The 288,358-nt window shown below is 34.4% G+C and overlaps 1 protein-coding gene and 1 pseudogene across 2 annotated transcripts; both read right to left on the minus strand.

The window, feature by feature from the left end:
• Positions 1-16,374: 16,374 nt before the first annotated feature.
• LOC145270909 (EF-hand calcium-binding domain-containing protein 5-like) lies at positions 16,375-221,727 on the minus strand. The gene is made up of 26 exons (XM_080126458.1): positions 221,707-221,727; positions 216,008-216,540; positions 207,137-207,293; positions 204,915-205,052; positions 194,692-194,847; positions 184,589-184,688; positions 144,263-144,351; positions 121,252-121,282; positions 116,341-116,411; positions 97,163-97,193; positions 93,540-93,671; positions 90,778-90,909; positions 89,838-89,969; positions 85,648-85,719; positions 76,704-76,885; positions 68,518-68,674; positions 66,768-66,910; positions 64,997-65,125; positions 61,445-61,620; positions 44,665-44,758; positions 33,939-34,073; positions 33,535-33,788; positions 26,805-27,061; positions 26,426-26,655; positions 22,715-22,811; positions 16,375-16,555 (listed from the first exon to the last, which is right to left on the minus strand). Exons 2-26 carry the CDS (start codon positions 216,457-216,459, stop codon positions 16,431-16,433), a joined length of 3,672 nt encoding a protein of 1,223 aa, XP_079982584.1. The 5' UTR covers positions 216,460-216,540; positions 221,707-221,727; the 3' UTR covers positions 16,375-16,430.
• A 27,349-nt stretch (positions 221,728-249,076) lies between these two features.
• LOC145270671 (ankyrin repeat and MYND domain-containing protein 2 pseudogene) lies at positions 249,077-250,469 on the minus strand (annotated as a pseudogene). Its single transcript, XR_013865503.1, has one exon. The product of XR_013865503.1 is annotated as an ankyrin repeat and MYND domain-containing protein 2 pseudogene (transcript).
• Positions 250,470-288,358: the final 37,889 nt, after the last annotated feature.

The following is a 288,358-nucleotide window of genomic DNA, read 5'->3' on the forward strand; positions in this document are numbered from 1 at the left end:
ATGGGGATTTGAACACGTCACATCATCCCCTAGATACCCCCAATCAAACGGTCTGGCCGAGCGCTGTATACAAGCCATAAAATCAACTATGCAAAAGGCTGCGTCATGTAGACATGGTATTGCTGTGTTTACGGTCAACCTCAATTTCGTCACCGGGTGAATTGCTATGGAACTGAAAGCTGGTGGGAAACTTACAATTCGACCCAAAAAGAAAAAAACAGCAACTCGCCTCTATCAAAGGCAATCCTACCAAAAGTCTCACTATGACCAACACACCCGAGAGTTACCAGAGATACAGGAAGGACAACACGTCCGCGTATATGATCCAGACTCCAGCAAATGGTCTCCAGCAGTCGTCACACAGAGATGTGTTAAACGAAGATCATATGCGGTGGAAGTCACTTCACAGGAACTGCAGACATCTGAGAACAGATAAGTCTGCAACAAGGCTGAACTCCAAAATGTATGCAGCCAAGTCCATGATGACCCCAGAATCGAACGATTCGTCAATGGATTGTATACCCATGGAGCATACCAGTCCCAACACAACCAATGACAGACCCGGTACAAATACACCCCACAAAACACTGAACACTCATCCTGGAACTCAGAAAACTGCCAAAATATAATAAAACCATATCACAGTAGTTGCTCAATTCATGTCAAGTTATCTAGAAAGATGAACAAGTGATGAATATGAAGAATTTTCAAAACAACTGTCAAAATTTTTTTTATTAATTCAATTTTCACCCCAAACAAGGCACAGTGCCACTTTGAAGCAGGTGGCTACTACTAGCAGGGTCATTATGAAGGGAGATGAGTAGAAAGATGTTTGTTAACATTACACTTGAACTTCTGCATATCAGTGCAGTTGGGAAAGCAGAATCCCGGAAGGGAGTTCCAAAGACCCGCCGTTCTGGGGAAGAAACTATTGGAGTAAAGGCTTTCTTGTACCTAGGGATCTCTACTGTAAAGGGATGAGACTTAGTAGCTTGTCGGGTTTGTCGGGGGCAGTTACGTCAGGGAGGTACAAGTGTTTGCAGTTCGTCAGAGCATTCACCATTAAAGTATTTGTAGAACAGGCAGAGGGATGCAACATCTCGTCGATGGGACAGAGGTTGAAGCCTAGATGACAGTTCAGGACCTATCAGGTTTGCGACTCTCTTTTGAACCCTGTCCAGGAGCGAGAGACAAGCAGCAGATGCACCAGCCCAGATGTGACAACAGTACTCCATGCATGGGCGAATGGTGGCCTTATAGAGGTATAGGATACTGTCAGGCGTAAGTAGTTTTCTAACACGGTAGAGGGAGCCAACCTTCCTTGCAGCAGCCTTGGCAATGCTCTCAATGTATCTATTCCAGTTCATATTCCCTGTAAACGTTAGGCCGAGGAGTCTAAAAGAAGTACTTTCAGGCAATGTGTTTTTGGCCATTGCTATTGGTGGTAGAGAAGGTTTCTTGTAGTTATTGAAGGAAACAAGCTTAGTCTTAGCAGCATTGAATGTGACCAACCATTTTTGTCCCCATTCCACTACAGATTGGAGGTCATCCTCTAGTGTTTCTGCCATTTCCTTGGATATGTGTTCATTTGTTTTCCCCTCATATCTGTTATAGAGAGTTGTGTCATCGGCAAATATACCCATCTCCGAAACAATTTTATCAGGGAGGTCATTTATGAATATCAGGAACAATAGAGGTCCAAGGATAGACCCCTGAGGCACTCCCACATTTATGTCATATTGTTTAGATGTACGACCGTCGAGGACAACTTTGATGTTTCTATTACTTAAGAAGGATTTAATTACATTATGAATTCTTCCAGTGATTCCATATGATCTAATTTTCCTTAGAAGACCATCGTGCCATACCCTGTCAAAAGCCTTAGATATATCAAGGGCACCGGTCTACCCTCCCCTGTTTTGTTTAATGAACGGTATATATGTTCAGAAACTACAGTTAAGATATCTGCTGTTGAACGGGCTTGCCTGAATCCATATTGTTTGTCAGTCAGGAGTTTAGCAGCTGTTAGATGCTGGATTAGGGCTTGATAAACTAAGGACTCCAATATTTTGGCGAAAAGCGGGAGGAGGCTAATGGGGCGATAATTTAGTGGGTCAGTTCTTTCACCAGAATTCTTGAAAACTGGTACCACAGAGGCGGTTTTCCAGCAGTCGGGAAAGCAAGATTTGTTAAGGCATTTATTGTAAAGTTTGGAGAGAACTGGAGCAACCTTGGCAGAGCATTTTTTTAATAGCACAGCCGGGATGAGATCTGGTCCACATGCTTTTGAGGTTTCTAGGTTTTTTATAATAGCATGTATCTGAGAAGGGGTTATTTTCAAATCGTCTAGTGTGGCGTCTGTTCGCAGAGGAAAATCAGGGAGGGAGTGGTGTACCGAGTTCAGTGTGGAGTTTGAGGCAAACCGACTGGCAAGCAGATTAGCTCGTCAGTTGCCGTGCAAGCAACCTCATGATTGTTTGATAATGGGGGAATAGTTGACTGTCCATTATTTACTATGCTGTTGTAGATTTTCCAAAAATTCTGGGTTCCTAATTTCTGTGCTTCGATGCGTTTTCTGGTGGTTTCAAAGTAATCTGTCTTAGCTGTCTCTATCACTCTCTTACAATTATTTCTAGCTTCTATAAACTTCTGTTTATTTGAGCTGGACTTATGTCGGTTGAATCTGCGGAACGCATGCTGCCTTTGACAAATGGCAGCTGCACAAGCAGAAGTAAACCATTGGGGAGAGTGGGGCTTGCTATAGAATTTCCGTGTGGGAACATGTGCTTCAATTGCAGTTTTGAACCATTCAGTGGTCTCATTTGCACACTGTTCCGCTGGAAGAGTAAAGATATTTTGCCATGGGGCATCTCTGATGAGCTCCCTGATGGCTTCCCAATCAGCCATTTTGTAATACCTCGTTGTTTTGAGTAGTGGGTCTTCAGTTTTAGGGCGAGAATTTAGGCTGATTTCTACCATTATCACAGCGTGATCAGCATTCCTGTATTTGTGCGCTAGTATCGAGGGAGAGTGCTATATCTATGCTGTCTGAGACTTTGTCTATTAGGGCACTGTTGTTATATAGCGCCAGGACCCCTAGGTTGGGAACGGTCATTGTTAGTAAGTTGCCCGCTGCAACAAAACCAAGTAGCCGTCTCTTATTGATCGTCTATTTTGTTTAGTTTTCTGGTTGTTATGGTAACGGCTAAGACGGCAGAGTTATTTCCCCCTTGACTGTGCATTTTTCTCTTTCGGCTTTCTTCAGCTGTCATCCGCTTTTGAAAATAGCGATTCCAACTGAAAGAAATTTAACATGCACACAAAGATCAGACGTAACTCAGCATACCAAATCAAGACGTAAGACACGCTGGCTTTTTATATAAAGATATATTTTGTTTTGAAATTATTTTTTTTCTCGTTCTTGTACATCGAGATTTTTAATAGTTCAAAATTTAACAGTGGGGCTTACTGTCGTTTCAGTGATGGAGAGGGGGGTGGAACCGTTATGCTCTCGACAACGCACGTCTCCTATCGGCGTCTCTCTCTTCTCCTCTCTCTCTTCTCTGGACTCCAAAAATCACCTCTTATATTAGCATTTGTTTTTGCTTGTTTTTTTTTCCACTCCACGCTACCTGTCGATCACTCTGCTCGATAATGGTGCACGCGTCTGCTGGTCACGTTTTGATAATCTTTTGCCACATCTTGACCTAGAGACATCGTGACCGATTTCTCTTCAGCTGACCGACTATTGACTTTATTTATACACATGAATCCATTTCTCATGCTCTTCATATACATTCCAAATTTACAAGGCATGTCACGTTTCCTTGTTTTGTAAACAAAAAAAATCGTTGTCCGATTTCTCTGTTTACGACGTAATTATTTTTTCGTTTCGACTGGTGGACAATCGATTATTCGATGCCCACCTTTCCAATCTTTTATTATCTTGTTTTTTTTTTTAAGAAGTTTTTCTTTTCAGTTATGTATCGGATGGTTCCAGCCATCCATTACATAACACTGTCTTGGTTTGAGGGAGAGCGGTAGAGAAAATACAAGTAGCTAATACAAGTCCATTCATATGTCTGTCTGAGTCCTTACGGTAGAGTGGGAGATAACCAGGCATGTTAAAGTGGTTAGAGGGAATGGAGGAGTGAAGGTTAGTTTCAATATTAAATAGAGAAATAGTAAACCACCTCAGCAGGAATAACCTTCTTAGTGACACACAATATGGTTTCCGCTCTGCAAGATCTACCGCAGATGTGCTGACGGTTATATCCCACAGGATTAGTGAATCTCTTGACAAAGGCTTCCTTTCTAGGGCAATTGCTCTCGACATATCAAAGGCCTTTGACAAAGTATGGCATAAGGGTCTACTTCACAAGATTTCCAGCTACGGTATAACTGGAAATGTTTTCTCAATCATTAAATCATTTCTCTCTGATAGGCTCATAAGAGTAGTGGTAGATGGACAAAAATCGGAGGCCTGCAATATAAATGCTGGAGTCCCTCAGGGGTCAATCCTGGGCCCAACTCTCTTCCTGATCTACATCAATGACCTCCCTAAACACATACTTAAATCATTCGTTGACATCTATGCTGATGACACGACCATCTACGGCAACACATCAAAGGCTGTAAATGACGAAGTTCTCTCGGATTCTCTCTCCTCTGATCTCGAGCGCGTGGTTCAGTGGGGGAAGATGTGGCTAGTTACCTTTAATGCATCCAAAACCAAACTCCTATCCTTACATCATCAACGCTCTGATCCCCAGCTGGCATCAATTGTGATGGATGGCTCTCGTCTGGGTGAGGCCCCGTGTTTTGACAAGCTTCTGGGTTTGACCTTTACTCCTGATCTGAAATGGAACACGTACATCAAGTCTGTGGCCAAGGTCGCAGGAAAGATGGTGGGATCCTTCTACCGCTCCAGAAGATATCTCACTACTGATGCAATTCTCTATCTATATAAAAGCCAAGTACGGCCAAGGATGGAATACTGTTGCCATATCTGGGCAGGAGCTGCCAAAAACAGCCTATCATGCCTTGACAGAGTACAAAATAGACTTCGTGGTTTAGTGGGGGATGCCCTTTTCTCTACCCTGCAACCCCTCTCCCACAGAAGAGACGTTGCGAGCCTATCCTTGTTTTATCGTTATTTTCATGGCAGGTGCTCGTCTGAACTCCAATCCCTGGTCCCCCCTCGCCAATCTTTCACGAAAAACACCCGTCTAGCTGAATCCACTGTGAAAAATTTTCCCCACTCTATATCTGTGCCTAAATCAAAACGCGGATTTCATGAGCAAAGCTTCTTTCTTAGAACTGCACGCCTGTGGAACTCTGTTCTGTCTGCCTGCTTCCCTCCGGACTACAACTTGGATGTCTTCAAGTCTAATGTTAACAAATTCCTAATGAACCGCCCCCCTAATTAAACACTTCATAAAATCTCCTCACTAACGTGATGTACTTACAATAACCCTTATCCCTGAGTGGCTTCCGGGCCTTGATAAGTGGTGATCACTGTGTAAAAAAAAAAAAAAAAAAAAAAAAAAAACTTAATGCTAAGATATCCGGAGTGTTTACAAGGAAAAATGACTCAACATCATCTAAGTTAGTTCTAAGCCCGCGGATATTAGTAAATGCAAGCCTCAAGGGAGGAGGCAGGTTGGTTTTCTTTGAGTTTGGTCCTGGTTTAAACGTAACTTTTGCTTGAGCTGTCATTTTATTTTATTTTATTTAAAAGTTTCAGTTAGGGTGAGTGAGTGAGGGGGTGCTTGACAAGTAGTTGTGCAGAATACCAGACATGCAATACAAGTAGACCATCAGCTGTCCTCACCCACAGGATTGTGGCCTCAGGAAAGCCCACCGGAGATGAGTGCAGGGTCCCTTTCCATGCACGACATGGCACTACAAACATCCCGATATTTTACAACTGTTGATGGAGCAGCCGCTCTAAGCACTACCAAAGAGTTAGGGCTCCTGTACTATCAGTCGGAAACAGCAGCCAGGAACTGTCAATCCGGTACCCTCAATCCATTAGGCAAAGCCAACCCAGTCCAACTGCACCGACATATATGGCACTGAAGCACTCCACTGTGTCCAGTTTAGGGGGATGGGATGTGGTGGGAGCAGGGAAAAGTGACGTTCATTGCCCTAGTCAGGAAACAAGGTCAACCACTGGGTGATTCAGACGAGTCCCTGTGATAGTACCTCTACGCCTGGCCAATAGGCAAAGAAGGAGTATGAAAGCCGGGCGATAGACAGAGCCTATCTCCTCCTTAAGCAGTTTAGGTTTGCCAACCGGTGATTTGTTTGAGTCACCAGCTCTAGGAAGGTTGTCCTCCAGGACTGAAGAGGCCTCCCTCCCCTAGGTTTAGTTTCAGAGTTTTCTTTCTCCTAGACGGATGACCTGGGAAGACCTACGGGTCCATCAGCTCCGAGGGGGTTCGCCCCGCGCCTGGGTCCTAATCCAGGTATTTCTGCGACCCCGCATGGGTAGTTAATATTTGTTGGTTATTTAGGTTAATATCTCCTGAAAAAATCGGGCATTTAGGTTAACTTCTACAGAAAAATTTTCACTCCTCACACGTGGTTAAAAAAGGGCATTATTATGCTTTCCATTTTCATTTTTACTGGGAGAGGGTATAGGTAAAAATTCATGCAGTGGAAGCAGCTAAATTTGCTACAGTATTGAATTAAGAGAGACGAGTTAATGTATGGTTACATATAGTTTAGTAAGTTTAGGAATGCATGGTTAGATATGGTTTTGTAGGTTTAGGAATGTATGGTTAGATATGGTTTAGTAGGTTTAGGAATGTATGGTTAGATATGGTTTAGTAAGTTTAGGAATGCATGGTTAGATATGGTTTTGTAGGTTTAGGAATGTATGGTTAGATATGGTTTAGTAGGTTTAGGAATGCATGGTTAGATATGGTTTAGTAGGTTTAGGATTAGGATAAAGTGTTTGAGTATGATTTACTTTCTATTAGAAATTCTGATTTGGTTCCCAAACCGAATATTTAGTAAGACTGAAAGATAAGATATGCTCAGTATAGATACAAGAGAACATTTGATATGGAGTACAGTTATACCTGATAGATATAGGTTATTGCATATTCTGTAAGTATAGTTAAATATAGATGGATGGATAAGTAGCATTGTATACGAATAGTCTATCCAGGAAATACTTGGTTGGTTAGTAGTTGCCCAATTCATAGTTTTGTCAAGTTATCTAGTTATCTATCAATCTATCTGGAAGGATGAACAAGTGATGAATATGAAGAATTTAAAAAAAAAACTGTCCAAAATAGTAAAGCCGGGTTTGTTTTACTATACACATATATACTTCTGTGGTACCAGTTTACAAAATCTCTTGCGAGAGAACTGACCCATTATCGCCCAATTAGCCTCTTCCCTCTTTTCACCAAAACTTTGAGTCTTTAATTAATCAAGCTCCAGTCCACCACCTTATAGCTGCTAAATTTATGTCTGACCACCAATATGGATTTAGGCAAGCTTGTTCTACTGCAGATATTCTAACTGTAATGTCTGAATGCTTATACCAAGCACTGGATAAGGCAGGGAACAGAAGCGCAGTAATCCTAGATATATCTAAGGCTTTTCACAGGGTGCTACACGATGGTCTACTCATGAAAAAAAAATCCCATGGTATTGCTAGACGATTGCTTAGCATAATTAAATCCTTCTTAAATGAGAGAAGAATCCAGGTTGTCCTCAATGGGTGCACGTCCAAAAACTATGATATAAAAGCACGTATACCGCAGGGATTGATCCTTGAACCTTTATTATTTCTGATATTCATAAATGATTTACCTAATAAAATTGTCTCTGAGATGGGTATATTTGCTGACACTACGCTCTATAGCAGGCACGTGGGGAAAACTAATGAGCACATATCTAAGGTAATGGCCGAAACCCTAGAGGATGTTGGATTTTTTTTTGTACCAATAATGGTGCATCCCCCCCTGTTTACATTTATTATTGTTTATCTGGTTCTTATATATGATTTTTTTGTATTTTGTATCCATTATGATTTTTAGTTTCGTATATTTTCGGTTTGTACGAAACTTCCTTCAATTTGGAGAAAAGAGAAATGCTAGCTCTGTAATGACGTTACGAGTCCAGTGCGTATTTCATCCTCTTTTGAAATTCTGCTGACGAGGAGAGTGAACGAATGGAATTTTGAAGAGCCCTCCTTCAAAGAAGTAAACCCGGCAAGAAATTAATACCCGGCTGTGACGAGACAGGCTTCTGGAAATTAACTACGTGGCTGCGGTCCTGCACGTATTTATTTTATTATTATTTTACAAGGAGTGGAATTTAAAGAAAATACCTTTTACGTGACAAGGTATTATGGAATTTCCTATCCGGACAAGCGACGAGGTTTTGCTCCTGTAATACTTGTGTGTCTACGGTTTTCACGCAGGGAAGGAAAATTCTCAAAGAACTTTAAACAAAAAAAAAGAAAAAGGTCACTTGCCTGACAGGCTTTCAATTATGAGTACGCTCCTGAAATTAACTTCATATGCGAGAATGAATGGGAGATACCACTATTTTGTATATTCTTGTTGTATTCGTAATGGATACGCACAACTTCTTTATAAGAACCAGCAGTGTTGTTATTTTTTCTTTACATGTTACCTTTTCATTATATGTTACATTGGCGTTTTAAGTTTAATGCCCGCAAAGGGAAAAATTTGCAACTTATTGTAAATAAAGTTTCTTCTTAATTTTAAAGCAAGACATTTATATTTTATTCTTTACCCCCCCCCCCCTCTTTTGTTTCATGCTTTTTTTTTCAGCTTAGTTACTTTAGCGTCGAATTTATCTGGAAGCAAGATAAATTCCGACAAGGAAGATCTTCAGTCTGTAGTGGAATGGGATCAAAAATGGATGGTAACGTTTAACGCTGCCAAGACAAAGCTCGTTTCCTTTAATAATTACATGAAAGCTTACCAACCACTAATAGCTAAAGATACATTACCTGAAAGTACTTCGTTCAAACTCCTCGGCTTAACATTCACAGGAGACATGAGTTCAAATCGAGATCATTGTCAAGGCTGCTGCAAAGAAGTTGGGCTCTCTCTACCATGCTAGAAAGTTACTCCATGTATGGAGTACTGCTGTCACATTTGGGCTGATGCATCTGCTACTAGTCTCTCGCTCCTGGATAGGGTTCAGAAGAGTCACCCACCTAAAAGGTCCTGAGCTGTCATCTAAGTTTCAGCCCCTGTCCCATCAATGAAATGTTGCATCCCTCTGCTTGCTTCACAAGTATTTTAATGGTGGATGCTCTGACGAACTACAAGTTCTTGTACCCCCTCGATGAAAATATCTCCGACAGGCAGTAAAGTCTCACCCCTACACAGTAGAGATCCCTAGATGCTAGACTTTGGAATTCTCTTCCAGGTTCCTGCTTCCCCAATGGTACTGAAATGCCGAATTTCAAGTTTAATGTGAACAGACATCTTGTTGCTAAACTCCCAACAAAATACCCCTGCAACTTGGGTCCCTGATATCAAAGTGGCAATGTGCCTTGTTTGGGGGTGAAAATGTAATTTTAAAAAGAAAGAGCCAAGCCTGTGTCTCTTTGGACATGTGGGGTGACGCAAAGTCCTGCTGCCACACCCAGGGTCTGCCAGCGTCTACCTTATTGCACCAGATGATCAGCAAACTCTTCGTTTGTAGCGACATATAAATAATAATGATAGGATAAATTAAAACAAAAAAGTATATATATATATATATATATATATATATATATATATATATATATATATATATATATATATATATATGAAATAAACTCTGCGGATTAAGAACTATCCACTTATTTAGTTTCCTTTTAAAATTAAATATGTTTTTAACTCTTTTTCAAAGTGTTTTTTAACATGTTTTATTAACAATTTGTATATATATATATATATATATATATATATATATATATATATATATATATATATATATATACTAGCATGGGTGCCCGCCCTTGCCGGGTTATTTGGAGGTGTATGTTAAACAAAAAAAAAAAAAAATTGGTCAATTTTTTAAACTTTGACCCCTATTATGACCCCTTAACATTTATTGTTTTGGGCTCAAATCAAGTCATTAAGTTAGATCCATGTCCAAGAAAACTATATCTAAAATTTCAAGTGTTTAGACCCCAAATTGTCGGAGGAGTTTGGTAGAGTTCTCAAAGGTCCAGTCTTTGAATTTTGACCCTTTAATCGCCAAATGTCTGGCCGAAAACCAATCACATGGATTTTCCCAAATCTCAGTACCCTGTATATCAAATTTCGAGACTGTAGATTGAAAATTGACAGAGTTATTGCGTAGGGAAATGTACACACAGATACACACACAGACATACAGACACTTTCACTTTTATATATATATATATATATATATATATATATATATATGTATGTATGTAGTTTGCTTGAAGCATTGTGTGGGATAGGTATGTAGTAGAGAATTAGAAGGCTGTCACAATGCGAGGAATGAAATATATCATTGTTGGTAAGAGAAGACAAGAACAAGTGGAAATTTACAAATCAATAAGTACATACACATATTTTACACATACATATATATATATATATATATATATATTTATATATATATATATATACAACTGAATAAATATATGAATATATGAAATATATGTATTGTGATAGTATGAAACATTACCTCCCCTTAAAGAACTCTTCAGTAAAGAAGTCTCGGATATACTTTCACTTCCATTTGACACGGAACTCGAGTTCAATAAAAAATGGAGACCATACTCCGCTTCTCATAAATGAATCTCATGTTTTGGGATTCTTTTACATAATGTTTCATGTATGTACATATTGATTTGTAAATCGCCACTTGTTCTTGTCTTCTCTTACCAACAACGACTATATTTCATTGTGACAGCCTTCTAAATCTCTACTACATATATATATACGAGAAAACAGTTAATAAAATATGTTAAAAAAACACTTTGAAATGAGTTAAAAACATATTTAATCTGAAAAGGAAACACTAGATAAATGGATAGTCCTTAATTCCCCCACTAACCAACAATCACGAGGTTCTTTGCTCAGCAACCGAGAAGGCTAACATGCTTGCCAGTCGGTTTGCCTCCAACTCTACACTGGACCCTCTAAACCACCCCCTACCTGACTTTCCTATGCGGACAGACGCCACGCTAGACGATCTGGAAATCACCCCTGCTCAGGTGCATGCTATCATAAAAAACCTTGACACTTCCAAAGCATGTGGACCCGACCTCATCCCAGCTGTGCTATTAAAAAAGTGCTCAGCCGAAGTAGCTCCAGTTCTCTCCAAACTCTACAACAAATGCCTTAATGAATCTTGCTTTCCGAGCTGTTGGAAAACTGCTTCTGTGGTACCAGTATTCAAGAATTTTGGCGAAAGAACTGACTCATTAAATTATCGCCCTATTAGCCTCCTCCCACTTTTCGCCAAAATATTTGAGACCTTAATTAACCATGCTCTAGTCCAGCACCTTACAGATGCTAAACTTCTGACCGATCATCAATATGGATTTAGACAAGCCCGTTCCACGGCAGACATCCTCACTGTAATCTCTGAATGCATATACCATTCACTGGACAAAGCGGGAGAGGGCAGAGCGGTAGCTCTAGATATATCTAAGGCTTTTGACAGGGTATGGCATCAGGGTCTCCTCAGGAAGATTAGATCTTACGGTATCACTGGTAGAATACTTAACATAATTAAATCCTTCTTAGATAAGAGAAAAATCCAGGTTGTCCTCGACGGTCGTACATCTAAACAATATAATATAAATGCGGGAGTGCCCCAGGGATCTATCCTTGGTCCTCTGCTGTTCCTGATATTCATAAATGACCTCCCCGACAAAATTGCCTCTGAGATGGGTATATATGCTGATGACACCACACTCTATAGCAGGCACGACAGGAAAACAAATGAACATATATCTAAAGTAATGGCAGAAACACTAGAGGATGACCTCAAATCAGTAGTGGAATGGGGACAAAAATGGATGGTAACGTTCAATGCCACCAAGACAAAACTGGTTTCATTCAATAATTACAAGAAACCTTCTCTACCACCTATAGCAATGGCCAACAACTCTTTAGCTGAGAGTACGTCTTTCAAGCTCCTTGGCCTAACGTTCACAGGAAACATGAGCTGGAACAATTACATCGAGGGCATTGCCAGGGCCGCTGCGAGGAAGGTGGGCTCTCTCTACCGTGCTAGAAAACTTCTAACACCCGAAAGTATCCTGTACCTCTATAAGGCCACTATTCGCCCATGTATGGAGTATTGCTGTCATATTTGGGCCGGTGCATCGGCTACTAGTCTCTCGCTCCTTGACAGGGTTCAAAAGAGAGTCGCAAATCTGATAGGCCCTAAACTGGCATCAAAACTTCAGCCTCTGTCCCATCGTCGAAACGTTGCATCCCTCTGCCTGTTCTACAAGTATTATAATGGTGAATGCTCTGAAGAACTGCAAGCACTTGTGCCCCCACGACGTGAACACCCTCGACAGACCCGACAAGCTACAAAATCCCACCCCCACACTGTAGAGATCCCTAGATGTAAAAGATCTTTCTACTCCAGTAGTTTCTTCCCCAGAACTGCTAGACTTTGGAATTCCATTCCAGGTCACTGCTTCCCCAACTGTACTGACATGCATAAGTTCAAGTGCAACGTGAACCAACATCTCGCTGCCCTAATCCCTACATAGTACCCCAATAGATGTTTCCCCTGATAGTAGCCCCCTACATTAAAGTGGCAATGTGCCTTGTTTGGGGTGAAAATGTAATAAAAAAAAAAATAAAAAAAATACTTTCCTTCTCATCAGAGGGTAGGAATTAGCAAAATGCGGGATCGGATTTTGCATGCAGAAGTATTTGATGAAACAACAAGTAAGTCAAAGATTTTACTTGAAAACAAAAAAAGTGAAGCAGAGGGAATATGGTGAAGAAAAAGGTGATTACACATGAATGGATAGTCTGGTGGAAGATAAATAATCCAGTGACGGTAAAATCCAAGTATATAACTTCAACAAAGTTAACTGAATTTCCATTTGTACAAGTAAAATCCCAGGAAATCCCATATTTGGAAGAAGATGGTCCATAATAATCCAAAGGCAGAAATCCATGGAATAATTCACAAAAATGTGTACAAGGAATAAAGAAAAGATTCCAATAATATTAATAAAAGAAAAATAGGATATGCTTTTCACTCTACTTCCGAGACAAAAATATAAATAAGACAGATCAGGGAAGAGAGAGAGGAAAAAAAAATGATAAAGTTAAATATAAAATATAAAATAAAGGGAAACAAAAGTCAAAATGACCCAGACAGGAAATGTTAAAGGCGCGAAAAAATATATTTAGGGCAAAATAATATAGGTCAACTGAAATGTACAGGTCATCAATTAAAAATGTCAGCAAGAGTTGCTAGACGAAACTAAAATAGAAAATAAAGAATAAATAAATAAATAAAATAAATAAAAAAAATAAAATAAAATAAAAATTATTTAAAAGGAGGGAATGGCCGGTATCTGCAAATTCAAGAAAAAAAATAATTTTATAAAAAAAGATAAATTTAAAAATATTAATTCTTTAATATTTATAATTTTACTTGGATCATTTTTGTAAATGTAATTGTAATTTTTATTATATATATATATATATATATATATATATATATATATATATATATATATATATATATATATATATAAATGCAGTATATGCACTAATGTACCAAGGTTAATTAAAAGAACTTTTTAAAAAGACAAAAAAAAAACAAGTTTATTTTTTCTTCAATTTTGTTATTTGAAAAAAGTTTTTTTATTTTTAATTAACTCCTTGTTTTTGAGATCAGAGAAATGCACACGAAAAGCCAATTGAAAAGATGCTCCACAGTGTTAGTTGGTTGATTGGTTGTTTTTGTCTTACGGCATATCAACCCTTTTCGGGTTATTTAATGCCGAATCCAAAGATTTTGAAGAAAAATTTTTTTTAATAGAATATATTTTTTGTTTTCACGTCGGTTTCTATTTGACCCATAGTTGGGACCCTAACAGGTACTACCACTCCGGGTCGGAGTGGACCTGGGAGCAATGGTAATTAAAGGGTGGCTCCACACTCCCCAAAGTCCACAAGCTGGGGCCTCACCACTGGATATAGTTTAAGGTCATATCCAGGACCCCCATTGAGGGACTTTTACCCTCTGCAGGGGGGAAGTTGGCGTATTCTAATGCCCCACTGACAGGACCGGCTCCGCAGTATATATATATATATATATATATATATATATATATATATATATATATATATATATATATATATATATTTATTTATTTATTAGTCTTATTTATAATATTCCAAATTTTATTGGGTTTATATAATAGAAAATTTAGTAACCGTTCATATACCAGTAACTTTTAAGCCAAAAAGAGATGACTTAAACTGTAAGCTTCAAATTTCATAATTGAGCATTCATATATTGTTTTAACAAAATCAAGACATCAAGGAATAAATTGATAGCAACAAATAATTTGTTGCTATCAATCTATTTCTTGATGTCTTGATTTTGTTAAAACAATATATATATATATATATATATACCGTCACTGGATTATTTATCTTCCACCAGACTATCCATTCACGTGTAATCACCTTTTTCTTCACCATATTCCCTCTGCTTCACTTTTTGTTATCAAGTAAGATCTTTGACTTACCTGTTGTTTCATCAAATACTTTTGTATGCAAAATCCGACCCCGCATTTTGCTAATTCCTACCCTCTGATGAGAAGGAAAGTATTTCTTCGAAACTCCGCAGATTAAGGACTATCCACTTTTCTAGTGTTTCCTTTTCAGATTGAATATGTTTTTAACTCATTTCAAAGTGTTTTTAACATGTTTTATTAAGTGTTTGCTCGTATATATATATATATATATATATATATATATATATATATATATAGTTGAGAATTTTATTTTTAAATAAAAAATAAATAAGTAAAACAGAAAGGCCCAGTAAAAAAGAAAAAATTGTAAAATTTATTTAAAATGGATTTAAGAATTTTTCCAATATTTGTGAATTTGAGTGGTTTATTTGAATTTAGCAGACGACTTTTTTTAGCTTTCTCATTGGCTGTTTTGTGTTACGTGATGTAAACAAAAGAAAAACAGAGTTTTCGTTTTAAGCTAAATCAACAAATTTTATCAGATTGGAAAATATTTCTGAACTGATCGGTTCGGATTTTTTTCTGCTCTCCGGAGAAAATGTCGATACCCTTTTAAAATGTTTTCTTCGTTAAAATCTTTCTAGAAATGTAGCGAAGGGCCGAGACAAATTGTTCTCAAATAATTGATTGAATTTCGAATCTAGAATTCTTCGTAAAAAAAATTAAATATTTTGACAGAGTCAAAATATTAAGAATTTGTTTTAAAATATTTTGGGAGAAATCCAAAATATTTCAGTGAATTTTGAAATAAGATTCCAGAGGAATTTTATTTTATTTTTTGGATAAAAAATCCGATATATATATATATATATATATATATATATATATATATATATATATATATATATATATATATATATATATATATATATATATATATATATATATATTGTAGTCTAAAATGACTAAATTGAAAAAAGAGAAATTTATTATTTTTCCCTGAGGGAAATATTTTTCGGACAGAGATCCGATATATATATTTTGAAGTCAGAGTGACTAGATTAAAAAGAAGAAATATTAATTATTTATCGCAGAGATAAATAATAAATTAAAAAGAATTTAAGAGAATTGAAACAAGGATTGTTTCAGAATATTCTCTAAAAAAGAAAGTTACGGAGGTTTTCTTGAGTTCGAAAGAATTTTAATTTTTAAATATAATATATATATATATATATATATATATATATATATATATATATATATATAAATTTATTACGATGATAATTGTTTTAATACCTATGGACATTAATGTTTCATCCTTTCAGGAATCTATCACTGCAGGGAGTTATGATTACAGCTGGTTGGGAGATTCGAACCTGACCTCAAAACCATCTGACTCTATTAGCAAAGAACAAACCACACGGCCAACGTGCCTATAAAGTCTGGGTACATGATCTACACGGTGCCCACAAAGTCTTGCTACATAATGTATTCAGACTTTGTGGACACCCTATATATATATATATATATATATATATATATATATATATATATATATATATATATATATATATATATATATATATATATATATACAGTATATGCACTAATGTACCAACATTAATCGAAAGAACTTTATAAAAAGAAAAAAAACAAACAGATATGATGATTAAAAATTATTTTTTCTCTAGTTTTATTTGAAAAAGGTTTTCAATTTTTAATTGACGATTGGGTCCTTTTTGTTTTTGAGGTGTTCAATCAGAGAAATGCACACGAAAAGCCAATTGAAAAGATGTTCCGTTGGCACAGAGCCATGTTTTGCCACTTCTCCTTGAGGGATATCTGAAAAATACAAAGAGCACCAAAAGCGAGCTTACATAGGATTGTAGCAATAGACAACTGACAAATAATCACCATTATAACACGAGACACTGAATATCATAACTCGGTAAGGACCATCACCATTATAACACGAGACACTGAATATCATAACTCGGTAAGGACCATCACCATTATAACACGAGACACTGAATATCATAACTCGGTAAGGACCATCACCATTATAACACGAGACACTGAATATCATAACTCGGTAAGGACCATCACCATTATAACACGAGACACTGAATATCATAACTCGGTAAGGACCATCACCATTATAACACGAGACACTGAATATCATAACTCGGTAAGGACCATCACCATTATAACACGAGACACTGAATATCATAACTCGGTAAGGACCATCACCATTATAACACGAGACACTGAATATCATAACTCGGTAAGGACCATCACCATTATAACACGAGACACTGAATATCATAACTCGGTAAGGACCATCACCATTATAACACGAGACACTGAATATCATAACTCGGTAAGGACCATCACCATTATAACACGAGACACTGAATATCATAACTCGGTAAGGACCATCACCATTATAACACGAGACACTGAATATCATAACTCGGTAAGGACCATCACCATTATAACACGAGACACTGAATATCATAACTCGGTAAGGACCATCACCATTATAACACGAGACACTGAATATCATAACTCGGTAAGGACCATCACCATTATAACACGAGACACTGAATATCATAACTCGGTAAGGACCATCACCATTATAACACGAGACACTGAATATCATAACTCGGTAAGGACCATCACGGCAAAATATCAATTAAAAAGTTTTCCACGTGTCTGAATACTCTATATACCAAATTTCAAGTCTGTAGATCAAAAGTTTGTGGAGTATATAGGTTGAGAAGTGTCCTCTCATATATTCTCACTTTTATAGACATGAGGCACTGAATGGCATAACTTGTAGTGGGGGGACGATTCTAAAATTTTCCCCGATTCCGATCCAATTACCGATTCCGATTCTTTTACTATTTATAAATGTTTAATTAGAGATTTGTTGTTTTTTTGTCTGTTTGTTTTTTGTTTTGTTTTTTCGTAAATTTTCAAATTATTACATAAATCCCCAGGTAATTTCTGGTTATATTTTTTCTCAAATGTTTTCCTTGTAATGTATTGCAAATTGAAAGGCAACAAAAGGTTTATTTTGATTTTAAACAAAGCAAAAATTGTATCAGTTCGTCGTTAAGTGCACAACATGCTACTTAGGGGGTGGGAGTTTATTAAAAAAACAAAAAAGAACAAAAGATCTATCTCTATGATAAAGATAAAACTTTAAGTATTTATAGGCATATATATGCATACATTTACATATACGTGTGCATATATACATATATATATATATATATATAAAGCTGAATGTATGTGTGTGTGTGTCTGGTCACGAATAGACTCCTATATGGATGACTATTTTACAAGACTGATTACATATAATGATAGAAGATGTATCGACACAGGAATAGATGTGTTTGATCTTGGAGAACGGTGGTTTATTAAAATTGGGGGGGGTCCGCGTACGCGCTTGGTCCAAAGTATGGAAATAAAAAATATAAAAATAAAAAAAAAAAACGTTTACAAGTGTTTTTGATATAGATGTACGTAAGACTACTTTGATAAGTATGTTTTAACTTAAATATGGATGGTAACAAAATTATTTGGTCTACGTTTGCGCTTGGCCTCCATAGAATGGAACTAGACACAGACTTTAATAAGTACTTTTCATATCTATCTGCGTAAGTATACTTTGATAATTATGTGTAAGTCTGAAGAAATATGCTAAGTTTTCATAAACAGTTAAAAATAGTCGACGATTGGTAGGTAAAATGAGAAAACGATTTAAGAACAAAATATTAACAACGCACCCCCCTTTACTATTTAGGAATTCGTTCGTAACAATGTTACTATTTAGAAAACTATTTTTAGGGCGTTAGGCTTCGTTTACTATTATATGCTTTCCTTCTATAAATGTTTAAATCTTATTTTAATTATATACATTTGTGGGTTATTAAATTGATTTGCTTTGCTGTAAAAAAAAAAAAAACATAAACGAGATGCAAATAATAATAACTAGCAGGACCCGTGGAAATTCCACAGAGGACTCATTCATCTCTATATAAATAAAATGAACTCATTTTTTCCCGTCTGATTTTGACATTAATAGGATTAAAAATCAAGATATTTCATGCAAATATAATATGCACAAACGGCAGAACAATATCTGAGGTGTGTTATAGGCTTATTATTTCTCAAATTCCTCGATAATCTTAGATTTCTACACTTTTTCTGCTGAGAAGTCACGGCCAAAATCGGTTAAGATCAATGGAAGTGGTAAAATATTTTCTCTCTAATAAATTCCTCCTCCCCCTGCCACCACTTAACACCGTTTGGGGATCGTTCACAAGGAACAGTTGAGAAGAGAACACCGGTTTGGCTTCGTAGTTCTTTCATGTGAAGTTATTTAAAATCACTAAACTAAGCTGCAGTGCACTGTGGCGTAGCGGTTAGCGTGCTGGACAATTCACATTATATTTTCACGTTCACGCCGACCTACCGTAGTCGTTTTTTTTTTTTTTCTCCTAAACAACTGGAATGGACTCACTTTATTTTCCTACTTTTACTCATGACTCCGAGTTTGATCCTTCCTACTTACCTACCATGACATTTTTTAAAACTCCCCCCCCCCAGAAACAAACACTCGGGCAACGCCGGGTACCCCCGCTAGTATGTAATATATTGATGTTGGTATTCATGCCGTAAATAGAGATGCTCTAATATTATTGTAACTCTTGTTAAAACTGCAAAAGTATTTATCTAAGCTAGCAAGGACACATGGCGTAGCCAAGTCGTTAAGTACGCTTAAATATATATTTAACTCTTGCAGATTTTGTATATATTATTACAGAGTTAATGTTCTCTCGATTTTTTTATATTATAAAGTTGCGATTTCAAAATAAAAAAAAATATATCCATATGAATTGGGTGTCTTCAGTTTGAGTCCCTTCAGCTATAATCGACACCGAAATCCAAATTTATGAAGAATTCACTAAACTAAGCTGCAGTGCTCTGTGGCGTAGTGGTTAGCGTGTTGGACAATTCACATTATATTTTCACATTCGCGCCGACCTACCGTAGTCATTTTTTTTTTTTTTTTTTTCCTAAACAACTGGAATGGACTTTTCTTGGTGGCCGAACTGTTAACGTTACAGATGTTTTTTGTTTTTGTTTTTTTTTTCACACTTTATTTTCCTACTTTTACTCATGACTCCGGGTTTGATCCTTCCTACTTACCTATCATAACATTTTTTAAAACTCACCCCCCCGTCCCGGAAACAAACACTCGGGCAAAGCCGGGTACCCCCGCTAGTAAAAAATAAAAAACAACTTGTGCTTGCTTCATTTTTTTATTTTTTGATATCATTTTATTCCCTGTAGCCTCCTCTAACAAGTACAATAGTAGTTATGGTTGAATTCAGATTGGAACATGGGTAGAAATTGACTAATGCACAGTATAGCCACCAAAGTAAACTTTATCAGCGTTTTTATTTGTTCTTTTGTTTGTTTTTTTGTTTGTGGCGCTTGGACTTATGGCATTCAACATCTCATATATAGATTGTTGTATCCTGTTAATATAATCATGTATTAAGCTATAATAAAAATAAAAATCACCTAAAAATAAACTTCTTTCGCCCCCAAACAGGATACGTTGCCATTTGGAATGTAAGGAATTAGGATTGTGTGGAACAGGAGACTGTCGAGAGTTGAGCAGCAAGATGTTTGTTCGCATTACATTTAAACTTTTGCATGTTAGTACAGTCAGCAAAGCAGGACATAGGGAGGGAATTCCAGAATCTAGCAGTCTAATGGAAGGAACTATTAGAGACTAGAAAGTTTTCCGGCATCTACAAGATGTTTAAAAGTTACTGAACGCTTGAAAATTTGTCATTTTACCTTTATTTATTTTTTTTTTTTCTCCGTTTCAGATATTTTACTGATATTTTCGAATTATGGATATGTATAGCATCGAAACAATGGACACAAGTTGTGAAATGGTTTTACCAAAATCAGGCAATGCTTTGGCAACATTATCACTCGCTATGGCAATGTCAAATGGCCACCACGTTCCCCAGATTTGACTAGCCCCGACTTTTTCTTGTGGGTATATCTTGATAAGCGGCATCGCAGCAAAATATCAAGTTAGTATATCATTTTATTCCCTGTAGCCTCCTCTAACACGTACAATAGTAGTTATGGTTGAATTCAGATCAGAATATGGGTAGAAATCGAATAATGGGTAGAAATCTAACACGTACAATAGTAGTTATGGTTGAATTCAGATCAGAATATGGGTAGAAATCGAATAATGGGTAGAAATCGACTAATGCATAGTATAGCCACCAAAGTAAACTTTATTAGCGTTTTTTGGTTTTTTGTTTGCGGCGCTTACGGAGTTATGACAATTAGCGCCTCATATGATAAAAGTAATTTCCATTTTTTTATTCTGCCCGAATGGATCAGAGAGGATTGCATTGTTATCAGAGTAAACTTATGCATTGAACACCTGAAAAGTTTCATCATTCTGTTGCAGATATTGACAGTGTGAAAACAATGCCCATCATGAACATGCATCAGATAGATGCGTTATAGAATTCCTTCATGCAAAAATAGAATTGAACCGATTAACATTCAGCAGCGTCTGTTGAACGCTTACAAAGATGAGGCAGTTGATGTCAGCACACTTAGGAGACAGGTTCATTGATTTCAGAGTGGCATATTGCCGGATCGTATTATTCAATTTTCTGACAGAGCTCAACAGTGTTTCACTGCACTTACATTTGCTTCTTAACAATTGTGTGTTAAAATAATTTTTGAATGTGTCGACAGATTCTTTTCTGTTTAGGACTGGTTTTCTTCTATGTGTTGCTGAAGAACTTCTTTTTTTTATCTACACCACGAAGCATGTAGAGGACGCCCAAATATAAGCAGAGCCTCCACATTGACCAGTCTTTATTTTTACTCATTTTTTTTTTTTTTTTTTATCCAGAAGGTCATGACAATGATTTGGAACAAGATACCTCCGCTCGATGACCACATGGCTGACAAACTCCTGGGAAATAAATCCTTGTTACCAGACACGATGCAGTTTGTTCCCACCCATTTTGAGGATTCTGACTTTGACGATGAGGGCCTGATATATGACCTCACGTTTTCACAGGGTACGTCCTCCAGGGGCAAAGAAAATGTGGAATCTGAGCGCAACATTGCAGGGAAACTCGTGGCGATGGGATCCATGATAAAAGCAGCATTCCAGGGATTATCGGATACAGAAAACGGAAGCGGCAGCTACTGCAGCACAGGTTCGCGTAAATCAGTGAGGTGGTCAGTGTTGTGTTGTCAGCTGTACGCGAATACAGTGATATACATAACTCGTGGTGCTTGTATGATTCTGGGGTCCTACGTACTGCTGCCCCATCTGGGCAGGAGCTGCTAAAAACAGCCTATCCTGCCTTGACAGAGTACAAAATAGACTTCGTGGTTTAGTGGGGGATGCCCTTTTCTCTTCCCTGCAACCTCTCTCCCACAGAAGAGACGTTGCGAGCCTGTCTTTGTTTTATCATTATTTCCATGGCAGGTGCTCGTCTGAGCTCCAATCCCTTGTCCCCCCTTGCCAATCTTTCACAAGAAACACCCGTCTGGCTGAAACTACTGTCAATAATTTTCCCCACTCTTTATCTATGCTTAAATCCAAACGTAGATTCCATGAGCAAAGCTTCTTTCTTAGTGGAACTCTCTGCCGCTTGCCTGTTTCCCACCTGACTACAACTTGGACGTCTTCAAGTCCAACATAAACAAACTCCTGACAAACCGCCCCCTTAAGAAAGACACTCTATCTAAACCCCCAATACTAATGATTACTACAATACTATCTCATTGATTACTGTACACACAGTAACCCTTATCCCTGAGTGGCCTTTGGGCCTTGATAAGTGGTGAACCTCATGTAAAAAAAGAAAGAGATGCCTGGACCTATCCCTATGTCCTGAGAAAAGGAGACATAAATTCTCAACTCACCTTTTAACTTTTGCTCCATCGTTGCCACATCAATCAGATCTTCCATGGCTGTCGGATCGTATTGTTCAATTTTCTGACACAGTTGTTGGTTGATGTACTATGATTCAAATAAAAGTATAAAACAACAAACTTATAATGATTTAAAGTTGTTTTTTTTTTTACCATAGGGTCAGCATTTCAAAATAGTACTAGTATTGAAATTGAAATCATTCAAAATCAGATGCGCTGGACTGAACACTTCGTTAGGATGGGCGACAAAAGGTTTCCTAACAACTGTTTTATGGCAAGATAGCTAGCGGTAAAAGACCACAACATAAAACCCAGAAAAAAGTTTAAGGATTTTCTGAAAAACAACTTGAAAATACTTGAGATAGATATAAACCCTGATGTGCTTTTCAACCCTAAAACATCCTGGGGCTCAAGCCCTAGAATTTTCCCAGGGTCAAATATTCCGTTTCCAGATGTATATCCATGTGGTTTGTCGGGTTAGTCAGGAGTATGTATGTAGAGGGGGCACAAATGCAAGGAGTTCATCAGAGCACATTCTATCAAAATATTTGTAAAACAGGTACAAGGATGCAACATTGCAGCGATCGGGCGAAGGTTGGTCGATAGTGAGAGACTGGAGACTCTTTCTTGGACCCTGTCTGAGAGAGAGAGACGAGCGGTAGATGCACTCGTCTAGATGTGGTAACAATACTCCATGTATGGGTGAATGGTGGCTTTGTAACGATAGAGGATACTCTAAGGTGCAATTAATTTTCTAGCATGGTAGAGGGAGCCCACCTTTTTTTTTTGTTGGAAAAGAAAGCTATCTCGTACTTGGTACAGCAAAGGACTGAAGTAGATTATCTGCTGGTTAGCAAAAAAAAAGGACAGAAAGTTCTTCTGGTGCAATACATCACAAACCGGTTTAGGGTTAGGGTTAGGGTGTGGAAATCACCAACCAGTTATTTGCAATTTCACACTGGAGAGAACACACGAGGTAAGGAGAAAAGTGTGGAAATCGAATGAAGGGTTCTTCTTCATTATAATAACGAAATTCAAAAATCGAGATATTCAAATTCAAGTGAAACCAAGGCTATCTATTCGTCATGTCACAGTAATGAACGTATCCAAAAATTAGGAAAAACGATAGGGCAGAAAATTAATTATTAAAGAAAACAAGCCAAAAACTATATGCCCCCCCCCCCCCGACTTCTTGTTGGAAAAGATTCTATGTTCCGAAAAGTGCTATTTTTGACTATTTTTGACCCCCCCCCTTTTGACCTAAGTCGGTGGATCAATTATATAAAATCTATATATATATCTACCTTGCAACCTCTTTCCCACAGAAGAGACGTTGCGAGCCTATCCTTGTTTTATCGTTATTTCCATGGCAGGTGCTCGTCTGAACTCGTCCCCCCTCGCCAATCTTTCACGAAAAACACCCGTCTAGCTGAATCCATTGTGAAAAATTTCCCCCACTCTTTATCTGTGCCTAAATCAAAACGTGGATTCCATGAACAAAGCTTCTTTCTTAGAACTGCACGCTTGTGGAACTCTATTCGTCTGCCTGCGTCCCACCTGACTACAACTTGGATGTCTTCAAGTCCAACGTTAACAAATTCCTCTTAAGTAAACGCTTCATTAAATCTCCACACTAACATACTGTACTTGCAATAACCCTTATCGGTGAGTGGCTTCTGGGTCTTGATAAGTGGTGACCACCGTGTTAAAAATAAAAAAAAATAATATAAAGCTGAATGTCTGTGTGTGTGTGTGTGTGTGTGTGTGTGTGTGTGTGTGTGTGTGTGTGTGTGTGTGTGTGTGTGTGTGTGTGAGTGTCTCTGGTCAAGAATAGGCTCCTATATGGTTGACTATTTTAAAAAACTAATTGCATATAATGATAGAAGATGTATCAAGACACAGGAATGGGTATGTTTGATCTGGCAGAACAGTGGTTCATTAAAATTGTGGGGTCTGCGTTCATGCCTGGTCCACAAAGTATGGAAATAAAAAATTTCAAAATTAAAAGAAAACGTTTACAAGTGTTTTTGATATAGATGTACATAATAATACTTTCATAAGTATGTTTTAACTTAAATAGAGGTGGTATAATAAAATTGTGGGGTCTGCATTCGCGCCTGGCCTCCATAGAATGGAAATAGGCACACACTTTAATAAAGACTTTTCATATCTATCTGCGTAAGTATACTTTGATAATTATGTTTCAGTTTGAAGAAATATGGTATAATAAAATTATGGAGTGTTCGTTCGCACCTGACCTCCATAGAATGGAAATTTGGCACAAAGTTTAACAAAGTTTTTTTAATATAGATCCACAGAATATTGTGATAAGTGTTTCAGTGTGAACGGGTATAGTATAATAAATTATGGGGTCTTTCCATTCTATTTTTACTTTCATTATATTTTGCTTTGGTTTTGATACCCCCAAATTCAACCCAAATTTACAACCGTTCGTTTTCATAACCTATCATACTTTCATAAATCCGAGTACATTTTCTTTAGACTGTTTTTGAACCCAGTCAACGACGGGTACTTTTGCTAGTATAATATAAATATAAAATATAAAAATATAAATTAATATCATAATATATCATAATATTAAATACATCATATCATATTAAATGCATTATATAATAATATTAAAGTACATCACATTACAATTAAGAAATAGAAAGACTCTTTTTAAGCGTTTCAGGAGAGATCTAAGAATATAACAGAAAAGTATTCTTTTTTCCAAGGCTCCAGAAGGTTCCAAATTCATGGTGTTCCATTTTGGAAATTCAAGAAGGTTCCAAATTCATGGTGTTCCATTTTGGAAATTCCAGAAGGTTCCAATCCACATGACTATAAATACACGATAATTGCATCATAACTTTAGTTATTAAATCAGCTCTGAGAAGGAACATTAAGTTGGGGGCGACCTTTCAACTATTTATCATTCCGGCCAATTTCCTAGGATAAAATCCGGTCGTGAAGAATTTCCTGAAACAAGCCTATTGCAAACACCCTCACAAAGAACCAGACTCTTGGTAAATATTGATTTTCTAATCCTATATTCTGACCAAAGTAATATATTATTATTTCTCAAACTTAGTTATTAAACTGCGAAAAAGCTAGTTTAATCAAAAACCTGATTTACCTCCCTTGCACACTTTTTCTTGTAAATATTTGTTTTCATTGTCTATCTGCTCAATAAATTCTTTCTTTTTCTTTTAAACTCCTTCTTTTAGTTTTTCTTAATATTTTTTTTATATATGCTGTGTCTACCCCTAAACATATTCTTGCATGCATTAACCCTTAACCTCGATTAATCTTTACACCTTGATAAGTTGTAAAAAAAAAAAGATAATCTTTCAATCATTATCTTTGTTTTTAACCGGAAGAAGAAGAAGAAGAATTAAAAGTCCTGCCAAATTGTAGATTTTACCTATCCAGCTGACCACAATGAAGAGCAAGGAGACAGAGAAGCGAAGCAAATACACGGAAGTGGCCAGGGATCTCAATGGGATGTGGAAAATGAAGAAAGCACAGATAACACCACTAATATTAGGAGCACTATGAACAATACCAAAAAAATTCTGAAAAAGAATAGGAGAGATTGGAATCAGGTGGATGTCTGAGAAGATTAACGTATAAGAATAATGAAAATACCAAATAATAAAGAAGGGTCAAGTAGGATGGAAAAATGTCAATTAAACCTACATTCCTCGTTACAGTCCAATCTTCAAAAACCCCTTCCTTCGATTCTTTCGGGTAGAAAATGCTGAGCACAGCCTTGAGTACGTCCCTAATCATGGTGGGTGGGGCAGTGTAGCTACGGAGCTCAGCATAGGCCTGCATGTCCAACTTGGAAACGTTCTCTCTCAGGTCCAGAAGCAAAAGACGGTCAAACATCACCTCAACTCGTAGGTCTTCCGTCATCTGTTCGGCCGCTGCGAAAGAGGAAACCGATACATAATTCTAGAGAAAAAAATTGCTGACAAAAGAAAACAAATAACTGTTACCAAAAGCACTTTAAAGGAATCATTTGGTTTTGCTTTCAGACGAATCTCCATCTGATTACAAATCACCGAACACTTACCGAGAACGACAGTGCAGGCTTCACCTTCGGCCAATTCACTCATGATTTCCTGATGTGCGACCTGCAAAAGGCGCAGCATCCGTAGGAGTTGCCTGTTCTCATAGTTTGGAAGTTGTTTTAGGGTAGAGCCAATGCTTATATCCACCACAAAACTGACCTTTCCTTCCTTGTCCCGTAGAGGACAGGCCAACCGATGTTGTCCGTAGGCATCAGCACTAATTGTTTTAGAGTTGTCCACACATCGGAAGAGATAATCTCTGCACATGAAATAGAAAATGTACAAAATTTCATATACAAATACAATAATAATAATACTAGCTGTCCCCAACCCGGCACTGCCCAACATTATTTACAAAATTTCATATACAAATACAATAATATTAATACTAGCTGTCCCCAACTCGGCACTGCCCAACATTATTTCCAAAGTTTCATATACAAATACAATAATAATAATACTAGCTGTCCCCAACCCGGCACTGCCCAACATTATTTACAAAATTTCATATACAAATACAATAATATTAATACTAGCTGCCACCAATCTGGCACTGCCCAACATTATTTACAAAATTTCATATACAAATACAATAATAACAATACTAGCTGTCCCCAACCCGGCACTGCCAAACATTATTTCCAAAATTTCATATACAAATATAATAATAATAATACTAGCTGTGCCCAACCCGGCACTGCCCATCATTATTTACAAAATTTCATATACAAATACAATAATAATAATAATAGCTGTCCCCAACCCGGCACTGCCCAAAATTATATACAAAATTTCATATACAAATACAATAATGATAATAGTAGCTGTCCCCAACACGGCACTGCCCAACATTATTTACAAAATTACATATACAAATATAATAATAATAATAATAATAATAATAATAATAGCTGTCCCCAACTCGGCACTGCTCAACCTTATTTACAAAATTTCATATACAAATACAATAATAATACTAGCTGTCCCCAACCCGGCACTGCCCAACATTATTTACAAAATTTCATATACAAATACAATAATAATAATAATAGCTGTCCCCAACCCGGCACTGCCCAACATTATTTACAAAATTTCATATACAAATACAATAATAATAATAATAATAATAATAATAATAATAGCTGCCACCAACCCGGCACTGCCCAACATTATTTACAAAATTTCATATACAAATACAATAATAATATTACTAGCTCTCCCCAACCCAGCACTGCCCAACATTATTTACAAAATCTTATATACAAATACAATAATAATAATACTAGCTGTCCCCAACCTGGCACTGCCCAACATTATTTATAAAATTTCATATACAAATACAATAATAATATTACTAGCTCTCTCCAACCCAGCACTGCCCAACATTATTTAGAAAATCTTATATACAAATACAATAATAATAATAATACTAGCTGTCCCCAACCCGGCGCTGCCTAACATTATTTAGAAAATTTCATATACAAATACACTAATGATAATAATACTAGCTGTCCCCAATCCGGCACTGCCCAATATTATTTAGAAAATTTCATATATGTAAAATGTTTTTCACTTGTGAGGGGGGTATGAGGCGAATGGATTCGCCAATCATTTTTATAACCAACGGCTGTGCTAAACAACCAATCAAAACCTCGCAAAATTATTAGAAAAATCGTTGAATTTTGGATTCAATCATTTTGCCATTTTCTACGTCTGTTATGTAATGGATGGCTGGGACCATCCGATACATAACTGTGAAAAAAAAACTTCTTTAAAAAAAATAATAAAAGATTTGAAAGGTGGACATCGAATAACTGATTGTCCACCAGTCGAAGTGGCAAAAATAATTACGTCGTAAACAGAGAAATCGGACGACAATGTTTTTGTTTACTAAAGTGGAGGTTTGTGGGGAGACGCATTTTTGGCTGAAACGTGACATTCCTTGCACTGCAATGGAAGATCGGAACGTCATGAAAAGCTAGCATGAGGTTGGCGACGCACGTGTATAAACAAATTCAGTAGTCGGTCAGCTGAAGAGAAATGGGTTACAGTGTCTCTGGGTCAGATGCAGCAATGCATTTGTCAACGAAAACTGAAAACGTGACCGGGAAATGCGTGATCCATTATTGATAACAGAGTTGATCGACCAGTGGCATGGAAAATTACCGAGCAGAAACTCATGCCAATATAAGGAGGTGATTTTTGGAGTCCAGCAGAGAGAAGGAGAGAAAGAAGAGAAGAAGGAGAAAGAAAGGAGCAGAGACGTGCGTTGTCGAGAGCATAACGTCTTTCCCCTCCTCTCCATCACTGAATGATAGAGAAGTAAGCCGCACTGTTAAAACTGTGAACTGTTAAAAATCTTTATGTACAGAACGAGAAAAATATTTCTAACACAAAATATATTTTTATACAACAAGCCAGCGTGTCTTACGTCTTAATTGGAGTGCTGAGTAACGTCTGATTTTTGTGTGCATGTTAATTTTCTTTCAGCCGGCAACGTTGTTATGACAAGCGGTTGACAGCTGACGGCAAGTAAGAGAAAAAAATGCACGGTCAAGGGGGAAATAACTCTGCTGTCTTGGCCGTTATCATGACAACCAAAGTCCTAAACAAACTAGACGATCAATAAAAGTCGGCTTCTAGGTTTTGTTGCAGCGGGGAACTTACTAACTACGACCGTTCCCAACCTGAGGTCCTTGCACAATGTAACACGTCACGGACCGCATTTAATTCTTCGCCGCCATCTTGGTTACTGATCTGAACTACGCCGCCATCTTAGTTACTGATCTGAACTATGCTGCCATCTTGGTTACTGATCTGAACTATGCCGCCATCTTTGTTCAACATAATGTCTCAAAACTTAACAGGTTATGGGCCCAGTCATCGTCTTTTCTTTGACGGATCGGAATCTAAATTCGAATTGTGGCAGGTAAAATTTCTGGGATATCTAAGGATTCGAAAACTACACAAAGTCATACAATCTACAACAGAGAATCCAAATGACCCCAAATTTCTCAAAAAAAACGCAACTGTTTTTGCAGAACTGATTCAATGTTTAGATGATAGAAGTCTGTCTCTGATTATAAGAGACGCATTGGACGATGGGAGGAAAGCATTAAACATATTACGAGAACATTATTTATCAAAAGGGAAACCGAAAATAATATCCCTATATACAGAATTAACCTCTTTGAAACGTAACGAGGATGAAACGATCACCAACTACGTCATAAGGGCAGAAACAACCACCAATGTCTTAAAACTCTCAGGTGAAATAATAAGTGATAGCTTGTTGATATCAATTGATCTATTTCTGATATATGCTGCTGCCATTAACGCGTATGTCCATAAACTATGCGCTAATTTCGATTCGATAAGTAGGCATCTTGTCATCTCAAAAAGGGTTCGCCATGCCCTTTCAGCTGTGCCATTTTGGAAGGGGGAATATGGCGCCGATTTCTCGTGTTTAATACGGTGGTTAATTAATAGAAGTTCAAAGTCTTTACTAGTAAATTCAGTCCCATTGTCTCAGCGAATACATTTTACTGAACCGTACGGGGCAACATCAGCTAAATATTTCTTAGTAGCGAGGATAGTGTCGGATTTGTTTTTTAGAAAATAAACCATAATTAAACCGGAAAAATCATCAATAAAGTTCAAAACGTACCTTAGATTGTTTCTCCCCATCAGGCTGATCGGACCTGCTAAGTCACAATGCACAAGTGAGAGAATTTTCGTAGCTTTTTTGTCTGGTGTTCGGCTTATATCTTTTGTCATCCCTCTGCCTTTTCTACAAGTATTTTAGTGGTGAATGCAATCACTTGTGCCCCCACGACATGAGCACCCTCGACAAACCCGACAGGCTGCTAAATCCCACCACCACACTGTAGAGATCCCTAGATGTAAAAGATCTTTTTACTCCAATAGTTTCTTCCCCAGAACCGCTAGACTCTGGAATTCCGTTCCAGGTCCCTGCTTCCCCAACAGTACTGACGTGCAGAAGTTCAAGTGCAACGTGAACCGACATCTTGCTGCCCAAATCTCTACATAGTACCCCAGTAGTTGTTGCCCCTGATAGTAGCCCCCTACACCAAAGTGGCAATTTGCCTTGTTTGGGGTGAAAATGTAATTAAAAAAAAAAAAAAAAACTTTAAGAGATGTTAAAAATGAATTAAATAAAAAATTTAAAATGGCCGACCTTGGACGACTGTCATGGTTCCTCGGTATAAAATTTACCTGTGAAAATGAAACTATAACTATGAACCAATCACGATACTTTGAAAAAATTCTGCTCAAGTTCGGAATGCAAGATTGTAAGTCGCATTCAACTCCTGTCGAAATGGACATAAATAAAAATATAGGGACTGAAACAAAATTCATAGATAACCGAATATACAGGGAAATGGTAGGAAGCTTCATCTACTTGATGACCGCAACAAGGCCTGACATATGTTACACTGTAACAAAGCTATCTCAAAACATATCGAAACCGACAATTAAAGACCTTAATCGTGCAAAACAAATCCTTCGTTACCTAAAAGGAACCAAGGAGCAATCTTTAAGATTTAAAAAATCCACATATCCTCTAAATTTAGATGGCTTCTCAGATTCAGATTGGGCCAACTCTGAGGATAGAAAGAGTATAGCGGGATATTGTTTTAGACTGTCAAAGACTGGACCTATGATCTCTTGGAAAACTAAAAAACTAAACTTGTGAAGCAGAATATGTGGCTCTTACTCATTCCGCGCAGGAGGCAATTTTTCTGAACACCCTTCTAAAATCTATTTTAAAACCAGATCTAAGTAAAAAACCTATAGTAATTCATTGTGATAATCAGAGCAGTATCTTATTAGCAAATAATTCTATGATTCATCAAAGGTCGAAGCATATTGATATCAGATATCATTTTATAAGGGATGAAATAAGAAAAAATCTATTACTCTTACTTATGTGACATCTGAGAATGATATAGCCGACATTTTCACTAAACCTATAAAAAGAATAAAATTAAGACATTTTATAACCGAACTTTTTGGAATCTAATTATGAATAAATCTCTTTTCAGAAACACAGAAGGAGAAGCATGAACAGTTAAAATCACACCAAAAAAAAGAAGAAAAAAAAATTGTAAATTGTCCCGGGCACGACGTTAAACTGCGACCATTTCTACCTTACAAACCAAATTACCCAATTAATATCTAACATAATGTTTCCAGTTTTTTTTTTTTTTTGTTACAAAAAAAAGCCACTTTTGTGAATTTTTGTGCATATGTTATATGTATTTGAAAAGTATTCTATTTGTATGTTTATATACATTTAAAAAGTGTTTATTTTTGTATGTATAAAAAATAAAATGGCTTCTTTTTGCACACATTATACCAATATATTAATTCTTTTTGACCGATGAGAATAAAGATAAATTCCCATAAAACCAGAAGAAAAAGAAAAAAAAATTATTTTATTTTTCTTTGTTCATTTATTTTATATCAAAAAAGGGGGGATGTAAAATGTTTTTTGACTTGTGATGGGGGGTATATATTTAAATGCTGCCCACATCAGCATTATGTGGCACAAGGCCGGAAAGTGGGAACCCCGCAAGCTCCCCTAAAGAAGGGGCACTCCTTCAATTTTAAAAATTGCCTGAGTAACCCCGTTGGCATTCCCCGGTCGGGGCGCCTTAGGCAGCAAGCAATAAACTTGCCCCACCGGAAAGCTCGGTGGCAAGGCCTGGAGGGTGGACCTCCTAGGTATTACCCAGGCGGCATACCTCAGTCTAACAGGTGCTAGGCCGGTTCCCGGCCCCTCACCTGTTGGGCTGAGTGTCAAGTGACGAATCCTTGACGTGTACTACCCTGTCTCCCTGCAGCCGAAGCCGCTAGGAGACCTTCCCCATCAGACAAGAAATGGGGGTATGAGACGAATGGATTTGCCAATCATTTTTATAACCAACGGCTGTGCTAAACAACCAATCAAAACGTCGCAAAATTATTAGAAAAGTCGTCGAATTTTGGATTCAATCAGTTTGCCATTTGCTACGTCACGGACCACATTTAATTCTTTGCCGCCATCTTGGTTACTGACCTGAACTATGCCGCCATCTTGGTTACTGATCTGAACTACGCCACCATCTTGGTTACTGATCTGAACTAAGCCGCCATCTTTGTTCAACACAAATGTCTCAAAACTTAATAATATACAAATACAATAATAATAATACCAGCTGTCCCCAACCCAGCACTGCCCAACATTATTTACAAAATTTCATATACAAATACAATAATAATAATAATACTAGCTGTCCCCAACCCGGCACTGCCCAACATTATTTACAAAATTTCATATACAAATACAATAATAATAATACTAGCTGTCCCCAACCTGGCACTGCCCAACATTATTTACAAAATTTCAAATACAAATACAATAATAATAATAATAATAATAATAATAATAATAGCTGCCACCAACCCGGCACTGCCCAACATTATTTAGAACATTATTATTCATTAGACTTTTTACTCATTAAAAACGGCCAATAGTTATAGCCCGTTCACTTTGAATGAGTGATTTATAACAAACTTCTTGTTATTAATACCCAACTGTGCATTGAACAGATACGCTAGTACTTAGTTCGCTACACCTTCTCATAGCAAAGGTTCATACCAATTTTTATTTTAAACATAATTTTATTGCATATCAATCTGATCTGAAACATGACGACTGATATTTACCTAAAGAGGCTGTCTTTTCGTTCCAGGCGAGGTGGTTTCTTTAAGGATTGGCTGTTAGTTTTCTGAGTACTGGTAAGGAGTTTCTTTAAAATAACATCTTGACTTTTCGGACACATCTCGACAATATACACACAAATCTCACAAACGTCTATGCAATGGCGATGTATCCAACGACTTGCACTTTCCAAAATCTTGACAACTCTCTTGCGAACTTCGACCTGATGGTACGCAATATTGAACGCATTGGCAACACCCTGAAGTTTTAAAAACAAACAAAAAAAAATACTTCAGGTTGTTTACGCAGTGATATTTTTTTAATTGAATTTAGCCTTTTCTTAAAAATAAAATAAAATATCGCTCATGGAATGTGAGGACTAAAGAACCACCAACAATTTTTTCATTACCTGATAAAAGTTTATTTCATGCGTAAAAAAGATGGCTCTTTCATCAGAGTCGTTTATTGTGTCGATTCCAAGGACTCCAAAGACTCGTTTCTGGGTGTCTTTGAGTGGAATCACTAAAAATGATCCATTATTTTCCTGAAAGAAAAAAATGACAAAAAAATTAAACAAAAGTCAAAATAATAAAGAATACGAATTATTCATTTTGATTTAAAGTTATATCATATGCATACATTGTATATATATATATATATATATATATATATATATATATATATATATATATATATATATATGAAATAAAATGGAGGTGGAAGGACCTGGATACTCAACGTTTCGCCCGATTTATGCGGGCTTCTTCAAGAGGGATGGTCATTGACGAGAGAGTCGTAATCCACTACACTAGTTTACTCTAATTAGTTCTTCTCTCATAAAATGTATATACATGTATATATGACATCTAATTTACATAAGGAAAACACGCTGCTCTCCTCCATCATTATATATAGCCCCAATCCTCCGACTCTCTCGTCAATGACCATCCCTCTTGAAGAAGCCCGCATAAATCGGGCGAAACGTTGAGTATCCAGGTCCTTCCACCTCCATTTTATTTCATATCGTCGGATTTAATCCAGCTCAACAATCATATATATATATATATATATATATATATATATCTTATATAGATATATATTATATACATACATTATCTATATACATATATACATATATATATATATATATATATATATATATATATATAGAGAGAGAGAGAGAGAGAGAGAGAGAATTGATATGTAGTTTGCTTGAAGCATTGTGTGGGATAGGTATGTAGTAGAGAATTAGAAGGCTATCACAATGCAAGGAATGAGATATAGTCGTTGTTGTTGGAAGAAGACGTCTTCCAACAACAACGGCTATATCTCATTCCTTGCATTGTGATAGCCTTCTAATTCTCTACTACATATACATATATATATATACATACATATATATATATACATACATATATATATATATACATATACATACATATATATATACATACATATATATATACATATACATACATATATATATGCATATACATACATATATATATGCATATACATACATATATATACATATGTATATATACATACATATATAGATATATATACATACATATATATATATAACTACTTCATTTACATAAAATTAATATACGAAAGTATAAATTTATGCGTAAACTTTAAGTATTTACTTCAACAGTGCTCAATATGTAGGTAGAGCTAGTTAGTAAGTTATAAAATATATATGGCGTTTAAGCTACACTGAATATTCCACGTTCCATCCACTCTAGGTTTCTTCAGGCTTATGCAAGAATTTTGTGGTTATCTCGTTTTTTATATACGCACCTTTTATTGAGTTTTTAGTTAGCCAATCAGCGTTATAGTATCCACTGCACCCTTCCTAATCAGCCAATGAGAAAGCACTTACAGGACAAAGGCCCATTTGACCTCCAGTTGACCCGTTCCTTTGTGTGTGCTTTTTAGCGTAGATATCTAGTGTCTTGACCTGTTTTAAATCTAGGTGACATTTTTTATATGTTAACTTATATATATATATATATATATATATATATATATATATATATATATGTGTGTGTGTGTGTGTGTGTGTGTGTGTGTGTGTGTGTGTGTGTGATCGTTTATTTATTTATGTATGTTATTTATTTATTTGTTTGTTTATTTTATATTCTTTATGCTAGTTTTAAAACGATTTTGTATCTTTATCCTAGAGTAAATTTTATTCTGTGAACACAGTTGTTCACTATTTCTCTCCTACAGTTTAACAGATGTTGAGGTTCTTTAAAGTATAGGATGGCAAATTTTTCATGAAGGCATTATCTATATGGATCGTTTAGGTCTCTACATGTGTTTGCTTGTCTTATTATTTTCCATTCGACTACCGGCGAACGTCTGCTTTCCTTGAGTTCCCAGTATTTATTTGCTAGCGTTGTTTTCATACAGTATTTTTTTTATTATTTAATGTACTTTTGTGGTCATAATATCGAGTTTGGAAATCTAAGGAAGTTATAACCACATAATATTTCTTGTTATTCGGGTTTTCTTTCGCAAATATTGTGGCCTGGTAAACTATGCTTTTGGTTAGACATCTATTTTGAAGTGGGCAAAGTGTGCGGTATCTACAGTTGCATTTATCTTGTTCGTTATTAGTATTTTTATTTTTATTTCTTATATGGTTGTTGTTGTCCGGAGCTGGTTTATTATTATTATTATTTTTTTTTCTACTAGTTTTATATGTGTCATTTCTGTTAGTTTTATTTTTGTCATGGTGTCCACATTTTTATTGTTTATTTTTTTGTTGTTTTCATTGTTTTTATTTAATATTTTGTTATTATGTGCTTTAATTTTCATCTCTAAATTTTCGCTGCAGCTGTAGGATAACTTTAATGTATTTTTATTGAAAATTTTGTGTAAGGGGTTGGTTGCGGGAAAGTGCTTTTCGATAAGATCTAGAAATTTTTTGCCAAGTTTTGTTTTTAACATTTGATTGTATGGCACCGTATACCAGATTATATTTCTTTTTCTTCTATTTTTAATTTTATTATAGTTATTGGTGTTTTGTTGCTTATATTTGATATCAATATTTTTGTATCCACTATTTTTTAGGGCTGTTTCATTGATGTTGGTTGACCTGCTGAATGCATTTTCATTGCTTGAGTTATTGCTGAGTCTACTAACGATCGAGTTAATAATCGGTTTTATAATTGATGGTGGATGATTGGACTTAGGGTTTACGTATATTGGATTAGCGTTATCTTTTAAATAGGGTTCAAATGTGTTTTTTCTAAATTTAACGTGACGTCCAGGACGTTTGTTATTTTTATGTTAGCTGATACATCTACTTTTAGGCCTAATTTTTTTCCGTTTCCTTGTGTATGGTTGGTTGGTTGGTTGTTTTTGTTTTACGGCATATCAACCCTTTTCAGGTTATTTAATGCCGAATCTAGTTATTTTGAGGAACGATTTTTAATGGAGTATATATTTTTAAAGTCAGATTCTATTTAACCCATAGTTGGGACTCTAACAGGTACTACCACTCCGGGTCAGAGTGGACCTGGGAGCAATGGCAATTAAAGAGTGGCTCCACACTCCCCAAAGCCCGCAAGGTGGGGCCTCACCATCGGATATAGTTTTAGGTCATATCCAGGACCGCTTGTGTATGATTTTCTTAAAGTTATATATATATATATATATATATATATATATATATATATATATATATATATATATATATATATATATATATAAACATATATACAGTGGGGAAAATAAGTGTTGGACACATCCCATTATTCTTTATTTAACACATTTTTTATGCAGCGAATGACACAAAAATTTAACAAAATATAGTTACTAATTTAACAATAACAAATAACTTTAGAAATTGGAACCTTTTAATGCATAACAAAAAATTATATAATAAAAACGAGAAAAAGTATTGGACACATTGTTTTAAATTATATTTTATTATTATTTTATAAATAATGCTGGAAATTGTTATTTGCATTTTAATTTGCCAACACTATTATACATTTTAGAAGTTTCTCGATTGTTGTAGACCATACACTACGTCGTTGGAAAGTATTGAAACACGTTAGTCATCAGTAAGCCATCACACGTGAAGGTTCTCAGGATGAATAAACGTAAAGAACTCTCTCAAGTCGTCCATGATAAGATTATTGCCGAGCACAAGAATGGAATTGGTTATCGGCGTATATCTGCTCAATTCAAAATCACTGTAAGCACCATAGGAAACCTTATTAGGAAATGGAAGGTGCATGACTCAACCGTGAACCATCCATGCACCGGAGATCCTCGCAAGCTGTCGGATCGAGCAGTGAGAAAGATTGTACGAAAAGTTCAGCAGCAACCGAGAACCGCACGAGGCGAACTTCAGAAAGATTTGGAAGAAGCAGGGATAGTAGTAACGAAATCAACGATTAGTAATGTACTCCGACGTAATGGTCTTAAGTCGCGTACACCTCGAAAGACACCATTACTAAAAAAATGTCATGTTAATGCTCATCTGGAGTTTGCAAGAGACCACTTATTAAAAACAGATGATTACTGGAAGAATGTGATCTGGTCCGATGAGACGAAAGTGGAACTTTTCGGCATTAACTCTGTACGTCAAGTATGGAGAAGAGATGGCACAGCACACAATCCCAAGAACACCCTCCCCACTGTAAAGTTTGATGGTTGAAATGTCATGCTCTGGGTATGCTTCTCTTCAAATGGTACTGGGCCACTTCATATTATAGATGGAAAGATGAATGCAGCCAAATATCGGGAAATTCCAATGCGTTAGGTATGTGACAGGGATGGATCTTTCAACAAGATAATGATCCCAAATAACCTCCGATTAGTTCGTACAGAACAAAATAGATGTTCTTAGGTGGCCCAGTCAGTCCCCAGACTTAAATCCTATAGAAAATCTATGGAGAGAGTTCAAAATCATGGTCCACCAGCGAGATCCATGTAATATTCAGGATTTGAAGAAAGTATGTGTTGAAGAGTGGGGGCCAAAATCTTGCCTGAACGTTGTCAAAAATTAGTTTCATTGTATAGAAAACGTCTCAAAGCTGTAATAGCCAATAAGATATAAAATACTTTTTTCCGGCTATTCTCGTTTTTATTATATAATAGTTATTTGTTATTGTTAAATTAGTAACTATTTCTTGTTAAATTTTCGTGTCATTCACTGCATAAAAAATGTGTTAAATAAAGAATAATGGAATGTGTCCAACACTTATTTTCCCCACTGTATATAAAAAAAATTACCTAGATTTAAAACAGGTCACGACACTAGATATCTACGCTAAAAAGCACACACAAAGGAACGGGTCAACTGGAGGTCAAATGGACCTTTGTCCTGTAAGTGCCTGCTCATTGGCTGATTAAGAAGCGCGTGGTAGATACTAGAAAGCTGATTGGCTAACAAAAAACTCAATAGTAGGTGCGTATATAAAAACACAAGATAACCACAATAAATCTTGCATAAGCCTGAAGAATCCTAGAGTGGATGGAACGCAGAATATTCAGTGTAGCTTAAACGCCATATGTACATATATATATATATATATATATATATATATATATATACATATATATACTAGCATTTCAACCTGGCGTTGCCCGGGTGTTTGGATGTGTATGTTGAGCAAAAAAAATAGTGTAAGTAGGAAGGCAGGCTCGAACCCGTAGCGCAAAGAACAGGGAAAAAAACCTAATGTCTTTGCCGTTACAACCACTGCCAAACCGGAAGTGATGCAGGTTTAAATTAAGGCTAGACAATCGAAAGGAGAGCATGACTTTCGAAAATATCAGCTAAAAAAAGCGATCCCCCGCCCCTGTAGAAAAGTGCCAAGTTGAAGGTGAATATATTAATGATTTTAGTCAATTTTTCGATATTTGTCGTCTGAAAGGTCAAACTTGAAAACGATACTGATCTTGAAAAAATCCGTCGTCTCTGTCGAAAGTTTTAAGCAGACATGCAAACATACATACATGCATTTATATATTGGTAACTAAAAATTTTTTGACCAAAACTTATTAAAAAGCTTGCCCTATCTCTGATTACCTTTTATGTAAAATTTCAAATGTTTAGACCAGAAATTGTCTGAGTGATTTGGTAGAGACCGCAGAGATTAAATTTTTTTAAAACTTTGACCCCTATTATGACCCCTTAACATTTATTGTTTTGGGCTCAAATCAAGTTATTAAGTTAGATCCATGTCCAAGGAATCTATATCTAAATTTTCAAGTGTTTAGACCCAAAATTGTCGGAGGAGTTTGGTAGAGTTCTCAAAGGTCAAATTGTTGAACTTTGACCCCTTAACAGCCAAGTTTCTGGCCGAAAATAGATTACAAAGATTTTCCCAAATCTGAGTACCCTGTATATCAAATTTCGAGTCTGTAGATTGAAAATTGAAAGAGTTATTGTGTAGGGAAATGTACACACACAGACAGACACACAGATACACAGACACGTTCACTTTTATATATATATATATATATATATATATATATATATATATATATATATACATATATATATATATAATATAAAGCTGAATGTCTGTGTGTGTGTGTGTGTGTGTGTGTGTGTATGTGTGTGTGTGTGTGTTTGTGTGGTCACGAATAGGCTCCCATATGGTTGACTATTTTAAAAAACTGATTACATATAATGATAGAAGACGTATCATAACACAGGAATTGGTATGTTTGATCTGGAAGAACGGTGGTTAATTAAAATTTTGGGGTCTACGTTCGCACCTGGTCCTCAAAGTATGGAAATAAAAAATTTCAAAATTAAAAAAAAAAGGTTTGCAAGTGTTTTTGATATAGATGTACATAATAATACTTTGATAAGTATGTTTCAACTTAAATAGGGATGGCATAACAAAATTGTGGGGTCTGCGTTCGCGCCTGGTTTCCATAGAATGGAAATAGGTACAAACTTTAATAAATACTTTTCATATCTATTTGCGTACATATACTTTGATAATTATGTTTCAGTTTCAAGAAATATGGTATAATAAAATTATGGGGTGTTCGTTCGCGCCTGACCTCCATAGAATGGAAATGTGTCACAAAGTTTAACAAGGTTTTTTAATATAGATCCACAGAATATTGTGATAAGTGTTTCAGTGTGAACAGGCATGGTATAATAAATTATGGTGTTTATCTATTTTATTTTTACTTTCATCATATTTTGCTTTGGTTTTGATACCACCAAATTCGAAGCTATCTCTGTACAACCCTTCCTTTTCATAACCTATCATACTTTTATAAATCAGAGTCCATTTTCTGTAGGCTGTTTTTGAACCCAGTCAATGACGGGTACTTTTGCTAGTATATATATAATCATATGCATACATTTTATATCTATATATGCTTATATGCAATTTAAATACTTAGGAAATACAGGGTATCTCAAAAGAAGCTGATGGTTAAAAAACATTCATAACTTTCTTAATTTTTTATATTTTTCTTCTATTTTTTTAGATCATCTAGAGTAACCCTAAAGTCGTATTTTCCATTGAATGAGTCAATATCAGAAACTCAAAGAGAATTTCAACGAAACTTAAACACAAGAAATTCCCCTACTCCCAATGCAATAAAAGCTATGGTGGCTCGATTTCATGAGCAAGGGTCTGTATGTGACCTCTCTAAATCTGGTAGACCACATACGACAAGAAGCGATGAGAATCGTCAGAGATTAACAGAGAGTGCGTCCGAGGATCCATCCACATCAGTAAGAAAGAGACCAAGTCAAATTGGAGTCTCTCTCGATCATCTCTTCACAGAATGCTTCATGAAGAGGGAAAATTACCATATAAAATTCAATTGGTGCAAGAGCTTCAGCCAAACGATCCGGAAAAAAGGCTGGAATACGTACGCCATGCAATTCCAAGATTTGGCCAATGAAGATCCAAACTTTCTCAAAAACCTCATTATGTCTGATGAGGTACATTTTCACGTGAATGGGTTCATAAATAAGCAAAATTGCAGGATTATGGATCAGAAAATCCCCACGCAACAATTACCCTCTCAAAAATGTACAGTATGATGAGGAGTAACGGCGCATGAAGTAATCGGAATTGGTGGACATTTGAGTAACATCATTTTTCATAACTAAAATTAGATCTTGTGAAAAACATACCCCAGATTAAGTTGTGTAAATAAAATCAGAATAAGTAACTATGATATCTTACTATATTTCAAAAAATCACGGAGAGGCTCATCTATCTACATATGAAAATTGGTAAGCATAAATTTAATATTGAGGAAGTTAATCAAATTTAAGATCCGTCAGCTTCTTTTGGGACACCCTGTATAAAAAATAACAAAGTTCTCTTATAGCTCAATTGTGCGATACTAGAGCTATGAATATTTTTCTTAAAGACACCAGGTTAAAAGGAACAGACGCTCAAGTAGTTATTTTCAAAATGTTGGTCTTTTATGGTTAACACCTTGCATACAATTATTATAGTCCAGGTGTTATATATAACAGTTTACTGATTAAAATTTCACACAACTAAGCTTCATCAGCGCATAGAAAACAACAATTTGTCAAGCGATGCAAATCAGGAATTATTTTTATATATGCCAATAAATATTTTGGAAAATTGAAAGCAAGTCACACAAGGTCACAAAAAAATCTAGAAACAGTTGTGAAAACTGGAAAGTGAGTTTCCCTAATATAAGAAAATGTCTGAACCGTGAGCAAAGGAAGAAGAAGAAAAAGAAGAAGAAGAAGAAGAAAAAGAAGAAGAAGAAGAAGAAGAAAAGATAACTTTCATATTATTAATATTTAAGGTCAAAACAGATTGTGCAACAACAAAATGTAAAAATTGGCTAGTCAAAAACAAATATCGATCTGTAAGCTTAAATGATATTCAAATCCAACTTTTAAAGTCTAACAAGATAACATTACATGAGTTAATGTTCGAGAAGAAGAAGAAGAAGAAGAAGAAAAAGAAGAAGAAGAAGAAGAAGAAGAAGAAGAAGAAAAGAAAAGATAACTTTCATATTATTTGCAACAACAAAATGTAAAAATTGGCTAGTCAAAAACAAATATCGATCTGTAAGCTTAAATGATATTCAGATCCAACTTTTAAAGTCTCACAAGATAACATTACATGAGTTAATCTTCGAGAAGAAGAAGAAGAAGAAGAAGAAGAAGAAAAGAAAAGATAACTTTCATATTATTTGCAACAACAAAATGTAAAAATTGGCTAGTCAAAAACAAATATCGATCTGTAAACTTAAATGCTATTCAGATCCAACTTTTAAAGTATCACAAGATAACATTACATAAGTTAATGTTCGAGAAGAAGAAGAAGAAGAAGAAGAAGAAGAAGAAGAAAAGAAAAGATAACTTTCATATTACTTGCAACAACAAAATGTAAAAATTGGCTAGTCAAAAACAAATATCGATCTGTTAGCTTAAATGCTATTCAGATCCAACTTTTAAAGTATCACAAGATAACATTACATAAGTTAATGTTCGAGAAGAAGAAGAAGAAGAAGAAGAAGAAGAAGAAGAAAAGAAAAGATAACTTTCATATTACTTGCAACAACAAAATGTAAAAATTGGCTAGTCAAAAACAAATATCGATCTGTAAGCTTAAATGCTATTCAGATCCAACTTTTAAAATCTCACAAGATAACATTACATAAGTTAATGTTCGAGAAGAAAAAGAAAAAGAAGAAGAAGAAGAAGAAGAAAAGAAAAGATAACTTTCATATTATTTGCAACAACAAAATGTAAAAATTGGCTAGTCAAAAACAAACATCGATCTGTAAACTTAAATGCTATTCAGATCCAACTTTTAAAATCTCACAAGATAACATTACATAAGTTAATGTTCGAGAAGAAAAAGAAGAAGAAAAGATAACTTTCATATTACTTGCAACAACAAAATGTAAAAATTGGCTAGTCAAAAACAAATATCGACCTGTAAGCTTAAATGATATTCAGATCCAACTTTTAAAGTCTCACAAGATAACATTACATGAGTTAATCTTCGAGAAGAAGAAGAAGAAGAAGAAGAAGAAGAAAAGAAAAGATAACTTTCATATTATTTGCAACAACAAAATGTAAAAATTGGCTAGTCAAAAACAAACATCGATCTGTTAGCTTAAATGCTATTCAGATCCAACTTTTAAAGTATCACAAGATAACATTACATAAGTTAATGTTCGAGAAGAAGAAGAAGAAGAAGAAGAAGAAGAAAAGAAAAGATAACTTTCATATTACTTGCAACAACAAAATGTAAAAATTGGCTAGTCAAAAACAAATATCGATCTGTAAACTTAAATGCTATTCAGATCCAACTTTTAAAATCTCACAAGATAACATTACATAAGTTAATGTTCGAGAAGAAAAAGAAGAAGAAAAGATAACTTTCATATTACTTGCAACAACAAAATGTAAAAATTGGCTAGTCAAAAACAAATATCGATCTGTAAGCTTAAATGATATTCAGATCCAACTTTTAAAGTCTCACAAGATAACATTACATAAGTTAATGTTCGAGAAGAAGAAGAAGAAGAAGAAGAAGAAGAAGAAAAGAAAAGATAACTTTCATATTATTTGCAACAACAAAATGTAAAAATTGGCTAGTCAAAAACAAATATCGATCTGTTAGCTTAAATGCTATTCAGATCCAACTTTTAAAGTATCACAAGATAACATTACATAAGTTAATGTTCGAGAAGAAGAAGAAGAAGAAGAAGAAGAAGAAGAAAAGAAAAGATAACTTTCATATTACTTGCAACAACAAAATGTAAAAATTGGCTAGTCAAAAACAAATATCGATCTGTAAGCTTAAATGCTATTCAGATCCAACTTTTAAAATCTCACAAGATAACATTACATAAGTTAATGTTCGAGAAGAAAAAGAAAAAGAAGAAGAAGAAGAAGAAAAGAAAAGATAACTTTCATATTATTTGCAACAACAAAATGTAAAAATTGGCTAGTCAAAAACAAATATCGATCTGTAAACTTAAATGCTATTCAGATCCAACTTTTAAAATCTCACAAGATAACATTACATTTTTGATATAAGGAAAGTTAATGTTCGAGCATTTTCACATGCAAAATTCTTAAATGTTGCTCAATATGAACATTGTGAAGGCAGACTCAGACTGACCGTTTTCCATCTTGCTTGGTTCCAAAAGTGAATATTTCCATGGTTTTTCACGTTCGGAACATGAACTGGAATCCCCTTATCTACACAAAAGAAACTGGAATAAAAATAAAAATTATTACAGCAACAACAATTATATACAGACAGGAGAGGGGAATGTTCCAGAAATAGATCAAAGGAGGTCCGAGAAAATAGGCAGGGGGGAGAGGGTATAGAAAGGGGCCCAATTGTTGAATGGATAGATTCCAATATAGATTGGGCAGAATTAATAGCCTTAATGTTGTACATGTTTTAATTTGAAGTTGTGCATTTTTTAATTTGAAGTTGTACTTTTTTTAATTTGAAATTGTACATTTTTAATTTCAAATTGCAATTTTGTAATTTGCAGTTGTACATTTTTTTTCATTTCAACTTTTATATATTTCAATTCCATTTATAACACATTTTTTTAATTCCAATATAACACATTTTTTAATTTGAAGTTGTACATTTTTTAATTTGAAGTTGCACATTTTTTAATTTAAAGTTGTACTTTTTTATTTGAAACTAGCATTTCAGATGGCGTTGCCCGGGTGTTTGGAGGTGTATGTTGGAGCAAAAAAAAAAAAGATCAATTTTTTTTAACTTTGACCCCTATTATGACCCCTTAACATTTATTGTTTTGGGTTCAAATCAAGTTAAGTTAGATCCATGTCCAAGGAATCTATATCTAAAATTTCAAGTGTTTGACCCCAAAATTGGCGGAGGAGTTTGGTAGAGTTCTCAAAGGTCAAATCGTTGAACTTTGATCCCTTAACAGCCAAGTTTCTGGCCGAAAACGGATTACAAAGATTTTCCCAAATCTGAGTACCCTGTATATCAAATTTCGAGTCTGTAGATTGAAAATTGACAAAGTTATTGCATAGGAAAATGTACACGTTCACTTTTATAGATATATAGATAGATTAAACAAAAATATATACGTATACATAAATATATATGGAAACAATTTTGTGTTTACTGTAAGCTTTTTTGCAAATATTATGCAAGTATAAATCATGTAGAATATCTGCATGAATATAATTACACATAATAGTTAACTAAAGATGATCATCCCATAAGAAAACCAAAAAAAAACTAATAGGGAATTAATTAAAATGAATGTTTAAAAGAATATGCAAATTAGCTAGATCTTTTGCTAGTGAATGCAATTCCACAATCCATATATAAGGAAATTGTATTTTCTTTTTAAATAAATAGAAAATAGGGTTGCCTATTTCTATTGTTCTTGGCCTTCGGGCCGGGATCAAAGTGTATGGTCTACGTTACGATCCTGGCCGTGGCGAGAATGGTGCTTTGAACGTCGCATTTGCAAGGTTGCCGGGGAGTGTTGTCTTTTTCTGATCAAGATCTGATCGCTTTCTTTAAACACCAACTACGGGTGAAGATCAGATGTGATAGAAGAAGGCTGCATCGCGCGGCATTTGACAGAAGATGGATACATGTGGCAAGTCTGTGTGTACGAAGAGGAGCCAAATTTGAATACGTGTTCCCCGCCTAGGTGTGGAACACGCAGTTCTATAAAGTAAAATTAAACAAGTAGCCTCTCAGCTAGCTGAGTGTGTATTCCATCCCTCCCCGATTAGGAAGCCTCCAAGATCCCCATCCCCTCTTACTTGCAATTTTTGTTTTAACCCCTTCCTTTAAATTTTACCCATCTTGGAGAGAAAGAAATGCAAACTAACCCCCATCCCTTACCCACAAAAATTTCTTTTCTCCATTCACCCCCATCTAGAGGGCATCCCCACCTAGAGACTGACCCGCAGAATCGAGGTTCCTTTTACAAACCTAGTGGAACGGGCAGTCTATCAACTAGACGGGGTTGGGAGGGTCCTACTAATCACCTTTTGTTTTTTCTTCCCCTGCCCTTGACACAAATGAATTATTGTACCATTTTATTGTTATCTTTTTTGATTTTACACGTCAATAAAAAATGTTTAAAAAACTGGGAGTTAAGTAGGACGTCCCCCAGTATGAAAGGGTTAATGCGGTATTATGGTGAAAGAAGATACTAGCTGGGAGAAACTTTTGATTTTGTTTAGTTCTGGAGTGACAAAGATGACAAACGACCCCCACAATCCCCCCTTTTGAGTTGGCCATGTGCCTAAGTTTTTTGTTCATTGTTGATTTTGACTGTATTTTTAACATGAATAAAAGATTTAATATCTCAAAGTGTAGTATCTGTTCTCTGATACATACACAGCGCTAGGCAGTGCTGTTCTGCTGACACACTCTCGTGCCTGGAACACCTGACGAGCTTGTTGGGTAGCATTCTATCCGCACCCCCACTTGGTCGGTCTTTCTCTGCTCTCCCCCCTCACGGGGGGATCCGAGCTGATAATTTACGACCTTCCCGTGAGGGAGGGTCGGAAACACTTTCTCTCGTCCCTGCACTAACTTCCCACTCCATCTCTCAGTTCTATCTCCCCTCTTGCCGCCTTTGGCGCCACTTCTTTTTGGCGCCAAAGTCGGCTCCCCACTTTGGACGCCGACTCCACGTCACTCATTTTGGTGAATTTTAATACAGAGAAGAGAGAGCTTTTTTCATAAATGGACACCCCCAGCCCGGGGACCACCAATACAGATACCCCCAGCCAGGGGGCTACCACAAGAAAAACTAGAAAAAAACAAGAGGGCGACTCCCCACAAAGGGGAGAAAAAACAATGTTAGACGGGGCATCCCGCTCTGACAACAAAAATCAAGAGGCAGTAGCCCCAAAGGACGATAAGGGGGACAGTGCTCCCCAGGAGGGCTACTGCCCCAAAAGGGGAGCAAATCAAGAAAACGAGGGGGCATACAGCCTAGACCTCCCCAAAACAAAAGGGGCAAAAGCTCCCAAGGACAATAAAGAGGACATAAGCTAAACATCCCGGTACTATACCTGTACCAGAGTAGCAACGCCATGTGGGACATCCTCCTACCCACCAAGGAAGATGCGGAGAGACTCTCCCTACAGGAGATTAAGTATGGGAGAATAAAACTAAAGCCCGAATACCAGGGCAGGACAAGGACCCGGGTGCAGGTATTCAATGTACCTATGCAAATATCAGCAGAAATCCTGGGATCCTTCTTCACACAGTTCGGCGAGGTGGAAAAAATAACCCCAGTGCGGTCGAAAACCGGCATGCACTTGAGTAGCTACACTGTAGTCATGAGGCTAAATAAGGAAGGCTTTCAGGCGATACCAGCACAGCTGACATTTAAGGAGGCAACTATGATGGTGGTGGTGGAGGGGCGTCGTCCGCACTGCTGGTTCCGCCAAAAGCAGGGTCACATGGCCAAGAGCTGCCCCCAAAGGTCAACTCCTACTCGAGTGACACTAAAGGCGGTCCCAACCTCTGAGACAGCACCAGTGTCCAAACAGGCTGTCACAACTCCTGCAACCGGAGCACCAACCCCAGCACCGAGGAAACCCAAAACCACGCAGGAGGCCAAGGGGGAGGAATGGATCACGGTAATGAGGTGGAAACGGAAGCCCATAATCCCATCTGCCACTGTCCCACCACCAACCCAACAACCGAGGCAGCAACAACAACAGTAGCCTCCACAACAGCCGCAGCAACAGCCACGGCAGCAGACACAGCAGCAGCAGCCAAACCAGCCGTTGAACCAGCCGTAGCAACAACATCAGCTGCCGCGGCCAATTTCACAACCAATGCCACGAAAACAGCAGTAACAACAGGAGCAGCAGCAACAAAAACGGCTGCAGTAACCAGCAATCCAACAACGTAGGCAGCAACAACAACAGCAGCCTCCACAGCCACGGCAGCAGCAGTCGAACCAGCTGTTGAACCAGCTGCAGCAACAAAATCAGCTGCCGCGGCCAATTCCACAACCAATGCCACGAAAACAGCGGCAACAAAAAAAACAGCAGCAGCCGAAGCAGCAACAGAAAGGAGGCCAAGGGGGAGGAATGGAGCACGGTAATGAGGCGGAAACAGAAGCTCACAATCCCATCTGCCACCGTCCCACCACCAATCTAACAACCGAGGCAGCAACAACAACAGCAACAGCAACAGCTACGGCAGCAGCAGCCGAACCAGCTGTTGAACCAGCCGCAACAACATCAGCTGCCGCGGCAAATTTCACAACCAATGCCACGAAAACAGCGGCAACAACAAAAACAGCAGCAGCCGAAGCAGCAACAGCCAGAACAGGAGCAGCAGCAACAAAAACGGCTGCAGCAACCAGAACAGCAACAGCATCAACCAGAGAAACAGCAATTAGAGGAGCAGCAACAACCAACGGTCCCCACACCAATTGAGACGGGGACCAAGCGAAGAAAACACTGCTCCTCTGAGGATGAATCTGCAAGCGAGAGGGAGAGGAACTCAACCTCACCACTCCCCGGTTCATTCAAAAGAATAAAAAAGAAAAGCAAAAAAAGGAAAGGGGAAGAAAAGGCAGCCCCCACTCCCTGTGAGCATACACCACCTCTAACAACAACACAACCCACTTCCACCCCCAAACCACATACTGCACCAACACTAGACACCGGACCAACACCAACACCAGACACCGCACGGACACCAACACCAGACACTACACAGACACTCATCCCCACACCAATGCAAATTGAGCCACCATCCCAGAAAGAAAAGAATGAACCCAGGAGGGGGAGAGACCTTTCAGATTCTCCCACTTATGCACTCACTCCAACAGGGACCCTCGCCCTCGAAACATGGGAGGAACTTTGTTTTGTAGACCCCCTATCTGTGGCAATGGACTTACCACACCGGCAGAGAAAAAATTTAAAACTGGACTGCGAACAGATAGGGGGAAAAGATGTTAATGTCCCCTCTAATTTCCCGGACGCCCCACGGCTAACAACTTTCGTCAGGCTTCCTGAGGCCTGCAAAACCAACGTGTGGACAATGCTGGAGGCTGCTGAAGGGGCTGGTCCAGGAATTGAACTGATTAGGAAAAATGACCCTTCCCTTGAGGAACTCACAAAACAATGCAAGGGAGGGGTCCCAGTGTTGGTCCATCCGTCACTTTATAGGGCCCTTAAATTGACTTACCCTTTGGATGTCGGCGGCATTGTGAGAGAAGGTCAGGAGATGAAAAACCTGACCACCTTGAGCATTGCACACAACGTCAGTGTCCTTTCCCCGCTGACTTCGGAGCTGAGTGTAACACACCTTAAGGTAGGTACCATGGCTTTGAATTTGGCTAGTCTGAATGCGAGGGGCTTGAGATCATCGGGCCGGGCGGCTCGCCTCCGGCACAACCTCTTGTCCCTGGGAGTGGATGTGGCTGCGATTCAGGAGACGCATTTTGTTTCTTCTGTGGACTGTCAGGTGCTGGCCCGAGACTTTGAGGTTTTCTCAGCATATGGCAGCGTGCGGGGGAAGAGAGTCCCATTGCTAGTTAAAATACCCTTTCCGCGATGGTCGATGTTGTCCATAGGGATGCGGAGGGCAGGCTGGTCGTGGCAGATGTTGCCGTAAAAGATTCTGTGTTTCGGGTGATTGCGGTTCATGCGCCCAGCACCGCTCATGAGAGGGTCTCATTCTTCAGTCAACTTGACGCATTTGTAGATTGTCGGAAGCGGGTAGTGCTAATGGGGGATTGGAATGCCATCTTACACCCCGACATAGATAAGGTAGGAAGCTGAGCTAGAGGGTCGGAGAGGTGCGAGTCCAGCCTGACTGATCTGATGGTTAGATGCGGACTGGTCGACAGGTTTCAGGTCGAGCATCCAGGGCGGGAAATGTGGATGTGGACCAATAGCGTTTTCTCCTATCCAAATACCTATTTGGACAGGATGTTAGTTAGGAGAGGCGAAGTAGACTTCCTATCCTGTCCCACGTTCACTTGGCTAGGCCAGACGGACCATAAATTAGTTATGGCCTAGCTGAAGCTAGGAAATAGGCCTAAGTTAGCAGGGTACTGGAAGTTAAACACCTCCCTTCTGGAGATACAAGACTTCCGAGATCAGTTAAGAGAATTGATTAAAAAGGCACTAGTAAGTGGTGGTTGGGTCTCAAAGCCAAGATCAGAAGCTTCTCCATCAAGTATGCCCAGCGTCTCACACTAGATAAGGCCAAGACAAAGAAGCAGCTAGAGCAGAAACTAGCCCAGGCTACGGGGGAGGGTGATAGGGTTAGTCAGGAACTAGCTAAGCAGGACCTTCTACGCGAGACTAGCGAGTGTTACGAAGGCCAAGTAGTTAGAGCTAGGCTTAGAAAGATAGGCAATGAAGCAGTCAATTCTGATGCAGACGTGCTCCGTGATGTTTCTAGGCATGGCTCGGACAAATACATTGCGAAAGTCAGACATCCGGATGGACGCACCCTGTATTCGACTCGGGAGATCTGCGAGGGGTTTCGAGAACATTTCGAGGAGCATTTTACGCAGCAGCCCGATCTTCCGGTCCTTGAGTTTAGCAACTATTTGGCCGACTCTTGCCGCCTCGAGGTGGCTAGAGCGGCTAGTTGCGAGGGCCGAGTGACAGAGCGGGAGGTCTTTACTGCGCTGAAGCAGGTCAGCTGTGACAGATGGCCAGGACTTGATGGTCTGCCATACGGACTGTACTTGAGGCTGTCGCCCATGTTTCTGCCTCTTCTGACGGATATGTTCAACCATTGGTTTGCTCAAGGATCCATCCCAGGGCAGGTAACCAAGGGAGTGATCACATTGCTGAAGAAAGGTGACGGGCATGGAGGGGAAGAGTTAGACGACTACAGGCCCATAACTCTGCTAAACACAGAGTTGAAGATTTTGGCCAAGGTCCTGTCGAATCGGCTGCAGGTTGTTACCAACGAGTTGGTTGAACCGGAACAGAACTACGCTGTGAAGGGGAGATCGATTCAGAACAACTTGCACCTTATCCGCATGATCCTAGAGGGGGGAATAGATGATGACACAGAAGCCGCACTGATCAACTTAGATCAGTCCAAAGCTTTCGATAGGGTCGACCATCGTTTCCTGGCATCTGTCTTAGAGGCCGCCGGTTTTAAACCGGACTTTTGCAAGTGGATCTACGTAATGTATTGACAGCCCATGGCTGTCGTGCAAGTCAACAGAAAGCGCTCGAAACCCTTTGTTATCTCTCGGTCGGTTCGTCAGGGTTGTCCGCTGTCGTCCCTGCTTTATGTCCTGGCTTTGGAGCCTCTGCTCCGCAAGCTGAGACATGAGGAGGCAAATTCGGCCCTGCGCGGAATGGCTCTGCCTGGTGGCTCAGCTGCCAAGGTATCCGTGTTCGCCGATGATATCACGGTCTTCGTGTCAGGCTTCAGAGACATTGAGGTCGTGTCGGAGGCACTCGCACAGTATGAAAGAATCACGGGGGCCAAAATAAACCGCAGCAAGTCGGTAGGACTGTTGTTGGGCGCCTGGAGTGGCAACGCAAACCTCCCAGTGCCCTTCAGCTGGACAGATGGCCCGGTCTGGATCCTGGGCGTGTGGTTCAGACCGGGTCTCCAGCTTGACAAGAATTGGTTGGAGGTACGGTCAAAGGTGGAGGCTGCAGTCAATTCGTGGCTTCCTAGGAAACTTTCCTTAAAGGGTAGAGCTGAGGCGTGCGCCACTTACGTCTTTCCTCTCATCCTTTACCGACTGGCTATACTTTCCCTGCCTGCACAACACCTAAAAGCTCTTGTCGAACTCTTGTCTTCGCTCCTTTGGGACAGAGGAAGACACTGGGTGAGCAGACAGGTCTGTATTCAACGTCCGTGTGAGGGAGGCTTGGGAATGCCGGACTTGAAGTGTCATCGAGATGCTGAGAGGCTGGCCTTCCTGAGCCACTATATGCAAGATGACCAACCGTGGCACCCCGTGGTTACTGCCGCCTTCCCCGACCTCGTTCTCGACCCTTCCATCGAGAGCCGTCGCAGGCCGCGGGGAGAATCTGCCTACATGAAAGAGTGCTGAGCCGCGCTAAAACGACTACCAAGGTCCAGTGACCTTGTGACTGCTACCCGTAGGGAATTCCACAGGGATCTAGTGAAAGGGGCCGCCGACGACCCGCTATTGTCGCGTTTGGGGTGGCAGCAGAGTGAGATCCGCTCCGCGTGGAGCTGGGCGCCAGGTTCGAGTCATCTGAACAATTCGGAGTTCTCTCTGACCTGGCGATTGGCCCAAAATGCACTTCCACTCAACAACATACAATGCAGTTCCGGGTTTTTGGAGTCGCCTGATTGTCCCCGCTGTGGGACAACGGCCGTAGAAACTACTGATCACGCTTTCTTCGATTGTCGCGAACTCCGCCAGTACTGGTCGTATGTCAGCAAAGTGACAGCTCGCATCGATCCTGAGCATCCTCGCCTAATTACCGTATCCAATGTTGTGGACAATGTGAGGCCGTCATGGAACCAGGAAAGACAAATGGTCTACGTTACAATCCTGGCCGTGGCAAGAATGGTGATTTGGACGTCGCGTCTGCAAGGTTGCCGGGGGAGGGGGGCTGATCAAGATCTGATCGCTTTCTTTAAACACCAACTATGGGTGAAGATCAGATATGATAGAAGAAGGCTGCATCGCGTGGCATTTGACAGAAGATGGATACATGTGGCAAGTCTGTGTGTACGAAGAGGAGCCAAATTTGAATACGTGTTCCCCGCCTAGGTGTGGAACACGCAGTTCTGTAAAGTAAAATTAAACAAGTAGCCTCTCAGCTAGCTGAGTGTGTGTTCCATCCCTCCCCGATTAGGAAGCCTCCAAGATCCCCATCCCCTCTTACCTGCAATTTTTGTTTTAACCCCTTCCTCTAAATTTTACCCATCTTGGAGAGAAAGAAATCCAAACTAATCCCCATCCCTTACCCACAAAATTTCTTTTCTCCATTCACCCCCATCTAGAGGGCATCCCCACCTAGAGACTGAGCCGCAGAATCGAGGTTCCTTTTACAAACCTAGTGGAACGGGCAGTCTATCAACTAGACGGGGTTGGGAGGGTCCTACTAATCACCTTTTGTTTTTTCTTCCCCTGCCCTTGACACAAATGAATTATTGTACCATTTTATTGTTATCTTTTTTGTTTTTACACGTCAATAAAAAATGTTTTAAAAATTGTGAGTTTAGTAGGACGTCCCCCAATATGAAAGGGTGAATGCGGTATTATGGTGAAAGAAGATACTAGCTGGGAGAAACTTTTGATTTTGTTTAGTTCTGGAGTGACAAGGATGACCAACGACCCCCACAATCCCCCCTTTTGAGTTGGCCATGTGCCTAAGCTTTATGTTCATCATTGATTTTGACTGTATTTTTAACATGAATAAAAGATTTAATATCTCAAAGTGTAGTATCTGTTCTCTGATACATACACAGCGCTAGGCAGTGCTGTTCTGCTGACACACTCTCGTGCCTGGAACACCTGACGAGCTTGTTGGGTAGCATTCTATCCGCACCCCCACTTGGTCGGTCTTTCTCTGCTCTCCCCCCTCACGGGGGGATCCGAGCTGATAATTTACGACCTTCCCGTGAGGGAGGGTCGGAAACACTTTCTCTCGTCCCTGCACTAACTTCCCACTCCCTCTCTCAGTTCTATCTCCCCTCTTGCCGCCTTTGGCGCCACTTCTTATTGGCGCCAAAGGCGGCTCCCCACTTTGGACGCCGACTCCACGTCACTCATTTTGGTGAATTTTAATACAGAAAAGAGAGAGCTTTTTTCATAAATGGACACCCCCAGCCCGGGGACCACCAATACAGATACCCCCAGCCAGGGGGCTACCACAAGAAAAACTGCTCCCGAAGAGGACGACTCCCCAACAGGTGGAGCAAAAATCAACGGGGCATACCGCCTGGACACTAAACCGAAGGACGCCCCCCCAGAAGGAAGAAAACTCACCAGCAGCTCCCCAAGAGGGCGACTCCCCACAAAGGGGAGAAAAAACAATGTTAGACGGGGCATCCCGCTCTGACAACAAAAATCAAGAGGCAGTAGCCCCAAAGGACGATAAGGGGGACAGTGCTCCCCAGGAGGGCTACTGCCCCAAAAGGGGAGCAAATCAAGAAAACGAGGGGGCATACAGCCTAGACCTCCCCAAAACAAAAGGGGCAAAAGCTCCCAAGGACAATAAAGGGGACATAAGCTAAACATCCCGGTACTATACCTGTACCAGAGTAGCAACGCCATGTGGGACATCCTCCTACCCACCAAGGAAGATGCGGAGAGACTCTCCCTACAGGAAATTAAGTATGGGAGAATAAAACTAAAGCCCGAATACCAGGGCAGGACAAGGACCCGGGTGCAGGTATTCAATGTACCTATGCAAATATCAGCAGAAATCCTGGGATCCTTCTTCACACAGTTCGGCGAGGTGGAAAAAATAACCCCAGTGCGGTTGAAAACCGGCATGCACTTGGGTAGCTACACTGTAGCCATGAGGCTAAATAAGGAAGGCTTCCAGGCGATACCAGCACAGCTGACATTTAAGGAGGCAACTATGACGGTGGTGGTGGAGGGGCGTCGTCCGCACTGCTGGTTCCGCCAAAAGCAGGGTCACATGGCCAAGAGCTGCCCCCAAAGGTCAACTCCTACTCGAGTGACACTAAAGGCGGTCCCAACCTCTGAGACAGCACGAGTGTCCAAACAGGCTGTCACAACTCCTGCAACCGGAGCACCAACCCCAGCACCGAGGAAACCCAAAACCACGCAGGAGGCCAAGGGGGAGGAATGGATCACGGTAATGAGGTGGAAACGGAAGCCCACAATCCCATCTGCCACTGTCCCACCACCAACCCAACAACCGAGGCAGCAATAACAACAGTAGCCTCCACAACAGCCGCAGCAACAGCCACGGCAGCAGACACAGCAGCAGCAGCAGCAGCAGCCAAACCAGCCGTTGAACCAGCCGTAGCAACAACATCAGCTGCCGCGGCCAATTTCACAACCAATGCCACAAAAACAGCAGTAACAACAGGAGCAGCAGCAACAAAAACGGCTGCAGCAACCAGCAATCCAACAACCGAGGCAGCAACAACAACAGCAGCCTCCACAGCCACGGCAGCAGCAGTCGAACCAGCTGTTGAACCAGCTGCAGCAACAACATCAGCTGCCGCGGCCAATTCCACAACCAATGCCACGAAAACAGCGGCAACAACAAAAACAGGAGCAGCCTAAGCAGCAACAGCCAGAACAGGAGCAGCAGCAACAAAAACGGCTGCAGCAACCAGAGCAGCAACAGCATCAACCAGAGAAACAGCAATTAGAGGAGCAGCAACAACCAATGGTCCCCACACCAATTGAGACGGGGACCAAGCGAAGAAAACACTGCTCCTCTGAGGATGAATCTGCAAGCGAGAGGGAGAGGAACTCAACCTCACCACTCCCCGGTTCATTCAAAAGAATAAAAAAGAAAAGCAAAAAAAGGAAAGGGGAAGAAAAGGCAGCCCCCACTCCCTGTGAGCATGCACCACCTCTAACAACAACACAACCCACTTCCACCCCCAAACCACATACTGCACCAACACTAGACACCGGACCAACACCAACACCAGACACCGCACGGACACCAACACCAGACACTACACAGACACTCATCCCCACACCAATGCAAATTGAGCCGCCATCCCAGAAAGAAAAGAATGAACCCAGGAGGGGTGAGACCTTTCAGATTCTCCCACTTATGGACTCACTCCAACAGGGACCCTTGCCCTTGAAACGTGGGAGGAACTTTGTTTTGTAGACCCCCTGTCTGTGGCAATGGACTTACCACACCGGCAGAGAAAAAATTTAAAACTGGACTGCCAACAGATAGGGGGAAAAGATGTTAATGTCCCCTCTAATTTCCCGGACGCCCCATGGCTAACAACTTTCGTCAGGCTTCCTGAGGCCTGCAAAACCAACGTGTGGACAATGCTGGAGGCTGCTGAAGGGGCTGGTCCAGGAATTGAACTGATTAGGAAAAATGACCCTTCCCTTGAGGAACTCACAAAACAATGCAAGGGAGGGGTCCCAGTGTTGGTCCATCCTTCACTTTATAGGGCCCTTAAACTGACTTACCCTTTGGATGTCGGCGGCATTGTGAGAGAAGGTCAGGAGATGAAAAACCTGACCACCTTGAGCATTGCACACAACGTCAGTGTCCTTTCCCCGGCTGACTTCGGAGCTGAGTGTAACACACCTTAAGGTAGGTACCATGGCTTTGAATTTGGCTAGTCTGAATGCGAGGGGCTTGAGATCATCGGGCCAGGCGGCTCGCCTCCGGCACGACCTCTTGTCCCTGGGAGTGGATGTGGCTGCGATTCAGGAGACGCATTTTGTTTCTTCTGTGGACTGTCAGGTGCTGGCCCGAGACTTTGAGGTTTTCTCAGCATATGGCAGCCCGCGGGGGAAGAGAGTCTCATTGCTAGTTAAAGTACCCTTTCCGCGATGGTCGATGTTGTCCATAGGGATGCGGAGGGCAGGCTGGTCGTGGCAGATGTTGCCGTAAAAGATTCTGTGTTTCGGGTGATTGCGGTTCATGCGCCCAGCACCGCTCGTGAGAGGGTCTCATTCTTCAGTCAACTTGACGCATTTGTAGATTGTCAGAAGCGGGTAGTGCTAATGGGGGATTGGAATGCCATCTTACACCCCGACATAGATAAGGTAGGAAGCTGAGCTAGAGGGTCGGAGAGGTGCGAGTCCAGCCTGGCTGATCTGATGGTTAGATGCGGACTGGTCGACAGGTTTCAGGTCAAGCATCCAGGGCGGGAAATGTGGATGTGGACCAATAGCGTTTCCTCCTATCCAAATACCTATTTGGACAGGATGTTAGTTAGGAGAGGCAAAGTAGACTTCCTATCCTGTCCCACGTTCACTTGGTTAGGCCAGACGGACCATAAATTAGTTATGGCCTGGCTGAAGCTAGGAAATAGGCCTAAGTTAGCAGGGTACTGGAAGTTAAACACCTCCCTTCTGGAGATACAAGACTTCCAAGATCAGTTAAGAGAATTGATTAAAAAGGCACTAGTAAGTGGTAGTTAGGTCTCAAAGCCAAGATCAGAAGCTTCTCCATCAAGTATGCCCAGCGTTTCACACTAGATAAGGCCAAGACAAAGAAGCAGCTAGAGCAGAAACTAGCCCAGGCTACGGGGGAGGGTGATAGGGTTAGTCAGGAACTAGCTAAGCAGGACCTTCTACGCGAGACTAGCGAGCGTTACGAAGGCCAAGTAGTTAGAGCTAGGCTTAGAAAGATAGGCAACGAAGCAGTCAATTCTGATGCAGACGTGCGCCGTGAGGTTTCTAGGCATGGCTCGGACAAATACATTGCGAAAGTCAGACATCCGGATGGACGCACCCTGGAATCGACTCGGGAGATCTGCGAGGGGTTTCGAGAACATTTCGAGGAGCATTTTACGCAGCAGCCCGATCTTCCGGTCCTTGAGTTTAGTGACTATTTGGCCGACTCTTGCCGCCTCGAGGTGGCTAGAGCGGCTAGTTGCGAGAGCCGAGTGACGGAGCGGGAGGTCTTTACTGCGCTGAAGCAGGTCAGCTGTGACAGATGGCCAGGACTTGATGGTCTGCCATACGGACTGTACTTGAGGCTGTCGCCCATGTTTCTGCCTCTTCTGACGGATATGTTCAACCATTGGTTTGCTCAAGGATCCATCCCAGGGCAGGTAACCAAGGGAGTGATCACATTGCTGAAGAAAGGTGATGGGCATGGAGGGGAAGAGTTAGACGACTACAGGTCCATAACTCTGCTAAACACAGAGTTGAAGATTTTGGCCAAGGTCCTGTCGAATCGGCTGCAGGTTGTTACCGACGAGTTGGTTGAACAGGAACAGAACTACGCTGTGAAGGGGAGATCGATTCAGAACAACTTGCACCTGATCCGCATGATCCTAGAGGGGGGAATAGATGACGATACGGAAGCCGCGCTGATAAACTTAGATCAGTCCAAAGCTTTCGATAGGGTCGACCATCGTTTCCTGGCATCTGTCTTAGAGGCCGCCGGTTTTAAACCGGACTTTTGCAAGTGGATCTACGTAATGTATTGACAGCCCATGGCTGTCGTGCAAGTCAACAGAAAGCGCTCGAAACCCTTTGTTATCTCTCGGTCGGTTCGTCAGGGTTGTCCGCTGTCGCCCCTGCTTTATGTCCTGGCTTTGGAGCCTCTGCTCCGCAAGCTGAGACATGAGGAGGCAAATTCGGCCCTGCGCGGAATGGCTTTGCCTGGTGGCTCAGCTGCCAAGGTATCCGCGTTCACCGATGATATCACGGTCTTCGTGTCAGGCTTCAAAGACATTGAGGTCGTGTCGGAGGCACTCGCACAGTACGAAAGAATCACGGGGGCCAAAATAAACCGCAGCAAGTCAGTAGGACTGTTGTTGGGCGCCTGGAGTGGCAACGCAAACCTCCCAGTGCCCTTCAGCTGGACAGATGGCCCGGTCTGGATCCTCGGCATGTGGTTCAGACCGGGTCTCCAGCTTGACAAGAATTGGTTGGAGGTACGGTCAAAGGTGGAGGCTGCAGTCAATTCGTGGCTTCCTAGGAAACTTTCCTTAAAGGGTAGAGCTGAGGCGTGCGCCACTTACGTCTTTCCTCTCATCCTTTACCGACTGGCTGTACTTTCCCTTCCTGCACAACACCTAAAAGCTCTTGTCGAACTCTTGTCTTCGCTCCTTTGAGACAGAGGAAGACACTGGGTGAGCAGACAGGTCTGTATTCAACGTCCGTGTGAGGGAGGCTTGGGAATGTCGGACTTGAAGTGTCATCGAGATGCTGAGAGGCTGGCCTTCCTGAGCCATTATATGCAAGATGACCAACCGTGGCACCCCGTGGTTACTGCCGCCTTCCCCGACCTCGTTCTCGACCCTTCCATCGAGAGCCGTTGCAGGCCGCGGGGAGAATCTGCCTACATGAAAGAGTGCTGAGCCGCGCTAAAACGACTACCAAGGTCCAGTGACCTTGTGACTGCTACCCGTAGGGAACTCCACAGGGATCTAGTGAAAGGGGCCGCCGACGACCCGCTATGTGCGCGTTTGGGGTGGCAGCAGAGTGAGATCCGCTCCGCGTGGAGCTGGGCGCCAGGTTCGAGTCATCTGAACAATTCGGAGTTCTCTCTGACCTGGCGATTGGCCCAAAATGCACTTCCACTCAACAACATACAATGCAGTTCCGGGTTTTTGGAGTCGCCTGATTGTCCCCGTTGTGGGACAACGGCCGTAGAAACTACTGATCACGCTTTCTTCGATTGTCGCGAACTCCACCAGTACTGGTCGTATGTCAGCAAAGTGACAGCTCGCATCGATCCTGAGCATCCTCGCCCAATTACCGTATCCAATGTTGTGGACAACATGAGGCCGCCATGGGACCAGGAAAGACAAATGGTCTACGTTACAATCCTGGCCGTGGCAAGAATGGTGATTTGGACGTCGCGTCTGCAAGGTTGCCGGGGGAGGGGGGCTGATCAAGATCTGATCGCTTTCTTTAAACACCAACTATGGGTGAAGATCAGAAGTGATAGAAGAAGGCTACCCGCAGAATCGAGGTTCCTTTTACAAACCTAGTGGAACGGGCAGTCTATCAACTAGACGGGGTTGGGGGGATCCTACTAATCACCTTTTGTTTTTTCTTCCCCCGCCCTCGACACAAATGAATTATTGTACCATTTTATTGTTATCTTTTTTGTTTTTACACGTCAATAAAAAATGTTTTAAAAACTGTGAGTTTAGTAGGATGTCCCCCAATATGAAAGGGTGAATGCGGTATTATGGTGAAAGAAGATACTAGCTGGGAGAAACTTTTGATTTTGTTTAGTTCTGGAGTGACAAGGATGACCAACGACCCCCCACAATCCCCCCTTTTGAGTTGGCCATGTGCCTAAGTTTTTTGTTCATCATTGATTTTGACTGTATTTTTAACATGAATAAAAGATTTAATATCTCAAAGTGTAGTATCTGTCCTGGCAGATACTGCAAGCAAAGACCATATGTGGGGGCAACCCCACATATAAGACCTTGGTCAATGTAGGGGCAACCCTTCATACCAATTGTCACTATCCAGCTCCCCTACTCCCTGGTGAGCTGGTCTCCATTTCTCCTTCACTCCTCACATAAAAAATCGGCCTTGTGCCTAATTTGCTCGGTGGGGGAGCAAATAAATACCCTATTGTTCTTGGCCTTCGGGCCAGGATCAAAGTGTAGTATCTGTTCTGCAGATGCTGCACTTAAGGTAATTTGTCCCAGTCAATGGAGGGGAAACCCTCTATACTGGGACAATTATTATTTTTGGACCCAACCAGAGTGCCCCTTTTCCCCTTTTTTTCGGGGAGCTGGTTTAACCCCACTTTAAAAACGACCTTGTGTCACATTTTGCTCTGGTGGGAAAGCAAATAAATACTAATAGAAAAGAGGGTTTTTAATATGAATATCAATACACACAAAAGAAAAACGAATTTATAGGAGTATAGATAGTACATTATTTTGATTTAAAGTTATACATTGTTTAATTTGAAATTGTACATTTTTAATTTCAAATTGTAAATTTTTTTAATTTGCAGTTGTACATTTCAACTTTTATATTTTTTTAATTTTAACTTTCACTTTTTCAATTCCATTATAACACACTCCGAAAGTCATGACCGAATAATAGTTCTTAAATATTTTGTAATTTTATTTTTACTTTCGTCTTACTGAATATTTCACCCACAACATCCAAAAGAACGTCACCCAAAACTGCTTATACCTAGCACTTTTATCCGTTGTGACACAGAGGTTACATCAGCTGAAACGTTGTGAGATGGGAATTGCAATCTGAACAATCGAAAAAAAAAAAAAACTTGATGAAAGTAACAATTGATAAACGCTTCCTTACCTGACCCCTTTCATATCCCGATAAAGTATCTGGCCTTTAACAAACTGAGCTTGGTCTGGAGTCGAAGCCATGTACTGCAGGAAATTTTCTCCACGTTCTGCTGAATTCTGGTGGTTGTTTATAAGAAGAGCAATATAAACACTGACCTTTTTCCCTCCTCCATGCATGTTAGCATCCTAGAAAGAATAATGATCAGAAAAATAGCCGTTAGCATTAAATGTCCAGAACCTGTAATAAAGATGCATCTCTTTTATTGAATACTTGCATGGATATCCGGGTGGATAGAGGTGATATACCAAGGATAGCGAGCAACTCCCAGAAAAAAAAAACAAAAAAAAAACAAGGAGCAGCCACAAATGCAACGAATTCATCAGAGCATCTTATCTTGACAATTCCCATGACAGAGGCAGAACGTTGTTTTTCAACTCTGAAAAGAATAAAAACTTTTTCTAAGGAACACCATGGGTTGCGAAAAACTAAATGCACTCGCAGTGCTTTCAATTGATAAAAAAGTTCAGCAGTCATTCAGAAGTTAAAGAGAAAATTATCAATCTTTTCTCACAAATTAAAACAAGAAGAATGAATAAGATTGTCGGACTGACTTCCTCATCTTGGTTGTTATTGTCACAACGTTTCGGCCGTTTTGCCCTCCGGCCTTCGTCTGGTGTTTTGTATCGAACTGGGGAACCGTTTGTTAGAAGTCTCGAACCCAACCCTTTATTATTATTAATAATAATAAAGGGTTGGGTTCGAGACTTCTAACAAACGGTAATAAAGGGTTGGGTTCGAGACTTCTAACAAACGGTTCCCCAGTTCGATAAAAAAAAACACCTGATGAAGGCCGGAGGGCAAAACGGCCGAAACGTTGTGACAATAACAACCAAGATGAGGAAGTCAGTCCGACAATGTCAATCAATGAAAACACCTCATCTAAAAAATGCAGACAATTACTAAGAAGAATGAAGTTTACTTTCAAACGAATGTAATAAGTAAAATATTTAAAATATTTATATCTATTTAGGATTCCTTTAAGTTATTGTATTTTTATACGTGTGCATACGTATAAATTATGTATAATTTTATGTTTGTTTTATTTTTAAACAATATTAAAACAATAGGTATTTTCTTTAAAACAGCACCCCCACTAATCTTAGGCACGAGCCGCCACTGGGTGATATACCAAGGATAGCGAGCAACCCCCAGAAAAAAACAAGGTGCAGACACAAGTGACACGAATTCATCAGAGCATTTTCCATTAAAATACTTGTAAAACAGGAACAGTGATGCAACATTACAGTGATGGGACAGAGGTTGGAGCTTAGTTGACATTGCAATTAACAATTGAAAGGAAAAATAGTTGTTCAATTTTTAGTGGAGGGGATCAGTTTTTTGCTCTTTTGTATTTTGCCGGAAAATGGTGGGATCATTCTACCGCTCCAGAAGATATCTCACTGCTGATGCAATTTTCTACCTGTATAAGAGCCAAGTACGTCCAAATCTGGGCAGAATAAGCTGCTATAAGCATCTTATCCTGCCTTGACAGAGTTCAAAATAGACTTCGTAATCTAGTGGGGGATGCCCTTTTCTCTTTCCTGCAACCTCTTTCCCATCTAACAAATGTTGCTTATTATCTGTTAATCACCAAATTTAGTGGAAAATTAATAAAAACAAGAATATTTCTTTTTTTTAATCATGATCACGTATAAACAACGCATATTACCACGTGGACGTAAGGGGGCGACTATTTCGGACACGTTTCACAGGGAATTATGTAAGGAGATGAGCGAGGTATCAGATTATATTACATTTAAACTTCTGCATATCAGTACAATCAGGGAAGCAGAAAACAGGGAGGAAATTCCAAAGTCTAGCGGTTTGAGAGAAGAAGCTATTAAAGCAGAAAGGTTTCCAACGTTTAGGGACCTCTACAGTGAAGGGGGTGATTTTGTTGCTAAGAATGGGTGTCGGGGATATGTACGTTAACGGGGCATAAATGCAACAAGTTCATCAGAGCACATTCAATTAAAATGCTGGTAAAGCAGACATAGAGATGCAACCTTGCGGTGATGGGATGGGGAAGAGGTTGTAGACTACAATGTACTGTGAACAAATATCACCGCAAGCAGGCAATCAAGCGATTTGATTTCACCAATTTCGGTGAAAAAACTATTTGTCGATCCTCATTCAATCCTGGACAACGTCAGGTTTCCCTGCTAGTTTTTCTGAAATCTAATTTCCTCTTCCTTCTGTCGGTCCTGGATATGACCTTAAACTATGCGGGATCGGATTTTGCATACAAAAGTATTTGATGAAACAACAAGTAAGTCAAAGATCTTACTTGATAACAAAAAGTGAAGCAGAGGGAATATGGTGAAGAAAAAGGTGATTACACGTGAATGGATAATCTGGTGGAAGATAAATAATCCAGTGACGGTAAATATATATATATATATATATATATATATATATATATATGCGTAGATCATCATATAACGATTTGATCACTGTCTGTCTGACGTAATGAACATTTAAATTAAAATGTTTAAAATTCAACGCTATTTCACACGGTTAATGGTAGCCGAATGGATACGGCCTCCGCTAATCGAGCCAGAGATGTCTCGTGTCGCGGGGTTCGAATCGTTCGACTGGTAGTAATCGTGACACCCTGCACTGAAGAATCCCGAAAGGATGAAACACTAGTGTCTGTAGGTATTTAATTATTATAGTAAAAAAATAATTATATATATATATATATATATATATATATATATATATATATATATATATATATATTGTTTTAACAAAATCAAGACATCAAGAAATAGATTGATAGCAACAAATTATTTGTTGCTATCAATTTATTCCTTGATGTCTTGATTTTGTTAAAACAATATATGAATGCTCAATTATGAAATATGGTAATTTTGAAGCTTACAGTTTAAGTCATCTCTTTTTGACTTAAAAGTTACTGGTATATGAACGGTTACTAAATTTTCAATTGTATACACCCAATGAAATTTGGAATACTATAAATAAGACTAATATATATATATATATACATACTGCGGAGCCGGTCCTGTCAGTGGGGCATTAGAATACGCCGACTGCCCCCCTGCAGAGGATAAAAGTCTCTCAATGGGGGTCCTGGATATGACCTTAAACTATATCCAGTGGTGAGGCCCCAGCTTGTGGGCTTTGGGGAATGTGGAGCCACCCTTTAATTACCATTGCTCCCAGGTCCACTCTGACCCGGAGTGGTAGTACCTGTTAGGGTTCCAACTATGGGTTAAATAGAAACCGACCTGAAAACAACAAATATATTCTATTAACAATTTTTTTCTTCAAAATCTTTGGATTCGGCATTAAATAACCCGAAAAGGGTTGATATGCCATAAAACAAAAACAACCAACCAACCAATCTTCCTTCTGTCAACATTTCAAATGGCAAAGATATTTTTGGTGCAACGAGAGAAAAAAATATGAGTGTAAAAAAAGAAATCTTTTCGTTGTATTCCAACAATGTTGGAACAATGCGGTGAACGACCAATTTACCTTGCAGATGATGCTGAAGATGGTGTCGAAAACAGGAGATAAGTATGTTGTGTTGGTCTTTGCAACTGTCAGAATAGAATTTAGCCATGCTTTCCGAGTAGCTCCGCGGACACGTTCCAGTTGACTGAGCTGAGAGAGAAACAATAGGCAATTTATAAAAGGTTCTAGAAATTTCCGTGTTTATTGGTTTATTTTGTTATTAGCAGTTGAGCTCTGTGTACTGTTCATAACTATATATATAAAAGCGAAAATGTGTGTATGTATGTTCGTTTTTTGTGTATGTCCAAGAAAGGCTTTTTTCCAAGAAGCGGTCGGTCGGCTCACAACTTATTAAAACTTTTTATATCACATATAAATCATAATATCTCTGAGTTAACATCAAAGGTCGCCTGTCTATTTAATTTGCTCGACTTTCAAAAGATAAATATTCAACATTTTTCGCTTGCTGAATGTGGATTAGGCTTTTTCGTATTATAAAAGCGAAACTAATTTCCCGGTCGCGATTGCCAGAAATGTCCGAAAGCAATCAGATTTGATCAATGTGGAAATATTTTCCTTATATCAGACAATTGCTATTCAATTTGGACAATCCCCTTTTTATGGTGAGCTGGTCCCCCTCCCCAACATCTTGGGAAAATAAAAATAAAAAAAACGTTCCTGCAGTAAATGAAATACTACCCCGCAGTCAAAGTTGACCTCATTAAAACGTGCACCTGCCGATTCTAAATAATTAAATAAATTCAAACGTGTTTCCATGGTTATTTGGCCCAATGGTTAACGTCGCACGTTTTTTTTTTTTTTTTCACACTTTAATTTCCAACTTTGCCTCAAGGGTTCGGCTTCGATCCTCATACTTACCTACCAAAACTTTTTTTATTTTAACCCCCCCCCCTCCCCGGAGTTTTGATTTACCCAAAACCAAACACACCTCCAAACACCCGGGCAACGCCAGGTACCCCCCCCCCCGCTAGTATATATATATTAAAAAGTTTGACTCATGGAGGAATCTTCACTTGCTTCTATACACTGACTTAGTCCAAAATACATTGTAGTCTAAATTGCACTGTAGAGAACCTAATGTCTATTTTATAAAAAATATTTGTACATATAATGGCTTGAATTAAAGTTTAAAATGCAAAAGTTCGAAATGAATGCTTCTATTTAAAGCACAATTGAACCATGATACTTGACATTTTCATTTTAAACCTCAATTCAAGCCATTATATCCCTGAGAAAACAAAAAGATCAGGCATATAAAATCAACAGTAGGTTCTTTGATATGACAGGAGCGCGTTCAAAATGAATGTTTCTGTTTAGAGAAAAAGTTACTTGAGTTTTGCATTTTAAACACTAATTCAACAATAGGTTCTCTACAGTGCAATGTAGACTACAGTGTATTATGGACTAAGTCACTGCGGAGAGGCATGTAAAGTTCCTCCCAGTGCACCGTGATGGGTCCCGAACAAAAGCAGGAAATCAATCGATTTGATTGAAAAATGAACGAGTTCACCGATTTTGCTGATGATAAAAATATGGGTGTGTGAAACGTCTGTTGATCATCATTCAATCTCAGGCAAGGTTGGGTCACCCTGCTATTCCATTATAGATGGTGTTTCTTTTGATATTAGAGTCGGCATTTATCTCCCTCCCACAATAGCTTTGCAATCCAAACATTTGATTTGTCTTCTTACAATTCTTATACACAACCTGGTATCAATCTCTTAACCTACCTGTAATTTCACTGCACTTAATGTTTTTTATCATAACTCACCTCCACGCTATCAGTCAGGTAATCGATGAAATATTCATATTCAAACTGACCAGAAATATTACTCGTCACATCAAGTACGAAATTCTGAAATTCTCCCTTGGACAACTTCTCATCAGATGTGCGCGCCTTCAGATTATATTTGGCTGAAAAAAAAAATGAAATTACATTTTTTTACTCTATTTACATTCAAAAACCTATTAAACTGTAAACATGAAATAGCAAATGACTGTATATGCAATTCAGATTATGTTTGGGTGAAAAAAAAAAAAAAAAAATTAAACTGAAATTACATTTTTTCAAAATTACATTTTCATTTCAAAACTTATTAAACTGTAAATGTGAAATAGCAAATAATTGTATATACAATTCAGATTGTGTTTGGCTAAAAAAAAACGAAACAAAACCAAAATTAAACTAAAATTACATTTTTTACTCCATTTTCATTGCAAAACCTATTAAACTGTAAACTTGAAATATCAAATAATTGTATCTACAATTTAGATTATGTTTGGCTAAAAAAACGAAACAAAACAAAAATTAAACATAAATTACTTTTTTTAACATGCTTTTTTACTCCACTTTTATTCCAAAACCTATTAAACTATAAAAGTGAAATAGCAAATACTTGTATACACAATTTCAGATTATGTTTGAAGAAGGTCAGAGATTACATCAACCAAAACGTTGTGAAAATCACACTCAAGATGAGAACAGTAGTCCGATGAATCCAAATAATACAATTATTGATTACTTGTATTGAATTTTTGAGATGAGGATTGAAAATAAAAATTAACACTACAAAATATATACTAGATGCCCACGTTCAGTCCCGAAAGACAAAGGATACTCCCTGTAGGGGCAGCTGCATGTGTAATTGTGAGGTAAGGATTGCGCAATCTCTAACCTCACCACTTCTGAATCGGCACTGTTTGAGTTCAGTGGCAAGGAGAATTCTAGGACGACTGGAAACAATGCTGAGATAAGCGGAGAGCACATATAGCATCTGAAAGTCCCAAATTGTACTGGGTCCTGGATATGACCTACAAACGACGTTTCGGCCAACTATTCCTCTGGCCTTCATCAGATGGGATAGGAATGCTCTCTTCACTATATCCTCAGTAATTACTGCCTTCCATAGTTGTCGCCTCGCCACATTTTGGCCAACTTTGGATAGGATTAAAACTGCTATTTGTTTTCTATTCTCTTTTGTAAAACTTAATTATGTTCTACAAAAATAAAAACAAAATCAACAGCCCCTCTCCCTTCTCCCCTCCTTTCTTTTTCCTTCCCTACTTCCCGGTCCTAGATATGACCTTAAACTATATCTGATGGTGAGGCCCCACCTTGCGGGCCTTGGGCAGTGTGGAGCCACCCTTTAATTGCCATTGCTCCCAGGTCCATTCTGACCCGGAGTTGTAGTACCTGTTAGGGTCCCAATTATGGGTTAAATAGAATCCGACTTAAAAAACAAATATACTCCATTAAAAAATCGTTCCTCAAAATAACTAGATTCGGCATTAAATAACCTGAAAAAGGTTGGTATGCCGTAAAACAAAAACAACCAACCAACCAAATGGTACTGACCAGGTTCAACTAATGCGTATTAATTTAAGCGTCAATTCAGTAAGGAAATTTAGGAATAAGAGATATATATTTTCCTTTATCTTTTTGTATCTGAGCTCCACCTTACATGTTGAGCTTTTTATTATCTCAATACGTCTCCATTTAAAGAATCTTCACATTTTTTTACCTTTTTTGACAGCATTTATTTCTTCCCCATCTTTGTAGTTATACATGACAGACTCGATCTTGTTCAATTCCAAATATCCAGCGCCATCATTGTCCCATTTGTCGAAGAGATCATCTGTCATCTGTTTGCATTTCGCCAATTCTAGTTCCAGCTTGGCCTAACAGAATTCGGAAACAAAAAGGGCAAAGAAATTATTTTATTATTGAAAGCCTTTGAGATGAGTAATTTGTGTATTTATTTATTTATATATTTATTTATTTATTTATATATTTATTAATTTATTTATTTGTATTTTTATTTATTTATTTGTATATTTAATTATTAATTTATTTGTATATTTATTTATTTATTTATTTGTATATTTATTTATTTGTTTATTTGTATATTTATTTATTTATTTGTATATTTATTTATTTATTTATTTATTTGTACATTTATTTATTTGTATATTTATTTATTGTATATTTATTTATTTATTTGTATATTTATTTATTTGTATGTTTATTTATTTATTTGTATATTTGTTTATTTATTTATGTATTTATTTATTGTATATTTATATATTTATTTATTTATTTGTTTATTTGTATGCATATTTATTTATTTATTCATTTATTAATTAATTTGTTTATTTGTATATTTATTTATTTATTTGTTTATTTGTATGTATATTTATTTATTTATTTGTATATTCATTTCTTTCTTTCTTTCTTTTTTATTTATTTGTATATTTATTTATTTATGTATTTATTTGTAAATTTATTTATTCATTTGTATATTTGTTTATTTGTATATTTATTTATTTATTTATTTATTTGTATATTTATTTATTCATTTCTATATTTATTTATTTGTATAATGTTTATTAATCTATCTGTGTATTTTTGTATATTTATTTATTTATTTGTATTTATTTATTTGTATATTTATTTATTTGTATATTTATTTATTTATTTATTTGTATATTTATTTATTTATTTGTATATTTATTTATTTATTTATTTATTTGTATATTTGTATATTTATTTATTTGTATATTTAATAATTTCTTTCTTTCTTTATATATTTATTTGTATATTTATTTATTTATTTGTATATTTGTATATTTTGTATTTGTATATTTAATCATTTCTTTCTTTCTTTATATATTTATTTGTATATTTAGTTATTTATTTGTATATTTGTATATTTATTTATTTGTATATTTAATCATTTCTTCCTTTCTTTATATATTTATTTGTATATTTATTTATATATTTATTTGTATATTTATTTGTATATTTATTTATTTATTTGTATATTTATTTATTTATTTGTATATTTATTTATTTGTAAATTTATTTATTTATTTGTATATTTATTTATTCATTTGTATATTTATTTATTTGTATATTAATTTATTTGTATATGTATTTATTTATGTATTTGTATATTTATTTATTTATTTATTTGTATATTTATTTATTTATTTTTTTATTTATTTGTATATTTATTTTTTTATTTATTTGTATATTTATTTATTTATTTATTTGTATATTTATTTATTTATTTATTTGTATATTTATTTATTTGTAAACTTATTTATTTATTTATTTGTATATTTATTGATTTGTATGTTTATTTATTTATTTGTATATTTGTTTATTTATTTATGTATTAATTTATTGTATATTTATATATTTATTTATTTATTTGTGTATTTGTATGCATATTTATTTATTTATTCATTTATTAATTAATTTGTTTATTTGTATATATATTTATTTATTTGTTTATTTGTATGTATATTTATTTATTTATTTGTATATTCATTTCTTTCTTTTTTATTTATTTGTATATTTATTTATGTATTTATTTATTTGTAAATTTATTTATTCATTTGTATATTTATTTATTTGTATATTTATTTATTTTTTTTATTTATTTGTATATTTATTTATTCATTTGTATATTTATTTATTTGTATATTATTTATTAATGTATCTGTGTATTTTTGTATATTTATTTATTTATTTGTATTTATTTATTTATTTGTATATTTATTTATTTGTATATTTATTTATTTATTTGTATATTTATTTATTTATTTGTATATTTATTTATTTATTTGTATATTTGTATATTTATTTATTTGTATATTTAATCATTTCTTTCTTTCTTTATATATCTATTTGTATATTTATTTATTTATTTGTATATTTGCATATTTATTTATTTGTATATTAAATCATTTCTTTCTTTCTTTATATATTTATTTGTATATTTATTTATATATTTATTTGTATATTTATTTGTATATTTATTTATTTATTTGTATATTTATTTATTTATTTGCATATTTATTTATGTATTTATTTATTTGTATATTTATTTATTTATTTATTTATTTGTATATTTATTTATTTATTTGTATATTTGTTTATTTATTGTATATTTATTTATTTATTCATTTATTTGTATATTTATTTATTTGTATATTTATTTATTTGTATATTTATTTATCGATTTATGTATTTATTTATTTATTTATTTATTTGTATATTTATTTATTTGTATATTTATTTATTTGTATATTTATTTATTTGTATATTTATTTGTATATTTATTTATTTGTATATTTATTTATTTATTTATTTGTATATTTATTTATTTATTTATTTGTATATTTATTTATTTGTATATTTATTTATTTATTCATTTATTTGTATATTTATTTATTTGTATATTTATTTATTTGTAATTTTATTTATTTATTTATTTGTATATTTATTTATTCATTTGTATATTTATTTATTTGTATATTTATTTATTAATCTATCCGTATATTTTTGTATATTTATTTATTTATTTGTATTTATTTATTTATTTGTATATTTATTTATTTGTATATTTATTTATTTATTTGTATATTTATTTATTTGTATATTTATTTATGTGTATATTTATTTATTTATTTGTATATTTATTTATTCATTTTATATAATGATTTATTTGTATATTTATTTATTTATTTATTTATTTGTATATTTATTTATTTTATATTAATTTATTTGTATATTTATTTATTTATTTGTATATTTATTTATTCATTTGTATATTTATTTATTTGTATATTTATTTATTTGTATATTTATTTATTTGTATATTTATTTATTTGCATATTTATTTGTATATTTATTTATTTATTTATTTTTATATTTATTTATTTATTTGTATATTTATTTATTTTTTTTTTTATTTATTTATTTGTATATTTATTTATTCATTCATTTATTTGTATATTTATTTATGTACTTACTTGTATATTAATTTATTTATTTATTTATTTATTTTAATATTTGTATATTTATTTATTCATTTGTATATTTGTTTATTTGTCTATTTATTTATTTGTATATTTATTTATTTGTATATTTATTTATTTTTATTTTTATTTATTTATTTGTAAATTTATTTATTTGTATATTTATTTATTCATTTGTATATTTATTTATTTTTATATTTATTTATTAATCTATCTGTATATTTTTGTATATTTATTTATTTATTTGTATATTTATTTATTTATTTGTATATTTATTTTTTTATTTATTTGTATATTTATTTATTTATTTGTATATTTATTTATTTATTTATTTGTATATTTATTTATTTATTCATTTATTTGTATATTTATTTATTTGTATATTTATTTATTTGTAAATTTATTTATTTATTTATTTGTATATTTATTTATTAATCTATCTGTATATTTTTGTATATTTATTTATTTATTTGTATATTTATTTATTTATTTGTATATTTATTCATTTGTATATTTATTTATTTATTTGTATATTTATTTATTTGTATATTTATTTATTTATTTGTATATATTTTTTTTTTTAATTAATTTATTTGTATATTTATTTATTTATTTATTTGTTTATTTATTTTTTTGTATATTTATTTATTTGTATACTTATTTATTTGTATATTTATTTATTTTTATATTTATTTGTATATTTATTTATTTATTTATTTGTATATTTATTTATTCATTTATTTGTATATTTATTTATTTATTTATTTATTTGTATATTTATTTATTTATTTATTTGTATATTTATTTATTTATTCATTTATTTGTATATTTATTTATGTATTTATTTGTATATTTATTTATTTGTAAATTTATTTATTTATTTATTTGTATATTTATTTATTCATTTGTATATTTATTTATTTGTATATTTATTTATTTATCTATCTGTATATTTTTATATATTTATTTATTTATTAATATTTATTTATTTATTTATTTGTATATTTATTTATTTGTATATTTATTTTTTTATTTGTATATTTATTTATTTGTATATTTATTTATTTGTATATTTATTTATTTATTTGTATATTTATTTATTTATTTTATATTAATTTATTTGTATATTTATTAATTTTTTTATTTCTTTGTATATTTATTTATTTTATATTAATTTATTTGTATATTTATTTATTTATTTATTTATTTGTATATTTATTTATTTATTTGTATATTTATTTATTTATTTGTATATTTATTTATGTATTTATTTATTTGTATATTTATTTATTTATTTGCATATATATTTATTTATTTGTATATTTATTTATTTGTATATTTATTTATTTATTTGTATATTTATTTATTTATTTATTTCTTTTTTATTTATTTGTATATTTATTTATTTGTATATTTATTTATTTATTTGTATATTTATTTATTTATATATTTGTATATTTATTTATTTATTTTATATTTATTTATTTGCTTATTTATTTATTTTTTTTCATAAACATATTACATTAAATAAAAGCACTAAAAAAGTATCCAGTTAGGTGGAAAAGTAACTTATCTTGTCTTTGATAACATTTATTTTTTATATATTTGTTTTTTGACAACTTTTTCCAATCTATGTGTATAGTAATACAAACTCCTTTTTATTTTGTTTTAAACTTTCCGTATTATCTTGTTTGTGTATATGCCGAAGGTATGGATGCATCAACTACACAAAAATACTACACTACAAAACAAATGATAAGAAGCTAAAAATCTGTAGCAGGCGAAACTCGCTACAATCATAGGCAGGAGCTAATTCTCATGGTTCGAGATTTGAAATCCATTTTCTTCTTGGTTTATCCAATCACATGACTGAGTACATAAAAAGCGAAATCACAAACATTTTCACATTGCACTTGAACTTCTGCATGTCAGTACAGTTGGGCATCATGTTACAGAATTGCTCTTGTCGATACACCGACACACACACACACACACACACACTCACACCGACACACACACACACTCACACCGACACACACACACACTCACACCGACACACACCCACACCGACACACACACACACCGACACACACACACACCGACACACACACACACCGATACACACACACTCACACCGACACACACACACACACACCAACACACACACACACAAACACACAGTCACACCGATGCACACACACACACACACACTCACACCGACACACACACACACTCACACCGACACACACACACACTCACACCAACACACACACACACACCGACATACACACACACACACACAAACACACAGTCACACCGACACACACACACACTCACACCAACACACACACACACAAACACACAGTCACACCGACACACACACACACTCACACCAACACACACACACACAAACACACATACTGCAACACTTAAGCACACTGTTATCCTTATGTTTTAGGTGCAGAATACAGATCGTGCTAAAATTGACATTTCATCGACATATTCCGTTTTCTCCCTGGTTTGTTCAATCACGTGACTCAGTAGATACAAGGCGAAATCACAAACCTCTTTCCTCTTACTCCCTGGCTTCAGCTGGCAGCAGACTCAACCTGGGGCTTTAGCCACAGGTTATTTTGCCATTTATTTCCACGTGTGGTACCCAAACGAACATTCTTTATCATGATACAGAATTGCTCTCGTTGATACACCGACACTGCAACACTTAAACAGACAGAATACCTAACCAGCCTCCTTCGTCTCGACGACGACTAGCTACAAACACGTGTGGACTGAACTGTTCTCTCCTCCATGTGCTGTACCGTAATAAACATTCTTTTTCATGCTAAAGAACAGACACACACACACACACACACATGCACACACACACACACACACACACACACAACAACAATATGTGAATACATTGAATACGTTTCCCTTTCTTTCTTCTTTAACCGGTTTCCTTTGCCCCTCAACAAACCGGCAATACATTAAATCTTTACACAAGAACACTTCAACTTACTAACCCGTTTCTCTCTCTTCTACCAACGCTACTAACGAAGATAACAAATAAAGTTGTTTATTAAATCTTAGAATGAAACTCCATTTCATTGTCTCTCATCTCTATAATTTCTTCTTATTATCACCTATTCCTACCAACAAATATCCTAAAAAGGTACAAAATCATCAGTGCAGTTACGATTAACACCAGTCAATAGTATATATATTTGAGGTTGCTATTTTCCAAAAGTAGGGTAACCAGTGAAATATAACGAGGTTCATACAAGAGTGCTCAATACAGAAGTAGAGCAGGTTGCATTTGTCTTTACATAAGCAGTAGTTTGTTGCTACACAGTCATGAGCATGTTTCGGTTTACTAGTATTTACTAACTTGAGAACTCATCAGGCAACAGCCCTTATTTTCGAATTTTAGAACAGTCTTTGTCATGCTAAAGAACACACACACACACACACACACACACACATACACACACACACACACATTAATACACTGAAGACGTTGCCCTTTTTCCTTTAATCGGCTTCCTTTGTGCCGATGGCTACATGTAAACGGAACCGAACTGTTCTCTCCTTGACAAGCCGGCAATATATTAAATCTATCTTTACACAAGAACACTTCAACTTACTAACCCGTTTCTCTCTCTTCTACCAAAGCTACTAACGAAGATAACAAATAAAGTTGTTTATTAAATCTTAGAATGAAACTCCATTTCATTGTCTCTCATCTCTATAATTTCTTCTTATTATATAAATCCCTGAAGCTATTTATATAAAAACGCAAAAACGTTGCCAAGGCCGCTGGAAAAAAAATTGTGGGATTCTTCTATCGATCCAGTAGATATCTCACTGCTGATGCAATTCTCTATCTATATAAGAGCCAGGTACGTCCAAGGATTGAGTACTGTTGCCACATCTGGGCAGGAGCTGCTAGAAAGGACTTATCCTGCCTTGATAGAGTTCAAAATAGACTTCGTAGCCTTGTGGGGGATGTCCTTTTCTCTTCCCTGCAACCTCTTTCTCACAGAAGAGATGTTGCGAGTTTGTCTCTGATGTATCGTTATTTTCATGGCAGGTGCTCGGCTGAGCTCCATTTTATAGTCCCCCCTCGCCAAACTTTCACAAGAAACACTAGACTAGCTGAAAACATTATCAATAATTTCCCCCACTCTTTATCTGTGCCTAAACCTAAGCGTAGATTCCACGAGCAAAGCTTCTTTCTTAGAACTGCACGCCTGTGGAATTGTCTTCCGTCTTTCTGCTTTCCAGCTGACTACAATATGGTTGTCTTCAAGTCTAACGTAAACAAGTTCTTGATGAGCCGTTCCATATAAGTTAAGAAATTTACCGAATCTCTATCCTTGTTTTATCGTTATTTTCATGGCAGGTGCTCGTCTGAACTCCAATCCCTGGTCCCCCCTTGCCAATCTTTCACGAAAAACACCCATCTAGCTGAATCCACTGTGAAAAATTTCCCCCACTCTATATCTGTGCCTAAATCAAAACGCGGATTCCATGAACAAAGCTTCTTTATTAGAACTGCACGCCTGTGGAACTCTGTTCCGTCTGCCTGCTTCCCTCCGGACTACAACTTGGATGTCTTCAAGTCCAATGTTAACAAATTCCTAATGAACTGCCCCCTTAAGTAAACACTTCATCAAATCTCCACACTAACGTAATGTACTTGCAATAACCCTTATCCCTGAGTGGCTTCCGGGCCTTGATAAGTGGTGATCACTGTGTAAAAAAAAAAAAATATATTACTAACGGTTACTATATTGCCCAATTGTCTACTGTACACTCTTTAACCCTTATCCTCGAGTGGCCTCTTGGCCTTGACAAGTGGTGGTGCTCAGTTACTCACCTTTTCCAGCCTTTCTTTCTTCTCTTCTTCACTCTCTACATAGTTATCATGCACAAAATTGACAATGTTATCAAAGATCTCCTTGATGTGCTGTGTGCCCATAAAGGTTTCCATCAGCTGCACGAACTGGCTGACATTTAAATTGTCTTCGTCAAATGCAGAGACCGACGTGAAGCTAATACCTGGGCGAAGATACAAAAAACAAAAAATTAATTTTTTTAAAAGAATTTGTCAATTCATAATCTTTGCATAATTAAAAGGGAATTCCAATCTATTTCATTGATTCCATGCTAAATCCAGCTATATTTTGTTGTAAAATAAAAAACTTAGTTATCACCATGCGTAGCTGGCCTGAAGTGAGGTTGCGAAAAAAAAATGGCTTCCTTTGAAACTCTTTTCTCACTCAATAACCCTTATCCTCGAGTGGCCTCCAAGCTTTGATAAATGGTGACTTTTAAGTAAAAAAAAAAAAAAAAAAACCCTTCTCAAGTCTCTTAACAATAAGTAACAAAGATAATACTCTCCACTAGCGAGGAAGGTTTTTATAACAAATGAACTTTCCACCAAACTATCGTTCGGCTTTGACGCTAAGAGAGCCTTCTCCACCCCAGCATCTACACTTTGATAAGTTATTTATCACAATTCTTCAGTAAAAGAAACTTCACAATAAAAATAAAACAATACTAGCCAATCACGTTCTTGCATTTGTAATAAATAAATACAAACGATTTTTCGAGAGAAATGTAGATGCATGATCTAGAGAGAAATAAATTTTTTTTTATTCCAGTTTAAATTATTTAAACAAACCAGCTTACCTAGCCATTTTACATTTCTAATACGATTTAAAAAACCTTTTATGTGCCCAAGTTGACATGACATGGTTAATACTTTATTTGTGTGGGTATATTTTGACATCAAACTAACCCACATCGTCCAATCCACATCTACCCTTAAACTAAAAAAAAAAAATGAAATGAATACCATCCAAAAAAAAAAAAATACATTAAAATCAGAAATCAGCCCAAACAAAAACAATTTGCCACCTCCCTGTAATCTTGTATTCATAAATATCCGTGGTCTCTCCCTCTTTCTCTCCCTCTCATTCTCTTTCTCTCTCCCCTATCTCCCTCTCTTTCTCCCCTCTCGCTCTTTCTCTACCTCTCTTGCCCCCTCTCTCTAAGCTTGTATTCATAAATATCCGTGGGCCCTCCTTCTCTCTCTCTCTCCCTCCCTCTCGCTTTCTCCTTCCTTCTCATCTCTTCCCCCTCTTCCTCTCTCTCCTCCTCTTTCTCTTTCTCTCTTTCTCTACCTCTCTCTCTCCCCCTTCCTGTAGGCTTGTATTCATAAATATCCACGGGCTCTCCCTCTTTCTCACCCTCTCATTCTATTTCTCGCTCTCTCACTCTGTCTCTCTCTCTTTCTCTTTCCCTTCCCCATCTCCCTTCCCCTCTTCCACTTTCTCCACCCCTCTCTCCCTCTCTTCATCTATATTGCTGCTGTGCATTCTCTAGAATTCTGGCACAAAACTCACGATTTTAATATATCATCCTTGTTTCACCTGAAAAACTGGTTAATTCGTAATATTTTGATATCCAGGTTACTACCTATATGATGTAGAATCTTTTGTCCTAGTAAACTCCCCAGATATCTTATCACTGAAACCAACACACACTCCTCAATCCCCTCTAACTGCTTTAATATGGCAGGACACCTTCCTCTCTGCTGTAAGGACTCAGGCAGATATATGCACATGTGGCCAACATGAACCGTTTTGTACCTGGGGAGATATCTGTGGCCAATGTACAGAATTTTGTACCTGGGGAGATATCTATGGCCAATGTACAGAATTTTGTACCTGGGGAGACATCTGTGGCCAATGTACAGAATTTTGTACCTGGGTAGATATCTGTGGCCAATTTACAGAATTTTGTACCTGGGGAGATATCTGTGGCCAATGTACAGAATTTTGTACCTGGGGAGATATCTGTGGCCAATGTACAGAATTTTGTACCTGGGGAGATATCTGTGGCCAATGTACAGAATTTTGTACCTGGGGAGATATCTGTGGCCAATGTACAGAATTTTGTACCTGGGGAGATATCTGTGGCCAATGTACAGAATTTTGTACCTGGGGAGATATCTGTGGCCAATGTACAGAATTTTGTACCTGGGGAGATATCTGTGGCCAATGTACAGAATTTTGTACCTGGGGAGACATCTGTGGCCAATGTACAGAATTTTGTACCTGGGGAGATATCTGTGGCCAATGTACAGAATTTTGTACCTGGGGAGACATCTGTGGCCAATGTACAGAATTTTGTACCTGGAGAGATATCTGTGGCCAATGTACAGAATTTTGTATCTGGGGAGACATCTGTGGCCAATGTACAGAATTTTGTACCTGGGGAGACATCTGTGGCCAATGTACAGAATTTTGTACCTAGGGAGATATCTGTGGCCAATGTACAGAATTTTGTACCTGGGGAGATATCTGTGGCCAATGTACAGAATTTTGTACCTGGGGAGATATCTGTGGCCAATATACAGAATTTTGTACCTGGGGAGATATCTGTGGCCAATGTACAGAATTTTGTACCTGGGGAGATATCTGTGGCCAATGTACAGAATTTTGTACCTGGGGAGACATCTGTGGCCAATGTACAGAATTTTGTACCTGGGGAGACATCTGTGGCCAATGTACAGAATTTTGTACCTGGGGAGACATCTGTGGCCAATGTACAGAATTTTGTACCTGGGGAGACATCTGTGGCCAATGTACAGAATTTTGTACCTGGGGAGACATCTGTGGCCAATGTACAGAATTTTGTACCTGGGGAGATATCTGTGGCCAATGTACAGAATTTTGTACCTGGGGAGATATCTGAGGCCAATGTACAGAATTTTGTACCTGGGGAGATATCTGTGGCCAATGTACAGAATTTTGTACCTGGGGAGACATCTGTAGCCAACGTTGAGGATTTTGATCCTGTGGAGGCATATGTGGCCAATGTTGGGAATTTGGATCTTGTTGGCCACAAATGTCACCTCTCTCTCTGTCTCTTGACTTGTTTATGATTGCTTTTTATGAATTTTCACGTTAACCGATTTACGTAATCGACCCACATTCTGACCCTGTCGATGTTTGCATTTGGTCTTATTTGCGGCCGAATTACGTCATCTTATTCCCGGGTTTCATTTTTGTCGGTCAGGGTTTAAGTTCATCCGAACTTTGCTCCATTCAACGTCTGACCCATAAACCGACTTGCGTCATAGGACGAGGTCATCCAATTCCAGTTCATTCGCCCCTCCCCTTCTTATTGACTTGAAGTAACGCCTTCGATTTAACTAGAGAGTGCAGTCTACAACCAAATGAGCACGCCTTCATGTGCTTCATTAGTTACGTATCTTTTCCCTAACGTTCTCCTTCAAATCAGGGCTGTACGCTAATCGACCATATCTCTGATAGTATAGACGCAGCACTCTCTTTAGATACTAATGCCAAGTACATGTATGTGGCTATTTTAATGTTCACCACTGTAATTCGCTTGGTTTCTACAGCTACACAGATGCAGCTGGTAGCAGCACATATAGCTTCTCTGCATCGCATTCCCTAATGCAGTTACACTCCAGACCCATTGTACATATGTGCGCGTGGGAAAATAGCAGCAGCAGCAGCAGCAGCGAAAAATGGCTGACTTGTGAAGAGATTAGCAGCAGCAGCTCCCCCCTCCTATTTTGATGAGAAGCATTAGGCTTCTAAATGTCTAGCATTAAGAGCTTTCATAACCCCTACACACTGTATAGCAAGTGTCCGACTGAGCTTCCTTGCTAAACTTTCACAAAAAAACACTCGCCCAGCTACCACCACTATCAACAATTACCCACATCCTTATTCTCTACCTCTGCCTCCCCCTCCCTATAGGTTTGTATTCATAAATATCTGCGGGCTTTCCCTCTCTCTCTCCCTATCATTCTATTTCTCTCACTCCCTCTTTTTCCCCTCCCTCTCTCTTCCCCGCTCCCTCTTTTTCCCCTCCCTCTCTTCCCCTCCTCATCTCTTACCCTCTTCCTCTCTCTCTCCTCCTCCTCTACCTCTCTCCCCCTCTCTATAAGCTTGTATTCATAAATATCCATGGGCTCTCCCTCTTTCTCTCTCTCTCTCTCTCTTTCTGTCTCTCCCTCTGTCCCTCTCTCTTCCTTTCTCTCTTTCATAACCCCTACACACTGTATAGCAAGTGTCCGACTGAGCTTCCTTGCTAATCTTTCACAAAAAACACTCGTCCAGCTACAACCACTATCAACAATTACCCACACTCTTATTCTCTACCTCTCCCTCCCCCTCCCTATAGGTTTGTATTCATAAATATCCACGGGCTCTCCCTCTTTCTCTCCCTCTCATTCTATTTCTCTCTCACCCTCTTTCTCCCTCCCTCTCCCTCTTTCTCCCCCTCATCTCTTGCCCCTCTTCCTCTCTCTCTCCTCCTCCTCTACCTCTCTCTCTCTCTTTCTCTACCTCTCTCCCCCTCTCTATAGGCTTGTATTCATAAATATCCATGGGCTCTCCCTCTTTCTCTCTCTCTCTTTCTGTCTCTCCCTCTGTCCCTCTCTCTTCCTTTCTCTCTTTCTCCCCCTCATCTCTTGCCCCTCTTCCTCTCTCTCTCCTCCTCCTCTACCTCTCTCTCTCTTTCTCTACCTCTCTCCCCCTCTCTATAGGCTTGTATTCATAAATATCCATGGGCTCTCCCTCTTTCTCTCTCTCTTTCTGTCTCTCCCTCTGTCCCTCTCTCTTCCTTTCTCTCTTTCTCCCCCTCACAAAAAAACACTCGTCCAGCTACCACCACTATCAACAATTATCCGCACTCTTTATCTCTGCCTAAATCTAAACGCAAATTCCATTAACAAAGCTTATTTCCTAGCACTACCCAGCTGTGGAACTCTGTCCCACTGACCTGCTTTCCAGCTGACTACAACATGGTCATCTTCAAATCCAATGTAACCAAATTCTTGTTGAACTGTCCTCTTAAATGATCAAATTCTACCCAGTTTCCACCACTAACGATTACTACGCTGTTGTCCCAGTGATCACCGTGCATTCATTAACCCTTATCCTTTTTTTTTTTTTACATGGGGGTCACCACTTATCAAGGCCCGAAGGCCACTCAGGGATAAGGGTTATTGCGTGTACAGTAATCAATGAGATAGTATTGTAGTAATCATTAGTATTGGGGGTTTTGATAGAGTGTCTTCCTTAAGGGGGCGGTTTGTCAGGAGTTTGTTTATGTTGGACTTGAAGACGTCCAAGTTGTAGTCAGGTGGGAAACAGGCAAGCGGCAAAGAGTTCCACTGGCGTGCAGTTCTAAGAAAGAAGCTTTGCTCATGGAATCTACGTTTTTGCCCAGATAAAGAGTGGGGAAAATTATTGACAGTAGTTTCAGCCCTTAATAATGAATTTAAAAAAAAACGGGAATCTCATTCTGAATCTAAAAAGATCAACACAAAATGACAAATGATACAGTCCCTTTGCTAAAGGGAGATTACTATGAACGACTGCAAAAGTTCGTCATGGAATAGTCTCCCTTGAATATATGTGTGGTCTAGGTACGTACAAAAGAATGCCGCATTTTGACCCCTCCGGGCCCTCCCTTTACTTAAAAATTTACCAAAAATCAGAAAATTAACCAATTTTTATGAAATTTTCAGTATTTATCAAATAATGATCACGGAATATATCGAACCTTTTTTTTTTTATTTAAATCTTAGTGAAAATGTATTATTTTGTTTAAAATAAAAAATACCTTTACTAAAGTTATGGTTTTTTAATAGTAAAAAAAAAAAAATGATTGAGTTTATTTTGTTTTTTTTTATGAAAAGAAAGCATTGTAAAATATAACAATAAAAAAAAAATATTTAATTTTCACAAGAACATTACGATAAAAGGCCCTAAAGTCTGTATTAATGATTTTGATATAACTCTAAGGAAAATTAATTTCTCGAACTACCGATATTATCATTGAATTAAGCATTGTTTATTTAATATTTTCACACAAAAAAATTATAATAGCAAAAAATATTTCTACTTTTTTTTTAAATTACAGGTTTCGCACAATTTTTATATGTGAAATTTTAATATTTTCCTTGCTTAAATGAATGTGAAACTTTTGGCATAACATAATTTTTATATAATCTTGGACAATAATTTTAAAAAAATTAATTTAAAAACAGGAACATAGAAAAATAATTAAATTAAAACATGGTAAAAATTATACAAACGGTCAGGATAGGAATGTACGGATGCCCGTCTGAGGAAAAAAAAAAGACTAGCACCCCCACTTCCAACCTTTTAATTACATGACGTCATTTTATCAATATTTTGACTGGCTGAAATTTTGGGCTTCCGTATATTCCGTGTTTACAAAACTTTTGTTGTTGCGCTTTTGTACAAATAAGTTTTTTTTTAATTTTTTTTATTCAATATCTTAGGACTTTACTTCAGTAATTATCTTTGAAATAGACCCAGAAAACTAATATTTATCTTTTAAAGGATTTTTAGAATGAATTTATTTAACTTCAAAATTTTAACTGAATTGTTAGCTCGCCGTGAAAACATTTTCATAAGATTTTTTTTTTTTTTCATGTGTACAAATATTTTTGCGAACGTAAAGATCACTCGGTTTTGAGCTAATTAATTTATGTTTTGCACAAAAAGATGTTTTTGTTTGTTTGTTTTTTTTTTTTTTTCATTTTTTTTAAATTTAATTCAATATCTTAGGACTTTACTTCAGTAATTATCTTGGAAATAGAACCAGAAAACTAATATTTATCTTTTAAAGGATTTTTAGAATGAATTTATTTAACTCCAAAATTTAGCTGAATTGTTAGCTCGCCGTGAAAACATTTCCATAACATTTTTTTTTTTACGTGTACAAATTTTTTTTTTTTCACGTGTACAATTTTTTTTTTCACGTGTACAAAGTTTTTTTCACGTGTACAAATTTTTTTTTCACGTGTACAAATTTATTTATTTTTCACGTGTACAAATTTTTTTTTTTTTTTTTTTTTTTGGAAATTAAGTTTAGTCCTTTATCTTTCAAATACAATCAAAAAGTTGTCGGAAACCTACAAAAAATTATGATAAATCGGCTTTCAAAACTTGGTCCCCCTATTTTTATTCCTCCATTTTTTGGCCGTACCTAATATATTCAACCAAGTATGTACTGAATAATTTAACATTAACGATAAAACGACAAAGGTTTTCAACTCTTCAGTGACTTTTTTGGACACCCTTTACTATCGCGCAAATCTTTGTGATAATACAAAAAAAAAATATCTAAAAAAAATTTTGCCCAAAAATATTGCAACAAAATGGTTGTGGAAATAGATTTTCACAACTGGAATACGTTTCTGAATTTTTGAGATGAGGATTAATTATTCAGATTATTTGGTATATTCGGCCTACTATTGTTGGTTGGTTGGTTGTTTTTGTTTTACGGCATATCAACCCTTTTCATGTTATTTAATGCCGAATCCGGTGATTTTGAAGAAAAAATTTTTAATAGAATATATTTGTTTTTTGCAAGTCGGTTTCTATTTAACCCGTAGTTGGGACCCTAACAGGTACTACCACTCCGGGTCAGAGTGGACCTGGGAGCAATGGCAATTAAAGGGTGGCTTCACACTGCCCAAAGCCCGCAAGCTGGGACCTCACCATCGGATATAGTTTAAGGTCATATCCAGGACCCGGACTACTATTCTTATTTTGAATATTATTTTCCCAATATTTCAGTTGATGTAACCTCTGACCTACTCCAGGTGTATCTTGTCAAACTCGGGAATCTTATTGTTGGAAGTGAGAATCTGCACATGTCCCATGGCATAGTGCATAAGGTACTTGGTACTTCCCCCAACTGTTCTAGCATGCAGAAGTTCAAGTATAATATGAACAGACATCTTGCTGCAAAACTCCCTCCCTGCAATTATGTCCCAAAATGGCACTGTGCATTGTTTGAGGTGAAAATGCAATAAAAAGAATTTTTTATTTAAAAAAGTGACACTCAAAATACAATTGTGAGGACTTCTATCTGGTCATGGCTGACAGAACGAGAACATGCTACCTCCATAGATAAATGGTTCCGTTCGAAACCCAAGCAGATTCCCAAGTTGAACAAGATATACCTGAAGGTTGGAGGTTAGGGTTACATCGATTGAAACGTTGTGAAAATCGCGTCCAAGGTGAGAACAGAAGAATCCAAACAGATTTTAACAAGTTTCCAGGTTAGGGTTAGGGTTAGGGTTAGGGTTAACATTGTGAGTTTTGTGACTGTGCCAGGTTTCAGCAGCAATACAGATGAAGAGAGAGGGAGGGGAAGAGAAAGAAAGGAGGGTGGGGAGAAAGAGAAAGAGAGGGGGGCAAAAAGTGAAAAACAGAGAGAAAGATAGGGAGGTAGAGAACGAGGGAGCGAAAGAGAAAGAGAGAGAAAAAGAGAGAAGGAGAGGTAGAGAGAGAGAATAAGGGAGAGAAGGGAGGGCGAAAGAGTGAATAACGGAGAAAGAGGGAGAGAAAGGGAGAAAAAGAAAGAGGAAGAGAAAGAATGAAAAACGGAGAGAAAGGTAGAGAAAGAGGAAGATGGGAGAAATAGAGAGAGGAGGAGAAAGAGAAGAGAGTGAGGGAGAGAAAGAGAGAGAGAGAGAGAGGGGTAGAGAAAGAAAGAGAGGGAGAAAAAGAGAGAGGAAGAGAAAGAGGGAAAGAGAGAGATGAAGAGAAAGAGAGTGAGGGAGAGAAAGAGAGAGGACGTGAAAGAGAGAAAGAAAAGGAGTAACAACGAGAAAGAGAAAAGGAGGGAAAGAGAGAGACAGAGGGAAAGAAATGGTAAGAAAAATACAACCGTGGAATTTCCACAGGTCTCACGAGTATTATTTTATAGATTTCATTCAAAACGATTCTGACCTGTTGGTTCTCGCTCGTATGCAACTTTCTCGGCAAATGAAATGGCAGTAACTGGTCTTTCGCATGAAAAAACTGAAAAAACAAAAAAAAAAAATTAAATCAAGAAAATAATCCACATGCAAATAAAAATGGCATACAAACTTTTCGCACATCTAGTTTCCAACAAAACAAAATATTTTTTACATACGTACATACGGTTGTAAGTCTTTATTTTTCGATCGTCGTTTTTTATTGTCTTACAAAGTTACCAATAAAAATTAATTCCTTTTCTTTTTGGGTGTGGGGTTTGTTTGTTTAATTATGATACTTATTGGTCCACCGACTTAGTTGGACTTGTTGGTCCACCAACTTAGTTGGATTTATTGGTCCGCTGACTTTGTTGGATTTGTTGGTCCACCAACTTAGTTGGATTTATTGGTCCGCTGACTTTGTTGGATTTGTTGGTCCACCAACTTAGTTGGATTTATTGGTCTGCCGACTTTGTTGGATTTATTGGTCCGCTGACTTTGTTGGATTTATTGGTCCACCGACTTAGTTGGATTTATTGGTCCACCGACTTAGTTGGATTTATTGGTCCACCGACTTAGTTGGATTTATTGGTCCACCGACTTAGTTGGATTTATTGGTCCGCTGACTTTGTTGGATTTGTTGGTCCACCGACTTTGTTGGATTTATTGGTCCACCAACTTAGTTGGATTCATTGGTCCACCGACTTAGTTGGATTTATTGGTCCACCGACTTAGTTGGATTTATTGGTCCACCAACTTAGTTGGATTTATTGGTCCGCTGACTTTGTTGGATTTCTTGGTCCACCAACTTAGTTGGATTTATTGGTCCGCTGACTTTGTTGGATTTATTGGTCCACCAACTTAGTTGGACTTGTTGGTCCACCGACTTTGTGGGATTTATTGGTATACTGACTTTGTTGGATTTGTCGGTCCACCGACTTAGTTGGACTTGTTGGTCCACCGACTTAGTTGGACTTGTTGGTCCACCGACTTAGTTGGATTTGTTGGTCCACCGATATTGTTGGATTTGTTGGTCCACCAACTTAGTTGGACTTGTGGGTCCACCGACTTAGTTAGATTTGTTGGTCCACCGACTTTGTTGGATTTACCGGTCCACCGACTTAGTTAGATTTGTTGGTCCACCGACTTAGTTGGACTTGTAGGTCCACCGACTTTGTTGGATTTATTGGTCACCCGACTTAGTTGGATTTATTGGTCCACCGACTTTGTTGGATTTGTTGGTCCACCGACTTAGTTGGATTTATTGGTCCACCGACTTAGTTGGATTTATTGGTCCACCAACTTAGTTGGACTTGTTAGTCCACCGACTTAGTTGGATTTGTTGGTCTACCGATTAGTTGGATTTGTTGGTCCACCGACTTAGTTGGATTTATTGGTCCACCGACTTAGTTGGATTTATTGGTCCACCAACTTAGTTGGACTTGTTAGTCCACCGACTTAGTTGGATTTGTTGGTCCATCGACTTAGTTGGATTTGTTGGTCCACCGACTTCGTTGGACTTGTTGGTCCACCGACTTAGTTGGATTTGTTGGTCACCCGACTTAGTTGGATTTATTGGTCCACCAACTTAGTTGGATTTATTGGAAACGTAATATTTGACCCAGTGAAAAGTTTAGTTTGTTTCCAGGTTGGTCAAAAGGGGTTAAAATGTCCAAAAATAGAACTTTCTGGGACATAGAATATTTTCCAACCATTAGGTTTTGCTGTAAATTACCCAAAGCAAGACCATATGGATATACATCTGGAAACATAATATTTGACCCTGGGAAAATTCTGGGGCTCGAACCCCAGGGTTTTTTAAGGGTTAAAAACATACTTTTGGGGGCTAATTTTTATTTTTCTCCTAAAATTCAAACTTGTGTCTAAATAGAGGGTTTTATATTGTACCAGTTTTTTAAAAAAATCAAGTCAGCGTTTTTCATGAAACAATGTCATTTGGCTGTTTTAGCCCAATGGTTTACATCAGGTAGGGGGTTTAAACGGGCAAAATAGGTAACAGTTCTACGACTGATTTTGACTAAAAGTACAAGGGAACTAACTCTTGTAAACTCGATTTTACAAATATTGATTATCATCATTATTATTATTATTATTATCATTATTATTATTATTATTAATATTATTATTATTATTATTATTATTATTATTATTATTATTCAAGTTTCTTTGTGATAAATAGTATGGATTTAGGCAAGCATGTTTGTGGCTGTTGATCTTCTCATGTTTGTGATATACTAATGCTTGGATCACAATGCAGACTTGCTGGAGTTTAAAGATCTCTGGTGTAAATAAATTTGCTGAAGGCATTTTTGAAGCAATTCTCATGCAGAAAGTTGTTCAGATGCTTGAAAAAGTGGTAGTCAGTAGGTGAGATGTCTGGAGAGTATAGCAGATAGATGCAATCATTATTGAGTGGGCAATGACGTTTGTTATTACAATTACAGTTAGTTTTGGGTTTAATTGGAAAAGAGATTTTTAGGGATGATTTAATTTTTTTGTTATTAGATGTTGTATGGATCTAACTTAATAACATGGATCTAACTTAATAACTTGATTTGAGCCCAAAACAATAAATGTTAAGGGGTCATAATAGTGGTCAAATGTTAAAAAAATTGACCGCAGGAGGAGAATAATGGTTGTATTTATTTGTTTAGACCCATGTTTGGTAGAGGATTTTGGTAGAGTTTTCAAAATTCAAATCGTTGAACTTTGACTCCTTAACAGCAAGATTTCTGCCCAAAACCCAATTAAAAGATTTTCCCAAACCTCAATACCCCGTATGTCAAATTTCGAGTCTGTAGACTGAAAATTGACACAGTTATTTGGTAGGGAAATGCACACACACACACACACACACACACACACACACACACACACACACACACACACACACACACACACATACGCACACATACAAAAAGTAGGTGAGAGGTCTGAAGAGTATGGAAGATGGATGCAATTATTATTGAGTGGGCAAAGATGTTTGTTATTACAATTACAGTTAATTTGGGGTTTAATTGGAAAAGGGATTTTTAGGGATGATTTAATTTTTTTGTTATTAGATGTTAAGATTCTTTGTGCTAAATTAGGCATTGTTGAATAAGAAATCCTGATTGCGTTTTTATTGAAAATAGAACTATATCTGTGTGGGTATTTGAAAGAGTTTTGTACAATTTTGAAGAATTCCTTAGGTATATTAGTTTTGACATTTACGCTAAATGGAGGATTAAACCAAATATTTTTCTTTCTCCTGATGCGACTGGTGGGTAAGAAGTATTACGATTAGTATTTTGGTTTGGATTATATATGTGGACTGGCTCATTGTTATTGATAGTGGCAGATCTTGTTATTTGAACTGGTTTCTTACGAGTCATATTGTGTGTGATTACAGATTTAAGGCAGCCTGCAGGAGGAGAATAATGGTTGTATTTAATATTTTCCTTGTGTTCTAAGTTCCTTAAGGCATTATTAAAGAAAGTAGCATTTTGATTAAAAGTTTGTTTTTAGCAGAAAGAGCAGAAATTCTTCTAGAGACGGATGGTACTATGGATTTTATAATTGAGTTGGGGTGGTTAGAAGATTTTTGGATGTATAAAAGCGTAAGATTGGGTTTATGCTATCATAAACCAAACCTCACGCTTTGAGTTTCGGTGTTAAGATTAAGTGTAACATCTAGAATATATATATATATATATATATATATATATATATATATATATATATATATATATATATATACCTGCCCTTGTTGTGATTCCCAATTTAGGTGACAGACATCATCCTACTTCCTGTTCCGTTTCTGGTGGCGATGTAGTCACATTTCACTCACAATAGTGTCCGTGATATTTTAAAGCCTTGATCTCATACAGTTCTCACATGGTCACATGACACACCTGCTAATGAGGCAGGTCGCTTGGAGGAGTTAAGGTGAAGCGTTCAGATCTGCATACAGTGAATAGTCTTGTCATTTTTCATTTTTGACTCCTTAGCAGCCCCTTTTTTCCGGATAAAAACTGATCAAAAATTTTCCACATTAAATCTATATAACTATAAAAGTGAACGTGTCTGTGTGTGTGTCTGTTTGTACATTTCCTTATGCAATAACTCTGTCAATTTTAAGTCTACAGACTAAGTAATATGTACAGTATTAGATGGTTCTACCTGTTGCAGCTTTGGTAACTTTCAAGGCTTCTGGTGTCGGATCAGATTTCTGTTTAGGTGGTGTGGGTTCCAGATTCTTTTGAGATTCTGCTAAATCTTGCGCTGAAAGTATCTGTTCTGGAGGAACTGGTTCTACAAAGATAAATATATTTATAAGTAAAATCATGCATTGCATCTATATATATATATATATATATATATATATATAAAAGTGAACGTGTCTGTGTGTGTACATTTCCCTATGCAATAACTCTGTCAATTTTAAGTCTACAGACTCGAAATTTGATAAACAGGCTACTGAGATTTGGGAAAATCTTTGTGATCGGTTTTCGGCCAGAAATTTGGCTGTTAAGGGGTCAAAGTTCAACGATTTGACCTTTGAGAACTCTACCAAACTCCTCCGACAGTTTTGAGTCTAAACACTTAAAATTTTAGATATAGGTTCCTTGGACATGGATCTAACTTAATAAATTGATTTCAGCCCAAAACAATAAATGTTAAAGGGGTCATAATAGAGGTCAAAGTTAAAAAAATTACCGTTTTTTTTTTTTGCTCAGCATACACCTCCAAACACCCGGGCAACGCCAGGCTGAAATGCTAGTATCCTATATACCAAATTTAAAGTCTGTAGATACAAAAATTCTTTGAGAATATAGACTGAGAAATCTCCTTACACACATTCTCACTTTTATAGATGTAACAGATGATAATATACAGTTATATATAAATCAACACCGGGTAATATGAATTCCATACATTTCAGCCTGACGCCTCCTGACAGGGATGAAACACATATTTTCATGACTTACTACCTAGCTTTACTCATGCATTGAGCACTGGTTGAAGTAAAGACTGAAACTAATTCTCATATCATTTCTCTTCATGCAACACATGTCCTCAAGCCTCACTAAGTAATATGTATAGTATTAAATGGTTCTACCTGTTGCAGCTTTGGTAACTTTCAAGGCTTCTGGTGTCGGATCAGATTTCTGTTCAGGCGGTGTGGGTTCCAGATTCTTTTGAGATTCTGTTAAATCTTGCACTGAAAGTATCTGTTCTGGAGGAACTGGTTCTACAAAGATAAATATATTTATAAGTAAAATCATGCATTGCATATATATATATATATATATATATATATATATATATATATATAAAAGTGAACGTGTCTGTGTATGTACATTTCCCTACGCAATAACTCTGTCAATTTTAAGTTTACAGACTCGAAATTTGATAAACAGGCTACTGAGATTTGGGAAAATCTTTGTGATCGGTTTTCGGCCAGAAATTTGGCTGTTAAGGGGTCAAAGTTCAACGATTTGACCTTTGAGAACTCTACCAATCTCCTCCGCCAATTTTAGATATAGGTTCCTTGGACATGGATCTAACTTAATAACTTGATTTGAGCCCAAAATGTTAAGGGGTCATAATAGGGGTCAAAATAGGGGTCAAAGTAAAAAAAATTGAACGCTTTTTTTTTTTTTTTTTACATACACCTCCGAACACCTGGGCTGAAATGCTAGTATATATATATATATTTATATATATATATATATATATATATATATATATATATATATATATACTAGAAGTTCAGCCCGGCTTTGCTCAGGCCCTATGTGCTGTTCATAACTTTATGTGCATATGTATATATATATATATACATATATATTAAAAAGTTTGACTCATGTCCAACTAACCTACATCTAAAATTTCAAGTGTTTAGACCCAAAATTGGCAAAGGAGTTTGGTAGAGTCTGCAAGGATCCACTCATTCAACTTTGACCTCTTGGCAGCCAAATTTTCACCCAAAAACTGATTAAAATGCTTGCTGTATGTCTGAATACCCTTTATGCAAAATTTCAAATATTTAGATCCAAAATTGGCTGAATAGTTTGCTAGAGACTTCAACGGTAAAATCTTTTGAACTTTGACCCCTTGGCGGTCAAAAACTGATTAAAAAGCTTGCCCTATGTCTGAATGCACTTTATGTAAAATTTCAAATGTTTAGACCAAAAATTGACTGAATAATTTCGTAGAGACCGCAGGGGTCAAACTTTTTATAACTTTGACCCCAATTATGACTCCTTAGCATTTATTGTTTTGGGCTCAAATCAAATTAAAAAGTTTGATCCATGTCCAAGGAACCTATATCTAAAATTTCAAGTGTTTAGACCCATGTTTGGTAGAGGATTTTGGTAGAGTTTTCAAAATTCAAATCGTTGAACTTTGACTCCTTAACAGCAAGATTTCTGCCCAAAACCCAATTAAAAGATTTTCCCAAACCTCAATACCCCGTATGTCAAATTTCGAGTCTGTAGACTGAAAATTGACACAGTTATTTGGTAGGGAAATGCACACACACACACACACACACACACACACACACACACACACACACACACACACATACGCACACATACAAAAAGAGTATGGAAGATGGATGCAATTATTATTGAGTGGGCAAAGATGTTTGTTATTACACATACAGTTAATTTGGGGTTTAATTGGAAAAGGGATTTTTAGGGATGATTTAATTTTTTTGTTATTAGATGTTAAGATTCTTTGTGCTAAATTAGGCATTGTTGAATAAGAAATCCTGATTGCGTTTTTATTGAAAATAGAACTATATCTGTGTGGGTATTTGAAAGAGTTTTGTACAATTTTGAAGAATTCCTTAGGTATATTAGTTTTGACATTTACGCTAAATGGAGGATTAAACCAAATATTTTTCTTTCTCCTGATGCGACTGGTGGGTAAGAAGTATTACGATTAGTATTTTGGTTTGGATTATATATGTGGACTGGCTCATTGTTATTGATAGTGGCAGATCTTGTTATTTGAACTGGTTTCTTACGAGTCATATTGTGTGTGATTACAGATTTAAGGCGGCCTGCAGGAGGAGAATAATGGTTGTATTTAATATTTTCCTTGTGTCCTGAGTTCCATAAGGCATTATTGAAGAAAGTAGCATTTTGATTAAAAGTTTGTTTTTAGCAGAAATTCTTCTAGAGACGGATGGTACTATGGATTTTATAATTGAGTTGGGGTGGTTAGAAGATTTTTGGATGTATAAAAGCGTAAGATTGGGTTTATGCTATCATAAACCAAACCTCACGCTTTGAGTTTCGGTGTTAAGATTAAGTGTAACATCTAGAATATATATATATATATATATATATATATATATATATATATAGAGATAGATATATATATATATATATATATATATATATATATATATATATATATATATACCTGCCCTTGTTGTGATTCCCAATTTAGGTGACAGACATCATCCTACTTCCTGTTCCGTTTCTGGTGGCGATGTAGTCACATTTCACTCACAATAGTGTCCGTGATATTTTAAAGCCCTTGATCTCATACAGTTCTCACATGGTCACATGACACACACGCTAATGAGGCATGCCTGGACACGATAAAAGCAGGTCGCTTGGAGGAGTTAAGGTGAAGCGTTCAGATCTGCATACAGTGAATAGTCTTGTCATTTTTCATTTTTGACCCCTTAGCAGCCCCTTTTTTCCGGATAAAAACTGATCAAAAATTTTCCACATTAAATCTATATAACTATAAAAGTGAACGTGTCTGTGTGTGTGTCTGTCTGTACATTTCCTTATGCAATAACTCTGTCAATTTTAAGTCTACAGACTAAGTAATATGTACAGTATTAAATGGTTCTACCTGTTGCAGCTTTGGTAACTTTCAAGGCTTCTGGTGTCGGATCAGATTTCTGTTTAGGTGGTGTGGGTTCCAGATTCTTTTGAGATTCTGTTAAATCTTGCACTGAAAGTATCTGTTCTGGAGGAACTGGTTCTACAAAGATAAATATATTTATAAGTAAAATCATGCAGTGCACACACACATATATATATCTATAAAAGTGAACGTGTCTGTGTGTGTACATTTCCCTATGCAATAACTCTGGTAATTTTAAGTCTACAGACTCGAAATTTGATAAACAGGCTACTGAGATTTGGGAAAATCTTTGTGATCGGTTTTCGGCTAGAAATTTGGCTGTTAAGGGGTCAAAGTTCAACGATTTGACCTTTGAGAACTCTACCAATCTCCTCCGCCAATTTTAGATATAGGTTCCTTGGACATGGATCTAACTTAATAACTTGATTTGAGCCCAAAATGTTAAGGGGTCATAATAGGGGTCAAAATAGGGGTCAAAGTAAAAAAAATTGAACGCTTTTTTTTTTGTTCAACATACACCTCCAAACACCTGGGCTGAAATGCTAGTATATATATATATATATATATATATATATATATATATATATATACTAGAAGTTCAGCCCGGCTTTGCTCAGGCCCTATGTGCATATGTATATACATATATACACACATACACACACACACACACACACACATGTGGACATTTTCACTTTTATATATAGACTAGCGGTGTTTGGAGGTCTGTGTGGAAACTCCGGGGGTGAGGGTGGGGTTAAAAAAAAAAGTAAGTATGAGGATCGAACTCGAACCCTTGAGGCAAAGTTGTAAATTAAAGTGGGAAAAAAAATTAAAATGCGAAAAAAAAAAAAAAACTGCGCAACGTTAACAATCGCCCCACCGCGATATGCTAACGGAAACACGTTTGAATATATTTAATTACTTGGATTTGGCAGGTGCCCGTTTTAATAAGTTAATGAGGTCAAGTTTTACTGCGGGGCGGGAACGCTTCCCAAGATGTTATAGGAAAAAGACTAACCCACATGCGGCGAGCAACAAATGTTGAATATTTATCTTCCCGAAATCGAGCAAATTAAATAGACAGGCGAGCTTCGTTGTTAACTGTGAGATATTACGATTTATATGTGATATAAAAAGTTTTAAAAAGTTGTGAAGCGAACGACCGCTTCTCTGAAAGAAGCCTTTTGTAGACATACAGAAAAAGCGAACACACATACATACATACATACATACATTTTCGCTTTTATATTTATATAAGATTATTTTGAAAAGTTTTATTTTTTATACTATTTTTACAATTATATTTACCCATTACCATATTGTTTTGTTTCCTTCCCTTCAGTTAATAACTTATTTTTCATTTTTAATACACCTTATTTCAGTTTATTTATTTCCTGATCTAGCTAATGTTTCCTTACTATTAAATATATGCTCATTATGAGATAACCCGGATATTATTTTTGATATGTTGGGTACAACTGATTTCTTCATTGAGATTGGATGGTTTGATTCATAGTCAATGTAATATAATTAGGTTTATGGTATTGTTTATACGTATTGCTAATAAAAATAAATACTATTTTATGATTTTTATCCATGGTTATTTTTAAGTTAATACTTTTAAAGAAATTTGAATAATTCTTTCTAAATTTCTATTCCCAGAGTTGATAAAGAATAGTGCATCATCTATATACTTGGTTCAGTTTTTTTTTTTTTTAATTTTTCATTAATAATGTAAAGAACTACTAAGTCAGTAACTCTGGCAGAGTCCGGGGTTCCCATTGTGATATCAAAGTTTAATTTTCTGTTTTTTCTAGTCAAGTATTCATTATCATACTAGCAGACCGCTCGGCATTGCCCAGTCGTAAAATACGCTTAAATATGATATTTTGTTTAATGTAGATTTCGTATTTATTATTATATTATATTGGACCCAATATATAGTAATGATTTTAAGTTTTAAAAAAAAAATGACTCGTGCATCACCACCAAGAATCAAAACCAAAGCATAACTTATGATTTACTTTTTTCTTTGACGTTAATGCCTGAGCTATGAAGACATGTTTGCTGCAATGCTAAAAATTAAAATATAAACCAATAGCTATTACTTTTTTTTTTTTTTTTTTTTTACACAGTGATCACCACTTATCAAGGCCCGGAAGCCACTCAGGGATAAGGGTTATTGTAAGTACATCACGTTAGTGAGGAGATTTTATGAAGTGTTTAATTAGGGGGGCGGTTCATTAGGAATTTGTTAACATTAGACTTGAAGACATCCAAGTTGTAGTCCGGAGGGAAGCAGGCAGACGGAACAGAGTTCCACAGGCGTGCAGTTCTAAGAAAGAAGCTTTGCTCATGAAATCCGCGTTTTGATTTAGGCACAGATATAGAGTGGGGGAAATTTTTCACAGTGGATTCAGCTAGACGGGTGTTTTTCGTGAAAGATTGGCGAGGGGGGACCAGAGATTGGAGTTCAGACGAGCACCTGCCATGAAAATAACGATAAAACAAGGATAGGCTCGCAACGTCTCTTCTGTGGGAGAGGGGTTGCAGGGTAGAGAAAAGGGCATCCCCCACTAAACCACGAAGTCTATTTTGTACTCTGTCAAGGCATGATAGGCTGTTTTTGGCAGCTCCTGCCCAGATATGGCAACAGTATTCCATCCTTGGCCGTACTTGGCTTTTATTACGTTATGCATGCATATTCGTTATGCCGTCGTGCAACTTTCATCTGACAAATTCCATTTTTTTTAAATGTTTACACTTTTGCACCGATTTTCCTTGGCTAAATATAAAGTTTTGCATAGGTTCGAATAACCTATATATGAAGTTTCATGTCTGTAGGTCAAAAACTGACAGAGGAGTTTGGTAGGCAAATGATTTAAACAAATATATATGTGCACACATAAGTATATAGGAAAATAAACTTCGTAGCTTAGTAGGGGATGCCCTTTTTTCTTCGCAAGAAGAGATGCTGCGAGCTTGTCTCTGCTTTATCATTATTTCCATTACTAACGATTACTACGATATTATCCCATTGACTACTGTACACTCAATAACTCTTATCCTCGAGTGGCCTCTGGGCCTTGATAGATTGGAACTCAGTTGAGTACTTGCCATGAAAATAACGATAAAACAGCATAAAACAATCGTGTTTTATGTGTTCATGTTCTATACGGACTGTTTTTTTACAAAGGAGTCACCACTTATCAAGGCCTGGAGATGACTCGAGGATAAGGGTTAATGAGTGTAAAGTAATCAATGGGACAATATCGTAGTTATCGTTAGTAGTGGAAATCTGGTAAACTGGATTACTTAAGGAGACGGCTTATCAAGAACTTGTTTACTTTGGACTTGAAGACGACTATACTGTAGTCAGCTGGAAAGCAGATCAACGGGGCAGAGTTCCACAGACGTACAGTTCTAAAATAGAAGCTTTGTGTATAGAATCCACGTTTTAGGTTTAACATAAAGAATGAAGGAAATTATTGACAATGGTTTCAGCTAGACGAGTGTTTTTCGTGAAAGTTTGGCGAGGGGGAGGGGACGATGGATTGGAGCTACAAAGTTTTACACTGGTATTGCGATAAATATAGTGAATTAGTTACCTGAAATTGATTCTTCTCGCGAACGATTTTCCTGAAATATTTAAAAAAAAATAATAATAATTAGTATAAATTTTTCTGAATTTTTGATTGGTTGGGTTTGGTTTGGTTACTTTGTTTTGCGGCATATCTACCCTTTTTTGGAAATAGAATTCAAGTTGCATCTAGTTATTTTGTAGAAGGTTTTTTTTGTTGTTTTTTTTTATTCAATTTTCACCTCAAACAAGGCCCAGTGACACTTTGAAGCAGGGGGCTACTATCAAGGACTTAATTAGCAGGGTCATTATGAAGTGAGATGAGTAGAAAGATGTTTGTTCACATTACACTTGAACTTCTGCATATCAGTGCAGTTGGGAAAGCAGAATCTCGGAAGGGAGTTCCAAAGACCCGCAGTTCTGGGGAATAAACTATTGAAGTAAAAGGCTTTCTTGCACCTAGGGATTTCTACTGTAAAGGGATGAGACTTAGTAGCTGGTCGGGTTTGTCGGGGGTAGTTACGTCAGAGAGGTACAAGTGTTTGCAGTTCGTCAGAGCATTCACCATTGAAGTATTTGTAGAACAGGCAGAGGGATGCAACATCTCGTCGATGGGACAGAGGCTGAAGCCTAGATGACAGTTCAGGACCTATCAGGTTGACGACTCTCTTTTGAACCCTGTCCTGGAGCGAGAGACAAGCAGCAGATGCACCAGCCCAGATGTGACAACAGTACTCCATACATGGGCGAATGGTGGCCTTATAGAGGTATAAGATACTGTCAGGCATAAATAGTTTTCTAGCACGGTAGAGGGAGCCAACCTTCCTTGCAGCAGCCTTGGCAATGCTCTCAATGTATCTATTCCAGTTCATATTCCCTGTAAACGTTAGGCCGAGGAGTTTAAAAGAAGTACTTTCAGGCAATGTGTTCTTGGCCATTGCTATTGGTGGTAGAGAAGGTTTCTTGTAGTTATTGAAGGAAACAAGCTTAGTCTTAGCAGCATTGAATGTGACCAACCATTTTTGTCTTTTATTCTTCAAACTTTTTGTCTCTTCAACCGCTACTTTGTAGTGTTTGATTTGGTTGTTTTTTAGTGTATTTTATCGTTTTTGTTCCCTGCCCTGCAGAACATGAATGAGTTTTGCAATGGGAGAATGAAAAGGGTTACAGTATTAATGTTTGGTACATTTTAAGTTAGGAAACCAGTCAGGAAGTGGGGGAGGGAAGATAGAAAGAGAAAGAGGAAATGGGGAAAAAGGGGAAAAGGTGGGTTGTTTTTGGTTTTAGTTTTGCAGAACATAATAAAGTTTTGCAAAAGGAACTAGGTGGGGAGTTGGGCAGCAAGATGTCAGTTCACGTTACACTTGAACTTCTGCATGTCAATACAGTTGGGGAAGCAGGAACCTGTCTAGCGGTTCTGGGGAAGAAACTACTGGAGTAGAAAGCTCTCTTACACCTAGGGATTTCTACTGTGAAGGGGTGGGATTGTACTGCTCGTCGGGTTTGTCGGGAGTATTTACGTCGAGGAGGTACAAGTGCTTGCAGCTTGTCGGAACATACACCGTTAAAGTACTTGTAGAGCAGGCAGAGGGATGCTACATTGCGTCGATGGGACAGAGGCAGAAGCTTAGATGACAGTTCAGGGCCTATCAGATTGGCAACCCTCTTTTGAACCTTGTCTAGGAGCGAGAGACTAGTAGCAGATGCACCAGCTCAAATGTGACAACAATACTCCATACATGGGCGAATGGTGGCCTCATAGAGGTACAGGATACTTTCGGGTGTTAGTAGCTTTCTAGCACGGTAGAGAGAGCCTACCTTTTTCGCAGCAGTCCTGGTAATGCTCTCAATGTAATTGTTCCAACTCATGTTTCCTGTGAACATTAGACCGAGGAGTTTAAAAGATGTGCTTTCAGACTTGTGTACTAGTCGAATTTCTGGGAAACGATTTTAAGGGGTTTTTTGGGAGGGGGAAGTCGATAGGTAATGTTCTTGGAAATGTTGTTGAAGAGCATCTTGGCGCTTGCTCCATTTTATTGGGGCACTCCGTATGTACTTGTAATCCTAGTAATTAACAACACTCCTTCTAAACCTCACTGCAGTGTGTTTGCCAGCATGTAAGCACGTACAGTTTTTCAGTGGGAGGCTTAATAATAATTGGAATAGCTCTCGTAATTTTCACTTTGAAGACGTAGCTATAGTTCGATGTGATGTATTCGGTGATGGTTGGTTGGTTGTTTTTGTTTTACGGCATATCAACCCTTTTCAGGTTATTTAATGCCAAATCCAAAGATTTAAGAAAAAAATTTTAATAGAATATATATTTTTTTCAAGTCGGTTTCTATTTAACCCATAGTTGGGACCCTAACAGGTACTACCACTCTGAGTCAGAGTGGACCTGGGAGCAATGGCAATTAAAGGGTGGCTCCACACTCCCCAAAGCCCGCAAGCTAGGGCCTCACCACTGGATATAGTTTAAGGTCATATCCAGGACCGTATTCGGTGATGATGTGACTGTGTTTTTAATAGGTTAGGAAACGTAGTGTCTACAATATGTCATTCTCCCCTAAAAATCCTATAAACGACAATATTAACTATTTGCTAATAATTTAATGGCAACTATTTAATGAAATCATTTAATGGTACTTAGCGCATGTGTTTACATTATTACAGTATATTACGGCTTGTGCAATGTATGCGTTTACGTTATTATGGTCCGTGACATTAATTATGTCTAAAAACAATAACTGCGTCTGGAAGCTACAGCATGTCATTGATCAGAATGTTTGATTAGCAACATTTGCGTTTGTTGCATTTAAGTGTGCAGACGGTTGGGTTCTATATATGAAAATCAAATAGACCACACTTGTGTGAATGAACGTATTATCAATCGCGGATGCCGAGAAACAATTTATAAAAAAAGAAGCAAAACAAAAAGAAAATTATCCGTGCAAAAAAAAAAAGCCATGAGACGGAGTTCACCACTTATCAAGGCCCAATGGCCACTCAGGGATAAGGGTTATTGTGTGTACAGTAATCAAAGGGATAGTGTAGCAATAGTATTGGAGAATTGGTAAGGTGTCATTACTTAGGGGGGGGGCGGTTCATCAGGAATTTGTTTGTGTTGGACTTGAAGACATCCAGGTTGAAGTCAGAAGGGAAACAGGCAAGCGGAACAGAGTTCCACAGGCGTGCAGTTCTAAGAAAGAAGCTTTGTTCATGGTATTTGATTTAGGCACAGATAGGGAGTAGGGAAAATTATTGACAGTGGTTTCAGCTAGTCGGGTGTTTTTTGAGAAAGATTGGCAAGGCGGGACCAGAGAATGGAGCTCAGACGAGCACCTGCCATGGAAATAACGATAGAACAATGACAGGCTCGCAACGTCTCTTCTGTGGGAGAGGGGTTGCAGGGTAGAGAAAAGGGCATCCCCCACTAAACCACGAAGTCTATTTTGTACTCTGTCAAGGCATGATAGGCTGTTTTTAGCAACCCCCGCCCAGATGTGGCAGCAGTACTCCATCTTTGGACGTACTTGGCTCTTATATAGATAGAGAATTGCCATAGATGGTCGTGTCATCAGCATAGATGTCAACGAAAGATTTTAGTATGTGTTTTGGGAGATCATTGATGTAGATCAGGAAGAGAGTTGGGCCCAGTATGGACCCCTGAGGGACTCCAGCATTAATACTGTGGGCCTCTGATTTCTGCCCATCAACAACTACTCTTATGAGCCTATCTGAGAGAAATGACTTGATGATAGAGAAAACATTTCCAGTTATACCGTAGCTGGAAATCTTGTGTAGTAGGCTTTCATGCCAAACCTTATCGATTGCCCTAGAAATGAAGCCTTTGAAGTATTATTTATGATATGTCGTTCTCACTTAAGTTCAACAAGTTTTAACGATTTAATGACAACAATTTATTAAAACCATTTAATAAAACCACTTAACGCATGCGTTCACATTATTACAGTATATTACGGCTCGTGCAATGTATGTGTTTACATTATTATGGTACGTGACATAAATTATGTTTAAAAACAGTAATTGCGTCTGGGATCCACAGCATGTCAGTGATCAGAATGTTTGATTAGCAACATTTGCGTTTGTTGCATGTAAGTGTGCAGACGGTTGGGTTCTATATACGAAAATTGAATAGAGCACACTTGTGTAAATGAACGTATTATCAATTGCGGATGCCGAGAAACAATTTTATAATATGTGTAACAAAAAAAAAAGAAGCAAAACAAAAAGGAAATTATCCGTGCAAAAAAAAAAAAGCCATGAGACGGACCATCTAACTTTTTAACAATTTAATAAAACCACTTAACGCATATGTTGCATGTAAGTGTGCAGACGGTTGGGTTCTATATACGAAAATCGAATAAACCACACTTGCATAAATGAACGCTTTATCAATCGCGGATGCTGAGAAACAGTTTTAGTTTTTAATTTTAATTTTTTTTTATTGCAGACTATTATCCTCATCTTTTCTTTGTTGCTTCACGACAGAAGGCAGTAATTGCAGTGGTGAGATGACAACAACTATGGAAGGCAGTAATTGCAGTGGTGAGATGACAACAACTATGGAAGGCAGTAATTGCAGTGGTGAGATGACAACAACTATGGAAGGCAGTAATTGCAGTGGTGAGATGACAACAACTATGGAAGGCAGTAATTGCAGTGGTGAGATGACAACAACTATGGAAGGCAGTAATTGCAGTGGTGAGATGACAACAACTATGGAAGGCAGTAATTGCAGTGGTGAGATGACAACAACTATGGAAGGCAGTAATTGCAGTGGTGAGATGACAACAACTATGGAAGGCAGTAATTGCAGTGGTGAGATGACAACAACTATGGAAGGCAGTAATTGCAGTGGTGAGATGACAACAACTATGGAAGGCAGTAATTGCAGTGGATGCAATCAGGAGATTCAGAGTTCCTATCCTGTCGTGGTTACCATCTGACGAAGGCCGATGAATAGTTGGCCGAAACATCAGAAAACTAAAAAATATGAGGATAATAGTCCGCAATAAATAAATTAATAAATAATACTCATCTCAATAATGAATTCCAATTAAACAATATATAGTTTACAATATGTCTTATAAAAAAAAAAGGAAATTATCTGTGCAAGAGCCATTTAACTTGTCTAGAATCTACAAATAAGTGTTTCCGTAGCCAATAAAATGTATGTTGAAAATATTTTTGTGCTTTAACTTATCTGAAAGCGTTTAGTCAGTTCTAAAAAGAAAGTGTCGGCATGATAAGTCGCATCTTTGAAGCCTAGGGTTAGGGTTAGGGTTAGGGTTAGGTAATCAGTCAAGAAAATAAAATTAAATTTAATCGTCAACAGGAATAAAAAAAAATGCACCATTAAAGTCTTGATAATCGCTCAAAAATCGAAAATGAAATATTGGTATCGATTAAATACTTTTTTTTTTAGGGCTGTCTTTTGGGGGGGGGGGTAATTCGGTATTTTGTACATATTTACAATCTCAAACCAATGTTGTGTTTACGTCTTGGTCTTATATTACATATCGACTTATATAGAGAGCAAAGATCAATCAATAAATGAAGTGAATTTTTTGATATAAGGAATTCAGATTAAACTTTGATTGCTCCACTCTTTTCTTCTATTACATCTCTCTCTCTCTCTCTCTCTCTCTCTCTCTCTCTTTCTCTCTCTCTCACACACACACACAGACGTGATGTTGCTTGTCTTAGTCTTAATATGCTAATTCGCTTCGACTGTTATCACCCTGACATCCCTTAAAAGGAAAGTGAATATTCCAAATGGCTAATAAACATTTGATTAAAAAAAATTGGTGCCGCTGTGAAGGAAAATCATAATCATATTAAAATCATCATCATCATCATCGCAAACATTAATTAATTAGAAACGAATTACCTCCCTTTATGGTCACTCTTAGACATCATTTAAAACCATTACCTCTCTAAAAATTTTCAAAAACAAAAAAGAAAATATGTTAGTCTTTTTACGGTTTAAATTGATTATTTTATTATATAATTAAAAAATATTGGTTATTTTATTATATAATTAAAAAATATTGGTTATTATATTATATAATTAGAAATATTGGTTATTTATTATATAATTAAAAATATTGGTTATTTTATTATATAATTAAAAAATATTTGTTATTTTATTATATAATTAAAAATATTGGTTATTTTATTATATAATTAAAAAATATTTGTTATTTTATTATATAATTAAAAATATTGGTTATTTTATTATATAATTAAAAATATTGGTTATTTTATTATATAATTAAAGATATTGGTTATTTTATTATATAATTAAAAATATTGGTTATTTTATTATATAATTAAAAATATTGGTTATTTTATTATATAATTAAAAATATTGGTTATTTTATTATATTATTAAAAAATATTGGTTATTTTATTATATAATTAAAAAATATTGGTTATTTTATTATATAATTAAAAATATTGGTTATTTTATTATATAATTAAACATATTGGTAATTTTATTATATAATTTAAAATATTGGTTATTTTATTATATAATTAAAAATATTGGTTATTTTATTATATAATTAAAAATATTGGTTATTTTATTATATTATTAAAAAATATTGGTTATTTTATTATATAATTAAAAATATTGGTTATTTTATTATATAATTAAAAATATTGGTTATTTTATTATATAATTAAAAATATTGGTAATTTTATTATATAATTAAAAATATTGGTTATTTTATTATATAATTAAAAATATTGGTTATTTTATTATATAATTAAAAAATATTGGTTATTTTATTATATAATTAAAAAATATCGGTTATTTTATTATATAATTAAAAATATTGGTTATTTTATTATATAAGTAAAAATATTGGTTATTTTATTATATAATTAAAAAATATTGGTTATTTTATTATATAATTAGAAATATTGGTTATTTATTATATAATTAAAAAATATTGGTTATTTTATTATATAATTAAAAATATTGGTTATTTTATTATATAATTAAAAATATTGGTTATTTTATTATATAATTAAAAAATATTGGTTATTTTATTATATAATTAAAAATATTGGTTATTTTATTATATAATTAAAAATATTGGTTATTTTATTATATAATTAAAAATATTGGTTATTTTATTATATAATTAAAAAATATTAGTTATTTTATTATATAATTAAAAATATTGATTATTTTATTATATAATTAAAAATATGTGTTATTTTATTATATAATTAAAAATATTGGTTATTTTATTATATAATGAAAAATATTGGTTATTTTATTATATAATTAAAAATATTGGTTATTTTATTATATAATTAAAAAATATTGGTTATTTTATTATATAATTAAAAATATTGGTTATTTTATTATATAATTAAAAAATATTGGTTATTTTATTATATAATTTAAAAATATTGGTTATTTTATTATATAATTAAAAATATTGGTTATTTTATTATATAATTAAAAATATTGGTTATTTTATTATATAATAAAAAAATATTGGTTATTTTATTATATAATTAAAAATATTGGTTATTTTATTATATAATTAAAAATATTGGTTATTTTATTATATAATTAAAAAATATTGGTTATTTTATTATATAATTTAAAAATATTGGTTATTTTATTATATAATTAAAAATATTGGTTATTTTATTATATAATTAAAAATATTGGTTATTTTATTATATAATTAAAAAAATATTGGTTATTTTATTATATAATTAAAAATATTGGTTATTTTATTATATAATTAAAAATATTGGTTATTTTATTATATAATTAAAAATATTGGTTATTTTATTATATAATTAAAAAATATTGGTTATTTTATTATATAATTAAAAAATATTGGTTATTTTATTATATAATTAAAAATATTGGTTATTTTATTATATAATTAAAAAATATTGGTTATTTTATTATATAATTAAAAAATATTGGTTATTTTATTATATAATTAAAAATATTGGTTATTTTATTATATAATTAAAAATATTGGTTATTTTATTATATAATTAAAAATATTGGTTATTTTATTATATAATTAAAAAATATTGGTTATTTTATTATATAACTAGCTGTACCCTGCCACGCGTTGCTGTTGCTTAATTTCGTGTAATGGAAAATTCTAATAAAAACAGATAATGCATGTTTCTTATATTCTTAGTAAAGCAATCTTAGTAAAGTAATTGGATCCGGATCCTCGGGAGTTACCATCAATCATGGTTTGGGCTCGACCAACATTCAGTGGATTAAGCCGAAAGTTGCTAAAACGTTGAAACGCTAAATAGTTTTCTTTTTTATTGTATTCAAAAATGTGAATTTTTAATTAATATTTGGGTAAGGGGGGGGGTGTTACTATACACAGATTCGAAAAAGTTGTTCAAAAACGAATAAATGAAAGCAAAGGTAAGGTAAATTACGTTTCTATCTAACTGGATAATTTTTTAGTGTTTTTATTTAATGTAAAATGTTTAATCGGCTAAAAAAACTCAGTGTTTATCTATGTATTTGAAAAAGATGAATGGTCGCTGACTCTGTTGAATACGTTAAGTTTGGGAAAATCAGTTAAAAACTATACAAAACAGTGTCAGACACCTACTGATTATATGTTATTGTGACATAGGCTGACATATTCGGTGGGTTTCTGATAGTATTTTGTATATTTTTTTAGTTTTAAATCATTTTCTCAAACTTAACATCATCAACAGTGTCCATCACCATTTGTATTTTTCAAATACACTGATAAACACTATTTTTCGAGCCGACTAAATGTTATAGTAAATAAAACGGGTTTGTATTACTAAACACAGAAACGAAAAAGTTGTTGAAAAATAAATATAACAAATAAATGTTATCAAAGGCGAGATAAGTTACTTTTCTACCTAACTTGATAAGATTTTAGTGTTTTTATTTAGTGTAAAATGTTTAATCGGTTCGAAAACATGTAGTGTTTATCTGTATATTTGAAAAATACAAATGGCAGCAGTTGAACACGTTAACTTTGGGAAAATGAGTTAAAACTAAAAAATTATACAAAATACTGACAGGAACTCACTCAATATATGTTACCGTAACATAGGCAGATATGTATTCGGTGGTTTTTAACAGTATTTTGTATAGTTTTTTTAGTTTTAACTCATTTTCCCAAACCTAATGTGTTTAACACAGTTTGCCGCCATTTGTAATTTTCAAATATAGTAGTAAACGCTGTGTTTTTTTGAGCCGAATAAAAATTTTACATTAAAACAACAAAAAAATTATCCATTTCGGTAATAAAGTAACATATCTTGCCTTTGATAATATTTGTTATACATTTATTTTTTGACAACTTTTTCGAATCTATATGTACAGTAGTACAAACCCAATAAAAACACTAAAAATTATCCAATTAGGTAGAAGAGTAACTTATCTTGCCTTTGAAAATATTTACTTGTTATATATTTGTTTTTGTTGACAACTTTTTCAATTCTTTGTGCAAGTACAAACCCAAAGGTGTATTTTTCTGTCTAATTTTATTTTTGTTACCGCGCTTAAATTTAAATTTCACAATATCTTTTTGGGGGGGGGGGTAATTTTTTTACATTAGGTCCACCTCCACAGTTTTCGACTATGCTGAATAAGAAAATCTCATTTAAAATTCGCAGAGGCAATTAGGTTTCGAAATATAAAGACCTGTACTATGCACTATAATTCACTGACGGCCATGAATAAACACTCCCAACCTCCCCATATTAAGAACGGCTTTCGGAATAAACAACACCCATGCCTAACCACATGTTTTAACCTTTTACCTGTCTTTCGTCTTTTAAAAACGGCTTTTGGAATAAATACCACCATTCTCCCCATGTTAAGAACGGCTTTCAGAATAAACAACCCTAACCTACCCATGTTAAAAATTGTGGAGGTGGACCTAATGTGAAAATTTACCTTTTGTTTTTCAATAAATTGTTAGTTGAAAGCACAGAATAGTGACAAAACACCATCCCCTCCCCTTGGTAAAAATAGCAAAAAAAATAATGGTTTGCTTGGTAGAAACCTTTCTGTATCTCACCTAACAATTTCTGGTGCTAATGAACTTATTGATCCGCGCTATTTTTTAAATCGTATTTCCAAGTTTAATTAAAGTTTTATGATATGTTTTTTCAGTCAATTGTAAGGTTAAAACACAGAATAGATACAAAACACCCTCCCCTCCTCATATTAAGAATGGCTTTTTAAATAATAAGGTTATTATTTCAGTACGGATCACTCTCTACATGAGTACCTAATATTTTTTTCAGCCATTCTTACCATAGAGAGAGGATGGTGTTTTGTAACTATTCTGTGCTTTTTTAACTAAAAATTTATTATTAAAAAAGATATTGTGAAATTATAAAAAAATAAAAAGATATTGTGAAAGTTGAATTTAACTTGAAAAAAAAACAATGTGAACGGCGCGTTCAACATTGTAGCCGGACCTTATTTGGCAATAAGGTCACGTTAGTCGATTAATGGGTGCTAATGCACTTACTGATCCACGCTATTTTTTTAAAATCGTATTTCCAAGTTTAATTAAAGTTTTATGTTTTTTTGGTATTTTTTTAGATTAGATCCACCTCCACGATTTTCTTTTAAATGACGACTTCTCAAGGTTTCCGACTATGCTGAATACAGAAATCGCATTGAAATTTTGCAGAAATAAGTAATTATCGAGATATAAATAGTTTTTTATGCATTATATTCTTTGGCGGCCATCTTTGTTACGTGCGTAGATTTGTTTATGACGCGTGCAAGCATGTAAAAAAGATGGCTGCCAGAGATTACAATGCATTATACAACTTTTTATATCTCGATAACTACTTATTTCTGCAAAATTTCAATGCGATTTCCGTATTCAGCATAGTCAAAAACCTACAAAAGTCGTCATTTAAAAGAAAATTGTGGAGGTGGACCTAATTTAAAAATTTTCCGTTTTTTTTTATTCAATTGTAAGGTTAAAGTACAGAATAGGTACAAAACACCCACTTTTCTCCATGTTAAGAATGGCTTTTTAAATAATAATGTTATTATTTCAGCACGGATCAATAAGTGCATGAGTACCCAATTTCTTTAAAAACATTCATATTTTCTTATATAAAAACAACTTCTGTAAAAAAAAGAAAAGAAAAAACGTGCACTTTCAATTTTTGTTAAAAAAGTTTTCTTAAAAAAAACAAAAAAATACGGTAAGAACAAAACGTTAATTGGTATTTATACAGAGAGTGATCCGTGCTGAAATAATAACGTTATTATTTAAAAAGTCATTCTTAACATGGGGAGGGGAGGGGGTTTGTACCTAATCTGTACTTTAACCTTACAATTGAATAAAAAACATATCATAAAACTTTAATTAAACGTGGAAATACAATTTAAAAAATAGCGCGGATCACTCTCTGCCTTAGCACCGAAAGTACAGAATAGTTAGAAAAAAATCCTCCCTCCCCATGTTAAGAATGGCTTTCTAAATAATGTTAATGCTTCAGTACTGTTCCTTGTCTGCTTAAATTTAATTTTTGTTTATTAAACTGTTAGGTGAAAGTATAGAATAGATGCAAAACTCTCTCCTCATGTTAAGAATAGCTTTCTAAATAACGATAGTACTATTTTTTGTTTATTAAATTGTTAGGTGAAAGTATAAAATAGTTATAGAACACCCTCCCTTTCCCATGTAAAGAATGGCTTTCTTAATAGCATTATTTCAGCACGGTATCTTCTCTGCATATGTACCATCTTTTGTTTATTAAATTGTTAGGTGAAAGTATAGAATAGTTACAAAACGCCCTCCCCATGTTAAGAATGGCTTTCTAAATAACATTATTATCTTAGCACGGTACTTTCTCTGCATAAGTACCATGTTTTGTTTATTAAATTGTTAGGTGAAGTACGGTACTCATGCAGAGAGTGATACGTGCTGAAATAATAACGTTATTATTTAAAAAGCCGTCTAGCTGTAAACACTATCAATAATTCCCCCCACTCTTTATCTGTGCCTAAACCTAAACGTAGATTCCATGAACAAAGCTTTTTTATTAGAACTGCACGCCTGTGGAATTGTCTTCCGTTTTCCTGCTTTCCGGCTGACTACAATATGGTTGTCTTCAAGTCTAACGTAAATAAGTTCTTGATTAGCCGTTCCATATAAGTTATCAAATTTAACAAATTTTTATTACTAATGATTATTATATTGTCCAATTTCTACTGTACACTCTTTAACCCTTATCCTTGAGTGGCCGCTTGGCCTTGATAATGAGTTGATACCTATGAAAAAAAAAGAAAAAGAAAAAGTCCAATGTGAACAAGTTCTAATTGAATCGTCCCCCTAAGTAATCCAAGTTTCAAAATTCCCACTGTTTACTATGCTAAAATCACAATGACTAATGTATACCTATTAACCCTTATCCTTGAGTGGCCTCTGGGCCTTGATAAGTGGTGACACCCTTGTAAAAAAAAAAAAAAAAAAAAAAAACATTGGGAGGGGAGGGTGTTTTGTACCTAATCTGTATTTTAACCCTACAATTGAATAAAAAAAATCATATAATAGAACTTTAATTAAACCTGTAAATACGATTTAAAAAATAGCGCGGATCACTCTCTGCATTAGCACCAAATATTGTTTAAGCAAGTTACCAATCCGTAAAATTTATTCGAAAACAAAAACTGTACTTTTACCAAACAATAGTGTTAATAATAATAAAAAGTTCGTATTTTCTTATATCGAAAAATAAAAAAAAACAAAAACAAAAAAAAACGACTTCGACTCAAAAAGCAAGCGACAACTTTTTTTTTTTTTTGCGTGATATAATAAAGAAAAAATGTTTAGATTAAAACATTTGGAAGATAAACAAATGAATTATGTTTTTTTTTACTTATCGAGTAAACAGAAAATGAAATCTTCTAGTTAGTTTCGTCCATTCGTGGGTGTGAAATGAATCGAACTGGAAGTTCAGTTCTATCAACAAAACAGGTTCACACTAACGGATTACGAAAATATATTTATTTTATTTAATATTTTAATAATTGGCGATGTCAATTTATTTTAATAACATAAAAACATCACTCGAGTTCAAATAAATTGTTAATGTAGAAATATAGTTGTATAAACTTTGAACGAACCAAAAATTACATTTTCATATATATAGATTAAAAATATTTGTTATTTCATAATATAATTAAAATATTGGTTATTTTATTATATAATTAAAAATATTGGTTATTTTATTATATAATTAAAAATATTGGTTATTTTATTTTGGTTATTTTATTATATAATTAAAAAATATTGGTTATTTTCTAATATAATTTAAACTATTGGTTATTTTATTATATAATTAAAATATTGGTTATTTTATTATACAATTAAAAATATTGGTTATTTTATTATATAATTAAAAAATATTGGTTATTTTATTATATAATTAAAAATATTGGTTATTTTATTATATAATTAAAACTATTGGTTATTTTATTATATAATTAACAAATATTGGTTATTTTATTATATAATTAAAAAATATTGGTTATTTTATTATATAATTAAAAATTATTGGTTATTTTATTACATAATTAAAAATTATTGGTTATTTTATTATATAATTAAAACTATTGGTTATTTTATTATATAATTAAAACTATTGGTTATTTTATTATATAATTAAAACTATTGGTTATTTTATTATATAATTAAAAAATATTGGTTATTTTATTATATAATTAAAAAATATTGGTTATTTTATTACATAATTAAAAATTATTGGTTATTTTATTATATAATTAAAAATATTGGTTATTTTATTATATAATTAAAACTATTGGTTATTTTATTATATGATAAAAAAATATTGCTTATTTTATTATATAATTAAAAATATTGTTTATTTTATTATATAATTAAAAAATATTGGTTATTTTATTATATAATTAAAAAATATTTGTTACTTTATTATATGATTAAAAAATATTGGTAATTTTATTATATAATTAAAAAATATTGGGTATTGTATTATGTAATTAAAAAATATTGGTAATTTTATTATATAATTAAAAAATATTGGCTATTTTATTATATAATTAAAAAATATTGTTTATTTTATTATATAATTAAAAATATTGGTTATTTTATTATATAATTAAAAAATATTGGTTATTTTATCATATAATTAAAAATATTGGTTATTTTATTATATAATTAAAAATATTTCTTATTTTATTATACAATTAAAAATATTGGTTATTTTATTATATAATTAAAAAATATTGGTTACTTTATCATATAATTAAAAAATATTGGTTATTTTATTATATAATTGAAAACTATTGGCTATTTTATTATATAATTAAAAATATTGGTTATTTTATTATATAATTAAAAATATTGGTTATTTTATTATATAATTAAAACATATTGTTTTTTATTATATAATTAAAAATATTGGTTATTTTATTATATAATTAAAAAATATTGGTTATTTTATTATATAATTAAAAATATCGGTTATTTTATTATATAATGAAAAATATTGGTTATTATATTATATAATTAAAAAATATTGGTTATTTTATTATATAATAAAAAATATCGGTTATTTTATTATATAATTAAAAATATTGGTTATTTTATTATATAATTAAAAAATATTGGTTATTTTATTATATAATTAAAAATATTGGTTATTTTATTATATAATTGAAAGTATTAGTTATTTTATTATATAATTAAAAAAGTCATGCTGAGAAGAGACTGTAAGTTTTTGTTAAATATTATTTTAAAATTCAAAAACAGCTAATGAATTGGCATCTGTTCCTTTATAATTTATTTAAATAAAAAAACGCCCAAATTATGGTAGTTACCATAATGTAAATTTTGTTGGCCAGGTCACCATTTCGGCAAGTCCCCCTTTTGGGGAGTAGTTGAAATTAATAAGAAGGCGGGAATGTCGGAACGGTCTAAAAACAGACCTAGAGATAATAATTACAAAGAAACAAGACATTTCAAAAACGGTTTTTATATACGTTTCAGCATCCAAGGTTACAGTAAGCTTGTAAGTTGTATTCAGTCATAGCAAGTTCGAGATTTTTCATTTTGTGTAATGACTCGGGAACAACTTGTCTCTCCATCTTGGTTTCAGCCGTCTTCCAGCTTGAGTACTGGGTCCTGATTGGGTAAAACCTCTGGTTGCATATAGAGGAAGGAAGGAAGGAAAAGGGAAGGATAGAGAGAAAGGAAAATGGCGAAAGTATACTGTAGTAGTAGTAGTAGTAGTAGTAGTAGTAGTAGTAGTAGTAGTCTTGGCTTCACTACATACTATTATGACATGTGTTCTTCAGAATTGTCGCTTCCATTTCCTGCCTCCTTTGTTCCAGTCTCTGAGAAGGATGGTGATGAGTTTCTGAGGAAGATGCTAACATGTGGCGTGACATGGCGCTTTGAGTCTGAGTTCAAACGGCACACAGGCTCTTAAGTGAAAAAGAAGTTCAAGCCACAAGAAAGGTGATGTTCACTCTTTTTTTGGGATATGCAAGACCCCATCCCCATTTTTATTCCATAGCTATTGTGAACCGCTGAGGCAGGTACAGAAAGACACAGAACAAACATATTATATTAATTATTTTGAATGAACTACTGTTTCCATCTTGTATTATTTGTGCAATATTTTGATTGGTTTGGTCTTCGACCATCTTCAGGCATGTTGAATGTTGTCTTGGAAAAGAAAAGAAAAAGATTACAGGCTCCATAGATATTTTCGTATTCTTGGAGTTGGTCTCCATTTTATGGTCGCGGTTTCGTATGTGTGAAAAAAAAATTGGTCAACAAAGGGGAGGCAATTCTAATAAAGATCGACATGGGATTATCTCCCTTCCAATGCCAAAATTTTAAGGGTGTACAATTTTTGTTTTTCCTACAATTAGAGGCTCCCAAATGCTATTAATTTCTAAGCTTAGTCTACTTAGTAATTTTTTTTTTTTTTTGCCCTCCCCTTTGTCAACCAATTTTGCTTCTTTTTTTTTTTGTTGCTGTATGTGCTCTTCATATAATTCCGGAGTCACTCAGCTTCACTCACAGAGCTCCAGATCTCCATGGAGCCCACTTTGGGAAACCTTGGTTTAAATCATCAAATATTTATTTATGGTGTTTAGTTTGGTTGTTTTGTATTATGACATATCGACCTTTTTGGGTTATTAAATGCCGAATCCAGTAATTTTCGATAAAAACTTTTATGGTTTAAGTTTTTGTTTTGTTTTTTTTGTTGTTTTTTTTGGGGGGGGGGTTGTTTTTTTACTCATGATCACCTCAAACAAGAGCTATCCCCACTTGGACGAAAAAGGCTACTATTTAGGACCATGTTTAGGGAAGATGAGCAAGATGTTTGTTTACATTACATTTAAACTTCTGCATATCAGCACAGCGAGGGAAGCAGGTAGCAAGAAGGGAATTCCAAATATTTATTTATGGTGTTTAGTTTGGTTGTTTCGTATTATGGCATTGTTTTGTTTTTTTACATAGGCGTCACCACTTATCAAGGCCGATAGGCCACTCAAGGATAAGGGTTAAAGAGTGTAGAGTAGTCAAAAGGACAATATAGTAATCGATAGTAATGGAAGTTCGGTAAATTTGTTAACTTAAGTGGAACGGCTCATCAGAAACTTGTTCACGTTGGACTTGAAGACAACCATATTATAGACAGCTGGAAAGCAGGAAAACGGAAGACAATTCCACAGGCGTGCAGTTATAAGAAAGAAGCTTTGATCATGGAATCTACGTTTAGGTTTAGGCACAGATAAAGAGTGGGGAAAATTATTGATAATGTTTTCAGCTAGTCTAGTGTTTCTTGTGAAAGTTTGGTGAGGGGGGACCATAGATTGAAGCTCAATCAAACACTTTCCATGAAAATAACGATAAAGCAGAGACAAACTCGCAACATCTCTTCTGTGAGATAGAGGTTGCAGCGAAGAGAAAAGGACATCTCCCACCAGGCCACGAAGTCTATTTTGAACCCTATCAAGGCAGGACAAGTCTTTTCTAGCAGCTCCTGCCCATATGTGGCAACAGTATTCCATCCTTGGATGTATCTGGCTCTTATATAGATAGAGAATTGCATCAGCAGTGAGATATCTACTGGATCGATAGAAGGATCCGACCATTTTTCCAGCGGCCTTGGCAACAGATTTGATGTACGTATTCCATTTAAGATCAGGAGTAAAGGCCAAGCCCAGAAGCCTGTCAAAACTTGAGGCCTCCCCAAGACGAGACGCATTCATTTTAATTGATGCCAGATGGGGATCAGAACGTTGATGATGTAAAGCTAGAAGCTTGGTTTTAGATGCATTAAAAGTAACCAGCCACTCCTTTCCCCATTGTACAGCGTGATCAAGATCAGAGGAGTGAGAATCGGAGAGAACTTGGTCATTTCAGCTCAAATCACATGTTTAAAGAGAGATATAGAAGTAAAGATGAAGAGGGACATGCTCACCTCGATAGTAAACTACTTGGCAGCCAGGCGTTGTTCAGTCGTACAATACGCTTAAACATGGTATTTTAAATCAGGCAGTAACCCGATAAACACATTCGCAAAAAAATAAAGAAAAAAATAATAATAATAATGATAATGTCGTTCATCAAATTCCGTCTGTTTTTGTTTACAATAACATGTCGGCTGATATTTGAACTTGACGATAAATGCCCTAAAAATATCATTTCTACTTAATGTATGTTTATGCATATCTGTCCATGTATATATATATATATATATATATATATATATATATATATGCATGTATGTGTTGTTGGCTGGTTGTTTTTGTTTTACGGCATATCAACCCTTTTCGGGTTATTTAAAGCCGCATCCAAAGATTTTGAAGAAAAATTTTTTTTAATAGAATATATTTGTTGTTTTCACGTCGGTTTCTATTTAACCCATAGTTGGGACCCTAACAGGTACCACCACTCCGGGTCAGAGTGGACCTGGGAGCAATGGTAATTAAAGGGTGGCTCCACACTCCCCAAAGCCCACAAGCTGGGGCCTCACCACTAGATATAGTTTAAGGTCATATTCAGGACCCCCATTGAGGGACTTTTACCCTCTGCAGGCGGGAGGGGCAGTCGGCGTATTCTAATGCCCCACTAACAGGGCCCGCATGTATGTGTGCCTATGTATATGTATATGTGTCTATGCATATGTGTTTGTCTATGTATATATATATATATGTGTGTGTGTGTGTGTGTATATATATGTGCATGTATATGTCAGGTCATGTCATATGCTACTGGTACCATGTAAGCCAGTACTACCTGTCTCATGGTCGGGTCACCGGCGACTAAACTGGTTCCCCCACCAGACTTGTTTGGTGAGGAGGGTGGCTAGTCTCCCTGAAGGATTAAAAACAAGACCTTCCAAAGGGAAAATGAACCCTTTTTTGGGGTCAACGGCCAACTAGCACCATGTGTGTTTGTGTGTATGTATGTATGTATGTGTGTGCTGGGGTGGAGAAGACTCCCGTAAGCCGTGGTGAAGGCAACCTTTCTAGGAGAAGCAAATCTCTGATTTAAAAAACCATAAAGCGGGAGACTAGTACCCGCATTAAGCTGGTCTGCAGCTTAACTTGTTGCTGGCTATCTTGCTCTTTCTTGTTGCTGGATCTTAACATCTTGAACTGAGAGAGAGACTTAGCTGTCGTACAAAGCTAAGACTCTGTAACATCATCTATGTATAAATACTCCCTCAGGCATTTGTCTATAAAAATGGTCCTGTGGCGATGGAAGTCATTTTCGGGCTTATGGACTTTAAGTGTCTGAAGCAATGGCACTCGTCTGACAAGACGTTGCAATAATCATGTATCTGTGTGTATATGCATAAATAGGATGCATTTAAGATATGAGCATGACGTCATGGAATGAAATGCATAGATAGGCATCAAGATGGAAGGGAATAGGAAGAGGAGAAAAGAAAAGGTAAAGTACGCTTGACAAACACACAAGTCTCCTCTCCTCCTCCTTTGAAAGCGAGCAGGACGACTGTGAGTCTTATAGAGAATTCCTGCAGTACAACAGCCACGGGTCCTTGCAGACAATTTTATTTATTTGAGTCTGCATATGGATGAAGAACGCAGCTTCCATTATATACAAGAAAATGCAAAGTTTTAAATACCTTGATTTCGGGTTCAGCTGAATTTATTTCATCAGTTGGCTGTTTGGATTCTTCTATCTCAACCATTGGTTCTGTTAAAAGTTTAAAAAAAAACATCATTTTAGATCATTTTGTTTACTGTAAATTTATTTCCTTTTTTGACGATGTTCCCTGTTTTCTTTTCACTCTTTTTATTTAATTTAATCTATAAATATAAAAGCGAAAATGTGTGTATGTATGTTTGTGTGTTTGTATGCCTCACAAAAACTTTACACACGAGTCACGGATTTTCGCCAGATCGGTATCATTTTAAACTTTCAACCTTCGCCTGACAAATATCGAAAAATTGGCCAAAAACGTTAATTGGGATTCTTCTATCTCAACCATTGGTTCTGTTAAAAGTTTAAAAAAAAAAAAAAAACATCATCAGCGTGTGTTTGTTAGGTAAAAAACAATAGAGTAAAAGTTAGAAAATTATACTCTAAGTACGTTTAATTCACAGAAAATCTTTTGGATTGTGTAGTGGACATGGGGAAGAGGGGAGATGTCGAACAATCAAAAGAACTGTAGTAGTCAATAACACACAACAAACAATACCGAATCAGGGTTAACGGATCCGGAAGGATCACACTTAGGAACCGCCGTTTCCTCAGAAAATGCAAACTCAAGCCTGCACCAACCCCAATACAAAGTGCAACACTAGGACCAACAATTCCCTCAAGCGATACTACATTCTTGCATCTCCCACTGTCTCCCTGTAATAGCACATACACAGCAACAAACCACACATATATCCCCACTCATACAACCCAGCCTACTCGTGGGGGGGGGGAAGAGGGGAGATGTAGAATAATCAAAAGAACTGTGTTAGTCAATAACACACAACAACAACAATAATAATAATAATAGCAGCAACACTTACCAAGGGTCCAGCTTATATGCACAAGACAGACACCAGATTGAGCTGGACTGAGGGCTTGTATTTATGTACAAGCATATCCAATCAGGTGATTCAGCCAATCACAATCCAAAGAATAGACTGGCCCATGTGTGCACAATGGAATCTCCCATTGTGCCATAAATAGTTCTCCTCTTTCATAAGCGGTAACTTTAGTCTTTGCCAAGTTATCCACAACTTGAACGCTGACCGAAAGTCCACTACACAATCCAATATGGCGCTACGAACAGGATTCGAGACAGAAGATTGGGAAGACTATTTCCTCAAGGCAGGCATTGCTGCTGATTCAGCTAAGAGCTATGCTGCAACTTGATTATTCTACACGTTTGAATTTACATAATAAATTTGATTTAAAAATATATAGAGATAGTTACCTTTTAGTTTTTCTTTTTTTGAAATCAGGAACTGTATTTAAAGTAGTCATTTAGATGTTTGCTATAGCTTTTTATTTTATTGAATGATGAATTTTAAAAGGGCGACGCTCGTGCAGTAAATTGTTTCTGTTAGCGTATTTTGATTTAAAGACGCTACAGTTAATATATATAGAGAGAATATTTATTTTGCAAGTTTTTTAAGGGGAGATAATTGTCATGTGTTATTGGCTTTATTTATTATTTGATTTACGGGTCTAAGGGCGGTAATTGGTCTAACTTAATTTATTAAAAAAAAAAAAAAAAAAATTGTAATCTATTTTTACTAATGAGTAATTTTTAATGATTTAAGGTGGTTTATATTTATTAAATTTAAAACAAAAAAAAGGAGAAAGATATGAAAACATTAACTAATGGTTGAGAATAACAGGGAATCTGATAGGTTAACTAAAAAAAAATTCCATTAATTTAATCTTATGGTGATAAGACGCATAAAATTCTGTGTATCGTAATACCATATATATTTTCATAAAATAGTATTTAGCCTTACTCAACGTATTGAGCTCTGTATAAAGTGTTGAACTAAATACTGTTTACTGTAAAATAATTTTTTGTTAATTTTGCTTTCATTTGCAATGAATTTATTTCCTTTTTTGACGACGTTCTCTGTTTTCTTTTCACATTTTTAATTTAATCTATAAATGTGTGTATGTATGTATGTTCGCTTTTTGTGTATGCCCAAGAAAGGCTTCTTTCCAAGAACCGATCGGTCGACTCACTTCTTCTAAAAACTTTTTATATCACGACTAAATGATAATATCTACAAGTTAACCACCGGGGTCGCCTGTCTATTTAATTTGCTCGACTTTCAAAAGATAAATATTCAAGATTTTTCGATCGCCACATGTGCATTAAGCTTTTTCGTATAAAAAAAAGAAGCGAACAGACTCGCAGTAAATAAAACACTGTCCCGCACTCAAAGTTGACGTCATTAACTCGTCAAAAACGGGCACCTGCCGTTAAACGTCGCACGTTTTTTTTCACACTTTATTATTTTCCACCTGCGCGTCAAGGCTTCGGGTTTTTTAAAACAAACACCCGCCCAATGATTTTTGTTTTCATTTACCCAAAAACACACACACCTTCAAACACCCGGGCAACACCGGGTCACCCCCCCTCACCGCTAGTAATATATATGTTGAAGTGAATTCCTCAAAAACGTAACAATTCTGATCCTTTTTTTTTTTTTTGCTTTTACATTTTCACCTCAAACAAGGCACATTACCACTTTGATGTAGGGGCTACTATCAGGGACATAAGCTACAGGGGTACTATATAGGGAGTTGGGTAGCAAGATGCCGGTTCACATTACACTTGAACTTCTGCATGTCAGTACAGTTGATGAAGCAAGAACCCAGCAGGGAATTCCAAAGTCAAGCGGTTCTGGGCAAGAAACTACTGGAGTAGAAGGCTCCCTTACATCTAGGGATCTCTACTGTGAAGGGGTGGAATTTAGCTGCTTGTCAGGTTTGTCGGGGGGTATTTACGTCGAGGGGGTACAAGTGCTTGCAGTTCGTCAGAGCATTCACCATAAAAATACTTGTAGAACAGGCAGAGGGATGCAACATTTCGCCAATGGAACAGAGGCTGAAGTTTAGATGACAGTTCAGGAACTATCAGGTTGGCGACTCTCTTTTGAACTTTGTCTAGGAGCGAGAGACTAGTAGCAGATGCACCAGCCCAAATATGACAACAATACTCCATACATGGGCGAATGGTGGCCTTGTAGAGATACAGGATACTTTCAGGCATAAATAGCTTTCTAGCACGGTATAGAGAGCCCACCTTCCTCACAGTGACCTTGGTAATGCTCTCAATATATCTATTCCAACTCATGTTTCCTGAGAATGTTAAGCCAAGGAGTTTGTCTTTAGCTATAGCTATTGGTGGTTGAGAAGGTTTCTTGTAATGATTGAAGGAAACAAGTTTAGTCTTGGCAGCATTGAATGTGACCATCCATTTTTTTCCTCATTTCACTACAGATTAGAGGTCTTCCTCTAGTGTTTCTGCCATTTTTAGATATGTGTTCATTTGTTTTCCCCTTGTGCCTGTTATAGGGTGTGGTGTCATCAGCAAATATACCCATCTCAGAGATGATTTTATCAGGGAGATCATTTATGTATATTAGGAATAATAGACGTCCAAGAATAGACCCCTAAGATATACCTGCATTTATATCGTATTATTTAGATGTATGACCATCGAGGACAATCTGGATTCTTCTCTTTTTTAAGAAGAATTTAATTATATTAAGTATTCGCCCAGTGATACCATATGATCTGATTTTCCTGAGAGGACCATCGTGCCAAACCCTGTCAAAAACCTTAGATATATCTAGAGCTACCGCTCTATCCTCGCTTGCTTTGTATGGAATATACATTCAGAAATTACAGTTAGGAAATCTGCTGTAGAACGGGCTTGCCTAAATCGATATTGTTTGTCGGTCAGAAGTTTAGCAGCTGTAAGGTGATGGACAAGAGCTTGGTTAATTAAGGACTCAAATATTTTAGCGAAAAGTGGGAGGAGGCTAATCGAGCAATAATTTATCGGGTCAGTTCTTTCACCAGAATTCTTGTAAACTGGTACCACAGAAGCAGATTTCCAGCAGTCAGGAAAACAAGATTCGTTAAGGTATTTGTTGTAAAGTTTGGAGAGGACTGGAGCAATCTCAGCGGAGCATTTTTTTAATAGCACCACTGGGATGAGATCAGGTCCACATGCTTTTGAGGTGTCTAGGATTTTTATGATATTATGTCCCTAATCATCTAGCGTAGCAGCTGTCCGCAAAGAAAAATCAGGCAAGAGAGTGGTTTGCTGGGTCCAATGTGGAGTTTGAGGCATGTATAGGTAATAATACAATAGAATCCCGGGATATAGTGGCCCTAGGATGCGGTTTTTCAGGTTACAATGTGGAATTCAATGTTTTTCCAGCTCCTAGTTACGGTATTTGCCCAGCCTTATGGTGTTATTTATAATGTTATTTGATTATATACGTTGTGTTGGATAAAGGAATTCAGAGATCATGCACACACACACAAATTCCAGATTAGCAAAGAGCAAAGAAAAACCAGGAACAAAGAGATATCAGATCGGACTTTATACATACATATTGACCTTTGATGGAACCAAGAGATTCATGGTCGGATTTTATACACATATATTGACCTCTGATGGGCCAAAAAAAAGCAGGAGGTCCGACAAATACAAAGAACAGAGACAGTTAGAGAGAGATGAGAGAGAAACAGAGAGAGGTCCAACACCAGACAAAGTGCAAAATGTTCCCACTGGGACTTAGGGTTAGTGCATATCTTCCTGCCTATGTGCATAACATATTCACAGAGGGATTATAGCGTAGAATCGTACATACCTCCCCCAAGTGCGTTATTAAAAAAAAAATGAGGCTTTAATTTTGGAATGACTCTTTAATAGATAAAATAGACACAAAATTCAGGTTGGTATAAATATTAATAATTAGTTAAAAGAAAGTATGTAATTAGTTAAATTAGTTATGTATAAATATTCTAAATAATATGAATTAATTACCTGAATGAGATTTCTGTATAGATTCATCTTCCTGCAAACATATAAATATTAAAAGAATATATATTGATATAATTATTAAGAGATATGAATAAATGCAAATTATAAATAGACATAGTAACTTAAAATAAAATATGTATAAGATACGTTTGAAAGCAAAATTACAATGCAATATCACGAAAATAAACAAATATTTTACTTTAGAGTTTGTGTTCTTTTATAGAAGCATTGGTTGAGTTTGAATGAAATAAAATACGTATTATATACGTTTGAGGCCAAAACAACAAATTATTACAAAATAAACATGTATTTATTTTGTTTGAAATTTATATTGAAATTTATAAATATATTTCAAAGCAAATCATCAAAGGGAAGCCAGAAATTGGTAGAAAAACCTGTTCAGTGTGCCGCCACGACCGACGACGCCATCGAAGACCTCTCAAAACAAAGCCTTCGATAACCCTAACCCTAATCCCAGCGCTCGAGTGTTGATGCCACCCCGACGCTATTCAGTTTTGATGCCGAAGCGCGTTTGTTGCAACCTTTCAGAATTTGGGTGAAGATGATACGAAAATGGCGAGGATGGAATAGTTGAGAGACTGGCACAATAGCAGCAGAATCAGGGGGTCTAATGGATTGTGACGATGTTGGCATCTCGGCAAATAGTAATAGATGCTGCATGAAAATGTCTTCAAAATAACTGCTTAACGAGTAACTACTCGAAAGAACAAAAATAAAAATATGTATTATATACGTTTGAAGCCAAAACAACGCATTATTACAAAATAAACAGACATTTATTTTGTTTGAAATTTATATTGAAATTCAGAAATATATTTTGAAGATACACTTCATCTTTGGTATGTCTTTTTTTTTTTGCCATGTTGTTTTTGGAGTAGAGAATCTATAAGTAGAATTGTGTTTGTTTTTTTTACGGTAGTTTTTTCAAATGTTGAAACGGTGCGTTGGTCACGCGGAATTCACGCTAGGGTTTGTGTTCCTTCATAGAAATGATTTAATTTGAATAAAATAAAATACGTATCAGAAGAACTTAAAAGCCAAATCACAACGCAATATTATGAAAATAAACAAATATTTTATTTAGGATTGATATGTAGTTTGCTTGAAGCATTGTGTGGGATAGGTATGTAGTAAAGACTTAGAAGGGTATCACAATGCGAGGAATGAAATATAGTCGTTGTTGGTGAAAGAAGATGAGAACAAGTGGCGATTTACAAATCAACAAGTACATACATATATGTCTCTCTCTATATATATATTTATTCAGTTGTATTAGGTAAAAATGTCTTACTTGTTATGTCTGCGACAATATCCATTATTAATTTCGGAAAAAAATTCCCCTTTTCAAATGGTGGACATAACAGATCGATTCAAAGCATGCTAGATGGTGGAGCAGAAGTTAGATAGCTGTGTGGGGCCTCGGAGCAAATGTGAGGAGGGGAGGATTTATGTATGGTCTGAATAGGTAATTAACATGTTTATATTTTTATTTATTTATATATTTATTTTAGTTTATAACTTGTTGCTTTAGCATGAGCTTTTTTAATTTGTATGTTCTCTATTTTGTTGTCTTTATTATTATTTTTATTTTTATTTTTTTCTGCTGATATATGGGATGTTTTGGTTTATCTAAGTCGCAAGTAGGCTGTGTCCGGTTAGCTTTTGAGGGATAAAAGTAGGGGTGGGATGTGAGAGAGGAGGGGAGGTGGGGTGCGGGGTGGTGCGCTCCCAGTCGGCTGCTGAGTGTTTAGGTTAGTGTTGCCAGGAGTAGGAAGATAAGTGAGAAAGGGGCACTGGGATGACATTCCTTGGGAGTTGTTAATTTATTTATTTCCATAGAATTATAAGTCGTAATGGATGGGACATTTTTTTTTTCCTTTAATTCTTTATTGTTATTGTTTATTAATTTATTTATGTTTGTTGTTAGTGTTATTACGGTTTTAATAGGTGTGTTAGCTTAAATCAATTTCACTTGTTTGAAATTTAAAACATAAATAAATTTCAAAAAAGTAAAAGATTTGTTAATTTTCATAATATTACGTTGTAATTTGGCTTTCAAGCGCACGTGATGAACTCACACCCCTGAGATATTTTTGTAATATTTTTGAGGGGGGACGGAGCATTGTAAAGGTGTAAGAAAAGCGAATTAGCATATTAAGACTAAGACTAGCAACATTACGTCTGTGTGTGTGTGTGTGAGAGACAGAGAGAGAGAGGTTGAATAGAAGAAAAGAGTGGAGTAATCAAGGTTTAATTTGAATTCCTTGTATCAAAAAATTCACTTCATTTATTGACTGATCTTTGCATTACTTGCAGCAATCAAATTGCAGATACACTTCTGCACATTATTAAATGTAAAAATTGGCTAGTCAAAAACAAATATCGATCTGTAAGCTTAAATGCTATTCAGATCCAACTTTTAAAATCTCACAAGATAACATTACATAAGTTAATGTTCGAGAAGAAAAAGAAGGAGAAGAAGAAAAGAAAAGATAACTTTCATATTATTTGCAACAATATAAATGCTGGAGTCCCTCAGGGGTCAATCCTGGGCCCAACTCTCTTCCTGACCTACATCAATGATCTCCCTAAACACATACTTAAATCATTCGTTGACATCTATGCTGATGGCACGACCAACTACGGCAACACATCAAAGGCTGTAAATGACAAAGTTCTCTCTGATTCTCTCTCCTCTGATCTCGAGCGCGTGGTTCAGTGGGGGAAGATGTGGCTGGTTACCTTTAATGCATCCAAAACCAAACTCCTATCCTTACATCATCAACGCTCTGATCCCCAGCTGGCATCAATTGTGATGGATGGCTCTCGTCTGGGTGAGGCCCCGTGTTTTGACAAGCTTCTGGGTTTGACCTTTATTCCTGATCTTAAATGGAACACGTACATCAAGTCTGTTGCCAAGGTCGCTGGAAATATGGTGGGATCCTTCTACCGCTCCAGAAGATATCTCACTACTGATGCAATTCTCTATCTATATAAAAGCCAAGTACGTCCAAGGATGGAATACTGTTGCAATATCTGGGCAGGAGCTGCTAAAAACAGCCTATCCTGCCTTGACAGAGTACAAAATAGACTTCGTGGCTTAATGGGGGATGCCCTTTTCTCTACCCTGCAACCTCTCTCCCACAGAAGAGATGTTGCAAGCCTATCCTTGTTTTATCGTTATTTCCATGGCAGGTGCTCATCTGAACTCCAATCTCGGGTCCCCCTCGCCAATCTTTCACGAAAAACACCCATCTAGCTGAATCCACTGTGAAAAATTTCCCCCACTCTATATCTGTGCCTAAATCAAAACGTGGATTCCATGAACAAAGCTTCTTTCTTAGAACTGCACGCCTGTGGAACTCTGTTCCATCTGCCTGCTTCCCACCGGACTACAACTTGGATATCTTCAAGTCCAGCGTGAACAAATTCCTAATGAAACACTCCCTTAAGTAAACACTTCATCAAATCTCCACACTAACGTACTGTACTTGCAATAACCCTTATCCCTGAGTGGCTTTCGGGCCTTGATAAGTGGTGATCACTGTGTAAAAAAAAAGCCTTAAGTGTTATAAACTGTTTAATAAGAAGAAAGTTCTTGAAGAATTTAAAATTTTGATTTCAAATTATGTATTTTCAGATAAGTTTTTCATTATATTACCTTTACTTTATATAGCATTTTAAAGAGCATTTTTCTAATCGTTTAAAAAATGATGGGCACTTCCCGGGGAACGCGGACCCTGCATAAACGGGTTTTAATTTAATGACTGCTCCCTGAGGTTTTCTTTCACTTTCTCTTTTTTTTTAATCGAGCGTGATTTTACTTTTTTGGGTTGATTTTTTTTAATTTTATTTTCAAAACTTTTTTGAAGGTACTATTTGTTTTTTTTTTTAATTTTATTTTCAAAACTTTTTTGAAGGTGCGATTTGTTTTTTTTTTTAATTTTATTTTCAAAACTTTTTTGAAGGTACTATTTGTTTTGTTTTTTAATTTTATTTTCAAAACTTTTTTGAAGGTACTATTTGTTTTGTTTCTTAATTGTATTTTCAAAACTTTTTTGAAGGTACTATTTGTTTGTTTTTTTAATTTTATTTTCAAAACTTTTTTGAAGGTACTATTTGTTTGTTTTTTTTAATTTTATTTTCAAAACTTTTTTGAAGGTACTATTTGTTTTGTTTTTTAATTTTATTTTCAAAACTTTTTTGAAGGTACTATTTGTTTTGTTTCTTAATTTTATTTTCAAAACTTTTTGAAGGTACTATTTGTTTTGTTTTTTAATTGTATTTTCAAAACTTTTTTGAATGTACTATTTGTTTGTTTTTTTAATTTTATTTTCAAAACTTTTTTGAAGGTACTATTTGTTTTTTTTTTTTAATTTTATTTTCAAAACTTTTTTGAAGGTACTATTTGTTTGTTTTTTTAATTTTATTTTCAAAACTTTTTTGAAGGTACTATTTGTTTTTTTTTTTTAATTTTATTTTCAAAACTTTGTTGAAGGTACTATTTGTTTTTTTTTTTTAATTTTATTTTCAAAACTTTTTTGAAGGTACTATTTGTTTTGTTTTTTAATTTTATTTTCAAAACTTTTTTGAAGGTACTATTTGTTTGTTTTTTTAATTTTATTTTCAAAACTTTTTTGAAGGTACTATTTGTTTTTTTTTTTAATTTTATTTTCAAAACTTTTTTGAAGGTACTATTTGTTTTTTTTTTTAATTTTATTTTCAAAACTTTTTTGAAGGTACTATTTGTTTGTTTTTTTTAATTTTATTTTCAAAACTTTTTTGAAGGTACTATTTGTTTGTTTTTTTTAATTTTATTTTCAAAACTTTTTTGAAGGTACTATTTGTTTTTTTTTTTTAATTTTATTTTCAAAACTTTTTTGAAGGTACTATTTGTTTTTTTTTTTTAATTTTATTTTCAAAACTTTGTTGAAGGTACTATTTGTTTGTTTTTTTTTAATTTTATTTTCAAAACTTTTTTGAAGGTACTATTTGTTTTTTTTTTTTAATTTTATTTTCAAAACTTTTTTGAAGGTACTATTTGTTTTTTTTTTTTAATTTTATTTTCAAAACTTTTTTGAAGGTACTATTTGTTTTTTTTTTTTAATTTTATTTTCAAAACTTTGTTGAAGGTACTATTTGTTTGTTTTTTTTTAATTTTATTTTCAAAACTTTTTTGAAGGTACTATTTGTTTTGTTTTTTAATTTTATTTTCAAAACTTTTTTGAAGGTACTATTTGTTTGTTTTTTTTAATTTTATTTTCAAAACTTTTTTGAAGGTACTATTTGTTTTGTTTTTTTAATTTTATTTTCAAAACTTTTTTGAAGGTACTATTTGTTTTTTTTTTTTAATTTTATTTTCAAAACTTTTTTGAAGGTACTATTTGTTTTTTTTTTTTAATTTTATTTTCAAAACTTTGTTGAAGGTACTATTTGTTTGTTTTTTTTTAATTTTATTTTCAAAACTTTTTTGAAGGTACTATTTGTTTTGTTTTTTAATTTTATTTTCAAAACTTTTTTGAAGGTACTATTTGTTTGTTTTTTTTAATTTTATTTTCAAAACTTTTTTGAAGGTACTATTTGTTTTTTTTTTTAATTTTATTTTCAAAACTTTTTTGAAGGTACTATTTGTTTTTTTTTTTTAATTTTATTTTCAAAACTTTGTTGAAGGTACTATTTGTTTTTTTTTTTTAATTTTATTTTCAAAACTTTTTTGAAGGTACTATTTGTTTTGTTTTTTTTAATTTTATTTTCAAAACTTTTTTGAAGGTACTATTTGTTTTGTTTTTTTTAATTTTATTTTCAAAACTTTTTTGAAGGTACTATTTGTTTTTTTTTTTAATTTTATTTTCAAAACTTTTTTGAAGGTACTATTTGTTTGTTTTTTTTAATTTTATTTTCAAAACTTTTTTGAAGGTACTATTTGTTTTTTTTTTTTAATTTTATTTTCAAAACTTTTTTGAAGGTACTATTTGTTTTTTTTTTTAATTTTATTTTCAAAACTTTTTTGAAGGTACTATTTGTTTTTTTTTTTTAATTTTATTTTCAAAACTTTTTTGAAGGTACTATTTGTTTTTTTTTTTTAATTTTATTTTCAAAACTTTTTTGAAGGTACTATTTGTTTTTTTTTTTTAATTTTATTTTCAAAACTTTGTTGAAGGTACTATTTGTTTGTTTTTTTTTAATTTTATTTTCAAAACTTTTTTGAAGGTACTATTTGTTTTGTTTTTTAATTTTATTTTCAAAACTTTTTTGAAGGTACTATTTGTTTGTTTTTTTTAATTTTATTTTCAAAACTTTTTTGAAGGTACTATTTGTTTTGTTTTTTTAATTTTATTTTCAAAACTTTTTTGAAGGTACTATTTGTTTTTTTTTTTTAATTTTATTTTCAAAACTTTTTTGAAGGTACTATTTGTTTTTTTTTTTTAATTTTATTTTCAAAACTTTGTTGAAGGTACTATTTGTTTGTTTTTTTTTAATTTTATTTTCAAAACTTTTTTGAAGGTACTATTTGTTTTGTTTTTTAATTTTATTTTCAAAACTTTTTTGAAGGTACTATTTGTTTGTTTTTTTTAATTTTATTTTCAAAACTTTTTTGAAGGTACTATTTGTTTTTTTTTTTAATTTTATTTTCAAAACTTTTTTGAAGGTACTATTTGTTTTGTTTCTTAATTTTATTTTCAAAACTTTTTGAAGGTACTATTTGTTTTGTTTTTTAATTGTATTTTCAAAACTTTTTTGAATGTACTATTTGTTTGTTTTTTTAATTTTATTTTCAAAACTTTTTTGAAGGTACTATTTGTTTTTTTTTTTTAATTTTATTTTCAAAACTTTTTTGAAGGTACTATTTGTTTTGTTTTTTAATTTTATTTTCAAAACTTTTTTGAAGGTAGTATTTGTTTGTTTTTTTTAATTTTATTTTCAAAACTTTTTTGAAGGTACTATTTGTTTTTTTTTTTTAATTTTATTTTCAAAACTTTTTTGAAGGTACTATTTGTTTTGTTTTTTAATTGTATTTTCAAAACTTTTTTGAATGTACTATTTGTTTGTTTTTTTTAATTTTATTTTCAAAACTTTTTTGAAGGTACTATTTGTTTTTTTTTTTTAATTTTATTTTCAAAACTTTTTGAAGGTACTATTTGTTTTGTTTTTTAATTGTATTTTCAAAACTTTTTTGAAGGTACTATTTGTTTGTTTTTTTTAATTTTATTTTCAAAACTTTTTTGAAGGTACTATTTGTTTTGTTTTTTAATTTTATTTTCAAAACTTTTTTGAAGGTACTATTTGTTTGTTTTTTTTTAATTTTATTTTCAAAACTTTTTGAAGGTACTATTTGTTTGTTTTTTAATTGTATTTTCAAAACTTTTTTGAAGGTACTATTTGTTTTGTTTTTTAATTTTATTTTCAAAACTTTTTGAAGGTACTATTTGTTTGTTTTTTTTAATTTTATTTTCAAAACTTTTTTGAAGGTACTATTTGTTTGTTTTTTTTAATTTTATTTTCAAAACATTTTTGAAGGTACTATTTGTTTGTTTTTTTTTAATTTTATTTTCAAAACTTTTTGAAGGTACTATTTGTTTGTTTTTTAATTTTATTTTCAAAACATTTTTGAAGGTACTATTTGTTTTGTTTTTTAATTGTATTTTCAAAACTTTTTTGAAGGTACTATTTGTTTTGTTTTTTAATTTTATTTTCAAAACATTTTTGAAGGTACTATTTGTTTTTAAATTTTATTTTCAAAACTTTTTTGAAGGTACTATTTGTTTTGTTTTTTAATTTTATTTTCAAAACTTTTTTGAAGGTACTATTTGTTTTGTTTTTTAATTGTATTTTCAAAACTTTTTTGAAGGTACTATTTGTTTTGTTTTTTAATTTTATTTTCAAAACATTTTTGAAGGTACTATTTGTTTTGTTTTTTAATTTTATTTTCAAAACTTTTTTGAAGGTACTATTTGTTTGTTTTTTTAATTTTATTTTCAAAACTTTTTTGAAGGTACTATTTGTTTTTTTTTTTAATTTTATTTTCAAAACTTTTTTGAAGGTACTATTTGTTTTTTTTTTTAATTTTATTTTCAAAACTTTTTTGAAGGTACTATTTGTTTGTTTTTTTAATTTTATTTTCAAAACTTTTTTGAAGGTACTATTTGTTTTGTTTTTTAATTTTATTTTAAAAACTTTTTTGAAGGTACTATTTGTTTTTTTTTTTAATTTTATTTTCAAAACTTTTTTGAAGGTACTATTTGTTTTGTTTTTTAATTTTATTTTAAAAACTTTTTTGAAGGTACTATTTGTTTTGTTTTTTAATTGTATTTTCAAAACTTTTTTGAAGGTACTATTTGTTTGTTTTTTTAATTTTATTTTCAAAACTTTTTTGAAGGTACTATTTGTTTTTTTTTTTAATTTTATTTTCAAAACTTTTTTGAAGGTACTATTTGTTTTTTTTTTTAATTTTATTTTCAAAACTTTTTTGAAGGTACTATTTGTTTGTTTTTTTAATTTTATTTTCAAAACTTTTTTGAAGGTACTATTTGTTTTTTTTTTTAATTTTATTTTCAAAACTTTTTTGAAGGTACTATTTGTTTTTTTTTTTAATTTTATTTTCAAAACTTTTTTGAAGGTACTATTTGTTTTGTTTTTTAATTTTATTTTAAAAACTTTTTTGAAGGTACTATTTGTTTTGTTTTTTAATTTTATTTTCAAAACTTTTTTGAAGGTACTATTTGTTTGTTTTTTTAATTTTATTTTCAAAACTTTTTTGAAGGTACTATTTGTTTTTAAATTTTATTTTCAAAACTTTTTTGAAGGTACTATTTGTTTTGTTTTTTAATTTTATTTTCAAAACTTTTTTGAAGGTACTATTTGTTTTGTTTTTTAATTTTATTTTCAAAACTTTTTTGAAGGTACTATTTGTTTGTTTTTTTAATTTTATTTTCAAAACTTTTTTGAAGGTACTATTTGTTTTGTTTTTTTTAATTTTATTTTCAAAACTTTTTTGAAGGTACTATTTGTTTTGTTTTTTAATTGTATTTTCAAAACTTTTTTGAAGGTACTATTTGTTTTGTTTTTTAATTTTATTTTCAAAACTTTTTTGAAGGTACTATTTGTTTGTTTTTTTTAATTTTATTTTCAAAACTTTTTTGAAGGTACTATTTGTTTTGTTTTTTAATTTTATTTTCAAAACTTTTTTGAAGGTACTATTTGTTTCTTTTTTTTTAATTTTATTTTCAAAATATTTTTGAAGGTACTATTTGTTTTGTTTTTTAATTTTATTTTCAAAACTTTTTAGAAGGTACTATTTGTTTGTTTTTTTTTAATTTTATTTTCAAAACTTTTTTGAAGGTACTATTTGTTTTGTTTTTTAATTTTATTTTAAAAACTTTTTTGAAGGTACTATTTGTTTTGTTTTTTAATTTTATTTTCAAAACTTTTTTGAAGGTACTATTTGTTTTGTTTTTTAATTTTATTTTCAAAACTTTTTTGAAGGTACTATTTGTTTTGTTTTTTAATTTTATTTTCAAAACTTTTTTGAAGGTACTATTTGTTTTGTTTTTTAATTTTATTTTCAAAACTTTTTTGAAGGTACTATTTGTTTTGTTTTTTAATTTTATTTTCAAAACTTTTTTGAAGGTACTATTTGTTTTGTTTTTTAATTTTATTTTAAAAACTTTTTTGAAGGTACTATTTGTTTTGTTTTTTAATTTTATTTTCAAAACTTTTTTGAAGGTACTATTTGTTTTGTTTTTTAATTTTATTTTAAAAACTTTTTTGAAGGTACTATTTGTTTTGTTTTTTAATTTTATTTTCAAAACATTTTTGAAGGTACTATTTGTTTTGTTTTTTAATTTTATTTTCAAAACTTTTTTGAAGGTACTATTTGTTTTGTTTTTTAATTTTATTTTCAAAACTTTTTTGAAGGTACTATTTGTTTGTTTTTTTTTATTTTATTTTCAAAACTTTTTTGAAGGTACTATTTGTTTTTTTTTTAATTTTATTTTCAAAATTTTTTTGAAGATACTATTTGTTTTGTTTTTTAATTTTATTTTCAAAACTTTTTTGAAGGTACTATTTGTTTTTTTTTTAATTTTATTTTCAAAACTTTTTGGAAGGTACTATTTGTTTTGTTTCTTAATTTTATTTTCAAAACTTTTTTGAAGGTACTATTTGTTTTGTTTTTTAATTTTATTTTCAAAACTTTTTTGAAGGTACTATTTGTTTGTTTTTTAATTTTATTTTCAAAACTTTTTTGAAGGTACTATTTGTTTGTTTTTTTATTTTATTTTCAAAACTTTTTTGAAGGTACTATTTGTTTTGTTTTTAATTTTATTTTCAAAACTTTTTTGAATGTACTATTTGTTTGTTTTTTAATTTTATTTTAAAAACTTTTTTGAAGGTACTATTTGTTTTGTTTTTTAATTTTATTTTCAAAACTTTTTTGAAGGTACTATTTGTTTGTTTTTTAATTTTATTTTCAAAACTTTTTTGAAGGTACTATTTGTTTGTTTTTTAATTTTATTTTCAAAACTTTTTTGAAGGTACTATTTGTTTGTTTTTTAATTTTATTTTCAAAACTTTTTTGAAGGTACTATTTGTTTGTTTTTTAATTTTATTTTCAAAACTTTTTTGAAGGTACTATTTGTTTTGTTTCTTAATTTTATTTTCAAAACTTTTTTGAAGGTACTATTTGTTTTGTTTTTTAATTTTATTTTCAAAACTTTTTTGAAGGTACTATTTGTTTGTTTTTTAATTTTATTTTCAAAACTTTTTGGAAGGTACTATTTGTTTTGTTTCTTAATTTTATTTTCAAAACTTTTTTGAAGGTACTATTTGTTTTGTTTTTTAATTTTATTTTCAAAACTTTTTTGAAGGTACTATTTGTTTTGTTTTTTAATTTTATTTTAAAAACTTTTTTGAAGGTACTATTTGTTTTGTTTTTTAATTTTATTTTCAAAACTTTTTTGAAGGTACTATTTGTTTTGTTTTTTAATTTTATTTTAAAAACTTTTTTGAAGGTACTATTTGTTTTGTTTTTTAATTTTATTTTCAAAACTTTTTTGAAGGTACTATTTGTTTGTTTTTTTTTATTTTATTTTCAAAACTTTTTTGAAGGTACTATTTGTTTTTTTTTTAATTTTATTTTCAAAATTTTTTTGAAGATACTATTTGTTTTGTTTTTTAATTTTATTTTCAAAACTTTTTTGAAAGTACTATTTGTTTTTTTTTTAATTTTATTTTCAAAACTTTTTTGAAGGTACTATTTGTTTTTTTTTTTAATTTTATTTTCAAAACTTTTTTGAAGGTACTATTTGTTTTGTTTTTTAATTTTATTTTCAAAACTTTTTTGAAGGTACTATTTGTTTTGTTTTTTAATTTTATTTTCAAAACTTTTTTGAAGGTACTATTTGTTTTGTTTTTTAATTTTATTTTCAAAACTTTTTTGAAGGTACTATTTGTTTTGTTTTTTAATTTTATTTTCAAAACTTTTTTGAAGATACTATTTGTTTGTTTTTTTAATTTTATTTTCAAAACTTTTTTGAAGGTACTATTTGTTTGTTTTTTTAATTTTATTTTCAAAACTTTTTTGAAGGTACTATTTGTTTGTTTTTTTAATTTTATTTTCAAAACTTTTTTGAAGATACTATTTGTTTTTTTTTTATTTTATTTTCAAAACTCTTTTTAAGGTACTATTTGTTTTGTTTTTTAATTTTATTTTCAAAACTTTTTTGAAGGTACTATTTGTTTTGTTTTTTAATTGTATTTTCAAAACTTTTTTGAAGGTACTATTTATTTGTTTTTTTTTAATTTTATTTTCAAAACTTTTTTGAAGGTACTATTTGTTTTGTTTTTTAATTTTATTTTCAAAACTTTTTTGAAGGTACTATTTGTTTTTTTTTTTTTATTTTATTTTCAAAACTTTTTTGAAGGTACTATTTGTTTTTTTTTTTAATTTTATTTTCAAAACTTTTTTGAAGGTACTATTTGTTTTTTTTTTAATTTTATTTTCAAAACTTTTTTGAAGGTACTATTTGTTTTGTTTTTTAATTTTATTTTCAAAACTTTTTTGAAGGTACTATTTGTTTGTTTTTTTTTATTTTATTTTCAAAACTTTTTTGAAGGTACTATTTGTTTTTTTTTTAATTTTATTTTCAAAATTTTTTTGAAGATACTATTTGTTTTGTTTTTTAATTTTATTTTCAAAACTTTTTTGAAGATACTATTTGTTTTTTTTTTAATTTTATTTTCAAAACTTTTTTGAAGGTACTATTTGTTTTGTTTCTTAATTTTATTTTCAAAACTTTTTTGAAGGTACTATTTGTTTTGTTTTTTAATTTTATTTTCAAAACTTTTTTGAAGGTACTATTTGTTTTGTTTTTTAATTTTATTTTCAAAACTTTTTTGAAGATACTATTTGTTTGTTTTTTTAATTTTATTTTCAAAACTTTTTTGAAGATACTATTTGTTTGTTTTTTTAATTTTATTTTCAAAACTTTTTTGAAGGTACTATTTGTTTGTTTTTTTAATTTTATTTTCAAAACTTTTTTGAAGGTACTATTTGTTTGTTTTTTTAATTTTATTTTCAAAACTTTTTTGAAGATACTATTTGTTTTTTTTTTATTTTATTTTCAAAACTCTTTTTAAGGTACTATTTGTTTTGTTTTTTAATTTTATTTTCAAAACTTTTTTGAAGGTACTATTTGTTTTGTTTTTTAATTGTATTTTCAAAACTTTTTTGAAGGTACTATTTATTTGTTTTTTTTTAATTTTATTTTCAAAACTTTTTTGAAGGTACTATTTGTTTTGTTTTTTAATTTTATTTTCAAAACTTTTTTGAAGGTACTATTAGTTTTGTTTTTTAAATTTTATTTTCAAAACTTTTTTGAAGGTACTATTTGTTTTGTTTTTTAATTTTATTTTCAAAACTTTTTAGAAGGTACTATTTGTTTTGTTTTTTAATTTTATTTTCAAAACTTTTTTGAAGGTACTATTTGTTTTGTTTTTTAAATTTTATTTTCAAAACTTTTTTGAAGGTACTATTTGTTTTGTTTTTTAAATTTTATTTTCAAAACTTTTTTGAAGGTACTATTTGTTTCTTTTTTTTTAATTTTATTTTCAAAATATTTTTGAAGGTACTATTTGTTTTGTTTTTTAATTTTATTTTCAAAACTTTTTTGAAGGTACTATTTGTTTCTTTTTTTTTAATTTTATTTTCAAAATATTTTTGAAGGTACTATTTGTTTTGTTTTTTAATTTTATTTTCAAAACTTTTTTGAAGGTACTATTTGTTTCTTTTTTTTTAATTTTATTTTCAAAACTTTTTTGAAGGTACTATTTGTTTTGTTTTTTAATTTTATTTTCAAAACTTTTTTGAAGGTACTATTTGTTTCTTTTTTTTTAATTTTATTTTCAAAATATTTTTGAAGGTACTATTTGTTTTGTTTTTTAATTTTATTTTCAAAACTTTTTTGAAGGTACTATTTGTTTTGTTTTTTAATTTTATTTTCAAAACTTTTTTGAAGGTACTATTTGTTTTGTTTTTTAATTTTATTTTCAAAACTTTTTTGAAGGTACTATTTGTTTTGTTTTTTAATTTTATTTTCAAAACTTTTTTGAAGGTACTATTTGTTTTGTTTTTTAATTTTATTTTCAAAACTTTTTTGAAGGTACTATTTGTTTTGTTTTTTAATTTTATTTTAAAAACTTTTTTGAAGGTACTATTTGTTTTGTTTTTTAATTTTATTTTCAAAACTTTTTTGAAGGTACTATTTGTTTTGTTTTTTAATTTTATTTTAAAAACTTTTTTGAAGGTACTATTTGTTTTGTTTTTTAATTTTATTTTCAAAACATTTTTGAAGGTACTATTTGTTTTGTTTTTTAATTTTATTTTCAAAACTTTTTTGAAGGTACTATTTGTTTTGTTTTTTAATTTTATTTTCAAAACTTTTTTGAAGGTACTATTTGTTTGTTTTTTTTTATTTTATTTTCAAAACTTTTTTGAAGGTACTATTTGTTTTTTTTTTAATTTTATTTTCAAAATTTTTTTGAAGATACTATTTGTTTTGTTTTTTAATTTTATTTTCAAAACTTTTTTGAAGGTACTATTTGTTTTTTTTTTAATTTTATTTTCAAAACTTTTTGGAAGGTACTATTTGTTTTGTTTCTTAATTTTATTTTCAAAACTTTTTTGAAGGTACTATTTGTTTTGTTTTTTAATTTTATTTTCAAAACTTTTTTGAAGGTACTATTTGTTTGTTTTTTAATTTTATTTTCAAAACTTTTTTGAAGGTACTATTTGTTTGTTTTTTTATTTTATTTTCAAAACTTTTTTGAAGGTACTATTTGTTTGTTTTTTAATTTTATTTTCAAAACTTTTTTGAAGGTACTATTTGTTTGTTTTTTAATTTTATTTTCAAAACTTTTTTGAAGGTACTATTTGTTTGTTTTTTAATTTTATTTTCAAAACTTTTTTGAAGGTACTATTTGTTTGTTTTTTAATTTTATTTTCAAAACTTTTTTGAAGGTACTATTTGTTTGTTTTTTAATTTTATTTTCAAAACTTTTTTGAAGGTACTATTTGTTTGTTTTTTAATTTTATTTTCAAAACTTTTTTGAAGGTACTATTTGTTTGTTTTTTAATTTTATTTTCAAAACTTTTTTGAAGGTACTATTTGTTTTGTTTCTTAATTTTATTTTCAAAACTTTTTTGAAGGTACTATTTGTTTTGTTTTTTAATTTTATTTTCAAAACTTTTTTGAAGGTACTATTTGTTTGTTTTTTAATTTTATTTTCAAAACTTTTTGGAAGGTACTATTTGTTTTGTTTCTTAATTTTATTTTCAAAACTTTTTTGAAGGTACTATTTGTTTTGTTTTTTAATTTTATTTTCAAAACTTTTTTGAAGGTACTATTTGTTTTGTTTTTTAATTTTATTTTAAAAACTTTTTTGAAGGTACTATTTGTTTTGTTTTTTAATTTTATTTTCAAAACTTTTTTGAAGGTACTATTTGTTTTGTTTTTTAATTTTATTTTAAAAACTTTTTTGAAGGTACTATTTGTTTTGTTTTTTAATTGTATTTTCAAAACTTTTTTGAAGGTACTATTTGTTTGTTTTTTTTTATTTTATTTTCAAAACTTTTTTGAAGGTACTATTTGTTTTTTTTTTAATTTTATTTTCAAAATTTTTTTGAAGATACTATTTGTTTTGTTTTTTAATTTTATTTTCAAAACTTTTTTGAAGGTACTATTTGTTTTTTTTTTAATTTTATTTTCAAAACTTTTTTGAAGGTACTATTTGTTTTTTTTTTTAATTTTATTTTCAAAACTTTTTTGAAGGTACTATTTGTTTTGTTTTTTAATTTTATTTTCAAAACTTTTTTGAAGGTACTATTTGTTTTGTTTTTTAATTTTATTTTCAAAACTTTTTTGAAGGTACTATTTGTTTTGTTTTTTAATTTTATTTTCAAAACTTTTTTGAAGGTACTATTTGTTTTGTTTTTTAATTTTATTTTCAAAACTTTTTTGAAGATACTATTTGTTTGTTTTTTTAATTTTATTTTCAAAACTTTTTTGAAGGTACTATTTGTTTGTTTTTTTAATTTTATTTTCAAAACTTTTTTGAAGGTACTATTTGTTTGTTTTTTTAATTTTATTTTCAAAACTTTTTTGAAGATACTATTTGTTTTTTTTTATTTTATTTTCAAAACTCTTTTTAAGGTACTATTTGTTTTGTTTTTTAATTTTATTTTCAAAACTTTTTTGAAGGTACTATTTGTTTTGTTTTTTAATTGTATTTTCAAAACTTTTTTGAAGGTACTATTTATTTGTTTTTTTTTAATTTTATTTTCAAAACTTTTTTGAAGGTACTATTTGTTTTGTTTTTTAATTTTATTTTCAAAACTTTTTTGAAGGTACTATTTGTTTTTTTTTTTTTATTTTATTTTCAAAACTTTTTTGAAGGTACTATTTGTTTTTTTTTTTAATTTTATTTTCAAAACTTTTTTGAAGGTACTATTTGTTTTTTTTTTAATTTTATTTTCAAAACTTTTTTGAAGGTACTATTTGTTTTGTTTTTTAATTTTATTTTCAAAACTTTTTTGAAGGTACTATTTGTTTGTTTTTTTTTATTTTATTTTCAAAACTTTTTTGAAGGTACTATTTGTTTTTTTTTTAATTTTATTTTCAAAATTTTTTTGAAGATACTATTTGTTTTGTTTTTTAATTTTATTTTCAAAACTTTTTTGAAGATACTATTTGTTTTTTTTTTAATTTTATTTTCAAAACTTTTTTGAAGGTACTATTTGTTTTGTTTCTTAATTTTATTTTCAAAACTTTTTTGAAGGTACTATTTGTTTTGTTTTTTAATTTTATTTTCAAAACTTTTTTGAAGGTACTATTTGTTTTGTTTTTTAATTTTATTTTCAAAACTTTTTTGAAGATACTATTTGTTTGTTTTTTTAATTTTATTTTCAAAACTTTTTTGAAGATACTATTTGTTTGTTTTTTTAATTTTATTTTCAAAACTTTTTTGAAGGTACTATTTGTTTGTTTTTTTAATTTTATTTTCAAAACTTTTTTGAAGGTACTATTTGTTTGTTTTTTTAATTTTATTTTCAAAACTTTTTTGAAGATACTATTTGTTTTTTTTTTATTTTATTTTCAAAACTCTTTTTAAGGTACTATTTGTTTTGTTTTTTAATTTTATTTTCAAAACTTTTTTGAAGGTACTATTTGTTTTGTTTTTTAATTGTATTTTCAAAACTTTTTTGAAGGTACTATTTATTTGTTTTTTTTTAATTTTATTTTCAAAACTTTTTTGAAGGTACTATTTGTTTTGTTTTTTAATTTTATTTTCAAAACTTTTTTGAAGGTACTATTAGTTTTGTTTTTTAAATTTTATTTTCAAAACTTTTTTGAAGGTACTATTTGTTTTGTTTTTTAATTTTATTTTCAAAACTTTTTAGAAGGTACTATTTGTTTTGTTTTTTAATTTTATTTTCAAAACTTTTTTGAAGGTACTATTTGTTTTGTTTTTTAAATTTTATTTTCAAAACTTTTTTGAAGGTACTATTTGTTTTGTTTTTTAAATTTTATTTTCAAAACTTTTTTGAAGGTACTATTTGTTTCTTTTTTTTTAATTTTATTTTCAAAATATTTTTGAAGGTACTATTTGTTTTGTTTTTTAATTTTATTTTCAAAACTTTTTTGAAGGTACTATTTGTTTCTTTTTTTTTAATTTTATTTTCAAAATATTTTTGAAGGTACTATTTGTTTTGTTTTTTAATTTTATTTTCAAAACTTTTTTGAAGGTACTATTTGTTTCTTTTTTTTTAATTTTATTTTCAAAACTTTTTTGAAGGTACTATTTGTTTTGTTTTTTAATTTTATTTTCAAAACTTTTTTGAAGGTACTATTTGTTTCTTTTTTTTTAATTTTATTTTCAAAATATTTTTGAAGGTACTATTTGTTTTGTTTTTTAATTTTATTTTCAAAACTTTTTTGAAGGTACTATTTGTTCCTTTTTTTTTAATTTTATTTTCAAAATATTTTTGAAGGTACTATTTGTTTTGTTTTTTAATTTTATTTTCAAAACATTTTTGAAGGTACTATTTGTTTTGTTTTTTAATTTTATTTTCAAAACATTTTTGAAGGTACTATTTGTTTTGTTTTTTAATTATATTTTCAAAACTTTTTTGAAGGTACTATTTGTTTTGTTTTTTAATTTTATTTTAAAAACTTTTTTGAAGGTACTATTTGTTTTGTTTTTTAATTTTATTTTCAAAACTTTTTTGAAGGTACTATTTGTTTTGTTTTTTAATTTTATTTTCAAAACTTTTTTGAAGGTACTATTTGTTTTGTTTTTTAATTTTATTTTAAAAACTTTTTTGAAGGTACTATTTGTTTTGTTTTTTAATTTTATTTTAAAAACTTTTTTGAAGGTACTATTTGTTTTGTTTTTTAATTTTATTTTCAAAATATTTTTGAAGGTACTATTTGTTTTGTTTTTTAATTTTATTTTCAAAACATTTTTGAAGGTACTATTTGTTTTGTTTTTTAATTTTATTTTCAAAACATTTTTGAAGGTACTATTTGTTTTGTTTTTTAATTATATTTTCAAAACTTTTTTGAAGGTACTATTTGTTTTGTTTTTTAATTTTATTTTAAAAACTTTTTTGAAGGTACTATTTGTTTTGTTTTTTAATTTTATTTTCAAAACTTTTTTGAAGGTACTATTTGTTTTGTTTTTTAATTTTATTTTCAAAACTTTTTTGAAGGTACTATTTGTTTTGTTTTTTAATTTTATTTTAAAAACTTTTTTGAAGGTACTATTTGTTTTGTTTTTTAATTTTATTTTAAAAACTTTTTTGAAGGTACTATTTGTTTTGTTTTTTAATTTTATTTTCAAAACATTTTTGAAGGTACTATTTGTTTTGTTTTTTAATTTTATTTTCAAAACTTTTTTGAAGGTACTATTTGTTTTGTTTTTTAATTTTATTTTCAAAACTTTTTTGAAGGTACTATTTGTTTGTTTTTTTTTATTTTATTTTCAAAACTTTTTTGAAGGTACTATTTGTTTTTTTTTTAATTTTATTTTCAAAATTTTTTTGAAGATACTATTTGTTTTGTTTTTTAATTTTATTTTCAAAACTTTTTTGAAGGTACTATTTGTTTTTTTTTTAATTTTATTTTCAAAACTTTTTGGAAGGTACTATTTGTTTTGTTTCTTAATTTTATTTTCAAAACTTTTTTGAAGGTACTATTTGTTTTGTTTTTTAATTTTATTTTCAAAACTTTTTTGAAGGTACTATTAGTTTGTTTTTTTTTAATTTTATTTTAAAAACTTTTTTGAAGGTACTATTTGTTTTGTTTTTTAATTTTATTTTCAAAACTTTTTTGAAGATACTATTTGTTTTTTTTTTATTTTATTTTCAAAACTCTTTTTAAGGTACTATTTGTTTGTTTTTTAATTTTATTTTCAAAACTTTTTTGAAGGTACTATTTGTTTTGTTTTTTAATTTTATTTTAAAAACTTTTTTGAAGGTACTATTTGTTTTGTTTTTTAATTTTATTTTCAAAACTTTTTTGAAGGTACTATTTGTTTTGTTTTTTAATTGTATTTTCAAAACTTTTTTGAAGGTACTATTTATTTGTTTTTTTTTAATTTTATTTTCAAAACTTTTTTGAAGGTACTATTTGTTTTGTTTTTTAATTTTATTTTCAAAACTTTTTTGAAGGTACTATTAGTTTTGTTTTTTAAATTTTATTTTCAAAACTTTTTTGAAGGTACTATTTGTTTTGTTTTTTAATTTTATTTTCAAAACTTTTTAGAAGGTACTATTTGTTTTGTTTTTTAATTTTATTTTCAAAACTTTTTTGAAGGTACTATTTGTTTTGTTTTTTAATTTTATTTTCAAAACATTTTTGAAGGTACTATTTGTTTTGTTTTTTAATTTTATTTTCAAAACTTTTTTGAAGGTACTATTTGTTTTGTTTTTTAAATTTTATTTTCAAAACTTTTTTGAAGGTACTATTTGTTTTGTTTTTTAATTTTATTTTCAAAACTTTTTTGAAGGTACTATTTGTTTTGTTTTTTAATTTTATTTTCAAAACTTTTTAGAAGGTACTATTTGTTTGTTTTTTTTTAATTTTATTTTCAAAATATTTTTGAAGGTACTATTTGTTTCTTTTTTTTTAATTTTATTTTCAAAATATTTTTGAAGGTACTATTTGTTTTGTTTTTTAATTTTATTTTCAAAACTTTTTAGAAGGTACTATTTGTTTGTTTTTTTTTAATTTTATTTTAAAAACTTTTTTGAAGGTACTATTTGTTTTGTTTTTTAATTTTATTTTCAAAACATTTTTGAAGGTACTATTTGTTTTGTTTTTTAATTTTATTTTCAAAACTTTTTTGAAGGTACTATTTGTTTTGTTTTTTAATTTTATTTTAAAAACTTTTTTGAAGGTACTATTTGTTTTGTTTTTTAATTTTATTTTAAAAACTTTTTTGAAGGTACTATTTGTTTTGTTTTTTAATTTTATTTTCAAAACTTTTTTGAAGGTACTATTTGTTTGTTTTTTTAATTTTATTTTCAAAACTTTTTTGAAGGTACTATTTGCTTTTTTTAAATTTTATTTTCAAAACTTTTTTAAAGGTACAATTTTTTTGTTTTTTAATTTTATTTTCAAAACTTTTTTGAAGGTACTATTTGTTTTGTTTTTTAATTTTATTTTCAAAACTTTTTTGAAGGTACTATTTGTTTTGTTTTTTTAATCTTATTTTCAAAACTTTTTTGAAGATACTATTTGTTTTTTTTTTATTTTATTTTCAAAACTCTTTTTAAGGTACTATTTGTTTTGTTTTTTAATTTTATTTTAAAAAATTTTTTGAAGGTACTATTTGTTTTGTTTTTTTAATTTTATTTTCAAAACTTTTTTGAAGGTACTATTTGTTTTGTTTTTTAATTTTATTTTAAAAACTTTTTTGAAGATACTATTTGTTTGTTTTTTTAATTTTATTTTCAAAACTTTTTTGAAGGTACTATTTATTTGTTTTTTTTAATTTATTTTCAAACTTTTTTATAAGGTACTATTTGTTTGTTTTTTTTAAATTTTATTTTCAAAACTTTTTTGAAGGTACTATTTGTTTTGTTTTTTAATTTTATTTTCAAAACTTTTTTGAAGGTACTATTTGTTTTGTTTTTAATTCTATTTTCAAAACTTTTTTGAAGGTACTATTTGTTTTGTTTTTTAATTTTATTTTCAAAATTTTGTTTGTAGGTACTATTTGTTTTGTTTTTTAATTTTATTTTCAAAACTTTTTTGAAGGTACTTTTTGTTTGTTTTTTTTAATTTTATTTTCAAAACTTTTTTGAAGGTACTATTTGTTTTGTTTTTTTATGTTATTTTCAAAACTTTTTTGAAGGTACTATTTGTTTTTTTTTAAATTTTATTTTCAAAACTTTTTTGAAGGTACTATTTGTTTTTTTTTTTTTAAATTTTATTTTCAAAACTTTTTTGAAGGTACTATTTGTTTTTTTTTAAATTTTATTTTCAAAACTTTTTTGAAGGTACTATTTGTTTTGTTTTTTAATTTTATTTTCAAAACTTTTTTGAAGGTACTATTTGTTTGTTCTTTTAATTTTATTTTCAAAACTTTTTTGAAGGTACTATTTGTTTTGTTTTTAATTTTATTTTAAAAACTTTTTTGAAGGTACTATTTGTTTTGTTTTTTAATTTTATTTTCAAAATTTTGTTTGTAGGTACTATTTGTTTTTTTTTTAATTTTATTTTCAAAACTTTTTTGAAGGTACTTTTTGTTTGTTTTTTTAAATTTTATTTTCAAAACTTTTTTGAAGGTACTATTTGTTTTGTTTTTTTATGTTATTTTCAAAACTTTTTTGAAGGTACTATTTGTTTTTTTTTAAATTTTATTTTCAAAACTTTTTTGAAGGTACTATTTGTTTTTTTTTTTTTAAATTTTATTTTCAAAACTTTTTTGAAGGTACTATTTGTTTTTTTTTAAATTTTATTTTCAAAACTTTTTTGAAGGTACTATTTGTTTTGTTTTTTAATTTTATTTTCAAAACCTTTTTGAAGGTACTATTTGTTTGTTTTTTTTAATTTTATTTTCAAAACTTTTGAAAGCATTATTTGACTGTGTGTGAAAAAAAAATAAAAAAATATAATAAAAATAAATGTAACAAAAAAATAAAAAAATATAATAAAAATAAATGTAAGAAAAAATTAAAAAAAATATAATAAAAATAAATGAAAATAAAATAAAAATAAAAAAAAACAAGCACAAAATAAAAGTATGAATCAAACTTAATTATAGAGATATTTTTTGATTGTATGACAGTTTCAAAAATCCAAAAATTGTTTCAGAAAAAGCACCACAATTATCCTTTGTGTTCTTCTGCTTTGGAGGGTTGAATGACCTCTTTAAAAGTGCTGTAGTAGCACATAAATTGGCCAAAACGAGGTTTTTTCTTTTATTTGTTCTAACTATAGTTTGTGGATTGCTCACACTTGAAAACATACCTAGGTAAAATTTAGGCCCAAGAGGATTATTTTTAGCCACATAATTGCAAATTTTCTAAAAGGTTCCAAAATAGAATGTCGTGACATACTGATTTCTTATTTCTGGACCGAAATCAACCCTTCTGAATAAATGGGTTCCTTTATTCAAATATAGCTGCAAATGCAGATTTCTCTTAGTTTTTATCTAAATTTTACCTAAAAGGTGTTCATAAGAAAAAAATCGGGAGCAGGGGGTCAGGGATGAATCTCACCATTGTTTCTAGTTGTCCTGAACTTATTGCCAGGCAGTGTTAACTCAGGAGAAGTGTGGTTAGTGATTGCGCAATCCTTGCTTCATAAATAGGTGCACAGGCACTCTTAGTTCAAATGTAATGTATAGATGTAAGAGCAGGAGATTTGAAAGTAATGTACAGGTGAAACAAAATAAAATTTGGAAGCAATTTGCATGCATGAGAAAAAGAAATTTGGAAGCAATTTACATGCATGAGAAAAGGAAATTTGGAAGCAATTTACATGCATGAGAAAAGGAAATTTGGAAGCAATTTGCATGCATGAGATAAGGAAATTTGGAAGCAATTTGCATGCATGAGATAAGGAAATTTGGAAGCAATTTACATGCATAAGAATAGAAAATTTGGAAGCAATTTACATGCATGAGAAAAGGAAATTTGGAAGCAATTTACATGCATGAGAAAAGGAAATTCAGAAGCAATTTACATGGATAAGAACAGTAAATTTGGAAGCATATTTTTTGATTTTATGAAATGCATGAGAAAATGAAATTTGGAAGCAATTTACATGCATAAGAAAAGGAAATTTAGGAGCAATTTACATGCATAATAAAACGAAAATTTTGAAGCAATTACAAGCTAAGAAAAGGGAAGCTGGAAGCAATATATAGGTATGAAAAGGCAAAATTTTTCAACAATGTAATTTATATGCAAAAAAAAAAACAAACAAACCGCAAACTTTTCAATTACTGCAACTTCAGGCTCCTCTGGATTCACTTCATCAATTAGTTCTTGGGAATTTTCAATTTCAATCACTGGCCCTGTGAAAAGGAAAAGAAGGTGAGTCTATAACTTGTTTAGAAGATGTGGCAATCAGGTCATGTTTATGTGTGTGTGTGTGTGTGTGTGTGTGTGTGTGTGTGTGTGTGTGTGTGTGTGTGTGTGTTACGTTCATTAGTCCACGTGTGTCAGCGGTCGCCACATTGAATTTCTAGGGTCTTCATATCGAAGTTGAATCCAGGGCCCAAAAAGGCATGGGAGTAGTTTGATGTAATATGCGTATCAATAAGGCTACACACTGAAATGTAAAGATGGCGGAATTCGGGTTCAGGAGAACCGGACTGAACGGGTCGGAACTGAGAATGTTCGAATGCTGACAGGAATCCATTTCTCTCTTCTTTTTTTTTTTTAGAGAGTGTTTTCATTGCATTCCAAGAGAGGAGGACGTGAAAGTACCACTGTGGAACACGCATGTAACTGTTGGGAATCATGACTACAGAGAAACTATGTAAAGAGTTGAGCAGCGAGATATTTGTTCACATTATATTTAAAGTTCTGCATGTGAGTGCAGTCATGGAAAAAGAAAACAGGGAGGAAATAAACTATTCAAAACTGTCCAAGTAGAAATATTTCTGGCATTTCTGTGAAATGGTGGGATTTTGCTGCTCCTCAGGTTATTGTTATTATTGCAAGCCACGTTAATGTATGTAGAATTTTCAGTTGCACTTTTCACAAATGTTTACGGATGTATATTTTTAATAACAGCCGACTCGCTCTGTCATATTATAAACCCTTTTTCTAAGAATTCAAAACACAACAACCATTGGTGTAAGCAACAGTCCGTTTTTTTATTTCTCCTGTTGTTCTTGCTTATGGTAGACAGAGAGAGAGAGAGAGAGAGAGAGAGAGAGAGAGAGTGGGAGAGCGACAGAGAGAATTATTGTGGCGTCTACTTGGTTGACAATCAAATCTCCAACTGCAATCTTTTTCCTTCTGTCACTTTTTCCTGTCAATCTTTTCAAAACATCCACGTAACCAGATTCCTTTCTGTTACATTTTTCATAACAATAACAAGGTTTGTTTATATTTGTGAGAAATATTGAAACAATTCCCATTTAGCGTGCCACATTTTAATTCTTGAACATACATATATGTATATACACCTATACACATATATATACTAGCATGTCAACCCGGCTTAGACTGGGTCATTCGTGTAACAGCTCCAATCTGTAGCTTGTAACAAGTGGCACCAGCAAGAGATGGAGAGAGAAAGAGAGAGAGAAGAACCAACTGTACTGACTTGCAGAAGTTCAAGTGTAATGTAAACAGACATCTTGCTGCTAAACTCCCTACATAATACTCATGCAACTTAGGTCCCTGATAGTAGCTCCCTACATCAAAGTGGCAACGTGCCTTGTTTTGGGTGAAAATGTAATTAAAAAAAAAAAGAAAAAAAAAAAGAATGAGAGTTAGTGGCGACAAGTTGCTTGTTTTGCTCCCACTGTTTGTCTCTTGTTTGCTTGTTCTTTGTTGTATATATGCTTATATCAACCAAATTCCATTTTTACTTTGTTTTGGCCATTAGTTTAAGAGGTCAAAATATGGGTTGGTTTCTTTCCTGGTATATATATATATATATATATATATATATATATATATATATATATATATATATATATATATATATATATATATATATATATATATATATATATATGTTTGCGGATACCTTGTAAAATATACATAAATAAGACAACAAAAAAAACAAATTAATTGTAAGACACAGTTCTACAAAATTCAAATATATATATATATATATATATATATATATATATATATATATATATACATATATACATACATATATATATATATATATATATATATATATATATATATATATATATATATATATATGTTTGTATATAAATAACATCTAATATTTTCAAAGTTATCCGACCTCAAGAATCCAGCAACAATACAAAATCATGAGTTCATCAGAGCACATATCAGGCGCTCCTTTTTATCATCTCATGTCGTGTACTCCTCAGTTCGCATAAGAGATGGCCTCTGGTTGGGCAAGCCAGAAGGGATATTAAGTGCTTGCACCAATCAATGCCAAGCTTAGAAATGAAACACAGATTCATAATGGTGGCTTCTTGTCACATGCTACAAACACGAAAAAAAAGTAATTTATTATTATCTTTCTTATATATACATACACATAATGATTGCAGCGTCTTGTAAGACGAGTGCCACTCTCTCAGGCACTGAAAGTCTATGAACCGAAAATGACTTTAGTCCTGCCGGCAAAATTCACATGCTCAAACAGACATGACACTGAAGAAGGTCACTAATATACATACATATATATACATGCACACATACATATATACACATACACACATACATCTAACACACATATATGCATACATACATACATACACAAACATAATACACCTACATATACATACATAAACATACACAAGACGGCCAATGGCATGCATACATACATACATACATACATGCATATATATATATAAATGCAAATATACATATATACACATACACACATACATATCTGTAAACATACACACATATATATATACATACATAATACATATACATACACACGCATACATACACATGTACATACATATAAATACACACACATATACAAATACATACACACATGCACATATATATACATACATTTACCTACATATACATACACATACATGAATATGCACTCATACACAAACATGCACATACAACAGTCCAATTGATATGATTTACAGACGCTTGGATTTTTTTTTTTAATGTATATATACATATACACAAATATACACACACACACACACACATACACATATATATACAGATATATACACATATATCTGCATATACATAAATATACACGTACACATATATACACAGATATATATGCATATATATATACATACATATATATATACATATATGTATACCTATATACATACATATGATGGCAGCAAATTCGTTCTCGAATATTGCCATTACTTGATACAGCATTAAATAATTGAAACATGAAGACAGATCAGTGATGAGTTACACGAAAGTGGCTTTTAAGCCCTGCCAAACTCTATCATTCCTTGGCACACATGGTGCAGACATGTGCACCACTAGCAGCACATGCTTTATGGTCACTTCTATAAACATTCATATGCCGTTTGAAACCGCCTGCTGTCTTGCACGTCCGCCCCGCAGTTGACACAAGTTAGATCTAGCAACACAATTGGCCCATTGTACTGATGAGCAGTCTGGTGGCTTATCAGCCCAGCTCTGCTCAGACACAGTCTCCCACACTCCAGACCAATTTAGCGCCCCAGCTCATCAACTCCTCCTTGCACATTCCCTTTCCGAATATCACACTTCAGTCGTTCATACTGGGCCCGATCAGCCTCAAACTTGCCCACACCTCTCCGCAAGGCCCTTCCCCACTCTCCACGATCCAAAGCAAGACTCTCCCAGGTTTTCTTATCCATCTCACATTTTTTTAAGGTGGACCTCAACAATCCTTGAACCTCATTTTAGGCTTTTGAAACAGACGTCTTCCCTCGTTGTTTGGGAAGTCAACTGTCTAGCATCCTTACCATATGACCACTCCATCTCAGTTTATGTTTGATAATAAGAGCACACACACACATACACACACACATACACACACACATACATACATATATACATAAATATATATGAAGGATTTTAATAGCACTGGGGGAAATGCCATTATTGAAATTGAAGATTTTTCTTTTTGACGTTTAATCGATAAGAATATATATATACATATATATATATATATATATATATATATATATATATACATACACACATGCATACATAAATATATATGAAGGATTTTAATAGCACTCGGGGAAATGCCATTATTGAAATTGAGGACTATTTTTTTTTACGTTTAATCGATAAGAATATATAGATCTGTTTTTGACCACAGTTCCCGATGACTGCATAGCGAAGGCCCACAGCCCACTCGGGAACGCTGATCATGCAGTGATAATGGTTGAAATCGCCCTAAACTCTAGTCCCAAAACTGAAGAGCCAGTGCTCAAAACAACGAGATATTATAATAAGGCTGACTGGGAAGCCATCAGGGAACTAATTAGAGATGCTCCATGGAAAAATATTTTCTCTCTCCCTGCTGAACAGTGTGCAAACGAGACCACTGACTGGTTTAAAACTGCAATCGAAGCGCATGTTCCCATGCGGAAATTTTATAGTAAGCCCCACTCTCCCCAATGGTTTACGTCGACTTGTGCAACTGCCATTACTCAAAAGCAGCATGCATACCGTAGGTTTAACCGACATAAGTCCAGTTCAAACAGAGTGAAGTATATAGAAGCTAGAAATAACGTTAAGAAAGAAATAGCGACAGCTAAGAGAGAATTTACGGAAACCACTAAAAAGCGCATCGAAGCACAAAAACTAGGAACTCGAGACTTCTGGAAAATCTACAACAGTGTAGTAAATAATGGGCAATCAACAATTCCCCCACTAACCAACAATCACGAGGTTGTCTCCTCAGCAACCGACAAGGCTAACATGCTTGCCAGTCGGTTTGCCTCAAACTCCACACTGGACCCTTCCAACCACCCCCTACCTGACTTTCCTATACGGACAGACGCCACACTAGACGATCTGAAAACCACCCCTGCTCAGGTGCATGCTATCATAAAAAACCTTGACACCTCAAAAGCATGTGGACCCGATCTTATCCCAGCTGTGCTATTAAAAAAGTGCTCAGCCGAAGTAGCTCCAGTTCTCTCCAAACTCTACAACAAATGTCTTAATGAAGCTTGCTTTCCGGGCTGTTGGAAAACTGCTTCTGTTGTACCAGTATTCAAGAATTCTGGCGAAAGGACAGACCCATCAAATTATCGCCCCATTAGCCTCCTCCCACTTTTTGCCAAAATATTTGAGACCTTAATTAACCATGCTCTAATCCATCATCTTACAGATGCTAAACTACTGACTGACAAACAATATGGATTTAGACAAGCCCGTTCCACAGCAGACATCCTCACCGTGATCTCTGAACGTATATACCAATCACTGGACAAAGCGGGGGAAGGCAGAGCGGTAGCTCTAGATATATCTAAGGCTTTTGACAGGGTATGGCATGAGGGTCTCCTCAGGAAGATTAGATCTTACGGTATCACTGGTAGAATACTTAACATAATTAAATCCTTCTTAGATAAGAGAAAAATCCAGGTAGTCCTCGACGGTCGCACATCTAAACAATATGATATAAATGCGGGAGTGCCCCAGGGTTCTATCCTTGGACCTCTATTGTTCCTGATATTCATAAATGACCTCCCCGACAACATTGCCTCTGAGATGGGTATATATGCTGATGACACTACACTCTATGACAGACACGACAGGAAGACGAATGAACACATTTCTAAAGAAATGGCAGAAACACTAGAGGAAGACCTCCAATCTGTAGTGGAATGGGGACAAAAGTGGTTGGTCGCGTTCAATGCTGCCAAGACTAAACTAGTTTCATTCAATAATTACAAGAAACCCTCTCTACCACCAATAGCAATGGCCAACGACTCTTTATCTGAGAGTCCATCTTTCAAACTCCTTGGCCTAACGTTCACAGGAGACATGAGTTGGAACAATTACATTGAAGGCATTGCCAGGGCCGCTGCAAGAAAGGTAGGCTCTCTCTACCGTGCTAGAAAACTACTAACACCCGAAAGTATCCTGTACCTCTATAAGGCCACCATTCGCCCATGTATGGAGTATTGCTGCCACATCTGGGCTGGTGCATCTGCTACTAGTCTCTCGCTCCTTGACAAGGTTCAAAAGAGAGTCGCAAATCTGATAGGCCCTGAACTGGCATCTAAGCTTCAGCCTCTGTCCCATCGACGAAATGTTGCATCCCTCTGCCTGTTCTACAAGTATTTTAGTGGTGAATGCTCTGATGAACTGCAATCACTTGTGCCCCCACGACGCGAGCACCCTCGACAAACCCGACAGGCTACTAGATCCCACCCCCACACTGTAGAGGTCCCTAGATGTAAAAGATCTTTTTACTCCAATAGTTTCTTCCCCAGAACCGCAAGACTCTGGAATTCCATTCCAGATCCCTACTTCCCCAACAGTACTGACGTGCAGAAGTTCAAGTGTAACGTGAACCGACACCTTGCTGCCCAAATCCCTACATAGTACCCCAGTAGTTGTTGCCCCTGATAGTAGCCCCCTACACCAAAGTGGCAATTTGCCTTGTTTGGGGTGAAAATGTAATAAAAAAAAAAATAAAAATAAAAATAAAAAAAAAATATATATATTCATATATATATATATATATATATATTCATCTGACGTTTAATCGATAAGAAAATATAAATATATATATATATATATGAGACATTTTTAAGAGACTAGACATCAAAAACTTGTAATTTTGCTAGGGAAACTTACTTATCTCTAATGAAAATTATGGTAAAGGAAAAACCAAAATTATTTACAGATTCACTAACATTTTGTCTTTTTTTCAAAACTTTCTCAAGATCATTGTCTATGATCTCTCTATATATCCAGAAAATTGGGATACAATTCTCAGCAAAGTAAACGTGTGAAAACTTTTAATAATGCTTTTCACAAAGATTTTTTTTAAAGATTTTTGTAAAATCAAACAACATAGCACAGTTTAACAACAATGAAAGTAAAAAAAAATCAGATAGGAGGAGTTAGTCAAATATTTAAGATTATGATAATAAATATAGTTCATATTTGATAATGTATTTCAGTAAAAATGATATTCAGAAAATAGTTATTGCATACATTTAATTATAACGAAATGCAAAAAAAGAAATGTTAAAAAACACTTGTTAAAAAAGAAATGTAAAAAAAGAAATGCTAAAAATTAATAAAAAAGAATTAAAAAAAACTCTGGAAAAAGGATAAAAAAACTCTGGAAAAAGGATAAAAAAACTCTGGAAAAAAGATTTTTAAAAACTCTGGAAAAGAAAAGAAGCAACTAATTCTGGAAAAGATAAAATAGTGAGAATTTCTGGAAAAGAAATAGCAGCAAGAAACTCCAGAAAAGATAAATTCTGGAAAAAGAAAAAAAAAAAAATGGGGTAAATATATTGAATCCACTTTAAATATAAAAAGAGGGAAAACACCTGAAAAAGAAAATGAACGAACAAAACAAAAAAGTACCAAAAAAAAATTGATTTTTTTTTTAATTAAAAAAATTTTTTTTTAATTAAATTTTTTTTTTCTAAATAATAAAAAAAAAAACATGTTCTAGCGAATGTCAACTGAAACAACAATGAAAGAAATAAAAAAAAATGAAATGCAGAAATTTTAAAGACCATCAAGCTAATCACTTCTTATCCTTTGCTTCAATTCCTCTTCCCACTTTTAAGATACGGTTGGATGCTTCTATTCAGCCGGCATAATGGTACATCCAGCAACGACAAATGTATATTATTAAAAATTTTAAGTAGTTAAGCATTGAATTACAAGGAGTGGGGTTGGGGTGATAATGACAACAACAACAACAAAATCTCTGTCACTCTAATGTACTCTCATTGTCTCTCTTTTTCCCCCTCCGTCTCTCCCTCCATGTCAGGGGAGCAATGAAGCGGTTCTTATTGGGACACCTTGGTTGTGTTTCTACTGCAGTCTGGCACTCGACTGTTAATTATTATTTATTCATTTATTTTTCATGCGCCAAGAAGTCCTTAATGCCGACAAGGTATAAATAAATAAATAAATAAATAATATTACTCAAGTAAAAGAAAAAGAGGCCTGCATGTTTCTCTCTCTCTCTCTCTCTCTCTCTCTCTCTCTCTCGCTGTCTGTCTCTTTCTCTTTCTCTCTCTCTCTGCCTGCCTGCCTGTCTGTCTGTCTCTCTCTCTCTCTCTCTCTCTCTCTCTCTCTCTCTCTCTCTCTCTCTCTCTCTCTCTCTGTGTCTCTCTCTCTCTCTGCATCAGCAATGCAACATAATCAGCTGCTTAAGTGAAAAGTCCTTAATGCCGACAAGGTATAAATAAATAAATAAATAAATAATATCACTCAAGTAAAAGAAAAAGATGACTGCATGTTTCTGTGTGTGTGTGTGTGTGTGTGTGTGTTTGCGCGCGCGTGCGCACGCCCCCCCCCTCTCTCTCTGCATCAGAAATACAACATAATCAGTTTAAAGTGTCTTTTCTTGACAATGCTTCTTTTCCATTTAAAAAGGTTAAGACATTCCAGTGCATGTTGGCGCTATCATCATCGTTGTCGTCGCCGTCAAAATAAATGGCGAGGAAAGACTTTAACGTAGAACGCAAATCTGGGAGCAAACAGAGATATCAGGTGAGTTATCTTTTTTTTTATTTTCATTAAAGTGCTTGTTTACATTGGCCATCTTAAACACCAACGCATTTTAGGTGAAAACATTATTACTAGTGTTGGGACGATTAATCAGATTCGGAATGGGAAAAATTGGAAGATTTGAGAGTATCGGAATCGGTATTGGAATCGGGAAAATTGATGACTATTTTCCGATGGCAAAAACGATTCTTTTTGTTTTTTTTTTAAATTTTATTTATTTTTTTGAATAAAACCTTCCCTTGCTTGTAATCATTATCATGTGCTTCACATATATTGGAATCGTCCCATCACTACTTATTACGTACTTACGTGTCATGGCAAAATTAGTATGAACTAGCTGGCAGCCCGGCATTCCTCGGTCGTACAATATGTTTAAACGTGATATTTTAATTTGATGCAGATTGCTTATGTACTATTATAGAATCAATCCTCTATTGATTATTATATACTAGCAGGACTCGTTAGCCGTCGTTGCCCAGTCGTACAATGTTTAAACATGATATTTTAATTTATGCAGATTGCGTATGTATTATTATAGAACCAATCCTCTATTGATTATTATATACTAGCAGGACTCGTTAGCCGTCGTTGCCCAGTCGTACAATGTTTAAACATGATATTGTAATTAATGCAGATTGCGTATGTACTATTATAGAACCAATCCTCTATTGATTATTATATACTAGCAGGACCCGTTAGCCGTCGTTGCCCAGTCGTACAATGTTTAAACATGATATTTTAATTTATGCAGATTGCGTATGTATTATTATAGAATCAATCCTCTATTGAATATTATATACTAGCAGGACCCGTTAGCCAGTGTTGCCCAGTCATACAATACGATTAAACATGATATTTTAATTTATGCAAATTGCGTATGTATTATTATAGAATCAATCCTCTATTGATTATTATATACTAGCAGGACTCGTTAGCCGTCGTTGCCCAGTCGTACAATAAGTTTAAACATGATATTTTAATTTATGTAGATTGCGTATGTATTACTATAGACTCAATACTCTATTGATTATTATATACTAGCAGGACTCGTTAGCCGTCGTTGCCCAGTCGTACAATGTTTAAACATGATATTGTAATTAATGCAGATTGCATATGTATTATTATAGAATCAATCCTCTTTTGATTATTATATACTAGCAGGACCCGTTAGCCAGTGTTGCCCAGTCATACAATACGATTAAACATGATATTTTAATTTATGTAGATTGCGTATGTATCATTATAGACTCAATACTCTATTGATTATTATATACTAGCAGGACTCGTTAGCCGTCGTTGCCCAGTCGTACAATGTTTAAACATGATATTGTAATTAATGCAGATTGCATATGTATTATTATAGAATCAATCCTCTTTTGATTATTATATACTAGCAGGACCCGTTAGCCAGTGTTGCCCAGTCATACAATACGATTAAACATGATATTTTAATTTATGTAGATTGCGTATGTATCATTATAGACTCAATACTCTATTGATTATTATATACTAGCAGGACTCGTTAGCCGTCGTTGCCCAGTCGTACAATGTTTAAACATGATATTGTAATTAATGCAGATTGCATATGTATTATTATAGAATCAATCCTCTTTTGATTATTATATACTAGCAGGACCCGTTAGCCAGTGTTGCCCAGTCATACAATACGATTAAACATGATATTTTAATTTATGTAGATTGCGTATGTATCATTATAGACTCAATACTCTATTGATTATTATATACTAGCAGGACCCGTTAGCCGTCGTTGCCTGGTCATACAATAAATGTTGCAATATTTTGGATGTTTAATGGGATATAATCCCACACAGTCAGACGATTCTATTTATAAACGATGCTGCTAGGAACTGACAAATCGAATTAATTCACGTTCTGCTATCAACCAATCAGAAACCAGAATTGCTGCATAAATATTAAACCTTTTCTGTACCAATTTCACATGTGTTTTTTCCATCTCGACACGGTAAGAATATTTTGCTCTGTGGAACTGTCTACTACAAACAAATCACCTCTCAGGACTTGTGTGTAACAACGAACCATCGGAAACTGTTCTATCTACTGCAAACTAGTCACTTCTCAAGACTTGTTTAGAACAACGAACCATCGGAAACTGTTCTGAAAGTAAACATGGCTTACACTTTTAGAGGTTATGGGCCCAGTGTACGTCTTTATTTCAATGGATCCGAATCAAAATTCGAATTGTGGCAAGTTAAATTTCTAGGATATCTACGAATCCAAAAGCTACTCAAAGTACTTCAAACACAACCTGAGAACAGAAACGACCCCAACTTCATTGAAAAGAACGCAACTGTCTTTGCGGAATTAATACAGGGCTTAGATGACCGAAGTCTATCACTGGTAATGAGAGAAGCCCTGGACGATGGCTGCAAAGCATTAAACATATTGAGAGAGCATTATTTATCGAAAGGAAAACCCAAAATTATTTCTTTATACACTGAACTGACCTCTCTAAAACGAATGGAAGTCGAAACTATTACTGATTATATTATAAGAGCCGAAACAACTGCAAATTCTTGAAAAATGTCTGGTGAAGTTATAAGTGACAGTCTGTTAATTTCCATGGTCCTTAAGGGATTACCGAGTGATTTCAAGTCATTTACCACCGTGATAACCCAGAAAGAAAACCCCATGACATTAGCCAATTCAAGGTAGCACTCAGAAGTTATGAAGAAACTGAAAAAATGATCACAGAAAAAAATGAATCCACAAATATTATGAAATTTAAAAATACACACATAAAAACACCAAAATTAAATTATACCCATGCCAGGAATAAAAACCGCAACTTTGCCAAAAACAATTTTTCTCCTAAGAAAAGTACAAACATTATTTGCTATAATTGTGGACGACCTAATCACAAGAGTTTCCAATGTAGATACAGGACTCAAAATGGCGACTACATTAAAAATGTAGAGAGCTCTCTCTGTTAGCGAACATACATTTTTATTTTCGTGTACATTTGATGCTTCAACAAACAATAATAATTTTCTTGTTGATTGTGGGGCCACGGCACATGTGATTACAAAGGAATCTGATTTTATCAATCTTGAACCCAACTTTAAGCCACAAAATCATTTTGTAGAACTAGCTGACAGGAGTCGAGTCAATGATATCGTTTTGAAAAGAGGCAATGCGAAAATCTCGCTAAAGAACAATAAAGGTGAACTGTGTTTCTGTATTCTAGAAAACGCTCTTCTAATCCCGAAATTTAAACAAAATATATTTTCTGTACAAGCTGCCACAAAATAAGGTGCAAATATAAACTTTAGCCCCAATAAATCAAAACTGGTATACCCGAATGGAACTGTATTCGACATTAAAGAAAATGGAAGACTATATTATTTAAATAGCGTAGTCCCATCAAAAACCGCCTGCCACTGCAATATTCCTGATATCAAAAAGTTTCTGACTGTAGTGGATGGAATGAAAATATAAACCTCAAAAAACTTCAACTGCGACGTCTGTATGCAAGAGAAAATGACAAACTATCAAAGCAAGATACCAGACAAAAAGGCCAAAACAAATCCTATCAATGGTGCATTGTGACTTGAACGTTCCTGTGAAACCGATGGCCAGAGAACATTATAGATATGTGTTGAATTTCGTAGATGACCATTCAGGTTTAATAATGGTTTACTTTTTAAAGAATAAATCTGATACCCTGCTAGCAACTAAGAAATATCTAGCCGACATGGCCCCCTACGGTGAAATCAAGTGTATTCGCTCTGACAACGGTACGGAATTCACCTATAAAGACTTTAAACTTTTATTAATTAACCATCATATCAGGCATGAAACATCAGCTCCTAGATTGCCACACCAAAACGGTTTAATAATGGTTTACTTTTTAAAGAACAAATCTGATATCCTTCTAGCAACTAAAAAAATATCTAGCCGACATGGCTCCCTACGGTGAAGTCAAGTGTGTTCGCTCTGACAACTGTACGGAATTCACCAATAAAGACTTTGAACTTTACTAATTAACCATCATATCAGGCATGAAACATCAGCTCCTGGATCGCCACACCAAAACGGGACTGCTGAACGTGCGTGGCGGACACTTTTTGAAATGGCAAAATGCCTACTTATTGAATCAAAACTCCCTAAAAACCTCTGGACGTATGCACTTATGGCAGCAGCCTATATACGCAACAGGTGCTTTAACAAAACACTAAAACTCCATATGAATCTTTCTGTGGTAAAAAAAAACAAATTTAAGCAGAATTAAGCAGAAAAAAAAAAAGAATGCATATATTTGGTTCAAATTGCTTCGCATATATAGATAAAAAGAGTAAATTGAATATTAAAGCCGACAGAGGTATATTTCTTGGATACGATGAAAACAGTACAGCCAATTTAGTATTTTTTCCAGAAAAAAATAAAATAAAAAGAATCTGGTGTGTAAAATTCACAGACACGTTTAATTTTACAGACGAAAACCCGTCATACGAAGAAGATGAAATTATATTCCCTCAAATAATTAAAACAAACGAAGACAATAAAAATGACGGAGACAAGAGTGTCCATGATGATGATGATGATGATGATGATGATAAAGTCGAAAGATATCCCAAAAGAAATAGAAGGCGACCCGATATTTTTGTGGTCGACAATATAAAAGATTATCAAATATTCAATGGAAAATGCGCCAAAAAGCTTTAACAAAGCAATTAATTCAGAACATTGTGATCAATGGAAAATTGCTATGAAAAAAGAAATAGATGCCTTAACCGAAAATGATACCTATACGGAAGTGCCTCTACCAAAAGATAAACATATTATTTCTACAAGATGGGTCTTTACAAAAAAGACTACATAATCAAGCGTAGAACAGTACAAAGCTAGATTTATTGCTAAAGGGTACTCTCAGATTTATGGTACAGAATATTTTTCTACGTTTTCACCGACCACAAACCTAATGACAATCAGAATTTTACTGCAAGTCGCATCACAATATGACCTAAACATCCATCAAATAGACGTAAAAAATGCTTATTTGAATGCCCCAATAGACTGTGAAATTTATATTACCCCTCCAGAGGGATTTAGAATGAAAAATAAAAATAGCGTGTGGCAACTTAACAAGTCATTATATGGTCTAAAGCAAAGTGCTCAGTATTGTTGCTCAGTATTTCATGATTATATTATTAAACAATTTAGACAATGCGCTGCAGACCCCTGTTTATATACCAAACACAAAGACGATAAACTACTGATTTTGGTTTTGTGGGTCGATGATATTTTAATCGCATCAAATTGTGACATAATGTTAACCGATGTTAAGAACAAATTAAGTAAAAGATTCAAAATGACCGATCTTGGCAAAATATCCTGGTTTTTGGGGATAGAATTTACTCAAAGCAAAGGACTTGTTACGATGACTCAATCGAGATACATCAACAAAATGCTATTAAAATTTGGAATGGGAGAGTGCAAGAAACGCTCTACACCGGTCGAAAATGATATTAATAAAAAGTATACACACAGAATCTGAAATAATAAATGACACACAATACCGTGAAATTATAGGTAGTCTTATATATTTAATGACTGCAACCAGGCCCGACATATGCTATACAGTAACAAAACTGTCACAAAAATTATCACGACCGACAAGGAAGGATTTAAACAGAGCTAAACAAGTCCTGCGTTATTTAAAAGGAACTAAAGAACAGAAGTTAGTTTTTAGAAAATCAAGAAATCCCTTAAAACTAGAAGGTTTTTCGGATTCAGACTGGGGAAACGATGAAGATCGCAAGAGTATATCTGGATATTGTTTCAGACTCTCAGAAAATGGGCCTATTATTTCATGGAAATCTAAAAAGCAACAGATTGTATCTCTCTATGTGTGAAGCAGAATTTATCGCGATCACACACACGACCCAGGAGCACTCTACTTTTAAAATATCCTAAAGACTATTTTAGAGCCAGAATTAACTAAAAGTCCCGTAGTAATTAATTGTGATAATCAAGCCAGTATAGTCTTAGCGCAGAACACGATAATCAACCAAAGATCTAAGCATATAGATATAAAATACTATTTCATAAAAACGAGGTGAAGAAGGAATCCATTATTTTGAATTACATATCATCAGAACAAAATATCGCTGATATATTCACGAAACCCGCAACAAGAATAAAGTTACAGCATTTTTTTCTCAAAACTTGTTGGGGATTTGACTGAATAAATTTTTTTTTCACGGCCCTGTATGTATATACATTTCTATACTTCAAAAAAAAAAAAAACATAGTTCAGGACAAGACATGCATGCTTATTTAAAGGCGTGCAGAAACTACAACTGACTTTTATTTTTGTGCACATTAGTTTTCTTTCTTATTTTTCAAAAATGTCCTATCTTTAAACATATTGCCTGTCTGTTTATTTTTATGTATATTTATTTATATGTATGCGTTTTTTTCCTTTTCTTTTTTTTACAAAACTGCATAATCAAATTTAAGAAATGGCTTCTTTTTCACATACCCATATTCACATATTTTAAGGTTAAAATACGTCCCATTTTTCTTTTATTTCTCTTCTCTGTACACATATATATCTGTTTTGACATTTGAACACAATTAAAAATGGCGTCTTTTTACATGCTAAAATTTTAAGATCCAAATGATTTCAAATTTTTGTTATGTATAATTGAATATAAAAATATATATTTATTTTTTGAGCAGAACGAACACAAAGGACTTCCCCATTATAAAAAATAGGGAGGATGTTGCAATATTTTGGTTGTGTATCGGGTAGTTATTTAATTGCCGCCCACATCAGCAATATTTGGCACAAAGCCTGGAAAGTGGGAACCCCGCAGGTTCCCCTACAGGAGGGGCACTCCTGCAATTTTAAAAATTGCCTGAGCAACCCCGTCGGCATTCCCCGGTCGGGGCGCCTCAGGCAGCAAGCAATAAACTTGCCCCACCGGAAAGCCCGGTGGCAAGGCCTGGGAGGGTGGACCTCCTAGGTATTACCCAGGCGGTGTACCTCAGTCCAACAGGTGCTGGGCCAGTTCACGGCCCCTCACCTGTTGGGCTGAGTGTCAAGTGACGAATCCTTGACGTGTACTACCCTGTCTCCCCGCAGCCGAAGCCGCTAGGAGACACATCCCATCAAAACAGTGTTTTAATGGGATATAATCCCACACAGTCAGACGATTCTATTTATAAACGATGTTGCTAGAAACTGACGAATCGAATTAATTCACGTTCTGCTATCAACCAATCAGAAACCAGAATTGCTGCATAAATATTAAACCTTTTCTGTACCAATTTCACATGTTTTTTTTTCCATCTTGACACGGTAAGAATATTTTGCTCTGTGGAACTGTCTACTACAAACAAGTCACCTCTCAAGACTTGTTTAGAACAACGAACCATCTGAAACTGTTCTGAAACTCAAAATGGCTTACACTTCTAGATTAAACATGATATTTTAATTTATGCAGATTGCGTATGTATTATTATAGAATCCATCCTCTATTGATTATTATATACTAGCAGGACCCATTAGCCGGTGTTGCCCGGTCGTACAATACGTTTAAACATGATATTTTAAATTATGTAGATTGTGTATGTATTATTATAGAATCAATCCTCTATTGATTATTATATACTAGCAAGACCTGTTAGCCGGTGTTGCCCAGTTGTACAATGTTTAAACATGATATTTTAAATTATGTAGATTGTGTATGTATTATTATAGAATCTATCCTCTATTGATTATTATATACTAGCAGGACCCGTTAGCCGGTGTTGCCCAGTCGTACAATACGTTTTTTTTTTTTTTTTTTTTTTTTTACAAAGGCATCACCACATTATCAAGGCCCAGAGGCCACTCAAGGATAAGGGTTAAAGAGTGTACAGTAGAAATTGGTCAATATAGTAATCATTAGTAATGAAAATTTGGTAAATTTAATAACTTATATGGAACGGCTCATCAAGAACTTATTTACTTTAGACTTGAACACAACAATATTGTAGTCAGCCGGAAAGCAGGAAAACGGAAGACAATTCCACAGGCGTGCAGTTCTAAGAAAGAAGCTTTGTTCATGGAATCTACGTTTAGGTTTAGGCACAGATAAAGAGTGGGGGAAATTATTGATAGTGTTTACAGCTAGACGAGTGTTTCTTGTGAAAGTTTTGCGAGGGGGGACCATAGATTGAAGCTCAGTTGAACACTTTCCATGAAAATAACGATACATCAGAGACAAACTCGCAACATCTCTTCTGTGAGATAGAGGTTGCAAGGAGGAGAAAAGGACATCTCCTACGAGGCTACGAAGTCTATTTTGAACTCTATCAAGGCAGGACAAGTCCTTTCTAGCAGCTCCTGCCCAGATGTGGCAACAGTATTCCATCCTTGGACGTACCTGGCTCTTATATAGGTAGAGAATAGCATCAGCAGTGAGATATCTACTGGATCGATAGAAAGATCCCACCATTTTTCCAGCGACCTTGGCAACAGATTTGATATACGTGTTCCATTTAAGATCAGGAGTAATGGTCAAGCCCAGAAGCTTGTCAAAACTTGAGGCCTCCTGAAGACGAGAGCCATTCATTTCAATTGAAGACAAATGTGAATTAGAATGTTGATGATGTAAAGAGAGAAGCTTGGTTTTAGATGCATTAAAAGTAACCAGCCACTCCTTTCCCCATTGTACTACGTGCTCAAGATCAGAGGAGAGAGAATTGGAGAGAACTTGGTCGTTTACTGTCTTAGATGTGGTACCATAAATGGTAGTGTCGTCAGCATAAATGTCTACAAATGATGTAAGGATATGATTTGGAAGATCATTAATGTAGATCAGGAAAAGAGTTGGGCCCAGGATGGATCCCTGAGGGACACCGGCATTAATACTGTGAGCTTCTGATTTTTGCCCCTCAACTACTACTCTTATGAACCTATCAGAAAGAAATGATTTAATAATTGAGAAGACTTTTCCAGCTATACCATAGCTAGCGATCTTATGAAGTAAACCTTTATGCCATACCCTATCAAAGGCTTTAGATATGTCAAGAGCAATTGCCCTAGAAAGATTGCCACCGTCGAGAGATTTGCTAATCCTATGCGATATAACTGTAAGGACATCTGCTGTAGATCTAGCAGAACGGAAACTATATTGAGTGTCACTAAGAAGGTTATTTTTGTTGAGATGGTTGATTACTTCTGTATTTAACACAGAATCCAGCAACTTACTCATGACGTACAGGAGACTTATTGGCCTGTACTGAGAGGGGGATGAGCGATCACCTGAATTCTTAAATACAGGGCACACTGATGAGATTTTCCAGGGAGATGGGAAACTATTCTCCTTAAGACAACGTTTAAACAGTTTTGTAAGTATGGGCGCTAATTCAGGTTGAAGTTTTTTGAGTACTATAATTGGAATACCATCAGGGCCAGTTGCTTTACTCGAATCAAAGTTTTTGATTAGCTTCGCAACATCACGTACAGATATACGTATATCACATAGCGTGTTTTCTGATACAGGAGGAAATATTGGGGGTTGGCGGTCTTGGTTGCAAAGGGTAGAATTAGCTGCAAAGTTCTTGACAAAGAGTTTGGCTTTGTCTGATGCTGACGAGATTACCTCAGGTCCATTGATAATAGTTGGGATGGAGCACACGCTTCTGTTCAGGATTCTGTTTGCTATTTGCCAAAACTGGTGGGAACCAAGCCGCTGCTCAGCTACTTTGGACTTAACAGATTGAGCATACAACACTCTTGCGTTCCTTATTACTTTCTTACAATGGTTGCTGGCAGTCCTGAAAACGGCTTTAGTTTCCATACATCTATTACGTTTGAAGCAGTGGAAAAAGTGATTTCTGTGCGCAATGGCAGCAACACATTCTGGAGAGAACCATGGCTGGCTGTTAGGTTTTTGCTGAAACTTTTTAGAGGGTATGAAATGGTCAATACCTACAATTAACCATTCAGTTAGGTCTAATACTATAGAGGACACATCCTTTTTAAACATGGAATGCAGAGGTAGATCAGATATAAATGTACGGAAGCTATCCCAGTCAGCCTTAGTGTATCGATATACTGTACGATGAAGAGGTACGTCTGGGGACTTATTACATTTCATTTTTATCTTAATTGATACAACAGAGTGGTCGGAAGATCCAAGAGGCAACAGAACAGAAACTGAACATAGTTCAGGGCAAGTTGTGAGAAAAAGGTCTAGTAGGCTCGCATACTGGCCGTCATTATCGGGCACACGGGTAGGTTCCTGAACAATCTGAGTGAGGTCATAGGCAATGGAGAAATCATGACAGAACCTCCCCTCATCATCGGTCTTGTTTGAGTGGGTCAACCATTCGACGTTGTGAACATTGAAGTCTCCACATACGTGAATGTTAGCTGAAGGATAAGTAGAAAGGACTTGGTCAATTTTCTCAGATATGCTTTGAAAGATAGTAACTCCGCTGTTGTGGGGGCGATAAAGAGTAAATATAAATGCAGTAGTGTGAGCTAAAGCAACCCGGAAGCACATATAGGGTAAGTTAGGATCTTCCCTGGAGATGTCCCTCCCACATGGAAAGCTATCTTTAATATAGGCACATATTCCATGCCCATGGCGATCTTGGGGGTCAGATTTAGAAGTTAAGTTAGAGTATCCTGAAATTGCAAACTCATCTAGGGAAATAGCCTGTCCAATGCCAGTTTCACTTAAAAATAAAAGGTCTGGTTTAGTCTCCTGTAATTGGGTTTCAACCTCTGGAAGGTTAGAACGAAGACCCCTGATGTTGGAGAAGGAGACATGGTAGTAGGGGTCTACATTGGAAGTTGGAGAACCGGGTTTAATCGTGTATTTTTTCTTGAAACTTGTCATGATGAAATTTTGGAATTTGTGGACTAGGTCGACAGATTTACTTAGAGCAGGACAGAGAGGGGAAATTAAGAGAGAAAAAGAAACGAAGAATTTTTTTTTTTATTTGTAGCTAATGATAAGGTAAAGCCGCAACAATTACCCACTAGTATGGCATCGAGAGGCCCCACCAGAAGCTACTGCATGGTCCAGAATCCATTCACCAAATGGCAATACAGCAGCCCCAGTACTTTGCACCTGCTGATAGGACAGCCTCCTTAGTGGTTAATCCAAGGTTCAGGTCCCTGACTATCAGGCGGATAACGTCAGCCCAGACAAAACGTTTACCTCCAGCACCCTTAAACAGGATATTTTAATTTATGCAGATTGTGTATGTATTATTATAGAATCTATCCTCTATTGATTATTATATTATTATAAGATCAATCTTTTATTGATTATTATATACTAGTAAGACCCGTTAGTCGGCGTTGCCCGGTCGTACAATGTTTAAACATGATATTTTAATTTATGTAGATTGCGTATGTATTATTATAGAATCAATCTTCTATTGATTATTATATACTAGCAGGACCCGTTAGTCGGCGTTGCCCGGTCGTACAATACGTTTAAACAGATTGCATATTTATTATTATAGAATCTATCCTCTATTGATTATTATATACTAGCAGGACCCATTAGCCGGCGTTGCCCGGTCGTACAGTACAATTAAATGTGATATTTTAATTTATGCAGATTGCGTGTGTATTATTATAGAATCAATCCTCTATTAATTATTATATTTTACGAGGAAAAATTTGCCTGGTGGACTTATTCGAAAAAAAAAAATTATCAGATAATAATTATCAAATTTCGTCTTTGTTTGTTTACAATAACACGTCAGCTGATATTTGGGCTTTGATGAAAATGCCCTGGAAAAGTCACTTCTGATTGCTGTTTAGTTTTAAAATATGCAAACAAAGAAATGATTTGCAGCAATTTTAAATGGTTCCTCTTCTTTTATCGTAAATTGACCTCATTATTAAGAAAACAAATTGAAATAAAATGGTGAAGTACACCCTGAGGGATGATTCGATTTGTAGTCTATCATTAAGCTATATCTCCAGATTATGATAAATCTGTTTTTTACCAAAAACCTCCTCTGCTGAAATTTTATTATCTCTCTTGCCGGTGTAACGTAAAATATTCCCCTATAAAAATTATTCTTTTTTTATCTATAAGAGAGAAAAGCTATTTTTTTTCGATACTTATCTGTACAAAGCATATCTAAGAACACTGCCAGACATATAAATTAGCTTTGTGTGAAATTTGCAAAAGATAGGCTCAGCTGTTTCGGAACCTATAAGGAATGAACTCACATACAAAGTGACTTTTATATAATAGTAGAGATAGAGTTGACAAAAATTACTAAAGAATAATCCAGTAGAAAAATAATTGACAAGTTTCATTATACACTAGCGGGGATACCCGGCGTTGCTCGGGTTGTAGAGAGATGGTGTAGGGGGGGTATCAAAACAGCAGTAGGCCGCCCGGGTAGAGAGAGGTGTAAAAAAAAATGTTGTAGTAGGCAGACAGGCTCGAACTTGTAATGCTAAGGAAGAAAAGAAGGAGGAAACAACCATCGCAAAGATGTTGACGAAAAAACTGACCCCTCCTTGTAAAAAACGGCCCAGTTGAGGGTAAGGGAATTAATGTTTTTGGACAAATTTTTGCTTTTAAACGATACCGATTTTATCACGGTGCGACGCATCTGTCAAAAGTGTCTGCGAGACATACAAACCACAGACACACACACACACACACACACACACACACACATTTTGTCTTTAATAAATTAGAAGATGTTTAAATATGGAAGAGTTGTTAAAAAGTGTTAAAAAAGCTTAAACCAGAACTTGCTCCCATACTTACAAAACTGTTTAAGCGTTGCCTTGAGAAGTGCTTTCCAACACCTTGGAAAACCTCATCAGTATGCCCTGTATTTAAGGATTCAGGTGATAAGTCATCTCCTTCTCAGTACAGACCAATAAGTCTCCTGTGTGTCATGAGTAAGTTGCTGGAATCCATATTAAATAGAGAAATAGTCAACCACCTCAGCAGAAATAACCTTCTTAGTGACATGCAATATGGTTTCCGTTCTGCTAGATCTACACCAGATGTGCTAACTGTTATATCTCATAGGATTAGTGAATCTCTTGACAAAGGCTTCCTTTCTAGGGCAATTGCTCTTGACATATTAAAGGCCTTCGACAAGGTATGGCATAAAGGCCGACTTCACAAGATTTCCAGCTACGGTATAACTGGAAATGTTTTCTCAATCATTAAATCATTTCTCTCTGATAGGCTCATAAGAGTAGTGGTTGATGGACAAAAATTAGAGGCCCGCAGTATTGATGCTGGAGTCCCTCAGGGGTCCATCCTGGACCCAACTCTCTTCTTGATCTACATCAATGATCTCCCTAAACACATACTTAAATCATTCATTGATATCTATGCTGATGACACGACCATCTACAGCAACACATCAAAGACTGTAAATGACAAAGTTCTCTCTGATTCTCTCTCCTCTGATCTCGAGCGCGTGGCACAGTGGGGGAAGAGGTGGCTGGTTACCTTTAATGTATCTAAAACCAAGCTCCTATCTTTACATCATCAACGCTCTGATCCCCATCTGGCATCAATTGTGATGGATTGCTCTCGTCTGGGTGAGGCCCCGTGTTTTGACAAGCTTCTGGGCTTGACCTTTACTCCTTATCTGAAATGGAACGCGTACATCAAGTCTGTTGCCAAGATCGCTGGAAAAATGGTGGGATCCTTCTAACGCTCCAAAAGATATCTCACTACTGATGCAATTCTCTATTTATATAAAAGCCAGGTACGTCCAAGGATGGAGTACTGCTGCCACATCTGGACAGGAGCTGCTAAAAACAGCCTATCCTGCCTTGACAGAGTACAAAATAGACTTCATGGCTTAGTGGGGGATGCCCTTTTCTCTTCCCTGCAACCTCTCTCCCACAGAAGAGATGTTGCGAGCCTATCTTTGTTTTATCGTTATTTCCATGGCAAGTGCTCATCTGAACTCTAATCTCTGGCCCCACCCCCACCAATCTTTCACGAAAAACACCCGTCTAGCTGAAACCACTGTCAATAATTTTCCCCACTCCTTATCTGTGCCTAAATCAAAACGTAGATTCCATGAAGAAAGCTTCTTTCTTAGAACTGCACGCCTGTGGAACTCTCTATTACTTGCCTGTTTCCCTCCTGACTTCAACATGGATGTCTTCAAGTCCAACATAAACAAATTCCTGATGAACCGCCCCCCCCCTAAGCAATGACACTTTGTACACAAAATAACCCTTATCCCCGAGTGGCTTCTGGGCCTTGATAAGTGGTGATCTTTATGAAAAAAAAAAAAGAAAAAAAAAGTTGTGTGACAAATTCAGTATAACAAACTGACTTATCTCCCTTGACTTAAAACAGAATGTGGATGAGTTTTTGTTAAAAATACATCTAGCACATCTCCTACTAAACCATTTATGTAGTTACTAGCATTTCAGCCCGACGTTGCCCGGGTGTTTGGAGGTGTATGTTAAGAAAAAAAAAAAGAGGTCAATTTTTTTAACTTTGATCCCTATTATGACCCCTTAACGTTTATTCTTTGGGACTCAAATCAAGTTATTAAGTTAGATCCATGTCCAACGAACCTATATCTAAAATTTCAAGTGTTTAGATCCAAAATCGTCGGAGGAGTTTGGTAGAGTTCTCAAAGGTCAAATCGTTGAACTTTGACCCCTTAACAGCCAAATTTCTGGCCGAAAACCGATCACATCGATTTTCCCAAATCTCAGTACCCTGTATATCAAATTTCGAGTCTGTAGACTAAAAATTGACAGAGTTATTGCGTAGGGAAATGTACACACACAGACACACAGACACTTCACTTTTATAGATAGACTAGCAATCGGTGCCCGGCGTTGCCCAGGTGTTTTGAGGTTAATGCTGAGAAAAAAAAAAGGGGTCAATTTTTTAAAACTCTGACCCCTATTATGACCTTTTAACATTTATTGTTTAGGGATCAAGTAAAGTTAATAAGTTAGATCCATGTCCAAGGAATCTATATCTGAAATATCACGTGTTTACTGTTTAGACCCAAAATTGTAGGAGGAGTTTGGTAGAGTTCTCAAAGGTCAAATCGTTGAATATATTAAATATTATTTTTTAAAGCAGTTTGGCCTTCAAAATTTCTGTTTGGCCTTTTTCTTCACCGATGAAATCTGGAGACGCAACGGGGATTTTCGGCAAAAAGATGTTGTTACTATGCACATCTTTGTGGCAAAATTTCAGGAAAAACTAATGGATGGTTATCTCGCAATAGTCCGGACAATTCGCTAAATTATCTCGTCAAAACCTTAAATCTCGAATTTTTGTGCATTTTATTTTTTTGGAGGGGGGGCTAATTTGGCATAATAGTGTCCATTTAATAGTATTATCTTGAAAAAATAAAAAAATAAGGAAAATTACCAAAAAAAACAAACAAGAACAACAAAAGTGTGCCGTATTTTTAAAAGTTTTATTGCGTTGTTTTTATGTGCTTCTTTTATTTCATCGGTGAAGAAAATGGCCAAACAGAAATTTTGAAGGCCAAACTGCTTTAAAAAATGGCCAAATTCGCGAAATTTGGCCTCGCTATAAAAAAAAAGGGGGAAATCCCCCTACTTGAAATTTCTGTTTAATTTCGCTTGTAGCGTTGATTTTTTTCTTTTTTCGCTATAAAAAAATAACTACTTGATGAAATTACGTGATTTTTTTCTGTAGGAAAACTTTATCCCATGACGAGTACGTACAATATATTTTTTTTAAAAATATTTCCATTTTTTAATGTCAATGGAAAACTGCACACGTACCCAAACCCGAAATGTAAAGACGTAGAAATGAAGAAAATCAAATTTACTGTGTATTTATCGTGTTGCCATAACAACGTGACGTAGCCAAGGACGGTAGTGGACGTGAGTGTGTGTGCGTGTGTGCGCGTGTTTTGTTTCGTATCTTATCAACTTCTTCGAATCTATGTGTACAGTAATACACACCCGTTTTTCGAGCTGAATAAATGTGTTACATTGAATAAAAACACGAAGTTTGGTAGAAAAGTAACTTATCTTGCCTTTGATAACATTTATTTGTTATATATTTGTTTTTTGACACCTTTTTCGAATCTATGTGTACAGTAATACAAACCCGAAATGAAAAGACCAAGAGGGAACGCGCGTTTTACATAAAAATAAGTATTTTTAAATTTTATCTTTCTAGCTTTAAAAAAAGTTTAAAAATTTTATCAGCCGGCATAATTTATTTTTAAATATTGAAAAATTTCAGGAAAATTAATTTTTGCTAGATTTTCAAAACATTGTTTTCGTGTTGTGTACGTGTCTGCGGCTAGCAGAATGGCGGCTGTGGATGTCGTAGGTTGGATTGTAAGATTGTGTAAGATTCGTATTTTTTTAATTTGTAAATAAACAAGTTAGAAAAAAATTAAACCCTTCCAAGATGGACAATAAATAAAGCCATAATATTTTATGGTAAAATTAAGAGCCTACGAACCATAGTTTTTTAGGAGATGTGATTATTGGATTAACCAATCAGAAATCGTCTGTGGCACACACATCTCTGTTTTTATAGATATATAGAAGATTTGCGGACTGTTACCTTTATCTTCATAGTTGTCATTGTTCCACCACGTTTTGGCCCACTATTCCTCTGGTGGTTAACCATGCCAGGATAGGAGTGCTGAGTTTCGTAACTGTATCCCCAGTGATTATTGCGTTTCGTAGTTGTTGTCATCTGACCACGTTTCGCTCAACTAATCCTCTGGCCTTCTTCAGATGGTTAACCGTGACGAGATAGGAATGCTGAGTCTCGTAATTACTTCAGTAATTACTGCCTTCCATAGTTGTTGTTGTCTCACCACGGTTTTAGACAAGTTACCCTCTATCCTGCTTTAGGTAGGATTAAAGCTGCTATCTTTGGAACCGTAAAGACTCAACGCCTGTATCCACAGGATAATAACTAATACAAATTACTCATCTCAAAGGATTCCAATAATACTAAAGCCATTATTTGTAATTTTTGGAATTTATACTAATTATAACGAGACCGATACCGCACCAACCACACTGGGTGTCGCTAACCTCGTCGGACTGCACCCGAGATGACAGGTGTTCTTTCAAACGTACATGGTCCCGTCACAAATTGCCCCGTTGATCGTCTTCACCCGCTGTGTTTTCATGGTGGGGCGCTTTGCCTCTTGACCAAATCGTCTCCTACCCTGTGTAGGTAGTCTCCGGGTACATCAATCACTCCGCTGGTCCTTGCGGCTTGCTGCAAAATGAAGAGTCCTCACCACAAACAAACAGAACTCTGGTTTATAACAATATTTATTAATTTCATTACTTCATAACAGCTACTGTCTGACTATAGCAGTGAAACGATGTAAGACCAGACCAGTAAAATCACAGATTTCCCATTAACACAGGCTAGTTAACATCATAACATCAGCCCCTGAGGGCTTCCAGGTTGGGAGCACTTGGCCAGCCCAGCCGTTCAGTTTGCTGGCTACGACTCTACTCTCTGTTTAGAATTCCTTGTTCTAAATCCAACCCCTTTTCTCCCACCTCTCCTTCAGAGAGTGGTTACAAACATCCTTTCTTTCTTCCTCTCAGAGCTTACCCTTCGTTTTGTCCACTCAACACCTCTCTCTCTCTCCCTTTCCTGGGAGAGGGGGGGGTGTTTCCCACACTGATATCTATTGGCAGTCCCCAGGGGTTTGTCTTTGCCCAGCACTGTGTGTGGTCCTTTATTATCTAATGTCACTTCTAATACGACCATCTCTTTTGACATATCGTAGATAATTCCAAATCTGTCTCCATTTCTGAGACAATATAACATCTGCTTTGCATTTAATAGGGCCATAATGACATATCGACAGTTGGTCTTATTTTCCTAGCTAAAGTTTTGCATTTCTCTACACTCCTTCACCCCATCCCGCCCGGTCAAACACCCCCTCTCACCACAATATGCACCTCGCTGCATGCCTTCATGACACCATAGTGTCATAAATTTCGACATGACACGTAAGTATGTGATAATGTTTTCACCTGAAATGCATTGGTTTAAAAGATCACCAATCTAAATGAATTTTTATCAGCTAAATTAGTAAATTTATATTTCTGCATACTGTGAAGGAGTGGGATTTCGCTGCTTGTCAGGTTTGTCGGGGGTATTTACGTCGAGGGGGTATAAGTGCTTGCAGTTTGTCAGGGCATTCACCGTTAAAGTACTTGTAGAACAGGTAAAAGGATGCAACATTTCGTTGATGGGACAGAGGTTGAAGCTTGGATGACAGTTCAAGACCTATCAGGTTGGCGACTCTCTTTTGAACCTTGTCTAGGAGCAAGAGACTAGTAGCAGATGTACCAGCCCAAATATGACAACAATATTCCATACATGGGCGAATGGTGGCCTTGTACAGGATACTTTCAGGCGTTAGTAGCTTTTTAGCACGGTAGAGAGAGCCTACTTCTTCACAGCAGCCTGGCAATGCTCTCAATGTAATTGTTCCACGTTTTTGACCAACTAATCCTCTAACCTGTTTTGGATAGGATTGAAACCGCTATCTTCAGACAAGGCTCACCTGGAACCATAGAGACTCCACGCCTGTATCTACAGGACAATAAATACACAAATTACTCATCTCAAAGGATTCTAATAATAAAATAATATATAATATCATTGTTTGTAATTTTTGTAATTTATACTAATTTCGACATGACACGTAAGTACATGATAATGTTTTCACCTAAAATGCGTTGGTTTAAAAGTTGGTTGGTTGTTTTTGTTTTACGGCATATCAACCCTTTTCAGGTTATTTAATGCTGAATCCAGTGATTTTGAAGAAAAATTTTTAATAGAATATTTGTTTTTTTCAAGTCAGTTTCTATTCAACCCATAGTTGGGACCCTAACAGGTACTACCACTCCGGGTCAGAGTGGACCTGGGAGCAATGGTAATTAAAGGGTGGCTCCACACTCCCCAAAGCCCGCAAGCTGGGGCCTCACCACTGGATATAGTTTAAGGTTTTTTGGGGTTTTTTTTACAGAAACTTCTGAGTTAACTTGTATTTCAGATTTAAGGAATTAATGTAATTAAAAAAATTTTCTTTTTTTTTTCTGAAACTGCTGAGTCCACAAATTCTTAAATTACATTAATCTCTGAAATCTGAAGATTTCAGAGATTAATGTAATTAAATTTTTTTTTTTTTTTTTTTTGCAGAAACTGCTGAGTCCACTTATATTTCAGATTTCAGGGATTAATGTAATTAAAAAAATGTTTTTTTTTTTCTTTTTGGTGCAAAAAAAATATCAATCCTCATCTCTGAGGTATACCTTCATCGTATCAAAAATAAAAAAGAAATGGCCCTGGATTTATTAAAAAACAAAAAAAAAAAAAAAAAAAAAAAGAGAAATGAACCTGGATTTATTAAGAAAAAAAAAAAAAAAAGAAATGGACCTGGATTTATTAAAAAATAAATAAATAAATAAAAGAATTGGACGTGGATTTATCAAAAAAAAAAAAAAAAAAAAAGAAAAAGAAATGGACTTGGCGCTATTTGAGTTTGGAATTTCCAATGACTATGTTGATTGGGAAAGCGGGGGAGAGGGCAAACATTTTTTCGCTATCCACCAATAGTATCCGGGGTGATTGCATCAGCAGAGATGTTGTAGAAAAACCAACCAAGATGAGCACAATAACCCAAATAATACAAAAAATAATAATTATCAATCCTCATCTCAAAAATACACATTCATCATATCAAAAAAATTTTGTTTTATTGAAATCGATTCAGACAAGGCATGAAGCCACTTGATATAAACAGCTAGAAAAAAAAAAGAAGAAAAATATCTATTTCTAGGTGAAAAACTTGCGATAAATGTTAGATGGATATATTCCAACCCAGAAAACAGCAATTCTTCCCCCTTTGTCAGAAACATCGCTCATCGAATTTGAAAACTGAAAATAAGGGAGGCTGGAGTTACGAGGCCGCTGAAAGCAAACCCAAGGTTCATTTTCTACATTTTAAAAATTTTTGTTTGTTCAAATATTTATTTTTGAGTTTTGAAGAGAGACTCATATATTTCTGTTCTTATGACCATAAAACAAACACCGGCCTGGTTGTAGGTTGTTTTGAACTCTCCCATTACAGGGTTCAACAATAAATTTGTCGCCCTAAAGAAAACAAAAAAGGGTGCTCATAGTACTAAAAAGTCCCAAAGGAATGCGAACCAGAATTTTGCCAGGGTCACCCATACTGGATTTAAATTGAAAACAATGGTCTCCACAGAAAAATCGAATGGATGGATCAAAAATTATGGGGCAAAAAAGTATCATTTTTGGCCATTTTGGGGGTATTTTTGACCTCTTTTGAGTCATTGAAAACATAGGTCCCTCTCCAATAAATCGGAGGACCAACAACACTACACTAACGTACTGTACTTGCAATAACCCTTATCCCTGAGTGGCTTCCGGGCCTTGATAAGTGGTGACCACCGTGTAAAAAAAAAAACTTTTATTGACAACATCTATTCAGGTAACTTGATTATGTAGTAGAGCTGACGTCTATTCAATGTAGCCGCCTTCAGCCTCCGTCATCACCTCGATACAGGTCTAGAACTGTGAGCATCCACCTGCGCTGGTGAGAGCTTGGCGAATACTCGATGGATGGCAGCAGTCAGACTGACTTTTAGTGTTGTGAGAGGTCATGTTGGTGATGTTCTCGATGTATGACCAAACAAAGTAGTCCAGCCGGTTCAGGTCAGGGTAGAAGGGGGCCAGTGAGAGAAGAGTACAAAGCCGTAACATTCCTTCTGAAGCCAAGCCTGGGTCTCTTCAGACTTGTGGGTCAGCGCTGATTCCTGAATTATCCCTGAGACAGTATTACCACCAAAGCATCGTCATTCTTCAAACATGCGTCTATAGAACCGTATAAGGAAAGTAGTTAGTCTGTTTGTGTCTTTACACTGCGTGTCAAATTATTAACGAGATAACATTTTTTTACCAATTTCAGAAACTTACCGGTAGTTTTGTATCAAAAGCTTCAGAAACATTGGCAATGCTGAGCTGCGCATATTGTAAAATTTTCGTACTCCTCTGTGCAATGTGTGGGAACATGATGTGAATTGGCAGCCAATCTGATGCTAATGTCTCCAGCATAAGAGACAAAATAAAAAATCGTCTTTTGCACATGGCTCCACACATCGCTTCCGTTTGAAAAAAGAAAAATAAGATAACCACAAAAGAATTATCAACCAATGGCAGAGTTCCGCGCCTAAAATAAAGGCCTAAAATATCACAGTCGCTGGGAGCCGGTTTGCCACTATAAAATGAAGGGACCAGAAAGAAAAGAGAGGAGATTCGCCCAGCTGCGTCAGTGAACGCATGGACGGATTCTCCCACCCGACCTAAAGAAATGAAGAAGAAGAAAAAGAAAAGAAGAAGAGGAGATTCACCCAGCTGCGTCAGTGAACGCACGGACATTCTCCCACCCGACCTAAGGAGATGAAGAAGAAAAAGAAATAACGCACCAGTGAACTGAAGCCGACTATGCTCTCATGTTATGGGCCAAGACGCCTTCAATTCTAAACAATGTCTAATTCAAACAAACCAAAGAAAAAGAAAAAGAAGGAGAAAAACACAGGAGGCGAAGACGCCGTGCTGCTAGTTGTTGATGAAAGAAGTCGCCGCTTTCAAGTTAAAAGCCAGGACACATATCACCGAAGTAGCACAACCGGCCACCCACTTACCACCCCCGTCGTCCGAAAAGATAAGTACGCTTACGAACATTCATTCTTTGTTAAATCATGCAAGCCTACAAAAGTTCATTCCTTATCAATGCATACACACCTACAAACATCCTACGAACACTTTACCTCTTCTAATTAAAACTGTCATTAATAAATAAAACCGGTTCTCAACCTTCAATATTCGTCTGTCCTTAATTGCATGGAGTCAGATTCTACATATTTCAAACGTTGTCAATTAAATGTATTCTTTGTTGTGACCTCTATGGCCTCATTTCCTTCACCCCTTCTCCATCTATAAACCAACCAAAAAAAAAACCCCGGGCCATAAATGTAAACAACTTGCCATCGTAATTGTTGAATGAAAGATGAGTTGTGGGATGCTCTCAAAGAGGTATCGCGAGGAATAGCTGTTGACAAAATCACAAATTTGACTAATTCTGTGGACCAACGTTTTTTACAAGTCATTCATAAAAAAAGATCGCATATCCCCTACTAATTGTGTCAACGTAGAAATTGCTATGTAGTTATTGTGTTCTAAGCATTTTTTCCTAGTTCATTTAATGTTTGAAAATTATTTCAATAAACAAGTTATGGGTATATTGTGTGTGTGTTTTTTTTGTTTTTTTTTTCTCAACCTCGTTAATAACTTGACACACTGAAATCAACAGATATTCTTATCTTTTGCCATAATTTCGCTAATACTGCTTTAAATACTTTTATTTTCTGACTGGAGTTGCTGAATAGTATTGTAAGCACTTTCTCAAAGTTTCATGGATTTTTATTCACTCGTTACTTAAATATTAAAAAATGTAAACTCGTTAATAATTTGATACGCAGTGTATTAGAAATATGTTAAATTTTTCTATTTTACTATCAATTTTTCGTTTTAATTTTTCAATCAGTATTGATTATTTTCATCTGCAATTTCCCTGATTCCTATAATTTGCTAATTTTTTCACTTTTATGTTTTTGTCTGGATTATGGATGCAATTAGGTGTGTCAGAAATTTCGTGAAAATAGTGAATAATTCCACCCCATCTTTCCAAGCTTATAACTCCTCGAAAAATGTGATTCAAGCCCTAATTTTTTTTTCAATGCAAGGACCAAGGTTTCATTAAAAAACAAAAAAACAACGTGTTTTTTTTTTAAAAAAAAAAAGGTTTTAAACTTCGGACTTTACAGGTAAATTTCTAAAAAACAGTACTTTTGTTTTGTTTTAAATTTGAATATATCATTTATTGACCTTTTCTCTTCAATTTGTGATATATAAGACTTTGGTACATAAATTAATTAGTTACTTTTTAATAGACATTTCAAAATGGGAGGCGTGAATTTCCAAGTGTCTTTCCAAGCTTATAACTCCTCGAAAAATGTAATTCAAGCTCTAATTTTTTTTTTTCAATTAAAGGCGCAAGGACAAAGGTTCCATTAAAAAAAAAACAAAGAAAAAACAAATAACGTGGTTTAAAAAAAAGGTTTTAAACTTCAAACTTTACAGGTAAAATTCTAAAAAACACTACGTTTTTTTGTTTTTTTTTGTTTTAAATTTGAATATATTATTTATTGACCTTTTCTCTTCAATTTGTGAGTAAATTAATTATTTACTTTTCGGTGAGTAAATTAATTATTTACTTTTTAATAAACACTTGAAAAGGGGGGGCGTGAATTAAAAAAAAACGTTTGTCTAAAATATTATATTCGGTTTATTGGAAAGAACATAAAATTTCACATTGACCCTGAAAATATCGTAAAAATAGAATCAATAGAAAATTTTTGATAGATTTTTAAAGTTTAAAAATTGAAAAATATTGAGTTCGTAAAATTCATTATTGTTTTTTAAAAAAAAAAAAATATTTCTATTAAAGAAATTTTTGGAAGTATAATCCATAAAGAAAATAAACAACCCACTTTTAACAGAGAAATTACGAGATTTTTATATTTTATTCGCAGTTTCGTGTTAGGGGTGTCAAAAATTCCTACAAAAATTCTGATACACCTATGGATGCATGTTTGAAGAATGACGATGTTTTGGTGGTAATATGGTCTCAGTGATAATTCATATAACAGCAAGAAAAAAAAAAAAGAAAAAAAATGCCTACCTAACAACTACATAATCTAAACAAATTAGTGAATAAATAGATATAATGTTTTCCCTTGGATTTGACCATATGTAAACAGAATTTAGAATTACTTCCCTGATCATATGTCTATAGATAAATAAAAAAAACATTTAAACAACAACGGTCAGTTTGGTCAAGATCAAAGTGTAGTATCTGTTCCGGCAGATACTGCACGCTATGACTAGCTATGACTAGCAAAGACCAGATGTGGGGGCAACCCCACATACCTGACCTTTAACCAGCTCCCATTTCCCACCTCTCGGGAGCTGGTCCCCATTTTCCCTTCCCCCTCCCTTCACTCCTCACATTAAAAATCGGCCTTGTGCCTAATTTGCTCGGTGGGGGAGCAAATAAATACCATCTGTTCCGGCAGATACTGCAAGCTATGACTAGCAAAGACCAGATGTGGGGGCAACCCCACATGCCTGACCTTTAACCAGCTCCCATTTCCCACCTCTCGGGAGCTGGTCCCCTTTTCCCTTTCCCCCTCCCTTCACTCCTCACATTAAAAATCGGCCTTGTGCCTAATTTGCTCGGTGGGGGAGCAAATAAATATCATCTGTTCCGGCAGATACTGCACTTAAGATAATTTGTACCAGTCAATGGAGGGGAAACCCTCTATACTGGGACAATTATTATTTTTGGTAACCAGAGTGACCCCTTTTAGGGGAGCTGGTTTTTACCTCACATTAAAAACGGCCTTGTGCCTAATTTGCTCAGTGGGGGAGCAAATAAATACCATCTGTTCCGGCAGATACTGCAAGCTATGACTAGCTATGACTACCAAAGACCAGATGTGGGGGCAACCCCACATGCCTGACCTTTAACCAGCTCCCATTTCCCACCTCTCGGGAGCTGGTCCCCTTTTTCCCTTCCCCCTCCCTTCACTCCTCACATTAAAAATCGGCCTTGTGCCTAATTTGCTCGGTGGGGGAGCAAACAAATACCATCTGTTCCGGCAGATACTGCAAGCAAAGACCATATGTGCGGGCAACCCCACATATAAGACCTTGGTCAATGTAGGGGTAACCCTTCATACCAATTGTCACTATCCAGCTCCCCTACTCCCCGGGGAGTTGGTCCCCATTTCCTCTTCACTCCTCACTTTAAAAATCGGCCTTGTGCCTAATTTGCTCGGTGGGGGAGCAAATAAATACCATCTGTTCCGGCAGATACTGCAAGCAAAGACCATATGTGGGGGCGACCCCACATATAAGACCTTGGTCAATGTAGGGGCAACTCTTCATACCAATTGTCACTATCCAGCTCCCCTACTCCCCGGGGAGTTGGTCCCCATTTCCCCTTCACTCCTCACATTAAAAATTGGCCTTGTGCCTAATTTGCTCGGTGGGGGAACAAATAAATACCATCTGTTCCGGCAGATGCTGCAAGCAAAGACCATCTATGACTAGCAAAGACCATATGTGGGGGTAACCCCACATATCTGAACTTGGTCAAGGTAGGGGTCACCCTACGACCACAGTTACTATCCAGCTCCCATTTCCCACCTCTCGGGAGCTGGATCCCCCTTTCCCTCCCCCCCTCTCTCTCCACATTAAAAAACGGCCTTGTGCCTAATTTGCTCAGTGGGGAAGCAAATAAATACAATGTTCCGACAGATGCTGCAAAGCTAAGACTAGCACAGACCAGCTATGACTAGCAAAGACCATATGTGGGGGTAACCCCACATATCTGACCTTGGTCACTGAAGGGGCAACCCTTCATACCAACAGTTTCTAATCCAGCTCCCACTTCCCTCCTCTCGGGAGCTGGATCCCCCTTTCCCTCCCCCTTCCCCCTATCTCCACATTAAAAAACGGCCTCCTGCCTAATTTGCTCAGTGGGGAAGCAAATAAATAAAAAAATCAAAGTGTAGTATCTGTTCTTCAGATGCTGCACTTCATTTTCTTGTTCTCTTTCGGTGGAGGAGAAATCCTTCACGACTGAGACAATTTTTATTTTTGTACCTTTTCTCCACGTTAAAAAACGACCCTGGTGTCTAACTCTGTCCCGTGGGGAGGCATAGTAAATAGGTACAACCATAGTAAACAGAATTTAAAATTACGTCCCCTTGATCAGAAACTTTGTTTCTCCACATATGATGGACCTCGAAAGGACCTATGCAATAAATACCATCCACAATTAAAAAAAAAAAAAATTCAGGTAAATAAAAAATATATATCAATAAAAAAAATATTGAATTATTTATTTATCTGCCATAACCAATTTAAACAGAATTTTGAATTACGTCCCCTTGATCAGAAAATCTATAGATAAATAAAAAACAGAATTACTTCCCTTGAACATGTAACGGAATTGGTTAAACTTTGAGCGTTTGAATTTAAAATCCAAACAAAACAGTCACTTTACAAGAGAGAAGATTCGTTTCTCCACTGGTGGTTATGACTGTGTAATGGCTTTTTAATTTTTATATTGAAAAAAATGAATATGACTGTGTGATGACTTTCAAATTTCTATATTGAAAAAAATGAATATGACTGTGTAATGACTTTCAAATTTTCATATTGAAAAAAATGAATATTACTGTGTAATGACTTTCAAATTTTGTTATTAAATAAAATTAATATGACTGTGTAATGACTTACAAATTTTGATATTAAAAAAAATGAATATGACTGTGTAATGACTTTCAAATTTTAATATTGAAAAAAATGAATATGACTGTGTAATGACTTTCAAATTTGATATAAAAAAATGAATATGACTGTGTAATGACTTTCAAATTTGATATAAAAAAATGAATATGACTGTGTAATTACTTTCAAATTTTAATATTGAAAAATTTAATATGACTGTGTAATGACTTTCAAATTTTAATATTAAAAAAATGAATATGACTATGTAATGACTTAAAAATTTGATATTAAAAAAAATGAATATGACTGTGTAATGACTTTCAAATTTGATATTGAAAAAAATTAATATGACTGTGTAATTACTTTCAAATTTTTATATAAAAAAAAATGAATATGACTGTGTAATTACTTTCAAATTTTTATATAAAAAAAATGAATGTGACTGTGTAATGACTTTCAAATTTTAATATTGAAAAAAATGAATATGACTGTGTAATGACTTTCAAATTTGATATTAAAAAAAACGAATGTGACTGTGTAATGACTTTCAAATTTGATATTAAAAAAAATGAATATGACTGTGTAATGACTTTCAAATTTGATATTGAAAAAAATGAATATGACTGTGTAATGACTTTCAAATTTGATATTAAAAAAATGAATATGATTGTGTAATGACTTTCAAATTTTGATATTGGAAAAAATGAATATGACTGTGTAATGACTTTAAAATTTTATATTGAAAAAAATTAATATGACAGTGTAATGACTTTCAAATTTGATATTAAAAAAAATGAATATGACTGTGTAATGACTTTTAAATTTGATATTGAAAAAAATGAATATGACTGTGTAATGACTTTAAAATTTTATATTGAAAAAAAATGAATATGACTGTATAATGACTTTAAAATTTGATATTAAAAAAAATGAATATGACTGTGGAATGACTTTCAAATTTGATATTGAAAAAAATGAATATGACTGTGTAATGACTTTCAAATTTGATATTAAAAAAATGAATATGACTGTGTAATGACTTTAAAATTTTATATTGAAAAAAATTAATATGACTGTGTAATGACTTTAAAATTTGATATTAAAAAAAATGAATATGACTGTGTAATGACTTTCAAATTTGATATTGAAAAAAATGAATATGACTGTGTAATGACTTTAAAATTTTATATTGAAAAAAATAAATATGACTGTGTAATGATTTTAAAATTTGATATAAATTTTTAAATTCATTGAATAACTAAAATTTGATATATATATATATATATATATATATATATATATATATATATATATATATATATATATATATATATATATATATATAGCATATTTTTATTGTCACCAAAATCATTAATATGACTGTGTAATGATTTTCAAATTTTAATATAAAAAAAATGAATATGACTGTGTAATGACTTTCAAATTTGATATTAAAAAAAATGAATATGACTGTGTAATTACTTTCAAATTTTTATATAAAAAAAATGAATATTACTGTGTAATGACTTTCAAATTTGATATTGAAAAAAATTTATATGACTGTGCAATGACTTTCTAATTTGATATTAAAAAAATGAATATGATTGTGTAATGACTTTCAAATTTTTATATTGAAAAAAATGAATATGACTGTGTAATGACTTTAAAATTTTATATTGAAAAAAATTAATATTACTGTGTAATGACTTTCAAATTTGATATTAAAAAAAATGAATATGACTGTGTAATGACTTTCAAATTTGATATTGAAAAAAATGAATATGACTGTGTAATGACTTTAAAATTTTATATTGAAAAAAATTAATATGACTGTGTAATGACTTTAAAATTTGATATTAAAAAAAATGAATATGACTGTGTAATGACTTTCAAATTTGATATTGAAAAAAATGAATATGACTGTGTAATGACTTTAAAATTGTATATTGAAAAAAATAAATATGACTGTGTAATGATTTTAAAATTTGATATTAAAAAAAATGAATATGACTGTGTAATGACTTTAAAATTTGAATATTGAAAAAAGTGAATATGATTGTGTAATGACTTTAAATTTTGATATTGAAAAAAATAAACATGACTGTGTAATGACTTTCAAATTTTGTATATTAAAAAAAATGAATATGACTGTTTAATGACTTTCAAATTTCATATTAAAAAAATGAATATGACTGTGTAATGACTTTAACATTTGATATTTAAAAAAACTAATATGACTGTGTAATGACTTTCAAATTTGATATTGAAAAAAACGAATGTGACTGTGTAATTACTTTAAAATTTGATATTAAAAAAGAATGAATATGACTGTGTAATGACTTTCAAATTTGATATTGAAAAAAATTTATATGACTGTGCAATGACTTTCAAATTTGATATTAAAAAAATGAATATGATTGTGTAATGACTTTCAAATTTTGATATTGAAAAAAATGAATATGACTGTGTAATGACTTTAAAATTTTATATTGAAAAAAATTAATATGACTGTGTAATGACTTTAAAATTTGATATTAAAAAAAATGAATATGACTGTGTAATGACTTTCAAATTTGATATTAAAAAAATGAATATGACTGTGTAATGACTTTAAAATTTTATATTGAAAAAAATTAATATGACTGTGTAATGACTTTAAAATTTGATATTGAAAAAAATGAATATGACTGTGTAATGACTTTCAAATTTGATATTGAAAAAAATGAATATGACTGTGTAATGACTTTAAAATTTTATATTGAAAAAAATAAATATGACTGTGTAATGATTTTAAAATTTGATATAAATTTTTAAATTCATTGAATAACTAAAATTTGATATATATATATATATATATATATATATACCAAAAAAAAAACAAGAAATGGGCAGGTGAAATTAAAATTTTCCCTAAGGCCTTATCGTCTGACCCTCTAAGAGGAAACGTCAGAATGATAGATTAAAAACTAAGAAAACGAATGAGGGAAGAGGGGAATTTTGGTTACAGTTGGAAGAACAGTGGAGAAAAAAAAAAAAAAAAAAAAAAAAAAAAAAAATCTCACTGTTCAGGTGGTTTTAAATCAATGAATATCTCCAACTGATGTCTAAGAATCTTTTGTCTACACAGGCTAGGTCGAGAGTTGTTAATAACTAACGCCTCAATGATATTGAGATGATAGTTCGACCTAGCACTGTATAAAACAGAAAACCACCCATCGGAATATTGATCGGCACATATATTTATACTCAACAGGTGATCGCCAATGGCAGACTCATGAGCCTGGGAGTGCCCGGATGCTCTCGAAACCTGGTGTAGTCGAATATCCCGAGGGATATGTTGGGATATTCTCATTTCTAATCTTTGGGACGTTTTGCCAACGTAGTCAGCTCCACACTGACAAACGAATTTATAAACAACAGAGTTCTTTTGAATGGTTTATAAATTCGTTTGTCAGTGTGGAGCTGACTACGTTGGCAAAAGGCGTTAGTTATTAACAACTCTCGACCTAGCCTGTGTAGACAAAAGATTCTTAGACATCAGTTGGAGATATTCATTGATTTAAAACCACCTGAACAGTGAGATTTTTTTTTTTTTTTTTTTTTTTTTTTCTCCACTGTTCTTCCAACTGTAACCAAAATTCCCCTCTTCCCTCATTCGTTTTCTTAGTTTTTAATCTATCATTCTGACGTTTCCTCTTAGAGGGTCAGACGATAAGGCCTTAGGGAAAATTTTAATTTCACCTGCCCATTTCTTGTTTTTTTTTGGTATTTAAATTAAATTATGTTTCCTCTGAAATTTCTCCTTCTATTCTGCTGTACCAAAAATTTACTTATATATATAGCATATTTTTATTGTCACCAAAATCATTAATATGACTGTGTAATGATTTTCAAATTTTAATATAAAAAAAATGAATATGACTGTGTAATGACTTTCAAATTTGATATTAAAAAAAATGAATATGACTGTGTAATTACTTTCAAATTTTTATATAAAAAAAATGAATATTACTGTGTAATGACTTTCAAATTTTTATATAAAAAAAATGAATATGATTGTGTAATGACTTTCAAATTTGATATTGAAAAAAATTTATATGACTGTGTAATGACTTTCAAATTTGATATTAAAAAAAATGAATATGACTGTGTAATGACTTTCAAATTTGATATTGAAAAAAATGAATATGACTGTGTAATGACTTTAAAATTTTATATTGAAAAAAATAAATATGCCTGTGTAATGATTTTAAAATTTGATATTAAAAAAAATGAATATGACTGTGTAATGACTTTAAAATTTGAATATTGAAAAAAGTGAATATGACTGTGTAATGACTTTCAAATTTTGATATTGAAAAAAATGAATATGACTGTGTAATGACTTTCAAATTTGATATAAAAAAATGAATATGATTGTGTAATGACTTTTAAATTTGATATTGAAAAAAATGAATATGATTGTGTAATGACTTTTAAATTTGATATTGAAAAAAATGAATATGACTGTGTAATGATTTTAAATTTTGATATTGAAAAAAATGAATATGACTGTGTAATGACTTTTAAATTTGATATTGAAAAAAATGAATATGATTGTGTAATGACTTTTAAATTTGATATTGAAAAAAATGAATATGACTGTGTAATGATTTTAAATTTTGATATTGAAAAAAATGAATATGACTGTGTAATGATTTCAAATTTTGATATTGAAAAAAATGAATATGACTGTGTAATGATTTTAAATTTTGATATTAAAAAAAATGAATATGACTGTGTAATGACTTTTAAATTTGATATTGAAAAAAATGAATATGACTGTGTAATGACTTTTAAATTTGATATTGAAAAAAATGAATATGACTGTGTAATGACTTTTAAATTTGATATTGAAAAAAATGAATATAACTGTGTAATGACTTTCAAATTTGATATTGAAAAAAATGAATATGACTATGTAATGACTTTCAAATTTTAATGTTAAAAAAAATGAATATGACTGTGTAATGATTTTTAAATTTGATATTGAAAAAAATGAATATAACTGTGTAATGACTTTCAAATTTTGATATTGAAAAAAATGAATATGACTGTGTAATGACTTTCAAATTTTAATATTGAAAAAAATTAATATGACTGTGTAATGATTTTCAAATTTTAATATAAAAAAAATGAATATGACTGTGTAATGACTTTCAAATTTTATATTAAAAAAAATGAATATGACTGTGTAATTACTTTCAAATTTTTATATAAAAAAAAATGAATATTACTGTGTAATGACTTTCAAATTTTAATATTGAAAAAAAATGAATATGACTGTGTAATAACTTTCAAATTTTGATATTGAAAAAAATGAATATGACTGTGTAATGACTTTCAAATTTTCATATTGAAACCTGTTTATATTTATAAAATTTCAGACACTTACATCTCGTAGGATCATTGAGAACTGCCCTTATATCGTTGGTTGTGTTTGACCAGAACATCTCCAGCAAAGATAAAACACGGTGACGATCCAACACTCCGAGCTTGTAAAAAAAAAAAAAACGTGAGAGAAATATACTTTGGTTTGAATCTAGCAAAATATAATGTGCACACAAACACATGTATATATATATATATATATATATATATATATATATATATATATATATATATATATATATATATTAGAAATTAAAAAAAAAAAATGGCGGCTAAAACCACGGTTCCATGCAAGAGCATAAAAAGGGCCAAATTTAGCCCCAAAAAGGCCAATCTGACAAGCGTTAGAAAGGCCAAATTTTCAATATATTATTTTCCATGTCTCACTGACTTTAGCAAATAAGGTGCAAACCTTTATAACTATTTGCTAATATTTTCTCCTCTGAAGAGATGGTAGACATCGAAATCCTATAGGATAAGGCGCTATAATATTTCAAATGTATTCTTTGTCTTAAATAGAATAATAAAAATCTTTTGATTTGAAATTCAAACATTTCACGTCATAAATTTTTAAATTTATTGAATGAATAAACTTTGATTTATTTGCTCTATCTTGTATATCGAGCAATTTTTATTTAGTTGGGATAGTATTTATAGAATATTACTGCCAGTAATATCTTGTAAGACTTATAATCACAGGTTTCCATACCAGTTGATTGTTAGATCATTTTATTCTGAGGTATATATATATATATATATATATATTAAGTAATGTGATTTATAATTTAAAAGTTTTAAAATTTTTAAAATTTAAAAATCAAAATTTAATTAAATTAAAAATCAGTTTCATAAGAAGGAACAACAACAAAGTCAATTATCTGTACGATCGTTTCGGAAATCCGTGCTTTTTATTTGTGGTATACATGAAGTCACGTAGAATAATTATACATAGTTTTTTTGGTAAGCACGGTCTCCTCATCAGCAAATTTAGGAGGATTTCTATTGAATTGAAAAGACACCAAAAATAAACCTAGCATTAAAAGTAAGGCAGATGAATCTGAAAAATTGAAGTTAAAAGGTTTGGATATAAAATTTATAAGAAAATTAATAAGGAAATTGGTATAGGTTAGAGATAGAAATGAGTAGAAAAAATATATATATTTTTGAATTTACATAATAAATTTGATTTAAAAATATATATATAATTACCTTTTGGTTTTCCTTTTTTTGAAATCAGGAACTGTATTTAAAGTAGTCATTTAGATGTTTGCTATAGCTTTTTATTTTATTGAATGATGAATTTTAAAAGGGCGACGCTCGTGCAGTAAATTGTTTCCGTTAGCGTATTTGATTTAGAGACGCTACAGTTAATATCTATAGAGAGAGAGTTTTTTTTTTTTTTTTTTTTTTTTTTTTTTTTGCAAGTTTTTAAGGGGAGATAATTGTCATGGCTTTATTTATTATTTGATTTACGAGTCTAAATTATGGACTTAGTATAAAAATCGACCCTAATAAAAAAATTGTTAATTTCTTAGACATAACCTTAAATCTTGAAAATTCTACCTTTGAACCATACCATAAACCTAACCAATCACTTCTATATGTCCACAATCAATCAAACCACCCTAAATCAATATTAAAATCAATAGTTCCCAATATCGCTCTAAGAATTTCTAGACTGTCTTCTACTAAATCAATATTTACCAAAAATGAAAAATACTATAATGAAGCCCTTAAAAACTCTGGATATAATTCACAAATTAAATTCATAAATGAAAATGATAGAAACATAAACTGCATTAAAAATAAACCTATTAAAAGCGTAATAACATATAATATGGCAATGTCTTCCCGTATACGAGTTAAGAAAAATAACCAGGAGACAAAAAAAGATAAAACCAAACTACAAATATTAGATAATAATATAAATAAACAACAAACTAAAACCCGCAAACGTAAGAATAGACACAAGGAGATCCTATGGTTCAACCCCCCGTATTCCAAAAACCTAGAAACAAACATAGCTAGAGAATTTTTTAAAATATTAGATAAGAACTTTAAAGCCCCCCATAGATATAATAAGATTTTCAATAAGAACACAATTAAAGTCTCTTACTCTACTATGCCTAACCTTCATCAGAAAATAATTAGCTCTAATAATAATAAAATTAATAAACTACAAAATGCAACTATACAAAATACATCGGACTGTAACTGTAGAAGAAAAAATAAATGTCCCCTACAAGGCTCATGTAAAATTAAAAATGTTATCTATAGCTGCACAGTATCAAAAACTCCAAATATACAAGAACCTATCAACAGCCATAACTCAACTACCGAATTAAATAATAACACCAACTTAAATCAATCTACCGATCAATTATTAACCAACCCACCACATTATAATCCAACAATAGACCTAATGGAAAATAATCATAATAATCAAGAGGTAATATATATTGGTTCCACATCTGGCCCAATAAAACATAGAATTTCAACGCACAAACATTCTTTTAAAAATAACTCTCTATCAAACCAAACTACTCTATCCAACTATATTTGGCAACTAAAAAATAGCAATATTTCTTTCAACTTAAAATGGCAAATAATTGAGACTTGCAAATCATATAAACCAGGAGATAAATTTTGTACATTATGTACAAAAGAAACCGTAAAAATTTTAAAATATGAAGATATAAAAAGCACAACCAAACTAGTAAATTCAAGACACAAGCTTCTATCGTGTAATCATAAACGTTGGTTTAAATTTAATAAATATAAACCACCTTAAATCATTAAAAATTACTCATTAGTAAAAATAGATTTTTTTTTTTTTTTTTTTTTTAATAAATTAAGTTAAACCAATTACCGCCCTTAGACTCGTAAATCAAATAATAAATAAAGCCATGACAATTATCTCCCCTTAAAAACTTGCAAAAAAAAAAAAAAAAAAAAAAAAAAAAAAAAACTCTCTCTCTATAGATATTAACTGTAGCGTCTCTAAATCAAATACGCTAACGGAAACAATTTACTGCACGAGCGTCGCCCTTTTAAAATTCATCATTCAATAAAATAAAAAGCTATAGCAAACATCTAAATGACTACTTTAAATACAGTTCCTGATTTCAAAAAAAAGGAAAACCAAAAGGTAATTATATATATATTTTTAAATCAAATTTATTATGTAAATTCAAAAATATATATATTTTTTCTACTCATTTCTATCTCTAACCTATACCAATTTCCTTATTAATTTTCTTATAAATTTTATATCCAAACCTTTTAACTTCAATTTTTCAGATTCATCTGCCTTACTTTTAATGCTAGGTTTATTTTTGGTGTCTTTTCAATTCAATAAAAATCCTCCTAAATTTGCTGATGAGGAGACCGTGCTTACCAAAAAAACTATGTATAATTATTCTACGTGACTTCATGTATACCACAAATAAAAAGCACGGATTTCCGAAACGATCGTACAGATAATTGACTTTGTTGTTGTTCCTTCTTATGAAACTGATTTTTAATTTAATTAAATTTTGATTTTTAAATTTTAAAAATTTTAAAACTTTTAAATTATAAATCACATTACTTAATATTGAATTAGCTCTAGGACATTTAACTATCGAGCTTATTATATATCTAAATTACAACGAGCATTTCCTGTATTTTAATTAAACTAGTAATTTCACTATTACATTAAAATACACTTAGCTCTTTAGACTATTATTCTAATCTCCTTTAAATATATATATATATATATATATATATATATATATATATATATATATATATATATATATACATGAAGTAGGCATGTCTCACTGACTTTAGCAAATAAGGTGTAAACCATTATAACTATTTGCTAATATTTTCTCCTCTGAAGAGATGGTAGACATCGAAATCCTATAGGATAAGGAGTTATAATATTTCAAATGTATTCTTTGTCTTACATAGAATAATAAAAATCTTTGGATCTGAAACTCAAACATTTCATGTCATAAATTTTTAAATTCATTGAATAACTAAAATTTTATATATATATATATATATATATATATATATAGCATATTTTTATTGTCACCAAAATCATTGTAATCGTCTAATTTTCAATCAGATCGATTGATTGTCTGCTCTAACTGAGAACCCATCATGGTGCACATGGAGGAAGCTCCACATGCCTCCTCGCAGTGACTTAGTCCATAATAATACATTGTAGTTTACATTGCACTGCAGAGAAACTACTGTTGATTTTATAAAAGATTTTTTTAGATATCATGTTGACAAGAAAGTTCTTGCAGGTTTTAACTTTTAAATTTAGTTCAAACAAAATTTATTGATCGAAATAAGCACCATAAGAAATAACACAAAACAAGTAATGTAAAAATCTTGTGTTCTGGTGGCGATGAATTTGCTGAAGGCGTTTTTTAACATCTATTCAATGTAGCTGCCTTCCGCCTCGATCCCCGCCTCGATCCCCGCCTCAATACGCATTCAGAACTGGAAGTATACCTTTTCCGCAAGCACCAGCAAGAACTCCACGAATACTCGGTGGATGGCAGCGATCAGGCTGGCTTTAGTCTTGAGGGAGGTCATGTTGGTGCTGTTCTCAATGTATAACAAAATGGAATAGTCCAGCGGGTTCAAGTCAGGGGAAGTGTGTGGGAGCTAGTGAGAGAAAGCTACAAAGTCGTAGCACTCCTTAAGCCAAGCCAGGTCTCTTTGGAATTGTGGGTTGCTGCTGATTCTTGCTGCCATACCCAGAGTCTGCCAGCAGCCACCTGATTGTACCAAGGGATACCCACACTCTTCAACACATCCACATGGGTGTTGACTTTCAAGCCGACTTTGAAGATGTGAGGTGGCCTGATGTGGCTCTCACTTGAAACTGCAGCAAAGACCATAACCGTGGCTGAACACTTTGTTGAGCTGTGCCCTCAAGAGTTGAACAGTCCGGATTTGCATTTTGAGGGTGCTGGCAATGGCCCTGTTGTCATGATTTGAGGCATTAGATAAAACTACAATTTATGATAGTCATAAATTGTAAAATGTTTATGTCTGTTAAAAAAACGTGTGAACAAATGTGAAAAAAATGTGGGAAATGTGAAAAAGAACAAAAACAAATATTTATATATATATATATTTTATTAGCTTATAAAGGAGATGTATATATATTTTTATTTGAAAATATAATTTTTAAAATATATATACTATATTATATTTTAAAGGCAATATATCCGCCGTTTCCCCCGTGGGGGTACCAAATTGGTTAAAGGGAAAATTATTCCCAACTCGCATTTAGGTAAAAATGCATTTCGTAAATAATTGAATTCATTCAAAACGTATCGCAAAAACAAATAACATCTAATATATATATATATATATATAGTAATTTATAAAATATATATGGCGATTAAGCTACACTGAATATTCGGCGTTAAGCCTGACGAATCCTAGAGTGGATGAAACGCCGAATATTCAGTGTAGCTTAATCGCCATATATACTTAATAAATTACTAACTAGCTCTACCTACGTATTGAGCACTTTTGAAGTAAATACTTAAAGTTTACGCATAAATCTATACTTTCGTATATTAATTTTATGTGAGTAAATGAAGTAGTTATGTATATATATATATATATATATATATATATATATATCTATATATATATATATATATGAGACTAGTAACAAACGATGGGACTCAGTACTCGGACACGAGTGCGAGCCGACTATATATATATATATATATATATATATATATATATATATATATATATAATTACATACACACGTGTGTGTGTGCACAGAACTTGAATGCCTACTAGACACTATCCTCGAGTGTCTAAGGTCTCTCTGTACAGGGGTTTGCTAGAGCAATTTGGCATAAGGATACTTTTTCCATAGAAGTAAACCCTGACCAAATATTCAAAATCACATAGTATTCGCTGCCCAAATAAGATCTCCTCACTACGGTTAACCCACAGCTTTTCCGAGGAATGGTGCACCTTCTCCAAGTGATATTACCTCAAGTAATAGCACGAAGCTGGATACTCCACCAGACTAGATAAATTCTTGTCCTAGAATCCAGTAAGACCAAGAGACCAAAATAAAAGATATACTACAATATATAAAAATGGTTAATTGGGGAGAGGAAAATTATGTTCTCAATTTCTTTACTAACTCAGTGCTTGAGAGATAAAGAACTTTAATGGAAGATTCGAATATCTATGTATCTCATATAGACTTCAAGTGTTAGCCCCAGGTAGTGGGCCCCTTGACTTCTGAGCACTTCGACTGAAGTAAAATAAAACAAAAAACAGATAACTTGTGTACTTCCTGGTAGATAAAGCGAAAACGTTCAAACTACGTGATGAATGGAAAAAGCGGATAAACCAAACCATGTAGTCAAGTCAACTCAGTCATTTTTCGGTTTTATTATTTCTCAAAAACGAGCAAAGATATTATTTTCTCAGAATTATAAAAAATATATATTTTTTACAGAAAAAAAAAATTTATACATATATATATATATATATATATATATAAATATAAAATAAAAATTACAATTAAATTTACCAAAATGACCCAAGATGGTAAAATTAAAGTATATTATAAATATTAAAGAATTAATATTTATAAAATTATCTCAGCCAGATATAAAAGCTCGATAAAACCAAATAGGAAATAGAGCTTATACTATGAGCAAACAGTTAATGAAATATGTTAAAATCACTTTGAAATGAGTCAAAAACATATTTAATTTGAAAAGGAAACACTAGATAAATGGATAGTCCTTAATCCGCGGAGTTTCGAAGAAATACTTTCCTTCTCATCAGAGGGTAGGAATTAGCAAAATGCGGGATCGGATTTTGCATGCAGAAGTATTTGAGATAATTTTATAAATATTAATTCTTTAATATTTATAATTTACTTTAATTTTACCATCTTGTATCATTTTGGTAAATTCGATTGTAATTTTCATTTTATATATATATATATATATATATATATATATATATATATATATATATATGTATATATGTGGAGGAGCATTCCGAAAGTAATGTCTTCTATTTTTATTCCACCCGAATGGATCAGAGGGAATTGTGAATTGTATAGTTATAATGACTGAACTTATGAATTCATGACCTGAAAGTTTCATCTCTCTGTTGCAGATATTGACAGTATGAGACCCTAGGAAAGCAACACCCATCTTGTACGTGTGTCAGAAGCAGAGATTTCAGGGTAGTGACAGAGATGTGAGTGACACAAGCGCGTTCTAGATTTTTATGACTGGGGCATCCTTCATCGCTGGAAAAAGTGCATCGATAATGCTGGTGACTGCGTAGGAAAATAAATTTTTAAATACAAAACATTGCTCGTTTTAAATGGTACCACTCCTGTCTTTGTAGCTCTCCAACTTTTTGAGTAAAAAAAATAGGAGGCTTTACTTTTGGAACGAGCCTTGTATATAAAAGCCAAGTACGTCCAAGGATGGAATACTGCTGCCATATCTGGGCAGGAGCTGCTAAAAACAGCCTATCCTGCCTTGACAGAGTACAAAATAGACTTCGTGGCTTAGAGGGGGATGCCCTTTTCTCTACCCTGCAACCTCTCTCCCACAGAAGAGACGTTGCGAGCCTATCCTTGTTTTATCGTTATTTCCATGGCAGGTGCTCGTCTGAACTCCAATCTCTGGTCCCCCCTCGCCAATCTTTCACGAAAAACACCCGTCTAGCTGAATCCACTGTGAAAAATTTCCCCCACTCTATATCTGTGCCTAAATCAAAACGCAGATTCCATGAACAAAGCTTCTTTCTTAGAACTGCACGCCTGTGGAACTCTGTTCCGTCTGCCTGCTTCCCACCGGACTACCACTTGGATGTCTTCAAGTTCAATGTTAACAAATTCCTAATGAACCACCCCCTTAAGTAAACACTTCATCAAATCTCCACACTAACGTAATCTACTTGCAATAACCCTTATCCCTGAGTGGCTTCCGGGCCTTGATAAGTGGTGATCACTGTGTAAAAAAAAAAAATATGCACAATATATTATATTACATTATTTGTGGTGTTTGCTAGAAAAACAGGAAATTGGTCAAATGGTAATCTATTTTTTTGCAAAAAAAAAAACTTATAAAATTTTTTTCAAAGACTAATATCATAATACTCTCACAGAACCCCTCGACGACAACACACTCGATAAACCCGACAAGCAGCAAAATCCCACCCCTACACTGTAGAGATCCCTAGATGCCGTAAAGCCTTCTACTCGAATAGCTTTTTTTCTCAGACTGCTGCACTTTGTAATTCCCTCCAGCTTCCCTGACTGTACTGACGTTCAGAAATTCAAGTGTAATATAAATAGACAACCTTGACAGCCTATCCTGCTTGACAGAGTACAAAATAGACTTCATGGTTTAGTGGGGGATGCCCTTTTCTCTTCCCTGCAACCTCTCTCCCACAGGAGAGGCGTTGCGAGCCTGTCTTTGTTTTATCGTTATTTCCATGGCAGGCGCTCGTCTGAGCTCCAATCCCTCGTCCCCCCCCTCGCCAATCTTTCACGAGAAGCACCCGTCTGGCTGAAACTACTGTCAATAATTTTCCCCACTCTTTATCTGTGCCTAAATCCAAACGTAGATTCCATGAGCAAAGCTTCTTTCTTAGAACTACACGCCAGTGGAACTCTCTGCCGCTTGCCCGTTTCCCACCTGACTAAAATTTGGACGTCTTTAAGTCCAACATAAACAAATTCCTGACAAACCGCCCCCTTAAGTAAGACACTCTATCAAAACTCCCAATACTAATGATTACTACAATACTATTTCAATGATTACTGTACACGCAATAACCCTTATCCCTGAGTGGCTTTCGGGCCTTGATAAGTGGTGACCCTCATGTAAAAAAAAAAAACAAAGAAACATCAGGCTGCCCAATTCCCTAAATAGTATTCTTTCAGATCTGTATCCTTCTTAAGTAAAAAACAAAAACCTGCTCAAAATTTTGTCCATGCAAATTGAAGGAGTATCCTTCTTAAGTAAGTGAAAAATCCAGGTTGTCTTAACCGATCTAAACAATATGATATAAATGCGGGAGTACCTCAGGGGTCAATCCTTTGACCTTTATTAGTCCTAATATTCATAAATAACCTCTCTGATTAAATTGTCTGTGAGATGGGTATATATGCTGATGACACCATGCTCTATAACAGACACGACAGGAAAACAAATGAACACATATCTAAGGAAATGGCAGAAACACTAGAGGAAGACCTCCAATCTGTAGTAGAATGTGGACAAAAATGGATGGTCACATTCAATGCTGCAAAGATAAAACTTGTTTTCTTCAATAATTACAAGAAACCTTCTCTACCACCAATAGCAATGGCCGAAGACTCTTTATCTGAAAGTACATCTTTTAAACTCCTCAGCCTAACGTTAACAGGAAACATGAATTGGAACAATTACATTGAGAACATTGCCAGGACCGCTGCAAAAAAGGTAGGTTCTCTCTACCATGCTAGAAGCTACTAACGCCTCAAAGTATCCTGTGCCTCTATAAGGCCACCATTCGCTTATGTATGGAATATTGTTTGATTAATATTAATTTAAACAAAATAAAATTTAAACAAAATAAAATTTAAAACTTCAAATTTCACGTTTATCTTACATCTGTCAGGCTAAGGTATAGTTCAGGGTAGTCCTAGGTGGTCCATACTTCCAGGTCATTTGAGTGGAGTTTTTTGTTTTTTATTACTTGGGAGTCACCATTTATCAAGGCCCGAAGGTCATTCAAGGATAAGGGTTAATGAATGTAAGATGGTAGTGTAGTAATTTTTAACGGTGTAAATTAGGTAGAATTTGATTATTTATGGGGACGCTTCAACAAGAACTTGTTTACATTGGACTTGAAGGCTACCATGTTGTATTCAATCATGAAACATCCCAGCAGATCAGTGTTCCATTGGCGAGAAATGCTGCATTGCTCAACAGGGGGAGGGGGCAATTCTGGGAAAAAAGCTTTTGTAAGAGTTTATTTGTTTACATCTGAAGCACCCCTACATATGTGCGTTTTCTTTTCTTTTTTTTTTTTTTTTTTGCTTACCTGGCTTTCATCGCAGGCCATAAACAAGTTCGCCAAAACTGCACGTCTTTGTACTGTGTTAAGTGAATATTGATAGGCACCTGCACATCTGCTCAGGTGTGAGAAGAAGAAGTTAAATATTTCTTGATCCATATTTATCGTATAATCCAATAACATCTGCAAAAGATCAATACAAAAGAAGCTGCAAATATTCACATCCTCATCAGTATAATAAATCAAAGTGTTTTATGATATTGTTGCAGGGCCGATCGTTGGCTGCTGATTGGCCATACAACTAAGAAAGTAGACAAAGACAAAAAAATGACAAATAGCAAATAAGAACGGACAAGGCATCGGTGATGGTGTTGTTTGCTGTATTCGATATCAGATTTGAACTATAATAAAAACCAGGCAATAATACATAAAACCATTTGAGATGACCGCAATTGCGAGCTGGTTTCTTGCAATAATTTTGTTTTGGGGGCTTATTTCGGACTTGAGGATCTAACTGATGTGTGTTTGCATATGTTTTTTAAAAATACGAACGCCACGAAAACTTGGGTCCACATATTTCACAAGCAAATGGTTTCTCTCTTTTTTTTTTTTTCATTTTTCTTCATCTTTTTCTTCTAGCGGGGGTGGGACATCCAACCAGATGTCTAACATTTACCCCTATTTTAGTGAGTCCAACCAAGAGATCTTTTCAGGATTCTAGCCGTCCCTTTCAGTGCAATCGTCTGTATTTCACTTGCCCTTGGTTCACCGGGTTGTCTGCTTTTTGTCTTCAGGGAGGTCAGAATTCTTGATTTTCTCTTGTAGGATCTCATTCGAAGTTCTGCTCCATTTTTCAAACTTTGAATAATGGTAGCAATATAATAATACCTTCTTTTGTGCAACTGTCCAGGGTTGGGTTTTTAGGCTTCATCTGTTTCCTTTTTTTGTAGTTGCACATGATGGTTTGGGGCCAGGATCTAATTCACGATCTGTTGGCTGATCCAAGTGGACCTCTGTAATGGTAGTACCATTATCTGAGGTAAGAGTGTTCACACCTTCAAATACCTTTTCTCGTCTGGTGTGTGAACGAGTAAAGGGACTCTTTTTATCCTGGGCGACGGCCAGCCAGTATGGATTATTTTTAGTATTCATTTTCATTTCATAATTCCTCATTGTCAGCGGCTTCTGATTTAATATTCAAAGCTGCCCTCTATAAAGAGAGGGGTTTCCCCAATCCGCAACCTGGGGACGCTCTGTATGGCTTGAGGATGGCAAACACGTAAACATGTGTTGTTGCAAGGAATTTTTTCTTGGAAAAGAATTTCCGCAGATTTCACAAGAAAAAGGTTTTTCTCGAGTGTGCGTTAGCATATGTTGTTTCAAGATTGAACTTGTCGCAAACGACGACGGGCATAGCTGACACGAATAAGGACGCTCACCCGAATGTTTTCTCATAGGTTCTTTCAAATGTGTCTGATCTCAAAGGCTGTGTATTTATCCGAGTTGTTTGACAAGGAAGTTGTCGAGGGTTTGTGGACAGTCGAATCATGAAATTGTAAAGATTTGAATTTGCATATAAGGGGAATAGGTGTATCAAGAAGAATGAATTGATGAGGTCAGCAATTCATTAGTTGATTACAATTCGATAGTCAGACTTTTTGATTTTATTTTTTGTGTGTGGGTTAGTTATGTCTGTCTGTGTACGAAGAGTTAGTTATTTCTAGCTGTGTATGAAGGGCTACTTGCGTCTGGCCATGTACAAAGGGCCACTTGTGTCTAGCTGTCTATGGATAGCTACTTATGTCTGGCCGTATATGAGGGTTAGTTATGCCTGGTCATGTATGAACGTTTAGCTATGTCTGGTCATGTATAAGCAGCATGTTACGTATGTCCGTGAATGAAAGGCTACTTATGTCTGGCTGTATTCAAGGGTTAGTTGTGTCTGGTCGTGTATGAAGAGCTGGAGATGTAAGTGCCAATCTGAGCATAGGACTATGTGATGTGGAATGAACTTTAACGATCATGTGATTTAAAAATATAAAGTCATTAATCTATCGTAGTTTTTTTCTATATATTAAAGAGGAAGGCCCAGGGTTTAATCACATTTTACACTGAATAATACAGACGAAATTTGATTTGAACGTCACAAAATATTTTATTCATTAATAAGTTTAAGATCAAATCTTCCACATTTTTTTCACAAACCTTGAAAAATTCAATCGTTAAAAAAAATTTTGAAAATCGTTTGAAATTACAGGCAAAAACTATCAAAAGTAAATAATTTAAACATTTTTTCTAAAACTTTAATAATTTTAATATTTTCTAACTTTTTTCCGAATAATTGGCAATGTTTGTGATCCAAAATATTTTATTTCATCATTCTAGTAAATTTTTAAACGTTAAAAAAAAAAAAAAGAAAAAAAAAAATTGACGGGAATAGCTGCATCAAGAAGGGTGAATTGGAGAGGACAACAAGTCAAATGTTTGTCAATTAAGTGAACACATCAAAGTTAAGACTTGGTGTAAATTACAGCGTCAGTGAAAGTGAGTGCTATCAATTTTAGATTACACAATTTAATCGATCCCAGGCAAGCTGCCTCCTATAGGATGGAACGATGGCGAGACTATAACAGCAGGAATAAAAATGAAGCCCTACCAGACCCAAAAGAAACACTCCCCCAGGGTTCAAATCTTGGTAGAAAAAACTGGGTGACTCTAAATAGGGCCAGAGCCAAAGTAGGCAAAACAAAAGACAATCTCCACAAGTGGGGCTTAGACACCTCACCTTTATGTCCATGTGGAGAGGTACAAACGATGCACCACCTTAGAGAAAACTGCCGATTGGGTCCTCATTGCTCGAACCAATGCCTTAAGGAGGCAAACAGCACCGCCATGTGATGGGTTAATTTCTATTGCGATAAGATATAATGATGATTGTGAAACTAAAGGCATCTTATACACTCCAACCGAGAGATCTTTTTTAAGATACTAACTGCCCCTTTAAGAGCAATTGTCTGTATCTCTTTTGCACTTGGTTCACTGGAGTAGTTTTTTTTTAAATTCTTTTTCATAAGTCCGGTGGTCCTGGATATGACTTTAAACTTTGTGACTTGTTTACCAACCCACTCGTACGTCCGACTCTGACAGACAAAACGCAAGTCTCCTCGACCTTTTCCTTACAACTTGCCCAGGAATGTGCTCATCCTCCAATTGGGTCCTCATTGCACAAACCAAGACCTTAAGGAGGCAAACAACACCGCCATTCGATGGGTTAATTTCTATTGCGATAAGAGATGATGATGATGATGATGATGATGATGATGATGATGATGATGATGATGCGTGTGGATCTAAGTATTTTCTCTAACATAATAAAAGTCAACAACTTACCAAGCTCCAAGTATACTGTAAAAATGTCCAAATTCCATTTTATTGAAAACAATTTTTTGTATTATTAATTTCCAAATAAATACAACACTTGTTTATACTTTTTAATTTCATAAACAAATACACAACAAATAAATGTTACCAAAGGCAAGATAAGTTACTCTTCTACCTACTTAGATTAGTTTTGTTTCTTTTTTGTTTAAGCTTTTAATATTTAATGTGTTTTTATTTCAAAACAAACCGAGTATCAACTTTGTTCATTTAGAATGAAAAAAAAAAAAAACATGGCTACCATAAGCATTTAATGAGAGCCCTTTATAATCTCTCATAAACTGAAAATTAAAACAAAATACTAGTAAAAACACACGCAATAAATGTCAGCAATCATGCAAAAAGTCTAATGCTCTAATTTCAAAATCTAATCTTTTTTTTTAAAAACAAGGGACATAACTTAGATAGAAAGCAATTTTTTTCCAAGGGGAGATTACTCCGTATGGATGATGATGGAGATCCTTAAATAGGTAACGTAAGTGCATTTATACTAGATACCTGACCGTGGCGAGTAGAATATGCAGATAATCTTGAGGTTCTGAGTTCAATACTGTGCAAAGGTAGTAAAAAAATTAACTAAATAATCCAAAGATTGCCATAAAACCATGTACCCTCAGGACTTCAATAAAGGGCTGGATTACAAAATTCGGTACTTGTACGGTTTAATCACGACATTAAAAAATGAAAATATGGAGAAAAAAAAAAGTTTAAATTGTACGTATCCGTTATGGAATGAAGTTCTCCGAAAAAATTTTTTACTTAATTTCATCAAGTAGTTTTTTGTTTTACAGCGAAAAAACGATTTGGGTAAAATCCATTGAGTGCGTACGGTGGTTATATGAGAAAATAAAGCTGTGTACACTCGATCTGACTTTTTGATCACCCGTCTGGTCGGCCATGTTAGATATTCATCGTTAGTTATTTAAACGAGACATACACATTTAAATAATGATTTTCTCTAGTTCAGATGAGTGCAGTAAATAAACTTTTAACTTGAAATGACCCCTAATGTACTAATGTATAACGTAAGACACAGAAAAGAAACATTTATAATGCGTACACAGCTTTATTTTCTCATATAAACACAATACGCTCTCAAGGGATTTTACCACGATTTGTTATGATACTGAGCAAAAGGTTGATTTTTGAGAAGAAAAGATAGTATTAAAGATGGGGAGGGAGTGTCGGCGCTTTAACTAGAGTTATCTCCCCATGGCGTTTCTTAAATCCAAACAAAAATGTAAAAAAAAATACAAGATGTCTGTTGGTTGGTTGTTTTTGTTTTACGGCATATCAACCCTTTTCGGGTTATTTAATGCCGAATCCAAAGATTTTTTTTTTTTTTTATTACATTTTCACCCCAAACAAGGCAAATTGCCACTTTGGTGTAGGGGGCTACTATCAGGGGCAACAACTACTGGGGTACTATGTAGGGATTTGGGCAGCAAGGTGTCGGTTCACGTTACACTTGAACTTCTGCACGTCAGTACTGTTGGGGAAGCAGGGACCTGGAATGGAATTCCAGAGTCTTGCGGTTCTGGGGAAGAAACTATTGGAGTAAAAAGATCTTTTACATCTAGGGACCTCTACAGTGTGTGGGTGGGATCTAGTAGCCTGTCGGGTTTGTCGAGGGTGCTCGCGTCGTGGGGGCACAAGTGATTGCAGTTCGTCAGAGCATTCACCACTAAAACACTTGTAGAAAAGGCAGAGGGATGCAACATTTCGTCGATGGGACAGAGGCTGAAGCTTAGATGCCAATTCAGGGCCTATCAGGTTTGCGACTCTCTTTTGAACCTTGTCAAGGAGCGAGAGACTAGTAGCAGATGCACCAGCCCAGATGTGGCAGCAATACTCCATACATGGGCGAATGGTGGCCTTATAGAGGTACGGGATACTTTCGGGTGTTAGTAGTTTTCTAGCACGGTAGAGAGAGCCTACCTTTCTTGCAGCGGCCCTGGCAATGCCTTCAATGTAATTGTTCCAACTCATGTTTCCTGTGAACGTTAGGCCAAGGAGTTTGAAAGATGGACTCTCAGATAAAGAGTCGTTGGCCATTGCTATGGGTGGTAGAGAGGGTTTCTTGTAATTATTGAATGAAACTAGTTTAGTCTTGGCAGCATTGAACGCGACCAACCACTTTTGTCCTCATTCCACTACAGATTGGAGGTCTTCCTCTAGTGTTTCTGCCATTTCTTTAGAAATGTGTTCATTCGTCTTCCTGTTGTGTCTGCCATAGAGTGTAGTGTCATCAGCATATATACCCATCTCAGAGGCAATGTTGTCGGGGAGGTCATTTATGAATATCAGGAACAATAGAGGTCCAAGGATAGAACTCTGGGGCACTCCCGCATTTATATCATATTGTTTAGATGTGCGACCGTCGAGGACAACCTGGATTTTTCTCTTATCTAAGAAGGATTTAATTATGTTAAGTATTCTACCAGTGATACCGTATGATCTGATTTTACTGAGGAGACCCTCATGCCATACCCTGTCAAAAGCCTTAGATATATCTAGAGCTACCGCTCTGCCTTCCCCCGCTTTGTCCAGTGAATGGTATATACGTTCAGAGATCACAGTGAGGATGTCTGCTGTGGAACGGGCTTGTCTAAATCCATATTGTTTGTCAGTCAGTAGTTTAGCATCTGTAAGATGATGGACTAGAGCATGGTTAATTATGGTCTCAAATATTTTGGCAAAAAGTGGGAGGAGGCTAATGGGGCGATAATTTGATGGGTCTGTCCTTTCGCCAGAATTCTTGAATACTGGTACAACAGAAGCAGTTTTCCAACAGCCCGGAAAGCAAGCTTCATTAAGACATTTGTTGTAGAGTTTGGAGAGAACTGGAGCTACTTCGGCTGAGCACTTTTTTAATAGCACAGCTGGGATAAGATCGGGTCCACATGCTTTTGAGGTGTCAAGGTTTTTTATGATAGCATGCACCTGAGCAGGGGTGGTTTTCAGATCGTCTAGTGTGGCGTCTGTCCGCATAGGAAAGTCAGGTAGAGGGTGGTTGGAAGGGTCCAGTGTGGAGTTTGAGGCAAACCGACTGGCAAGCATGTTAGCCTTGTCGGTTGCTGAGGAGACGACCTCGTGATTGTTGGTTAGTGGGGGAATTGTTGATTGCCCATTATTTACTACACTGTTGTAGATTTTCCAGAAGTCTCGAGTTCCTAGTTTTTGAAGAAAAATTTTTTTAATAGAATATATTTGTTGTTTTCAAGTCGGTTTCTATTTAACCCATAGTTGGGACCCTAACAAGTACTGCCACTCCGGGTCAGAGTGCACCTGGGAGCAATGGCAATTAAAGGGTAGCTCCACACTCCCCAAAGCCCGTAAGCTTGGGCCTCACCACTGGATATAGTTTAAGGTCATATCCAGGTCCCCAAGATGTCTGCCTTCAACGTGCTGTCATAAAAACGTGTTTTCCCGCTGTAAAAAAAACTACTCGATCAAATTAAGTGAAATTTTTTTCCAGAGATCTTCAGTTCATAACGGATACGTACAATATAACGTTTTTTTTTTCGATATTTTCATTTTTTTTAATGTCTTGCTCAAACTGTACAAGTACCCAAAATCTGAATCAACACCCTTACCTATCGTCTCTCGCCCCAATTTTATTTATTTTTTTTTTTAGGCAATCATATGTGAATATTCTAAAACTTGTGTAGAGTTAGTGTTAGGGTTGGGGTTACTCGCCTCATTATGAGAGCAGACACAAGATCAATTTGGAATGTTGGGAAAATCACACCCCCTTCTTCACTGATGACTAGCCGACATTCACCATAAAAATCCATGACAGTTCCAGAGTTTAACAGTTAAACACATGAATTGATGAGGACAGCAAGTGTGAAATTCATAACCTTGTAGTTATTACTTATCTTGTTGACCGTTATCCTCTCTGGTCTTCCAACTAGGATTGTTTTTTTTTTTGTTTGGTTGCATGTTTCAGAGGGTTTGATGTCTTTTATTCTTCAGTTATACATCTGTCAGATCTTTTCCAAGTTTGCTTGATCTGTGTAAGTTCAATGATTTGCTTGCATGTTGCATAAAAGTAACTCTGATTTCGAATCATGAGTTCGAATATGTTCAACTAGTGAGCCCCTGAACAGAGCGGAAGTCGAATCTGACTTCCGGTTTACAGCTTTCATATTTTCTGTAAGCTGCTGCGTTGTTGGATTGTATATATATATATATATATATATATATATATATATATATATATATATATATATATATATATAGTGCTCCTCACCTTGAGTTGAGCATATTGAGAAGTGAAACACGAATTACCATTAGCATATAAGCGACGCTCTTTGTGTAAACAAATCGAGCGGAGGTATTTCGAACGATATCAAAACATCGTTAAACTCACTACTCGTTCAAGCAGCCGCCAATAGCGTAATGGTTAGGAGCCTTGACTGCCGTACAAACGGTCGGGTTTCAATCCTGGCTTGAGGTAGTTGCCTGTCTAGCCGCACTGATGAGCTGTGAAACAGCGAAACAGTACTGTATGTGGATGACTATATATATATATATATATATATATATATATATATATATATATATATGGTACTCCTGCAGTATTTTATTTTATTTCTTTGTATGTACAAAGAGCTACTTGTGTCTGGCCGTCTATGAACGGCGGGATTTTTCTTGCCATCTATGAAGGGCTTGTCTGACCATATATGAAAGGCTAGTTGTGCCTGGCCGTGTATAAAGAGCTAGTTGTGTTTAGCCATATACAAGTGATTAGTTATGTCTGGCCATGTTTGAAGAACTTGTTGTGTCTGGCCATGTACTAAAAGACTAGTTGTGTTTAGGCATGTATGAATGACTACTTGTGTCTGGCTGTGTATGAATGGCTAGAGACGTAAGTGCCAATCTGAGCACAGGACTATGTGATGTGAAATGAACTTTAACGATCATGTGATTTAAAAATATAAAGCCATTAATTTGCATATGAGGGGAATAGCTGCATTAAGAAGGGTGAATTGGAGAGGACAAGTCAAATGTTTGTCAGCTAAGTGAACACATCGAAGTTAAGATTTGGCGTGAATTATGGCATCGGTGAAAATGTAAGATTCTTAATAATAATAAATAAAATAAATAAAAAGAATATTTTCAAGGCAAGTGCTCGTCTGAGCTCTAATCTACGGTCCCCCCTTGCCAAATTTCACAAAAAACACTCGACTAGCTGAAACCACTGTCAATAATTTCCCCCACTATTTATCTGTGCCCAAACCTAAACATAGATTCCATGAACAAAGCTTCTTTCATAGAATTGCACATGAAAACAAAAAACAGATAAAAAAGAAATAAAAAGACAAATAAAAACAAAAAAAAAAATAAATAAAAACCAATAAAAAGTATATAAAACAAAAAGACAAATAAAAACAAAAAAAAAAAATAAAAACCAATAAAAAGTATATAAAACAAAAAGACAAATAAAAACAAAAAATAAAAAATAAAAACCAATAAAAAGCATATAAAACAAAAAGACAAATAAAAAATTAAAAAAAAGCAGAAGGGAAAAATATAGGAGTATTACCTCACAAAAACAAATAAAAAGACAAATAAAAAACCAAAAAACATAAAAACACAAATAAAAAACAAATAAAAACAAATAAAAAGCATATAAAAATAAAAAGACAAATAAAAAAACATAAAAAACAAATAAAAAGACAAATAAAAACAAAAAAAAACAAATAAAAACAAAAAAAAAACAAAAAAAAACAATAAAAAACAATAAAAAGCATATAAAGTAAAGACATAAGACAAATAAAAAACAAAAAACATAAAAAACAAATAAAAAGACAAATAAAAACAATAAAAAGCAAAAAAAAACAAATAAAAAGCATATAAAATAAAAAGACAAATAAAAAACCAAAAAACATAAAAAAACAAATAAAAAGACAAATAAAAACAATAAAAAACAAATAAAAACAAATAAAAAGCATATAAAAATAAAAAGACAAATAAAAAAAAATAAAAAACAAATAAAAAGACAAATAAAAACAAAAAAAACAAATAAAAACAAAAAAAACAAAAAAAACAATAAAAAGCATATAAAGTAAAGACATAAGACAAATAAAAAAACAAAAAACATAAAAAACAAATAAAAAGACAAATAAAAACAATAAAAAGCAAAAAAAAAACAAATAAAAAGCATATAAAATAAAAAGACAAATAAAAAACCAAAAAACATAAAAAAAACAAATAAAAAGACAAATAAAAACAATAAAAAACAAATAAAAACAAATAAAAAGCATATAAAAATAAAAAGACAAATAAAAAAAAACATAAAAAACAAATAAAAAGACAAATAAAAACAAAAAAAAACAAATAAAAACAAAAAAAACAAAAAAAACAATAAAAAACAATAAAAAGCATATAAAGTAAAGACATAAGACAAATAAAAAAACAAAAAACATAAAAAACAAATAAAAAGACAAATAAAAACAATAAAAAGCAAAAAAAAAACAAATAAAAAGCATATAAAATAAAAAGACAAATAAAAAACCAAAAAACATAAAAAAAACAAATAAAAAGACAAATAAAAACAATAAAAAACAAATAAAAACAAATAAAAAGCATATAAAAATAAAAAGACAAATAAAAAAAACAAAAACAAATAAAAAGACAAATAAAAACAATAAAAAAACAAATAATAAAAACAATAAAAACAAATAAAAAAAAACAATAAAAAGCATATTAAAAAAGACAAATAAAAAACAAAAAAGGTAGAAGGGAAAAAACATAAAAACAAATAAAAGAAAAAAGGAGAAAAAATATACGATGTATTTACTTACCTCACTAAATTCATTACAGTTGAGCATCCGATAGGAATCGCTTATTTTGTCTAGACTGAGATCCAGCTCGGAGGATTCAAATATTTCCTTTGGAACGTCTCTGGAGAATTCCACAAAAGTGTGTAGGGCACTTTTCACCTGTGGAACAAATCAACAAACAGATCAATTTGTAATAGAGACCGCACCTCTGTTTGGCCTGCGATCAAAGAAGGAAAAAGAAGGAAAGGAAAAATTTTGTAGATGGGCACTTGACATACATAAAAGGCAGTAATTTGCGAGGAATAATTTGCAAAGGTGGGGGAATAATGGACGAATTGGAGAGAAGAGTCGGTTGAGTTTTAGAAAGCCGAGAGAGAGGATAGATGTTGACAGTTGGTGTCGTGAATTATGTTTTATGTAAAGAGGAGATGATATAAATTGTGAGAAGGAGGTTTTTTTTTTTTGGTTTTCGACAGACGTTTTTTCGTTTTCGGAAGTTGCTTCGTTCGCATGTGACTTTACTATCAGTTGAGAGAGAAAAAAAAAGGAACAGACTGCTAGTGCTGCTGCTGAGGTGAATAAGCAATCATTTCATCGTGGGAAAACAAAAACAAAATCTGACTTGAGTCTGCGTTTTGTCAACTAGAAAGAATTTAAGTGACTGAAATAGGAATTAATTCTTCAAAAATCTCGTTTAGTCATGAAAAACTATAGACAATCTTTCAGTTATCATTTAACAAGGAGTGCTATTTGGCATATCCTGTTTTGGGGACATTTCTGAAGCAGCTGTTATGTCCTGGCCACAGCAACCAGCTCCTCGGGTGTTAAACACTATAAAATGCTAATACATCGCTGACAAAACATCTTCTTTTTTTTTAACACAGGAATCACCACTTATCAAGGCCCGGAGGCCACTCGAGGATAAGGGTTAATGGGTATACATTAGTCAAATGTGATTATAGCGTAGTAAACATAAGTAGTGGGAGTTTTTTGTAAGTTGGATTACTTAGGGGAAGGGTTCATCAAGAACTTGTTTACATTGGACTTGAAGACAATCAAATTGTAGTCAGTTGGAAAGCAGGCAATCGGAAGAGAGTTCCACCGGCGTGGAGTTCTATGAAAGAATCTTTGTTCATGGAATCTACGTCCAGGTTTAGGCACAGATAAAGAGTGTGGGAGATTATTGATATGGTTTTGGCTAGACATGTGTATTTCGTGAAAGTTTGGCGGATAAGGATTAATGGATATGCATTAGTCAACGGGATTATAGCATAGTAATCATAAGTCGTGGAAATTTTGTAAATTGGATTACTTAGGGGGGACGGTTCATCAAGAACTTGTTTACATTGGACTTGAAGACAATTAGATTATAGTCAGCTGGAAAGCATTCTTTCGCCCGTGACCGTGCAAAGCAAAAATAATAATTTGAAACCTTGATATTTTAAACTATTGAATTAACCACGATACCTGGATAGGAATGTCGAATCTCCCAATCTCTTTTATCAAGGGGTCGATATGTCATTGGCTACGTCTGCTGTTGAGTTTTCCCTGGAAGTTCTTGTCAGGACCAATGTGCTTTAGTAACGGATACGAACTGTACTGACATGCAGAAGTTCAAGTGTTATGTGAACAGACATCATTGTAACACTGAAAAAATACATCTTATAATTTTCATTTTTCTTATTCAATTTTCACCCCAAACAAGGCACAGTGCCACTTTGATGTGGAGGGCTACTATAGGAGACTTAAGTTTCAGGGATATTATGAAGGGAGATGAGCAGCAAGATATCTGTTCACATAACACTTGAACTTCCGCATGTCGGTACAGTTGGTACAGGAGAATCCCAGAAGGGAGTTCCAAAGTCTAGCAGTTCTGAAGGAGAAACTATTGGCATAGAAGGCTTTCTTACATCTGGGGATCTCTACTGTGGAGGGGTGGGATTTGCTGCTTGTCAGGTTTGTCGAGGGTATTTACGTTAAGGGGGTACAAGTGTTTGCAGTTCGTCAGGCAGAGGGATGCAACATTTCGTCGATGGGAGAGAGGTCGAAGCTTAGATGACAATTCAGGACCTATTAGGTTAGCGACTCTCTTTTGAACACTGTGCCTGGTTTGGGGTGAAAATGTAATAAAAAATAAATAAATAAATATTTGGAGGTGAAAATGAGTTTAAAACAACAAGAAAAAAGAAAAGGTTGCAAAATATTCCAGACGTCACATCTCTGCAAAAGTCAAAGATACTTACAGATTTCAATGACAGCTTATTTTGCAAAGGCAGCAGCCATTCTGAAAATTGTCTCTGAAGAGCATTGTAACGCTGTATCATCTCTTCATTTTTCGCTTGATTTCTCGAGTCTTGTTCCTGTCTCTTGACCTGCTCATTCTCTTTCAGTATTTGCAACCTGGTTTACAAAAAAAAAAAGAAAGAAAAAAAAAGAAAAAAAGGTAGGAGTATTTAATGCAATGATCTCTCCAAGGATCACAAGACGACACTGAAACACAGAATCGGGAAAGGTTGGACGGTTTCCTAAAAACTCAGCACCATCTATAATATAAATCTCACCTGTCTGTTTAAATGTATGTATGTATGTATGTATGTATGTATGTGTGTATTTGTATCAGGTCATGTCATATGCTACTGGTACCATGTAACCCAGTACTACCTGCCTCATGGTCGGGTTACCGGCGACTAAACTGGTTCCCCCACCAGACAAAAACCCGAAAATGTGAAAAAAAAAAACGAAGCCTTCACGACGCGCAGTTGGAAAATAGTAAAGTGTTAAAGAAAAACAGGTGCGCGTTTTTGATTGACGTGACGGCGATAGATATTCAGCAGTAAGCATTTTGTGTGGGACAGTTTTGAATGAGGTGAATAAATAGGTTTGTTTTTAAAAACCCGCTCCCTGTTTATTAGGGGGAGCGAAATGAAAGCTACAGTCTGATATGATGAAGTCGACATTGAACAAACGTTACTTAGCTCTCTTGAGACAACTGGCTTTCGGCCTGTGATTAGAGTCGAGTTTCACTTTTTTTAACGTTTGAAAGTCAATAAAATTAAATAGACAGGCGAGCTCCGTGGATAACTCCAAGGATCACAAGACGACACTGAAACACAGAATCAGGAAGGGTTGGACGGTTTTCTAAAATCTCAGCACAATCTATAATATAAATCTCACCCGTCTGTCTAAATGTATGTATGTATGTATGTATGTATGTATGTATGTATGTATGTATGTATGTATTTGTGTCAGGTCATGTCATATGCTACTGGTACCATGTAACCCAGTACTACCTGCCTCATGGTCGGGTTACCGGCGACTAAACTGGTTCCCCCACCAGACTTGTTTGGTGAGGAGGGCGGCTAGTCTCCCTGAAGGATTAAAAACAAGACCTTCCAAAGTGCGAATGAACCCTTTTTCGGGCTCAACGGCCAACTAGCACTGTGTGTGCTTGTGTGTATGTATGTGTTTGTTGGGGTGGAGAGGGCTCCCGTAAGCCGTGGTGAAGGCAACCTTTCTAGGGGAAGCAAATCTCTGATTTTAAAAAACCATAAAGCGGGAGACCATTACCCGCATTAAGCTGGTTTGCAGTTTAACTTGTTGCTGGCTATCTTGCTCTTGCTTGTTGCTGGATCTCAATATTTTGAACCGATAGAGAGACTTAGCTGTCGTACAAAGCTAAGACTCTGTAACATCATCTTTATATAGATACTCCCTCAGGCATTTTGGGCTCATGGACTTAAAGTGTCTCAGGGAGTGGCACTCGTCTGACAAGACGTTGCAATCATCATGTATATATTGGTTTGGAGTGTGAGGTGTGCGGAAGATTGTCTGAGCAGAGCTGGGCTGATAAGCCACCAGACTACTCATCAGCACAGTGGGCCACAAAGCAGTCTTGTGTTGCCAGATCTAACCTGTGTCAACTGCAGGCGGACATACAAAACAGCAGGTGGTTTGAAGCAGCATTTGATTATACATAGAAGTGACCATCAAGAACGTGCAGCTGCGGCCCATCACTGAATGTTTTCATGTTTCTGTATACTTTTTTTTTTGTGCTATATCAAGAAATGGCAATGTTCGAAAATGAATTTGCTGCCATCATCACGTATTTAAGCATTCGAATAGGATAGAGTAGTCTCTACGCCAAACGGATTGGTTTTGCAATTTTAAAAGAAACTAAAAGTTACAAATAGAGTTATTGTAAAGGGTTATTGCATATGCTATATATCTATAATATAAAGCTAAACGTCTGTGTGTGTTCACGAATAGGCTCCTATATGGTTGACTATTTTAAAAAAACTGATTACATAAAATGATAGAAGATGTATTGAAGATCAGGAATGGGTATGTTTGATCTGGCAGAACGGTGGTTCATAAAAATTGTGGGGTCTGTGTTAGCGCCTGGCCCCCAAAAGTATGGAAATAAAAAATGAAAATAAAACCGTTTACAAGGGTTTTTGATATATATGTACATAAAAATACTTTGATAAGTATGTTTCAATTTAAATAGGGATGGTATAATAAAATTGTGGGGTCTGCGTTCGCGCCTGTACTCCATGGAAATATGGCACAAACTTTAATAAAGACTTTTTTTATCTATTTGCGTAAGTACACTTTGATAATTATGTTTCAGTTTGAAGAAATATGGTAGGATGAAATTATTGGGTTTTCGTTCGCGCCTGACCTCCATAGAATGTAAATATGTTACAAAGTTTAACAAGGTTTTTTAAAACTTTCAACAGAGGCGACGGATCGATATTATTTTGAAGCTCGATCCTTCGGACCACAAATATCGAAAAATTGGCTAAAAACATTAATTTGTTCACCCTCAACTGAGCCAAGGGGTCAGTTTTAGCGTCAACATTTTCGCAAACTCATCGTCTCGGTTGGATTGACTACGCTTAATTTCAACACTCAGGACTTCCGGTCGCACCATGGAGGCATTGACTAAGATGATATCGTGATTTTTTTTTAACCTTTTCTCTCTTTCACGTTACGGGTACAAGTCAGCCTGTCTATTACCACTATTTTTTTTTTTTTAAACCTGTCTCCGTCCAGGCTGCCTACTGTTGTTTTGATCTCCCTGCTACAACCACTTTTTTAACCTCTCCCCCCCCCCAGGTTCCTTACTACACCACCTACACATACCCGGGCAACACCAGGCATCCCTGCTACTATCACTTTTTTTTTTGTAACACCTTCCCTGCACCCATTGAAAAGAAGGCAAAGGCAAAGAGCCCAACAAAACGAAATTAACTTAACAGAATGGAGAAATAAAATACACGTACGAAATTATAGTAGACAGGAGAACATGTTATGCTCAAAGAGAAGGCATTTAGCAACTGAGGTCGTAAATTGTTGTTCACAAGAATGTGAGGAATAAAAGAATGTCTTTAAAAAATCTACCAAAAATCAGGTAATTATCTAATCAATATAAAATTTTCCCCAATTAATTAATAAAGAATGTACTTTATATGAGTACTAGCGAGGGGTACCCGGCGTTGCCCGGGTGTTTTTCGGGGTATGTGAAAAAACCCCGAAAATGTGAAAAAAAAAACGAAGCCTTCACGACGCGCAGTTGGAAAATAGTAAAATGTTAAAAAAAAAAAACAGGTGCGCGTTTTTGATTGACGTGACGGCGATAGGTATTCAGCAGTAAGCATTTTGTGCGGGACAGTTTTGAATGAGGTGAATAAATCGGTTTGTTTTTAAAAACCCGCTCCCTGTTTATTAGGAGGAGCGAAATGAAAGCTACAGTCTGATATGACGAAGTCGACATTGAACAAACGTTACTTAGCTCTCTTGAGACAACTGGCTTTCGGCCTGTGATTAGAGTCGAGTTTCGCTTTTTTTTACGTTTGAAAGTCATTAAAATTAAATAGACAGGCGAGCTCCGTGGTTAAGTGTGAGATATTACAATTTATAGATGATATAAAAAGTTTTAAGAAGTTGTGAACCGAGCAAGCGCTTCTTTGAAAGAAGCCTTTTGTGGACATCGAGGAAAAGCGTACATACATACATACATACATACATACATACATACATACATACATTTTCGCTTTTATATATATAGATAACTTTTTTTTTTATATTCGTTGTATGAATATATTTTGGGGAGCTTCAAGCCCTCCGACCTCCTTCCTCATTTATTCTTTGTTCGACCCATGAACGAGTGTAGAAAAACAAGAGCAAAAAAAAAAAAAAATCAAACAAATTTAAATCCGAAATTTGAATGTGCTTAATATTTTTTTATTTTTACGTTTTGAAATTCATTGAATATGTTATCAATAATTATCATCTTTCAAATGAGGATAAAAAAATATTTTTTTATGAAAATGCTAAAATAGGTATACTTTTGAATCTTTAAAAATAAATTTAAAATTTTGTTTTCGAATGTGTAAACTTGCTATATACCAGTACACAAAGAATGCTTTAAAGAATCGATACCAAAAAAGAAATATAAAAAAAAAAAAAACAGGGTGTGAAAATTATAAGTATTAATTGTATCTGTATATTACGGCTTTTTCAAGATACGGTAGTCTGTTATGGTTTACAAAAAGCTGTTATCTTCCTTTCTGAAAATTAACAATAACTATGAAGACATGGATTTCCGTAGATGATGGTTGTGACAACAAGTAGCATCCCCCATCCCCACCCCAGAGGGTTACCAAAAACGGCCCTTTTAAGGGCCACCAAGTTCTAATGAAAGTGTTTGTCAACTTGATTTATGCAATAAAGAATTGGAGAAAATACAGTATGATCTAGTTTATGGCTCATTTGGTTATTATTAATTTGAAAATAAGAAAGAAAAAATGATTTTAATCATGAAATTAAAAACTGACTAAAGGTGATATTAAAACTGAGAAATATAAAAATGCTAAAAATTTATGTTTGATATAAAAATAGAATAAGCAGTTTTTGCTTACTTTTAATATTAGAAAAAACTTAAAGCTTGATTGATCAATTATTATGAAGGAAAAAACTATAAAGCTAAAAATAACATATTTCACCATAAATGGAATTTGTAATCATAATTTGATTCAGCGATTTAAAAAAAAACGTATTTGCCTGTCTAGTCACATTAAAAATCATGAAGATCCAAGATGGCGGCAGTAAATGTACGAGATTGTACTAAATAATTGAATTATTTTAATTTATTAAAATATAAGGTAATTATGTTGTAATATATTTGCATATTCTTATAGTCAATCATAGTGAATTTTGTTTAGAGATGAAAAAAATTAGTTTAATTTATTAAAAAATCTTTAAAAAAATTGTTTTGCTGACATTGGACGAAAACTGGATCAACTGTGCTTTTATTTTTAATTTAAAACTTAAAAAATCTATTAAAAATTCTAGAAAAGTATTCTATCATTCTGCTTTTAACATAATAAACTTCAAGATGTTATCTTTCTGGTAAAACAAAAAGTTGTCCAGAAATAACGGATTTTAATAGATTTTAATAAGTTTTAATGGCGGTCACTAGTTTTTAATAAATACTGTTTTGAAATAATTTATTTTTTTTTAAAATAAAGTTAATTTCTTTTAAATAAAATGAATTTCTTTAATTTTTTTTAATTTTTTAAAATAAAATTTATTTTTTGGAAATAAAATAAATTTTTCTGAACAAAATTAATTCTTTTAAAATAGACTTTTTTTTTTTAATTGATTTTTTTTAAATTAAATTATTTTTTTTAAATAAAATGAATTTTTTACATAAAATTAATTTTTTTTACATAAAGTTATTATTTTTTTTAAATAAAATTAATTTATTTTTAAATAAAATTAATTTTATTTTAAATTTTTTTATTTTATTCAATAAAATAAAATTTATTTTAAACAAATATTTTTTTAAATAAAATTAATTTTTTTAAATAAAATTAATTTATAAAAATTTTTGTTTAAATAAAATTAATTGTTTATATGAAATTAATTTTTTTTTTAAATTATTTTTTCTAAATAAAATTAATTTATTTTTAAATAAAATTAATTTTCATACATAAAATTAATTTTTTTAAATATATTAATTTTTTTTTAATAAAATTATTTTTTTTAAATAAACTTTAATTTTTTTAATGAACTTCATTTTTTTTTATAAAATAAAACTTATTTTAAATGAATTAATTTTTTTAAACAAAATTAATTTTTTTAAATAAAATTATTTGTTTTCAATAAATAAATTTTAATTTTTTTAATAAAATTTATTTTTTTTTAGAAAAATAAAATTTATTTCAAATGAATTAATTTTTTTTTAATTTGCTTTTTTGTTTTTAAAATAATTCTTTTTAAATAAAATTATTTTTTTTTAAATAAAATTAATTTTTTCAATGAAATTAATTTTTTATTTAAACAAAATTAATTTTCTTTTATATAAAATTAATTTTTTTAAATAAAATTAACTTTATTACAAATTTCACTTTATTAAAATAAAATTAATTTTATTACAAAAAACTAAAATTTATTAAAAAAATAATTTTATTTAAAAAAATAATTTTAAAGAATTAATTTTATATACAAAAACAATTTTAGTAATAAAAAATTAATTTAAAAAAACATTTATTTCACAAAATTAATTGTTTTTAAATAAAATTAATTTTTGTCAATGAAATTAATTCTTTCTAAAAAATAAACCTTAAATAAAATTAATTTCTTATTTCTATACAATTAATTCATTTTAAATAAAATTATTTTTTTAAATAAAATTAATTTTTTTTTAATTAATTTTTATTTTTTTCTTAAATGACTTTAATATTTTAAACAAATTTTGTCTTAAATAAACCTATTTTTTTAAACAATTTTTTTAAAATATTAATTTTTTTAAATGAAATTAATTTTTTATTTAAAGAAAATTAATTTTCTTTTATATAGAATTAATTTTTTATTTAATAAAATAAACTTCTTTGAAATAAATTTCATTTTATTAAAATAAAATTAATTTTATTAAAAAAATTAAAATTTATAAAAAAAATAATTTTATTTAAAAAAATAATTTTATTTAAAAAAAAAATTTATACACAAAAATAATTTTAGTAAGAAAAAATTAATTTAAAAAAAATTTTATTAACCAAAATTAATTTTTTAAATAAAATTAATTTTTTATAAAATTAGTTCTTTCTATATAAAATAAACTTTTTAAAATAAAATTAATTTTTATTTCTATACAATAAATTCATTTTAAATAAAATTAATTTTTTTATTTAAAAAAATAAATTTTTTTATTTAAAAATTAATTTTTTATTTAAACAAAATTATTTTTTAAAAATAAAATTCATTTATTTCCAATAAAATTAATTTTTTAAATATTTTTTTTAATAAAATTAATTTTTTTAAATAAAATAATATTTTTAAATAAAATTATTTTTTTAAATAAACTTTTTTTTAAATAAAATTATTTTTTTAATAAAGTTTTTTTAAAATAAATTAATTTATATTAAATAAATTAATTTTTTTAAATAAAATTTATTTTTTATTTAAATAAAATAATTTTTTTTAAATAAAATTAATTTTGAAAAAATAAAATTGATTTTTCTTTTAATGGTTTTTGATGGTTTTAATACATTTTAATTTTTGTTTAAATGAAATTAATTCATTTTAAATAAAATTAATTTTTTTAAATAAAATTTAATTTCTTTTAATAAAATTTTCTTTTTATTTAAAAAAACATTATTTCATCTAAAAAAAATCAAATAAAATTATTTTTTAAATAAAATTAAGGTTTTTTAAATCAATTTTATTTAAGTAATTAAATTTTTTTATTAGGCAGCCTTTCTAGGAGAAGCAAATCTCTGATTTAAAAAACCATAAAGCGGAAGACATTAAGCTGGTCTGCAGTTTAACTTGCTGCTGGCTATCTTGCTCTTGCTTGTTGCTGGATCTCAACATTTTGAACCGAGAGAGAGAGACTTAGCTGTCGTACAAAGCTAAGACTCTGTAACATCATCTTTGTATAGATACTCCCTCAGGCATTTGGGCTCATGGATTTTAAATGTCTGAGGGAGTGGCACTCGTCTGACAAGACGTTGCAATCATCATGTATCCAAATACATAGTAATTGTCTTAGTATGAAAGGTTTCCTCTAGATTGACCAAGAACCAAGGAGCGAGGAACTAGCTCAGACATTAGAAGGGGCATTAATTGTCTATAGTTCTGGAATGAGGTGATTTCATTATGGATTTCGTTTTTCGGACTCACTTCCTCATCATCGGTGTTTTTTCCACTATGTTTCGGATGTATCATCCTTCAGCCTTCTTCAGGTGTGTCTCGAACTCGGGAACATGGTAACCCCATAAAAATAAAGGGTTGGGTTCGAAATTCCAAAAAACAGTTCCCAAGTTCGAGATACACCTCAAGAAGGCCGAGGGATGATACGGCCGAAATGTAGTGGAAAAAACACCGAAGATGCGGAAGTGAGTCCGAAAAGTGAAATCCATAATCGAAAGAATAACATCTAACAATCGTACTTTTTATAGAAATAAAATTTTACTAAGAAAAAACGAAATAATTTAATTTTTAAACGAAAAAAAAAAAAGTCAATTTTCGGTATTTTTTTTTTTCACATAAGTCCGACTCACCGCTCACATTGGAAATGTCAACTTTTATAGGTTTTTGAGTATACTTACAACGAATAAACACCCTGTTGTGGTTGCAAGGTTGAACAATAATTAGTAAGGAAATACAATGAAGACGCAAACAACAAGATAACGCAGTAATAAGTGTATTAAAGAAAAGGTATATTTACAATATGTACAAATGACGGTGTCGAGTCAGAGAGTCTTGGTGGGAGGACATGTACGCTCTTCGGCGTCACTTCCGGTGGCACTTGAGTAAGACACACCAAGGCCAACCTAGGCTTGCCACTTATAGTGTTATGTTATTCGCATATGCAAATAAGTGGTTGCCACCACAACACACCCTCAACCTCCCCATGTTAAAAACAGCTTTCGGAATAGACACCCCTAACCTTGTCAGCACACCCGAAAACCTATAAAAGTCGACATGTCGAATGTAAACGCCGAGTTGGATGTAATGTAAAAATGTACCGAATTTAAAATGGAACAAAATTTAAATTTCATTTTTTACAACAACTGTAAAACAGAGATTTTACCAAAAACACTGACCTTTTGTCATCATAAATCAGTTTACAGAATTCTTTTGTGATCCGTCTAAGCTTCACGTAGGTGGACATCTTGTACACGTTAAGGTAACGTGGATTGTTATGGTGCAGATGATGCGCCAGAAAATTGATCGGGTTGAAATTGTGGCAGACATTTGTCGTATTGATCAGGTGTTGCTGCTCGACCTCCTTGAGCAACTTCTCCAGACTGACGATCAACGTTGGAATCAGAAGCTCAAACGTGGTGCCATCCTCCTTTAAGACATTCCAAAGACGATTCTTGGAGAAAATCCCCACCGGAATTTCTGAAGCCAGTTGTAGAAAATAACTATTGTCGTCCATGTCTGGCGATTCGAGATCACGCGTGATGAGGTCCTGCATGAGAGTTATGGTCGGGTCATACTCTTCAGAACCAAAGAAGGACCGGCGATGCGATAGCGTAGCTGGTTTTGTCATGATCCGGTTTGGATTCGTTGCTGGCTGTTTTATGAGTTGTTTGATCCGATTGCTTTCCAGTAATACGTTTATCCGAGACGACTGAAAAAACAAAATTTATATAAATTATAAGTATTTTTACTATTGCGACTGTCACGTATATGTCTGTTTGGTGATCGTCTAGCGATTAAAATGGACAGTTAATTCAGTTATCAATGAATAAAAACAGACTTAGTTTATTTTACGCAATATTTAATATACACTTTTCAACACAATGGCAGCAGTAGGGGAGGTTAGTGGCAAGGGTGGTTACGAAACATGACAATCGTTTCTCTTTGCTTTCATCTCTCTCTCTCTCTCTCTCTCTCTCTCTCTCTCTCTCTCTCTCTCTCTCTCTCTCTGCTTTGTTTATCTTTCTCTTTTATTGAAGTATTTCGACCTGGTAACCCAGTTCATCACCAGCCCATAACGATTTGACATCATGGCTTCAGGTCCCGGGGATTCCATTGTTTCATTTTCGTTTGCTTGGTCAATAGCTCACTCGCACCTCTCCATAACACAACACCACTTATCTAGGTCAATAGCCACTCAAGGATAAGATAGGTATATGGCATAATTATGTTGACACACCGATTCCCGTCAGATCACAGAAGTTAAGCAGTGTTCATCCTGGTTATTACTAAAATGGGTGACCAATTTAGGAATACCAGGTGCTGTATGTAGGAGGACGTCAACACCTCCTTGCAAGAGTTACAAAAACCTAATGTTATCAGCTCCCTTAACTGGGATATACATGCGACTGGGGACCCCTTGTGAATTTCATACCCCCATGAAACTTCCTCCTTTGGAGGAAACCAGGTTTTTTTTTTGGTTTTTTTTTACATAGGCATCACCACTTATCAAGGCCCAGAGGCCTCTCGAGGATAAGGGTTAAAGAGTGTACAATAGACAATTGGACAATAAAGTTATCGTTAGTAATGGAAATTCGGTAAATTTGTTAACTTATGTGGATTTTTTTTTATTTGTTAAACAACGTATTATTTGTATTGTTTAATGTTTTAAATTTTAAATTATAAAATAAAAAATTTTAAATTATAAAATAAAAAATTTTAAATTATAAAATAAAAAATTATAAAATTATAAAATAAAAAATTTTTAATTATAAAATAAAAAATTTTAAATTATAAAATAAAAAATTTTTAAATTATAAAATAAAAAATAAAAAATTATAAAATAAAAAATTTTAAATTATAAAATAAAAAATTTTAAATTATAAAATAAAAAATTTTAAACTATAATTTAAAATTGTTTATTTTATAAAATAAAACACATTTATTCATTTTAAAACTTTATCTTTCATTATTTCTTTCTTTTTTTTTATTTGGCTTACATTAAGCGCAATATACCGCTGTCGACCTAACGTGTCCCTTTTTGTGATAATAGGGTTTGAGGCTATTTGACAAACTAAACGACAAAGCTGCCTTGTTTTGTATTTGAAAACTTCATTTATCGACAACAAAATTTCGTCCTAATAGTGTAGAAGTGCCAACATTTCTAATTGAGAATCAAATATCGACAATTTTTTTTTTAGTGCCGACTGACACAAATATAAGAGTAAATTTATTAATTTCATTACTTCATAACAGCTAACGTACTTCCTAATTTCCAACATAGCGCTATGGGAAGCAGTGACAAGGAAAATCAGTTCTTTCAAAGAATATGCTGTTGTCATAGTCCTATTTATTATATAAATTCAAATAAAATTTTTATTTTTAAAATTATAAAAAAAGGCTTACTTTTACATTTGTAGTAAGATGGCGAACGCTTAAAAAGAAAGATCCTTTGCAAAAGGCAACTCTTTTCAATTGTTGCAATGGTCTTATATCGACAATTTTTTTTTTTAGTGCCGACCGACACAAATATAAGAGTAAATGGGTTATAGTTCCTAATTTCCGACATAGTATAACGCCACCGATACAACACCAACCACACCGGGTGTCCTTAACCTCGTCGGATTCCACCCGATGTGACAGGTGTCCTCTCGATCGTACGTTGTCCCATCACAAGTTGGCCTGTTGATCGTCTTCTCCCACTGTTTTTAATGGTGGGGTGCTTTGCCTCTCGATCAAATCGTCTCCTGCCCTGTGTAGGTAGTCACCGGATACATCAATCACTCTGCTGGTCCTTGCGGCTTGCTGCAAAATGAAGAGTCCTCACCACAAACAGAACTCCAGTTTATAAAAATAACAAACTATTTATTAATTTCATTACTTCATAACAGCTACTGTCTAAATTGAGGTGACTGACTATAGCAGTGAAACGATGTAAGACCAGACCAGTAAAGTCACAGATTTCCCATTAACACAGGCTAGTTCACATCTTAACATCAGGCTCTGAGGGCTCCCAAATCAAGAGCGCTTGACCAGCCCAGCCGTTCAGTTTGCTGGCTACGACTCTTCTCTTTTTAGAATTCCTTTTTCTAAATCCAACCCCTTTTTCCCCACCTCTCCTTCAGAGAGTGGTTACAAACACCCTTCCATTCTTCCTCTTAGAGCTTATCTCTACCAAACCTCAACCCCCACTTGCACTGAGGCCTTTACTTATTATCAAATTAGGAGTTATTAGTCACCCCAGGTCGAACAACGCCCGGCGGCAACCCCTACCCTGGACCCCAACCCTTGACCCCCATTCTAAGCTGTCAGCCTTAATCAGCCAAGAATCTCTGAATCTCTTCAAACCTCTCAATAGAGGATTTAAAAACAACCTTTCATGTTAACAGATATATAATGACAATGAGATAAAAACAATTATTATTTGTTTTTTTTTCTCTTCCTGACAAAACCCCATAGACATTTCTGTTTTGTCCCAATCAGACATTAACACCCCCTCTTCTGCCCTCTCTTCCTCTATCCCGTCCGGTCAACCCCCCCCCTCACTGCAATATGCACCTCGCTGCATGTATTCATGACACCAATAGTGTCATACATAGCGCTATGGGAAGCAGTGACAAGGCAAATCAGTTCCTTCATTTTTTTCTCTCCCATGCCTGTAAATTATCGGCAAATTTTGATTTCAATAATTTTATTTTATCCTTTCATAAGCATATATTTATTATTAGGGTTAGGACAACAGCCTATTCTTTTCCTTGTTTTAGCTCTAAGATATACATCCATTGATACTGTGTCGGATATATACTCGAGAGTCAAAACAATGAAAAGAATATGCTGTTGTCATAGCCCTATTTATTATATAAAGATAGCCAGCAACAAGTTAAACTGCAGACAAGCTTAATGCGGGTACTGGTCTCCTAGAAAGGTTGCCTTCACCAAGGCTTACGGGAGCCCTCTTCACCCCAACACACAGAGAGACATACACACAAACACACACGATGCTAGTCTCGTGGGGGACCAGTTTAGTCGCCATACATATATACATACATACATATAGATAGATGGATGGATGGATAGATAAATGATTATATAGATAGATAGATGATTATTAGGGCTATGACAACAGCATATTCTTTTCCTTATTTTGATTCTCAAGTATATATCCATTGATATCTTATACGTTTTTATGTAGGGTGGTGTGGTTCTCGGTTAATTAACCTATTTATTATATAAATTCAAATAAAATTTTTATTTTTAAAACTAGCGGGGGTACCCGGCGTTGCCCGAGTGTTTGTTTCCGGGACGGGGGGGGGGGAGTTTTAAAAAATGTTATGGTAGGTAAGTAGGAAGGATCAAACCCGGAGTCATGAGTAAAAGTAGGAAAATAAAGTGTGAAAAAAAAAAAAAACATCTGCAACGTTAACAGTTCAGCCACCAAGAAAAGTCCATTCCAGTTGTTTAGGAAAAAAAAACAAAAAAAAAACACTATGGTAGGTCGGCGCGAACGTGAAAATATAATGTGAATTGTCCAGCAACCTAACCACTACGCCACAGAGCACTGCAGCTTAGTTTAGTGATTATAAATAACTTAACATGATAGAACTACAAAGCCAAACCGGTGTTCTCTTCTCAACTGTTCCTTGTGAACGATCTCCAAACGGTGTTAAGTGGTGGCAGGGGGAGGAGGAATTTTTAAGAGAGAAAATATTTTACCACTTCCATTGATCTTAACCGATTTTGGCCGTGACTTCTCAGCAGAAAAAGTATAGAAATCTAAGATTATCGAGGAATTTGAGAACTAATAAGCCTATAACAAACCTCAGATATTGTTCTGCCGTTTGTGCATAATGTATTTGCATGAAATAGCTTGATTTTTAATCCTATTAAGGTCAAAATCCCACGGGAAAAAATGAGTTCATTTTATTTATATAGAGAAGAGAAGAAGAGATTATAATACTTTTACATTTGTAGTAAGATTGCGAACGCTTGAAAGAAAGGTTCTTTGCAAAAGGCAACTCTTTTCAATTGTTGCGATGGTCTGCCTCGAAAAGTAATGTGTGCGTTATAGAGATTTCACGTTAAAGGCGTAAGATGTGGGTCTCATGAAAAAAATTAGCCTGTAGACGCCTTTTGGGTCATTCAATATTGAAGTGGGAATTTACGGTGGCTAAATGGTTAATAACACTAATGGACTGATTGTGCAAAGTTTGAATCTAATGCGTTGTTCATAAACCCTTTAAAAATAATACGATATAGTGCAACTTTGAATTGTGGCACCTTTAACATGGCCCTTTCCGTAACTATCAAATTTCGGGTTTGTATTACTGTACACATAGATTCGAAAAAGTTGTCAAAAAACACATATATAACAAATAAATGTTATCAAAGGCAAGATAAGTTACTTTTCTACCAAACTGGATATATTTTTTGTGTTTTTATTCAATGTGACATGTTTATTCAGCTCGAAAACCATACAGTGTTTACCGATGTATTGGAAAATTCAAGATGGCGTCTGACTCTCTCTTCAACACGGTAAGTTTGGGAAAAGGTGTTATAAATAAAAAAACTGGATAAAATACTGTTAAAAACTCGCTTAATATATGTTACCGTGACGTAGGTTGACATATATTCGGCGGGTTTTTAATAGTATTTTGTCTAGTTTTTTATTTATAACATCTTTTCCCAAACTTACCATGTTAAAGAGGGAGTGAGGCGCTATCTTGAATTTTCCAATACATCGGTAAACACTGTATGTTTTTCGAGCTGAATAAACATGTTACGTTGAATAAAAACACGAAAAATATATCCAGTTTGGTAGAAAAGTAACTTATTTTGCCTTTGATAACATTTATTTGTGGATCAAGTAAAGAATAGATACCCTGTAGCAGACGACGCCGCCTGGCGGTGACCGGCGCACATTTCAACTAACACCGGTGTTTCGACCTTGACATTGGCACAATAAGCACATGGCGTCGGTTGTTTGTAAACACGTCAAATAGCAAACATGCTCGAATATTCGTCAGCAATTTTTTTTAATTTTTTTTTAAAATATATTTACAAAACTTTTTAAGGTTTAAAAGAAAAAAATATATATTTACAAAACATTTTTTTAAAGTAACAAAACGAACGTATTTAAATAAAAGATATTTAAATAAATAGGTGTCTTTCTGTTTCGGATTTTTGCGACCAAGATTTATTTTTATGTACCGTGTTTGTTTGTTTTTTTTTTTTTTTTTCTGTGTGCGTTTTTAAGACAATTCTATATTTATTTAATTATTCTTTAAAATATTAACTTCAGCGACAATTAATATTAGTAATTGTCTGTATTTTTGAGATGAGGTGTTTTCATTGATTGAGATTGTCGGACTGACTTCCTCATCTTGGTTGTTATAGTCACAACGTTTCGGCCGTTTTGCCCTCCGGCCTTCATCAGGTGTTTTTTTTTTTTTTATCGAACTGGGGAACCGTTTGTTAGGAGTCTCGGGTTTGTATTACTGTACACACAGATTCGAAAAAGTTGTCAAAAAACAAATACATAACAAATAAATGTTATCAAAGGCAAGATAAGTTACTTTTCTACCAAACTGGATATATTTTTTGTGTTTTTATTCAATGTAACATGTTTATTCAGCTCGAAAACCATACAGTGTTTACCGATGTATTGGAACATTCAAGATGGCGTCTTATTCTCTCTTTAACACGGTAAGTGTGGGAAAAGATGTTATAAATAAAAAACCGGATAAAATACTGTTAAAAACTCGCTCAATATATGTTACAGTGACATAGGTTGACATATATTCGGCGGGTTTTTAATAGTATTTTGTCTAGTTTTTTATTTATAACACCTTTTTCCATACTTACGGTGTTAAAGAGGGTGTGAGACGCCATCTTGAATTTTCGAATACATCGGTAAACACTGTATGGTTTTCGAGCTGAATAAACATGTTACATTGAATAAAAACACGAAAATTATATCCAGTTTGGTAGAAAAGTAACTTATCTTGCCTTTGATAACATTTATTTGTTATATATTTGTTTTTTGACAACTTTTTCGAATCTATGTGTCGTTTTGTTACTTACTTAAAAAAATGTTTTGTAAATATGTACTTTTTTCTTTTAAATCTTCAAAAGTTTTATAAATATATTTTTAAAAGAAATTGCTGGCGAATATTCGAGCATGTTTGCTATTTAACGTGTTTTACAAACAACCGACGCCATGTGCTTATTTTGCCAATGTCAAGGTCGAACCACGGGTGTTAGTTGAAATGTGCGCCGGTCACCGCCAGGCGGCGTCGTCTGCTACTTGTATCCTTATTTGTTATATATTTGTTTTTTGACAACTGTTTCGAATCTATGTGTACAGTAATACAAACCCCAAATTTCTTTAATTTTTAATCTTTTTTCATCCCCAGCAAGCCATATTGTCAGTTCAAAATTTAAAACAAAATAAAAACTGTTTTTTTTTTAAATCTGTATAATTTTGTTGATTTTTATTGTATACTTTCCTATAATGCCATTTTCTTATATTTTCTCTCAATAAATCGTTTCACAATATAAATACTGAATACCAATAAAAGTGAAGGAACAGGTAGCAGCTACGTCAGAAGTTAGGAAGTACGTTAGCTGACTATTACCGGTTAATGAGATGGAAACATGTTTATGAAATTATAAAAATATTTGTTGGTATTTTTTTTAGATTAGGTCCACCTCCACAATTTTCTTTTTTTTTTTTTTTTTTTTTTATTACATTTTCACCCCAAACAAGGCACATTGCCACTTTAATGTAGGGGGCTACTATCAGGGGAAACATCTACTGGGGTACTATGTAGGGATTAGGGCAGCGAGATGTTGGTTCACGTTGCACTTGAACTTATGCATGTCAGTACAGTTGGGGAAGCAGTGACCTGGAATGGAATTCCAAAGTCTAGCAGTTCTGGGGAAGAAACTACTGGAGTAGAAAAATCTTTTACATCTAGGGATCTCTACAGTGTGGGGGTGGGATTTTGTAGCTTGTCGGGTCTGTCAAGGGTGTTCACGTCGTGGGGGCACAAGTGCTTGCAGTTCTTCAGAGCATTCACCATTATAATACTTGTAGAACAGGCAGAGGGATGCAACGTTTCAACGATGGGACAGAGCCTGAAGTTTTGATGCCAGTTTAGGGCCTATCAGATTTGCGACTCTCTTTTGAACCCTGTCAAGGAGCAAGAAACTAGTAGCCGATGCACCGGCCCAAATGTGACAGCAATACTCCATACATGGGCGAATAGTGGCCTTATAGAGGTACAGGATACTTTCGGGTGTTAGAAGTTTTCTAGCACGGTAGAGAGAGCCCACCTTCCTCGCAGCGGCCCTGGCAATGCCCTCGATGTAATTGTTCCAGCTCATGTTTCCTGTGAACGTTAGGCCAAGGAGCTTGAAAGACGTACTCTCAGCTAAAGAGTTGTTGGCCATTGCTATAGGTGGTAGAGAGGGTTTCTTGTAATTATTGAATGAAACCAGTTTTGTCTTGGTGGCATTGAATGTTACCATCCATTTTTGTCCCCATTCCACTACTGATTTGAGGTCATCCTCTAGTGTTTCTGCCATTACTTTAGATATATGTTCATTTGTTTTCCTGTCGTGCCTGCTATAGAGTGTGGTGTCATCAGCATATATACCCATCTCAGAGGCAATTTTGTCGGGGAGGTCATTTATGAATATCAGGAACAGCAGAGGACCAAGGATAGATCCCTGGGGCACTCCCGCATTTATATTATATTGTTTAGACGTACAACCGTCAAGGACAACCTGGATTTTTCTCTTATCTAAGAAGGATTTAATTATGTTAAGTATTCTACCAGTGATACCGTAAGATATAATCTTCCTGAGGAGACCCTCATGCCATACCCTGTCAAAAGCCTTAGATATATCTAGAGCTACCGCTCTACCCTCTCCCGCTTTGTCCAGTGAATGGTATATGCGTTCAGAGATTACAGTGAGGATGTCTGCCGTGGAACGGGCTTGTCTAAATCCATATTGATGGTCGGTCAGAAGTTTAGCATCTGTAAGGTGCTGGACTAGAGCATGGTTAATTAAGGTCTCAAATATTTTGGCAAAAAGTGGGAGGAGGCTAATAGGGCGATAATTTAATGGGTCAGTTCTTTCGCCAGAATTCTTGAATAATTGAATTAAATGACGACTTTTATAAGTTTTCGACTATGCTGAATACGGAAATCGCATTGAAATTTTGCAGAAATAAGTAGTTATCGAGATATAAAAAGTTGGGCCCTCTTGCACTTTAAGTAAGTGGAAATTAGGAAGATAAAAAAGGAACACAGTCGTCTTATACCGGTTGAAAGAATGCCATTGATTGGATAGAGAAATTATGACGTCATTTTATAAATAAAATGGATTGACAATATTAGAAAACAGAATTTTTTTTTAAAAATGATTTTTATTGATGCAGATTTTTTTAAAACAATTTTTTAAGCGTAATTTTAATTAATTGGAAATGATAAAAATAAATATATTGTTTTAGAAATAAATAAATAAATAAATACACTTATGATAAAAAAAAAAGGTCTATGAGATAAATACGAAGAAAGTGAAAAAACTTTTTTGTGCATTTCAAGGAGAGCGGACCTGTTTCCTCACTCTCTCTCTCTCTCTCGGCCTACATCGGTATTGACGGTCCCCACTTGGAAATAACTACCAGGCAAAGGTAGACGAGTTCTATCCCAGCTATATCTAAATGGCATCTTGCCTTACTTCAATAAACCTTTTGCTTGCAAGTTTTACGAAGTTGTTTGTTCGTTTATTCAGTAGCTTGTGTTGAAATATTTATTTTATTAGGGAGTGCCCGAAAAGCATTAACTCAACTCCCTAAAAGTTTCCAAGATATGAAGAAATGTTAGTTTAAAGAAAGTGAGGGATCACTTTTCTATAATAATTTAACGTATAATGATCACCCACTTTATGGCCACCACGAGTGTAAAACTTGAATTTACGCCGCTGAAATACACATTTACCGAATTTTTGTTGGAGGGGCGTCAACGTGTGGGTGCTCAATTTACGTAAAATTCTTCATATCTTGGAAACTAATCGTTTGCTGGAATTTTAAACGTTATTTTCGTTTTCAACATCCTCAAAAACTTATAAATATCTTAATTTTCCAAGTTTTTTTTTTTTCTATAGTGTGGAAAGTCGATTGTCTGCCCCTTTCTGGGCTTATATTCTAAACATTCCCAATAGGTGTCGCTAGCAGTGTATCATTCAAAAACAAGATGGCATGAAGTTTTTCTTCGATAACATGTCTCACAATATTTGATTTTCTTAAATAAAACAAAAACTACTTGATCGATTTACGTGATTTTTGGAATATGACAAGTACGTACATTATAAAGATTTTTTTTCAGATTTTTATAGCAAAAAAGATTACTTGTGGACCATTTATAGATTTGCACCAAAGTTGTATTATGCATTGTATTCTTTGGCGGCCATCGTTTTTACGCGAGTGCGCGCGCGCCATAAACAAATCTACGCGTAACAAAGATGGCCGCCAAAGAATACAATGCATAATACAACTTTTTATATCTCGATAAGTAATTATTTCTGCAAAATTTCATGGCGATTTTCGTATTCAGCATAGCCGAAAACCCATAAAAGTCGTAATTTAAAAGGCAATAGTGGAGGTGGGGGTGGGGTGGACCTAATCTGAAAATTTACAAAAAAAAAAAAACAAATTACAGTAGTCGGTGTTTTGTTGTAGCGTAAGGTAATATTTACCTTTTTTTTTTCTTTTTTTTTTAATCTGAAGGCAAATTATTATTTGAAAAAACTGGCGCTTCTACAGAATTTGGACGAAATTTTGTAGTCGATAAATGGAGTTTTCAGATGAAAAGAAAAAAACAAAAGCAACAAAAAATTCAATGGTTTACATTAATTTTTTTTTTTTTTTTTCAATTCTAATAAATTACAATCGTAGCTTCCAAATTATGCAGTCGAAATTACGTGAATATTACTGAATTATTAAAAAAAAAAAAAAAAAAAAAACCCTAATCGTGTTAGCGGGTGAAAAATTGCCGCCATCGTGTGTAAATCAAAACGGAAATTACTTCCCTTTTTGAACTCTCATGTGTCTTACGATCATTTCCATCAAATTCTATTTTTTTTTATTTTCTTTAATAAATAATTTTCTGTCTTATCGATGTTCGTAATTTTTTTTTAATATAATTACACACGTGCTCAAGATCAGAGGAGAGGGAATCGGAGAGAACTTGGTCGTTTACTCTCTTAGATGTGCTACTATAAATGGTAGTGTCATCAGCATAAATGTCTACAAATGATGTAAGAATGTGATTTGGAGGATCATTAATGTAGATCAGGAAAAGAGTTGGGCTTAGGATGGACCCTCTGAGAGATTCCAGCATTAATACTGTGAGCTTCTGATTTTGCCCATCAACTACTACTCTTATGAACCTGTCAGATAGAAATGATTTAATAATTGAGAAGACATTTCCAGCAATACCAGGACATTACTGTGATATTTATTTACAGCACACACGAAAGCCTATAAAAGTCGTCATCGAGTTGGAAAGAAAGTAAAAATTTACCCCAATCCCGTTTTTAGACGGGAATAATCACCGGTCACGTGAGAGAGTCGCAACATTTTTTGGATATAATTATCTTAAAAAATACGCCAGGAATACGTAGATACCATTGTTTTCATGTGAAGTTTAGTTTTACGGTTTCCGATATTTCGTCCCAATAGTGTAAAAGCGCCAAAAGTTAATAATTTCTTAATATTTTCAATCAAAATAAATACAATTAATTCCATTTTTACTAAACTACCGGCCAAAAAATGTTTTTAAAAAATTTTTTTTATTACATTTTCACCCAAAACAAGGCACATTGATGCAGGGGCTACTACTAGGGACCTAATTTGCAGGAGTACTATGTAGGGAGTTTAGCAGTAAGATGTCTGTTCATATTACACTTAAACTTCTGCATGTCAGTACAGTCGAGAAAGCAAGAACCCGAAAGGGAATTCCAAAGTCTAGCAGTTCTGGGGAAGAAACTATTAAAGTAGAAGGCTTTCTGGGTTTGTATTACTGTACACGGGTTTGTATTACTGTACACGGGTTTGTATTACTGTGTCTGTACACATAGATTCGAAAAAGTTGTCAAAAAACAAATATATAACAAATAAATGTTATCAAAGGCAAGATAAGTTACTTTTCTACCTAACTGGATATAATTTTCGTGTTTTTATTCAATTTAACATGTTTATTCAGCTCAAAAAGCATACAGTGTTTACCGATGTATTGGAAAATTCAAAATGGTGCCCGACTCTCTCTTTAACACGGTAAGTTCGGGAAAAGGTGTTATAAATAATAAACTAGACAAAATACTATTAAAAAAAACACCGAATATATGTCAAGTTATGTCACAGTAACATATATTGAGCGAATTTCTAACAGTATTTTGTCTAGTTTATTATTTATTACACCTTTTTCCGAACTTACCGTGTTAAAGAGAGAGTCGGCCGCCATTTAAAATTTTCCAATACATCGGTAGACACTGTATGGTTTTCGAGCTGAATAAACATGTTAAATTGAATAAAAACACGAAAATTATATCCAGTTTGGTAGAAAAGTAACTTATCTTGCCTTTGATAACATTTATTTGTTATGTATTTGTTTTTTGACAACTTTTTCGAATCTATGTCTACAAACCCGGCTTTCTTACATCTAGGGATCTCTACTGTGTATGGGTGGGATTTTGCTAGTTGTCAGATTTGTCGGAGGTATTTTCGTCGAGGGGGCACAAGGGCTTGTAGTTCATCAGATCCACCATTAAAATACTTGTAGAACAGGCAGAGGGATGCAACATTTCGTCGATCGGACAGGAGAGACGACCGTTCAGGACCTATCAGGTTGGCGAATGGCGACTCTCTTTTGAACTCTGTCCAGGAGCGAGAGATTTTTATTTATTTATTTATTTATTTATTTATTTATTTTGCTCTTACATCGGTTGCAATGTGTGACGTAACATTTGGAAGTCCACATCTTCAAGATATACTAATTTTAGCGCATCCCCAACAGTTTTAAAACAACTTTTAAAAAAGCTTCCTATTTTTTTTTTTTTTTTTTTTTTAAACAGTAAAAAGTTTAATTTTAAAAAAATATAATAAAAGTCGATTTTCGGAATTATTTAGTTTGTTATTCCTGTATTATTAGTTTTAAATACATGAAACGTTTATTTACCTAGTTTCCACCTGAGTCGTAGGCGTGTGTGCTTCCAAAGAAAATTGTTTTAGTTGTTGCTATGGACTTTTTTGTTTATTTATTTACGATTTCCGCTTTTTAAGTACGGATGCTCAAAAGGGAAAGAATTCTTTTTATGTACTTGTGCACAGAATGTTTTCTTTAGTTTTCTCCCATTACAAGAACTTAGACACGAGGATGGAAAGTGAAATTTAGAAGTGCGCCGCGCCGCACCGCACCAGAGGAGGAGCACTCTGACCTCCAAAAAGTGTCTGGGCAGACCCGTCAGCATTCCCCGGCGAAGGCGCTTGAAGCAATTAGCAATAACACCCTTCTCAAAGAGAGAAGGCAATGACTGGGAGGGTGGACCTCCTAGAACTGCACAGAATCTAACCCCAACTGCAGGGATCGGATCATTACAGGAATGATCTAATCTCTGCTGATTTGGGAGGGGGGGGGGTCAGGACAAAATCCCTAGCTGCAGAAAAGGTACCGTGCTGGAATAAAAACGTTATTGTTTAAAAACCCATTCTTGACTTGAGAAGGTGGGGGGGGGGCTCTGTTTTGTAAATATTCTGTACTTTCACCTAACAATTTAATAAACGGTGGACGTTTAGGAAATTGGCTTCTCCACCTCTAAATTCCACAATTTACGCTTTTTTTTTGGGGGGGGGGGTTCACACGTTAATCTCATCGATTACAAACTTTCAGGTTAAAAGAAAAATTTTGAAAAAAAAAAAAGGTACTTTGACTTTTATTGTCGGAGATCAGTTTTCAATTATAACGTTCTACTAAATTGAACACGGACTTTGTGACCATCACCGAGAAAAATCCCAATCGACGAAATGTTGCACCCCTCTGCCTTTTCTACAAGTACTTTAATGGCGAATGCTCTGACGAACTGCAAGCACTTGTGCCCCCTCGACGTAAATACCCCCGACAAACCCGACAAGCGACTAAATCCCACCGCTTCACAGTAGAGATCCTTAGATGTAAGAGAGCCTTCTACTCCAGTAGTTTCTTCGCCAGGACAGCTAGACTTTGGAATTCCCTGCCAGGTTCCTGCTTCCCCAACTGTACTGACATGCAGAAGTTCAAGTGCAACGTGAACCGACATCTTGCTGCCCAACTCCCTACACAGTACTCCTGATGCCCATGTCCCTGATAGTAGCCCCCTACAACAAAGTGACAATATGCCTTGTTTGGGGTGAAAATGTAAAAAGAAAAAAAAAAGAAAAAAGAAAAAAGTTTTCAATTATAACGTTCTACTAAATTGATCACATACAAAGGAATCACCACTTATCAAGGCCTGGAGGCCACTCGAGGATAATTGATCACGTACTTTGTGACCACCATCACCGAGAAAAATATAGCGACTCTCTCACGTGACCGGTGATTATTACCGTCTAAAAAAAGGGGTAAGGAAGGACACTGTTTTACCCACCCTCCTCCTCCCATCTTCTCTCTCTCTCTCTCTCTCTCTCTCTCTCTCTCTCTCTCTCTCTCTCTCATCTATTTCATCTTCTTTATCTTTTCTTTTTCTATTTTACAAAGGAATCACCACTTATCAAGGCCTGGAGGCCACTCGAGGATAATTGATCACGTACTTTGTGACCACCATCACCGAGAAAAATATAGCGACTCTCTCACGTGACCGGTGATTATTACCGTCTAAAAAAAGGGGTAAGGAAGGACACTGTTTTACCCACCCTCCTCCTCCCATCTTCTCTCTCTCTCTCTCTCTCTCTCTCTCATCTATTTCATCTTCTTTATCTTTTCTTTTTCTATTTTACAAAGGAATCACCACTTATCAAGGCCTGGAGGCCACTCGAGGATAAGGTTTAATGGGTATACATTAGTCAATGTGATTATAGCGTAGTAAACATAATTAGTGGGAATTTTGTAAATTGGATTACTTAGGAGGGAAGGTTCATCAAGAACTTGTTTACATTGGACTTGAAGACAATTATATTGTAGTCAGCTGGAAAGCAGGCAGACGGAACAGAGTTCCACAGGTGTGCAGTTCTAAGAAAGAATCTTTGTTCATGGATTCTACGTTTAGGTTTAGGCACAGATAAAGAGTGGGGGAAATTATTGATAGTAGTTTTCAGTTATACGAAAGAAATCCCAAGCGTAAGAAATGTCCATGCCAAGAATGGACATTTTGCAAAGTTTTATGGAAAATAATGTGTTACTGTATGCATGGGCAAATAAATATAAATTCCACTTTACCTTGAACATGTTTCTATAATTTCTTGTGAGTTCTTTACGAAGAAAAATCCGTACTTTTCGCTACTTTAGGTAGGAAAAATTTTTAAATTCATTGACGCACGTGGTCAAAAATCCTTGTGTAGTTTGTTTTTTTCGTAAAACAAAAAATCCTTGCATTGTACACAGTCCTTGGTACGGTAATTTATCTCTGTTAAGAGAAAGAACATCCTTTCGTCGCCATTGTTATATTCCTAAATACTTAGGAAATAAAGACAAACGTGAGTTACACCGAGTGGTATGTGTAATGGGGTTTATTTATAATACAGAAACGTAAGGCTGCTCGCCTAAGGTAAATAGAAGTACATAGTAACAAGTACGGGGAAGAAAGTCTGATAATCAACACGTAAGACTATCCGTCTTACTGCGACTGCTTGTCTGCCGCTGTCTGCCAAACAGTCCAATATATATATACAGTTTGTAACCGGTGTATAGCCAGTTATGTTCCTTCACAACAGACATTTTGCAAAGTTTTATGGAAAATAATGTGTTACTGTATGCATGGGCAAAAATATGTTCATGTAGACATGCCATCTTTTTGGAATGTTTATTTTTTTCCGACGCAAAAATAGGATTTTTTATTTTTTTACATAGGCATCACCACATATCAAGGCCAAGAACCACTCGAGGATAAGGGTTAAAGAGTGCACAGTAGAAATTGGACACTATAGTAATCGTTAGTAATGGAAATTCGGTAAATTTGCTAACAAGTAGGATGGCTCATCAAGAACTTGTTTACGTTAGACTTGAAGACAACCATATTGTAGTCAGTTGGAAAGCAGGAAAACGGAAGACAATTCCACAGGCGTGCAGTTCTAAGAAAGAAGATTTGTTCATGGAATCTATGTTTAGGTTTAGGCACAGATAAAGAGTGGGGGGAATTATTGATAGTGTTTTCAACTAGACGAGTGTTTCTTGTGAAAGTTTGGCGGGAGGGGGGGGCCATAGAGTGAAGCTCAGTCGAACACTTTCCATGAAAATAACGATACAGCAGAGACAAACTCGCAACATCTCTTCTGTGAGATAGAGGTTGCAGGGAAGAGAAAAGGATTTCTCCTACGAGGCTACGAAGTCTATTTTGAACTCTATCAAGGCAGGACAAGTCCTTTCTAGCAGCTCCTGCCCAGATGTGGCAACAGTATTCCATCCTTGGACGTACCTGGCTCTTATATAGATAGAGAATAGCATCAGCAGTGAGATATCTACAGGATCGATAGAAGGATCCCACCATTTTTCCAGCGGCCTTGGCAACAGATTTGATGTACGTGTTCCATTTAAGATCAGGAGTAAAGGTCAAGCCCAGAAGCTTGTCAAAACTTGAGGCCTTCTCAAGACGAGAGCCATTCATTTCAACTGATGCCAGATGGGGAACGTTGATGATGTAAAGAGAGAAGCTTGGTTTTAGATGCATTAAAAGTAACCAGCCACTCCTTTCCCCATTGTACCACGTGCTCAAGATCAGAGGATTACTGTGATATTTATTTACTGCATACCCGAAAGCCTATAAAAGTCGTCATCAAGTTGGACAGAAAGTAAAAATTTACCCCAATCCCGCTTTTAGACCGGAATAATTCCCGGTCACATGAGAGAGTCGGAATATCTTTTCTCAGTGATGGTGGTCATAAAGTACGGGATCAATTATCCTCGAGTGGCCTCCAGGCCTTGATAAGTGGTGATTCCTTTGTACGTGATCAATTTAGTAGAACGTTATTATTGAAAACTTTTTTCTTTTTTTTTATTACATTTTCACCCCAAACAAGGCATATTGCCACTTTGTTGTAGGGGGCTACTATCAGGCACATGGGCATCAGGGGTACTGTGTAGGGAGTTGGGCAGCAAGACGTCGGTTCACGTTGCACTTGAACTTCTGCATGTCATTACAGTTGGGGAAGCAGGGACCCGGCAGGGAATTCCAAAGTGTAGCTGTCCTGGGGAAGAAACTACTGGAGTAGAAGGCTCTCTTACATCTAGGGATCTCTACTGTGAAGGGGTGGGATTTAGCTGCTTGCCGGGTTTGTCAGAGGTATTTACGTCGAGGGGGGCACAAGTGCTTGCAGTTCGTCAGAGCATTCACCGTTAAAGTACTTGTAGAAAAGGCAGAGGGGTGCAACATTTCGTCGATTGGGATTTTTCTCGGTGATGGTCACAAAGTCCGTGTTCAATTTAGTAGAACGTTATAATTGAAAACTGATCTCCGACAATAAAAGTCAAAGTACCTTTTTTTTTTTTTAAATTTTTCTTTTAACCTGAAAGTTTGTAATCGATGAGATTAACGTGTGAACCCCCCCCCCCCAAAAAAAAGCGTAAATTGTGGAATTTAGAGGTGGAGGAGCCAATTTCCTAAACGTCCACCGTTTATTAAATTGTTAGGTGAAAGTACAGAATATTTACAAAACAGAGCCGCCCCCCCCCCCACCTTCTCAAGTCAAGAATGGGTTTTTAAACAATAACGTTTTTATTTCAGCACAGTACCTTTTCTGCAGCTAGGGATTTTGTCCTGACCCCCCCCCCTCCCAAATCAGCAGAGATTAGATCATTCCTGTAATGATCCGGTCCCTGTTTATTCTTGCAGTTGGGGTTAGATTCTGTGCAGTTCTAGGAGGTCCACCCTCCCAGGCATTGCCTTCTCTCTTTGAGAAGGGTGTTTGTTTATTGCATGAGAGAGTCGCAATATTTTTTCTCGGTGATGGTCACAAAGTATGTGTTCAATTTAGTAGAACGGTATAATTGAAAACTGATCCCCCGACGATAAAAGTCATAAAAAAAATTTTTTTTTTTAAATTTTTAGTGCTTCTACAGAATTGGAACGAGATTTTGTAGGTGATAAATGGAGTTTTCAGATAAAAAGAAAAAAACAATGGCTTCAACAGATTTTTTTTTTTTGTCAATTCTAATAAGTTACAATGGTAACTTCCAAATTATGCATCGAAATTACCTGAATATTACAGAATTATTAAAAAAAACAACTTTAATCGTGTTAGCGGTTGACAAATTGCCGCATCTTGTTTAAATCAAAACGAAAAAATTACCTTCCTTTTGGACTCTCCTGTGTGTTCTATTTTTTTATTTTCTTTAATAAATAATTTTCTACCTTATCGATTTTCGTAATTTTTGAATATAATCATCTTAAAAATACGACGAATATGTTGATACCATTGTATTCATATGAAATTCAGTTGCAGTGTCAGAAATCGACATTAAAAATGCGTGAAAAAATTGAATAATTCGACTTCCTATCTTTCCAAGCTTATACTTGAAAAATGTAATTCAAACCCTTATTTTTTTTCAATTAAAAGAGCAAAGACCAAATTTTAAAAAAATAACAGGTTTAATAGCAAATTATGCAATATTTGTTTTTTTATATCGGTTTTCTTTAAAAAAATTTTTAAGAAAATCCACGAAATTTTACTTACTTCGATTATAGAAAATATATATAAATTCCAAAAAATCACTTACCTATAAAAATACTATTCAATGTGTACTTCCATTCTTCATTGTTAAGAATTTATCCATATTTATCCATATATTAAAATTCCATTTATTTTTTTAAATGAAAGAATTTTTTTAAACGACTATTTGAAAACGCCGCCATTACATAAGCGTTTTTTCATTGTTAGCGAAACGCCGGAAGTAGTGTTTGTTCTTGTTTTGAACTATGGATGGACAGAAGGAAGTAAAAACCACACGTTCGTGTTAGCCGTCTAGTGTGTGAAGAAATATGTGTTCCCATAGGTAAAAAATAGTCAAATTTTACTTATAAGTTTTTGCCTTTAAAAACAAACAGTCGATGAATATTTTTTTTTTGTTTTCTCAAAGAAATACATAAATTTTTGATTTAATATATTTTAATTCTTCTTTATCGATGTGAATTTTTTTTAAATATCTAAAAAAAGAAAAGATTGAATGAAATAGAAAAAACTGTCATCAGCGTCCAATATTGACAACATTTACTAAACATAAGCGTCCACTTAAAAAAAAAAAAAAATAAATGTGGTTTTAAAAAAAAAAAAGTTTTACACTTTGGACTTTACAGGTAAATTTCCAAAAAATACTTTTTTTTTTGTTTGTTTTAAATTAGAATATTTTCTTTATTGATCTTTTATCTTCAATTTGTGATATGTAAAACTTTGGTACGTAAATTAATTATTATTTATTATTTAAATTTTAATTTAATAGACATTTCAAAATGGGACTTTAAAAAAAACGTTTGTCTAAAATATTATATTCGGTTTATTGGAAAGAGCATAAAATTTCACATTGACCCTGAAAATATCGTAAAAATTGAACCAATAGAAAAATTTTGATAGATTTTTAAAGTTTAAAAATTGAAAAATATTTAACTCGTAAAATTCAATTGATTTCATTACGTAAAAAAAAAAAAACTGTTTTTTAAAAAATAAAAAATAATATTTCTATTATTTTTTAAACAACTTTCATAGTATATTTTGGAAGTATAATCCATAAAGAAAATAAACAACCCACTTTTAAAAGAGAAATTACGAGTTTTTTATATTTTATTCACAGTTTCGTGTTAGGGGTGTCAAAAATTCCTACAAAATTTCTGATACACGTACTGTTTCACTCGCAAATGTAAAGCCCTGCAGAGTCCTGTTGGTTTCATATCTACATAATATTTTGGTTGTTTCCTCTTTTACACTTTGAAAAAGGCTAAATACAATTTTTCGAAGCCAAACTGCTGCAAAAAAAAGCCAAATACATAAAATTAATTTCATTACTGTTTTTTAAAAAATAAAAAATAAAATATTTCTATTACTTTTAAAACAACTTTAATAGTTTATTTTGGAAGTATAATCCATAAAAAAAATAAACAACCCACTTTTAAAAGAGCAATTATGAGTTTTTTCTATTTTATTCGCAGTTTTGTGTTAGGGGTGTCAAAAATTCCTACAAAAAATCTGATACACCTAGCATTGTATTGGCTTATAAAGCGTAAAATATGCGTATTTCAATTCAAATTTCAAACAACACAATCTAACTAATTCACTAAACGTGTGCCATGGATTCGAAGACATCACGTTGAAGAAAAACACACGGACGCTATTTTTACTACTATTTCTATTCTTTTCGACACCATGCGACAAAGAAAAGAGAAAAAAAATCCTGAAGATTGTGTATAACGTTGGAAAATTGAATAATTCGACCTCCTATCTTTCCAAGCTGAATTTGTGAGATATTGGTGTACTACTACAGCTTCCTTCTATTTTCCTCATCATATTCCAAACCGCTTTTGCCTTGGTATTCACATTAATTTTGTATACATAATTTCTCCATGTTGTTCTTTTGGATTCCTTTATGATTCGTCTGGCTTTTGCCGGGTTCTTTTTTAATTTTCTTAAGGCAGCTTGTCGAGCTCTGATGGCTTTCCTGCATTCTTTTGTGAACCAAGGTTTGTTGTGAATGTTGGTTTTGGTTGTTTTCCGTATGGTATTATTTGCTATGTTTGTGAGCGTTTTAATGAAGTAGTTCAGATGGTCATCTTCATCTTTCTTCTTGGTTATTAATTGATTTTTGCACTGTTCCTGGAAGTCTTCCGAATCTGCTTTATGTAGGTTCCCTTGGTGTATAACGTTGAAAAATTTTGATTTTAAACAATTACATATTTGTTTATTTTATAAAAAAAATATATCTATGTTGTATTTCTGTACACGCATGAAAAAAATTGAATAATTCGACCTCCTATCATTCCAAACTTATAACTACTTGAAAAATGCAATTCAAACCCTAATTCTTTTTCAATTAAAGGAGCAAAGACCAAATTTTAAAAGAATAACAGGTTTAATAACAAATTATGCAATATTTGTGTTGCATGAGGGATTAATAAGAGTTTTCACCGTCTCGAGTTGCGTCCCTATACCATACCGTAAATTGTATAATTTGAGTTCACGCTTTTTCTAAAATTTTACTGAAACAATTAGACTAGAAAGCTTTCTGGTATTCAGGAACCTCAGGAGTGAAGGGGGTGTGATTTTGTTTGCTAAACAGGTTTGTCAGGGATGTGTACAACAAAGGCAGGCACAGTTACCTCCCCTGTTTATTCTGTTCTAGAAAATGTGAAAAATAGAATCCACAAACTCGTTTTATCTGATCACAAATAGATGTGTGACATACCAGAGGAGTGTTATAGAATGGATCAAGAGAGAGAGAGAGAGAGAGAGAGAGAAAGGGGGGGGGGGAGTGTGAGTTATAGTGTAGACACGTTGACCGGAAGTCAAGATCAGCTGATTGGATTGCATGTGAGTCATGTGATCAGGTTAGCTGAATTCGAGAGATTTGGTTTGGATTTGGAAGAGAGTGGACGGCTTCACCGTTGTCTCCTCCCCTTCACTGGGGGAGGGGGGAACGAACACTGACGTCATAGAAATAAGACCTAGAAGAAGAAACCACACAGGCCAAATTCACTTTCCATTCTTCTGCGATCGATCTGGAAGGTGAATAAAAAACTATAGAACCAACTTCTTGTCTTTGAGTGAAATGAATCTTCGTCCCCAAAAACAGGTACCAGTCTCCCTCCCAGACGAGATGTTCCAGATGGACCAACAAGACGCAGAAGGTTGAAAATGCATGTCACACACACACAACGACATAAACTCTGATAAGATAATCAAACACTCACTCCTTTATGATACGACAACGTAACAGGAGTACAAGATCTTAAGAGACAATGCATTCACCATTACAGGCACAGAGAAAAAAATGAGTGAGAGTTCTCTTCCCTACAACCTCTTTTCCCACATTTTATCTGTTTATAAAGTACTAACCTTCAAATGGTATGTGTGGAAATTTGAGCACAATCTGATAATTAGTTTACAAATTACAGTTATTTAAGTGAAGCTACCGTTGCAATTTCCTGTGTTGATAAATCATTGCTTTCTGATGGTAAAAAATACTGTTCAAGCAGAGCAATAGCATGAGATGTGTTATTCGGATTCTGCTCTGTCAGCAATAATGGTTACATGGTAGTATAAAATGCGGTAGTCCAAACATAACTGATGCTGACTGCTTAGGTTGCCGAAATTTGCTAGTTGTTCTAGAAAATATGAAAAATAGAATCCACAAACTCGTTATATTCGATCAGAGGAGTACAAGAGGCACAAAGAAAAAATGAGTGAGAGTTCTTGGGTTTTCACTTCCCTGCAGCGTCTTTTCCCACAGAAAAGACGTTGTGAGCTTGTCTCTGCTTTATCATTATTTCCGTGGCAAATGCTCGTCTGAGCTCTAATCTATGGTCCCCACTGTCCTGGCTTTCACGAAAAACACTCGTCTAGCTAAAATTTTACCAAAACAATTAGAATAGAAAGCTTTCTGGTATTCAGGCACCTAAAGAGTGAAGGGGTGTGATTTTGTTGCTAAGCAGGTTTGTGGGGGATGTGTACAACAAAGGCAGGCACAGTTAGCTCCCCTGTTTATTCTGTTTGTAGAGAGACGGGCCATTGACTGACTTCCGAATTCATGACCGTGACGGGGGGGGGGGGCACACAGATCAAAACTTTTTTGCCGAACAAGAAAAACAAAAAAACAAAAAAAATCAGTAAATAGCAAAAACTCGGGAACAAATTCTAAAACTTAAAATGATAAATTTCATTCAACAAGTATTGTTCTTTTAAATATTCACCCCCATCCGCACCCGATGGAAAAATTGATGCTAATTGACTATTGGTGCCACATCTGAGCAGGAGCTGCTAGAAAAAGAACTGATCCTACAGAGTTCAAAATATGCTTCATATATATATATAGATAGGTGCAAGTGATCTTTCAAAGTGGCGACTAGAAATAATAAAACGCTTATCTTTTGGCGATTGCATTTCTTTCACTGACAATATTCCAAAGCTCATTACTGGGTGAAGAATATCTTTTAAACTTTATTTTTTCTTTTTGATAAAACGAACAAAGTTAAATTATTTAAACAATAAAAGTTTAACAAAACAATATACTTTTTTTTTTATGAAGCTGTTTAAAAAAAATATCTGAAGAAATTAGAATGTTTATACATTCACGTATCGACATAAAATTTGTTGTATATGTAGAATTACACTTATTTAAAAAAAAAACACAGAAAAATATTTCTGATGTGCAAACTCGTCACAGAACGAAGATGTCATATTCTAAAAATCATGAGGTTTTGGCTATATATTCGTAGGGGACGTCCATTTTTCTTCCCTTCAACCTTTTTCTCACAGAAGAGATGTTGCGAGTTGCTTTATCATTATTCTCATGCCAAGTGCACAACTGAGCTCCAATCTATGGTTCCCCCCGCCAAACCTTCACAAGAAACACCCGTCTAGCAGAAAACACTATCAATAATTTCCTCCACTCTTTGTCTGTGCTTAGACCTAAACGTAGATTCCATGAACAAAGCTTCTTTCTTAGAACTGCACGCCTATGGAATTGTCTTCCGTTTCCCTGCTTTCCAGCTAACTACGATATGGTTGTCTTCAAGTCTAATGTAAACAAGTTTTTGATGAGCCGTTCCATATTTCCATTACTAACGATTACTATATTGTCCAATTGTCTACTGTACACTCTTTAACCCTTATTTTCGAGTATCCTCTTGGCCTAGATAAGTGGTGATGCATATGTAAAAAAAAAAACGAGAGATGAAAATTATTAACAGCTGAAAAATGAGTAACACTATTGATGTGATACTGTGCAGGAGAAGAATAGATATGAAGTGTCATACAAATATACAATGAAATAGGAAGTAGTAATCAATAAATCTATTTTTAGATCAAGCCTTTTCGATTTGACAATGACAATAGAAAGCTACAGAACATCTGAAATGGAACACGTACATCAAGTCTGTTGCCAAGGTCGCTGGAAAGATGGTGGGATCCTTCTACTGCTCCAGAAGATATCTCACTACTGATGCAAGCTAGAAAAAGAACTGATCCTACCTTGACAGAGTTCAAAATAGACTTCGTAGCCTCGCAGGGGATGTCCTTTTCTCTTCCCTGCAACCTCTCTCCCACAGAAGAGACGTTGCGAGCGTGTTTCTTCTTTATCGTTATTTTCATGGTAAGTGCTCGTCTGAGCTTCAATCTATGCCCCCCCCACCTTGCCAAACTTTCACGAGAAACACTCGTCTAACTAAAAATACTATCAATAATTCCCCCCACTCTTTATCTGTGCCTAAACCTAAACATAGATTCCATGAACAAAGCTTCTTTCTTAGAACTGCACGCCTGTGGAACTCTCTTCCATTTGCCTGCTTTCCGGCTGACTATAATATAGTCGTCTTCAAGTCCGACGTAAACAAGTAATCCAATTCACCAAATTTCCACTACTGTACCACTGTACACTTATTAACCCTTATCCTCGAATAACCTCTGGGCCTTGATAAGTGGTGACTCCTTTGTAAAAAATAAAAAAAAAATTAAAAAAATAATCAGAATTAAAAACACAAAATTTAGATAGGCGTGTCATATGCGTGTGCAAATTTAAATCATTTTGAGGGTCTCCAATACCTCTACGAGCCCCCATTCGCCCCTGCATGTACTGTTGCCACATCTGGGCTAGTCCATCTACCACGAGTCTCTCACTCTTAGACAAGGTTTAAAAAAAAAAAAAATTTCAATCTAGTAGGTCCTGTATTATATACGGCACAATCACGTTGACACACCGGTTCCCGCCAGATCACCGAAGTTAAGCAATGTTGAGCCTGGCCAGTACAAGATGAGCGACCAATTGGGGAAGGCTAGGTGCTGTATGTACCACGCTGGGTCATAAACTGCACCTCCAGTTTTAGCTAAGATATGCATCTAAGAGAAGGAAAACTGATGACGTCGACAGCAGGATGTTGGATGGCCACGAAGGAAGATGAATCTCTAGCAGATCAACGGTTCTATGGTATTAAGAGTTTGTATTTACAATGCCTCCCCACTGAGCAAATTAGGCACGTTTTTTAATGTGGAGAGTGAAGGGGAAATGGGCACCAGCTCCCCGGGGAGTAGGGGAGCTGGGTAATGACAATTGGTATGAACGGTTTCCCCTACATGTACCAATAACTGATTGCTACAAGAGTAATGGTCTTATATGTGGGGGTGCCCCTACATATGGTCTTTGATTGCAGTATCTGCCGGAACTCTGCTTTCTCAACTGTACTGACATGCTGAAGTTCAAGTGTAATGTGAACAGACATCTTGCTACTCATCTCCCTTCATAATGCCCCTGAAACTTATGTCCCCAATAGTAGCCCCCTACTTCAAAGTGGCACTGTGCCTTGTTTGGGGTGAAAATTGAATGAAAAATAAAAAAATAAAAAACAAAATGGTGGTAGACACACCAATAAATGTCACGAGATTTACTTTATTTATTTACTAGTGATGGGACGATTCCAATATTTTTACCGATACAATTACTGATTCTATACTAAATTTCCAATTCCAATACAATTACCAATTCTGATTCTTTATAAATCTCTAAATATCTATATATCTATAAAAGTGAACGTGTCTGTCTGTCTGTCTGTCTGTGTACATTTCCCTACGCAATAACTCTGTCAATTTTTAGTCTATAGACTCGAAATTTGAAATACCGGGTACTGAGATTTGGGAAAATCGATGTGACGGGTGTCAGCCAGAAATTTGGCTGTTAAGGGGTCAAATTTCAACGATTTGACCTTTAAGAACTCTACCAAACTCCTCCGACAATTTTGGGTCTAGACACTTGAAATTTTAGATATAGGTTCCTTGAACCTGGATCTAACTTAATAAAGTGATTTGAGCCCGAAACTATAAATTTTAAGGGGTCATAAAAGGGGTCCAAGTTTTAAAAAATTAACCATTTTTTTGATTTTTTGCTTTTTTTGCACAGCATACACCTCCAAACACCCGAGCAACGCCGGGCACCCCTGCTAGTTTAACTATAAAATTGTTATTTTTCCCGATTATTGCAAAAATCTTTTTAAATGTGCACATATTTTCCCAAAACGTAAAACTACACTTGTGGGAGAACGATGTAGGATTTTTTGCTTCACTTAAAAATCAGCAAATATTTATTACTTTTTATCATTAGTACCAACAGAGCAAGATTTTGTTTAAAAAAATCAAAATCAAATCAAAAAAAGACAATTAAAAGAATTATCAAGGCCAAGAGGCCACTCAAGGATAAGGGTTAAAGAGTGTACAGTAGAAATTGGACAATATAGTAATCGTTAGTAATGAAAATTTGGTAAATTTGATAACTTATATGGAACGGCTCATCAAGAACTTATTTACGTTAGACTTGAACACAACCATATTGTAGTCAGCCGGAAAGCAGGAAAACAGAAGACAATTCCACAGGCAAGCAGTTCTAAGAAAGAAGCTTTGTTCATGGAATCTACGTTTAGGTTTAGGCACAGATAAAGAGTGGGGGGAATTATTGATAGTGTTTACAGCTAGACGAGTGTTTCTTGTGAAAGTTTGGCGAGGGGGGGACCATAGATTGAAGCTCAGTCGAACACTTTCCATGAAAATAACGATACATCAGAGACAAACTCGCAACATCTCTCGTGTGAGATTGAGGTTACAAGGAAGAGAAAAGGACATCTCCTACGAGGCTACGAAGTCTATTTTGAACTCTATCAAGGCAGGCCGATTCCCGATTAATTAACCCATCACTAATATTTACCTTTATATATTTGTTTTTGACAACTTTTTCGTGCCTCTGTTGATTGTTAAAGAAAAACGGATTTTTAAATTAAATTTTTACATCACGCTTATTAAACCGTTAGGTGAAAGCACAGAATAGTTAATGAAAATCAAGTTCCGTGTGTCTTTGTTTCTTTGCCAGTTGATCGTTCGGCATCACGATGAATGCCCTGGAAAAGTCCCTTCTGATTAATGTTTACCAATTTAAACATTGTTATTCTGAAAAACAACCAATTTTAAAACTGGTAAACATTAATCAGAAGGGACTTTTCCAGGGCATTCATCGTGAAACCAAATGTTCAGCTGACAAATGGGTAATTATGCAGATAAGGTACCGTGTTATATCTTGGGTACTTGTACCGTTTAATCAAGACATTAAAAAAATGAAAATATTAAAAAAAAAAAAAATCACTTAATTTGATCAAGTATATTTTTTTTTTTAGAGGAAAATCAAATTTTAATGAGATAAATCGTACCCCACAATTTTGTGCACGAAGAGGGGGGCGCCAAGGGAGATAATCCCATCACTTTTTTTTAAATCCTTTGTTAATCACTTTTTCATTTAACGGCACCCCTCGTCGTCCACGGAAATATGCAAAATGGCTCGATACAATCAATCTCATTAAAGTTTGATTGATTCACCTCTGTAAAAAAAAAAAAAAAAAAAAAATTGATCAAATTAAGCGATTTATTTTTTCAGAACTTCATTCCATAACGAGTACGTACGCTATAACATTTTTAAAAAATATTTTCATGTCTTGATTAAACTGTACAAGTACCATATTTTAATAAGGATTTTCAAGCTAAATTAAAGTTTTGCGGTATATTTTGTTTATTAAATTGTTAGATGAAAGTACGGAATACAAAACATCCTCCCCTCCCCACATTAAGAATGGGTTTCTAAACGATAACGTTCAGCACGGTACCAAAGATGCGTGACTACCAACAAATGAATAGTTAAATAGTGCTCCCCCCCTTCACATGTTAAGGATGGGTTTCTAAATGCTACTATTTTAGGACAATCTGTAAATTGTACAAGGAGCTGCTCGAGAAGACTTGTCCTGCCTTCGTAGGGTTCAAAATAGACTTCGTGGCCTGGTGGGAGATGTCCTTTTCTTTTCGCTGCAACCTCTATCTCACAGAAGAGATGTTGCGAGTTTGTCTCTGCTTTATCGTTATTTTCATGGAAAGTGTTTGACTGAGCTTCAATCTATGGTCCCCCCTCGCCAAACTTTCACAAGAAACACTCGTCTAGTTGAAAACACTATCAATAATTTCCCCCACTCTTTATCTGTGCCTAAACCTAAACATAGATTCCATGAACAAAGCTTCTTTCTTAGAACTGCACGCCTGTGGAATTGTCTTCCGTTTTCCTGCTTTCCAGCTGTCTATAATATGGTTGTCTTCAAGTCCAACGTGAACAAGTTTCTGATGAGCCGTTTCACTTAACAAATTTACCGAACTTCCATTACTCTCGATTACTATATTGTCCTTTCGACTACTGTACTCTTTAACCCTTATCCTTGAGTGGCCTATCGGCCTTGATATATGGTGACGCCTTTGTAAAAAAAAAAAAAAAAAAGTACTCACCTAAAATAGTACTTGTTAAGATAGAGTAGTTTTAAGCAAAAATATTTACACACTTGTCATTTCGAAAATAGTAATATATCCAAAAATTACGAAAATTCATCAAATAGAACAACCACTGGATAAAGTTGCATATTTATTAGACGTTATAAAGTAGACAGTAAACGTCTACATGCAGGGGAGATAACTCGGAACGAATATTTTACTTGTTCGTAGCAGCAATATTTCTTATCTATAGATAAGAAAATATTACTTATATATAGATAAGAAATATTGCTGCTACGAACAAGTAATCTAAAATATTCGTTCCGAGTTATCTCCCCTGCATGTAGATGTTTACTGTCTACTTTATAACATCTAATAAATATGCAACTTTATCCAATTTTCTATAAAAATTACTTTTAATTATAAATATCTTTCTACTCTATGAATTTTCATAATTTTAGGATATATTACTATTTTCGACATGTACGGAAGATTGTTTTTACTTAAAACGACAAAGAAAAATAATAAAAATAAATAAATATGGATTCGTAACATGCACCAATAATTTATTGGCAACAAAATAATCAAACAATTATTTAAAAATATTTTATTATATTTCTTGAAGTTTTATTTTGGTCAACATCTAGAATCTTTCCAACTAAAAAAAAGAACTGTACAATAACGACTTATATAGGTTTTAAATTTGCCGCAAACAAGTAGTTTTCCGTGTATTAAGCAATGCAATTCTTTGTTATCAGTGGTGGCCATGACGCCACCACTGATATGAATTACATTGCACTTACAAAAATGGCCACCATTGATAACAAAACCATTACATTGCCTCATATCCAGAAAACTACATGTTTGTGGCAAAAATATGCATACTTGCACATACAGTAATGGTCACTACTGATAACATAAGGAATTACACGTATCTGTATACAGGTTTTTTCTTTATTTTTGTTCTTTAATGTCCTGTCTTTATTGAAAGATGAAAGCAGAAAAAGCAAAAAATGCCCTCCCTCACTAGGTGGCTAGAAAGTGGGTGCTCATTTTACGAGCAATTAAAATAGAAAAGCAATCCCCCACTTTCCAGAAAAAGTAATTCGGGTTTGTATTACTGTACACATAGATTCAAAAAAGTTGTCAAAAAACAAATATATAACAAATAAATGTTATCAAAGGCAAGATAAGTTACTTTTCTACCTAACTGGATATATTTTTCGTGTTTTCATTCAATGTAACATGTTTATTCAGCTCGAAAAACATACATTGTTTACCGATGTATTGGAAAATTTAAAATGGCGCCCGACTCTCTCTTTAGCACGGTAAGTTCGGGAAAAGGTGTTATAAGATAATAAACTAGACAAAATACTATTAAAAAAACACCGAATATACGTCAACCTATGTCACTGTAATATATATTGAGCGAGTTTCTAACAGTATTTTGTCTAGTTTTATATTTATAACACCTTTTCCCAAACTTACCGTATTAAAGAGAGAGTGTCGGGCGCCATTTTGAATTTTCCAATACATCGGTAGCACAGTATGTTTTTCGAGCTGAATAAACATGTTACATTAAATAAAAACACTGAAAACATATCCAGTTAGGTAGAAAAGTAACTTAACTTGCCTTTCATAACATTTATTTGTTATATATTTGTTTTTTGACAACTTTTTCGAATCTATGTGTACAGTAGTACAAACCCAGTAATTCATATAATGAAAACTATTTCTCTGCGCCACTTTTGAAGTATACATATTCGTTTTTAGGGCAGGATTGGAGTTTAGATGGCGATTAACCTCGAACCCAAAACAGGGACACAAATATCGAGTCACCGGTTTGTATCCTTGGAAACAGTGTCCATTTTTATTTACGTTGTAAACATAGAAATAGAACATTTTATAATTTAAAAAAATTTAAATAATACGAACAGAGTTGTTAAGGTACTTTTGCAGAATTGTTTTGCAACTATTCTGTACTTTCACCTAACAGGTTTGGAGTTTGTTTTTTTGTTTTTTTACAAAAAACAATTGAAAAGAGAAACTGAAAAATTAATACGCGGGTAAGGGTTAATTTTAATATAAATGGTCGATTAATCACGTGCTCAATTATTCGACTTTTTTTTTATTATCAAATTGTTAGGCACGGAATTTTTTTTTTTTTTTAAATAATTAGATAGGTAAATTTTTAGATTAGGTCCACCTCCACAAATTTCTTTTAAATGGCGACTTTTGTAAGTTTTCCACTATGCTGAATACGGAAATCGTATTGAAATTTTGCAGAAATAAGTAGTTAGCGGGATGTAAAAAGTTGTATTATGCATTGTATTCTTTGGCGGCCATCTTTGTTACGCGCGTGCGCCATAAACAAATCTACGCACGTAAAAAAGATGGCTGCCAAAGAATACAATGCATAAAACTTTTTATATCTCGCTAACTACTTATTTGTGCAAAATTTCCGTATTCAGCAGAGTCGAAAATCTATAGAAGTCGTCATTTAAAAGAAAATTGTGGAGGTGGTCCTAATCTAAACAAATACCATTAGATTTTTTTCATATTAATGCAATATTTTTAAAATTCAATTTAAGTGATATTTTGTTGTGATTAATAATATAAGTTGAATAATTGACCACGTGATTAATTAATCGACCATTAAATAACCCTACACGCGTATTAATTTTTCAGTTTCTCTTTTTCAATTGTTTTTGTAAAAAAAAAAGTGGATTTTAAAAACATGGATATGATTAATTATATCAGTCGAATAATTGACCACGTGATTAATGAATCGACCATCTATATAATTATAAAACTCAAATGACCTTGTCACGAGTGATGTAACCCACTTTCCGGTTTACGGCATCCGGTTGCGCATGCGCGCATAAACATTAACCCATAACAATGTAAACAAATAAACACAAATCGCTTCTTTTTGCAGATTTTGACCTGCGCACTGAAATATTAACGTTATTATTTCGAAATTATTATTTAACATGGGAAGAGTGGGTGTGTTTTGCAACTATTCTTTATTACAACTATACTGTCGCTATTTTCTTACAACTAAACAACTTTATTTATGATAAGAGTGTAGATAAAAAAAGGTTCTAAGTTTATTAAAAAATGGAGAAGAAAAAATGCGTTAAAATAACTTAAACGTAATACAGAAATGAACGATGTAAATTAAAAAAAAAAAAAAAAAGGGGGACGCTGAAAACTTATAAGTATGACCAATCACTTATAATTCAGTAACTAATTTTTTTTTTCAAATATAATCAATTATAATAAACAGAACGACTCATAGAAATCTATATTCTTTTTTCATTTTAATATACTTTCATAGAAATGTTTCTGTTATGTATAAAAAAAAAACAAAAAAAAAAACAAACTATTTTCTTTACGTCACAAGTGTCCATGCTCATACATGAATTCCATAGCTAATATAAAATACTGACCAAACGGGTCACGGGTAGTCTAGTTTATAGTAAAATTAACCCTACACGCGTAATTTTTCAGTTTCTCTTTTTCAATTGCTTTTTGTAAAAAAAAAAAATAAATAAATAAATTAAATTAAATTGTTAGGTGAAAGTACGGAATAATAGTTGCAAAACAATTCTGCAAAAGTACCAGAATAATTCTGTTCGTATTATTTAATATTTTTTTAATTATAAAAAGTTCAATTTCTATATGTTGATAATGTAAATAAAAACGATCACTCTTTCCAGGGATACAAACCGAAACCGGTGACACGATATTGGTGTTCCTTTCGCTTTTGGTTGTTTTGGGTTCGAGGTTAATCGCCACCTAAACTCCAATCCTGCCGATTTTAACACTCCCGAAAACCTTCAAAGTTGTCATTGTAAAGATTTTCTGGGTTTGTATTACTGTACACAGATTCGAAAAAGTTGTCAAAAAACAAATAGATAACAAATAAATGTTATCAAAGGCAAGAGAAGTTACTTTTCTACCAAACTGGATATATTTTTCGTGTTTTTATTCAATGTAACATGTTTATTCAGCTCGAAAAACATGCAGTGTTTACCGATGTATTGGAAAATTCAAAATGGCGCCCGACTGTCTCTTTAACACGGTAAGTTTGGGAAAAGATGTTATAAATAATAAACTAGACAAAATACTATTAAAAAACAACCGAATATATGTCAACTTATGTCACAGTAACATATATTGAGCGAATTTCTAACAGTATTTTGTCTAGTTTATTATTTATAATACCTTTTCCCAAACTTACCCTCTCCGAGAGAGAGTCGGCCGCCATTTTGAATTTTCCAATACATCGGTAAACACTGCATGTTTTTCGAGCTGAATAAACATGTTACACTGAATAAAAACACAAAAAATATATCCAGTTAGGTAGAAAAGTAACTTCTCTTGCCTTTGATAACATTTATTTGTTATATATTTGTTTTTTGACAACTTTTTCGAATCTATGTGTACAATAATACAAACCCGATTTTTTTTTAGTTGGAAAGATTCTAGACATGGAGTATGGACAGTTATATTTTAGGAAAGTTGTTAGTTAAGATTCTGTGGGTTGTGTTTTTTCTTTTTCGCCATTAGTGGTTTCATTGGCTTTAATATCCATTTTATCCATCTCTGCTCGTAGGTTATCCCCTGAACCGTTGCTAAGGCTTGATGCGGAAGTTTTTATTGTCTCAGCCTCCTCCTCCTCAGCTTTCGCTTTCTCAAGCTCCGTGCTTTTTATCAATTGTTCGTAAAGTCTTGCGCATAACTTCTTGTGGCTGGAATAATGCAGCTTCTGGCAACGGACGTCGCAATAATAAACCGACTTGCAGGCCGAGCATTTTTTAGGGGGTCCGGGCTCCCCACAGCATTCGCACACAACAGGGGCGTTGGTGATAACCCGGCCGTGGATACAATTGCTAAGAACAGAGAGGGCCGTCGGTTCGTTGCCGATCGTCACTGGGGAGATGGTCCGCACGAACTGGTGCAATAACTCAGATTCGACATAGGGAAACTCCTTCATCGATTGGCGTATCAACCGCTCGGGTTTCTCCGGAAACCCGTCACCGTCGCGACCTTTTACCAGACTTTTTAACCACGGCAACAAAGATTTACTCTTCTCGTTGTAGGATTTCGCCATTGTTCGGATAAGGAACGAGAAATAGTTCACTTTGATGGCCATGACGTCGTTCGTGTCGGTTCCCTTCATACTTTTCTCGCAAATAATACCAAGAACTTTGGTGACTTTATCAGATTCTTCTAAAAGACCCAGACACGATTCGATATAATACGTTAGCCTAACGGGATGAAGATACGATTTATTCAACAGTTCTTGAAGCGGTTTCACTAAGTTTTTCGGCAATTTCGGCTTTTTCTCCAAGCCCTGGGGTACAGCATAATACTCAATATCGGCTAATTGCACGAATTTTTTTATAACTGAAACGCACTTATGATTCCCAACAAAGGATGCCATTTCTGCAGCTGTCTTGTTAACGCTGTTGGTCGGGAATATTTTGGCACCGGCCTGCAATAAAGTGAGAACAACTTCAGGCGATCCGGAAATTCCGGCGAACATTAAAGCCGTGTAGCCGTCGTTCTGATAATTCGAGTTGACATCAGCCCCGTTCTGCAAGAATAACTCGCACAGGTCGTTTCGGCCCTTAAAAGCGGCATGCTGTAAAAAAGTGGTCCCTTGTTCGTCCAGACTGTCCACCCGAACACCCGGTCGGCTCAATAATTCCTTTATTTCGTCCACCGAGGCTTTGGTGATCCGTTTCACGATTTCTTTCTCGGTTTCATTTTGGTTTTCCTTCATCGTGGCCGCCATGATTGTTTTTTTTTTGCTGCGGATACAAAAAATGAGTCCGCGGCAAAAAAATTAAACAAAAAAGATAAAATTGACGAGTAACTCCCGCACTTATACTTTTTTATTTTCGTCTTTTTTTTTTTTTTTTTTCAGCGGATTATTATCGAATATTAATCTACGATATAATAAAAAAAAATATATACAAACAGAAAAAAAAAATTTACATAAAAAATATTTGTAAGGTTACTCATTTTCTAATGCAGCGTTTTGGTAAAGCGATCACTTTTTTTCGAAACACTCGACGTTTTTAGGCCAAATTTCGCGAATTTGGCCATTTTTAAGCAGTTTGGCCTTTTTTTTATTTCCGATTTGGCTTGAAATTTGCCTTTTTCTTATGACTATATATAAATACTAGCAGGCTGCCCGTAAGATACGTTGGTTGTTTTACGGCATATCAACCCTTGTTTTTGTTTTACGGCATATCAACCCTTTTCAGGTTATTTAATGTCGAATTCAGTGATTTTGAAGGAAAAAATTTTAATAGAATATATTTGTTTTTTGTTTTTTCAAGTCAGTTTCTATTTAACCCATAGTTGGGACCTTAACAGGTACTACCACTCCAGGTCAGAGTGGACCTGGGAGCAATGGCAATTAAAGCGTGGCTCCACACTCCCCAAAGCCCGCAAGCTGGGGCCTCACCATCGGGTATAGTTTGTTATATCCAGGACCTCGGAAGATATGCTTAAATATGATAGTAAAATTTATGAATACTAGATGCGGAAAAAAATGGACAAATAAAGATAGAGGGACTTAGTTTTGAAAGCCGATTTATCATTTTTTTTTTTTTTTGTAGGTTTCCGGCTACTTTTTGATTATATTTGAAAGATTAAAGTTAATTGCCAAAAGGAAAAAAAATATTTGTACACGTAAAAAAAAAAAAAAAAGTTATGAAAATGTTTTCACGGCGAGCTACCTAATTCAGCTAAATTTTGAAGTTAAATAAATTCATTGTAAAAATCCTTTAAAAGATAAATATTAGTTTTCTGGTTCTATTTCAAAGATAATTGGTAAAGTAAAGTCCTAAGATATTGAATTTTTTTTTTTATTACACTTCCCCCCCCCCCAAACAAGACACGTTGCCACTTTGATGCAGGGGGCCACTATCAAGGACCTAAGTTGCAGGGGTACTATGTAGGGTGTTTAGTAGCAAGATGTCTGTTCACATTACATTTGAACTTCTGCATGTCAGTACAGTTGGGGAAGCAGGAAACCGGAAGAGATTTCCAAAGCCCTGCAGTTTTGTGGAAGCAGCTATTAGAGTAAAAGGCTTTCTTACATCTAGGGATCTCAACTGTGTAGGGGTGGGACTTCACTGCTTGTCGGGTTTGTCGGGGGTATTTTCGTCGATAGGATACGAGGGCTTGTAGTTCAAAGCATCCACCATTAAAATACTTGTAAAACAGGCAGAGGGATGCAACATTACGTCTGTGGGACAGGGGCTGAAGTTTAGATGACAGTTCCGGACCTATTAAGTTGGCTACTCTCTTTTGAACCTTGTCCAGGAGCGAGAGACTAATAGCAGATGCACCAGCCCAAATGATGCACCAGCCCAAATGTGACAGCAGTGCTCCATACATGGGCGAATGTAGAGGTACAGGATACTTTCAGGCGTAACTTTCTAGCATGATAGAGGGAGCCCACCTTCTTTGCAGCAGCCTTAGCAATAATCTCGATGTATCTATTCCAACTAATGTTTCTTGTGAACGTTAAGCTTGAAATAAAAGAAATAAAAAAAACACAAATAGCTTTATTAGCCCTCACACCGAGTGATTGTGCCGTTCACAAAAGCACAACAAATGAAAGTTTTGTAAACACAGAATATACGGAAGCCCAAAATTTCAGCCAGTCGAAAGACTATGAAAAGGACATCACGTAATTAAAAGGGAGGAAGGGGGTACTAGTTTTTCCTTCCCCCCCCAGACGGGCATCCATACATTCCTATCCTGAACGTTTGTATAATTTTTACCATTTTTTAATTTAATTATTTTTTTTATGTTCCTGTTTTTAAATTAAATTTTTTAAAATTGTTGTTCAATATTATATAAAAATTATGTTACGCCGAAAGTTTCACATTCTTTCAAGCAAGGAAAATATTAAAATCTTACATATAAAAATTATGCAAAACCTGTAATTTTTTTTAAAAAAAGTATAAATATTTTTGCTGTTATAATTTTTTTTTTGTGTAAAAATTAAATAAACAATGCTTAATTCAATGGTAATATCGGTAGTTCGAGAAATTAATTTCTGAGTTATATCAAATTCATTTATACGGATTTTAGGGGCTTTTATTGTAATGTTCCTGTAAAAATGAAATAATATTTTTTAATTGTTATATTTACTTTATTTTCATAAAAAAAAGCAAAAATAAATTCAATCAGTTTTTTTTAATTGTTATAATTTACTTTATTTTCATAAAAAAAAGCAAAAATAAATTCAATCAGTTTTTTTACAACTGAAAACCATAACTTTAGTAAAGGTATTTTTTGTTTAAACAAAATAATACATTTCTACTAATAGTTAAATGGAATTGTAGAAGGCGGTACAATGCAGAAGTAACGGAAAGACACAAGCTGATGCAGGTGAGAAATTTATTAATACAACTTATAAATACATGTGTACATTTTCATATTTCATATACGCAGTATATTTATATTTGCACAGTGGTTACCTGGGAAAGTCGGTCTGGTGGTATGTCCGTGTAATATAATATTTGCCACCCAAATTCCAGTGAAGACCAATGGTCATTGCCAGTGAGAAACCAACAACAAATGACTGTTGCAATAATGCAAATTTATTTGCAATGGTTGCCAAAAAAGGTAACGATTAATGGAAATCTGGGGAGACTTTTTGTCCCCTAGATTCCAGGAAACACCATCGGTTTTTATCAGTGAGCAATCTCTGGTGATGACCTGTATGAGGAATCCTAGTGAGTGAAATAATAATAATAATAATAATAATAATAATGTACAAAATATCTGACAGAATTATAAACCTCATAAGGAAACTAGAACTGACAGTTGGAGGACAGCACCTGACTGAAATAAGAATACAGAGAGGCTTATGTATATAATTTGCAAAGCAAAATGCAATTATATAAATATAAAACAATAAATAGAATAACATAACATTTTGTCGCTTATGTTAAATTTTATGAATAATTAAAAAGACGTTTTTTATTGGTTAAAATTATTACGTATTAAATAGGCAGACGTTTCTTTAAAAGTGTGTGTGTATATATATCTATATATCTATAAAAGTGAACGTGTCTGTCTGTCTGTCTGTGTGTCTGTCTGTCTGTGTACATTTCCCTACGCAATAACTCTATCAATTTTTAGTCTATAGACTCGAAATTTGAAATACCGGGTACTGAGATTTGGGAAAATCGATGTGACGGGTGTCAGCCAGAAATTTGTCAGATATTTATTTGACCTTGACTGCGTATATGAAATATGAAAATTTACACATGTATTTATAAGTTGTATTAATAAATTTCTCACCTGCATCAGCTTGTGTCTTTCCGTTACTTCTGCATTGTAACCCCCTCTACAATTCCATTTAACTACATACTATACAGTGCTTCAAGCAAACTACACCCACCTCTTATTTCTACTAATATTTACATGAAAATAATGGGTTCATTATATTCCGTGATTCTTATTTGATAGATGCTAAAAAATTTCATAAAAATTGGTTAATTTCCTGATTTTTTTGTGTTGTGAATTTTTAAGTAAAGGGAGGGGGGTCAAAATGTTTATTCATTTTGAGCATCGGCATTCATTTTGCACGTACCTACGCATTTATTAATATAAATCCAAGAAAGTTAATTAAATTTCCATTCACACAAGTAAAATCCAAGGAAATCATGCAATTAGAAGATGGTCCAAAATAATCCAAAAGGCCAAAATCCGTGGAATAATTCACAAATATGTACAAGGAAAAGGGGGAAAAATTCCAATAATATTAATAAAAGAAAAATAAGATATGCGTTTGACACAGCTGCCGAGACGAAGTGTAATTAAAAAAAAATCAGTGAAAAAAAAAAATATATATATATTTTTTTTTAATTAAGAAAAATCAGTGAAGAAATATATATATATATATATATATATATATATATATATATATATATATATATATATTTAATTGGAATTCATTATTGAGAAAAGCATTATTTATGAATTTATTTATTGCGTACTATTATCCTCATCATTCTTAGTTGTTGTTTCACGACGGTTCGGACAACTATTCCTCGGGCCTTCGTCAGGTGAAACAATAAATAAATAAAGAAATAATACTCATCTCAATAATGAATTCCAATTAAATATATATATATATATATATATATATATATATATAACTACTTAATTTACTCACATAAAATTAATATACGAAAGTATAAATTTATTTGTAAACTTTAAGTATTTACTTCAAAAGTGCTCAATACGTAGGTAGAGCTAGTTGTATTTGAAAGATTAAAGACTAAAGTTAATTTTCAAAAGGAAAAAAATATATTTGTACACGTAAAAAAAAAGAAATTTGTAGATTATGCCTTCATGAAAAATTTGCTATCCTGTACTTTAAAGAACCCCAACATCTATTAAACTGTAGAAGAGAAATAGCAAACAACTGTGTTCACAAAATAAAATTTACTCTAGGATAGCGATACAAAATAGTTTTAAAAATAACAAAAACAATAGAAAATAAACAAATAAATAAATTAAATAAACATGAATCTACATAAACGATCACACATATATGTATGCATATATATATATGTGCATATATGTATGTACATATATATATATATTTATATATAAACTAACATAAGAAAAAAATCACTAACCTAGATTTAAAACAGATCAACAAACTAGATATCCAGGCTAAATAGAACACACACACAGGAACAGGTTAACCAGAGGTCAAATAGGCCTTTGTCTGATAAGTGCATGCTCATTGGCTGATAGGAAGGGCGCGGTGGACACTAGAAAGCTAATTGGCTAACTAAAATCTCAATAGAAGATGCATATATAAAAACGAAAAACAACCACAAAATTTGCGCATAAGCCTGAATAGTCCTAGAGTGGATGAAACACGGAATATTCAGTGTAGCTTAATCGCAATATATATTTTATAAATTACTATATATATATATACATACCATTCGGTACGGACCTGACCATGGAAGATCAGATAATAAATAAAAAACATGGATTTATAAGACCAAAAATGTCCAACCGTGGCGTAATGTATAGAGACGTTGAATCTCTACAGTTCCAGGTGAGAATCGTCTGAAGATAGTGGTTTCAATCCTACTCAAAACCAGCCAGAGGCTTACTTGGCCAAAACATGGTGAGACGACAACAACTATGGAAGGCAGTAATTGCTCAGGAGTTCCTATCCTGTTGTGGTTACCACCTGACGAAGGCCGAAACGTCATGAAACAACAACTAAAAAGAGATGAGGATAAGAGTCCGCAATAAATAAATTTAATAAATAATACTCATCTCAATAATGAATTCCTATTAAATCTATATATCTATAGTGAACATGTCTGTGTGTCTGTGTGTACATTTCCCTACACAATAACTCTGTCAATTTTTAGTCTACAGACTCGAAATTTGATATACAGGGTACTGAGATTTGGGAAAATCTATGTGATCAGTTTTTGGCCAGAAATTTGGCGATTAAGAGGTCAAGTTCAACGATTTGACCTTTGAGGACTCTACCAAACTCCTCCGACAATTTTGGGTCTAAACACTTGAAATTTTAGATATAGGTTCCTTGGACATAGATCTAACTTAATAACTTGATTTGAGCCCAAAACAATAAATGTTAAGGGGTCATAATAGGGGTCAAATTTTAAAAAATTGACCTCTGCAGTCTCTTTCAAATTTCTGGTCTAAATATTTGAAATTTTACATAAAGGGTATTCAGAGATAGGGCAAGCTTTTTCATCAGTTTGGGTCGAAAATTTTTAGTTACCAATATATAAATGTATGTATGTATGTCTGTTTGCATGTCTGCCTTAAACTTTCAATAGAGGTGACGGATTTTACCAAGATCAGTACTGTTTTAAAGTTCGACCTTTCATACGGCAAATATCGAAAAATTGGCTAAAAACATTAATATCTTCCCCTTCAACTAGACACTTTTCTACAGGGAGGGGGTGAGGTCACATTTTTCACCGATATTTTTTAAAGTTATCCTCTCCTTTAGATTGTCTAGCCTTAATTTTAAAAAATGTCACTTCTGGTTTGGCGATGGTCATAACAGCATAAACGTTAGGTTTTACCCGTTCTTTTTCTCCTTTGCGGTACGGGTTCGAGCCTGCCTTCCTACTACCACTTTTTTTTTTGCTCAACATACACATCCAAACACCCGGGCAATGCTGGGCTGAAATGCTAGTATATCTATAAAAGTGAACGTGTCTGTGTGTGTGTCTGCCTGTCTGTGTGTGTGTCTGCCTGTCTGTGTGTCTGTGTACATTTCCCTATGCAATAACTCTGTCAATTTTTAGTCTACGGACTCGAAATTTGATATACAGTGTACTGAGATTTGGGAAAATCTATGTGATCGGTTTTTGGCCAGAAATTTGGCTGTTCTGCGCTCAAAGTTCAACGATTTGACCTTTGAGAACTCTACCAAACTCCTCCGACAATTTTGGGTCTAAACACTTGAAATTTTAGATATAGGTTCCTTGGACAAGGATATAACTTAATAACTTGATTTGAGCCCAAAATAATAAATGTTAAGGGGTCATAATAGGGGTCAAAATTAAAAAAATTGACCGTTTTTTTTTTGCTCAGCATACCAGGTTTTGAATAAGTCCTGTTACATTGTAGAGTTTCCTATTCAAATTAAGCCTGGTACGTTATTTTGGGTAGAATTAAACAAGTTTGGTTACACAATGATTTATTAGTATACAAGGCATCATATCATTCAATGTGGCCACCTTTGGCGGCAATGACACGTTCCAACCGAGGTCGGAAACTCTTACAGGCCTTCCTGACGTAGTCCTTCTTCATGGACGCCCATGCTCGGTTCACAGAGGTTTTCAGCTCATTTGTGTTACTGTAGCGGGTCTTACAGGCCCTTGCCTCAATATGCGCCCACACACTGAAATCAAGGGGGTTCAAATCTGGCGACTGTGGAGGCCAAAAGTGTTTGGGCCAGAAGCTCATGTTAGTCTCTAACCAGTTCTGCGCAATTTTGGCGGTGTGTGCGGGTGCGCCGTCCTGCTGGAACATGTAATCTGCTCTCTTGGTAATCTTTTTAACCCATGGAAGAACTTTAGTTTCCAAAATGTCTTTGTAAACAGCGGAGGTTAGCCTGTATCCCTGTTCAAACAACACCGGGGGCATCTTCTCTCCATTGGATGCTACGACCCCAAACATCATGACAGATGCTGGATACTTGGTGGTTGACACTCTCTTGTGATTAGAGACATCATTCCCAAAGCTTACGACCCGGTCGTTCTGCCTGTTGAAGACTGGATCGACAGTGAATGTTTTCTCATCGGAGAAAATGAGGATACGATTCCCGTGGCTCTTTAAGTCATTCAACAGGCGGGTGCTCCTCTCCAGACGTTTATGAATCATTGCAGCACTCAAGAGGGGTTTCTTGGAACGTCTTAGACTCTTTCCTCCCATGCTCTTGACCACCCTGGACACTGTGGATACAGAAATCTTCATCTTTTGTGCCAGTCTTGTCATTTTCAGTTCAGGATCATTTTCAAAGGCCTTTTTGATGGTTCCACGCCTAATTTTTTGAGGCCTTCCTGATCGAGGTCGATCCTTGAGGGTCTCCGAGTTATTCAGACGTTGGGCAACACGATAGGCAGTCATTCTACTGACGTTTAGTAGCTTTGCAATGTCAGTTTGTTTGCGACCCGCGCGCAGCAAAACGGAGATTTCATTTCTTTTTCCTTCCATTGGGTTGTACTTATAATTTAGGATTTTCTCAGGAGTCAATATTGTATCTGCAATATATAAGTATTAATTAGATGTACTCAAATGTTAGTTACAATCAATAATAATACATGAATTTATAAAAATAAAAATGTAACAGGACTTTTTCAAAACCCGGTACACCTCCAAACACCCGGGCAACGTCAGGCACCTATGCTAGTTATAAACAAAGCTGTAGGGTTGTCTTTAGGGCGACAAATTTATCGTTCAACCCTAATGAGAATGATAGTCCTCATAATCCAAATGATTAATCCTCATCTCAAAAATTTTGAGACATTTTTTAAATTTTTTAAATTTTTTAAATTTTTTAAATTTTTAACTAATTATTCGTTTTTTTTGGGGGGGGGGTTGCAGTATTTAAATTTTTGACTTTTTTTTTTTTTTTTTATTAATTTTATTTTGGGTTTTTTTTTTTTGCAGTATTTAAATTTTTGGCGCTTTTTTGTAGTATTTACAGAATGTTTACATCTAATGCTACTGATGCAACAGAACCTGCCATGTATTTAGAAGCAGTAGCAGCAGCAGCAGGCATATGACATGTATGCAAATGACCTAGCCGTGTGCAGGCTGACGTCACAGCAGAGATAAAGAAGGAAAAGAAAAGTGGAGTGACAGGGAGGTACCAGAGGATTAAAAAAAATTTTTTTAATTCCATTTTCGCCCCAAACAAGGCACAGTGGTACTTTGATGTAAGAGGCTACTATCGGGGGCATAAGTTGCAGGGATACTATGTAGGGAGTTTAGCAGCAAGCTGTCAATTCACATTACACTTGAACTTCTGCATGTCAGTACAGTTGGGAAGACAGGAACCTGGAAGGGAGTTCCAAAATCTAGCAGTTCTGGGGAAACATGATTCTTGAATTAGAAGGCATTTTTAATTTCAGAAGAGTCTCCGGTGGGTAGTTATTCTATACAAGTCCTGGAGATGGAGAATTTTCAGTGGGTAGCTGTTCTGTACAGGTCCTGGACTTTATAATTTTGCAGCCAAAGAGCAAAAGACCCTTCTCATGTAAACACGATGCTGTTCCAGAGAGAAAATCAATACAGCTATGGGTTGCAAATTTCAGAGCTACAGATTCAGCACTTATAAGAAAGCCACCTGGAAGGCCTCAAAGCGCACAAATGAAAAATCTATGTGATCGGTTTTCGGCCAGAAATTTGGCAGTTAAGGGGTCAAAGTTCAATGATTTGACCTTTGAGAACTCTACCAAACTCCTCCGACAATTTTCATTGTTCGGATTTGTATATATATCGTCTCAGTCTCTCTTCTTTTGCTGCTATTTTTTGGTTTAGATCTTCGTGTTTCTTGTTTCGACTCTCCCTGCTGGTCACATTTCCAGTTTGCAATTTTCTCCACGTAGCTTTCTTCTTGTTTATCGTTTTGCCTTCTTTTTTTATGTTTGTTGATTTGGGTTTCTAGCCTCATTTCCCATCCAGGTTTTGTCGGTCCTTCATTCCCTGGGTGTCTTTCTGTTTTGAACTTCATGCTCACCATCTTATATTTTCGCAATAACCAAGTGTGTCTATCATACGATGTATCTATTTTTTTTTTTATTATTACATTTTCCCCCAAACAAGGCAAATTGCCACTTTGGTGTAGGGGGCTACTATCAGGGGTAACAACTACTGGGGTACTATGTAGGGATTTGGGCAGCAAGATGTCGGTTCACGTTACACTTGAACTTCTGTTGGGGAAGCAGGGACCTGGAATGGAATTCCAAAGTCTAGCGGTTCTGGGGAAGAAACTATTGGAGTAGAAAGATCTTTTACATCTAGGGATCTCTACAGTCTGGGGGTGCGATTTAGCAGCCTGTCGGGTTTGTCGAGGGTGCTCACGTCATGGGGGCACAAGTGATTGCAGTTCGTCAGAGCATTCACCACTAAAATACTTTTAGAACAGACAGAGGAATGCAACATTTCGTCGATGGGGCAGAGGCTGAAGCTTAGATGCCAGTTCAGGGCCTATCAGGTTTGCGACTCTCTTTTGAACCTTGTCAAGGAGTGAGAGACTAGTAGCAGATGCACCAGCCCAAATGTGACAGCAATACTCCATACATGGGCGAATGGTGGCCTTATAGAGGTACAGGATACTTTCGGGTGTTAGTAGTTGTCTAGTACGGTAGAGAGAGCCCACCTTTCTTGCAGCAGCCCTGGCAATGCCTTCAATGTAATTGTTTCAACTCATGTTTCCTGTGAACGTTAGGCCAAGGAGTTTATAAGATGTACTCTCAGATAAAGAGTCGTTGGCCATTGCTATAGGTGGTAGAGAGGGTTTCTTGTAATTATTTAATGAAACTAATTTAGTCTTGGCGGCATTGAACGTGACCAACCATTTTGTCCCCATTCCACTACAGATTGGAGGTCTTCCTCTAGTGTTTTTGTCATTTCTTTAGTTATGTGTTCATTTGTTTTTCTGTCGTGCCTGTTATAGAGCATGGTGTCATCAGCATATATACCCATCTCAGAGGCAATTTTGTCGGGGAGGTCATTTATGAATATCAGGAACAATAGAGGTCCAAGGATAGACCCCTGGGGCACTCCCGCATTTATATCATATTGTTTAGATGTACGACCGTTGAGGACAACCTGGATTTTTCTCTTATCTAAGAAGGATTTAATTATGTTAAGTATTCTACCAGTGATACCGTATGATCTAATTTTCCTGAGGAGACCCTCATGCCATAGCCTGTTAAAAGCCTTAGATATATCTAGAGCTACCGCTCTGCCCTCCCCCGCTTTGTCCAGTGAATGGTATATACGTTCAGAGATTACAGTTAGGATGTCTGCTGTGGAACGGGCTTGTCTAAATCCATATTGTTTGTCAGTCAGAAGTTTAGCATCTGTAAGGTGATGGACTAGAGCATGGTTAATTAAGGTCTCAAATATTTTGGCAAAAAGTGGGAGGAGGCTAATGGGGCGATAATTTGATGGGTCAGTCCTTTCGCCAGAATTCTTGAATACTGGTACGACAGAAGCAGTTTTCTAACAGCCCGGAAAGCAAGATTCATTAAGGCATTTGTTGTAGAGTTTGGAGAGAACTGGAGCTACTTCGGCTGAGCACTTTTTTAATAGCACAACTGGGATAAGATCGGGTCCACATGCTTTTGAAGTGTCAAGGTTTTTTATCATGGCATGCACCTGAGCAGGGGTGATTTTCAGATCGTCTAGCGTGGTGTCTGTCCGCAAAGGAAATTTAGGTAGGGAGTGGTTGGAAGGGTCCAGTGTGGAGTTTGAGGCAAACCGACTGGCAAGCATGTTAGCCTTCTAGATGTTACAATCGTTTTTTAACCATTTGGATTAGCTTAAACATTATTTTGTTAAAAGATATTCGATAGATATGCAAAATTATATATATATATATATATATATATATATATATATATATATATATATATATATGATGGCAGATACGTTCTTGAATATTGCCATTACTTGATATAGAGTTAGAAAATTGAAACATGAGCACAGGTCAGTGGTGAGCCGTATGGAAGTGGCTTTAAGCCCTGCCAAACTCTATCATTCCTTGGCACACATGGTGCAGACATGAGCACCACTAGCAGCACGTGCTTTATGGTCACTTCTATGAACATTCAAATGCCATTTCAAACCGCCTGCTGGTTTGCACATCCACCCGCAGTTGACACAAGTTAGATCTGGCAACACAAGACTGTTTTGTGGCCCATTGCACTGATGAGTAGTCTGGTGGCTTATCAGCCCAGCTCTGCTCAGACACAGTCTCCCACACGCCTCACACTCCAGACCAATTTAGCGCCCCAGCTCATCAACTCCATCTTGCACATTCCCTTTCCGAATATCACACTTCAGTCGTTCATACTGGGCCCGATCAGCCTCAAACTTGCCCACACCTCTCCGCAAGGCCCTTCCCCACTCTCCACGATCCGAAGCAAGACTCTCCCAGGTTTTCTTATCCATCTCACATTTTTCAAGGTGGACCTCAAACAATCCTTGAACCTCATTTTAGGCTTTTGAGACAGACAACTTCCTGTGTTTGAATTTATAAAGAACTTGAAGCATAAAACCATTTTTGTTTTTTCCAAAATTACTGGATTTGCCATTAAATAACCCAAAATTACTGGATTTGCCATTAAATAACCCAAAATTAATGGTTGATATTCTGTAAAACAAAACAAATGTTTCTGAATTTTTGAGATGAGGATTGATGATCCGTATCATTTGGATTCTTCAGACTACTCTTCTCACCTTGAGTGTCATTTTCACAATGTTTTGGTCAATATAACCTCCGACCTTCTTCTAGTGTATCTTGTTGGATTCAGAAATCTTTTCACGCGGCAAAATGTGGCACTATATCTCAGTACTACAGAATGGTCGGGTGGTGATTTGGCCATAAGCGTAGAGATACAAAGAAATGCACTCCTAAAATTCCCTTTCTAGATCGATCTATTTTTGTCCGGACTGTCATGAGGTGAGCACGCATATTTCTGCCTCTCCGTAAATGAGGGGGGGGGCACCCCCTCCCTCAACGCTAGTTAGGGTAGGTTAGTTAGTTTTGAAGAGCCTATTGTCTAGTTTTAATTGTAGAAATTAATTATAATTTATATATTGCATTATATTTTGTAAAATAAATAGTGAAGAGTTCTCATATATAATTGTGTTGTGTTGTATGTTTTATTGAGTCTGCTATGAATGCTTCCATCAAACAACAAAGTGGTCCGAAGAAAGAAAATTCCAACCAGAATGCCACCAGGGCGAAGAGGTCATCTTGAGGAAATAAAGGAGCCACACCCACATCCAACATCTTAGGTATGATTTACTTCTTGTTACTGGCCATCGTCACATCTTCATGAGACCACTTCTAAGACAATGAGTGTAACATGTGAAGCCAGTCACACGTTAGTGACCGGCTGATAGTGTTATAAAAATATCTTAGAGCTAACTGAAGCTAACCTCCATCCCCTTTAACATTTTAACATGTTTGGTTATCTCCCACCGTAAGGACTCTAACAAACATATGCACAGACTTGGATTCTATATTTAAAACTACAGAAACAAGTGCTTTAGACTTAACATGCAACATAACATTAGCTACTTATTTTCTCTACCACTCTCCCTCGACCCAAGACTGTACCCTAATCAAGCAAGTCTCTAAAAACATAGATACAGCACTCTCCCTCGACACTAGCACACAAGTACATGTATTTAGTGACGTTAATGTCCACCACAGTAATTGGCTTGGATTCTCTACTTACACAGATGCAGCTGGTAGCATAACACATAGCTTCTCTATATCTCATTCCCTATCACAGATGGTTATGTTTCCAAAATGTTTCCCAGAGCAGCAAAATCGACTCGTTTCTGAATACCATATTTTATTTACATAGAAGGAAGCATTCCTTTTAATAAATATGATCTTAATCCAAACATGATGTCAATGTAAAGGGAAACTGTTAAAATAAATGCATTAATTTATTAATCAGTTTCGATAACAGTACATCCAGTCTAGTAAATTAATTCCTCAAACGTACTTTCTTAAATATGTTTCTACTTGGAAACGAATTAATGAATCTGTAATAATTATAGTAATTAATTATACACCTGTGAGACGACTCTCCAGCAGAAAAAGAGAAGATAAGAGTCAGTGGAATATAAGTTGGACGATGACTGCCACCAGGAAACTAATATATAAAATATTGTTTAATGGGAAGATGATTAATAAAATAAATTGATTATACAAGAAGAATCAATATCTTTAACTTTACATCAAACGGCCATGTTGTAATCAGTTCAGTAGCTATAAGATTAAAAATGCATAAAAGCTTAAGTACCAGAAAGGTAACTAGATAAAAGGAAGGAAGAAACATATCTAAAAACACAATATATAGTTGAAAGAATCTTTGAATAAAAAAATGAAAAACTAAAAATAAAGAATGCAGTTTATATATATATATATATATATATATATATATATATATATATATATATATAGTCATCCACATACAGTACTGTTTCGCTGTTTCACAGCTCATCAGTGCGGCTAGACAGGCAACCACCTCAAGCCAGGATTGAAACCCGACTGTCTGTATGGCAGTCAAGGCTCCTAACCATTACGCTATTGGCGGCGCTGAACGAGTAGTGAATTTAACGATGTTTTGACATCGTCCGAAATACCGCCGCTCGGTTTGTTTACACAAAGAGCGTCACTTATACGCTAATGGTAATTCGTGTATCACTTCTCAATATGCTCAACTCAAGGTGAGGAGCATTATAGTCATCCACATACAGTACTGTTTCGCTGTTTCACAGCTCATCAGTGCGGCTAGACAGGCAACCACCTCAAGCCAGGATTGAAACCCGACTGTCTGTATGGCAGTCAAGGCTCCTAACCATTACGCTATTGGCGGCCGCTGAACGAGTAGTGAATTTAACGATGTTTTGACATCGTCCGATATATATATATATATATATATATATATATATATATATATATATATATATATATATATTTAATAATAATAATAATAATAATAATAAAAATAATAATATATATATAATTATATATATATATATATTATATGTATAATAATAATAATAATAATAATATAATAATAATAAAAATAATAATAATGATAATAAAATAATAATAATATATATATATATTTATTTATATATATGCATATATATATATTATATATATAATAATAATAATATAATAATAATAATAAAAATAATAAAAATAATAATAAAAATAATAATAATAATAATAATATATATATATATAAAATAATAATAATATATATATATATTTATATATATTATATATATAATAATAATAATATAATAATAATAATAATAAAAATAATAATAATAATAATATATATTATTATTATATATATATCATATATATATATATAATAATAATAATATAATAATAATAATAATAATAATAATAAAAATAATAATAATAATAATATATATATATATATATATATATATATATATATATATATATATATATATATATATATATATATATATAACTACTTAGTTCCCAATGATTGTGTAACACGTTCTCATAGCTCACTCAGGAATGCTGATCATCTATAAACATAAAAGCGAAAATGTATGTATGTATGTGTGTTCGCTTTTCCTGTATGCAGGGTAGGTTTTGCAGAGGAGAATTGGGCCTTTCATCCATTTGTTGACAGTACTTTTCTATCGTAATGGTTTCACCTGCATTAAAAAAAACTGTAATAGATGAGATCGGTCGCAGACCATCAAACAGTCAATGTAACCTTCTTTTGGTGTATCTCTGGCTTTGGAAAGTGTTGTGAAACTTTGTTGACGTGTCTAACCACTGAATTGAGCATTGTCAGTTGTCATAAAGAACCCATTTTTTATCGTAAATCACAACCCAGTCGAGAAACGGGTTGTTCTTGTTGTGTAAAAGAAGGGAAGATGACACTTCATGACGACATTTCTTTTGGTTGTCGTTCAATTCATAAGGCTCCCATTTATCGTCTTTTTAATTTCTCTCAAGCAGTTAGGGTTGGAAACAGTTTTACGTTGATTGGCTTTGCCCAAGGCTCTTAATTAATCATTGTCAGCATCCGCTGGCCGACCACTACGCTCATCATCTTCAAGACTGTCGTCGCCGCTGCAAAATTTCGTAAACCATCACTGTGCTGTGCGTTTAGAATTTCTTTAACCACCATTGTGCATTCCGATGTGGTTCCTGGAACAAACGATTTGTTTATATCGTGAGCTATTTTAGCAGCTTTTGGTCTAGTTTGAATTGAAATAAGAAAATTGTGTGAATTTGCTTTTTTTCCATCTTGTATCCAACATTCTTAAAAAGAAGACATAATTGTTTTAAAACGATTGCAATTTAAACGATTAGATCGAACGAAAAACACTCTTTAAAATCTATCAATAATAATAAATTAAAATAATCTATAAATATATAAGCGAAAATGTATGTATGTATGTGTGTTCGCTTTTTCTGTATGTCTTTCAGAGAAGCGGTCGGTCGGCTCACAACTTTTTAAAACTTTTTATATCACATATAAATCGTAATATCTCACAGTTAACAACGAAGCTCGCCTGTCAATTTAATTTGCTCGATTTCGGGAAGATAAATATTCAACATTTGTCGCTCGCCGCATGTGGGTTAGTCTTTTTCCTATAACATCTTCGTGAAATTAAAAATCCCGCAGTCAAACTTGACCTCATTAACTTAGTAAAATGGGCACCTACCAAATCCAAGTAATTAAATAAATTCAAACGTGTTCCCGTTAGCATCTCGCGGTGGGGCAATGGTTAACGTAGCACATCTTTTTTTTCACACTTTAATTTACAACTTTGCCTCAACGGTTCAGGTTCGATCCTCATACTTACTTTTTTTTTTTTAAACCCCCACCCCCGGAGTTTCCACATACACCTCCAAACACCCGGGCAACGCCGGGTACCCCTCGCTAGTGCTGTGATAATGATAAAAATCGCCTTAAATTCTCAATCCAAAAACTGAGGCGCCATTGCTCAAAACAACAAGGTATTATAAGGAGGCTGACTGGGAAGCCATCAAGGATCTCATCAGAGATGCCCCGTGGCAAAATATCTTTTCTCTTCTTGCTGAATAGTGTGCAAACGAGACCACTGAATGGTTCAAAACTGCAATTGAAGCACATGTTCCCACACGGAAATTCTCTAGCAAACTCCACTCTCCCTAATAGTTTACTTCTACTTGTACAGCTGCCATTGCTCAAAGGCAGCATGCATATCGTAGATTTAAGAAGTAATTGGAAGAAAGAAGTAGGGACAGCTAAGAGACCAGAAAACGCATCGAAGCACAGAAATTAGGAAAACGTGATTTCTGGAAAATCTACAACAGTGTAGTAAATAATGGGCAATCAACAATTCCTCCACTATCCAACAATCATAAGGTTGTTTGCTCAGCAACCGAGAAGGCTAACATGCTTGCCAGTCAAGTTGGTGAAAGAAGATACTAGCTGGGAGAAACTTTTGATTTTGTTTAGTTCTGGAGTGACAAGGATGACCAACGAGCCCCGCAATCCCCCCTTTTGTTCTTCGTTTTTTGTTCATTGTTGATTTTCAATGTATTTTTAACATGAATAAAGGATTTAATATCTCAAAGTGTAGTATCTGCCGGAACAGATACTGCAAGCAAAGACCATATGTGGGGGCAACCCCACATATAAGACCTTGGTCAATGTAGGGGCAACCCTTCATATGAACTGTCACTATCCAGCTCCACTGTTCCCCGGGGAGTTGGTCCCCATTTCCCCTTCACTCCTCACATTAAAAATCGGCCTTGTGCCTAATTTGCTCGGTGGGGGGGGGGGGGGATAAATACCTTGCCTTTTTTCTGTTGTTCTTGACCTTCGCGCCAGGATCAAAGTGTAGTATCTGTTCTGCAGATACTGCACTTAAGATGATTTGTATCAGTCAATGGAGGGGAAACCCTCTATACTGGGACAATTATTATTTTTGGTAACCAGAGTGCCCCCTTTTTGCCTACTTTTAGGGGAGCTGGTTTTTACCCCACATTAAAAACGGCCTTGTGCCTAATTTGCTTTCGTGGGGAAGCAAATAAATACATTAAATAAATAGAAATGAGGATTTTTAATATGAATATCAATACGCACAAAAGAAAACCGAATTTATAGGAGTAAAGATAGATTTAAATATTTTAATATATTTTTAAAGACAAATTTGGTGAATTTGGCCTTTTTTGATTGGATTTTGCCAAACTGTTTTTTTATTTTTTTTATTTAGGAATTTTCGAGAACCGCATCTAGGTGTGTCAGAAATTTCATGAAAAATATTGAATAATTCCACCCCTGTCTTGCCAAACTTATAACTCATCGAAAAATGTAATTTAAGCCCTAATTTTTTTTTCAATTAAAGGATCAAGGATCAAGGTTTTATTAAAAAAAACAAAACAAAAAAAACATGTTTTTTTTTTTTTAAAAACGTTTAAAAAAAAAAAAAAAGGTTTTAAACTTCGGACTTTACAGGTAAATTTCTAAAAAATACTACTTTTTGTTTTAAATTTGAATATATTATTTATTGATCTTTTATCTTCAATTTGTGATACATAACACTTTGGTGAGTAAATTAATTATTTACTTTTTAACAGACATTTCAAAATGGGGGGGGGTGAATTTAAAAAAAAAAACGTTTGCCTAAAATATTATATTCGGTTTATTGGAAAGAGCATAAAATTTCACATTGCCCCTGAAAATATCATAAAAATAGAGCCAATAGAAAAATTTTGATAGATTTTTTAAGTTTAAAAATTGAAAAATACTGAACTCGTAAAATTCAATTGATTTCATTACTGTTTTTCAAAAAATAAAAAATAATATTTCTATTATTTTTCAAACAACTGTAATAGTTTATTTTTGGAAGTATAATCCATAAAGGTGCATTTTGAGTTAAAATGTGTAAATGTCAACTTCTTCGGAGTTAGTGCTATTATAAAAAATTTACTTATTTATATAAAATAATCCGAAAGGCAGAAAGTTAAAGCCAAACAAAGAAAAGAAAAAGGGGTGAAGAGGCACAAAGACCAAAATTCTTAAAAAAAAAAAAAAGAAGTTAAATTCACAAAAAATTGGCCTAAATATGTTAAGAGTAGACGTTAATCAGAAAGGACCTGTTTAGGGAATTGATCATGGAGCAGAAATTGGAAGTAAACAAAGACGTGCAGAACTTTAACAACACCATTTTTTTTTTTGTTGTAAACAAGTTGTTTTTATATAAGACTAGCGGGGGGGTACCCGGCGATGCCCGGGTGTCTTGAGGTAAATCAAAACTCCGGGGGGGGGGGGTAAATAATAATAAAAAAATGTTTTGGTAGGTGAGTATGAGAATCGAACCCGTACCCTTGAGTTTGAAATTAATGTGTGAAAAAAAAAAGTGCGATGTTACCGCTGGGCCACCGCGACATAAAGCGTAGACATGTTTGAATTTATTTATGTAACGATAACTATAAAAACAGGCGTGCGTGATAAAAGTTAACTTTGCTGCTTCCATTTGACCTAATTAAGAAGGTCAAATAGAAGTCACGCAGCGTAAGCGTCTGTTCCCGGTGCATTGCCGCGAACACGTCCGTTTGAGTTTAGTTTCATTTTATTTATACTAAAAAGCCCAATCAACACGCGAGAAGCCAAAATAACAATAATTTTGTAAAAATCGACGTAAATAAATCTATACGCTACGCGCTTTCCTAATTCCTAGATATTATGATATAGGACCCATATACACAGTTTTAAGCGATAGTAACAGCCCCGGGAGCGCGTGCGAAAGAAGCCTTTTCAAGACATACATGAAATGATCACACACATTTTGCCTTTTATATATATAGAAAATATGAATGGCCGGTCGGGTGTTGGGATAAACTCGTCAACGATCAAAGTTCTTTGGATTCGGTTGGGTGTGGAGTGGTGATGGCAGGAATGTGGCTTAGCATGTCCGGCGATCCTTGTTAGCTGATGTCGCTGGCGGGGTTGGTGAGAGGTGGTGATGTGGGAACATGACGAGAATTGGCAGCCAATCTGATGTTAACACATCCACCATGAGAGACAAAATAAAAAATTGTCGTTTGCACATGGCTCCACGCATCGCTTCCGCTTGGGAAGAAAAAATAAGATAACCACAAAAGAATTATCAACCAATGGCAGAGCTCTGCGCCTAAAATAAAGGCCTAAAATATCATAGTCACTGGGAGCCGGTTTGCGACTATAAAATGAGGGGACCAAAAAGGAGAGGGAGGAGATTCGCCCTGCTGCGTCAGTGAACGCACGGACATTCTCCCACCCGACCTAAAGAGATGAAGAAGAAAAAGAAATAAGGCACCAGTGAACTGAAGCCGACTACGCTCTCATGTTATGGGCCAAAAACGCCTTCAATTCTAAACAATGCCTAATTCACACAAACCAAAGAAAAAAAAAGGAGAAAAAGATAGGAGGCGAAGACGCCGTGCTGCTAGCTGTTGAGGAAAGAAGTCGCCGCTCTCAAGTTAAAAGCCAGGACACATATCACCGAAGTAGCACGACCAGCCACCCACTTACCACCCTCATCGTCCGAAAAGATAAGTACGCTTACGAACATTCACTCTTTGTTAAATTATACAAGCCTACAAAAGTTCCTTCCTTATCACTGCATACACACCTACAAACATCCTACGAACACTTTACCTCTTCTAATTAAAACTGTCATTAATAAATAAAACCGGTTCTCAACCTTCAAAAAAAAAAAAAAAACTTAGGGCCATAGTGATTCGGTATCAGCCGAAGAAGGAAAGGGGCTTGTATCAGGATCGCGGGTGAGATGGTAGCGGCGGGCAATGCTGGTGTAGTACGCTCCGAGTCTGATGTTGCTGTGAGGGGCTGGGTGCTGGCTGACGGCGGAGCGCGTTCACAGCGTGCCACGCTAGGGTTGGTCTTTGGGCTCGACTGACTTTTTGTCGCGACGGCTACTGTTTTTATAGTGATGTTGCGGATGTACAGGGTTGCCGAAAAGTCCCAGGACACTATACATGTATTTTTAATAAAACACAGTATTTTTTAATGAAACACACAGAAAACATATAATAACATTTTCGGCCAGTGTCCTGGGACTTTTCGGCCACCCTGTAGGTAGAGACAAAGGGCAAATTGATAATTAGCTTATATTTTGCTATCTTAATTGTGTTTTGTATTTTGGTTTTGTCTTTTGCTGTGCAGCTTTCTGTGGCGGTTTTCTTTGTTGGAGTAATTTGTGTGAGTTATTCTAATGATGTGTGTATCTAAAGAAATGGGATTTGAAGTTGTCATGTGTGTTTATCGTGTTCATTTGCGTTGTACCGACGAACAGATTTGTCCTAGTGTCGCCATTGCTGGTTTTTCGGTTTGTTCATGGAGATATGGACGGATATGCGATATAACACAACCTTCACATGGCCCCATCTCGTAATACCCGATGTCTTTCAAGAAAAAATTCTGACTTGGAAAATATCAAGGAAACTAATGCCAACAATAGAATCTTCGGATTCATGAGATGATGGTGATGATTGTTAGTCTCAGTCTTCTTTTCAATTCCAATTTCTCTAACAAACCATCTTCAAACCCACAAAACAATTGCATGATCACATCTTGTGAAGTGATGAACGAACATCATCACTTCCAGAATATATCAAAACTCTTGTAAGAGTTATAGGGCTGGTTATAGGGATCTATCTCTAATTGCTTTATAGCAGTTTGTGACATTTTTCATTCTATAGACATTTTTGACTCGAACGCTGACCCCACCATGTTATTGTACCATTCCAACAGAGCACAAGTGAGCGCATATGAAAATATCAATAGCAGCCGAAAGATGGATGGCAAGTGATTGTATTAGCAGCGTTTGAACACGTATGCAAATTGGCAATTGTGCTTGGGCTTGCATCTGAAGAAAAAGGAAAAAAAGGACACCACGTGGTCAGGGAGAAAAAAAAAAGAAAAATGTCGATGCTAAAGGAGGCGGATGAGTGAAATGAAGGTGAAAATGGGCTGGCTGTAGCCAGCATGTGGTCGGAAGGAGGAGAAACGCCTGCCATGGAAAATGAACATGTGGTAGCAAGAGACTTTTAAGCTGGCATCGAGACAAGGAGAAATAAAAATGATAATAAACGACTTGGATTTATTTATTTTTGTTTGTTTGTTTGTCTGTTCCTTTCCGATGGTGCCGGATGCCATGGGGGGTTTGAGAGAGGTTTTAACTGTAACGAAGACGGTCTGAGCGTAATGGCCACGTGTTGTATAGTGGAAGTGTTTGTACATATTGGTGACATATAACAGACGATGAGACATTCATACGGTGGCAATGATGACGATGACAATTACTTGTTTTTTTTTTTACAATGGAATCACCACTTATCAAGGCCCAGAGGCCACTCGAGGATTAGGGTTAAAAAGTCAAAGGGACAACATTGTAAATTTGGTAAATTGGATTACTTAAGGGGAACAGCTCAGCGAGAACTTGTTTACGTTAGACTTGAAGACGACCGTATTATAGTCAGCTGGAAAGCAGGCAAACGGAAGAGAGTTCATTATTTTTTTTTTTTTTTACAAAGAAGTCACCACTTATCAAGGCCCGGAGGCCACTCGAGGATGAAGGTTAATAAGCATACAGAGATCAATAGGACAATGTCATAATAATTGTTAGTAGTGGAAATTTGGTAAATTGGATTAATTAAGGGGGATGACTCATCAAGAACTTGTTTACATTGGACTTGAAGATGGCCATAATGTAGTCAGTTGGAAAGCAGGCAAAAGGAACAGAGTTCCACAGGTGTGCAGTTCTAACAAAAAACTTTGTTCATGGAATCTATGATTAGGTTTAGGCACAGATAAAGAGTGGGGAAATTATTGATAGTGGTTTCAGCTAGACAAGTGTTTTTTGTGAAAGTTTGGTGAGGGGGAACCATAGATTGGAGCTCAGACGAGCACTTGCCATAAAAATAATGATAAAGCAGAGACAGGCTCGCAATGTCTCTTCGGTGAGATAGAGGTTACAGGGAAGAGAAAAGAGATTCCCCACAAAGTCTGTTTTTAACTCTGTTACGGCAGGATAAAATCATTCTAACAGCTCCTGCCCAGATGTGGCAACAGTACTCCATCCTTGGACGTATCTAGCTCTTATATAGGTAGAGAATTGCATCAGCAGTGAGATTTCTACTGGATCGATAGAAGGATCCCACCATTTTCCCAACATCCTTGGCAACAGATTTAATGTACGTGCTCCATTTCAGATCAAGAGTAACGGTCAAGCCCAGGAGCTTGTCAAAACGTGAAGCCTCCTCAAGATGAGAGCCATTTATTTCAATTGATGCCAGATGGGGATCAGAACGTTGATGATGTAAAAGACAGAAGTTTTGTTTTAGATTCATTAAAAGTAACCAGCCACTTCTTTCCCCATTGTACCACATGCTCAAGATCAGAGGAGAGAGAATCAGAAAGAATTTGGTCACAAAGAAGTTTATTTTTGTTGAGATGGTTGACTACTTCTCTATTTAACACAGATTTCACCAACTTACTCATGATGCACAGGAGACTTATTGGTCTGTACTGAGAGGGAGATGACCGATCATCTGAATTCTTAAATACAGGGCATACTAACCAGGTTTTCCAGGGTGTCAGGAAGCAATTCTCCTTAAGACAATGCTTAAACAGCTTTGTAAGTATGGGAGCTAGTTCTGGTTGAAGCTTTTTTAGCACTATAATAGGAATGACGTCAGGGCCAGTTGCTTTACTGGAATCAAGGTTTTTGATTAGCTTGGCAACTTCATACACAGATATTTGTATGTCGTATAGATTGTTTTCTGATACAGGAAGAAATACTGGGGGTTGGCGGCTTGGTTGCATGGGGATAGAATTAGCAGCAAAGTTCTTGGCAAAGTGTTTGGCTTTATCTGATGCTGACGAGATTACCTCAGGTCCATTGATGATAGTTTGGATAGAGCACACACTTCTGTTCAGGATCCTGTTTGCTATTTGCCAAAACTGGTGGGAACCAAGCTGCTGCTCAGCCACTTTGGACTTTTTTATGTTTTCAGCCAAGGTGAATAGCCGGATTGCTGGTAGGGAGAAAATATTCATTTTCGAATTGGGAAGTGAAAGGATAATTTTATGTCTATGTGTATGATATAGTTAAGAAGTGTGTCAGGGCAATATAATTATAATGTGTATATTACTTCTCAGTCTTGACCGGAAGCGGTGGGAGGACTTTAGATTTAGAGGGTAAAATAGGAACTACTTAATCTAAAGATGGTGTGATTGTGACGAGGTTGCTCCTAGGATGGAATATAGAATTGTTTTATAACGACTAAATGTTACTAAATGACGGACTGAGCATACAACTCTCTCGCATTCTTTATTACTTTACTCTCAGTACATCTATTACGTTAGAAGCAATGGAAAAAGTGATTTCTGTGCGCAATGACAGCAACACATGGCAGTTGGGTTTTTGCTGAAATTTTTTGGCAGGTATGAATCGGTCTATGCCTACAATTAACCATTCTGTCAGGCTTGATACTATAGAGGACACATCCTTTTTAAACATTGTGACAGTACCCTCGGGTAGGGGTCTCCTAAGAAGATTCCAACACCGAGAGCGCGTCTTGAAAAAAATAAATCTAGGGTGCCAGCTGAAAGTTATTCAGCCGAGATAGCACCTGTTCAAGTTCGGATCAGTGATATCGTCGTGGAATACTTCGGTGACATTCACGTTAACAAATGCAAGGCAACGAAAAATGATGCGGAACACAACGACATTTATATAAGTGTTATAAACACGACAATTTATTTATAAAACAAGGCTGGAGAGAAAATAACAGAAAACAAAATAGGGCAACAAGACAATAATTCAAACAAAAAAATCATGCAGACAATGTTATGCGATAAAGAAAGGGGGGGGATATGTGATACTTATAATTGTTCAAAGAATATCGTCTCTTATTCTCTTTTCCTTCCTTTTCTTTTTCAAATGGAAATCAATGAGGTGCGTAAGTAATGTTCCAGGGGGGGGTTATAATGAGAAATTTCAAGAAAATAAAGATTGCCTCTTTTCACTACTTTTTTTTTTCTAGGAGTCAATAATAGATTGTTCATGGGCCGGCCAAAGGGAGGATCCAGTGATGGGGAGAATTATTTAGAGAGTTGCTTCTTTATCTCTTTCTTTTCCTTTTTGAGGCACGTAATAGTTCAACGTAGTTAGCTATTTGTACGAGATGGGAGTTGTGCTTATCTTTCCTTTTTCTGGAGTTGCTGGTCTGTATTCCGACGGCGTGAAGTTTCACTAATATTCATTTCTTGCTTAATTCGGGATGGAGATTTTTTTGTAGATGCCATCTCGAACGCCCATAAGTATATTATTTTTATTATACACGCGATGGATGGTTAGTCGGGATTTTGAGAAGAAGGTCCCAATCCTAATGGAGGTCCATCGACGACATGTTACACTTCTACACCTCCAACCGTAACCGTCGGAAAGGCTTGTTCTCTTTGCAAGTACACAATCCTGGCCAAAATGTAAATAAACACCTTTTCTCTTCTGCCAACAATTTCCGTTGCTGGCAAAAGTTTAGTGCAGCCTCTGGGGTCTGGAGCTAGTCCGCAAAGTTTGTAATATTCATTATTATTTCGTCGGTTATCTTTTTAAAACAATTTTTTTTTTTTAAACTCTTAAAATAAGCGTTTCTTGAGTTATGACACTCTTCCAATTGATAGCAAAATTCTCGTCTGCTTACTCGGCAACGCTCGGTTATATCCGGCTGTTGACGTCATGCGCCGGACAAAGCCAAGCAAATGCTGAGTTACGTCTGGTTCGTTAAATACACATCCAAGATGACTGCCTGTCTGTTTTGCATGACAAACCTTATTATTTTTTACTTAAATTTTCTTTCTCCTGATCACTAACAAATCAAAACTGCTATATTTCCTAAGTTGCCACTAAACCTAATCCGTCTCACGTAACTTAGAGGGGTCCTTGCTCTCCGCCCTTGACCCTAACAAACTCATAAATCGATACCCATTAACACCTAAATTTCCTAGGCATGCTCCTGATTATAACTCCTAACCCATAACCAAGTAAATACTTACTAGCCATAGTCCAATACATTGACTTAAAGTAATCTATAATGAACAGTAACCATTAATATCTCTTTATTAAGAGATAGTATTGCAATAATTATTACACAAACTAAACCGGTACTCATTGAAATAAAAACTTCCGGATATTAAGAGAAAGGCGAAGTCATTCTCTTAATATCCGGAAGTTTTTATTTCAATGAGTACCGGTTTAGTTTGTGTAATAATTATTGCAAATTGTTTAAAATTCCATGCATTCGTATACAATACTACTTATCCATCCATCTACACTTTAACTATACTTACAGAATATGCAATAACCTATATCTATCAGGTATAACTGTACTTCATATCAAATGTTCTCTTGTATCTATACTGAGCATATCTTATCTTTCAGTCTTACTAAATGTCCGGTTTGGGCACCAAATCAGAATTTTCTAATAGCAAGTAGATCATACTCTAACACTTTATCCTAATCCTAAACCTACTAAACCATATCTAACCGTACATTCCTAAACCTACTAAACCATATCTAACCATACATTCCTAAACCTACTAAACAATATCTAACCATACATTGCTAAACTTACAAAACTATATCTAACCATACATTAACTCGTCTCTCTCAATCCAATACTGTAACAAATTTAGCTGCTTCCACTGCATGAATTTTTACCCATACCCTCTCCCAGTAAAAATGAAAATGGAAAGCATAATAATGCCCTTTTTAAACCACGCTTGAGGAGTGAAAATCTTCTGTAGAAGCTAACCTAAATGCCCGATTTTTCCAGGAGATATTAACCTAAATAACCAATAAATATTAACTACCCATGCGGGATCGCAGAAATACCTGGATTAGGACCCAGGCGCGGGGCGAACCCCCTCGGAGCTGATGGACCCGTAGGTCTTCCCAGGTCATCCGTCTAGGAGAAGGAAAACTCTGAAACTAAACCTAGGGGAGGGAGGCCTCTTCAGTCCTGGACGACAACCTTCCTAGAGCTGGTGACTCAAACAAATCACCGGTTGGCAAACCTAAACTGCTTAAGGAGGAGATAGACTCATGTCTATCGCCCGGCTTTCATACTCCTTCTTTGCCTATTGGCCAGGCGTAGAGGTACTATCACAGGGACTCGTCTGAATCACCCAGTGGTTGACCTTGTTTCCTGACTAGGGCAATGAACGCCGCTTTTCCCCACTCCCGCCACATCCCATCCCTCTAAACTGGACACAGTGGGGTGCTTCAGTGCCATATATGTCGGTGCAGTTGCCTAATGGATTGAGGGTACCGGATTGACAGTTCCTGGCTGCTGTTTCCGACTGATAGTACAGGAGCCCTAACTCTTTGGTAGCGCTTAGAGCGGCTGCTCCATCAGCAGTTGTAAAATATCGGGATGTTTGTAGTGCCATGTCACGCATGAAAAGGGACCCTGCACTCATCCCCGGTGGGCTTTCCTGAGGCCACAATCCTGTGGGTGAGGACAGCTGATGGTCTACTTGTATTGCATGTCTGGTATTCTGCACAACTACTTGTCCAGCACCCCCTCACTCATCCACCCTAACTGAAACTTTTAAATAAAATAAAATGAAATGACAGCTCAAGCAAAAGTTATGTTTAAACCAGGACCAAACTCAAACAAAACCAACCTGCCTCAGGCTTGCATTTACTAATATCCACGGGCTTAGAACTAACTTAGATGATGTTGAGTCATTTCTCCTTGTAAACACCCCGGATATCTTAGCATTAAGTGAAACTAACCTTCACTCCTCCATTCCCTCTAACCACTTTAACATGCCTGGTTATCTCCCACTCTACCGTAAGGACTCGGACAGACATATGCATGGACTTGGAGTCTATATTCGAAACACCCTCCCCCTAACTAGAGAAATAAAACTAGAATCAGAGGGCCAGGCCTTTATGTGCTTCAGACTAAATATGCAACACAATATTAGCTACTTGTATTTTCTCTACCACTCTCCCTCAAACCAAGACTGTACCCTAATAAACAAAGTCTCAGACAGCATAGATATAGCACTCTCCCTCGATACTAGCGCACAAATACATGTATTTGGTGACTTCAATGTCCACCACAGTAACTGGCTAGGATTCTCAAATCACACAGACGAAATTATCGCCCCATTAGCCTCCTCCCACTTTTTGCCAAAATATTTGAGACCATAATTAACCATGCTCTAGTCCATCATCTTACAGATGCTAAACTACTGACTGACAAACAATATGGATTTAGACGAGCCCGTTCCACAGAAGACATCCTCACTGTGATCTCTGAACGTATATACCATTCACTGGACAAAGCGGGGGAAGGCAGAGCGGTAGCTCTAGATATATCTAAGGCTTTTGACAGGGTATGGCATGAGGGTCTCCTCAGTAAAATCAGATCATACGGTATCACTGGTAGAATACTTAACATAATTAAATCCTTCTTAGATAAGAGAAAAATCCAGGTAGTCCTCGACGGTCGCACATCCAAACAATATGATATAAATGCGGGAGTGCCCCAGGGTTCTATCCTTGGGCCTCTATTGTTCCTGATATTCATAAATGACCTCCCCGACAACATTGCCTCTGAGATGGGTATATATGCTGATGACACTACACTCTATGGCAGACACGACAGGAAGACGAATGAACACATTTCTAAAGAAATGGCAGAAACACTAGAGGAAGACCTCCAATCTGTAGTGGAATGGGGACAAAAGTGGTTGGTCGCATTCAATGCTGCCAAGACTAAACTAGTTTCATTCAATAATTACAAGAAACCCTCTCTACCACCCATAGCAATGGCCAACGACTCTTTATCTGAGAGTCCATCTTTCAAACTCCTTGGCCTAACGTTCACAGGAAACATGAGTTGGAACAATTACATTGAAGGCATTGCCAGGGCCGCTGCAAGAAAGGTAGGCTCTCTCTACCGTGCTAGAAAACTAATAACACCCGAAAGTATCCTGTACCTCTATAAGGCCACCATTCGCCCATGTATGGAGTATTGCTGTCATATCTGGGCTGGTGCATCTGCTACTAGTCTCTCGCTCCTTGACAAGGTTCAAAAGAGAGTCGCAAACCTGATAGGCCCTGAACTGGCATCTAAGCTTCAGCCTCTGTCCCATCGACGAAATGTTGCATCCCTCTGCCTGTTCTACAAGTATTTTAGTGGTGAATGCTCTGACGAACTGCAATCACTTGTGCCCCCACGACGTGAGCACCCTCGACAAACCCGACAGGCTACTAGATCCCACCCCCACACTGTAGAGATCCCTAGATGTAAAAGATCTTTTTACTCCAATAGTTTCTTCCCCAGAACCGCAAGACTCTGGAATTCCATTCCAGGTCCCTGCTTCCCCAACAGTACTGACATGCAGAAGTTCAAGTGTAACGTGAACCGACACCTTGCTGCCCAAATCCCTACATAGTACCCCAGTAGTTGTTGCCCCTGATAGTAGCCCCCTACACCAAAGTGGCAATTTGCCTTGTTTGGGGTGAAAATGTAATAAAAAAAAAAATTAAAAAAAAACGTAGCTGGTAGCGCAACACATAGCTTCTCTATATCTCATTCCCTATCTCAGTTGGTTACATTTCCGACACGTTTCCCAGACCAGCACGATCAACATGCCTCACTTCTAGATCTCTTTCTGACAACGGTTCCCAATGACTGTACAACAAATGCCCACAGCCCACTCGGGAATGCTGATCATGCTGTGATAATGGTAGAAATCAGCCTAAATTCTCGCCCTAAAACTGGAGACCCACTACTCAAAACAACGAGGTATTACAAAAAGGCTGATTGAGAAGCCATCAGGGAGCTCATCAGAGATGCCCCATGGCAAAATATCTTTACTCTTCCAGCGGAACAGTGTGCAAATGAGACAACTGAATGGTTCAAAACTGCTATTGAAGCACATGTTCCCGCACGGAAACACTATAGCAAGCCCCACTCTCCCCAATGGTTTACTTCTGCTTGTGCAGCTGCCATTTGTCAAAGGCAGCGTGCGTTCCGCAGATTCAACCAACATAAGTCCAGCTCAAATAAACAGAAGTTTATAGAAGCTAGAAATAATTGTAAGAGAGTGATAGACACAGCTAAGACAGATTACTCTGAAACCACCAGAAAGCGCATCGAAGCACAGAAATTAGGAACCCGGGATTTTTGGAAAATCTACAACAGCGTAGTTAATAATGGACAGTCAATTATTCCCCCACTAACAAACAATCATGAGGTTGCTTGCACGGCAACTGACAAGGCTAATCTGCTTGCCAGTCGGTTTGCTTCAAACTCTACACTGAACTCGGTACACCACTCACTCCCTGATTTTCCTCTGCGAACAGACGCCACACTTGACGATTTGAAAATCACCCCTTCTCAGGTACATGCTATCATAAAAAACCTAGACACCTCAAAAGCATGTGGACCAGATCTCATCCCGGCTGTGCTATTAAAAAAATGCTCTGCCGAGGTTGCTCCAGTTCTGTCCAAACTTTACAATAAATGCCTTAACAAATCTTGTTTTCCCGACTGCTGGAAAACCGCCTCTGTGGTACCAGTCTTCAAGAATTCTGGTGAAAGAACTGACCCACTAAATTATCGCCCCATTAGCCTCCTCCCGCTTTTCGCCAAAATATTTGAGTCCTTAGTTAATCAAGCCCTAGTCCAGCACCTAACAGCTGCTAAACTCCTGACTGACAAACAATATGGATTCAGGCAAGCCCGTTCAACAGCAGATATCTTAACTGTAGTTTCTGAACGTATATACCGTTCATTGGATAAAACAGGGGAGGGTAGAGCGGTGGCCCTTGATATATCTAAGGCTTTTGACAGGGTATGGCACGATGGTCTTCTAAGGAAAATTAGATCATATGGAATCACTGGAAGAATTCATAATGTAATTAAATCCTTCTTAAGTAATAGAAAAATCAAAGTTGTCCTCGACGGACATACATCCAAACAATATGACATAAATGCGGGAGTACCTCAGGGGTCTATCCTTGGACCTCTATTATTCCTGATATTCATAAACGACCTCCCTGATAATATTGTTTCGGAGATGGGTATATTTGCTGATGACACCACTCTCTATAACAGATATGAGGGGAAAACAAATCAACACATATCCAAGAAAATGGCAGAAACACTAGAGGATGACCTCCAATCCGTAGTGGAATGGGGACAAAAATGGTTGGTCACATTCAATGCTGCTAAGACTAAGCTTGTTTCCTTCAATAACTACAAGAAACCTTCTCTACCACCAATAGCAATGGCCAAGAACACATTGCCTGAAAGTACTTCTTTTAAACTCCTCGGCCTAACGTTTACAGGGAATATGAACTGGAATAGATACATTGAGAGCATTGCCAAGGCTGCTGCAAGGAAGGTTGGCTCCCTCTACCGTGCTAGAAAACATCTTACGCCTGCCAGTATCCTATACCTCTATAAGGCAACCATTCGCCCATGTATGGAGTACTGTTGTCACATCTGGGCTGGTGCATCTGCTGCTTGTCTCTCACTCCTGGACAGGGTTAAAAAAAGAGTCGCCAACCTGATAGGTCCTGAACTGTCATCTAGGCTTCAACCTCTGTCCCATCGACGAGATGTTGCATCCCTCCGCCTGTTCTACAAATACTTTAATGGCGAATGCTCTGACGAACTGCAAACACTTGTACCTCCCCGACGTAACTACCCCCGACAAACCCGACAAGCTACTAAGTCTCATCCCTTTACAGTAGAGATCCCTAGGTGCAAGAAAGCCTTTTACTCCAATAGTTTCTTCCCCAGAACTGCGGGTCTTTGGAACTCCCTTCCGGGATTCTGCTTTCCCAACTGCAATGATATGCAGAAGTTCAAGTGTAATGTTAACAAACATCTTTCTACTCTTCTCCCTTCATAATGACCCCACTAATTAATTCCCTAATAGTAGCCCCCTTCTTCAAAGTGGCACTGTGCCTTGGTTGGGGTGAAAATTGAATAAAAAAAAAAAAAATACAGACCGTACGTACACATTCTCACTCTTTCTCTCTCTATCTACTACTGGTCCCTGAGAACACTTTCGCGTAGCTGACTGCTAACTGACGTCAACTCTCCATTCTTTTTCTTTGTCTACACGCTGGACTATCATTCTCATTTCTACTACTCACTTCTCTTTCCACGTGCGAACAAACGATAGTGACCCGAACTTATTCTTTCTACAACACCAGTCCTGCAACAAACGATGGTTACACTCGCATGGACATGAACACATGTTATATCTAAAACATTCATTCTTTCAACAGCAAATAAACGACGTTTATCTTATCCATCAATTGAGTTTTTGTTTCCCTCAATTCAATTCGTTTCATTATTTTCTTGTGGCGAGTTAGGGTATTATTATATCCTGGTCTGCAACAAATACATATTTATTTTATTCAAACTCAACCAGCGCTTCTAAGGAATAAGAAATCTTAACACACACATATATATATATATATATATATATATATATATATATATATATATATATATATATATATATACAGAAGGAGAGTCTGGATCTCTTATCTTTTATCTGTGCCTAAATCAAAACGTAGATTCCATGAACAAAGCTTGTGGAACTCTCTTCCGTTTGTCTGTTTCCCACCTGTCTACAACCTGGACGTCTTCAAGTCCAACATAAATAAACTCCTGACAAACCGTCCCCTTAAGTAAGACACTTTATCAAATCTCCAATACTAATGATTACTACAATACTATCCCATTGATTACTGTACACACAATAACCCTTATCCCTGAGTGGCATCCGGTCCTTGATAAGTGGTGAATACCATGTAAAAAAAAAAAAAATCTCTTTTGCACTTGGTTCACCAGGAATATTAGTTAGGTAGGACTTCAGGTTCTTCTTCATAAGCCCTGTGGCACCTATAATAACTGGTATGATTGATATCTCTAAAAGATTCCAGTTTCTTTTCATATCATACATGAGACCTTGATATGCGGTCTGTTCAGACCTCCATCATTAGGGACACTCACTTTAACCAAGGTTGCTACTCTCTCTGACTTATTCCATATCACTATGTCAGATTTCATAGCAGCATTTCTTTTTTTTTTACAAGGTAGTCACCACTTATTAAGGCCCGGAAGCCACTCGAGGATAAGGGTTATTGCGTGTACAGTACTTTAGTATTGGAGATTTGATAAAGTGTTTTACTTAAGGGGGCGGTTCATCAGGAATTTGTTTATGTTGGACTTGAAGACATCCAGGTTGTAGTCAGGTGGGAAACAGACAAACGGAACAGAGTTCCACAGGCGTGCACTTCTAAGAAAGAAGACTTGCTCATGGAATCTACGTTTTGGCTTTGGCACAGATACAGAGTGGGGAAAATTATTGACAGTTGTTTCAGCTAGATGGGTGTTTATCGTGAAAGATTGGCAAGGGGGGGACCAGAGATTGGAGCTCAGACGAGTATTTGCCATGGTAGTTATGATAAAACAAAGATAGGTTCGCAACGTCTCTCCTGTGGGAGCGAGGTTGCAGGGAAGAGAAAAGGGCATCACCCACTAGGCTACGAAGCCTATTTTGTACTCTGTCAAGGCAGGATAGGCTGTTTTTAGCAGCTCCTGCCCAGATGCGGCAGCAGTACTCCATCTTTGGACGTACTTGTATATAGATAGAGAATTGCATCAAGGGGCGAGATATCTTCTGGAGTGATAGAAGGATCCTACCATTTTTCCAGCGACCTTCGCAACAGATTTGATGTACGTGTTCCATATCAGGTCAGGAGTAAAGGTCAAACCCAGAAGCTTATCAAAACATGGAGCCTCCCCTAGACAAGAGCCATCCATTTCAATTGATGCCAGGAAAGTATGATTTGCTTTGATTTTTGCATTCAACACAGCAGCAACAGTGGCTAAGTGATTAAGGACATCGACAATGGATGTTGGCAACCTTCACATGGTCCCTCCTTTAATTACCCAATATCCTTCTCTCCCTCTTGTATAGGGTCCAAAAACATGTGTCTTGAGTCTAATAGGTCCCACTTCATCAACTAGGCTCCAACTTCTGTCCCATCGCTGAAATGATGCCTTACTGTGATTTACAAGTATTTTAATGGAATGTGCTCTGATGTGCCCCCTCCCTTTGACGTACAAATCCACCAACAAACCTACTTAGGAGAAAAATCATGTCCCTTCACTGTTGATGTCCCTAAATGCCAGAAAGCTTTTTACTCTAATAGCTTGTTCCCTAGAACAGCTACACTTTGGAATTCCCTTTCTGCTACCTGCTTCCCAAACTGTACTGACATGCAGAAGTTCAAATGTAATGTAAACCAACATCTTAGGTATGATCCCAATTAGTAGCCCCTTACGTCCAAGTGGCGATATGCTTTGTTTGGAGTGAAGATGAGTGAAATAAAAAACAAATTCTTAAAAGAGAGATATCAAGGAAACGAATGCCAGCAAACAAACAAACAAACAAACAAACAAACCAACAAAACATCAGATTAATAAAAAAATAATTAATGAAAAAAAAAAGATTAATTAATAAAAAAAAAAAAATAATTAATTAAAAAACCAACAAAACATCAGATTAATAAAAAAATAATTAATGTCTTCAAGTCTAATGTTAACAAATTCCTAATGAACCGTCCCCTTAAGTAAACATTCCATCAAATCTCCACACTAACGTAATGTACTTGCAATAACCCTTATCCCTGAGTGGCTTCCGGGCCTTGATAAGTGGTGATCACTGTGTAAAAAAAAAAAAAAAAAAAAAAAAAATTAATTGATTAAAAAAAAAGATTATATTTCAGTAATTTTTCTGGAGTCTTTTTACTTTCATTTTTGTTTCAATGATTTTTTGGTGAACATCCTAAAAAAAATTCGTCGAAAAGATAAACAAAACTAAGGGTCAATACAATAAAAGGCTATATGGGCATTCATAGGGTGGTTAGCCAACATGGCCGACTGATGCTGACGTCACGTGACAATATGAAATTGCAAAACGCGAATATAGCAACGAAACACGGCTTTGATCGTTTTTGATGCAAAAAAAAAAAAAAACGACTTTTTTTGCGTCTTCTCTTTTTCAAACAATTTTTTACGGGGACAGCTAATCAAGAACTTGTTTACGTTGAACTTGAAGACAACCAAATTGTAGTCAGCTGGAAAGAAGGCAAATGGAACAGAGTTCCACAGGCATGCTGTTCGTAGAAAGAAGCTTTGTTCATGGAATCTACGTTTAAGTTTAAGCACAGATAAAGAGTGCGGGAAATTATTGATAGTAGTTTCAGCTAGACGAGTGTTTGTTGTGAAAATTTGGCAAGGAGAGGATCATAAATTGGAACTCAGATGAGCACTTGCCATGAAAATAACAATAAAGCAGAGACAGGCTTCCGACGTCTCTTCGGTGGAAAAGAGGCTAGCAGGAAAGAGAAAAGGGATTCCCCCACTAGACTATTTTGAACTCTGTCAAGGCAGGATAAGATCTTTCTTGCAACTCCTGGCCAGGTGTGGCAACAGTACTCTCAGCTTGGATGTACCTGGCTTTTATATATGTAGAGAATTGCATCAGCAGTGAGATATCTACTGGAGCAGTAGAAGGATCCCATCATTTTTTCAGTGACCTTGGCAACTGATTTGATGTATGTGTTCCATTTCAGATCAGGAGTAAAAGCCCAGAAGCTTGTCAAAACATGGAGCCTTCCCAAGACGAGAGCCATTCATTTCAAATGATGCCAGATGGAGGTCAGAGCGTTGATGATGTAAAGATAGAAGCTTGGTTTTAGATGCATTAAAAGTAACCAGCCACCTCCTTCTCCATTTTTATAGCAGTTTACTAAATTGTTTATCACTAACCCTAAGTTTGAGTTGCAAGGTCGTAAAATCACGTGCAATTGCCTAAAAAAAGCAAACCCCATCTCCCTCTTCAAAAAAAAAAAAAAAAAAAAAAGCACAGAATTTATCTCTCATAAAAAAAAAATACTGATAGAAACCGACTCAATAAATATCATGGTGGTATTTATTTAGTGGATTTCTGCTATTAGTTTAATTTATTTTCGAGTTTTGAACTATTATCGATACTTCAAAGGTGACAAACTCATGTTTGTCATCTTTGTTGTGATTTTAACCTAAAAACGTGGCACTAATTGCAGTTCAAACTTAATAAATGCATTACAATAAGTTAAAACACACAACCTCTCTCTCACAGACGTAATGTAGCTAGTCTCAGTCTTTTCTACAAATACTATTATAACATGTGTTCCTCAGAATTGTCTGATTTATTCCCTGCTTCCTTTGTTCCAGCTCATTTGACTTGTTGGTCTAATGGTCTTCATCCATTTGTTGTCTTTAATACCTCATTCTAATACAGTTTACTATTTAAGTAGTTTCTTTCTAAGGACTGCAAGGTTGTGTAACTCTCTTCCTGCTCACTGTTTTCCTTTTACCTACCACCTTGATCTTTTCAAAACTAAAGTCAATAGGCATCTCCTGTCTTTGCAATAATCAGATTTCATCCTTGTTAGCTTCTAACATCAAGTGGCTTCATGCCTTGTCTTGAGTGATTTCCATTAAATTTTTATCTAGATAGGTAGAAGAGTAATTTATCTTGCGTTTTGTAGCATTTATTTGTTATGTATTTGTTACGGCATAATCACGTTGACACACTGGTTCTCGTCAGATCACCAAAGTTAAGCAACATTTAGCCTGGCCAGTACGAGATGGGTGACCATTTGAGAATTCTAGGCGCTGTATGTGCTTTCCGCTTATCTCGGCATTGTTTCCAGTCGTCCTGAACCTCCACTTGCCACTGGTATTCAACAATGTCGACTCAGGGGAGGTGGGGTTGGAGATTGTGCAACTCTTGCCACAAAAAATCTCATGTGCAGGCACCCTTACAGTGGGTATCCATAGTCTGTCGAAGGAAGCCTTTTTTTTTTGTTTTTTGACCAGTTTTTTGGTTTGCTGTCTATAGTAAAACATCACCTTCGGGCCAAGATCACAGTGTAGTATCTGTTCTAATGCAGCACTTCACCTTTTCTGTCTTTGATCAGTGGAGTAGAAATCCTTCATGACTGAGACAATTTTTATTTTTGTTCCTATCCAGATTCTCCCTTTTTGGGGAGTTGAATTTTCCCCACCATAGAGACCTTTCACATGACCTTCGTAATAGTGGGCCTAATCACTGAAAAATGGTGTCACCCCTGAAGTCTTATCAAGTAAGATCTGTCGAACAGTAGATAGTGAATGAAAGAACTTAAACTTAAAACAAGTGAAGCATGCATGGTCCCCCGTGAGTGCACAGTGACTATCCAGAGTGACCCGTTTTGGGGAGCTGGATTTTCCTCACCATTAAAACCCGACTTTGTGTCTAACTCTGCCCTCATGGGGAGGCAAAGAAATAGGAACATAATAGGGATGAATAAAAAGGATCACGCTTACTTGATGTCATGTCGGCAGAGAGAGAAACAAACTTAGTATTTATTTGCCTACCCACGAAAGCAAATTATACACAAGGTCCCACCCCTTTACAGTAGAGATCCCTAGGTGCAAGAAAGCCTTTTACTCAAATAGTTTCTTCCCCAGAACTGCGAGTCTTTGGAACTCCCTTCCGGGATTCTGCTTTCCCAACTGCAATGATATGCAGAAGTTCAAGTGTAATGTTAACAAACATCTTTCTACTTATCTCCTTTCAAAATGACCCCGCTAATTAAGTCCCTAATAGTAGCCCCCTGCTTCAAAGTGGCACTGTGCCTTGTTTGGGGTGAAAATTGAATAAAAAAAAAAAAAAAAAAAAAAAAAGGTCGTTTTTAATGTCGGTGAAAAAAGATGGCACTATGACAGTATCCAAATAAATAGTAGTTATTTATTTGCTTCCCCACTGAGAAAGTTAGGCACAAGGTCGTTTTTTAATGTGGAGAGTAAGGGGAGGGGAGCCAATTCCCCTGAAAGGGAGCTGGGTAGTGACAATTGGTATGAAGGGTTTCCCCTACATTGACCAAAACTGATTGCTACAAGAACAATGGTCAGATATGTGGGGGCAACCCCACATATGGTCTTTAGTGCGGCTGCGGCATCTGCCGGAACAGATACTACACCTTTGATGTTTGATCCCAGGCCAAGAAGGCCCGGGTGTTACCTGATACCAGGTAAGTATGTATCCAAATACATAGTAATTGTCTTAGTATGAAAGGTTTCCTCTACATTGACCAAGAACCAAGGAGCGAGGAACTAGCTTAGACATGAGAAGGGGCATTAATTGTCTATAGTTCTGGAATGAGGTGATTTCATTATGGATTTCGTTTTTCGGACTCACTTCCTCATCATCGGTGTTTTTTCCACTACGTTTCGGCCGTATCATCCTTCGGCCTTCTTCAAACGAAATCCATAATGAGA

This window comes from Euprymna scolopes, chromosome 46, assembly GCF_053919585.1.
Source record: "Euprymna scolopes isolate OS-2025 chromosome 46, ASM5391958v1, whole genome shotgun sequence".
NCBI classification, from domain to species: domain Eukaryota; kingdom Metazoa; phylum Mollusca; class Cephalopoda; order Sepiida; family Sepiolidae; genus Euprymna; species Euprymna scolopes.

Coding starts and splice junctions, on each gene's coding strand:
- LOC145270909 (XM_080126458.1), bottom strand. CDS start 216,459: ATGACAAAACCAGCTACGCTATCGCATCGCCGGTCCTTCTTTGGTTCT. Junction 121,283..144,262: donor CAGTAATTGAAAAGTTTGCG/GTTTGTTTGTTT, acceptor ATATGTTTGCAG/GAAGATGAATCTATACAGAA. Junction 61,621..64,996: donor TCTTCAGCATCATCTGCAAG/GTAAATTGGTCG, acceptor TATTCTTTCTAG/GATGCTAACATGCATGGAGG.